The following is a 288,358-nucleotide window of genomic DNA, read 5'->3' as shown; positions in this document are numbered from 1 at the left end:
GTCTCAGTAGACAGAGAGGAACATCTCGCTGTTGGCACAGCCCAGGCAGAGCCACCTGTAGGAGATGGCAGACGGAAGAGCCAGAGAAACAGTTTGCCAAGTGACTAGGGGAGGGCCAGGTCTTTCATGCTGAGAAAGCACATCTGTGGCTGCGTCCTGTTCAGACAACTACAAGCATCCGTTGTATAGAAGAGAAAGGAGGAGGGGTGTGAGGCAAGAAGGATAGGGATCTTGTCACCTACTGCAGGGGACAATATTCAGATGGGGCTCAGGCAGCACCTCCATTCACTATGGCAGGCCCTTGATAGCTGGCGTGTTCCCAGCAATCAGAATCAGCAGCCAGGTGTGTGTCCTAAGTCGGCGGGCACGTAGCACTGCATAGACAAACACGTGATAAAGGGCACAAAGGGGTGGCTGGAGGTGAAGATATTATGTAACCACTCCCAAACTGAAGCCAGGAAGAGATAGGCTAAAGAGCGCCACGCCCCTAAAGAGAGCCACGCCCGCACCAGCTAGTGGACAATCAAGGCTTCCACTTACTTGTGCAGAATTCCTCTGTAAGGGAAAGACAGCAGGCTGCTTCCTGCTCTACATTGCCCTGTATGGTGTAAAACAGTGGCTTCAGCTGCCTTTCCCGGAGCGAATGCAATCCACACGCAGCTTTTGGTTCTCTCTGTGAGCCCTGATGCAGATGGCCCCGTACCTCCCATAGACACCAACCGTGGAGCGAGCACCGGCTGCTTAAGGTCATCCACAGATACAGAAGGCACTATTGTGGGGCTTTCGTGAATCCCGCTTGAGATTTAATTAAGACATGGAGGCGTCTATACTGTTCAAAGCTGTTTGCCTTTTGCTGGGGCAGGCTCTCGGCTAGCTACCTAAACTTGCCCTGACTCCCCCCACCCCACCCCCCAGGTCTCTCCACTTGGTTCTCACTGCCTGCTTCCAGCTCCATCCATCTCTACTCGGTCTCCTCCCCCCATCTCCCTGCATCTGCCTGCACACCTCCAGTGTCTCTATTTTCTCTTCATCTCTCACATCTCCTGCATCTCTGCCTCCCTAAAGCCCCCACCAACCACCACAAGGATATCCTGGCCCAGCTCCAGCTGTCAGCTCTTTATTAACAAAAGCCACACTCCAGTCTGAACCAGTCAGCAACAGGACGATGACAGCTCCGGCTCCAGGGTTGCCCTTTGGCATTAAAGGCTACTTGACCTTTAGCATGCTTTTTAATATGGTAATCTTAAAGGTTGGTACTTATTGCTGGTGAGGAACAACAGACATTTACATATAGAAAACTGGAGATGGACCATGGAAATAACAATACCAAAGTCGCCTTAGCACTTAGCTCTCTGCACAGCAATTAACAAAGGAAAATACTGTCACATACAAAGTGGGAGAAGGTCTTCCCAGTCAGGCACTGCCTAGAAAGTTCTTAAACTGGTTTGTACCCGTACAGACACATGGTGTATGAAATGACCAGGCACACCTGATGACAGCGTACAGCACCTTCACCAGGACCCTGTAAAGAGGAGAACCTAAGAGGATAAAGATCCAACCCACCACCTGTCATCTGATCAGTGGGTGTGTGAGCCAACTGGTCCAGAAGCAGAGAACTCCCTACTATCTCCAGGGGTTAGTTATATATCTCCTGGGACTAAGTTATACGGTCCTATGTACCTGGCCCTCAGCTCTTCAGGGTCAATTCCATGGGCCTACATTCTGAGCTCAGCTCTCTGCCAGCCCTCAGCAGCTCTCCAGCTGGGTTCATTAAAATCTCACCTACCTACCAATGGTTCTTTGCCTCTGTATTACCTTTTTGTCATGGACTTAGGCTACTTTGAACTCTCAAGACCTCTTTAACCCTTTTGTACCCATCTTGTAACACACACACACTTACTGTGTAAGCAACTATATGTGCCTTGAGAGTTAATATTAGTAATTAAGATCAGAATGAAATAAATCTGCGATGGTACATGGCCAACCATCAAGGTAAATTGAGTTACCTCAGTAAACGCAGCCAGCTAAATCCAGGTTGCTCGTGGGTTTTGGTTTTTCTTCACTGGTGAAATGAACCAATTCAAGCCAAATTAAAGTCTATAAAGGCAAGTTTATTGGGAAGCAGCTCTGGGCAGGTTCACTGGTCCCAAGGAATGAGGCTAGGTGTGATGATTTGTGTTTGGCCCAGGGAGTGGTACTATTAGGAGGAGTGGCCTTGTTGGAGGAAGTGTGTCACTGTGGGGGTGGACTTGGGGGCACCACTCCTAGCTGCCCGATAATGCACATTTCTGGCTTCCTTCTGAAGATGTAGAACTCTCAGCTCCTCCTGCACCATGTCTACCCAGATGCTGCCATGTTCCCACCTTGATGATAATAGACCCTCTGAAGCTGTAAGCCAGCCCTGGTTAAATGTTGTCATTTATAAGACTTGCCTTGGTCATGGTGTCTGTTCTCAGCAGTAAAACCCTAACTAAGACACTAGAGAAGTGACCATGGGGAGGGAGACAGAAGGGAAGGGGAAGAGAAAGAGAGAAAGAGCAAGCAAAGTGAAGAGGGAGGGAGGAAGGGAGAGAGAGAGCACGCACAAAAGGTCTGGATAATAAAGGGAAAAGCTGAAAAAGGAGAGGAAGCCCAGTCCCTGGGCTGGGAAGTTCAGAGCAGAGGGCAGGGCATGCCAGCCATTCACTGTAACAGGTCAAGACTAACTGAGGGATTCTGGGAGAACCTGGGGGCCCAGGGCCAGGTCCGCTTTGGTATGTAAAATGTGGACCACAGCCATGTATCCTGGGTCTGCATCCCAACATCCAGCCTTTTGTTGATAATCCATTCTGATGTTAGGGAAGGATTCAAACATGCCGTGAATATTTCAGGACAGTGTTAACAAGCTTTCAGGTGAAGCTCAGAGATAATCTCCAAAAAGAATTAAAAAAAAAAAAAAAAAAAAAAAAACCAAAAAAACCTCCCATTTTCCAAATATCAAATAAGAGACTGAGGGACAATAGCTCTAGTAGACACAGAATGTGTGGGAATCTTGCATATCTGCAACCCCATAGGATCCTTGAGGATGGCTCAGTGTGTAAAAGTCCTGGCTGTGAGATCTATATTCTGTTCTAAGGACACCCATGTGTGGGTGAGGGACTGACTCTGGCTGTTCTCTAACCTTCACACTTTCACCCTGGCAACCCCTCCCTTAAAAGTGAATGTTTTTTTGTTTGTTTGTTTGTTTGTTTTGTTTTTTAAGGCTTTGATTTTTTTTTTTGTTTCAAAGGTGGGGATGCCTCCCCTATTTCCCTTAGGGCTACACTTTACCAAAAAATATTGTCTCCTAAGAGAACAGAATGAGTGTAGGAGCCAAGTCACCCACCATCCCTCCAGAAAAGGCCCATAGCTGAACTTGTCTTTTCTTTTTAATCCATTTTACATCCTGATCACTGCCCTCCTCCCTGTCACCTCCTCCCACAATCCTTTCCCCATTCTCTTCCCTCTCTCCTCTGAGCAGGTTAGGCCCCCTGGGTAGCCCCAACCTGACACTTCAAGTCTCTGAGAGGCTAGGCACTTCCTCTCCCACCGAGATTAGACCAGGCAGCCCCGCTAGAAGAACATATCCCACCTACAGGCAACAGCTTTTGGGATAGCCCAGGCTCCAGTTGTTCGGGACCTTCGTGAAGACCAAGCTGGACATCTGCATATGAGTGCGGAGGCCTAGGTCCAGCCCGTGTACACTTTTTCGTTGGTGTTTCAGACTCTGAGAGACCCCAAGGGTCCAGGTTAGTTGACTCTGTTGTTCTTCCTGTGGAGTTCCTGTCCCCTTCAGGGCCCCAAATCCTCCCCCCATACTCTTCCATAAGAGTCCCCAACTTGTCATTGTTTTTAAAGACAAGATTTTTGTTTGTTTAAAAACAGAAGGGGGTGGGGAGAGGAGAGGGAGGGAGAGAAAAATAACTCTTGGTCTCTGGTTGGAATAAAGACACCCTTAACTTAAAACCAGTAGAAGGAATTAAAATGAGAAAGATGCAGGGGCATGAGCACAAATGTACGCATGTGCACACCCCCTCCATACACACACACACACACACACACAAGTCACAGAGAGGGAAAATGATTTCCCCAAGAAATAGAACAGTAAATATGATTAAGAAAGGATACAAAGTATTGATTTTTCATAGGACACAGTGAAGGAGAACAAAGGAAATAACAGCATTGCACAATGTAAGCGAACGAAGAAATGCTTAGCAAATGCAGAAGGATGAAATACAGGGAAGACACAGGTTCCCAAAAGGAGGCAAAGAAAACACAAGGAAGAGACCTCGGCCTTTGATGTAATGACCATTTGGCACTCACAGTGGCCAGCTGAGGTAAGCCGAGTCTGCCACATATTTGTATTCCATGACCTAGCTGGAAATCAATACAATAATATTTGCCAAAAGCCTAATTCATTTTAATGTATTGTAAGTGGAAAATCCCCACAAGGGTTTAGTGTGTGTGTGTGTGTGTGTGTGTGTGTGTGTGTGTGTGTGTGTGTGTGTGAGATACATTAAACTCAACTCTTACAGTGGTTATATTTTGGTGATTTGCTGTTCTCTCCTTTTTAATCTTTTGAAACTGAAAAACTGTTTATTTAAATAACTATTAAATCACTATTATCTCACCTAAATAAATAAACCTACAGACATCACCAAGTACCTTCTCCGCCCCACCCTAAAGGATCACTGTTGGCACACTATAATAGTACAGCAAACATTACGATGTGAACAATCCTGAAACCGGCCTGCTCAGAGCAAGGAGAGCAAGTGTGCATTAAACAGATCGATACACAGCCATCCAGTCATCCCATAGCACACAAAGTCTCTGCTGAGTGATATTTTCTCCGTTTCATTTGACAGAGGCCGTGTTTTGATGAAAAGGTTAATGCTTGGGACTTTTGCAGGCAGAAAAGCCAGAAGGGAACTCTTTCAAAGGCATCCCACACACAGGCTCTGGGAGACAGTGCCAGTCGTGGAGTGAGAAGAAAAAGATGGGAGAAGGGGGAGATGGATGGTGAGACAGGGGTGGACTGCAGACAGCGATGGGGTAGACGGAAGCAGACAAAAAGGCAGAAATATGGGGTGGGTTTTAAGCGTGGAATGATCTGATGGGCCACACAGAAAACTCACTGCAGACAGATGCCTCTGGAAGGTTAGTAGCACCCTTCTGGAAAGTAAAGACTCTCAAACAAGAGCAATTATGATGACATTAAATGAAGTGGGAGGGGCAGACTCAGATGCTGGCTCCCCCGGGGACTCTTCTGTTCCCACCTGCTTTCCTAACAGCTAGAAAACTAATTGGCCAATGCTTATATATAAATATTTATTAGATGAATGAATTGATATAAAGACATAAGATATTTATAATCCAGTGCTGGCAGGAGCCAGTTAGCTCTGAGGGGGGGGAGGGAATGGTGGGGAGTATAAGGAAGGCCATGTCAGGGCTGGTTGGATGTCTCAATTGAGAAAGCACTCTGTACAAGTGTGGTGGAGATGGCAGTTTATATCCCCAGAACCCACAAAAACATGGGGTGCAACATAGTTTGTCTATGATCTCAGTGCTTCTATGGAAGAAAGGGAGGTGGAGAGGAATCCCTGGAAGCTTATGGACCAGCTAGCTTGGCATACACAGTAGTGGCAGGAGACATTTCCTAAAACAAGATAGAAACTAGGAACAGACACCCTAGGGTGTCTTCTGACCTCCACAGCAAGCTTTGTCACACTCATACATGAATATTCACATATTCATGCAAAGACCACACACACACACACACACACACACACACTGGCACATCTCTGGGTTTGAATGAGAATAGTCCCTATAGACTCATATATTTGAATATTTGGTCTACAATTAGTAGAACTGTTTGGAAAGGATTAGGAGGTGTGGCCTTGTTGGGAGATGTGTGTAAATGGGGGTGGGTTTTGATGTTTCAAAAGCTTGCACTATTCCCATTTAGCTTTCTGCCTTGGGTTTATGGATGTAAGCCTTAGATGTTAGCTCTCAGTTAGTGCTCTAGAGCCTTGCCTGCCTGCCTGCCTGCCTGCTGCCATGCTCCCCACCATAATGTTACTGTATGGTTCCAATGGTTCATTGGGAGCCCTGGGTTCTTCCTCTCTTTGCCAGTGATGTCTGGGCACAGTCAATTCATCGGCTCAAAGGGGAGAAGGCAGAATCTGAAGCCTGTGTTTCCCTTTAGGACATCATACACTACTACACACCGGACCGGAATGAGAAAGCCAAGTCTGGGACAAATGCTATCACACTGCATTCTGTCTCTCTGTCTCTGTCTCTGTCTCTCTCTGTGTGTGTGTGTGTGTGTGTGTGTGTGTGTGTGTGTGTGTGTGTATGATTGGATGCTGCCCCGGAGAAGGCAGGTAAAGTTCTGAATGGGTGTCTGCCGTCTGCATTTCCCTTTGTGGCATCAGACACTGATACACAACAAACTGGAAGGGGAAAACGGTCTGAGATGAGCAGGATCCTGTCTAATTGGAGGTGAGTGCCAAGTACCTGAGGAGCAGGAGAAGAAAAAAGGTCTTTTCTGAGATTCTTAGCATCATGGGTCATTTAAGGGAAGACTTCCAGGATGATCTTTAATGGAGCAGCTCTCTGAGATGATCCTTGCATGTTTATATTAGAGGTGGATGTGGACACATGCACATTATTTGGAGTGAATCTGGGATTATATATGTTTGGGGGTGGGTGTGAGGATATCCAGGAAGGGAAAGTCATTGGATGAAAGCTAAGGTTATCTAGATACCTCATTAGCATCAAGAAGAACTCTAGGCATCCTTCTGAGTGCCCATGGTCCTCTCAGTTGGTGGTGGTTATGTGTTCCAGAGGCTGGAGGCTGGGAGGGGACAGCTCTACTCCTTCTATCTCAGATCTCTGAGATTCCCAAGGTTTGAGCATGCCCACGTCACCAGTTCTTATGCCCCATCTGGGAGCATGGTCCTACGTGCCCTACATTCATGGACCCCTAAGTCTCTAGAATCATGAGTCTCAAATGCCTTCTTTTATAAGTCACTTTGGCCACTGTGTTTTGTCACAGCACATGAGAACTAAGACGGCAATAATTCCTGACAATAGCCTAGGTATTTCTACCTTCCGTGATTTAAGGTGTAATTCTCTAAGTTATCAAAGCAGTCTTGAGGGTTGCAGGTGTGGTATGCATGTTGGAGACCAGCTGTGGTTCTGAGTCTTCAGTTTCTTCTGTACACCGGGTTGGAAGGATGACGTGGAATCCAGAATGCAGGATCTGGCTAGGAGTGAAGGAGTGAGTATTGAGGGGAGAGAGAGAAAGGCCTACTCCAAGGAAGGATTTCTCTTGAGGATTTGAGTGTTTCAGTTGTTTTTTGTTTTTTTTTTTTGTCTAGACCATAGTCAAAGAAATGGTTCTCTGAGATGAACAGCTTGTCGCATTTATTCAGGGTGTCTAAGGGCTATATAGGAACCTTGGAGAGTGGGGAGGAGTTTTCAGGGTGAGTGTAAAATCATTGGCTGGAGCTTAAATACAGTGAACACCTCATTTGCATAGAGGCATTCCAGGAATTCCAAGGACTTGCTAGGCAGGTTCTTATGAGAGAAAGAGGAAGTTGAGCTTGGAAGTTTGCCATGGGCTATTTGACCTTCCTCAGGTAGAGAGGGGAGAGGGGTTAAGCTCCCCAGAGGAGGTTGGAAAAGGGGAAGCACTGCTGGAGAAAAGGAATCCTCCATCCTGCACCAGGTCAAAGGAGCTATCTTGACACGGTAGACTTTGGCCTTAAATAACAGGCTTTCCTAACAACAATGATATTTTTGTCTTCCTAATTTTATACATTTTTTAAAAATCTTCTTTTGAGACAGGGTCTTAATAGCTTATATAGCCCAGCCAGGCTGCGAACTCCCAGTGAAACTCTTGTGTATCCATTTTCTCTGAGATTGAAACATTATGTCCTCCAAGGAAGCTCCTTAAGCTCCCTGAAACTAACCATATTTGCTAGACCTCTTCCTATCCGAGTAAATAGTAAAGCAAACAAACAAATAAATAGTTTCTCTCAAATAAAGAGAAGCTGAGCTGCAAAGAAGACTGAAACCAGATCAGCTGACCAGCAGAAGCAGAAACCAGCTGAACTCTCTGGAAGAGTCTTAGAAAAGATCAGAGTCATTAGAAAAGGATCCTCCCCGATTTGTTGAGCTGCCTGCAGGCTGTACAGTGTGCTTCAGGTTTCCACATTTGTAAGCTGTCATTCATGCTGGGGTGGGCCTTGGTGATACAGCTGTCTTTGAGTCACTTCTACTCCTGTACGTGACCCCTCACCCATATTCCTGTAAGTAGCTCCAGTAAAACTCATTGGTTCACCAAGTTGGACTTCAGTGGTATTCGTACCTTGGTCTGTCATGTAATCACTGTCTAGTGTAGACATGCAGACATGTTTGCTATGTCCAGAGAAATTTTTGTCACACAACAGTAGCTATGGCTGACCTTAAGCTCTTGATCTTTCACCTTCAGCCTTCAAGGGCAGGGATTACACAGGCTTGCAGGACCACACATGTGTGAACATGGTTATTACATGTATGTGAACTGCTTGCTAGGTATTTTTTTCCCTGTTCAATTGTCATAAGGCAATTATATTTTAATTTAACTTTAAATTTTTTTCAAGATATACAACCTAAGATATAATTTTAGAATCCAGACCAAACTGTTGCTCAGGCTACAGTACCTGCCTCAGCTCTTCCTTTCTCATATATACTGACACTCGACTTAGACGATGTGAGTCCTCAGGTTACAGATTTTCAGGTACCCAGTCTTCTCCCCTGGGGAAGTATGTTTCTATCAAAGGAGGTATTGCTGGCAACACATCCTGCTTCCTAGCCCTTTCCCACCCCCTGCCTGAGAACCAGAGAGCCTAACTATAGACTGTGAAGCCACCCCTTTCCCTAGAGCTGTAGGAAGAGGATCTCCAACTTCCCACCTACTACCCTCTACCCTCAACATGTTCCTGACTCATGGGACCCCAATTCCTCTCTAAAAAGCCCCCCCCCACAGGTAGACTATCCCTTGTGCTGGGCCTTTAATATTTTTCAGTGCCCCCACCACCACCAGGTTGTCTGGTTACCCATGTTTCTAATATTTTTTCCTAAAAGCTCTTTATACCAAATAATCCATTCTAGTGTCTCTGTTGAGTAGGCACCTGAGACCTCTCATACACGTGTCCAATCTTTTCTGGATCTCAAGAAGGGTTCTTTAATTCTTCAAGAACAGAACCACTGTACCAATGCCTACTTCTTGGGGGTGAAGTTAACCAACAACTGTGCAATGCATTATTACTGAAGAAAGCCAGGAATTTGATACATGGTCCTCTCTGCTTTCTCTTATAACACGTTGTGAATCCACAATGATCTCAAGGAGCTTGAAGTAAGGGTCAAATGAGCCTCTTTCCTCCCTCAATATCTCCCACATTATTGGACACAAGCCCTAAAGGATGGTCAGCTACTTGTACTTTCTTTCTAGAAGACTCAAGGAGAGAATCATTCTCCCTTTCTCTATGTTCTTCTCACGGGAGCTTGCCTTTCTCCTGCTGCAGCTTAAAGCAAATGTATCTCTTATTCACATCAACCAAACTATAAGACTGTCACCATGGTTTTTCTCGTGGCTCGTTGTAATTTTATCACGTTCTCTGAAGATGTGGTCTCTGTCCAGAGGTTTGCTGTCGATTCAAAACAGCAAAATGAATCATTTCAGAGAGCTTTAGGTTCTACCACCGCTCAATGTTGTCAACCTTCATTTGTCTCCTTCAAAGCCCCATGAAGAGTTCCTGGCTAATCGCCATGGTCTCTGATGATGGTTGGCAACCGTCAATGTAAGACTGGCAATGCGGCCGGTGGAGTTCACTTGGGCTCTGGGTAGGAATGGCAGGAGGGGAGGCAGAAGAAATGGTTGAGCTGGGAGACTTCATCAGGGTCTTTTCCTCCTTTTCTTTCTCTCCTCCTTGATTCCTCTATAGAGTCTCCTAGATACAGTACATACAGGTTGTCACCTGATCCCCAGATTTTTGTCCTCCTAAATTCCATCACAAGATCCCCTGCTCTGGAGGCCAAGCTGCCAAGTGTCAGCAATTAAGCCTCTGAGCCCTGGCTAGACGCGTGTGGTTTCCCATTACCCAGATCACGCATTTCCTATCTCCGGTTGTAACTTCGTCCTTCTCTGGACCTATTGAGAGCCTCCCAGTGGGTTCTTTGAGGACCCTGACTCTTCTGCAACCTCTCTCCCTTCAGAGGTAGACTGCCATTGCTGTTTAATGCACAGTGAAACTTGCTGAAGGTGTTAGTGGCCCCAAGTACTTTGGGATAAGTTAAAGTTCCATAAAATGCAGCGAGGTATTCTATCTCACTGGCTAGTGTCCTGCACCTTCTTCTTGTGTCTGTGTATCGCTGTGTGTGAGACACCTGTGACCTGTAAAGGCAGCTTTCTCTCAGAGGGTCATATCGAGCAGCCTAAACACCTTGGAGCACAGCCTTTAGCCCAGCTCCCCTTCCTGCTAAGATGTCTGGTTATATTACTGAATGGTGGAGGTCTGGCTTCAGAGAAGGCTTCGACCACCATTGGTGTGGTGAGGGGAGACAGAATCCCATGAGTGATTACAGGGCACAAAGAGATGCCTACCCAAGAGACCTTCACCCACTGGCCCACCTCACCTGGAGTAAACAATGTAAACATAGATGTAAACATGGCTCCTGGGTGTCCCTGCACAGATCTATAGTAAGTCATACTACCCTAACTCAGGCTGGCTGGGTCCTGAGGTCCAGTGCTACCCTTGTATATCTTCTGTTCATCTGTGCTGTCTATGAAGGGTGCTTATCCCAGCAGGTGCAAGACAAATGGCCACCACTGAGACCTGTAGGAAGCAAAGAGCTCCTGTAAGGGATAAGGCAGATGCTGGACCAGAGCCAAGAAGAACGATGTCCGTAAGACATCATTGGATAAAGTTGGGGCTGGGTGTCAGATTCTGAGACTGAGTGAGATCATGACTCTAGGGACAGGACCTGAAGAGTCTGTCAAAGCTGGGGAGTAGAGTAGGGTTGCCAGGCCCCAGAGCCAGTGGGTACGATTGTTCACTCTTTCTAGATGGTTGGGATGAGCTCTTCACTTTGCAGCTGAGGACTCTGTAACCTTCTTCATTATGTAACCAGAGGATCCTGATCCAGGCTGGATAAGCCATGCCACAGCAGAGCTGCTATGTGGCTACTCGGATCTTTACTTCATTGCTCACGGCCTGAAGGAAGAGAAGCCCTGACAATGGAGGTGCAGTGCACAAGCCACACAGTCGTTTAGAGGGGCGTGGCCAGAGTTAAAGCCCAGAGGCCCCATGGGACAGAAAGGTCTTGGGCTGGGCACATGGAGAAATGAATACAGGAGACTGAGCTGGAGCCAGATAGCAGGCAGTGGGTACTGGGACCTAGGCCGAGAGACTGAATGGACATCTGTCTTAGGAGAATCTTGGGTTCAAGTATAAGTAAGCTAGAGACTGTCATGACGAGAGCCTTTCCCTAAAGCGGGGGACTCTGAGGGCTCTTTCCACACCGACCACAAGGAAGGCCTTATTAGCATGGTCCAAAGTTCAAAGTACTGGCCACAGGACCAGTTAATTCCTGGCCCAGGGTTTCACGATCTTCTTTCCACGATCTCAGAGCTCAAACAGTTGGCCACACTTGAGTCTGGTACTGGATCTAGCAAGTGTACAGAAATAAACATATCTCTATGAGGAAAAGTGTGATACGAGGACAGTGGCCTTGTTTGTGAAAGAGAAAGAAAAATGATGTCTTGGGAGGTGAGAGTTTGGGCAAAGCCAGGGTACATCGTTGGGAACCAAACTCTCTAAGAGGACAGTGTAGAGAAATTCAGTCCCATGTAACTACAGATCCCTGGACAGCTTGTACATTGGCCATGCATAATTGTTGCACATAACCTCTGCAGCAATGGTGGCCAGGGTGTTCTGTTCTATTGTCCAATCCACTGTACATGTTAAAAGACTAAATTAAAATGTAGACCGAAGGTCTGGCAATCTGAAGCCTGTCCTGCCTCACAGCGCCCTCTTCTGGACATACGGGAACAGGCTGTTCTCAGTTCCAGTGGTCAGATGTGGGGACTACTCCCAAGTAGGCTTGGTAGACCTTAGGTGGGCCTGGGTTTTGTCCACCTTACTGGCAGCCTAAGCAGCCAGCCCAAACTGGCAGCCCAGGCTTCGGTGTCCACTCAGGCCTTTCTTTCTTGATCCTGAATTAACTTTTGGTCACTACGATTTTTCTTTTTATTAATTTATAAATTTTATTATTATTGTTTTCTGACCATGTGGGGAATATAGAAAATAAAGATGCAAAAACAAAAATGACCCTGTCCAGCCTCCAAGATGTGAATCCATTGCCACCTTCCTGTGGCTCCCTCCAAACCCTGAGGCATCATCAGATTTTTTATTCTGCTAGTAATAGTTTGTTATCTTCTGTAGCTGGGCATGTAACAGGAAGGCTGAGTCTCACACACTTGTTTGATGGCTTTATCATTCACCCCCTACACACACACACACACACACACACACACACACACACACACACACACACACCTATCCAATGGTCATTTCTCAGAGCTTACCATCATGAACCGTGACATTACAAAGTTTATGCATGAGACTTAGTCACTGGAGTAAAGTCCTGGAAGACAGGTCACGAGGTGGACAGATCTACGTTAGGAGGTTCCTATCATGAAGGTGTGTGAATGAGCCATTTCTTCTGATGCCTCTTGAAGACCCACCAAAGGGTGAGGTCTTCTAAGGGTGCAGGTGCATGTGTTTGTGTGTGTGTGTGTGTGTACCCACACATTTGTTCATGCCCATGCAGGTACCCTTTCCTAGATGGAGGCCCAAGGTAGACATTGGGTGTCTTTCTCTATTTACACTGTATTTTTGAGACAGCATCTTTCACTGAACTTGCTAACCATTCCGGATAGACTAATTGGCCAGTTAGCCCCCAGAATCCTCCTATCTTTTTTCCTTCACCAGCTCTGGGGATACTAGAATGGTATTGTCCATTACCTGAATGCTGAGCTCAGAGCCTCATGACTGTATAGCAAGCGCTTTACTTTTGAACTGTGTCCACAGACTCCAGTGTAGACACGTCACTGCTGTTTTTATGTGCATCCGTCTCATTGCCAGAACATCTGAGCATCATGAGCATTTTTCACTGAAGGATCTGCAGTTCCTTTCTTTACCCATAAAGACCACACAGTACCAGAAATAAGACCAGAAGACCAGTGGGGCCAAATATCACAATAAAGATGAAGGCAGACACCAGCCCCCCTTGAGAATCAGATCAGCCTTTGAGCAGCATTAGGACTCAGTAATGTGCCTATCTCATCCCAGACAAGGTCCTACCTAGAAAGGGCTATGGAGAGGTTAGTTGGGGAGCAGGTGTTCCCCAGGAAGGGTTCTGCAGCAGGAGAGGCTACTCTGTCTTGCCTATCAACTCATTACCTGTGATTTTCTCCTGTTGTTGCCTGCGGCCCATTTCTCTTCCATCAGGGTTGACTTGCCAAACCGATTCACGGAGGGCTCCATTTGCCTTTTCTCAGCCAGGCTCACAGCACTTTCAAACGGTTTCAAAGGAGCAGGTGGCAACAGTGGCTGGCATTTTTGACTCACTGTGAGATCCTCATGGCAGCCCCTGTGGGAGGAAGGAACCTCGTCTACACAGAGAAGATGGCCAGTTGCCAAGAACACAGGTGATACGGGGTCAGGTGGTAAGCCTCAGGTCAGCACCTCAAAGGCCAGGTCACCCTGAAGTCCAGAGCTGTGACTCAGGGGCTCACATTCCCGAGTCAAGCATTTGGGAAATGAAAGCATCTATTTGGATTTCTAACTGCTGTTCTGGGAAGTGTTCTCGAAGTTGCTGATAATGGCTTCTGCAGCAGATTCCAATTTAGGGATGATGAAAAAGCTCCAGGGAGGCCAGGACTCATCGAAATACTCTGCTTCCAGAGACATCAAAGGCCACCCGGATTCATCTGTCTGCCTAGAGGCACAGCTGTTCCCTGTAAGAGCCTCACACTTGGTACTGTTGGTGGTCCTTTCTCCTCCCCATTCTATTTTGTTTACTCGGTTTTAAAAGTAGACTGTATTGCTGAATTATTAAAAAGAAAACAGACTGTAGCTATTGGGCCAGCTCACCAGCTGAAGGTGTCTGCTGCTAAGTCTAACGATGAGTTTGATCCCCAGAACCCATGTGGTAGGAGGGAACTGACAGCCACAAGTCTTTTTCTGACTTCCACAAGCCTGTTCACACATTCGTACATATATATTCACATGCACACTCACATAAACACTCATATAGATTCTCTCACACATAGACTCACACACATACACTCTTACACATACGTGCACACTCACACATACATACACTCACATTACATGAGCTATGAATGGTTTATTTGCCTTTCCGGGCTTTGATCTTCTGCAGATAGAACTCCAGCTCCTTGCCTTCGAGAAGGTAGCTGTCTGCTCTGCCACACTGGCCTGGTCTTGAGGCAATACAGGCTAGAAGCTTGCCCTGCTGGAACTGCTCCTCTAGAAGACTGCTGGTCTAGCCAATCTTTTTCCTCTCGTCGTATTTCTTTTGGATTTTCTTCGATCTTTTTTTTTTGTTTGTTTGTTTGTTTGTTTAAAATTTCTTCCTCCTCAGGAGTCAGCTTGGCCCCCTTCTTGCGGCCCAGGGGCAGTGCATAGTAGGACTCGTACCACTTCCGGTACGGTGTGCTGTCAACAAGCACAACGCAGTTCTTCACCAGGGTCTTGGTGCAGACGGGCTCGTTATTGGATGCATTGTACACAACATCAATGATCCTTGTTTTGCGAGTACAACACTCAGAGCCCCAGGAAAAGTTCCCCACATCCAATCTCAGAGCCCGGTACTTCTTACTGCCTCCTCGAACTCGGACTGTGTGTATGCGGCGAGGGCCAATCTTAGTGCTGGCTGCAGGCCGTCCCAACTCATACTTCCGCTTCCTGTGGTAGGGTTTTTCTCTTACCCCCCCGGTCTTGCGGCGCTTGTGCCAGTTGTCCCGAGAGATCCCCATCGCTCGGCGCTGGCTGGAAAGAAACACTAAATTCTTAAAAGGAAAAGACCCAGTAATCTATTTTAAAAATAGTTACTAGCTACCACTCATAAATCCTCTAAACAATAATAGTCATGCACTATTAACTGCTCTAGTCTGGTGTGGTGGCACAGGCCAGCCATGCCTGTAGTCTCAGCATTTGAGAGTTTGAGCATGAGGATCCAGAGTTTGAGAGCCTGGGGTGCGTAGTAAGACTTTCTAAAACAATCAGAAAAAGTAAATAATGAGCAACCAGAATAATATTACGGAGACCATTGCTATGTAAGCAGCAGCAAGTACTCTCATCTGTGTATGAGCCAGAAGTGTGGCTCAGCTCCACGAACACTTACAAAGTTCCGTGTTGTTCTTATTGCTGTTTTACAGGCGAGGAAACAGGGGACAAAGGCAAGTTACTAAGTTGTTACAAACACATGGTTTGTGTACGCGAGAGGAATCCCAGCTTTCATTAGCGCCAAAGCCCATGCTCTCCTTCGTTCTGCCCTGTTGGGAGAACTCAAGCCTACAGTGATGTATTTTGCTTAAATATCCACGTACTAACAGGGAGAAATGACACAGATCCCGAGAGTCCCCCAGAGTTGGGGACCTTCATGGGTGCTCAACACAAAGGATCTCAGATGACGGTGATCCATGTGTGTCCCCAGCCTTTTCAGAGGAGAGTGACTGTACTGTTTTCTCTCCTTCTCCTTTGATCCTGCGAGCCAACTCCTACGCAGGCTCACCCTGCCTCCTCTTCCACCGGAGCTGCCAAGCTGACACACAGAACAGATGCTAGATGATGGTGGACCTTCTCAAGCAGCCAGAGCTGCCATGTCTGCCCAGGGGAGCCAGGGGGTCCTAGTGGTCTTGAGCCCTTGCCCACTTCTAAGAACATGGTTGTTTTCCTTTCTTTCTTTCTTTCTTTTTTTTTTTTTTTTTTTTTTGGAAAGGAAAGCTCAGTAAGGAACTGAGCTTATGTTCAACATCTTCAGCTCATGCTTTTCTGTTGATACTAATTTTATTTGTTCTATATTTCCTACTGAGAGCCCTGAAGAATGAAAGGACACCAGAGTTCTTGCAGTTTGTTTTTTTTTTTTTTTTTTTTTTTTTTGTCCTGAAGTTGCAATCAGTGGGAAAATCGGTGCCTGGCAGAAGGTTGGCCAGCTTAATTATTGATTCAGAGCAGAGATTCTGTAAAAACCTTGGATGGTGTTATCGCTCACAGTTCCTTGAGGGAATTAGGGAAGGACCCAGGGGCTGGTCTCACATATAGTGTGGGTGGAGGATGGACTGAAAACAGTGAAGTCTATAAGAATGGGGGTGAGCTGGGTTGTTTCTTCTCCATGAGACCTCTGGTACCTTCCTTTCATCTCTTCAGTGTTTGTTTCACTTTCTGCTGCTGAGATGAAATATCGCAGCAAAAGCAACTCAAGGCAGAAAGATTTATCTAGCTCACAGCTCCAGGTTACAATTCATTGTTGGAGGGAAGCCAAGGAACTTGAAGCAACTGGCTGGTCACATCAATCCACAGCCAAAAGCAGAGAATAGTGAATGAATGTATACCCTTGCTCAGCTCACGACCCTCCCCACTTCCTAGGGAATGGAGTCACCCACAGTGGTTCACACACAGGCCAACCTGATGTAGACAATTGCTCACTGAGACTCCTTTCCCAGGTAATTCTAATCACGTCAAGTTGTCAATTAAAACTAACTACCTCAACCAATAAGGGTCAAGGTTTGAGCTCTCACAGAACATGGTAGCCCCAGGCAGTTGGGCTTTCTATATGGACTTTCTTTAGGCAGTGACTAAGGGTTCCGGTGAGCAAGGCGGAAGTTGCAAGAGGTATGTGAGACGATGTCATAGCTGGCTTTGGAGCATACAGTCTTTCCTAAGGCCATTTATTCTTTCTGGAGATGGAGAAAGCTTGTGCTGTGCTCTGCAGTACGAGAAGAGGGTGGCCATAAGGAAGACTCTGAGTGAGGAAGGTCAAGCCAGGCCTCGGGTGAAATAGATGAGTCTCATGAGCCCCCGGTTTAAGACATCCTCTTACACAGCCATGAAATGTGTGCTGTGTGCCTCACTGCACACTGGTACCAAAGAAATAGGAAGAAGAAACATACATGAGTGGAGGAACAGGAAAGCCCTTCCATGACAGAAACTCCAAGAGGCTAATGAGATGCACAGGGCCCTTGTCGGTACCCTGAGGCAATATGCGCCAAAAACCTTTCATGAGGCACCGTGGGGAACAACCGAAGAACCCTTGCCTGTTGCAGCTGTCCCCCACACGGGTTATTTAATTTCTTCTTAGTCCTAACTGTATTTACAGGGGAAACTGAATTTGGGGAAAGTTTTGTTTGGTAAGATGGCTTGGCTTTCTGGTTCATCATCCTTACCATCCCTAAAACATGGTGGTTCCCCAAGGCTCCTCTCCTCTTCCCTGTGGGAAGGATGCCTTGTGAATGAAGGATCCAGGAGAAAGCATATCTCTTCTTGCCATTCTACTCACGAATACTTCCAGATGCACAGAACTGAGTACCTGACCACTCACCTCTACACTGAATGGCTTGTCCATAAAAGCCAAGTTGAGCCACTTTGCATGATAAAGTACAGTATGGTTAACATGGAGATCAAGGAACATTGGATCTGGGACCCTAGATTTGAACAGTGAAATGGGTTTCCAGGGACAGTTCTGTGCACGAGTGAGGTGAACAGGCCTCACTGGTGGTGGCACCTGTCACATGGTTCTGTAATCTTGTTACCCAGAGTGTCCTTAGGAACCACATGCAGCTGGGCTCCCCCACCTATTGCGCCCAGACTCAGCCAGTGTGCTTACCTGTTGTATCTCACTGAATTTAAAGAGGAAACCAAATTGGGTTAGCAGAATGGGGGAGGGAAAGCAGAATGGAGAAAAACTATGTTCAGAATCCAAATGAGAAGAGTGAGTTGGGGTACCAGAAGTCTGGGAAAATACCCATAATGCTTGCAGCTATGTCCTAAGACAAAGCCCAGGTTCCATCAAGACAAACCATTGGAAGAGGAAGGGCCATGGAAAATGCCCAGATGGCATGAGGCAGGTGATAAATTATAACAGGAACCAACGTGATGGAAGAATAAATTACCCCGGAATCTTCTTCCTTACCTGTGGACAGGGTGACCAAGTTCCAATCTAGTTTCTCCATCTTAACAGTATGTCATCTATACCTATCTTTTTGGGTCCAGTTCCTAGAAATTGACTGGTCTGAGTCTCCTGGGTCTGAGGAGGCCTTTACCTGAGATTTGAGTCTAAGCAATACAACTTGAGATCTAAGATTAAGAAATTTGATGGGGAGACTGTCCCACCATTTCCAAAGAGTCCAGTAAAGGAAACATGTATGTAGGTTTCCACATACATGTTTCCACATACATATGACAAACAGATGCTTCAAGTCCAGAGCCCTGATGCTTCTGGCTTTCAGCCAGGGTCATTAGATAGACTCTTTGAGGAAGAGGCAAGGGGCAGATGGGTTTGGTTTGGAGAATATTTTTAAAAGTTTCTCTTGAGTCTATCTCCTGCTCTTTTCCTCATTTCTCCCAAGAACTCTCTAAGCACATCAATATTATGGTGGCTGTGACTAGAGTATTGTGATGGAGTGATAAGGCAGGATCAATTCCTGTGGCCTTAAAATAGTGTGGAGAGCAAGCGCTCTAGATAATAACAGTGGATTGGAAGATGACCCTCCTCCTAGTCTTGGGAGCCCCTTCTACTAAGTTGACACCCAGATGCAGTCACCTTCAACTGTACTGAGTGGTCTCAACCCAGGGAGGATGCCCATAGCCAATGTCCTGCACTCTTGAGTGCCAGGCACTCTGTGTATTATCTGTGTCACTGTAATGCTTACCCTGTGGCACATGGAGTATTTGACCCACCTACGGATGATGAAACAAGGACTCACAAAGTCTAAATAATTTGCCCAAAGACAAGGAAACTGATTAGTGATGGAGCCCCAGTGCACACAGGTGTGACTCCTAAAGCTACTGAGGACAGCGTGCTGACTCAGTCACCCTCTTCTGCCTCTGTCCTTCTCTGACTCCGTCTCTGACTCACAGGAAGCTGCAGAAGTACTGTCCAGGCTGTAGACTCCATGACTCCCAATCATAGTGATGTTTCATTGCCAAGATCAACCCTTCCAATTCGGTCCTCCATGCCAGCCCACCCTCGGTCCTCCACTGCCTGCTTTTTTCTTCACCTGCTACTGCCATCATGCTTGTGACATTCTGTTCCAGGAACACTCTCAAAATGTTCTTCTTAATAAAATCTAACCCTCCATGACTTTTTAAATTGTATTCACCTTTCTCTTCATAAAAAGAACTCCTGAAAAGAAAAGTTGTTTCTTTTTGTTGTCTTTGGTTCTTAAATCTTTTGCAAGGGGTCCTTGATTTTTGTTCCTATAGAAAAGAAACCTCTCCCTTTCTCTCCCTTCCCCACCACAAAAAGCTAGTATTGTTATGGTTCACATTTGAGATGTTTCAGATTAAGGGCTTGTTAGCCAGCTAAGGGGTCTTAGGGAATGATTGGATTCTGAGGGCTCTCACCTGCCTGGTGAATTAAGTAATGTGAATTCAAAGTAGAAGGTGAGGCCTAGTTAGTGAAGCCCTGGAAAGATGTATCTTGTTGTCATGGTTACGCTTTTTATTGTCAGTCCAATGCAACCTAGAATGACTTAGAAAGAAGGAGCCTCCATTAAAGAATTGTCTGCATCAAATTGGTCTGTAGCCATATCTGTGAGGAATTATCTTTGTTGATGATTGATGTGGGGTTAGCCCATGGGGGGCGGCACCATCTCTAGGCTTTTCTCAGGTTTGTTTCACTATGGTCAGATAAACAGGCCCTCAGAAGCTAATAGTGCAGTGGTTTAATGAGGCCTGGCTACTTTTTAAGCTATGGGCTGATCTTCCCAAACATATGGTATCCTGATATTTGGGGCATTTAGTATATAAGAGTTATAGGATCTTGGAGATTTCCACAGAGATTTCGAAAAGGAAAAACAATACATGGCAGGATTCAATGGCCCATAAACAGTCTCTCAGAGGGTAAAATGAGGAACTAGAATTGAGACCCCAGGAAGTTAGAAATGCCAGGAATATGGAAAGCCTGCTAAGATAACCTAAGAGAGATGACACATGGACTGCATTAGGAAAAGTCGGAGAGGTGGGGTTGTACAGCACACTCAGGCCTTATAATACACGACCACATACCTTGGATACTAGTGGACCCAGAGGTACAGGATGGTTGCCCTACTGGCTTTCAGTCTTGCTTGGATCATTCACTTCATTTCTTGGCTCCATTCTTCCCTTTTGGAAAGCAACATTTATTCTGTGACATCATACATCAAAATGTCTTAGAGTCTTACAGGAGTTCAGATTAATAGCTAAGAGGTTGTCTTGAGTCTTAACTTGAGCTTTTTAAGTAATGCTGGGACCATAAAAACTATAAAGATAGACTCAATATGTTTTGCGTTATAAGATGGTCATGAGCCCTTAGGGACCAGAGAGATACTGTTTGTTGACATTCCTCCTAGGCTCTGCCCAACAGTTACCTGGCAACAGTCAGATGGGCCTGACTTGCGATAAAAGGGGCTCTTTGGTCTCTCCTCTCTTACTCTCTGACACACTTCACTCTTCCTAATCCCTTTCTCACTCTCTCCCCTTCTCCCTTCCCCCCTCTCTCCACGTGCTCCTGGCTGGCCTCTTCCCTTTCTCTGCCCTTCTCTGTCCCGTCTTTTACTGCCTCTACTCCCTTCTCAACAGCCCCCTCCCATGCCCCCAGATAAACTCTATGCTACACTAGCCTTGCCATATTCTGGTACCTCAGGTTAAAGGGATACCTTGGCATGAGCCTGCTGAGGCACCCCTCCCACCCCATTATACCAAGTTCTATGAAACATATCCTGGCGTCGGACCCTGAAAGCTTTGACCTAATAAATATCCTAATTCCTGGGTCTGAAGAATAGAAGGGGACGTATTTTATGTGCCCGAAATCCAGAAAATTGACTTCTCAGAAAAAGAAGTGAAAGCCAGGGGAACCGAGCAAGGTGGCAACCTCCTCCGTGTTGGGGACCAGAGAAAGCAGATTGTTGAGCTCATTTGTATTTCACAGTCTACATTGCAGGGTTCTCGTCTGTGCAGACACAAATGGAAGTAAGAATAGCTGGAGCAGCAGAAATACAATCTGGGAAACATCCACTTTAAAGATCAATTTTAAGACACAGCATTGAGCACCCTGCGGTTACAAATCACTTATGACAGTGGGGGTGTCGCTGAGAGGAAATACCTGGTAATGCCACAACAGGAAGCCTCCTCGGGTATTGGGGAGGGGAGCGATTTAAATAAGAAACCCACTGTAGAAGCTGGCTCTGGGGGATTATCCAGCGAGCGGAGCAGTGAGCTCTCTGCATACAAATGCATCTTATTAATGGAAAAACGATAGTTGAGGGAAATTTCCGGTTCCCTTTTATCAATAAATACGCAGGACTCTGACTGGGATAGTAGTGCTGAGGGTGTGGCTTAGTGGCGCAATACCCGCTCAGCACATGTGAGGCCTTGGTTCAGTCCTAACCTTCACACGGTGAGAAGAAATGCGCATGAAAATGAAAAAGAACTGGAACTAATGTCACAGGATGTAAACAAATAGGAATCAGATTCCTATGTAAAGTTTACAAAGCAAATAGATTCTCTGGGAGGAAAACCTTAATAAATAGCCTCCAAGGGCCAGTGAAAATGCCTCAGTGGGTGAACAGGCTCATGTCCGAGCCTGAAGACCTGACTTGAGTTTAATGCCCATAACTCAAGTTGGGAAGAGAGAACTAACCCAGGAAAGTTGTCCTCTGGCTGTTACACGCAGGCCACATCACAGGTGTGCCCTGCCCCCAATGTCACCAACCCTACACGCAAGTAACAAATTGAGTAATTTTAAAAAGAGAAAGGGAAAGAAAAGAAAGGTAAAGGAGGAAACAAGAAAGAAAAAGCCAAAATGGTAGATGTGGAAGAATTTTCATGGAGAACAGGTGTAAAAGGAATGGTAGATTTTAGCCAACCCTATAAAAGATGCACAACCCAGGTGTTTTATTCACAAGCGGGGAGCTTAGTTGGGTCAGTTTTCGAGCTGTTCTAACTTACATCCCAGCCACATATCCCTTGTTACTTGCTGTTTCTCCTGGCCACGTGCTCCTGGTTCATCTCCTCTCATGGCACCTCCTCCCTGAGTCTCTTCTCCTTCTCTGTACCTTCTGACCTCAAGCCAGGGAGCCAAAGACCCTCCTACTACTATCTACTGCTCAATCACAGGCTTCAGCCTTTTATTGACCAATGAACTTGGGGAGCAAGGTTACACAGCATCATTTGATTGTATATGAGAATCTCATTAGAGGAGCAGACAGATCCCCTACCAACAGGTCCAATAACCACCACAAAGAATAGTAGATGAATGAAGGATGAAGAGATAATAGTTCAATACAGAAGATGCAGTTGTAAATGGGCATTTTTAGCTCTAGTTTGACTTGACCATAGGAAGCAACGGAGTTAAGGCTTTAACAGATGTAACTGAAAGCTAGCAGCACCCAGGCTGACCTAATGCTAGAAAGTGATTTTACAAGAATTCAGAGGGAAACAAGAAACCAGTGCTTGACTGTTAGTCGAAATGCTGTAAAGTATGGCTGCCTCGCCCTGGAAGGCTCCCTGCTGTCCTCTCACAGCTTGCACAAAGGACCAAACCCTTCCTCCTTTCCCCTTCCCATGGCAACTCAGAATCAAAGGCAACCTGACCACAGTCAGGTAGCAAGAACTACAAATATTCATAATTGCTATCTCATCCTTTGAGAGAGAAAGTCATGCTTTCTCTAGAGGGACTGAACTTTCTCTTGCTTCAGAACTCTGTTGTGCACTACATAGGGTGTGAGATAAATCTCCAACCTCCAAGGACACTCATCTCCCAGAATGTGCAACCACACCCAGCCATGTGCCTTCAAACTCCTCCTTCCCTTCTTCCTCCTCTTCCTTATCCTCCTCCTTTTTCCTCTTTTTATCATTTCCCTCCTTCTTCCTCTTCTCCCTCTTTTTCTTCTTCCTATTTTTCCTCTTCATCTTCTTCACTCCTCTAAGTCTTCTTCTAGACACAGGGTTTCTCTGTGTAGCCCTGGCTGTCCTGGAACTCTCTGTAAACCAGGTTGGGCTCGAACGCACAGAGGTCTGCTTGCCTCTGCCTCCGGAGTGCAGGGATTAAAGGTGTGCACCACTGCTGTCCTTAACCACTCCTCATTTCCTCTTCACTTCACAGTGATGTGCTATTGAGAAATAAAAATCTGCACTAGGCATGAGGGTGCATGCTTTCCATCCATTCAGAGGCAGAGGCAGGTAGGTATCCTGATCTTTTGACCTGTATTTCTAATTCTTGATTTTGTAGATTGTGGATTATGAGGGTAGGGTCTACTTCAAAGCCCATTGATGTCTAACTAATATCTGGACCATGTGACATTAGTGAGTGGTTCTTTTCAATGACAAAGCTCCTGCAAGTCACTCACTGTTCACCGTCTGGATTCAGATAGAGTTGTATCCATGTACTATTTGTTTCTTTACATCATTTTGGGAAAAGTAGTGCAATAAGAAGATAAAAGATTAAAAGAAAGGGGAAAATAGAAAGGAAAGAAAGAAATAAAGAGAGAGAAGGGGAGGGAGAGATGGAGGGAGGGAGGGAAAGAGAGAGAGAGAGAGAGAGAGAGAGAGAGAGAGAGAGAGAGAGAGAGAGAGAGAGAGATGAGTAAAGGTTAAACCAAAACCAAAACAACAATAACAAAGCAGCAACAGCTAGTGTGGAAAACTGGCCGTGGTCTGCCCTGTCACCTACCTCACCCCTCACTGTTTTTAGCTGTGGGTTTTAGGTTTGCCTTGCCCTGCAGGACTCCATTCACTTGCAGCTTTGACTCCATTTTGAGGTATGGATGACAACCACATACCTGGGTGGACAAAAACACCATCATCTGTCCAGAGCCATTTACAAGGCACAGATTGACAAATGACAAGAAGGGTGCCATCCTGTGAATTTACCTAAGTGGATCTATAGGAGATATATTAAAACTATACTGGGGAAACCAGGTTTTAGAACTTCTCAGACATCATATGGAGAAAAAGTCTGGGCAGAATTTCTCTCACCCAGACTCCATAAACTGTGATGGCCAAGACCCCACTGGACTTTTATCTGACTACTATGCGTATATATCAAGAGATAGACAGGCAGACAATTCCCTACCCTCCCAGGAGTTTCAGCCTGGCTTGGTCCCCACTACTAACAAGGCCAAGTGGTTTGCTGTCTGTCTGTTTGTTTATCTGTCTGGATCTGCCATCCATCCATCTGCCACCCTGGTTCTTTTCTTCAGTTGTATGGCTTTCATCTTCCCTCTGCAGCCCGACTCTGTACAACAGTAGCAGCAGCAGCCTCTGCAGCAGCTGCAGGCAGAGGAACAGAAGCATCAGGGGAGGAGCAGGAGGAGGAGCAGGGGCAGCAGCAGCAGCAGCAGCAGCCCTTAAGCCTGGTTCATTGTAACTCATCTTTCCTGCCTTTCCAGGCCTTTGAAACCTCTTGAATTCTGCTGTGGCCATGTTAACCTGTCTATAACCTACAGCTAGATAGATAAGTATGTAGATAGATGTAGAGCTATAGATGATAGGTAGATGATAGATACAGATAAAATATAGATAAGTAGGTTTAAGGATATAGATAGAGGATATATGTATATGATAGATAGATAGATAGATAGATAGATAGATAGATAGATATTTACTGTGCAGTGTGTAATACATGATCAGACTTTTATTAAGATTAAAATAAAGGAACTTGTTTTTTTTTTTTATCTCAACCAAGGCTATCAAGGAAAGTGATATATGAATTACTTATTCATAATTAATAAATTCTGACATTGCAGAAAGACAAAACTGTGTTTGCCCATATTTCCAGTAGAATGCTCATAAAAATTAACACTAAGCACAGACTTCTAGACAAAAACATGAAACAGGAACCAGATTTATGTTTATATGGAGGAGCCTTTCTTCTTAAGCTACATCACACACACTAAAGTATCGATGCACCAAATAGTGTAGTGTGGACACTGGAAAATAAAGCCTCTTCTTTCCAGAAAGTTAGAACCAAGTGGTAGACCTCGGGCATCATCCTAAGGAGTGGTGTGTGCAGTAGGTGATATCTGAGCTATAAAGGAGTGAGGTAAAATGAGAAATATACACATACCTGGTCCGAAGTGTAAATAGAAGCTTCATAAACATTTGCCATAAACATTGAGACAGAAAAGTAAATTCTTGGTTTTATTGGACTAATTAGCTCTGGTTCCATTGGCAGCTGTTTTCTTGGGTTCACATACAGTGCCCACGGCTCACCTGTGCCTGTTTCTGCATCAGGCACTGTGACACTCATCACAAAATAGGAGGCCACTTGTGTATGACTGTATGACTGCTCCTCCACAACCTTGGTATTGAATTCTACAGCTGCCATCTAACAGATCCAGGGATTATTAAAGCCTCTCTGTATAGCTCTCTCTCTCTCTCTCTCTCTCTCTCTCTCTCTCTCTCTCTCTCTCTCTCACACACACACACACACACACACACACACACACACACACACACACACATACCTTACTGCTTCAGGCTTGATTTTGGAATGAAAATATTGTGGATTTCTTTTTTGTTGCTGTTGTCATTTTTTTTGTTTGTTTGTTTGCTTGTTTTGCTTTTGTGTTCTCAAGGCAAGGTGCCTCTGTGTAGCCCTGGCTGCTGTGGAACCCAGTTACTAGACCAGGGGCTGGCCTGGAACTCAGAGGTCTGCTTGGCTCTTCCTCTCAAGTGCTGGGATTAAAGAAAGGCATCTGCCACCACACCTGGCTGAGGTGAAAATGTTTTTATCATTCACACCTACCCAGTTGGTTTCACAGAGCTGGATATTGAGAAATCTGAGGTGGAGGATGATGAAGGAAAGTCTGAAGAAGTTATCTTTGGAAGGATATAAAAATACCATATGAGTGTATTTCTACTATCAAAGATTCAGGATTCTCTGACCAAGACAGCAGAGTCACCTTCGTCTCTCTTTTTAGTCACTCCCCCACACTTACCTTCTGCCAACATGATTTACATCTCCATAAGCCCGCTTCTGGGCAAGTAGATATCCTTTAAAATAAAACTTTCTATCTTGAGATAATTGTAGGTTCGCATGCAGTTGGAAGAAAGAAAACATTGCTCCATATTGCTCCCCCATGACAGCATCTTACATAACCACAGCGTAACATAACTACTAGGAAGCAGCCTGTAAGCCTGCATCTCAGGACACCGTTTCCACAGTGCACCTCTTTGGCACAAGGTTTATTTTGAGCAATAGCAGATACAGAAGCTTTGAAAGCAGCCTCTTTTGTAAGAGGGATGTGTATTTATAAAGTAAGTTTGTACTTGCACATTTGTCTGTGTGATCTGTCTCTGCATCAGGACAAAAGGAAGTTGAGAAGGAAGGAGGAGAGGAAGAAAGGGAGAAAAACGGAAGAAGATGGAAAAGGAGAAGGAAGAGGAAGGGGTATTAAAAACTCATTGATGGAGAAGATGTTGATCTGAAAAATAAAATCTACCCCTGTTATGTGTCCTTCCCTGGCCACCTCCCCAGGCCTTTCTCTACATGCCTTGCAGAATGAGCTGGTACTTAAGCCTATCAGGCATGATCTGAGGGTTAGAGCTACTTCTGGGTTATCTCTCATGTAAGGAATGTATGTATCTGTTTCTCTTGTTAGTCTGTTGTTGTTTTGTTTTGCTACAGAGCACCCAAACGATTTCAAGAATGACAGAGAAGAAAGCACTTTTTTCCCTCTGAACTCCAAAGTCTTCACTTACTTTTCCAGAAAGTTCTAACTGAATGGTAGACTCCAGCGCTATAAAGAGGTCCATGCAGTGGAAAATGAAGAGTTTGTCTGAACTACCGATGATGGAGAGGGGAGAGGAGAAGGAGGAAGAATTCTTTAGTCTTGTTTTATGAAATGGAGTCTCCTGTAGCCCTGGCTGGCCTTCAAGTTGCCATGTAACTGAGTGTAAGAAACAGTGATGATACATTTTCAGTATGAGGTATGCTTAGAATTCATGGGGGTCACAGAGCTGAGTCCCTTTCTAGCTGGCACCTGAGAACCCTGAGAGTGGGAGAATGGAAAACCTCTGCTATCTGACTGGGCCTATGACTAGAAAAGAAGACAGTCTCAGTCCCAGGCATTTCATTAGTTACAGCTTTGTGTCCTGCACCAATTGGATGGGGAATCTGGGAGGACAGCAAGTCCTGTGGCCCTATAGGAAAAAGGACAGGAATTTCTCACAATCAAGGGCCTTTAAAAACTGTTGTGAGCAAAATCAGCACCCAGCCAGTTTTCACCTTCTCTCTATGAAGATTTCTTTCTGTGGAATGATACATCAAAAACTGACTTGTTTTCACTCATCTGTTAAATTTACTATCCTATTTCCCACAGCGAGGGTGATCTTGAGCTTTGGATCATCTTCATCTACCAAATGCTAGAATTACAAAGGTGTGTCACCAGGCCCACCTTAGGTCTACTTGTCTGGCTCTTCAGGATGTTTGGTGAGGGTCAGGTCTGTCAGGACCTCCCGCAGCACACTGTAAAGCCATACTTATTGAAGGAAGAGATGGATTTGAGCAGATCAGATTTTTAAAAAGCTGGCCTCTATCCAGACTGATTTTTCTTTTCTGCTATGACAAAATACATGAGAAGCAGTAGAAGGAGGGTTTGTTTTTGCTCCAGTTTAGGGAAGGATGCAATCCACCGCAGTGAAGAAGCCCTGACAGGGAGCCATGAGGTGAGTTTGTATGTACAGTGTGGGGCCAGAGAGAGAATGGGACCCTAAAGTCTCAAGGACCACTTCTAGTAGCTTGCATCCTCCTTCAGGGTACCACTTGGGACATTGGTTACCAACTGCATTCAAACACACGAGTCTATGATGATGGTGTACACTCAATCCACAACAGCTTTGATGACTGGGCAGAGTGTGTGGTCTGGACAAGCTGGACAGCTAATGCCCTGGTTAGTTTTATGTCAATTGACCCAAACTAGAGTCATCTGAAAGGGAGGAGCTTCAATTGAGAAAATGCCTCCATACAACCCGACTGTAGGGCATTCTCTTAATTGGTGATCAACAGGAGAGGGTCCAGCCCACCGTGGGTGGGGCTGATTCTAAACTGGTGGTCCTGGGTTCTATAAGAAAGCAGGATGAGCAAGCCATGTGAGCAAGCCAGCAAACAGCATTCCTTTATGGCCTCTGCATCAGCTCCTGACTCCAGGTTCCTGCCTTGTTTGAGTTTCTGTCCTGACTTCCTCCAGTGATGGATTATAAAGCAGACATATAAGCCAAGTCAACCCGTTTGCTCCCCAACTTGCTCTTATTCATGGCTTTGCTGTAACAATAGAAACCCTAACTAAGAAAGCTAAGCAGTTAACCGAAGTGTGTAAAGCAAGTGTTGCTGACCATCATTGCTCCCGGCTTCTCCATCTTTCTTGCTGTGGGGTTTTATACATGTGTTCTGTCGGCCGGTGATTTTCTACCTGTTGTTCTAGGCTTGTCTTTCTGCAGCCACACAGCATTTCTGGAAGTCTCCCTCCAGAAGGAGGGCCACACTGACATGGCCTCAAGAGCTTTGAGGTAGGACCTGGAGACACAGATCAATAGTATTTCATACCAAAACAAATCCACTTCTGTCTTGTTCTTAGATTGTGCACACTTTTCCATCATAGCCAACTTAGCTAGAAATTAAAAAACAAAACAAAACAAAACAAAAAAACGAAAGACAAGCCTAGCACATGGATCCCCCTGACAGTTGGTGGATAGCTTCTTCAATTCCTGCTAAATTCTCCCAGATCTATGTATATTCATAACACAAACACACTTACATAAAACAGGACCATTATATATACATGCATGTGTACACACATAATCTTGCAGCTTAATATATCATTGATATATTTCCATGCTGTATTTTTAGACCTGAGTGATTCTTAGCTTCTGGCATTCCTGTCCTTGGCTGTTTTGGTAAGTTATTCAGCCACGGTCCTCTGTTAGAAATGAAGATGAGTTTCTTGCATTTTACCTGGCTACTCATCTTATTTTATAGGATTTCCATGGCACTGGAGATGAACTACAGGCCTTCACACAGACCAGGTATACCACCAGTTATAGTCCCAGACAGTTACCTCTATTCATTTTTCCCTCCAATACTAACAATGCCTCACTCCCATGGATTTGTTCATACTGTTATTTCTATATAAACTGGCCTCTCAGGAAGTAGAGGGTGGGATGAGGAATAGACTCTCCTAAGATACTATGCCTTTATTTCTTTTTTAAAAAAACAAACCACCTAGAGTCCAATTAATGCTGTCTATATACTCTTGGTCTGTTCACTGGAGTGTGGTTGACCTACTATGGGACACACCTTAAAAAAAAAAAGAATTTTCTATTTCCAGGAAGCTGCCATTTACCAATAGCTCCCTAGCCAGGGGTAAGGCTTAAGTCATCATACATGGTACATGCAGGAGATATGGTTGTGGTGTATTAAACATGGTTGATTTGTTTGGGGCACCAGTGTGAGGTATGGAATACAACTAGGTGTGGCCATGGTATATGGTGCATGGACAGCTACAGTATACTCATATACCTAAAATAATAAGTCTTTACTACTATGCATTATCATAGTGCATAGGGTATGGTCATAGAGTTTGGAGCATGACTATAGGACACGGGACATGGTTCTCTCTGCATCACTTACAGTAAGTGAGCTGCCAGTAGAGGTTTTAACAACTCAACTGGGGCCTCTGAGATGGCTGAGTAGGTCAGGTGCTTGCCACCAGGCCTGGTGACTTGAGTTCAATCCCTGAGTCACAGACTGAGGAAGAAGAAAACTGACTTCCACCCTTGTGCTGAGGATTGATTGCAAACACAGAGAGGTAGAAGGGAGAGTGGGGAGAGAAAGGGAGAGAGGGAGGGGGAGAGGGAGAGAGATGTAAAAAACCAAACCCTCAACTGGAATCAGATTTGCCTTATGTGGTATTCTGCAGTTGCAAAGGTCCTCATTCATTTCCCAGGTGGGAGCCATGAGTCTAGGGACCCACCTACAGGCATCAGGGCCACACCACCACCTGTGTGTCTCACTTTCCCATAAGACTAGTCCCCATGCATTTCAGTGCCTGCTAACAAAGAGGATCTCAAGTGAATGGCTCTTTTGGAAGTGAAATTTCCTGCCAAACCCCTCTTTTCCCTTGGCTGTAAACCACAGCTTTCCTAACATGTAACTGTGCTTTGCTGTTTGACTATTCAGAAGTCAGGCCCAATTACTATCAGCTATGAACGGCAAGTTGAAACATGTGCTGGTGATTAGATTTTCATCTCATTGTCTAATTTCTACAGTCAAAAGAATTCTGGGGACATCTCCCAGAAAATTGATTTGTGTCTTTGGAAAGCAGCCATTCAGATATTAAGGGGTCCATCCCCATTTGCTGCAGACTTTCATGTGCTCTCCCTTCCCCCTCACACCATCTCACATCCTGTGAGTCACTGAAACTAGTCTGCCAGGCAGGAAGACTCCCACAGAGAACACTGTGTGGCCAGTGCCAGGTATTCATGTCAGGAGATGGCTCTCATTCATGCCCTTGCAACATGCTGGAGCAAGCCGAGGGGAAATGGCTTCTTCTAATCTCTTGACTTAGAGGACTTTTATGTATTTGAAGGCTTAAGTCCCAGAAGAACTCAGAAATGCCCTCTCTGAGTTTAAGCTCTCTGCAGACTGAGGGACAGCTTTCCCATCATCCTCTTAGCTGATGGGCATGAACGGAGGATAGCTGGAGGGAGCTGGCCTCTCTGGCCTTTCTCATCCTCCACAGGGTACAAGAATGCAGAGGAGCCTGATGCATGTTCATAAGCTGGAAAAATTGATGAGTGCAAAGGTAGATTGCTCCATAGATGGATAGGAATTGGAAACGATATTCTTCCAAGAATACCAACCATGTCTTTGCATCTCTACTTACACTCAACGGTGATTCTCTCTTTCTCTCCCCCTTTCTCAGTCGAGGGAGATGGCTCAGTTCATCAAGTGTCTGCCATACAGGCATGAGGACCTGAGCTGCACCCACAGCTCCTGAGTAAAGCCCCTGGCACATGTGTAACCTCGGGGCCGGAAGGAGAGGTGTGAAGAGGGGAGGGGCCCTGGAGATTGTGGGCAGGCAGTCTAGCTGCACTGGTGAGCTCCAGGTTCCGGGAGAGACCTTGTCAATAATAAAATAATGATACACTGTTAAATGACATCTTACCAGTGTCTCTGCACTTCAGGTTGGGTTGTCTCATTAACCCTTGTGAGTCCCGACAAGCACCAGCACTGTCCTCATCTGCATCTTCATAGACAAAGATTCCCAGGTAAAGGAGTTTTTCCCAGGCTGCCTCGCTTCTAGTAGATGAACAGTGATTTGAACAATTCCTGCCGACTATAGAGTGTACATCTGTTCCTGGGACCTGTTGGTGAATCGACACCTATGTGGTGACCTCAGGGGAACAGCTTCTCAACCAGAAGAGATGGATACAAAACTTGACATCCAGGTTCCCAGGTGGATGAGAGTCAACGACAGAATGCCAAGGCAAAGAAGAGACTCTTGAGTGGACAGGACTGTAAACAGGACTTCAGGGAACAACATTTCTCCCTGGGATACTCAGCTGGTGGGGTCAGGAAGCCAGTCACGTGGCCAGCATCCTCCTCATCTCCTCAGGTGTGGGGATCAACTCCTCCCACACGGTAGAAGCTCAACATCTCAGGATTACATGAGACAGCAATGTGCACTCCTGCCCAGAACAAGTGCTCCAGCTTCCTCTGTTGAACTTGCTATGAGCAGTCTCTTCATCTCTTAGTTCACTTAGACAATCACTGTCACTGCCAGGATGCTGAATAAAATGTAAGATGTCCAGTTACATATTTCGGATAATCAACACAATTTGGGGGTACTGGAGATGTATCTGCGGTTGATACAGTGCCTTTCTTGTGTGGACAAAGCTCTGGGTTTCAGCACTGTCTAAATGCACACCAGTAATCCCAGCATCTGGGGTATGAGGTCAGGAAGACTGGAAGCTCAGCTTTGGCTACATATTGAGTTTGACACTACTATGGCCTATCTGAGACTGTCTCAAAAAGCTGAGGAGCTGGTGGGACGTCTCATTGGTTAGAAATGGTACAGAAGCTTAATGACTGGAGTCGGAGCCACAGGACCTAAGGTGGAAGGAGAGAACCAACTTGAAAACATTGTCCCCTGTCCTCCACATGTGTGATGTGACATGTGAGCATATATACATACACAGCAATAATAATTATTTTTATTAATTTTCAAAAATCTGTAAGCATGTCTCCAAATTCTATAGTATACACTTAATACCAAAAATATGTTTATGTGAAATCAAAGTTTTATGATTTATCTTATTTTTTTTCATTTTTAATTTTACTTCTGTGTTTATGTGGAAAGGGAGTTTGTACATGTGAGTGCAGGCCCTGCAGATGCCATAGGCAGCTGGTGGCAGATCCCCTGGAACTGAATGAGAACTGAAAGGAACTCTAATCTTCTTAGCTAGTACTCTCTTAATGGTTGAACCATCTCTCTGACATCTTATCTTTTTGTTTTGTTTTGTTTTAGAAATCTCCTCTCCTTTTGCCAGCCAGATGGGCTGCACATCAGAATCAGTGGTCAACAATGTCAGTCCTTGAGACAACTGTCTAAATTCCAACCCTGATTCTACCAATCACAGGCAACAGAACTCTGACAAGTCACTTACTGCACCGGGACTCCATTGTCACATCTGTAGAGTAGAGAATGAGTAATTTATAAAAAAATACCGGGTGATGGTGACTGGTGGCAACTGTGTAGTCTCAAGGAGAGACAGAGAGTTCTGGCTCATCCTTTTACTTAGGAGTCACTGATGTCATCAAAGGGCCTCATCACAAACCCATCTAATCCCAACTGCCTTCCAAAGGCCCCCACCTCCAAACACACTTAGCCTAGAGAGACCCCAGTACATGAAGTTAGGGGACTCATGCAAACCGTAGCCACGTACGGCCGTACTTCCATATATTGCATTGATTCAGATCTCCACAGTGGAGAGGCTGCTTCCCAATTGGGTGAGTCCACAGAACTAAACTCAGTGGCAATTTTATCGCAGTCTCTGCCTAGTGAAAATACATTTTCAAAAGAATGCCAAGATTCTATGATCTTGGTTTTGGTTTTTTTTTTTTTTTCCTTTTTTTAAAAAAAAATCTCATCTGTTTTTAAAAAAATTTTTTTTGAACACACAGAAAAGTGGAATTCACACATTATAATATAAACAGATAGAATCTCCCGACAAGCTGGCAGAATCATAGCCCCAAACAGCAAAATGTTAATGGGAAAATAGCAGGTGCATACTGAGCAAGTCAGTTCCCACCCCTGGTCCTGCTGGGAACTTGGCAGTCTCCCTGGAAACTGTGAAAATGACTGACACATCTCTTTTCTCATATTGGTCTGCCAAGAATAAGACTAGATGAGATCAATTGGATTTCCTCCCTGCAGGATTCTGCTGTCCAGTGCTTGGAGATCATGGAAGGGAGGTCGGTGGGGAGCCTGTTTTAGGCACCCTCTGCCTGCACAGCCCCTCTTTCCTCGGTCCTGACCATCCCTTGGGGATGCAAGTTTTGTTTCAAGCTCACATCAAATCACCATGTTTATAAACCTATTGCTTTATCCACTGCTCCTTCCCAGCACAGACATATGTTGAGAAGGCAGATAGATGCTTAGTGTAAAGGACAATGGGACATTGGGAAGAGGCTTCCATTCCACTCAGATGAGGTTAGCTCATAGAGTGGGCAGAGGCAGCATTCAGTCCTCTTATGATTTCTTCTAGTGACATTAGGTGAAAGAGCAAGAAACAGTCTGTAGATAAGCCAGGAGAGCAATGCGAAGCAGAAAACAAGTCCTTGCCCTGAGCTGACCCTCTAGTTGATCAGAAGAAGAACAAGAACAAGGAGTTAGAGGGGCGGATGGCTCAGTCAGCAAAGTGCCTGAAAAGTGTTAGGACCTGGCTGGGTCTTCAGAACCCATGTTTACAAAAAAAAAAAAAAAAAAAAAAAAAAAAAGTCAGTGATGAGGAAGCAGAAAGCAGACTCAGGAGGCTCTCTGGAGCTCACTAGCCAGCCAGCACAGCCTACTTGGAGAGTTTCTGGTTTATGAGAGATGATCCTGTCTCAAAAGGAAAGTGGGCGGTACCAGGGGAATGACACCCAAGGTTGACCTGTGGCTTACACATGCATGCACACACACATGCACCTGCACACCACCTTCCCCCACAGAAAACTAGGAAAGAATGAAAGGAGTAGAACCTTTCAGGGATGGAGGATGAAAGGTGATAAGGCTGCATCTTGAAAGAACTGTGGATTTGCTCCCTGAACATTGGGGCAGGGCTCAGGGATCTTAGTCCTCTACCCATTTTCTCCTCTGAACAGGAATCCATAGATGGTTCCTTAATGGATTCACCAGATTGTAAACCAGCACAGAGACCTGCCATAACCTGCCTCCAAGTTACACAGCACCCAGGAACCAGGTCCCAAAAACAGGCCTAGTTTCCATCACCAGGAAACAGAGGAAAAGGAGGGAGCAGGAGCTGCCAGTCAGTTTGGGGACACACGTGTGGGAAAATTCCAGAGCAAGCTACCACAAAGAGTGGAATAGATTGGGGTGAGTAGCCTGGGGGGACTCCCTATGTGCTCACTTACCAGCCCTTCCTTGGCTGGTGGCAGGTGGTTACAAACCACTTTCTGGGACAATGTGAAAGTCTTAAGGATGATTATTGAACTTTTCCAGAATCTCAGGTTTTTGTTCCTTTTCCTGCATCTGGCAGCAGATCGCCATTCCCCTAGAGCAAAGTCAGAGTTGGAGTTGAGTTTTATGGCCATTTGAATGAGAGCTGCCATTTTCCTTCTGGATGAATACCACAGTTTGGAGTTGTGTGGGCCTCTTAGGGTTTAAAATGTTAGTCCAGATGCCCAGGAACAGAGCAGGTGGCCATAAAAATGGAAATTTCTATGGAGCATTCTTTCCAATTCTGGTTCTGTCTTCTAATAGGATGTCATTCTGTAGTGGTTGTCTGAGCTCAGGCTGGCTTCAAACTCGGGAATCTCCTGTCTCAGCCTCCACATACCACCACACCCAGCCAATATATTTTAAAGACATTGTACACGTCTTAGAAAATGAATACCAGTTTTAAAAATGATGTAAAAAATATTGCCACCTAAAACCATCCCTTGATTCTCATAATGGTTTGAGTGAGACATCTACATAGTCTCGGGCAATTGAATACTTGTACCCAGGTTGGTGGCATTGATTGGAGATTTAGGGGGTGTGGTCTTGCTGGAGGAAGAATGTCAGGTGAGGTGGGCTTTGAGAGGTTAAAGATGTCCATCATTCCCAGTCTGCTCTCTTTGTTTCGTGGTCTCAATTAGAGATATGAGCTCTAAGCCAACTTCTTGTTGTCAAGCTTTTTTGCCATGATGGAAGCTCTTATTCCCCTGGAACCATAAACCCAAATAAAGCCTGCCTTCTCTCAGCCACTTTGGTCATGGTGCTTTATCACAACAACAGAGACGTAACTAACACATGGCTGACAATGAGCTGTTTCTGGTCCTCCATCTAGCTACAGTTACAAACAGAAGCAGACCAGCCTCTGTACCTCATTTCCTAACTCTGGGCTGGCACTGGGCAAGAACTTACTCTAATGAGGATTGGGCAGATTCACACACCATTTTCTTGCTGGCAACTGTGTCCCACTCCATCATAGATGAGAAGATGAGATCTTGGGAAGAGTCTGAGGCACAGCAGTATGACAGACAAGGTTCATAGCTCCCCAGGGGACTGCCTGCCTGCTGAAGTTGCAGTGAGCGGTAGCTCTGAGACACTCCACTGCTGGAGACTTCACATTTGACTGTGTGTCCTGGGAGGACCTCACCACCACCACCAATTCCCGGACAAGCCCCATGCCAGGAGACAGCGCTGTGGTGAGTGAACACACATGCATTTTCCTCTCATGGGAAATCACTTTAAAATGTGAAGTTCCAGTCATGCTTTCTCCTCAGTGAGAGTGGGTTGCTAGTTAACAATCTCAGAAAGTATGGCAAGAACACAGCCCCGGTGGCCATGCAGGTACAGCCAGAACTCTCCTGGGTCCCAGCCAACTTTGCACAGTGCAACAACTACCTAGGAAATGAGGGCTGGAGGGACAAGAACCTATCTGAGGAGAAAACCGACATCAGGGCAGGCTTCCAAGGCTCCCAGAAGCAAGCAGCCTCCAGCTCTAGAATGTTGTTTGTTCTTGAAAATCTTCTACTTGTTAGGGCAGAGCCCTTCCTCCAAATGCCTGAACCATGAGTTGTCACATAAAACAAATGCTTATAGGGTGAACATGCTGTCACTTGGTGTCATTATTTATCTAGTACTGGGGATGAAGCTGGGATTTACCATCTCTCCCAGCCTTGGATTGTTCGTTCTTTTGTCCAGTTGTTTGTTTGTTTAATATAGACTCTATGTAGCCCAATCTGGCCCACTTAACATTTGTTCTGTAACCCAAGTTGGCTTTGAACTCATGATCCTCGTGCTGCCCCAATGCTGGCATTGCGGAGTATGTTATCATTCATCCCAACATTCTTAAGTTTGCTGAGCCCTTCATCTCTATGAAGGCTTCTCCTAGAACATCCTTCAAATAAAAGGTACACATAGAATTCCAAATGATTATATCTGAACTAGGCTACTAGGAGAGTTCTAGAGAGCCTGTCTTCAAAAGCAACCTGTGTCTTTTCCTTAATTGTGGCTTCTCAGAGTTTGTTTACTGAATTTTCATAGAATTCAAAGACACTGGCATTATCAGCACTGAGCTCAGGAGGCCCCCATTTTCTGCAGAACTAGATTGTTTATAAAATCCACCAGTTATTGGTAACTGAGGTAGTGACATGCTGAGCAGGTAAAAAGCACATGTCACAAAAGCCAGATCATCTGAGGTCAGTCCCTGGAGACCACAGTGGAAGGAGAGAAATGAATCTTGAGAGTTGTTCTCTGGGGCTAGAGAGATGACTGATCTTCCAGAGGTCCTGAGTTCAATTCCCAGCAACCACATGGTAGCTCACAACCATGTGTAATGGGATCTGATGCTCTCTTCTAGTGTGTTTGAAAACAACTACAGTGTACTCACATATTACATATATACAATTAATACTTCTTTTTTTAAAGTTGTTCTCTGAGCTCCACGTGTATGCTGTGGCATATGCACACACATATCATGGGCACACATATATGCACACACATGCATGCACAAACACACATGCATACACACGCACATGTGCACACATACTAATAGCAAATGAATTTGAATAGATGCTAACTGGGACTAGGGCTCTCTTCTTTCTTTAAACACCTCTTCTCTCTGTGTCAACAAATAACCCTCACCACCAATTGTATGCTTTGCTTAACAGCAGCCTGAGTCACCTTTAAGGTTTCTTATTTCATTCTTCAAAGTTTGATTTCACAGGCCGAAAGGAGGAAGATTGGGGCTGACCTTCAATGCCTCTTACTTTGAAAATCATCGTTGGCATTCTTCATGAAAACCTTGGCATTCTAAGGTTAAACGAAATTTTAGACTAAAGCAACTCTCTTCACTTGCCAGACTCCAGGTCCCATAAAAGGAAGGTCCCTGCAGGACCCCACATGGTTCATTCAGTAAGGGCTTCACACTTTATTTTTAAAATGACACCAAATCAAGGTTTTTGTTTTTTGTTTTTTGTTTTTTTTTGTTTTTTTTTTTTTTAAGTCAAGCATAGTAGTGCATGCTTCAAATAACAAAGGTGGGGAAGCAGAGGCCGTCAGATCATTTGGGGCTCACTGGCCAGTTATCCTAGCTGACTTGATGAGTTTCAGACCAGTGAGACACCCTTTCTCACAAACAAGGTCAGTGGTGCCTGGGGAAGGCCAGTGGGATTGTTCTCTACCTCTGCTCACATGAGCACATATGTACCCACCTACCCCTCCCAAACGCAAAATTAAGGGTATGTAAAATCCCTTATGTCTAGTATCGATAGTGTCCATGATTCAAATAGAAAAGAAATGGGCCTTTTTTTTTTTAAATCTAGTCAGTATAAATAGAAATCACATTAGGTTATTTAATTTCTGAAGAGCTCATATGATTAGATTTAAATACGAAGCAGGCACGGCATTCTCTACTTGATTGAGATGATTTATAATAAATGTTTGCAGTCCTCTTGAGAAGTTAGATAATGTGAAGTTCAGTGCTTTCTCTTTCTTTAGTCAACACTTCAAACTTCCCACTGGAGCTTGGCTCTCTCACTAAAGTTGCTGGTCCATGACTCACCTCACAAATAAAGAATGCTTTTGTGTGTGGTGCTTTACCACATAGATGGTATTTTTTCTTTGTCTCAACCTCATCCTGAAGGTGTGGCTTTCTTAGCAAAATAGCCATTCTCTCTTTGTGTTGCTTGGATCCTCACTCATTAATCCAGTCAAGCCTGAAACACCCACTAACAACCCCTAGAGATCCAAGGAAATCTGCTCAAAGCCCAGTTGGACATTTGTTTGTGTCTTCAATGTTCTCAAATTCTCTCTTCAACAAAACCGAGGGCAAGGCTACACAAGATGGGATGGGAGTGATCAGGTTAGCAGAGCCCTAGCTCCAAGTAGAGGCAAATCCTCTGCCTTATAATTAGCTTGACTGGAACCAGAAAAAGTGCAGGGATACCCTTAGAAAGCCAGAATGGCATTGTCAGCTCAGTAAGAATACATCGAAGCAATGGACATTTGGAGATAACTTTTATTAACAAAATATTTTTTTTAACCACTAAAAGACTTTAAACAGAAGAACTGCAAAGAAAATCCCAGAGGGGAAGAAAACAATTCTAGAAAACAAACAAACAAACAAACAAACAAAAACACCACCACTACCACCACCACCAACAACAAAAAAACCTTGATGACAAAGATACATAATGAAACAATTTTCAAACAAGTGAACACATTTTCAAAGTCTAGATAAAATAAAAACAAGAACAATAATGTTGTTGAGCAAAGAACTAAATACTAGAAAACTAATACTGAAGTCTTTTAAAAGTTACCCAGGAGGGATCAAGATGTTGATGAGTATTAGACATAAAATTCACTAAACCTGAATTCCAAATTTAGTCATGAAGAAGGGAGAGAGAATAGAAAAGAGACGGAGAAAGGGGGTGCAGGGGAGAAGAGAAGGGACAGAAGAAGGAGAAAGAACTTTTAAAACCATCCCAATATTGGCAGGGAGAATATGTGTTCATCTGTCCTAAAAGACTGACACAGACACAGGGTTTGATCTCTGCCACCTGATGAAGCCAGGATGTGTGAGGATGCTACACAGATCTGTTGGCAAATGGTTCAGGTTTACAGGGAGAAATACACCAGCCTTAGAAAGTGCAGTGGAGAAAGGCTAAAGGCTTGACTGCACATATGGGCATTCACCCCAGCAAGGGAACTCTCATCTAACTGAGACTGGAAAAAGATCAGAGAAAGAACATGCATGAATCTCACCAGGGATCAAAGGAAAGGGGCAGTTATGAGGAATGAACATTGGAGAGGATGCAGGGACAAAATATTCTTGTGTATAACTTTAAGTATCTCTAGAGTGTCTGAAAGAAGAAATGTGTGTACTTGAAAATGGGACTTAGAACCAAAAATGAAAGAAAAATACTAACACTGGTGGATTCAATGATGTATGACAATGGTCAGAGCTGAGTTTGAAAGACAGGGTGAGAATAGGCCAGAGGGGTGAAGTCAGGACAGGCTACAAGAGTTGGGTGGAAAAAAACCAGCAGGGTGGGTGCAGGCACACTATTTTGTGTACAGTTTTTATGTTCAGAATTCTGTTATATTTCATACACAGGAAATTAGTAAGCTCTGTAAGACTAAGAAGAAAGAGGAGAAAATTAAAATAGAAGCTGAAGAAAAATATACTAGTAAATCTATGTTTCAAGTGTCATTATGAGACATCAATAGTGCAAACAAACTTTGACCCAAGGATTTTGGCTATAAAAACCACAAACACACACAGATATGTCATCATGAATCATGGGATACATTCGTTTTTCATGAAGGTATGAATTGGCAATATGTTCTCTGCAGATAATGAGATCATGGGCTATCTCACTACCACAGAAGCCTGTAACTGATGAGAGGGAGAAAGAGAGAATTAATGAAGGAGAAAAAGGAATATGTGCACAAATTTTATATCAGAATGTATTCAATATTGAATAAGAAAGACAACAACAACACCAAAATATCCTAAGTGTCTCTTCATTGAGTTGTAGCCTTGAGGGGATGCTCTCAGCCTTGCTGCTCATTACCAGGAATGATGGCACTTAGCTGCAGCTTCCTTGACAATATCTGAATCTCCATCTTAGCCCTCTTCTTGTCCTCCTGAGAGCACCACTCACAGCCTCTTGATCTGAATAAAAGTGTCTCTGGAGTACCCAATATCACTTCTGACTCTTCTAGAAATAGATACAGGAGTGTCTGCACCTCAGCTCACTGAATGCTCAGGCAAGGAAAGATGCTACTCTAAAGCTTTAGTCCAGGACTGGCCAATTGTCTATCCTGTTAGCATTGCTGGTCCAGGTCCCAGCTGCAAATGGTAGACCTCCTTGGGAAGAGAAAGACCCTGGAGTGATGACCACTGAAGCCTCAGTATCCTTGTCACGTTTGGTTGGCTCCAATAATCCCATGAAAGTCTGAATTTAGTAGACAGTGCCTTAGGCCCACATACTGGGATGTCAGCAATGACAGTGCAAAGTTAAGAGAGCTGTATGTAAATGGGCCAACTGGTCAACCACCATGGCATACACTGATGATTCAAAACTCCAGGGTAGAAGTTCTGATACTTAGTGGGTTATTCAACAAACAAACATGAAGTTGGGAGGGGGAGTCTAATAATGGGGATATTGGAGATAGGGAAATTGAATGGGGGGCAGTATTCAGAGAAGGTGTGATCAGATTTCTTTGTACACATGAATGAAATTCTCAAGAATAAACATTTTTTCTTTTTAAATTGCTTTCTTAATTTCAAATTATTAAAAAGTTTTTTTTTTCTAAAATGGATTAAATTGCCATGCTGATAGGAATGTTTAGAATTCAATGTAACAATTAAACAATGTTTACATAGAAAGCATTAAGTGGAAACACCAAACGTTTTACAGAAAAAAAAATACCCTACTAAATACAGGCTTATAAAACAGCAGCCATTTTATGAGACCAGAGAAAACCTTAGATTTCAAGGTATGAGGCAAAAGTCATAATGATAGTCAGGTGCCGTGGTTCGAAAACACATGTAAGGCCTCATCTGTTGCTCCTTAGTCTTTCTCTCAGTTTCTATCACCTGTCCTACAAATCTCCCAACATCTTCTCCTCCTTCATTGTGATCAACATGTCTATTAGGTATGGCCCATAGAAAGTTAGGCACAAATCACCTGACTTTTCTTCTCACCCCCACCTCCATCCCCCAGGCTTCTTGTTTTCATCCTCTTTCAGATGGTGAATTTTTTCTTCACTTTGTTTGGCGGCCTACCCACAATTTTTTTCTTTTTTTCCTCCACAGTGAGATCCAGTATGACTTGTTTGACTTTGGACTCATTACTCCTGGGCCTATTCTTGCCTTCTCCTCTTCCTAGTGATGCTCACCACCAGGTGCATCTTGAAGTTTCTACTCCTCAGACCTGCTCCACTCTTCCTCCTCCTGCTTTCTGAGCCACCAGGTCCTATGCGCCAGGAGCTAAGCCACCAGGAACAGGTGCCACCGTTGGGGATGGTGGGTTATAGAGAGTATAAGGAAACATTTTTAAAGACTACATTTGAGCATTTGGATTCTGATTTGACAATTAAATTGCACCTTCACCTTTGAGAATGGGATCTTCTTAGACTTTAAGACACTAACTGGAAATTAAGTTTTTTTCCCCTTCCTGTTTGTCTGCCTTTTGTTTGTTTGTTTGTTTTTGAAGTTTAATGAGGGGGAAAAAACCCTAAGAGTTAGAGTCATTTTAAAAATAGGGCCAGGCTGGTAATCCATTCAGTAAAGTCCTTGACATGTAGGCATAAGGACTAGAGATCAGCCTCCATCACCTCCATAAACCTACATAAAAAGCTGGGTATAGTGGACACTTCCTCTGGGGAAGCAGAAACAGGATTCCTGGAGCTCATTACCTAGCCAGTCTGGCCTAACTGATCCCCAGGGCCCAGTGAGAGACTTTGTCTCAAAATCAAGCTGGAAGGTGTCTGAAGAATAACACCCAAGATTAATCTCTCTGATATCAACATGCATCTCAAAGTATCAGCACATATACCTTAACACACACACACACACACACACACACACACACACACACACATTTAAGAAATAGCATTTTAGCAACTTACACAACTTTCTCCCTAAAATTCCAATTGCATGAAGTTCATTTCTCACTGGCATTGCCATATACATATCTAAATAAAAACATAATAGGAAACTGGTTCTCCATTCTCCATTTGTTCATTGCTCAGTCCATGTTAGGTTAATGTTGTGATAGCACTTTCTATGAAGAACAGATTTTTCATTAATTGAATGAATTTTTCTCAACAGATACTCCTCGAAAGCTTACCACATGTCAGCTAGTGTGCAGAACATGAAGAAGCTGTATTCTGGGGACCATGAAACCAAATATAGCATTGCACATAGAAAGCAAAGCCAGGATGAAGAATCTGTAGCAGATACAAGAGGGTTAACCCTCATCTACTTCATTATGCCTGGACCCATCCAGCATTCTTCAAACATCTCACAAAACTCTCACAACCACATTATGAAGTTGTTACATCTAAAATTCTCATTTTGTCAATGAGAAAAGAAGCTCAGTAATTAAATTAAATTCACTCTCCCAGGATACCCAATTGTGATGGTTTGTATATGCTTGGGCTAGGGAGTGGCACTATTAGGAGGTGTGGCCTTGTTAAAATAGGTGTGTCACTGTGAGCATGGGCTTTAATACCCTAGTCCTAGCTCCCTGGAAGTCAGTATTCTGCTAGTAACCTTCATATGAAGATGTAGAACTCTCAGCTCTGCCTGCACCATGCCTGCCTAGATGCTGCCATGTTTCTACCTTGATGATAATGGACTGACCCTCTGAACCTGTAAGCCAGTCCCAATTAAATGTTGTCCTTATAAAAGTTGCCTTGGTTGTGTTGTTGTGTTCATAGAAGTAAAACCCTAACTAAGACAACAGTGAAGAATGGAGACTATGTTAACAAGCTAAATCTGTCTGGATCCAGAGGCATATGTCTTTGACTTCTACTCCAGCAAGGGGTCCATACCTTAAGGGACACTGCACACACTGTAGAAATAGTGTCATATACACTAGACCAAAACACCACCTTTCAGATGGCACAAGGCACTCAGAGACAATCAGTGATGTGGAAAACCATCTTAGAAAGTGTTTAGAGTATAGATGATAAAGAACAAAATCAAGGCCCAGAGAATGCAGTGGGTGAGACAGCATCTTGGATTTCTGTAGAAAACATCAGAATTTATTAGGAGGAGGAGAAGAAGGAGGGGGGAGGAGGAGGAGAAGAAAGAGAAGAAGAAGAAGTAAGATCATAAACAAGATATTGTAAATTAGCCCTTTTAAGACAGAAAGCACCTGTAGTGTAAGTATTTGAGAAGGATTAGGAGGTGTGTCCTTGTTGGAGGGGGTGTGTCAATGGGGGCAGGCTTTGAGGTTTCAGAAGGGTTTCAAGATTCCCAGTATGATGTCCTCCACCCCTGCCTTGTGCTTGGGAATCAAGAGTGAGCTCTCAGCTGCTACCCCAGCTGCATATCTGAGCTGTAAGCCCAATTAACAAGTTGCCTTGGTTATGGTGTCTCTTCACAGCAATATGAAAGTAAGTGACACAACATCCTTCTCATGCTTAGAAGAGGCCCAAGATGGAAGTAAAGTTGTAGTTACCTGGCAGCTCAGGGAGTGTATGGCACTCTAGGACTCTACCACACTTACAGAGAAGACAAAGGTACAGACAGGGGGACAAAGAGGCACCCATAAACAAGAACTTTATGGGGTCCAGGTCTTTATTTATGTAAACAGTTTTATGAAGGGAGGAGTTGATTGACATGTTTAAAGTAAGCAGGCACAGGTTCTAGGAGGTCTCAGTGATTGAGAAAGGATCACTGTGGTGACTCCACACAGTCCCTGCTTGGGTGCAGGAGTTGGTTGGGCCAGTACTTGTTGGCCCAGTCTTGCTATCACCAGGCAGTGGGTACTTACTGGAGATGAGTAGATCACCACACCACGGAGCTTGGAGGAGATGAGAGCTGAGGACTGGGTCTAAGCTTACTAAACTCACTTCCCAAAGTGAAGACTAATATCTTAGGTGCAGTCTGGGCATAATAAATCAGTATATGAGGCAAATTGTCCTATATTTCAGAAAAATCCAATTCTGAAACTGGGAAAGAGTCACTAATTACAGGGTAAATTTCCTGAAAAATATAGTGTACTCTGTGTGAACATTTTAAAAATCGAAATCCAAGAAGATATAAAATCGCATCTGATTCTATGAATCTGCTTATGCAAATGAGATGGAATAAAACCCAAAATTTTAGCACATTCTTTTTGCAGCTTGTCCTAGCTTGCTTTTTATTGCTGTGATGTCATAACCAAAAGCAACTCGAGGTGAAATTTGTTTCAGCTTACAGTTTTTAATCTCTCATAAAGGAAGTCAAGGCAAAGTCTCAAAGCAGGAACCTGGAAGCAGGAACTGAAGCAGAGGTCACCGAGGAATGCTGCTTACTGGCTTGCTCCCCATGGCTTGATAATTTGCTTAGTTATACACCCCAGGACCACCTGCCTGGGGTGCCACTACTCACAGTGGGCTCGACCCCTCACATCAATCATCAATCAAGGAGATGCCCCCACAGACTTATCGATACATCAATCTGATTGAGGAAACCCCTCAATTGACATTTCCCCTTCCTGAATGACTCTAGTTTGTGTTCATCTGACAAAACACTAGTGGGCACACAGCTATTTGCAGCTAATCTCCACTTCCAGAGGTAACTGCAGTCCTGATTTCTCTCCCGACAGATCAAGCGTGTCTCATCTTGAGCCCCAGGTAGACAGAACACACAGTATAGAACTCTCTGCTTTCTTTTGCTCACCGAAGGCTTTGGGACCCATCTGTAGTCATCTTCCTTTACTGCTAAGAGGCAGCTCATTGTATAAAGAAACATCCTGTCTGTCATGTCCCCTGCTCGTGAACACTAGGATTTTTTTTTCCAGTTTGGGGCAATGATAAATAAATAACATCATTATGAAGTTCATTTGCAAGATTTCTTATAGACATATTTCGATTCTACATGCCTAGGAGATTTGTTGAAAAGCTGGACAAAATATATGTTCAACTTTATAAAGCTCCACCAGTTTTACAAAGTGGCTGCATTGTTTGAGAATCCCACTGATGGCATGCCAGAGTTTCTGCTGCTCCATGACCCAAGCAACATTTGGTGATATCTATCTATCCATCTATCCATCTATCCATCTATCCATCTATCCATCTATCCATCTATCCATCTATCCATCTATCCATCATCTATCTATCTATCTATCTATCTATCTATCTATCTATCTATCTATCTTAACTTGGATGGTGTGAAGTAGCATCTCACTTTGATTTTACCTTTTATGTTCTCAGAGACTAATGGTGTTGAGCCTGCTTTTATGGGCTTGTTGGTCATTGTCCTCTTTTATGAACTCTTTGTTTAAATCTTTTACTGAGTTTTTAATGCTTCAGCTGGAGCCAGGTCAGACATTATGCAGGCCTGTAGTGGGTACTGTAGACCAACAGTAGTAATGATGATAATATGGGGAATATGCATTTAAGGAATAGTTAGGAGGTTAAAGGAAAGGCACAAGGGTAAGAGGTGGCACAATGACACAGGCCACCAAGTCTCTGATGTGCCTACCAGGTAATGATGATGGCATTATGTCATTCATAAACGAGGAGCTACATTCTAAATTACCTTCACATTACTGATGTGACTAGTTGCTCTCTTGAAGGAGAACAAGGTACATTCATCCCACTTACACCCAATACCACACCCCAGTTTTGGTGTTGCCAGTTGTATGTCTGTATCTGGTATCTCATGCAAACCCATCCATGACTAAGACAGTCTCTTTAAGTACAGCAATATATCCCCCCTCATTTGAAGTAGTTTGTTTCATTGACTTAGAAAGTTCTGGAAAAGCAGCACGGGAACTCTTTTTTAATCATTAAGTTTTCTTCTTACATTTTTCTTTTTAATTTTTGTGTGTAGGTGTACATGTGTGCACACATGTGCTACAGTGTGCAGAATGTGTGTGCATACATGTCCTACAGTGTCTATATGGAGGGTGACCTGTGAGAGTCAGTTCTTTCCTTAAACTGTGTGGGTTCTGGGGATCAAAATCATGTCATCAGGCTTTGGTGATAAGTACCTTTACCTAGCAAGCCATCTCATCAAGCTTTATTTAATTTTTAAAAAGTTAACAAATGTTAACCTAAAACTTAGTGCACTATTTATCTCACTGATAGGTTTAATTTCCTTTAATTTTTTTGTATGAAAAATACTTCATCACCAAACCCCAAAGTAATCCTGCCCAGAAGAGCGTCCCTGGGGTTGCTAGTCACGACTTGCACTGTGAGTCACCAGGAATCATGGGTGGTCTTTTCTCAGTTATTTGACACATATGTAAGAATGCTGGCCACATCACTTTCATGAGACCTAGTGTTTGGATAATGAGTTCACTTCTTTGTAGCTCAAGAGATCTGAGATCAGTGTCAGTGTTTATGCCTGCCTCAAACTGGCTTAGTCACAGAAGGGTTGTGCTGTGTAGAACCAGCATGAGAGGTCTCTTTGGAAACCTTTCCTGAACCCTGTCCAGGGAATTTTCAACACCTTCACTGGTCTACCATTTCCCATTGTTCTCATCATCTTCCTGTGTGCTTGAACACATGATTTATTGAATGAGCATTGAGCAGAAACTCATAAGCCGAAATGAGCTCCAGCAGCTTCACTGTAATTTTTTATTTTCTTCTTTATTTTGGGATGTGTGCGTGTACATGTCTCTCTCTCTTTCTCCCTCCCCCCTCTCTCTTTCCCTTCTCCTCCCTCCCTTCCCCCCTTCTCTCCCTCCCTTCTCACTCTCCCCCTCTCTCCCTTGCTCCTTCTCTCTTGCCTTTCTCTCTCTTTGTGTGTGTGTGTGTGTGTGTGTGTGTGTGTGTGTGTGTGAATGTGTGTCTGTGTGTCTGTGCATCTGTGCATCTGTGTGTGTGTGTGTTTCTTACTAGCTATGATGTGTTTCTCTTGTATGTCCTGTTATGGGCTCAATCTAACTCGACTGCCACAGGCCTGTGTTGGAAGCTGCTTCCTAACTAGTCCTGTTTGCTAGTTAAAGTCTGTGCAACAGTGAGGACTTGGAGGAAGCAGACCCTTGAAGGGTCTCCCTTATGCTATGATTCTGTCTTCCCTCTTCTCCCTGACCCCCACAAAGTGTGAAGCCTCCTTGCCACCGTGAACTCTTTATAGCGACATCCTCACCATGATAGATTGAAACTGCAAGCTAAGCTCACCCATTCCTCTCAGCGCACCTGTTCCTCCCTCCGCCATTTCTGCCAGATTCTATGGTCAGAACAATAAGGAAAACTGCTACAAAGGTGAAGCCTAGGCCTGGAAAATTACCCTCACTCCACCTACTTGTTTTACAGAAAGGGGAGGAGAACAGAGGCAGGGACACTGTTCTATGCTCCATACCCCGACACTTGAATTGAACCCTTCCTACCAAGCATAAAATCCTCAGCAGACCAATATTTCCAGGGAAGAAAACCACCCTTGTCAAAGGCAAGTCTCAGCTCCCCCTCGCCCTGCAGCTCCCCCCATACCTCTCTGGTTTGTAACAAGTAAGATGCTGTCGGTCGGTCTGCTCCCAATTTCTATTACCTGGTTCTGGCCACTTGAGTTTGGTCAACACACTCCCTAATCTCTCCTTAGCTTATTGTAGGCAGCATCATACTCAACTCTGGCCCCCACAGTGCAGACACAGAAGAGCGTGCAGCTCAACAAGGAGTACCTGTTCCTCACCTCCAGCCAAGAAAGGGACCTCATTGTGTAAATGGGAAATGACTCATTATCATTCTTGGGTGAGCTGGTGCCATAAATTCAAAAAAAAAAAAAAAAAAAAAAAAAGTGAGGTACAGCTCCAAGGACTTTAGAACATGCCTGCTTTTGTGGTTTAAATATTATGTCCCCCCAAAGGATCATTTGCTGGGAGCTTGGCTCCCACCTGGTGGTACCAACAAAAGAGGGTAAGAATGTTAGAATCTGAACCCCTAATGAAGGAAGCAGGTCACTGAGTTGTGCTTCTGCGTAAGGTATCGGATCCTAGCCTCTCCTTCATTTTGCTTCTCAGCCACCAGAAGGTGAGCTGTGGCCTGCCGTCATGTTCTGCCTACCACCCTGGCATTCTGCCCCACCACAGCCCAGAAGCTGCCCAGCTGAACTGCTGCCAACTTTGAGACCACAAGTCCGAATAATCTTCCCTACTTTAAGTTGACTTCTCTCGGGTACTGTGTTATAGTGATGGAAGGCTGACCCCTACTCCCAGGGTTGCATTGTCTCGCACTAGGCAACATGAATAAAGCCAAGACACTGTAGGATGGGTGCATAGCAGGGCAGAAATGTAAATCAACTTTATTACTGTGTGTGTGTGTGTGTGTGTGTGTGTGTGTGGTATAGATGTGCATGTATACAGAGTATACAGGATATCAGTGTAGCAGTCAGGGCACAGTCGGGTATCTTCCTCTTTTTATTTAAGAAAATTGTCTCATTAAATTGGGTCTTTGCCGGCCTGGCTGATCTGGAATCATTCAAGGATCTACCAGTTTCTACCGTCTGTCTTGCTGTCTCTGGGATTCCAGGCATAGAATACCATACTCAGCTCTTTACATAGTTTCTGGGGGTCTGAACTCAAGTCCCTACATTTGTAAAGTATGCACTTAACCCTCTCCCCAGTCTCTTAGTGACAGACTTTCTAGAAGTTTCTTTTACCAGGCTTCACTTTCTTTCGAAGTAAGCTTTTTGTTCATGATCTGAAGGCATTCCTGCACTGGGGTGTGGCTCTCACTCCGTCATACACTACCTCTGACATCTTACCTCAGTATAATGCTCTTCTCTTTTCTTTGGCAGGTCTCATACTTTTACTGCTCCTCACATCAGCTGTCCCTTGCTCATCAGAAACCAATAATGTGAGCTGTTCTCATGACTCTATTTAAGTCCATCAACAGCCATCTCTCTCACGACCCTCTCATGGTAGGACATGGTGGCCCAGGATGTTTTCTCATAATTATGTCCTCAAAGAGGAAGAAAAGCAACTCTCAGAAACTTCACGCATTTTCCCCTAATTGCTGTAGCTGCGCATCCTGGCTGGAATGAAATCGCCCTGCTTTTCATTTGGATAAGCTGTCGTCTCTGCGTCTCCATTGTGAAGCAGTGGGAAGGTTTGATTACTAGCTTCAGTACGAGATGTGTAATTTTCCTAAAAAGGCTACTTCTACCGGCATATTTTCAATCAGGGCTTCAGAGCCTGCATAGAAACATTTGATTAATATTCCATCAAGGATCTCAACATATGGTTCTGTGTTAAAGGATTTTAGATCAATCCACCAAGGTGGGGACAACTTCGAGCTCGAAGATCACAGTACTCATCTCCCACGTGCAAATGCATCTAGCTTGACAGAAAGGCAGCTGATTCACCGAGGAACATGGGATTAAAGTGCCTTAAAGGCAGGAGCCTGGTATTTAAAGGGGTACTTCTGTAGCCCAGAGCTTAGTGTCCTGCACACAGCAACAGCACAATCAAAACAAACGAAACCAGCTCTGTGCGGAGTGAGATCCTTAGAAATTGTAAGAAGAAAATCAGCTCCTCTCAAGAGCTTCTCAGAGATCCATATTTATGGTTATTGGCATATTATCCTTATCCAAACTTCTTAAATTCAGTGGGGCTGAGTGTTTGTTAAACACTTAGTTGCCACTAGACAAATAACTGCTACTTAGCAAATACCTGTTGGTCAAAATCCATCTCTTCTTCTAGAGACAAGTAGATGCAATCTCCAAGTTCTTCTTTGGTGTGGCCAGCCACATACCAGGTTTCTAGAGCTGAACTCATATAGTCTTCTTTACCACCCAACACCCTTCTCCATAGCCTTTTCCTTTCTGGTTGACCAGGATGAAGACTTCCACAGTAGCCTTGGAAGCCATGTGTTGAAGACAGTAGAACCTTGTACAACCTGGACCCCTAAAGGGCCTCTTAGAATGGATATCTACTCATGGTAGTTCTATGAGCAAGAGTAGAACATCTAGTGAGTCAAACTAACCTCATAGGACATGAAACTATAAAGCAAGAGGAGACATACTCCTTCCTTCTAGAAGGAATCAATCCTTGCAGGGACTGAGTGACCCTTCACATCTCCACATAAACCACAATCATACAGATTTTTTTCCTACAAAGCTTGCTCTCAGTGGCCATAATAGAGCAGATGAGACCCATCAGAAGACCTTGGTAGACATCCCTGCTTGTAGACCACCATTAAGAACCAAAAGCTGACTCTCTTTGGGGACAAAGAATAATGAGGGAGACTAGGAGGTTGAGAAATACTGAGAACCATCATCCCTGGAGCCTGATCAGGAAACTGTTGGACACAGTTTCCAATGTGAATCTAGCTATAAGATAGAAGGCCTGATGTTTGACAAGTGAGACATTTCTCATGGATTCACTTAGAAGCCCAGCACATCTTCTGTTTAAGGTGTCGCTGCCATTGGTTTTGTTTGTTTGTATATTTTTGTTTGTTTGTGTTTGCTGTTTGTTTTTGTTACTGTTTGTTTCTTGAGCCAGGTCTGCATGCATTCCAGGTCTGCATGTATTCCAGGCTGTGCTCAAGCTCTCTTTGTAGACAAGAATTACCTTGGGTTTCTGATCCTCCTGCCTCTACCTCCTCAGTTCTGCTACCACCACGTCTGGTTTAAATGGTGCCCAGAGATAGAACCCAGGGTTCCATAAATGGCAGGTCATCACTGCACTAACCAAGCCACATCCCAGATTATAGGGTATTTATACATATTTCTCACTTAACCCTAGATATGTGTTTGCTCACTAGGGATGTCACCTGGCTCAAGCCATCCGGCTCAGGGAAAATTGGAACATAGGCCTTCTTCTTACATCTGACACGGTTTCCTTTCTTGCGGGGATAAGTTCTAGTTTATGCCTGGGACTAAGATATTCTTTCCTTACTTATTTCTTAATAGTTCTGGAAGCCCTCTGTGGATCCACAGACTAGTGGGAGATGTACTCTCACTTTAAGGTCTAGGGCAACAGGATGGATGCTCTCTGATCCTTCCCATACCCTCCAAAACCCAAGGCAGCACTGTGGCTATGCAGAGAACAGGGAGAGGCTGGTGCGCACTGATGCTAATCTGAGTCTCAGACAGAACGAAAGGGAGAAGACATGAGAACTGCAGGATGCTCTTGAGGACACCGGTCTGAGACGGAGCATCCTTGAGCCTCAGATTCTGCAAATGTCTGGGCTTGGAGCTTGAGACATTACTATCACTTCCTTTCCACTCCTCCACACAGTTCCCTCCACATCATTTATTCCAGACTAGCAAGTATTTACTGAACACCTCCTAAAGGGAAAGGCTCTCAAATATCCTTCATCTTCTCATCTCTTCAAGGCACACATTTTTAGATTGAAAAATGTGTTATGATCCTGCAAAGGGAAGATCGAACCCATCTCTTCCCAGGGACTTCAGGCTGAAATGAAGGTGCTTGCTCCTCACCTTAAGCCATAAATAATTTAAGATACAATCAGGGCAATTCAGCTTGCCTGTTCCCACTTCGCCCCGAGATGAGTTAGTATGTGGAGCACTCACAAATGTGGGGCTGTGTCAACAGATGCCTGTGAGCATCCTGTACAGAAGTCTGTAAAGGAGGCCAGTGTCCATAAGCTAATTTAGGGTAAGAGGAGGAGAACAGATTTTTAAATTTTACTGTGTTGATTAACGACTGTGTGGTGGTTTTAGGATACAAACCCCGATGGATCAAAATGAACTTGATGGCTTAATTGTTTACCAAATTGAGATATACAGAGCCTTGGAAGGCCTGGGTAATATAATACTTTTGTAAAAGTGTCTCCTTATACATAAAATGCAAAGTTACAGCATGTGTAACAGGAGAGAGAACTGACAAGAAACAGACTAAAGACCCAGCAGGGAACCCAGAATTTCTGGGACATTGGAGCTTCACATTTGTGAATCTTATCTCATTTACTTATTTTGTACTCTGTGTGTTTGCACACGTGTGTGTGTGTGTGTGTGTGTGTGTGTGTGTGTGTGTACCTGATTGTGTGAGCAGAGGTCAACATCAGTTGTCTTCCTCTATTACTCTACCTTATTTTTAAAAACAGTTCTCGAGCTAAACCTGGAGCTCACTAGTCCTGCTGGAATGGCTGGCTGGCACATCCAGGAGTCTTCCTGCCTCACCCTCCCATAGCTGGAATTATGGACACACACTGCTGGGCCCCACATTTTATGAGTTCAGACCCCTGTGCTTGCAAAGCCAGAATTCTACTGTCTGAGCCCTCTCCCAAGTCACAACCTCCCTTATTTTAAAAGTAAATTTACTGGAGGCTGAAGATATAGCTCAGTGTTAGAGTATTTGCCTATAACTTGTAAGTAAGGTCCTGAGTTTAGTCCGAAGTTCAAATGATAGATAGTTAGTTAGTTAGATAGATAGATAAATAGATAGATAGACAGATGATAGATGAATAATATGTAGATATAAATGATAGATAAATAAAAGCAAATACATTATTTTTTTACAATTTCAGACTTACAGAATAAAATGGGGATATACTGAGGTAGTCCACATCTGGCTTCCCCCACTACTAATATTCTAGATTTCTATGGTACATTTGCTACAGCTAATTGATCTTCATTGGAACAATATTATTGACGAAAGCCACTGGATTCAAATGTCTTCAGTGTCTCCTCATCCAGGATGCCATGTCACGCTGTGTTGTCATTCCTCCCTAGCCTCTGTCACAGGCTCTTAGAGTTTCTTCGTTGCCGTGACGGAGGCATGGCCTGTTCCTTATGTTCATAGCTGGGTTCTGTCAAGCATTTCTCTCATGATCAGAGTTATTGACCCCTATTGTTTCTGAAAAGCAATCAGGCTGCTAGCACCTAGTGAGGGGGCTGAGTGGATAGGTTGCTAAAACAGCAGTGGGTTCTTTCTATTGTTAAAAACATAAAACAAAACCACCCCAACTCTTTATACAGGTGAACCATACTAGTGAGACCGCTTCATACAGCAATGCATGAAACCTATCTTATTTATAATTGACAAGCCAGCTAGGAATCTGTGGGCAATTATAAAGGGCTTAAAGGTAATTTCTGCGTATCATTGCCTGCCCTTCTTTTTTTTTTTTTTTTTCAGCTCTATGAGAGTCCTTTCCTCTTAACATTTGTCCCTATATTAATTCATGCAGAGGAGGCCATTTCAATCTTCTGGGCTAAGTAGACCAATCCAATCCCTGCCTAAGCTATCAAATAATTCGAAGGTGCAGAGACTTTAATATCGGAATAATGCATTCCAAATGCTAATAATCCATCCTTTGAAAATGCAAACAAACCCAGCTCTCTCTGTGCCTCCTTTCTTCCTGAAGTCCCAAGACCAGGAGACGTGTGACTCTAACTGCAGATACAGAGGGCAGCCTTAAGGCTACTGACATCATTTCTTTAGCACATACCTTTCAGGGATGAGCCATGTCCGTGTCGGAGAATAAGGGCATCCAGAGAGCAATAGCACGATTCGCGTCACCATGCGGTCACTACCCAGAGCCCAGCACCCCTTTACGGCTTTGCTCGGTGTGGTAGACCGAGAATCTCCACCCGCCTTCTCACTTCCGCTGCTTCAGAGAGGGGCGGCAATGCAGCAGACCGAACTGGAGACTGACCAGGATATGTTTGTTCCAACTCTCCATCCTGCCTTCCCAGCATCAACGAATCCCACGTCATCTAGCAGCTAGGGTGTATGCCATACTACACTTCAGACCCCCGAGATGCCCATCCTAGTCAAAGCCACCAGCATCCCTCCCCACCTTGAGCACGTTCGTTCTTACCCTCCCTCAGCTCAGGCAGCGGGCAGCGAGGTCTTTCCTAAATGGGAACCTGAATAGGTTACTCTCCTGTAAAACTAATCAATAGCTTCCAGCTGAAGTGGGAACTAGAGCTGTCTCTTCTTACCATGGCCTCAGAGCTCTGTATGGTGTAGGCCCTGGCACCACATTCTCCTCCCTGAAGCTGTGCCCTTCTTGTTTCAGTCAGTCTTCTACCTACTGAGAAGCTTGTGCCCCAGGACCTTTGCACCAGCTACAGCCTTCCTTTAAGTCATTGCTGAGCTTCACACACATTCTGGGCATGAACACCACCTTCCCGACAAGCCCATTACGTTATTCACCTTATCAACCCTCTAAAGGTATTCTTTACTCTTTGCAAGATGTTCCATCTTATTTATTTTCATAGTGTCCCTAGCAACCACAACTAGCCCTGCACACAGCAGGACGTGTGTTGATACAGAGTGATGGGAAGAAGCCGGGATCCAGAGCTTCTTGGTCTGGTTCCTCTGAAGGGAGGTACATTTGGTGTCTCTGGTCCTGAGAGATGCACTCCCAATGGCCTAGTCTGCAGGGGAGCCTCTAAGGTGGAGAAAAGGAATACCTGAAAAATAGAGAACTCATCTTGAGGAAGACTGCCAAAGACGGAGAAGGAGGCTGTTAAATGAGAAACGTTATTTATCAGCCGAGTTTACTAAAATGTACTGGTACGGGACTTGCAGAAGTTAGTCAAAAAGACAGCCCAGTAAATATGGGCAGATGGCTTCAGGATAATTCCCCAGGAGGACGCATATAAAATATCTCCTGAGCCCATAAGCTGAGTTCAGCTTGACCAGATAGCAGAAACCACACACTGAAGCCACAGACAGCTACAGCCTCATCCCTAAGAAAATGATAGGAATTAGAAAGACGGACAGCCCAAGGTTTCTGAGGCACGGAGCAGCTGGGATTCTTACCCTGCTGAAGGAAGAGGAAAGACCACCATCATGAAACACATTGGTAGAATCTTGTCAAAATACCCCAAACCAAGAACTACAGACAAGTAAGGAGTGCTGAGAAATGAGGGAATAATCCTCCCCAGGGAACTGCTTCTCCAGTACTAAGTCAGCCTCACAATTATCTTATTGCACGAAAGAAGCCAAACACCAAAATTATGTGCAGTTTATTTTATTAACATGGTGTTTACAAACAAGTCAAATTAATTTGCAGAGAATGGCCTAAGGACAGTGGTGGCTCCTGAGTTCTACCATCTTCCAGAAACATTTTCGATTGAAGTCCCATGAGCTTATCTGATCCACGTGTCAAGTCAGAGATCTATCTGGGGTCCAAGGACAGTGATCAGCATCAGAAGGAACCCCACGACTACTCCTTGGAAATGTCCAGCATTTGCCCCTCTCTCAGAGCCAAAACATCTTTTCTCCTTATTCTACCCAAAGCACCTTCTCCCCCCCCCCCAATTGTATGGTGTGTTGTCCATTCACGTGTTTAGCTCACAGATCTCTCTGGGATATTATTGGCTCCTGGGTCCTATTTTCCAAGATGAGCAGGACAGAGCCTCAGTTCTATGACAGTCCCCTTTACAGTCTGGTGTGGTAACCCAGACAAATGGCCACCAATCTAGAGAAATGCTGTCCCTCAAAGGGTGCAGTTGGCTGCCCACTTCTCCAGACTCCATCTGCATATGGCTGTGTGCAAGGCCTTGGATAGAGGCTTGAGACATGGGTGAGTGCAGGTCAGAATCAGGAATTTCTCACTAAAGGCCTGTGTTCTAGAGATCTCAGGCTCTGTTTCCATCCCCTGAGTGGTTTTCTTCAGTCATCCCCTGTTGTGGGTTGAATTGGGGACCCCCATGAGGTGCTATTAGTGTAGACTCTAATCTAATGTGACTGTGACCATCCTCATTAAAGCAACCCTGAGTATAAACAAGCACACCAGGAGGATGTATTCCTGGTCTTTCTGTAAACTACAAAGAGAGTAGAAACTCATCTCTTTACACCACACACACACACATACACACACACACACACACACACACACAACTAATGGGGGGCAAAATAATAAATTAGAATCCTTGATTTCTAAACTAAACACTGAAGAGAGTTTAAACATAGAGAGAAAAAAATTACTAGGCCTTTTAGAACCGTTGCTAAGACAAATGAGCCACCCACAAAATTGACCTGTGGGGACCAACACAGGCCAGTGACAGTTTAGTTAAAGGTTATTAACAAAACGCAAATCCTGATCAATTATTTAAATATAATTTAAGACAGACATAGTGCAAAGCCTGCTCAAACCAGACACAATCGATTTACTGAAAATGGTGTTGTAAATTCCAACAGACCAGCCAGGCCCAAATCAATTAAATCACCCTTCTCCATAAACCTTTTACCCAAGGCCAATTTATCATTATCAATGCCTTTTAACAAAACAAACGTTTGATTCCCTTATGAACACAAAGAGCGACTCCTTGCTTAGTTCACACACACCAACCCCTGGGTAGAAGTTTTGGTTGAGAGCACTTGGGAGTCCATTTTGCCATCCTGTGTTTTTGTTCTTTGTAGTCACTCTCTGAGTCTCTACTGCACCAGGTTCTAAACTTCTAATCTATAGCAAAACAAACGATGGGAGGTACTTTCAGGGGGAAAATCCTTCTAGGACCCACCTAGGGGACCATAACCTTGCTATTCTCTCACACCAGGAAAGGAGCCATCGGAAAGCTTAAGCATGAAAGGGACAGCACCAGATGCAAATGTATGGAGTTCTCCTTGGAAACAGAGATAAACAACCCAATTGTGACGTTCAAGTACGGTCAACAACCTCTAAGGGTTGAGACTTAGAAGGTGACTATTGTTTGCACAAGATACGATTTTAATGCCTTTTTTAAAAGCTGTGCATTCTTGGAGCAGAAGTTGAGTGTGCTATTCAAAACTTTTATTAGACAAATGAGTATACCACTACTCTACTAATGGCCCACAACTCATTTTGTCTCTTGAAACAAGGTTCTGAAAAACCTATGCACACAGATAACACTGTTAGTTTAACTCTTGGTGAGTTGGGTTAGATTTTTCCAGCTGCCAGCTCACTGAGAACATTTTCTAGGAGGAAGGGGAAAGATTGGGTGGTGGTGGCTGAAGTCGTAGGCAGAGGGGATAGAAATCTTTGGAGCTCTAGATCCATTTTAGCCATTTCAGCAGGATAGTCATGGGGCAGGCTCAAGAGACAGCCACAGGTGGATTTGAATCCTTGCTCCAAGGGTGGGTCCTCAGCTGAAATGTATAGGTGGGGGTCCCCTGGCATTCACAATCTAGCCCTTCTAAGTGTTTATTATCTCCTCCAAACTGCCTACCAAGTGCTTTTTCAACCGTTGTCCTGGAAACTTCCAACAATAAGAGAGTAGAGAAAAATTCATAATGATGCCCTCTGATATGACCAGCCTTCAACAACTGTTCACTCACTCCAGTCTTATTGACCTGTACTCCAACTCCCCTCCTTCTGGAGTCCTCCAGGAATCCTGATCCCTCCTTGTGACAATTATATTTTTGAGCCATTTGTTAAATTACTTACAACTTGAATTCTATCTGTAAAAGAGTCAGGGAACTCTAGAGAGAGGGAAGAAAGAAGGGAAAAAGGAAGGAAGAGGAGAGAGACACACACACACAGATACAAACAGAGACAGACACACATGGAGAGGAGACATACAGATATAGATATACACACACAGACAGACAAACACAGAGACAGACAGACACAGAAAAGAGACATACAGATATAGATGTACACACAGACACACACACACAGACACACACACACACACACAAGAGAGAGAGAGAGAGAGAGAGAGAGAGAGAGAGAGAGAGAGAGAGAGAGAGATAGTTGTCCTTTGGAAGGCCATTGAAGGTCATGCTTGTTCTTCTCCAGGGCACTTGCCACTCTCTTTAAAGGTGGGAAGGATAGGTTTTAGCTGACAAGCAGAATCACAAAAGTTCAGATGCTAAGGAACATGGCTGTAGCACTGTCCAGTGAGATGAAGCTGGTGGCCATGGGATCAAGCTCTGGGCGTCACCTAGAACATACCTGGTCAATTCCTCTCGGTCAGACATTGTCTGAGGGCTCAAGTAAATCAAAGGACAAAAGTCAAGTCCAAACTGCCATAAAACCTTTGTTCATTGATGAGAGATGGTTCATAAAACCAAATCCACAGTATGCATGGCTATCCATGACACAGGGAAATGCTACAGGGGTGTGATGGGCAATGAGCTGGAGACTTGGGTCCCTTGCCAATAAAGGTTGGGCTAAAACATTGACCCCCAAGTGGGAAAGGTTGGCAATTCTATCTTTAAGCCTCAACCAATCTCAGCATCATGGACCTTCTTAGTCTTACAATCCTTTTCCCCTCAGTTTTAAAAGTTAGATACTCTGTATTTACATTTGAGATCTTATACCTTCCCCCACCTCGCTTCCATACCCCCTCTCCCTTCATTTGCCTTCACAAAGGTGCACTCCCTCCTAATTACCGTCTCCATCCCATTGCCTTGACATTCCCCTACATTTGGAAAACATGCCCTCCCTGGACTGAAAGCCATTTTCACATTAATGCCAGACACAGCTACATAAGCAACTGGATCAATAGGTCTCTCAGTGTGTGCACAAAGGTTGGTGTTTTAGTCCATGGGGGTTTTGGAGGGTTTGGTTGGTTGATAATGTTGTTCTTCCAATGAGGTTGCAGCCCCTTACAGCTCCTTCAGTCCTTTCTTTAGCAACCTCATTGGTTCAGTCTGATGGTTAGCTGCAAGCATGCTCAGCTGTATCTATATGACTTTAACATAGTCCCTGAGGAGGCATCTCTGTCTGGTTCCCGGCAGTAAGTACAACTTGGCATCAGCTATAGTGCTTGGATTTGGTGGCTACATATGAAGTGGATCCCAGGGTGAGGAAACTTCTGAATGATTTTTCTTCAATCCCTGTTTCTTTATTTGACTTTGCATTTCCTCCCATGAGTGTTTTGTTCTCCCTTCTAAGAAGAACTGAGGTATCGGTATCCCCATTTTGGCCTTCCTTCTTTTTGAGCTTCATAAAGTCTGTGAATTGTTTCTTGGGTATTCAGAGCTTTCTGGGGCTAGTATCTGCTTATCAGTGAGTGCATACTATGTGTGTTCTTTTGTGACTGGGTTACCTCACTCAGGATGATATTCTCTAGTTTTATCCATTTGCCTATGAATTTCATGAAGTCATTGTTTTTAATAGCTGAGTAATACTCTATTGTGTAAATGTACCACATTTTCTGTATCCATTCCTCTGTTAAAGGGCATCTGTGTTCTTTCCAGCTTCTGGCTATTATAAATAAGGCTGCTATAAACATGGTGAAGCATGTGTCCCTGTTATATGTTGGAGCATCTTTGGGGTATATGCCCAGAAGTGGAATAGATGGGTTTTCAGGTAGTACTATATCCAATTTTCTGAGGAATTGACAGACTGATTTCCAGAGTGGTTGTACCAGCTTACAACCCCACCAAGAGTGGAGGAGTGTTCCTCTTTCTCCACATCCTCACCAGCATCTGTGGTCACCTGAGTTTTTGATCTTAACCTTTCTAGCTGGTGTGAGGTAGAATCTCAGCATTGTTTTGATTTTCATTTCCCTGATGACTAGGGATGTTGAACATTTCTTTAGGTGTTTCTCAGCCATTTGCTATTTCTTAGCTGAGAATTCTTTGTTTAGCTCTGTACCCCATTTTTAATAGAATTATTTGATTCTCTGGAGTCTAGCTTCTCGAGTTCTTTGTATATATTGGATACTAGCCCTCTATCAGATGTAGGATTGGTAAAGATCCTCTCCTAATCTGTTGGCTACCATTTTGTCTTCTTGACAGTGTCCTTAGCCTTACAGAAACTTTGCAATTTCATGAGGTCCCATTTGTTAATTCTTAATATTAGAGCATAAGCCATTGGTGTTCTGTTTAAGAAAACTTCCCCTGTGCCTAAGTATTCTAAGCTCTTCCCCATTTTCTCTTCTAATAGTTTCAGTGTACCACTGATCCACTTGTTTTATGATCCACTTAAACTTGAGCTGTGTACAAGAAGACAGGAAAGGATTGATTTTCATTCTTCTGCATGGTAACTGCCAGTTGCACCAACTCCATTTGTTGAAAAGGCTGTCAGTTTTCCATTGAATGTTTTTAGCTCCTTTATCAAAGATCAAGTGACCGTATATATAAGGGTTCATTTCTGGGTATTCAATTCTATTCCATTGATCTACTTGCCTATCTCTGTACCAATACCATGCCATTTTTTATCACAATTGCTCTGTAATATACCTTGAGATAAGGGATGGTGATTCTCCCAGAAGTGTTTTTATTGTTGAGAATAGATTTTGCTATTCTAGGTTTTTTGTTATTCCAGATGAATTTGTAAACTGCTCTTTCCAACTTTATGGAGAATTGAGTTGGAATTTTGATGGGGATTGCATTGAATCTGTAGATTGCTTTTGGCAAGATGACCATTTTTACAATGTTGATCCTTCCAATCCATGAGCATGGGAGATCTTTTCATCTTTTGAGATCTTCAATTTTCTTCTTCAGAGTTTTGAAGTTTTTGTCATACAGATCTTTCACTTGCTTGGTTAGGGTCACCCCAAGGTGTTTTATAGTCTTTCTGACTATTGCGAAGGGTATTGATTCTCTAATTTCTTTCTCAGCCTGTTTATCTTTTAAATAGAGGAAGGCTACTGATTTGTTTGAGTTAATTTTATATCCAGCCACTTCACTGAAGTTGTTTATCAGCTGTAAAAGTTCTCTGGAGGAATTTTTGGGGTCACTTAAGTATATTATCATATTATCTGCAAAAGTGATATTTTGACTTCTTCCTTTCCAATGTGTATTCCTTTGACTTCTTTTTGTTGTCTAATTGCTCTGGCCAGGACTTCCAGTACTATATTGAGTAGGTATCTGTTAATTCCAATTGGTTCATGACCTCTGCTAGGTTTGCTGTGTCTCTATCCAGTTTCTGCCTCCATGATCTGTCCATTGATGAGAGTGGGGTGTTGAAGTCTTCCACTGTTATTGTGTGTGGTGCAATACTTATTTAAAAATAAATAGAAGCCTATAGAAAGACATATAAATGGATCATTGTTGTTAAATAAACAACTGATAAATATTTGAAAAAATGGAAATCCCTAGGGTCAGAACTAAGAATATAAAAACATTGTTATAAAAGGCTAAGCAGCAAGAAAAAAGGAGCAATTGATAAAACTGGGTGTGGTCATGTGTACTTGAGGTCCCAGCTCTTCAGGAGGGTGAGGTGGGGGGGGCAACCCCTCAGGAATGTGAGGCGGGGCAGGGTGGGGGGCATGCTCAGAATCAAAGCTCACAGTAGCAGTTTAGCCAGACCCCAGCTTAAAAACAAAAGAAACAAAATCAAAAGCCCAGTGGATACAGAGAGTGAGCAAAAGGAAACATTAGACAAAAGACTTTAAACTCTTGTCTCCATTTACACAAAGCCACAGCGAGTCTGCCTGAACTCAGCAGAAGCCAGGGCCGGGCTTCTATGCACTGATGATCCTGCTCTCATCCTGGGTCTGCCCACACTGGGAAAACTCTTCATTGTGGATCTCGCTCATCTATGTCTGTGTTTACCTCTTGCACTTCAGTAGAAATCGTAAGAAAACATGACTAGGATGCTGGGAAGATGGCTTAGTCAGTAAAGCCTTTGCCCTTCAGCTCATGGTGCTTATTATCCTGATCCTGGGGAGGTGGCAGTGAGTGGGTCCCTGGGGATCACTGGCCAGTGAACTCCCAGAAGGACAGAGACCTTATGACAAAAACAAATGTGCAAAGAGCAGGAGGAATGATACCTAAGGTTGACCGGTGTGCTCACATGCACACGTGTGTACACATACACACACATGGATGCACACATATAAGCATGCATGTACATGATCACACATGCATGTATATACACAAACATACACACACCAGAAACAAGAGAAGAGAAACGGGTTGGGGTCAGCAAGATGACTCAGTAGATAAAGGCTGTTTGCTGCCAAACCTAGAGACCCGAATTCCATCCTGGGAGCTCCTGTGGTGGGAGAACAGAACTGATTCCAGCCAACAGCTGCGTGTCACCTTAATTCACTCTCATCCATTTCTGGAAGCACCTTCAGGATAATCCCGCTGTTAGCTTTGGGGCTGGAAGAGGTGAGTCACCCCGAGAGCACAGAGAGGTTTTAAGGGTAGTTTTGAGTAATTCCTGCACAAATACGAACCTGCAATTAGTCACCGACAACTAAAGCAGCCGAGTGTTTGAATTAGGAGCCAGCAAATTAAACAAACCCTATTAAAGCATGCCTTGGAACAGTGAACACGCACTTTTAAATGTGTGTCTCAGGCAAAACAATTGTGTCATCTTGCTGGTGGTTTGGGAGTTTCTTGGAGCCTGCTGGGGGGTGATTGCACAGACTGCCCAGTATACAGACTGTTAGCATCCTCGCACTGGTAGGTTACAGAACATGCGCTATTCCCCTGAAAGAAAGATGGAGGGACACTCTCCAACACATGGCTTCCTGCCCATTATCTTTACAGCCAAAGTATCTGAAGGCTCAGAACTGTACACACACACACACACACACACACACAAGAATTAAATAAATAAGTATAATAAAAGCTTTGGGTTTTTTTTTTTTTCTTTTGTTTTTGCTTTACAAAGAATAAATCCTGTCGAGGAAGGGCACCTGCAGGGCTGGTTGAACCGCAGTGTGTGGTGGGCCAGTGCCTACAGTGCTGCCGGGCCTCCCCCTGACTATTCAACAGTGCACGGAGTAGCTGAGGCCACAACTTGCTGATTGTCAGAGACCATGGAATGAAACCCATAAAGGTGGAATTTAAAATCACCTCCCAGTTAGGTCTACACAAGGAAGCAAATGCAATCAGAGTTCTTGTGTACACCGAGCAAAAGAAAATCAATCCACGGAACGTTTACTCTGGTTTGAACTGGTCCCTCAGAAGGTCATTTGGAAATTTGGCCCTCCCTCAAAGTGACAAGCTGAAGGTGGGGCCTTTGGAAGATAATCATGAGGATGGAGTTCCTGTAGTGACGCCAATGGCTTTTTAAAAGAGGCTGAGCTCTAGACCAGCACATTTTGACATCCAGTATCCTGTGGTACCTTCTGCGTGTTCTGATGCAGCCTAAAGACCCCTCGCTAAAATGCCTTTCCAGACACTAGAACCATAAGATAAATAAATCTCTATTGCCCCAGTTTGTGGCATTTTGTGACAGCAACAGAAAGCAAACTAGGACGATGTTGTTCTTAATGGTCAAAGTTAAAACCCATCAGAACCAGCTTAGCTGCACAGAGGTCATCCTGCCCGTCACAGATCCTGCCCTTCCTCAACAGAGACCGCATTTAGAAGTCAGAGGTCCAGACCTTGTTTCTAGAGCTTTCTTGATGGTTCCAGTAGCCCCAGGTTGCTGATCTACAAATGTCAGTGTGCACACCTGCTCTGAGGATGACAGGGAGGATGTGGATGAGCTGTTAGATGCTGTTCATGGGTAAGCAACGGTTACTCTCTGTCAAGTTTGCAGATTTTCAGCCTTGAGCTTCCCACCTAGAGGCTGAGCCCAACAGAGGCTCCTGCTTAGCAATGAGAGGCAGTTGTATCTTATTCCCCTGGTAACCTGATCTGGATTCATTTCCTTCCTGTCGACGTGATTCCTGCAGGTTCTCAGGGTCTCCTTGGATACACACAGACCTGGAAAGATGGCATTCCTCCCCTGCCTCCTGCATCATCCCGAGAGCTGTAACTGGCTTCCAGGGGGACTCATACTTGACACTCAGCTTCTGTGCTGAGATTCTCCTTCTGTTCTTTGCCCGTGTTGGAATCCAAAGTCCCACCTGGAGCTCTCTTTACTCTCCTGTCTCCTACAAGATTTTCTTCATCTACTCTCAAGGCAGTGTCTGGATCTGTCGATGTTGGAACTTTCCAGAAACCTATTTCTGTATCAGGGTTGGTGCCCCAGAGGCAGATATTAGCCCCGCTCAAGCGCGCTTTGCTGTGTTGCAGAAAATCATGGCATTACTTCTGAAATTCACCCACCATAGCATGCAGAGACAGGTTCTTACATGGGTATGAGCCCAGATAGGGTGGGGTTGGCTTGGCAGGATGGCTCTGCTCCCCATGGCTCTCTTCTTTCCAGGGCTAGCGGGCCAGCTTGGTCATGTCTTGCCCTGGGCACACACATATGAAGGGGACAACAGAAGCACACAGACATGTGTGTGCTTGCTGTTCAAGTCTGCGAACCTCCGGAAGCCAAGGCAAGCCAGAGGGGTCCAGTCTGCTCCTAGAGGCGTGGGGAGTTGTCCTGCCCACAGTTGTGGGTGGGCTCTGAGAAGCTGCAAGGCCAGCCCACAGACACTGGGACCAGACTCATCTTTATGATTCACAGAGCTCACTCAGATCCTCCTATGGGCTCCTTATTGCTTCCCACTGGTCGTTTCTACTTATGACCTCATCTCCCCTTCACAGAAGAGACCTCTATGGCTCCTGGTCCCAAATAGCGGGCTCTTCCACATCTCCCTTTCACAATGCTTTTCCTGCTGAATGCTTATTTCTAGCACCAAAAAAGGCAAATCTTCAAATCCCAAACAGTGAGAGTCTTCAGGGCATGAACAGTCTCTGGCTTAAGTTTCTTGCATTCCTGATCCAGAAGCCGAGGCCCTGGCAGGACTCACACTGACCTGACTGGGCAGCAGTGCTCAGGGAAGAGTCAGCTCTAGGGACAAAGGCCACCTATATGCGAAAATGGGCTGGAGGTGTCCAGAGCATAGGAACGAAACAATCTTCCCTCTACTCTTGTATTAGTAATCAAAGAAAGAAGTGGCACACATTTACAGGTGTGTGTGTGTGTGTGTGTGTGTGTGTGTGTGTGTGTGTGTACGTGAGTGCAGGCCTGCTTCATATCATTGTCTGCAGTTGTTCCAGACCTTAAACGGCATGCATATTTTGGAGCTTCATACAGAACATTGATTAATACTGACTAAGACTTGGAATCAGTTGGTGCAGGCTAGACCGAAGTGCTTCTTTGGTTAGTTTTCATTGGGGAGAGATGCATGTTGGTTTCACACCATCAGCAGTACTTCCTCCTAGTGCCCCTCAACCCCACCCCCACCCCTGTTCCCCTAGAGCAGCACACAGCATCGCTTGACAAGACAGGGCAAACAATCTATTGTTGCTAAGGAACAATCTGGTCCTCTGAGAGCTTAGCGCATACCTGTCCAGGAAGATCTGCTTCAGGAAGGAGAAGCCCTTTGGAGGTGACACAAACCAGAGGAGAACCTGAATAAACCCCAGCTTTGCTTGCTCCAAGTTCCTTGCTTTTACCCCTAATCTCCGGGGTCATGTAGCTGAGCCTTGTACTGTTAGCTTTGTTTGAGATCTCCTCTCTGATGTGTGGTCACTATGGCAACGAGTGTTTAAGTCTTTTTTTTTTTTTTTTTCAAGAATGTGTAGGCAAGCTTTGTTCTAGCTCAGATGGACTTGGGCCTGGGCAGGTCTCCCATGAGTGACATTTAGACATGAAAGGGTTGAAAAGCCGACCTTTGGGCACACAGATGGTGCCGTTTCTGACTGTTCATCCCACCATCTTATAGTCACCCAGGTTGGATGATAGCGCTCAGCCACTCACTGCTCATTTCAAGTTCCTCTCCCCCAGTTACCTTCTTCCATGCTTTAGGCCACCCTGCTTTTCTAGGCCCACAGAATAACACTAAGCCCAATATGCAAAGAAGCTCCCACTTTGTCATGCGGGTCACCTTGGAAAGAACCCATTTCTCTTTTGGGAAACTCATTATGCAACAATTAGCTGTCTTTTGCAGTGAGCAAAATGATCTCAGTTTTAGTAATAAATGTGGGTTCAACTATGGGCAGTTGTTAGCATTCTGTCTAAGCTCCACCCCACAGTTACCTGGCAACAGCCAGGTAGGGTTGACTCACAGTAAAAGGGGCTCCTCTCCTCTCTCTTGTTCTCTCTTGCTCTCTTACCCTCTTCCCCCTTTCTTCCTTCTCTCCCCGTTTCCCTCCCCCTCTCTCCACATGCTCATGGCCAGCCTCTACTCCTTGACCTCTCTCTCTCTCTCTCTCTCTCTCTCTCTCTCTCTCTTTCTCTCTCTCTCTCCCTACCTTTCTCTACCCCTACTACTCTCTTGACTCCCCTCCCCATGCCCTAAATAAACTCTATTCTATACTATACCATCTTGTGGCTGATCCCTCAGAGGGAAGGGATGTCTCAGCATGGGCTTGCAGAGGCACCCCCTCCCCCTATATCTTACCACACCTCCATAGAACATATCCCCCATCTCTTTATCTTTTTATAAACATGTCAACTGTAAGCCAACATACTGTAACAAAAGCATCTAGAAAAATAATATGCTCAACTCTGACCATGGCCATCTGTTGAATAAAATCTATACATGCCCAGGCTGTAGAAAGATGTCATTGCCTATCCATTGTCTCTAAGCCATGCCAGTCAGAGAACCAAGTTCACTGTAACTGTAATCGGACAGTAATTCTGTCAGCCCTGCAGAGCAGAGACCACTGTTGCTTTCATTAGCCACCTGCTAACATACAAGCCTTCGGAGAAGACTCTCCGGTTACACAGGAAAGTGAGAGCTAAGAGAGGTCACAGCCACAGGGCCACCAGCCACAGGCTGGAAGGTGATGTAGGGTATAGGCCAGTTGAATAGGGTGGCTGGTGATGAACAACTCCTTTATAAAGTCTGAAGGAAAAAGGGCTCTGGCCTCAGAGCTTGAGCTTTAAACAAGTGTGTAAGAAGCCAAGGCTTAGCAGAAAGATAAAAGGCGTCTGATCAAAAGGCAGATGGAGAAATCACTCCTTTTGTAAAGTGTTTCTGCAAACATGGGGGCCTGAGACGAAGACCCAGAGGCTACACTGAACAGCAGCAGCAGTGGCAGCAACAAAATCAAATGGACAAAAAAACAAAAACAAAAACCCAGGCATGATGGTGCATATTTGAAATCCCAGCAACAAGGAAGCAAAAACAGAAAGTTCCATAGAGTTTATTGGCCAGCCAATCTAGCCAATCAGTGAGCTCCAGGCTACTGAGAAACCCTACCTCAAGCAAACAAGGTAAATGGTACCTGAGAAACAAAAGACGTTTGTTCTCTGACCCTCCCTCCACACACACACACACACACACACACACACACACACACAACACACCATACTTTCATGAAAAAGTAAAGCAGAGCAGGTGCCTCCCGACAGAAAATTCCAGAGCCTCAAGTTGTGAAGTGTGAGGTAATTGCACTGTGGGAGCAATGCTAGCAATTCCACAGACATATACCACACACACACACACACACACACACACACACACACACACACACACACACGAGCGCACACACATACACAATCACAGATTGCAGCCTGTCTACCAGCATGGGTGGAATACTTAAAGATCTTTTTATTTTTCACAGAGTTCAAAGCAGTCCTTAGGCATAGTTCTCTTTGGGCGGCTGGAATGGTTGCTCCCTACCTCCTCCCACACTGACCTCCAATGTGCAAGTCTAGGAAAATTGTCTAGGCACTGGCTGAATTTGTCTTGCCTGTATCTGCCAGTCCCAGCAAGAAAGAGGGAAGTCTGTGCTCAGAGTTCACAACCTGGGGACAATGCAACAAAACAAAAACATACAAAAGGGGTGTGTGAAGAGAGTAGTCAGGTCTGCTGATTAGCTTTCAAAAGCCATGTATGTGTGCAGCTATGGTTGGGTCCTGTCTCCTTAAGTGTCAGCCTGGTGTCTCTTTAACCATTGATCATATTTACCCTGGGAAGTACATTCTGGTAGAGCAGGTTTAGTATATCAGAGCTCTGACAGCCTCTCATTTTTTCTGTGAATACATTCATGTAGTTTATTTTCTTCGGCAAAATATTTTCCGAGTACTTTGGACGTGCTGGTAACTGCTCTTGGCACGTGAGTGGATGCAGCCTTACAGCATCAGTAAAATAGTAACTTCAGAAAGTTAGAAAGTTTAATTCTCTTGTGTGAAGGTATCATTGTGTGTGTGTGCAATGTTTCAGAGTCCCTGATATTCTGGCTCCTTCCCCTCTCATGCGATAGGTTTGAGCACTAGCTTCAGACCCTCTACCATGTCCTTGCATCCTGTCATCTTCTCCAGGCTCATGCCACCAGCCCCTTCTCCAGCAGCTACACACAATCAGTGCTCCAAGCTTCCACTACCTTCTAGACACACCTCTGACTGCACACATCTCCACTTGCAGCCTCTTCTGTGCCTTCCCTCTTCCAACTCTCATAACCACCCACCCACCCATGCATCCATCCCTCCCACACACGGAAGTATCCATCCGGCTCTAAATGGGAAGTTCCTCAGTGATGCCTTCTCCCCCTTCTTCCTCCCCCTCTCAAGCAAGGAAACCTACCCAGCCAGGGTTCACTAGAAACCAAGAGCCCCACCTGGTTCTTCTCTCTTGCCTTCACCCCTGCACCCCATCAGTCCTAAGTTCCGAGTCTCTTAGATTCTTCTCTTCACCTTTAAGCCCAGTTACCCGAGAGAGACTAATCAACACACTTCCCGTCTACTCTGACTTTCTCAGGTCCCTTTTCCCTTTGGCTCATCTCCCAGCGTCCCACTAGGTGGCTATTGAAACTCGTGCCTTTTGCCTTAGTCTCCTGTTCATGGTATTCTCAGCATCCTTGTTAACGCTCACGTGCTGCTGTCTCATGCAGCTGGATTTATTTTCCTGAATTAGCCCCCGCATCCCTGGTCCAGGAAGCCAGTTTCAGTTTCTATAGCACAGTGGCGGGTTGCAGTGATGCCAAAGACATTTTCAGCTTTTCAAGAGTTGTCCTGGAGTCCCAGGTGTCTAGACATATTCCAGACACAAGTTCAAGGCAGCAAAGGGCCTACCTCAGACCTTTTCTACCGATGGATTGTTTCTTTGCTTGTTTCTTGCCATTACCAGTTTAATCACATTTATTTCTTCTATCAAAGTAATGCTCAGGTTTTTTTTTCTTTTAAATCTTCCATATTTATAGATTTCCATCGCCCAGAAAAATCTGGAAAGAAAATTAAAAAGTAGAAGAAAAAATTAAAATATTTTGATCATCCAGAGAGAGCATCATCCAAGCTACCAACTGGATGAATCGGCTTCCCATCCTCGCTCTATTCATTTTTTTTTTAAATCTTGAAGTTGTTATGATCATGTGGTACATTCAAATTGTGCATAATGACATTTAAGCCTATTTTCCCTGCTTATAAAAGAACTGCATGCTCATCACAGAAAAGCTGCTTCTTCGTGGCATATTGACTGTTATCATCCAGTGACTATCCAAAGATTCTGGCTCATCATTCTGAGTTTTGAAGACACAGAAAATTAACACCCTAGTTCTTGGCAGCCAAAATGGTCATTATGCTGTTCTCTGTATCTGTGCATTTTCTGGAAGGGAAACAAAAATATCCTTTTGTTGAGCTGTTCTCCCATCATAGCCACATATAGAAGGACTGGCCATCCGCAGCGAGCGTCAGAATTTAATCTTTGGTGTTTTATGTAGACGCCAAGGCCGGCAAGATGAGAGGGTCAGTGTATGTCTTCTTAATATAAAGACCAGAGGCCACTTTCTGCTTCTCCATCTTGGGTCTGTGTAATAGCCTAGGAAAAGGAGATGGAAGGTTGAAGTTAATGTCTGCAGCATCCAAAAAGAAGCTGAGTTCTATTACAACCAAGACAAAATGATAAAGCACCCCAGATCCAACTGGTAGAGAGAATCATAACCAATGTAAAGCCTGAGATGGGGTGACCTGGGAGTGCCTGTACCTTGTCAGTTATGAGTGCAGATGGCCTTAAACGGGCTTACGATTGTGGGCATAATCTTCCTAGCTTCATATTTCATGAACTGGTAGGATGACATTGGCACTTTGTGGCATTTTCAACACAGAAATTACCAAGTGCTACAGTTCCTGTCTTCTTTCCCTAGCTCCAAAATTCAACCAATTGCTAACACACACAACACTGCCTTTGATGCCCTAAAGGTATATATATATATATATATATATATATATAAGAACAAGTCCTATATCAGAAACTGAGTCCTTTTCTTTTAGTCCTATGAACTACAACTCCCATGGTGCCCTTTGACATAGAGTCATGCCTACTTAGGATCTTCTGTCTGTGGTAGGTCAGGGGGAAGAGAGAGTGACCAAGATGGAGTGTGACATACCAGCTATGTTAAATAGCAGCTTATTCACAGCAGAGGTTTCCAAATTATTATGTTAGCAGAAAAAAAATGTTTTCATTGTCCCTTCATCCCTCAAATCTTTTAATCAATTTATATATGAAAAAAATTCACAGCTACCATTGCCTGCACCTAAGATGCTGAAGTGAACACATTGGCTAGACAAGCTTCTGCCTACTGGCAGCTTATGCACCATGGGGGAAACTGCCCCTCCCTCCCCCTGCCCCCATTCTCCACCTTTCCCTCCATCCCAGAGTGCAAAAACAAACAAAATAATAATGGCTGCTCCTGGAAAGGAGTGTTAATTTACTCGGGGAATAACTATTTGCTAAGAACCTACTGTGAGTCAGGACAATGGTAGATGTTTGCATCATGCTATGGCTTCCAAGGGTAATGTCTGTTTTTTTTTTTTTGTTTGTTTGTTTGTTTTTGTTTTTTTATGAGATAAACAGGCACATTGTAGTATGAAACTTCCTGCTCAGCAATACCTCAGTTGTCAGTTAATAACCTGCCCTGGCCTTCAGAATTAGGCCTTATGGCTCAAATGTCTGGGCCCACATGACTGAATTTTATATGTGTAAAAACAGGTTAATTTCCCTCTTTTAATGAAAGACTGGACACTCCATGACACAGCCTCCACAGTTCATACCAACCAGAAACTTTTACCTAATGAAATTGTTCACCGGAATCAGTTCCTGTTAACTTTTGACAACTAGAAGGGTCCCATGCTGAAATGTGTGTTTACCCCCTGGATAAATGTAATCTGAAAAGATCAGTATTTCTTTGTATGGAAGGTTTTTTTTTTTTTCCTGAAATTTATATTCTACTACATTGAACTTTCTGAATAGGCTGACAAGTGTCACCCACCGGCTCTGTACTAAAATATCTCATTTTCCTAAGTCTCTCTGGAAAGTAAGAGCTTTCCCTAGGACTAGCTATGGAAAACCTGGCCCCTGACTCTCCACAGATGAGATGTCCTTGAGAAGGGACAGCAGTCTTTGAAGAGTGGGGAAAGAGGCCCCAAAGCAGACATGGACTGCAATGATCACCATAGAAAGTGAGGTGGCATCCTGTCAGCTCAACGGTACCCAGCACGACCAGGAGGCAAGCCTTGGGCTGCACCTTTGAAGGAGTTTCTAGGTTAGATAAGAAGTGGAAAATCTGTCCTGAACTCCAGCAGCCCCATTCCCTCCCTGGGGAGAAAGGAGAATTGAGCACAGCATTCATCTTCTGCTTCCTAACTGGGGATGCGACATGGCTGCCACTTTCTGCCCCTGTTGCTCTGACTCCCTGCTAGGATGGATTCTAACTTCAAACCATGAGCCCCAAATTAACCAGTCTTCCTTAGGTTGCTTTAGTTGGATATTTTATCCCAACAATGAAAACAGCAATCTTCTTTCTCTCTCTCCCTCCCTCTCACTATTACTCCCTCCCTTCCTCCTGCTCTCAACCTCTCCCTTTCTCACATAGTCATATGGTATGCCCATGCACACACACACACACACACACACACACACACACACACACACACACACACGAGAAAAAGAGACAAAGAGAGACAGAGAGAGAGAGGACCGCACCACCATCTTATGTGGGAAGGGAACTACCCACTAGTAACTCAGACAACATTTTCTGCCCCCTGGCTTCTTCTAATTTAATACATATATTTTTGTTTCCTAGAGCAAAGGGCTCAGTGAGTAAAGGGTGAGAGGCTCTGACTCAGCTCTGGGCATTGCTCTTCCCCAGCCTAAAAATGACCACCAGATTCTTAAAATAGGACAAATCTGCATATTCAGTGAAATCAAGAACCAGAGCCTCTGACTACTAGAAAAGCAGGAGGTGGTGTCTGAGGCTGACACTGCCCTTCAGATTGGCTTGGATGGGTGACAGAGCTCGGGCCTTTCAGTGTGTCATGTTAGAAACAGAGAGTCACACTTGTCTTCCAATATCAACATTTATTGACCAACAATAAGCCGCTGTCAAGCATTTTCATTGGCTGCAACTGGCTGAGGAATCTAGATTTTGCTTGATATCAAGTTGACAACAGTGGGAACCTCTATTCTTCGGTCACACATTACACCTACATGACAATGTGTGTCTGTTTGCAAGTGTGCATGGGCACTGTGTGCCTATGTGCACAGAAAGGACCTGCTGGATTCAGAGAAGTTGTCCTGACATTGGAGGCAGAGAGCTGACAGGGGCAAAGAAAAGTCTATAGGGCCAAGAGGAGGAGCCTTGCAGGCTTTGAGCTCTGAGCTGTCCAGAGATGTCCGGTGCAGGTTAGAGTGACAGTGTTTTAAATAGGCTGAGACAGGAGAAATTGTGCTGGTGGAGCGGGGGCCTGGGAACAGAGGAGGACGGAGGCAGGAGTCCTTCACCAACTGGGTGACTGGTCAGCATGCCTGCTACGGTTTCGTCCCAAGTTACTCCTTCTTTTATACTTCCAGGTGAGGGGGAGGGGCTCCAGCTTCTGTTGCTGATGAGCTAATGTGGCTGGCACTTCTGACATGATCTGATATATTTGCCAATATCAGTATTTATTGATGTGGAAAGAAAAGATCAGTTTTTGCCCCCTGGAGTGCTGGCAGATGGTAGTGGTTTAGTGTGTGAATAAGACGCAGAGTCTGTCGTTCTGGGCTCTTCTATCAAGATGGAGTAACTCGGGTCAAGGCTGCTGTTTGGAAGTTTATATTCCAAAGGCTGCTGTTTGGAAGTTTATATTCCACACAGCACAGAGCGACCCAGTGCAGGCCCAGCCTGTGCTCCCCAGAGAACGTGACAAGTACACTCTCTCTGGAGGGCTTCCCTGTGGTCTGGGGGCCTTGAGGAGGCATTGCCTGTTTCTCCCCAGCTTCTGGAGGAGTTCGTGGGAGTTCATTAGCTAATAAATCTGGTATCACTTCCAACTCATAGTAACTCTCACTGTGCATCTGCCTCCACCCTGATTTCCTTCTTCTTCTTCTTTTTTTTTTTTTTTTTTTTTTTACTTTTTTTTAAATTAAAATAAATTTTAAGAGTCTCACTGTGTGGCTGGGCTAGCCTCAAACTCAGAAATCACTCGCTTCTGCCTCCTGAATGTTGACATTAAAGTCATGAGCCACATGCCTGGCCTTTCCTTTTTCTTATAATGATGCCAATCAGTGGATTAGGGTCCATCCTAATCCATTATAACCTCACCTTAGCATGATCATATCTTCAAAGTCCCTACTGCCAAAGAAGGTCATGTTTGCAGAGGTCATTTGAAGAGTGACAGAGTGTCTCAAGGGTCAGTCATACACAATGCAGTCCCCAGCACAGTAAAAGCAAGCTTGGTCATGGCTACCTCTTGCTGTTCACCCCACCTCTGGCTTGAGTGTCACCATTCCCTCACCCAGTAGCTGGCTCCTGGTCAGCACATCATTGATGTTAACTAGTGATTAATGACTGCTGTGGTTTGGATGTCACATGTCCTTCATAGGCTCCTGTGTTTGAATACTTTGTCCCCAGATGTCAGTGCTGTTTGGGAAGGTTGGGGAACAATCAGCACTTGAAGTTTCACTGGAGGAAGTGGGTCACTGTGGCTGGGTCTTGCAGCTTTTTAGCCTGGCCCCACTCGCTGGTCATTCTGCTTTCTGAGTCTAGATGTTGTGTGTGACCAGCTGGCTTCCTGTGTCTGTAGCCACACTTTCCCTCCCTGCTGCCATGCCTTCTCCAAGATGGGCTGTGTCCCTCTGGGACTGTAAGACTGAATAAACCCCTTTTTGGTTAAGTTGCTTTTGTCAGGGTATTTCACAACAACAGCAAGAAATGAAACTAAGATAAAGGCCCTGGTTAGTTCAGGGGTGAATTAATTGATTAGCAGGTCCCTTGAAGGGGAGGTCAGCATCTGATAGATCAGGGAGGGCCTTTTCTCCATCGTCTGTTAACACATAAAGTTGCAAAACACAGAATTATTGAAGCAACTTGATCTATATTAGGACTATCACCATGACAAGGAGCCTGATCCAAGGAGGCCTTGGGACTGTTACCTTCTATAATGGCAACACTTTGAAGGTGTGATTAAATCAGAGCATGAGAAGTCAAGGGTTATCTGAGTTACTTTGGGGAGGGTCAGTATAACCACCAAGGTTCTGTAAGAGGAGAACAGGAGAGTGAGCTTTTGTGTAGATGGCCCACCAAAGCTAAAATAAGATGGAAGCAAGCTCATGGGGCAAGATCTAGAGGCCAAGAGTCAGCAATAGCGATGTATCGAACCCTTCTAGAACTGGTAGTGAGTGAATTCAAGTCCCCTTAAGGGACTACACTCATGCTAACATTTTCCAGGAGTAGTAGGAATACAGAAGTAAGAAGAGAAGGAGAAGGAGAAGGAAGAGGAGAAGAAGGAAGAGGGGGAGAAGGAGGAGGAATACCATCTTCCCACAGAGGTCAGAAAAGATGCAGAGCATCTGGGAAGAAGACTCAGAAGAACAATATTTGCTGAACAAATATGAGGAATAGAGGAGTTTGGATCCCCACAACTCATATAAATATCCAAGCAGGCACAACCTCTCATCTATGTTCTCAGGAGATGGGATCCCCAGCATAATCTAAATAGCTAGAAGCCAAATCAGAAAGTTTGGTTCAGCAAGAGACCCTGCCTCAATACATGAAGAGGAAAGAGGTTGAGAAAGATACTCTGGGCACACAGATGCATGCACATGTGTACTCACATGCATGAAAATATGCATACACATATTCATGTGTCCACCACACACACACACACACACACACACACACACACACACACACACACACACACAAGGCTGTGGACAACAAGTTATTCATTCAGAAAGGACAGTTTAATAAAGGGATCATTGGTGAGATATGGGCACAGATACAAAGGAGGAGAAGGAGGAGGAAGAGGAGGAGAAATGTGATACACAGCTACCAGCATCAGGAAACCATGGCCTTTAAGAGTGAAACGGCAAAAGTAGCTCCTGGTACCCAGAGACAGGCATGGTACCAGGAAGAGTAGCCAGCATTGTCTGTCTGCAGCATGGCATGGAGGTAGCCTAGGAATAAATACCCTCATGTTTCTCCCTACTTCCCATCCCTGCCTATTCAAACCCAATCAGAAGCCACAGGATTAAGGAGCCCATATGAACCAGCCTATATAGATCTGCCATGGTCTATATAGATGTGCTGCTGGGCACAGAATAGAGGCAGGAAGCATAGAGGGGTGATGTCTTCTCCTGCACTCCAGACTTGGGTGAATGGCTCCATTATCACCCTATCATGTGAACAGGCCTGTGGAGTCACCTGGATATCCCTCCCTCTCTCCTCTCCTCCGTGTAGACTCAGCTCACAGTGATAACATGTCTCACTGCTGCACCTTGCTCCCTGGGTTTCTGTCTATCACATTCCCTGTGCTCCCTCACAGCTGAGCCCTGTCACAGAGGGACCTTGGCCTTGTACTTCCTGTGTCGTCCCTTCATGGCATGGGCCACTAACTTCTATGCTTCAAACTTCACAAAACAGACAAAATAATAAGATCTCATCTTACTGTGTGTGAAATACACGTCTATGTAAGTGTGAAAATTACATTTAGAACTCCAATACACATGGACACATATGGACAGATTCCCAAAGGACAGACCTAATGCAATAATATGTCTTGGCTATATAGCGTCCCATTTGAGGTGTGAGGAGTTGCATTTATTTTTTTTTAATTTTATTTGCATGTATGTTTTTTTAAACAACTTTATTTTACAAAACAAAGATAAATGTATAGATTTTAAGCATTTTTGCGTAAAATTATACAATACATTTTTGTCAGTACTTTTTTTTCAGATTTTAAAATAATTTTACATAAAACTATATAAATATATTTTTTAGTCAGTACTTGATTTTTTAAAGGTTTGATAGTATGCATTGAAAACTTAATAGTTACAATGAGCATAAAGTACATGTAAAACAAAATGTAACATGGAAATAGTCAAGTTTTCTTGTTGTGTAAAGATTTTTTTGTTTTGTTTTGTTTTCATTATTTCTTGGACTTCATACAGTCTGTGAGTTGTTTCTGGGGCAGTGCGAGCCTTGGGGGGTTAGCATCCCACTATCAGTGACTGCATATTATGTCTGTTCTTTTGTGCCTGGGTTATCTCACTCAGAATGATATTCTCTAGATGCAGCCATTTTCTTAAGAATTTGGTCAAGTCATTGTTTCAGGAGTTGCATTTATAACTATTCCCTTAAGGGAAAGTGCTTAACATCTCAAAACATGAGGAAGAGAAGAAAAAGGGGGCAAAATATGTTCAGATAGGTTGAAGCCAAAAGGCAACGGAAGAAGACTGTGGCAGCTGTCACGAGGTGAGTAGCTCTGCCATGCCTCTGCTCACCTTCCTTTACATGGCTCAGTTGCATGCCCGGGGTTTTACTTTTTTTCCCCTCTGAAAGTGTGCCATAATTCTTCACTTGAAAAAAAAAACCCTGCACTTATTTTCTCTGCTTGCAAAGTTTATGGGGTGATGAATTTGAGGTATGGGCACATTATAAGGCTGAAAATTAGCTAGCACTGTCATCAGAATTTAGGGAATGTGCTACAATATAGAAGAGGCTGGGGAGATAATTCTAAGAATAAAATAGGCTGAATTTATAAACCCTTCTCCTTATTCAATCAAAGGCACAATAGTTTAAGATGATATGTGATATGTGGCTCTCTTGATTACAAAATAATAGAGCAAACCGTAGAGATTTTTTAGGAAATGTATAAAAACATCAGAGTGAAAGTATCCTCCAAAAACAGTGCATATCATTCTCTTCAGAACCTTGCAATAAGTGTGAGGGTGTTCACTCTTGATTTCATTCAGTTATTTTCATACAAAAGAAGGGTCATTTCCCACCCCTAGCCTTCCCACACACACCCTCCTCCCTCCAGGTACTCTGTAATTTTCTAATGAGGATAAAAGAATTGGACTGATACATGGTATTGGAGCAATTTATTAGCCAATGGGTGGGGAACTTTAGAGCTGGCTTTTCCCCCATTCCAAGATGTATTTGGGGAGGGGGGAGCACTAAACAATGAAGGTTCCATGAAAAAGCTTTGTGAAAACCTATGACCCTCCAGATTGAGGAGAAAAATCAGTCCAAAGGGACAGTGGAATCCAGTCAACATGAAAGGAGGCAGCGGAAACTCTCAGGGTTAAAGGTTCAAGTGGAGATGGGGACAGGGATGGGGACAGGGATGGGGACAGGGATGGGGACAGGGATGGGGATGGGGCTGGGGCAAGGAGAAGGAAGAAGTGGGTTAGCCAGAAGTAAGAATATATGGTGAAGCCTGATAAAACCCTATTGCTGAAGACACTGCTCATTTGGGATGTGGGGCTTAGAGAAATCATCCTCAAGGTGACCAGGGAACTCTCTCCCCACTAGACAGCTTACATAATGTTGTCCAGGCTGCTGGCAGGCGGGGGCGGGGGGAAGCATCAGTGGTCTTAGCCAGTGCTGGAGACTGCTGGCAGGAAAACCACATACTCTGGGAGCAGGAAGAATGCAAGAGCAGGTGGATAGAGAGGAGGGTTAGGAAATACTGGCTTGTGGACATGACACAGATGTTGTATGTACCAACTCACAGCAACAGAGGCTCCCTATGCAAGACCCACATAAGACCAAGGCCTTCAAAGTCCTGAATAGAAGGAGTTCCCCAGGGTTCCATCCTTATCAGAGGTGTTCCTGGAAGTTGATGGCTGCTTGGGAGGAGTGTCGCTCTCTTTTCTCTTCTTGTCTGTGATACATGGATACGTAAGCATGAGTTAAAATAAAAGCTAAGCTACAAAGAACAAAAGGGGGACCAGTCTGTAGACATGCTTCACATGGTCCGTTAGTTAGCCAATGTCCTACTTTTGCAGAACTGTGTAATTTTATGGACCTTTTGTGCAGTTTTATAAGCACCGGGTAAAAGGGCAAATAAAACAACTGGCTGGCATCTCAGCTAAAAAATCAGAGCATGTGGGTGGAGGCCCAGTGCCCTGCTGCTTTTAGCTCTTCTCCTTGTGCATAGCTTGCATAATATTCAGGCCATTTACCCTGAATCCCAAAGCTTCAGTTTATTGACCACAAAGAGAGATTAAATGCCCACCATCCCAGGATGTAGAATAAATATTCTAGAGAGGCCTGTTGAGGACCAGTGTAGGACTGCCTGGCAGAGACTGTTCCAGACGCTCTTGTTGGTAATTTAATAATGAGTTCACAAAGCTGTTGCTAAGAGCAGGGAGGGAAAGGACAGTGAGTTCTGCTGGCCTGGAACAGGAGAATCAATACATTGATCACAGACACACTGGCTACTTTCCTGAACAGTACAGCCTTCATCTTTCTCCCTGCCCAGAGGGAATTATCTGTGCTGCAGAAAGATTTTAAGATTTCTTTTATTGCATTTAAGTGTTTGTGTGTGTGTGTGTGTGTGTGTGTGTGTGTGTGTGTGTGTGTGTGTGAGAGAGAGAGAGAGAGAGAGAGAGAGAGAGAGACAGACAGACAGACAGACAGACAGAGAGACACAGAGACACAGAGAGAGACAGAGAGACAAAGAGAGAGAGAGAGAGAGAGAGAGAGAGAGAGAGAGAGAGAGAGAGAGAGAGAGAGAGAGATCAGATTCTCCTGAGATAGAATTACAGATGGTTGTAAGCCACCAGACATGGGTACAGAGAATTGAACTCACATCCTCTACAAAGAGCACTCTGCATTCTCAACCACTGGGTCATCTCGCCAGCCCTGAGAAATGATTTTTGAGAGGGCAAACAGATAATCTGAAACCTGAAGTTTACCAAAATCGGCCTTCAAATTTACAACTACTTTATCTTTGAATTGTCAACACACACACAGACACACCTCACAGCTCTCACGCCAAAGGGTATAAGCAAGAGTTTGTCCTAGAGCCAAATATGGCTGACTATGGCCTGGGAACACAGATTTACTTTGCTCCAAACACTGTGTTCCAATATGGTCATGGTTTCCTGTAGTTCTTACAGTAGCACAACAAGAAAAATCACAAGTCAAGATACATTTTCAAGTAGTATATGAAAATATCAAGCAGGCAGGTCCAGTTCTCTGTGCTGTGTGCCTTTGATGGTATCGGATAACATTCTTAGCCTTTGGGTTGGTGGAAATAGGACAGATAGCTGCCACAGTATTTACCTCATAGCCAGGAAGATGTTAGGTCAAACACAGAGGTGGGCTAGGATAGTTCAAGAATATTTAACTCTGGACCTTAAACCTTGCACCTCTTCACATTCAGGGAAGCTGAACATGGTTAACCAGGAGTGTAGAATCTTTACCACAGTTACGGCTTTTCCTCTCTGTGGACCTCACTGAATGCGGGCATGGGAGAGTCTGGTTGGAGAAGGAGCCACTCTGACATCGAGCAGGACAGTCATCACTTTTCTGGTCCCAGGACAGATGGAGGGGCGAGAAGGCTCCGTTAGAAGGGCTTGTGCAAGGAAAAGTAGAGACAGTCGGTCCTCCTTCATTACTGCAGGACAGAGCTCTCTTCCCAGCTGCCTGTAGGGTAAAAGATCCAAGCCCACTTCCAAGAGAAAAAACGTACCCAAACCCACCAATCTCTGGGCCCAAAATCCCACCAATCCCTGATCTTAAAACCCCACCAATCCCTAAGCTCACCCCAAGATCAGGCTACACAGCCTCTCCAATCCCAGGTCACCCTGGAAAGCTCCACCCTCTCCCCCAAGAAACACTTTGTAAAGCCGGCTTTCAGCTCAGTTTTTTGCTGCTTCTCACCCAAGCAAATGAATTACCCTCTTGAGTCACTCTCAACAAATCTCTTGTGCGAGGTATGTTGTGCAGTTGGACTTTGTGGAGTTCCAACTGCCAGGATACATTTCTCAGTAGAGCTCTAACACTCCAGTCCTTGGGGAAACCTTCCTCCCCAGAACTCCAACATCTCTACTGGGGAAGCTTTCTCCTTCAGAGCTGTAACAGTGTAACTGAGGAAGCCTTTCCCCTCAGAACTGTAACACTTACGCCACCCATAAGAGTTTCTCTGCTTGGGGCTGGAGAGATGGCTCAGCGTTTTAGAGCAATGACAGCTCTTCCAGAGGTCCTGAGTTCAATTCCCAGCAACCATATGGTGGCTCACAACCATCTGTAGTGAAACCTGATTCCCTCAGCTACTGTGTATTCATAATAAATAAAATAAATCTTTATCTCTGCTCAAAAATGCTGCCAGCCATGTCACAGCTGCGGCAGAATCTATGGTTAGCAACTGGTGTTGGCATCACCCACAGTCTTAAGACATTTCTTCTTGTCCCCAGAGGTGCTGCTGGTCATTTACCCTAATGGTCAGATAGTAATTCCACCTCCCTGGCTATCCCCACCCTTTGTCTCTCATGACAGTGTGGTACACAAGGATTTCAGAAATCCTGCAATTGTCTTCCCAGGAGGAAAGCGCTACACGCATGTCACTCAGAGTGCAGCAGCCCCGCTGGCTGATTTTCCTTGCCTGACATTTTGCAGAACTCCCCCACTCATCCCTCACATGCCATTAAAACGTACCATTTCTTGTATCTGATACTCTTCTGAATCCACTTACTTGATTCAAAACTGGGACAGGAGAAACATACTCAGATCATTTGACCGGAAACATCGGTGCCTGGCAAATGGGGTTTTCTTCTAACCAGACACTGTGCAGGTTCTCAAGAATGCTAGGCTGTCAATTCCTGTGACCAGGGAAGTCAGAAGAAGCCAAGGACCAACCCACCCCAGTGGCTTGGAACAAATGCCTTTCTTACTGCTCCCAACTGTCACCTCCTACAGAGTACAGAGGTGGGAGGGGTTTTCAGAGTCATGGAGTCTTACTGACGTTTCCCCTCACAGGTTTCAAGTGGGTACCTAATTTTTCCCAGAAACTCATTTCACGAGAGCTTTCCCTTCCATCCAAAGCCAATGACAGGAAGCAGTGATGTCCCTCCCACCTTCTTATGAACACTGAAAATAGTTCAGGGGGAGGACAGCAGATAATGAAGTCCCCAACTGTCTGTGGGAAGGTCTGTTAAGCCTGTGGCTTCCTGAAAGGAAAATCTCCTTCGCCTTTTGTGAGCTCCCATCTGGAGCAGCACATTGTAGATCCAGGATGCAAAGGTGGAATGATAAACTGGGGGGCTCCACGGATGCTATTTTTAAGCCAGTCCATGACCTCACCAGGAAAACACAGAATCCATTAGGAAAGGGATGTCACAGTAGCTACAGCAATTGTCATTAGCCTTTCCTATCCCACAATGCCTCATGTCTCAAAGCACGGGTTGCCCACTGCAAGGTACCTCTGTTTAATCTCTTTTCCTCTCCCTCATTATTCCACTCTCCAGCCCCTGCAAGCCTTCCTCTCCACTTCAGGAAGGAAAAAAAAAAGTAAGGAATGACATCACTGTAACCCACTAGTCTGGGCTTCCTTAGCCTCAGAACTGAGCCAGTTGTCTCTCCAGAGCAGCTGGGCTCTGATGTAAACAGCACATACCACTTCCCCACAGGGCTCTCCACCTCCACCCCTCCCACCAGCCCCATTCCACAAGCTGACTTCACTCCTCACCCCCCAAGGCCCACCACTCCTGGTAGGAGTGTGGCCGAGTGTGGTTAGCCTCTGTGAGCAGGGCCTTAGAGCTAGAGACCCGGCTTTAGACACTGGATCTATTGGCCTTTTATTACTGTGTGTCCCATATGGTGGCACCTGCCAAACAGTGGTCTCAGCACTTGGGAGGCAGAGGCAAGCAGATCTTTGTGAGTTCAAGGCCATCCTAATCAGCCTGGACTATATCGTGAGGCCCTGTCTCAAAACAAAACCCTCTTTACTGTTCAACTCTAGAAAAGCTCTGATTTCTCTATGCTCAGAAAGATCAACACATGGATTTTAACAGGGCAATCATGGGGTAATTGATCATTTCTTCATAGGATGCTGCCTGAGTGGAGCATTGTTCTCCTGGAGTCTGTTAACCCGACCTTAAGGGGTAAACAAGATCTTCACAGATGTTATCACATGACTGATACGGAAGCCAGGCTGGACCTGGGGTGGGCCTTAATCCAGTGGGCAAGAGTCTTTATAATGAGAGGGAATGAGACACAGAGGAAGGAGGCTGTGTGAGGATGGAGAGCAGAGTCCTGCGAGGTCAATTTATTATGCACACTTAGCACAGTGCTTCGTGCCAAGGATGCTAGCCGTCAGTCAAGTTTGCGTGTCCTGTAGGTGCCAATAAACATTTGTGCAGTGAAAGAAGTTTACTAAACCTGAATGAGGTGTATTTTTAAAAAGTTTTGGGGGCCAAAGAGACAGCACAGCAGTTAAAGTGCTTGCTGCACAGAAGGGAGAACTAGAATTCAGGTCTCATGGAAACCCACTTAACAGCTAGGCAGGTACAGTGGCCATCCTGGATTTCCAGGCATGGAAGAAGACTGGAGTGTCTCCAAAGCAAGCAGGCTAGCAATGTCTGTGTGCTCTGGGTTTGATTAAGAGGCCCTGCTGTGCTCTGCATTTGATTAAGAAGCCCTGCCTCAGCAAACAAGGCAGAAGAGCAATGATGAAAGATGGTTCCTCACAGCAGTGTCAACCTCGGGCCTCCACATACACATGCACATATCTACCCATCAACACATAAAGAAAACATATAGACACATGCATGCACACCACACACATACACATGAAAATGGGGGGGAAAAGCAAAAACATTTCAAAGAAAGATGTCAACAGAAAAACATCTACAAGAATATTGCATTAAAGTTTATTAAGCTATAGGAGTCACACAATAAGTAAATAATCATACACCTATATGATAGAGTTATATGCAATCATTTAAAAATGCCTGTCAAAGTTTTAATAATACTGAATTAAGATACCATTTTAGTGTAGAGAGTAATGATAGATAATTCTAGGTTTTGTTTTTTTTCTCTTTGTGTGTGTGCTTAAGCAAGTATATATTATATTATATTGTATTATATTATATTTATTATATTATATTATTATAAATAAAGTTTATGCTCTCTCCTCCTGCCGAGCAAGGTGTACAAAAGAAAGAAGGCCAAGGGGAAGAAGGTGGCCCTGGGTCCAGCCGTCGTCAAAATGTAGGAGGCCAGAAAGGTAGTCAATCCTTTGTTTGAGAAAAGGCCCAAGAACTTTGGCACTTGGCATGACATCCAGCCCAAAAGAGATCTAACACGCTTCGTCAAATGGCCACGCTACATCAGGCTGCAGAGGCAAAGAGCCATCCTCTATAAGCAGTTCAAAGTGCCTCCTGCCATTAACCAGTTCACCCAGGCCCTGGACAGGCAAACAGCTACCCAGCTGCTTAAGCTTGCCCACAAGTACAGGCCAGAGACAAAGCAAGAGAAGAAGCAAAGGCTACTGGCCCGTGCTGAGAAGAAAGCTGCTGGCAAAGGGGATGTCCCAACTAATAGACGCCCTGTCCTCCGAGCAGGAGTCAATACAGTCACCACCTTGGTGGAGAACCAGAAGGCTCAGCTGGTGGTGACTGCCCATGATGTAGACCCCATTGAGCTGGTAGTTTTCTTGCCTGCCCTGTGTTGAAAGATGGGGGTGCCCCTACTGCATCATCAAGGGAAAGGCCAGGCTGGGGCGCCTGGTCCACAGGAAGACATGCACCACTGTTGCCTTCACAAAAGGTTAACTCAGAAGACAAGGGTGTTCTGGCTAAGTTGGTGGAAGTTACTAGGACCAATTATAATGAAAGATATGACGAGATCCACCATCACTGGGGAGGCAAGATTCTGGGTCCTAAGTTTGTGGCTCGCATTGCCAAGCTGGGAAAGGTAAAGGCTAAAGAACTCGCCACTAAACTGGGTTAAATGTACACTAAGTTTTCTGTACATAAATATAATTACAAAATTATCTTCCAAAAAGTAAAGTTTACCTTTTAAAAAAATCAGTTCAAGAAACAAAATAGATAATATGTAAATTTAACTCCTTACAGTCTTTTTTATTACCAAATAGATTTTACAAATGAGTGCGGTGTGTTCTTGTGTTACAAAATGAATGACTTAAGATCAAGCTCATATCTGCATCCTGACTTGGGACAGCATTATGTCTTGCAGGGAGCTATCTTTCTGTGAAATTATTGTCCAAGGCTCTGCTCAGCTTGCAAATCTGATCCGGGCGAGATCATTCCATCAGTAAGCATAGGATCATGACCGAGTTGAAACCATTGTCAGCCACGCACTGAAGCTGAAAAGAAATTTAAATGGAGGTTTGTAGAACTTGAAACAGCTGTGGTCATACAATTTAATATGCTGGAAAGGGCAGATCTTCTGTATAATAAAAGTAGGTGGTATCAGCACAGAACTCTGGTGGAAGGCAGTTAACCATGCCATGATATATACCCACATGACCTTCAGACAATAGCCCCAGCTCAACTTCATGTGACACCATCACCAGCACTGTATCCATGAAACAGGCCATCTGGAAAATATATCCTTCGGCCCCAACAGGCCTACCTGTGTAGGCGTATTGAATTTCCTCTGGCCCACTGACAACAAAGGTCATCAAAGCATGTGATGTCACTTCTATTTTTAACCTTAACCAGGCCTCACGAATTTTTTTAACTAGAGCAGTGTTTTTTTTTAGCCCTCCTAATACTTTGGCCCTTTAACACAGTTCCTCATGATGTAGGAACCCCAACCATAAAATGATTTTTGTTGCTACTTTGTGACTGTAATCTTGATACTGTTAATGAATCTTGACATAAATATCTGTGTTTTCTAATGGTCTTTTAGGGGTAGAGACCCACAGGTTGAGAGCCATTGGTCTAGATAAAGCTAAACACAGAGTAAGATTTTAACTAATGACCACCATATTGTGAGAAGCAGCCTGGTGGTGACCAGGGGCTACATGGAGTAAAATCACAGCCTTCAGACAATAGCCCCAGCTCAGCTTCATGTGACACCAGCACCAGTGCTGTATCCATGAAACAGGCCACCTGGAAAATATATCCCTTCAGCCCCAGTCAGATCCTTAGATGATGCAACATATTCTGTGCATAGCAAAGTACTTAGCCAGGTATAGCACACCTGTCATCTCAGGACTCCAGAGACTAAGGAAAGAGGATCATGAGTTCAAGGCCAGTCTAGTCTAATCGGTGAGTTTCAATTAAAAAAATTTAAACATTTTTTTAAATAAAAAAGTCTATCTTATGATCAAGCAAGAATGATGATGACATCTGCCTCCTGTCCACATCCCAGAAGGTAGATGAAGCTAGTGGTGGGGAGATTTTGTGACAGGGTGATCACCTAGAAGAGAAGGATGCCTTCTTACTCTTTTATAACAGCCACCTCTCTTGGGAACTAGCTGAGATGCTATGGGGCTTACAATAATTTCTTCTGAAGTCAACCACTTCAAAGACCCTAACCCATATATATCCTGTGGCTTTTCCATCTCTTAAAGCCTCCACAAACCCTGAACACTAGAGATTAAACCTCCCATACGTGAGTAGTTAGATGTTACTATTGTATCTTGATCATGGTGACAATTCCCTGTATATTTAATCAAAGTCTGCCTTTCTTCCAGTTACTTTCGATCACTGTGTACATTTGTGTTCTGTCACAGGGCAGGGCACACATGTACACATATATGAAGAAAATTTGCCCTTGTCCTAAAATATTTCCCAGAGTTTGGAAGCAGAAAGACTCTGGAAGAATCTCAAGCTACAGTCAGACTGGAGCAAGCTTCAGGCTTCACATGTTTGGTGAAGGGTGGCAATGTTGAATGTGGCTTCCTGAGACCATAGACCATGAGCATTTAAATGTTTTCTTTGTCATTTAATATTTGGATGCTCAGAAATATTTTTCTCAGAACTTTACTGAACAGAAAGAGAGAAAAAATTAAGATTTATGTTCTTGCAGCACAGGCAACCTAGAGGAAAGGTGAATGATCATGTTAGCTACTCCAGGCAAAACACTTAACTCTGAGTCTTTGACATTTCAGTCCAAAGAGCTTCATCTCTATAATGCTGCAAGGAATAGGCTGTCCCGCCCACTGTAGACAGGAATGTCTCTAACTGGGCTCCATCTGTTTCCAGAAACAGACAGTGGGACCAAGAACTCAATTATGGATCCAACTTCGTGATGAACAACAGTCACAGTATCCCATAGACTTCTGGAAGTTTGAGTTTGCTATGGAAGAAGCCAGTGGATGAAAGGCAGGTAGCCCAGTGGGGAAGGTTTCCAGAGTCCTTCCTTACATGAGGCAACACCTCAGCTGTTTTTAAGATCCAGGTTAGCATGAGATGGTATTTGGACAAGTTGTATTCCACTGCCCAGAAATCTTCCCTACCTCAGAGTCCTCAATAGTAAATTCTGCAAGTAGGTCTCTGTTCAGAGACAGATGTAGCAGGGAAAAGACCGTCATGATCCCTCCAGTCCTGCCCGCCCCTAGTCCCGACAGATTTTCTATAATGAATAGCATCACTAAATCTTCAGGATACTAAATTTATTTTTATTATTTAGGAAACTGAAGTGACTACTTGGTCAAATTGGCAAAAAAAAAAGATTGTTAGCTCTCTCTTAAGCATGTCATAGACAGTCAATAAAGCATCCCATAACAAGGTTCAAGTGTCCGTGTAGAGATCCGTTGATAAACTAAGACCCGGTGCTCTCCACACTCCAATGCCCTTCTTTACAGTTTGAGAGGATCAGAAGTCTAAGGTTGAGGGTCTGAGAGTTGGTGAGATACATTCTAGGATATCATCTCCTGTGTAGAACAGTAGGGCAAAAGAGGTGAGTGGAGAGAGATGAAAACATACAGAGATAGAGACAGGGACCCAGACAGAGATACAGACAGAGGTCACAGGCCAAGGATACCTTTCCTAAGGAATACATAGATACTGTGATAATAAGGTATTGCTGGCAACTCCTGTGGATGCCTGTGAACCACTGAATGAGTTGAGAGTGGAAAGAAACAAGTTGCTCTCCTCATGAGGCACAGGAGCAACTTGCAAATTCGTTTGGAGTAACAAAAAAAAAAAAAAAAAAAAAAAAAAAAAAAAAAAAAAAAAACAGGATAGTGAAAACTGTTCTCAACAGTAAAAAAGGTGCTGGGAAATCACCATCCTCTAACCTCAAGCTGTATTACAGACAAAGCAATCGTGATAAAAACTGTATGGTATTGGTACACAGACAGGTAGGTAGATCAATGGAATAGAATTGAAGACCCAGAAATTAACCTATACTTCTATGGTCACTTGATCTTTGATAAAGGTGCTAAAACCATCCAGTGGAAAAAAGACAGCATTTTCAATAAATGGTGCTGGTTCAACTGGTGGTCAGCATGCAGAAGAGTGCAAATTGATCCTTTCTTATCTCCTTGTACAAATCTCAAGTCCAAATGGATCAAGGACCTCCACATAAAATCTGATACACTGAAACTAATAGAAGAGAAAGTGGGGAAGAACTTAGAACACATAGGCACAGGGAAATTTTCCTGAGCAGAACACCAATAGCATATGCTCTAAAATCAAGAATCAACAAATGGGACTTCATGAAATTGCAAAGTTTCTGTAAGGCCAAGGACACCGTCAATAAGACAAAATGGCAACCAACGATTGAGAAAAGATCTTTACCAATCCTACATTCAACAGAGAGCTAATATCTAATATATATAAACAACTCAAGAAGTTAGACTCCAGAGAATCAAATAACCCTATTAAAAATGGGGGACAGAACTAAACAAAGAATTCTCAACTGAAGAATATCAAATGGCTGGGAAGTACCTAAAGAATTGTTCAATATCCTTAGTCATCAGGGAAATGCAAATCAAAACAACCCTGAGATTCCACCTCACACCAGTCAGAATGGCTAAGATAAAAAACTCAGGTGACAGCAGATGCTGGCAAGGATTGTTGGTGGGACTGCAAGCTGGTACAACCACTCTGGAAATCAGTCTAGCGGTTCCTCAGAAAATTGGACATAGTGCTACCTGAGGACTCAGCTATACCACTTCAGCATATACCCAAAAGACCTCCAAAATATATCAAGAACACATACTCTATTATGTTCATATCAGCCTTATTTTAATAGCCAGAAGTTGGAAAGAACCCAGGTTTCCTTCAAAAGAGGAATAGATACAGAAAATGTGATACATTTGCACAATGGAGTACTACTCAGCTATTAAAAACAACGACTTCATGAAATCCTTAGGCAAATGGATGGAACTATAAAATACCATCCTGAGTGAGGTAACCCAATCATAGAAAAAAAAATCACACATGGTATGCACTATGCACTCACTGATAAGTGGATATTAGCTCAAAAGCTTGGAATACCCAAAATACAATCCACAGACTACATAAAACTCAAGAAGTTAGAAAACCAAAGAGTAGATGCTTCAGTCCTTCTTAGAAGGGGGAACAAAATATTCACAGGAGGAAATACAAAGTGTGGAGCAGAGACTGAAGGAAAGGCCATCCAGAGACTGCCCCACCTGGAATTCATTCCATATACAGTCACCAAACCCAGACAACATTGTGGATGCCAAGAAGTGCAGGCTGATAAGAACCTGACCTAGTTGTCTCCTGAGAAATACAGAGTCAGATGTTCTCAACTAACCATTGGACTGAGAACAGGATTCCCAAAGGAGGACTTGGAAAAAGGACTGAAAAAGCCGAAGGGGTTTTCAACCCCATAGGAAGAACAACAATATCAATAATCAGACCCCACAGAGTTTCCAGAGACTAAACCACCAACCAAAGAGTACACATGGAGGGACCTATGGCTCTAGTTGCATATGTAGTAGAGGATAGTATCAGGCATCAATGAGAGGAGAGGCCCTTGGCACTGTGAAGGCTCAATGCCCCGGTGTAGGGGAATGCCAGGGCGGGGAGATGGGAGGGTGTGGGTGGGTGGAGGAACACTCTCATAGAAGCGGGAGGGGGGGATAGGGGGATTCCAGAGGGGAAACCGAGAAAGGGGATAATATCTGAAATGTAAGCCAAGAAAATATCCAATAAAAAACATGCCAAAAAAAAAAAAAAAAAAAGTACTGAATGAGGGTACAGTCCTCATGACCAACAACTGTTAAAAGTCCTACTGTCTGCCCTGGTGCTGTGGAGTCAAGTTTCTACAAACTGCAGGGTATCTCTTCAAACCACAGCACCCACTAACCCTACTGTCTGTTCCCCTTCTCTCCTAGGTTCTAGGGTTCTACATGTGCCTCTAGGATAGGGGACCACTGAGGTCCTCTGTATGAGATAAGATCAGAAAAGAACACGGCTTCCAGCCACAGTCATATTTAGTCACCAGCCAGATATTTATGCAAAAGAGCCAAACCACTCCACCCCTGCTCCTAATGAAAAGAGGATTTTAGCCAGAGTGCTGGGACCTATAAATATAGTCAGGCATCTCCTTTGTGTGTGTGGCTGTCATTTGAGGGACAAAGAACCTGAGATGTGGAGGAAACAGGACTGTTTAGAGATTGCAAATGTAAATAGTTACTTGGAGATAAATGGAAATGCCGGCCCATAAGGCATAGGAGCCTTGGAGGGAAATTACAGCTCAGATGCAGGAGGGAGCAGATAAGATAGATGATGGTGCATATTTTATTGCTTTCTATAATTGTATTCTACACTCAACCTCTGTGGGAAGTAAACAGCGTGAGTCTGACTCCGCATCTCCCGTCTCCAGACTTCCGTCTTTGTCTAGCCAGACTCAGTTCAGTTAATTCTATGTTGATTTCTGCTGCCTGCTTTTTAGACATCATATGAGCCCGGCCTATTGGTTGTCCCCTGGACAGGAGTGTCAGTTCTCTGGGTCACTGTGGTTTACTCCAATCTATTTCCTATGTTTCCTAGGACCATCTGGCAGATGCATGGCCCCTCCCACCTCCCTGCATCCCCTATCTGCCGGACCCTGAGTCTCAAGAGTATGGAATCTGCTTGTCCTCCAAGCAGAAAAGTGTGTGCATCCACATCATCTCCATAGCATGCACACACACAGTACCATCAACACCTGCAATGCAACACACAACACACACACACACACACACACACACACAATTCGTACAACACACAGAGAGAAGGCACACGGCACACATACATGCAGAATGCACAGAGAATGCACAACACACAGCTGACGGAACACACACAGCACATGTGACACCCTACACCATACAGACAAAAGTCACACAAACACACAGGCACATGAGTTTTCCTTTTACCCTCTGGGGTCCAGAGATCTGACTTGTCCTTTGCCTCATGGTGACCCTGAATCTGGTATGAGTCATCCTGCTGACGAGATCCTGAAACCCTCCAGACTAAGGATGCTGACTCACCCTGTACTTGTAAATGTGCTGTCTCTACACTCAGAGGCATGAAAGGCTGTGTTCAGCTTCATCCTCAATGGTGGAGCTGTGAATGTAGACACATCTGCAAGATGTGGAGAGGCTCTTCCCTCCTGGCTGGGTTTGAAGGTGTACTGTTAATGAACCACTACACTGGCATTTTGATTGAAGAAGATAAAAATAGACCAAGTGGAGTTTAGTCTTTATTTCGGGGACCCCAGCACAGACACTCTTTTCACGAAGGATCCAATTATTCCCCTCAGGGTCAGGTAGTCAGCTCCCTGGCCTGCTTGCCCAGAGGGGATGTGTGTTTAGCTCTCTGGGGATGGGGAGGAAGAGGGAGGATGGGAGTGGTGGTGATGGCGGCTCACTGGCTTACTGACAGGACCGAATAGAAAAAACCAGATCCACTGAGATGACAGAGAGGCTCAGTCTCTTTCCCTCTGTCTCAGCTCCTTATCTTTCCTCATTCACCAGGCCTACACAGGGCTTCTGGAACCTGGGATTTTGTTTTGTTTTAGTTTGGTTTTGCTGTTTGTTTGTTTTGTTTTTGTTTCCCAGTGAAGATCTTGAGGAACTTGTTCTGTTAAGTGATGAATGACCTGCAAACAGGCATTAGAAATACGGAAAATTCCGGTTTAATTTAAAGTTCTACCACTGACATGTGCATTCTTTTTTCAAAATTTCGGACCTCCATTTGCCATATAATTGTTGCACTGGCAAGAAAAACACAGACAATAAAATTTATGTCAGCCACGGATTTAAAAATGTGAAATACAATTTTCTAAATCGGAAGCTCCCTTTCTCCCCCTTTGATAACTGTCTCAGATGTGGCAGTTCCTTCCTCTCTACTTGCTGAGGCTCAGGGCTCCTCTGATGCTTACCCTGCCCCTCACTCTTTCCTCTGCAGCCCTCAGTATTTTGTAGGAGACTCATCTTAACAAGAAAAATGGCTCCCAGGATGCATCATGGGCGACAGAGAGGGACTTTTATATGGTGCAGTTTGGTCCCCTCATTTCAAAGCTGGGGAGTCTGAAAAGTAGGGATGTGGGGTGATTTGTCTGCGGTTGGCAGAATCTTTGCAGTCACAGAGAGATCTCAGGGGTGTTGGGAGAGGACGGTTTGGTACTTCTGACAATCTAGAAGAATCATGCTCTAGAAAAGAAACCCCAAATCGTACTCTGTAGGCAGCTCTTACCAAAACACAAACTCTAAACAGAATGTAAATACTGTGCTTTGGAATTTTCTTTTAAAAGTTATGTCTTGGGTCATTCACAATTTTTTGTTGGGACTCATATTATTAAATCAAGAGTGGTGATTTTTCTCTTTAACTTCTCTCTTTTTATCTTTTCTATCCTACCGACTTTTTTTTACAATAAGCAGAAAAGAAATAAAAAAAAAACAGTGTATATATTATAATAGCGTATTTTACCTTAATTACGCAAGTGAACTCAGGAACTGCCTCTCACACAACCAGAAAACCATAGACATTAGCAATTGTTTTAAATAATGAATTAATGAATAGGTTTTTAAGACAGGATTTCTCTGTCTAGTCCTGGCTATTTTGGAACTCTCTATATAGACTAAACTGGCCTCAGACTCAGAGATCTGCCTACCTTTGCCTCCCCAGTCCTGGGATTAAAGGCCTTTGCCACCACTGCCTGGCTAGCAAATGTCTTACTATGTTACTCTAAGAACTACAGCTCCCAGAATGCACCGCACCTTCCTACATCTTCTGCCTTCTCCTGGGCCTCTAGTGAAAAGAGATGAGAAAATGCAATCCCCAGGAAGAAACAGACATGCCTGCAAGCAAGTGCCCCAGATGCCTGTGTTAGGAAACAGGCAAGGTGACTTTGGAAGGGAAATGGAAAAGGGAAGCGTCAGCAAAAGAACCTCTGATATTGTATTTGTTTGGCCGTTTGACCTTACTTGGGCCTGGGTTGTGATTGACACCATCCTCCCAGGTAATATAATTAAGGTATGCACTCATAATCAGCATTTCACAAGCTTTGGCTTCTCCATAGCTTTATGGGTATGCTAGTGCTCTGTCTGAGGAGCTACTGTCCTACTCTTACCCGGAAACCCGGGAAAATGTTCAAGTGATTTTTTTTTTTTTTGAGCTGGTTTAAATCTAGATCTAGAGAGACATCACGTGTTACATCAAAACCACCGCCACACTCATTTAAATATACACTGTACATGGTTTCTCCTTCACCACTTAATATTATTGTTGCTTTGTAGTCCAGGCTAGCCTTGAACCTGTGATCCTCCTGCCTCACTTGACCTTCCAAGTGCTGAGACTACAGATGTGTACTCCTACACCTCCCACACGCCCATTGTGTGTGTGCATGCATGTGTGTGTGAGTGTGAGTGCATGTGCACATATGCATGTGGGCCAAAGAACAACCTTGGATGTCTGGCTTCATCTCTCATCTTTTTCTGACATAGGGTCTCTTTGTTGGCTACATTCACCAGCCCACTGTCTCTTTAGCTTCTGGAACTCTCCATCCACCCCCACCTCACTCCTGAGTTCCTAATAGAATCACTGGGATGATAGATGTGAACTCTTGCCAAGGGTTCCGGGGATTCAAACTCGGGTCTTTATACTTGTATGGTAAGCCATTTTCAAAGCCATCTCTCTGACTCTGAGCAAGAAAACATTTGAGAGCTGCTAACAGGAGCACAAACTTGAACTCAACTTCAGAAAGCTGAAGTTTACTGAGCCTTACACATTAAGTTGAGACATCTGGGGCTGTCCTTTTGTGGGTCAAGCAGAGCTGAGGATTAGCCACCTCATGTGGACCATCCTAGAAGCTTCAATGTTTAGTTTTTATTTATTTTATGTGTGTGGGTGTTTTGCTAGTATGTGTGTCTGTGAACCACAACTATGCCTGGTGTCCAGTGAAGCCAGTAGAAAGTATCTGATTCCTTGAGACTGGGGTTACACATGCTTGTGAGCTACAACGTGGGTGCTGGGAATTGAACCCAGATTCTCTAGAAAAGCAAGAAGTGCTCTTAACAATTGATCCATCTGCTTAACCCCTGGGTCCCTGCACTCTATCCAGACATTGATTAAGCACCTATTATAGGCAGGGGTTTCTGCTGTTGAGGTTGAAATACAGAGTGAGACCTGGTCCTTGATCTCCGTGGAGGTAATAACAATGGTCTTAACTTGGATCAGACATTCCTCGTAGCAGTTCTCAGATGAAGGCGAGGCTGGAAGATGGACACGAGACAGGAACATATGGATTTGTGTTAGAAAAATTCAGAGCACCTACAAAGTGCTGCCAAAGGCGACAGTTAGGATCTCCATGGGGACACGCTGCCCAGCAGCTGTTTGCCTTGGGTGCCAAAGCACTGGATGCTTGTAAGAGACAGAGGTGGTGAATGATTTCAATACAGTAGCATTTTCTGGACACAAGAGGGAAGATGTACATTTGTGCTCACAGGCAGCATACACAAAACCTGCACAAAATCAAGTTGGACAAATCTCAACGTGGAAGGGAGGGGACACAAAATTCCACAATGAGTCGGAAAACTATTTGCATTTGATAGCTGCTGGAAGAGGCAAGATTAGGTTTCTCCGGACGAAGAGATGCAGTGTATCAACTATACTCCAGGGAAGGTCCAGTGATCAGGAGTCATCAGGCAACACAATTTGAATCATGCCTCCTTTTTTGTTTTATTTTGTTTTAAGAGAGAAAGAACATGAAGCTGTGTGTATAGGGAGGTTGTGGGGGATCTTGGAGAAGTTGGGGTTGGGGAGAATAAGATTAAAATATATTGGCTGAAATTCTCCAAGAAAAACCAAAACATAAAAGATAATGAGAGAAAAGAAACTCAAAAGTCTCCGGCAGTAGGAGGTGGATGGGAAGCATGTACGCCTGCGCCTAGCTGTAACTGTGAAGACTGAGGTAGAGCCTCACACGTGTAACCCAAGGCTGATAAGCTTGATGAACTTGAAAACAGAGAAGAAGGGCAGGTCAGAGACTTGGGACAGGCTGCCCTTGATGGGACTTTTTCAGCTGGACCGACACAGCTGAACTCTGAGAATTTGTAGCAAAAGACTTGAGGAGACGCCCCAGTCAGCAAGGTAAGGTGCTTACCTTGCAAATCGGAGGACTTGAGAGGACTCCTCCAAGTCTATTCTACAGAAAGGCCAAGCATGGGGGCATATGCTCATAACCTGACTTCAGGAGAGGCAGAGGCTGGTGGATCCCTGGTCTCACTGGTTAGCTAGCTTCGCTGTTGAGATCTGGGTCATCCAGAAAACTTGTCTCAAAAAACTAGATCAGTATGATATAAGAGGTTATTCTCTAACCTCGACAAATACATGCAACTACAAACATAGACACACACACACACAGGCACACACATATACACACACATACACACATATATACACACATATACACACATATACACATACACACACACATATATATATACATATACACACATACATAGACACACACACATACACACACACACACACACACACACACACACACACACACATACACACACAGAACAGAGGATCATAGCATTCATTCTTTGTAATCTAGCCATCCCATCTTGAGATCTATTATTGCTCTCATATACCATCTGGAAGCAGATCTCTGGGTTACAGGAGAATGAAGTGAATCCTTACAAGCACAACTCTGTGGACAGCCACGTCTACAGAACACTCTGAGGTTATTGGTTATTAGCCCAGAATGAGAAGAGAATCGCTGATCTCATTCTTAGCTTGAATTTTCTTCATGAAGTTTTTCTGCCAACCCCATTGCTCTGTTTTCAAGCTGTGTATTGGCCCTGGATAATCTTCATCTCTCTTAACCTATGCACACCACTCGTTCCTTGGTGAGAACAGATTTTCTGATGGCAAAGGAGCCCTGCCTGGAAGCACTTCCAAAAGGGCTCAGCTGCCTGTGCTCCAGATAAGCAGGGACTTTTGCCGGACTGTGGTTCTCACTGCTTTGGGGCAAGCCAAGTGGCTCTGGTATAGCAGAAATGAATAGCATTGTAAAACAGCCTTCAAAAGTCCTTCTGTGTGGAAATGGTTCAGGCTCTCCTGAATCATTGAATCAGGATAGAATGTGACTAGAATATTGCGCCACACAGAGCCTGGCTGAGGGCTGTCACCGACATGCTTTGAAAATCAGCCTTTAGGTGCCAAGAGGTGTCTGTCTGCCTAACCTTGGCTAGCTAGTTCACCCTGAGCTACATCACTCCGGCAGAGCATCATGGAACTTCAGCGAGCCATAAACGTAACAGGAAGAGCCACCACCACTTGGGTATAGTATTCTAGGGTTTAGCAGGCTTTCTTATCACTCCCCTTAATTTTCTGTTGTCTTCAGCTGCCAAGAGCTCACCATCGCACCCCAGAAAACCATAGTGCTTAGGGAAGAAGAAAGGAGACAGTTTCAAGGCTGTGGAGAGAAATGGGTGAGGCTTCACTAGGAAGGGGTAAACTAAGTCTACTGATGGGTAAGGAAAAAAGACTCAACAATGGAAGAAAGGCAAGGGACATGGTCGCCTCTCCTCCCTTGGCCCTCCACAGGTCACACCTTTGAGCAGAAACCTCAGAGACTAGGGATCTCAAACAGGTCCCAGAGGGGCCATCAGGAAGTGTGTTCCCAGCTCTTTCCCTAGGAACTCGTCAGCTGTGGAATGTACTTCCTTGGGGTGGAACCTTTATGGCTACGACCTTCTTGGGAAGGTGACTCTCGGGAGAGAGAAAGGGGTCTGAAGGGCCTGGGAATATTGATGGGTAAGACCCTGATGTGGAGATTCAGTAAAGTCTCGAGGTTATAGTTGGGAAGCTGGGGAGTGACCCCCTTAGTCTCTTCCCAGCTCCCTCTATGTACCTAATCCAGTTTATTTTATTAAGTTCATCCGAAACTAGCTTATGTAGATGATTAACTGGACTATCAGGTTACACTCCACTTCTCAGAGAACAAATACCCTTATTCTACGCAAACACCCCTCACACCGGGTTGCTCAGACTGGACTGGGACAGAGGATTCTCTCCTGGCTGAGTTCTAAATCATTAAGCTTTCCTTGCCTGTGGGGGCAGGAACTCAGCAGAAAGAGGGTTTCAGGAAGAAGACTGAAATGTTTGCAGCCTGACATGTTTGACAAGTAGCACCAGGAGTTATGACTTCCTGTGCCTTTGATCTCTGTATCAGAACCAGTCATCTCAGGGTCCCAGCAGCATGTGCAGTTTGTGGTTAGATGTCCTGCAAATGCCTCTCTGAGCCACTCTGGAGCCTCAGTTAATTATTGACTTAGGTTTAATCATTCGTTCTGAGCAGCTCATTCCCAGGGGCCATTGCCAAAGCAGCCCCTGGGTCTGGGTGACCCTACTGATTCCCACAGCGCTGAACTTAGAGGAAATGATCCAGAAAACGTAGCTAGTCATTCTGCAAGGCCTCCGCCTCATCTGATGGTTTTGATCACGTAAGGCCAGCAGCAGAATTCTCTGCTGGAATGGAGAACTTGCCCAAGGGTGGAACTTGATTGCCATTTCTGTAAGGCAGCAGCTCCACAAGGGTTCTCTCAGTGAGACACTGTCACTTGAAGCTACTTTCTAAGCCATCAGCAAGCCCGAGAGTGGCCCCTATATAGAATAAGACAGAGACAGACAGACAGACATTATAGATACCAACATTTTGCAGACAGCCTCTCTTTTGATTCTTTTTCCAAACTACAAAGGTCTAGGAGAGAATGCACAGAGACATCAGGGACGAAATGAAGAAACCCAATTTATGCTCTCCTTGGTGAAGGTGACTCCATAGTCCCCTTTGCACCCAGCCTTAACCTTTGGGGCCACCTCTTGTCTCCATCACCAGGCAGTATGACCCTGGCTCTCTCTCTTTCTCTCTGCCATTGACTTTCAAAATGACTCCTGTTGATCTTGTGGGACACACACTCTGCCTTGGTGTTAAAAGGTCCCCCCGGGTGTTTGGGGGATGTGATTAATGTCTACAGAGCTCTGAATACACAGCCTCCAGTTAATGAAAAGCAGAAATCCAAGACAGGATGTGGTCTCCTCTGCCCTGACTAAGTCAAGTTCTGGGCCAGTTCCTCTCCTGAGTCATCTAGCTGCTTCCAGCTGCCTCTGGTTGGCCATGGAAAACACACTGGCAGGCGTCCTCTTTGACATGTTCAGCAGCAGCCAGCTCAGCTCTTTGTACTGTAGGAAAAAACATATGGTTTGCTGAGTGAGTCCAGTGCCTGCAGTTTCCCTTTTTATAGCCTAGCAGAGAGGAAAGCCTCTTAAGGAGAAAATGGATCAAGAGTCAAGTGAATCAAGAATCACTGTGACGTAGTTTTTAAGCTCCAAGTGTTGTTGAGCCTCAGGCACCAACAGAGCTGCTAAGGGGAGAAGATAGAGTTTTCAAGGGTTTAGGGGGCATTAGAGGATTTGAGTGACACCCCTAAATTTCATCTTGGGGAAATCTTTCATATAATCAAAGAGTAAATTTTCAGTAAGGCTAGAGGGTGACTTTTGGGGGCCCTTCTGCCTTCATGGATCCCTCCCAACCTAGTAGGTTTAAAACCCTCCATAGTTCCCCCTATAAGTTTATAGGCTGGAACCTCAACACACCAGAACCTCAGAATGGTTATGGCAGCCTAGCAAATGTTAGCCCCTAAACACTTCCTCTTATTTCCAACATGGGAGAAAAATAATTAAAATGATTCTATCCCTAACACCTCATTTCCCTCTTCTGATGTTAAAAGACATTGCATTCTTTGGGTGGGCCTCTCACAGTATGGTGGTCCCTAAGATTTGGTTTGCCTGTGTCTGACAGGGGAAGTGGCCCTTGCAATTACAGGTTTACACATAGCAACTAAAAGACCTTATGGTGAAGCCAGTTCTTTTTGCCACTATTCCTTGTGGGTCTTTTTAGATGCCAGCTCACATTTTATCATGGCCTGGAACTACACCATGGAAATGGAAGAACTGAAATACTTCATAACTCAACCTCCCTGGAGACTCCTTGAGAGATGAAGGGAGACAGAAATGCGTTGGCAAAATGCAAAAACAAGCAAAGATGACTTAGCCAGAACTGTGCCAGTGGGCCCGCCTTCGAGTCTTTTTGTTGAAGTCAAGTCATTTATATGTATGAAGTCAAAACCAAATGCGCAAGGTAGAAATGCTTGGGAAGAGGTCAAGGCTAGTGATTCACTGAGCATGAAACCATCAAATAGGTTTTATGTGTGTCTTTAAGGAGACAGAGTGTTTCTTAATCAGATCTAGGAAATTTACTTTTACTACAGTGGTGATGATTTCCCGTTGACAGCACCTGAACAGAACAGGACGCAAAGCAAGCAAATTATCCAGAGGGTCTTTCCAGGGCAGATGGCAGGAGGCTCCAGCAAAGAGGAAGGAGGACATATGTCACACAGGCACGCTACTAAGCTCTCAGAGGCCAGGGTGAATGTCACCAGGAGAAGGAGCTGCATGTTCATCTTGTGGGTCACATAGAACCGTCAAGGAACTGGGGTGTTGGGGAGATAGCTCATGTCTAAAGCTTTCGATCCCAATGCTGGAAGGTGGAGACGTGCAAGTACCTGGGGTTTACTGTCTAGCCTGCCCAGCATATTTGAGAAGCTACAGGACAGTGAGGGACGATGAAAACAAGGTGGACAGGTTCAGGAGAATCAATCCCAGGGTTGTTCTCTGCAGCCCCTACCTACGCAGATGACAGGCAGGCAGGCAGACCCCCCCCACATATATAGACACAGACACACCTATACACAGAGACAGACACACATACATATATTTACAGAGACACACCTACATACACATAGAGATATACACACACACCTAACTAAATACACAGAGGGACAAATCTATATCATACAGATGCACACGCAAATACACCCACATGCTCACACACAGAGACGTACATACTCACAAAGAATCTCAAGGGGAGGAAGATATGCTCAGAGTCAGCAGGCTTTAGGAAGAAATAACCTACATATGGAAGAAAGCAGACTGAAGTGACAGGCAGGACGGGAGCAGAAAGCTTACTCAGAGCTTCCAGCTTCCAACAGGCCCTGAAGGCAATGACACAGATTTCATCCCTTCTGTGTATCTTTTCATACAGCTGACCCGAGACACTGGACTCAGTCAAGCTGAGCCAGACACAAAGCCAGCACAAAGGGCTGCTCTAGCTCTTTGAAGAATGCGGCTGCCAGGGGACCAGGAAAGCTCCTCCTGATTGATGGTTATTTTTAAGGAAATAGACTGGGTAAACTGGGTGGTAAGAAAGGATAGGATAAAAGCCTATGGGAGAAAACAACCCACAGCCTCCAAATGCTTTTATGGCATGGGAAATGGCTGAGAGCTGGTCTGACATCACAGGCCTTACAGACACACCCAGGCTACAAGCTGCCTGAGCCTAGGAGAGGTGTAGATGAAACCCACATAAAACCACAGACTTCCTTAAGACATTATGGGTTTGACTTCACAAGCGCGTTTTGTGAATGTTACAAACGACAGTATCATGTCACAGTTGCTTGAGTATGGGTACATGACAGATGCACTGGACACGGTGCGGAAAGTGGGAAGAGAGGGCTTCATGAGGTGGAACTGTGTTGCCATGGTGTCATACACAGCCAGCTCCAGCCAGCATTGCTGTTAGCACTGTTACCCCAGCCTCTCTTCAGGTACACCTTTAACCCACCTCCAGCAAACAAATAATTGCTTGATTATTTTAAACACAGCCACATTCAACACATGCACTTGAAAGGACCACAGTTCAGGACATACAGACTGTATAAGCACCATGTTTATCTTTGAAATGAGCCACCTCAATGGCCCCTCAAAGCATCTTACATGTCAAGAGCAGAGCTGGGAAGGCAAGGAAAGGCCAGGGCATGCCAAGTCTCTAAGCATCTCTAAGCCCTGCAATGAATACTGCCAGATGTTGCCAAGCTGTGGGGGTTGAGGATGACCTCCAGATTTCTAGTCCCAGAAATTTCTATTCCAGAACATAAGGTATGAGCCTATGGTGAGTGTGGAGATGCCCCTCTGCCCTACCCACCCCTAGACACACAAAGAGGTCTATCTGCTGGTCCCAAAATATATGACCACATTGCTACACACAGCCAAAAAAGTCTTTACTGTTGTAAATAATTCATCAAAAGAGCCTTTGTAGGAGGAAAGTGTTGGGTGGTGGTGACGGGGAACAAAATTAGAGAAGACAATGTGGACGAGGAAAGGAAAGGAGGGGTGGGAGAGGTCTCTTGGGTTTATGACTTTCAAGTCAAGGGCCAAGGAAATCAAGTGGCTTCTAGATGCTTGAGAAGGTGAGGATAGGCTCTCGCTGGAGTCCACAAGCATTGTGATTTGCAGCCTTCGTATCTCAAACTTCTGCCCTCCGGAACTTCGAGTGGAATTTCTGTGCAAAGATACTGACCTTGTGGTTTTTACTACAGATGCAAGAGGCCATTTCACTGTCTTCTGACAGGCTCCATGCTCATTTCTCTCAAGGACCCGTGTCCAAAATGCTCTCTAGCTATAGTTTCTTTATTGCAGCTGGACGTCTCAGTAGTAACCTGGGAGAGGCTGTGTCAGGAGACGTGGCTTGAATCAGAAGTCCACTAGTGCAGTTTGATAGATTTTTAATGATATTCAAAACAAGAACAGTTGTCATGGCAACATATCATAAATATCACTTAGGCAACTCTCAGAGATGCTATCACCTAAATAATGAATTGCAGGTCGCTGCCTCAGCTGCCCTGTGGGTAACTCAGATTGTATGTGATCGCTACACTATGTTTGAATCTACATCAATGTACCACAGACGTGTTTGCTCTTGAGCCTTTCAAACAGAGCACCCAGCTGATCCAGGGAAATGCTTTTGATCTTAAATGAGTTCAATATTCTCAACTTAATCAAATACCCTTTGTTGTCTTGAAGTTGCTGGGAATCAAAGATCATAATTCAGAACCCTGTATGTAGAAGGGTGGTTAGTGATTCAAGAGGAAGATGGGAACAGAGCCATAGTGTGGGGGTTGATCATGGTTAAGACTGCTTTCCTTGATACACAGCATTTATCACAACTATCACACACGCCTGTGAACAGTCCCAACTCTCAGGGGATGTTCTGGGGAAAGGGAGTAGAGTTATCTTTAGCAAAGACCCGGATCACAGCATGAATGGCCCTGTACTCCAGAGGAACAAAAGATAAAGGAATATAAAGATTTGTTATGGGAAGAAGTAATGGAGGCATAAGCCATTGCTTTTGTACAGAAAACATTGACAGTGATGAGCCAGTAACCATGTTTCTCCTCAGCTCCCTCTCTGTCTCTGTGTGTCTCTGTCTCTGTGGCTCTGTCTCTCTTTGTCTCTGTGTCTCTTTCTGTCTCTCTGTTTCTCTCTCTGTCTGTGTTTCTCTTTGTCTCTCTCTCTGTCTGTCTCTGTGTGTATGGGGTGAGGTGTATGTGTGTACATGTATATGTATAGGTAGGTATGTATGAACATGGATATGTCTGTGTTAAGGCTGGAATTCAATATGGGGTATCTTCTTCTATTCGTCTTTACCTCATTTTGGAGACAGGCTCTTTCTCTGAGCTTACTGACTGCTTAGGCTTGCTGGCCACTTTGCTCCAAGGACTGTGCTGACTCTGCCTCCTCAGCTCTGGGGTCACAGGGTACCATCACATCCAGCATTTCATGGCCACTGGAGATCTGAGCCCAGGTCCTTACGTTTGTGCAGTGAGCATTTAAATCACTGAGCCAGTTCCCTGTCTCCATTCCCTTCTCTCTTTCCTTTCCTCTGAGATCCAGGACAACATCGTTACGTCAGAGAATGGGATCCAAGAAAGCAGACTAAGTGAGTATTTGCCACAAAAACAATCACCACCACAGTCAGCTCCCAACCCATTCAGATCAGTGCCTTCATGCGATCACACCTCAGCCAATCAAGCAGCACCCAAGGGACAATGAATTACACCTCTGAACATTCTTCAGCCACCAAAGACTACAGTTCCTAAACCCTGTTCAAAATCAGCAGTTGGCTCCTCAGAGACCTGCATCCAAACAGCACGGTCCTCCTCTAGACCAGTGGATTCAACTTGTGGTTTCAGACATCAAAGCAGGGCTTCTTTCTTCAATAAGCAGTTGTTGGGTGGGTAATGGGTTCTAAGCCCCTTGATCTGAGTTTGCTCCCTGGAGCCCACATGGTAGGAGAGAACTGATTCCCACAAGTTACCCTTCTAGATCCAGAGGAACACAGTCCATCTCAGCAGGGAAAGCAGGGCAACCTCCGGAAAAGCATGGGAGCAGGGACAGAAAACTGATGATCACACTGATGTCTGTACATAGGAAGCAAAGAGAGACTGGAAGAAAGCAGGAAGAAGCCACAAAACACCAAATCCAACCCAGTGGCACACCTCCTACTGCAAGGCTCCACTCGCTAAAGGTTCCATAAACAGCACACCTAGCTGCAAATGAAGTGTTCAAATACACGAGCACATGAGTATGCGCGCCATCCTGACCTCAGAGACAGCGAGTCTCACTGGCCACATTGCTCACGTTGACACTGTTCCCATGGGAGAACCAGCACACAGTGCCTCTGTAGAGAGAGAACACATGGCTGTTCTGTGTAGAGCCAGCCCAGTTATAAGCATGGCGCCTTATCCCAGAGAGAAGAAATGCTATGGGAGGGAGCAACAACAATCAAGGCCAACTAGTAATGAACTGCCAATCATGACACAGAGACAGAAAGGTGTCCTTGTGCTAGGAAACAGCTTGGAGAGATCTATCTCCGCAAACCTTCCCAGCATCTCTCAGGACCTCTGTTTTGCCTCCTCCCTTAAGTCCATTTTCACATTGCCAGGGTACAGAACACGATGGGTTTGGGTGGTGTGAATGCATGGATGCTTCGCAGTGAGTCACTCTGGGAAGAAGTTCTAAATTGCTTCCCAACACCTTTCTTGCTTCCAAACTCAAGGTCACCCTGGGCACTGACCTGGAACAGGCAGACAGTAAGAAAGCATGGTAGCTGGGACAAGCCAGCCAGCTCTAGACATAGACCTCTCAACTCTGCCTGGCTCCTGCTCTACAGCCAAAATGAGTCATGCAGACCTTCAAAGGAGGTTAGGATAGTTGCCCACTGAGCAGGCCCTCTACAGACAATGTCTGTTAGCCATGCCTGTTTCCTGCAGTGTAGTATGGTATTCTAGGGCCTTCTCTCCCATATGCATTCTTACACATATATGTGTGCTTCCCCTAGGATCACTGCTTGCTTTACGAAGTGCCTATTTTTCACAATATCCAAGGCTCATCTTCCCTGCTTAGTCGAATCCTGACTCCTTACAGGATGCCATCTAAATGCAGAGGCCTATGCCTCAGTTGCTGCAACTCCTCTCACAAAGTCACACCTCCTCTAGCTAGACCACGCCTCCTAATCCTTACCAAATCATCCATCAACTAGGGATCAAGCATTCAAACACATGAGCCTGCGGAGCCGTTCTTATTCAAACCCCCACAGCGAATGACTATGAAGTAAGGGGTTGCGAAAACAACCCAGATGGAGTTGTTGGAATGCTAGAGGGCTGTGCTTAGGTATGGAAGACTTTAAGAAAGGGGTGTCTGGGGAGGATGGCTCAGTGGATAAAATGTTTGCGATGCTGGAATGAGGACTGGGGTCAGATCCCCAGCACCTATGTAAAAAGCCAAGTTGGCACAGTGCCCACCTGTAATCCCAGCACCCTGGAACAAAGCTGGCTGCCCACACTAGATGAATTTGGCAGGCTTTGGGTTCAGTGAGAGACCCCACCTGAGTAAATAAAGTAGAAAGTGACTGAGAAAAACATCTGACATCAACCTTTGGCTTCTGCACATGTGTGTGCACACATGCCTGTCTCACACACAGACATATGAACACACAGTTACATACCTACATACATACATACATAATACATACATATATACATACATACAAATATACACATGCTAAGGTGCATACATATTCTAGAAGAAGAAAAGGAGGAGGAGAAAAAAAAAGAAAAAGAGGATAAAGAAGAGAATGAAGAGGAGGAAGAAGAGAAAAGGGAGAAGGAACGACAACATTTTAGTTAGTCAATACAGTCTTAAGACTTGCTAGTCACCACAGGGTCACCTCCTCTTACCAGTAGTTTAAAGTGTGAAACTTCAAAATCTTGATTTGAAAGAGATCATGTTTTTTGAATGGCACAAAAATTAAAATCTGGATTTAAAGTCTCCTGGCAGAGGAGAACAGACAGAGGAAATTATCCCCCATGCCACCATGTCTGTCCTCCCTGGAGAGAAACAGACCCCCGAGGCAGAGTCCTATGATGTCTCTCAGAGACTGAATTTAATCTAGGATGTCTCAGTTGGTGGCCAATAACCTTTGAGGGTTATGACGTTGACATTAAATTGGCCTCATAGAAATCCTAGACTTGACACATCTGCTTTGCTGATATCTTGAGAATTGGAAAACTTTAGAAAGCTTGACCCAGTTGTCCTGTGGTATGAGGTGCTTTTTAAGACCCACTCAGTATTTCTAAGCAAGACACAACAGGAGTCAAAGCCTTGCTTGGATTCGGGAGGATGCTCATTGAAAGAAATGGCTCACTGCCAAGGTAACCTGTGGGCATTAAGAATGAGGTGGCTCGCCCATTTTAATGAACAAAGGAAGGTGTGGCAATTGACAGCTTTTGGTGAAAGTCAAAAAAAAAAAAAAAAAAAAAAAACCTTTCCAGCAAAGTCATCCAGCAGCTTCCTCCCAAAGAGAGCTGGAGGGAGGAGAGGGAGTGGGGCTAGCCAACTTCAGGAACCTCTCCTAGAATGACATCATTTTTGTCCACAGAGAGGCTTGCCCATTTTATGGCTGCTGAGAAATGACTGGCGGCACTTTCCTCTCTGTGTGGATGCGTCTAGACTCTCGTCAGAAAGGGCGCTGACTGGAAGGGCACTTCACTACACATGTCCTAAGTGGTAATTCTCAACAGATGCGGCCCCAGCCCTGCTCATCGCTTTCCCTAGTGTGGCTATTCTAGCTCTGTAACATCAGTCTAGGGAACAAAGTCCTGTCTGTGTATAAATCCAGCTGAACACATCTGTCCATGTTGGTCACCTTGAACGAGAGCACTAGGCCTGTATCACAGGCCTGAAACTTCGCTCAGCTGAATACATCCCAGCAAGCCTATCTGTGCCTCAGTTTACTCATCTATTATGACAATGATGGGACCTGGGGAAAAGAAGGCCCAGTCAGTAAAGTGTTTGCAACAAAAGCATCAGGACTAGGTAGGGCTCTGCTCCCAGACCCCACAGTAGAAGGCCAATCATGGAGGCACTTGTTTGAGATTACAGTTCTGGGAAGGTATTGATGCATGGAACCCTGTGGCCTCTTTCTCCCCAGCCCCACTCCTGGAAGGTGCCTGACCTCGTTCACAAGTGACCCTTGTTCACTTGTGGCTTCAACCTGAGATGGGGAGAGCTAGGGTGCCGACCATAGCCACGCGGTGTAGAGTTAAAGCCTTCGTCAAAGAGGTGTCCATGGAGACATTCTCAGCCCCGAGGAGTGTCACTGTCTCACTGCTCCCTGTGGATGACCAGTGCCCACCCCCAGGGCCATAGAGTGGGGCTGGGCAAGGCAAGGCCTAAACAGAACCCTAGGCTAAGTCTTGATGTCTGGTCGCCATCTAGTGCCGGGCAAGAGTAACTGAGCCTCTACCATTGCAACCATGGATACACATCACAGGCCTTGAGAGGGTCTCTCATACCTGTAGGCATGGCTCAGGGGCCACTTGTCACTATACTGTCTGCATTTGCTGGGTAGTTGAACCCAGAGGCCAGGTTTCACTGCCTTTTAGGGGAAAGGGTACCCACTCTGAATTCTTCAGCAACGTGTTGAAGTCAGATATTCCAGATTCTACTTCCAAGGCTCCTCAAAGCCCTGATCGTGAGGATCTGAGCTCCTGTCAAGAGTTCTCTTCTTATTTTAAGCTTGTTTTACTCAATGGTTCCTCAGAGAAACAGCAATGGAAGACATAAAAGACAGGATGGGCAGCCCCGAGTTTGGGCATGCGTGTGTTTGCTAAAGGAATCGCTGCTTTCCAGCTCACATTTTATCTTTCTTTCTTTTCAAATGCCCATAGTGTTTTACGCACTGTACTTAAGATCCAAGAATAGAAAGGCAGCAGAGAATACATAGGCTCTGCCCCAAGGGGCAAAATCAGCTTTAAAAAAAAAAAAAAAAAAAAAAAAAAGGCTCCGACTGAGGAGGGAAACGAATGTGTTCAACCTTTGATATCACCATCAGCAGAATCCACACAGCCGTGTTACAAAAGAGAAGAAGATAAGATTGCCAAACGGGAGCGCACAATGCTTCACATGAGAGGTTCTCAACCTTCTGGATGTTGCAACTCTTTAACACAATTCCTCATCTTGTGGTGACCCCCAACCATAAAATTGTACTCATTGCTACTTCATAGCTATAATTTTGCTGCTGTTATAAATCATAATGTAAACCTGTGTTTTCTGATTGTCTTAGACAACACCATGTGAGTCATTTGACCCCCAAAGGGGTCATGACCACAGGATTAAGAACCACTGCTTTAACCCCCAAAGGGGTCATGACCACAGGATTAAGAACCACTGCTTTAAGTAAAGTTTATCATTTTGTATGTAGCTCCATTCTTAGCCATCCTCAACTTCCTGGGGCATCACTGGCAGGAGACCTTCTATCCTGAGTACCTGATGCACGGTACCTAAAATGTCTTGGGAATCTTTAAATCTAATGCCCAGGCTGCCTCAGCAAGCAACCTCAACAGAGTATGGGCACTGTGTTTCTAAGCCCTGCCCTCCCTTCCATAATGTGACTGTCCCAAGAATAGTCAGCCTTCTCTGGAACAGGGTCAGGACCAGTGTCAGGATATAGAATGACACAGACCCCTGTGTATGCTTAGGTGCTCCAAGGGTCCTGGAGCAAAGAACATCTAGAGGTGATGATGGTATCACTGTTTTATATTGTGGTTAGGGTGGGAGTCAGACACATGGGCCAGGATGGAACTTCTAAGGGCATTTATGTCCTTCTCGGTTTGTTTAAGACATGGGTCGAGTGGGAAGAGGGGACACTGGATACTATCAGTCATCAAACAGAAAAGGAGTTTTTTCTCTTCATGTGTAATTACTGGGAAGCCAAGTCTAGGGCCATATACCAGCCCAGCATAATATCCAAAGGAGCTTGCTAAAGAGCTGCCCCCCTCCCCCAAGCTTTAGCCCTGACCCACTGAATGTGGTCAATCCAAGGGTGGGACTGGCTCTCTGTACATCCATCCCAGAAGTACAGACACATCACTGTTTATGTAAACCCATTTCCAGGTCACAAGGAGAGTTCCTTGGACACCTCCAACACCAAACGTAAAGGGGGGCTGCCTATCTTTACTTCTACATGGTAAATAGGGGTGTAGAGGAGTCCGAGGGACCAATGAAGCTAAGTGTTTCACAGTTAGAGGCCTGGAGACAGCTATAATCAGACCCGAAGCCACAGATGCCATGGTCAAAATTAATTTACCTTTAGGGTCCGACTTGAACAACCCTGGGAGGTTGGGCCCTTCTCCAAGCAATACATTGGCTGTCGAGATTGATATAAATTGAACTTTTCTCCCAAAGCCCCACATGTGTTGGAAGTTCTGCCGACTTGCTCACTTAAAAGTGGTGATTGTGGGGAGATGGGCATTGCAGATCCAGAGTCAAAGTTGTATTGAGCTATTCTTGGTTCCAGAAATAGATATTGTCCAGAAACCTCTGCATCTAACCTAACACCTTTGTTAGAGGTAAATCTTATTTTAAATGATTTCTTCAACTCTCTGGACCACGAGCTTCCATCAACCCAAGGCTTAGAACATCACACATCTGAAACCTGCAGCAGAGATTGTGCTGCTGTAACTCACTTCTTTGAAATCAATGATACACAACCCCCCTTGTATAACGTTTTCCACAATGAAACGTGTCATTCAGCGCAACCTGTGTCTGTGTTCACATGCTGGAGTTACTAGTATTTGGCTCAGCACAAGCTGCCCATCGTTCCCTTTGGAGTAGGAAAGGTCTTTGTGTCAACACTGTTAGACTCACTGCCACCGCACAGGCAACCCATGGTAGGTAGCACAGGCTAGCCAGTTTCCCTTTCTATGAAGAGAACCTAAACAAAACTTCCAGTACGGCTTGCTGTGGGAGCTGGGGGTACCAGGGTCCTCCAGATGGACTTCCTTGGTCATCTTGTCTGGACATAAGCAGCCCTTCTTCTCGGGGTGATCCAGAAGAGACCCCTGCCTGTTCTGAATCAACACCTCCTACCAGGCAGAAACTACTGTGTTCAAACTGGCAGAGATGATGAGGATTTGCTCCAACTTTAGTCGGTGCTTGGAAGTTTCTCCGGGTCCATTTGTGAGCCGCTTTGTGAAATTCAGTTTCACGAGGAGCCCCGGGAAGTCAGATGAGCAGTGGCTGAGCTCATCTACCCACCCTCACACTCCAGCATCCACCAAAAGCTGTCAGACTACTATCTTCAGCTTCAGTGGGGAATCCTGGCAGGCCAATTGAGCAAGAATGGCCAGGAACCCCCAGTGAGTTCCATAAGTAGCCATCCATCCTCCCCGCCCCGCATCTGTTTCCCATTTACCCCTTCCTCATGCCCATAATGTCTTTTGGGTTAATGCCATCTCTTTCCCAGTAGTAAATCGTATTGTGTGTTTCTGTTCGCCCGTGCTTTTAGCAGGTGTTATTAGTAACTGTAGCAACAGCCACAGCCACACAAACACTGCCGCCCCCTCCAGAGCACAGAAAAGGAACAAATAAACTCCACCATTAGCCTCCCAACCATGCTGGCTTCCTGTGGTCCCAGCTGTCTAGAGGCAGAGATCTATGGGATCTCTGGCAGGGGGTGGAGGTGGGGGTTGTAATTCAGACATTCTATAGAGTCAATAACTTCGGACAAGAATTCTTGTAGAGCAAAAATCCTCCAAGTCCACACTTGCTAAGCCTGAGAAACAAGCCACATGAGTCTAAGAGGTTGTTAATCTGGTCAGTCACACAGTGTGAATTCTCAATATTTTCTCACCCAGGCAATATTCAAAGATTGGAAGAGTGACCAATCAGGGGACCAATATTCAAAGGTAGGAAAAGAGTGTCCAATCAGGGGAACTTATTGTAAAATTAGACCCATAGAACACTTAATATTTAAAAGGAATTAAGACCTAGTCTGTTGGCCTGCAATTCCTTAAAGTTAAGCACAAGACTGGGCCTGTCCACAGCCAATCCTGGATTGTGAAGGGCTCATAGGACCCCACCCCACCCTGATGAACTATTGGCAACTGATAGAAGTAGGGGAGGGAAGTCACTGCCATCATTGTGTGTGTCCCAAAAAGGTGAGCCCACCACGCCCCCAGAAGGTGGTTCCAAACCCACTCAGGGTCCTGCTTAAAAATCACAGGGACACCAAACAAAAAGGAGTGTGGGAAGGGACCTGGGAGGGAGGAGGAAGGGATGACTGAAAGAGATGGGAGGGACGGGGGGGGGGGGGCAGATACACTGTATACATGAAATAAGTTGCAAACAACAAAATCAATGTAAAAAATTAATCTCTAAAAAAATTGAAGGAAATACATAAGACTCCAAAAGCCAAAGAAACAAGCAAAGCACACAGTTGTCTATGACCCAGCACTTCTGTTCCTGTTTATCTACCCCCCACATTTCAAGGTGAAAACCTACCGTCACAAAAGCACTTGAGGTAAATGGCCTCACCAGTACTGCTCAGAAAGTGGAACTACCAACCCAAAGGCCATCAAGGGACAAACAGATGGGGACTGTGGAAAATTACCCACCAATGAAAAGGAACAGCCATGCAACAGTGTGAATATGTTCTGTAATGCATATGGTGTGGTGGCAGGGCTGCCTAAGCAGCCCTGTTGAGGCATTCCCCACTGAGGTACTAGTCATAGTCTAGTTCTAGTATAAAATGAAGTTTATTTAGGGGCTTGGGAAGGAGGGGTTGAGAAGGGAGTAGAGGCGGAGAAGGGGGGGGAGCAGAGAAAGAGAGAGAGAGAGACAGAGACACAGACAGGCAGAGAGAGAGAGAGAGAAGTCAGAGAACACAGGAAAGGAGAAACAGTCTTTTTATAGCAAGCCAGGCACCTAACCTGGCTGTTGCTAGGTAACTGTTGGGCTGGGTGGAGCCTAGAAGAAATGCCAACAAGGGACCCCACCACCACCAACCACCAGCAGCAGCAGCACCACCACCACCACCACCACCAGCAGCAGCAGCAACAACAACAACAACAACAACAAAGCAAAACAAGAACAGAACAAAACAGTACTACAGGAAGCTGGGCAGATACAAAAGACCCACATGTGATTTTATCTGTGTGAAGTCTCTAGGACAGCAAGACTTTGGTGACAGCTGCTGGCTGTCTGGGTGGGAAGAAAAGGGGTTGTCTGCATCTTAGGTGGCAATGGAAGTTGTGAAGACAGACACACACAGAATGACCTTATCAAGTAGTTAACTGAACCATAATCTTTAAAGGGGCAAGTTTTTAAACCTAAAGAAACCAACTTAAATAAAGCAAAAACACAATGTAAGGGGAGATGGGTCACAGAGTCAGAGAGCTCATATTTCCTCTGCAAGGGAGAGAGCTAGGGGGAAATGGGCCACACAGAGGGAAGGAGCTCACCCTGAATGGACCCATGGATCACAGAGCCACAGATCACAGTCTAGCTTTGGCTTTATCAATGGAAGAGAGTGAGTGTGTGTGTGTGTGTGTGTGTGTGTGTGCATGTGTGTGAGTGAATGTGCATATGTGTATGTGAGTATGTGAATGTGTGTGTGTGCATGTGTGTGCGTGAGTGAGTGTATGTGAGTGTGTGTATGTATGTGTGTGTGTGTGTATGTGTGTGTCCGAGAAACAGAGACAGAGAGAGTGAGTGACAGAGACAGAGAGAATGATTTTACATCCCTCTTTAAAAAAAATTACACGTGAATTCAGAAAACAAAATTAAGCTCCTAACATGATAAGCCAAACAGGGGCAAACAACTTGGTATCTACTGGACAAAGGGATTGAAAAGATCTTAAAAACAGAGCTTAGAAAGCTGAGCTGGCTGCTCAGGAACCACATGCTCAATAGCGCCTCCTCTGTACCCCAAGTTCTCCCATCCTGAACCCCAGTTCCTCTTCCTCACAGTCATCAGGAAGGCCATCTGACCCCTCCATGCACCCGCCACCCTCTCCTGTCTCTCAACTTCCCTCTCTTTTCTGTTCCCACATCCACATTACTTATGTGGTTCCATGCCATCTTGTGTGTATGGGGGGGGGGGCTTATAGTTAATAAACCGCCACATCATAAAACATTCTCCACTCATCTGTTCCATCCTTACCCTATGCATCTGTCTGGGTATTCCTAGGATGGTGTTCCCAAGTCGTCTAGTAGAATCTGTCTACTCTCATTCTCGATCTCTCTCTATCCATCCCTCCCTCCCTCCCTCCTCCTTCTCCTCTATTTATCTCTCCCCAACCCACTATAGATACCTCCTCATGGTACCACCCACCATATATCTGCATTAGGCTGTTCTGTGTCAGCATCTTAGCCCCACGTGACCTGACTTCCGTTCTTCCTCTCAAACCTGCTTCTGCCTCCGGCTCCCTATCTCAGAAACTGAGGTTCGCGTCCTTCTTGTCGCTGCTCCTCAGCTCCACGCACCCAGCCGTCAGACGCAGTTCTTCTCCCCGGTGGTATGGTTCCACTCGAAAGTATCTTCCACGGGTTTGTGGATCCGAGCCATCAGCATTCCCAGCTGGCGATGAGGTTTCCGGAGTTTGCCGAACCCTGGCGCAGCGGAGCCTGGTGGGGAGACATAGGTCACAAGAAGCCAGCTTCCAGAGGTCCTACCTTTCTGTGGATGGAGCTTTCTCACTGATTCCTAGTGTACATTCCCACCACAGCTCCCACCACCGTGAATTCTGCCGCTCTTTCCCCCACCATAATGGGCTGAAGCTGGGGAGAAAGCATGAGCCAAAATGAATCCTTCCTCTCTTAAGTGGTTCTGTCTTGTATTTGGTCACAGCGATGAGAATAGCGACTAACACCGGCCCTCTCTCCATATCCACGGTCACTACTCTAAGCCACAGCCCCGTCGCCTTCCTTCCTGGATAACCTCAGCAGCTAGTTTTATGACTGCTCTTTCCCACAGCCTTCCCTTCTCACAATCCAGGAGCCAAGACCTTTTGATATGCAAATCTGATCAGGCCATTTCCCGGCTTAAAATATTTTAATGGCTCCTTGATGCCTAGAGCAGTGGTCAAATTCTTTACCCTAAATTATAAGGTCATTCATAATGGAACAGGGATGAAAGAGAATCCAGTCCAGTCGGAATTTACACTGCTGCCCCCCCAAGCCAACCTGCCCCCCTCTCCGCACTCACCTGCTGTCTGCATCTTAGCCCCATGTGACCAACCCTGACTTCCATTCTTCCTCTAAACCTGCTTCTGCCTCCTGTGAATTCCAAAGGTCACCTGACCTAAGCTATGCAGGGCTATGAAAGGGCCTTGGAAGTGGAACCGGAGAACATCTGATGTAACAATTTGCCAAAGAACTCAGAGACAGGGTTCCCTGCCCCAATTCTTCCCCCCCCCCACGCACCCACTTCCACAGCCTACTCCCTAATGCAGTGGGACCTGACCACTGGCATTAGCTGCCGGTAATTCCAGACAGTGTTGCCACAGTGGGACCATGGCCTAGGAGTCTACAAAGAGACATCACTCTGGTTGGCGCCCACTGTATATACTGCCCCCTCCTGTGGCTAAGATGCAAGCTCCCTTTCTCAGACATGGATGCTGGTACACATGTAGATATCCTCTTTCTTCTTAATCAACTCTTAGTGTATGTGCTTCATTAGTAGAGAAACTGAGGCCGGAGAGCTTAGGTAAGAAGTACACACCATGAGTTGGTGAAAGGGGCAGGAAAGAAACTTCCACTTGCCTGGTACTAAGCCTCGGCGAGTACCCACAGTGTGACTAAGGCTCTTTAGAAAGGAAACAGGTTGGGGGATGGCTCAGTGGCTGAGAGCACTAGCTGCTTGTTTTCATAGAACCTGGGTTCAGTTCCCAGCACCCATAAGACACCTCATGACAATCTGAAATTCCAGTTCCAAAAAAACAATACAATCTGTGATTGCCGTACACCTGGGGTACACAGGCAGTCATGCAGGCAAACACATATACGCACAAATTAAATACATCTAATAAGAAAGGAAGCAGGCATCTCAGGCAGGACTTTATGGAAACAGAGTTTGAATCAGGAATTCAGGCTCACACAATGGAGTACCTCTGGGGACATAGGCTTGAGATGGGCTTCCAACCCAATGAACATGATTGGGTGATGAAAATGGAAACTGGGTTTCTTCATTAGCTGGTATTACGTAAGAGAATCATAGTGAACTGGAAAGAAGCGATTCTCCTGCTTGCCTGGAGGCAAGGGCCAGGTTTTTAAGGCCTCTGGAGCGGGTGCCATTGTAGCTAAGGAAGTATGGCATACTCTTGGAGAGCGCCCTCTGCTGGCAGGAAGCAGTAAACTAGAAACCTCAGCCACTTGCAGTCACTGGGTCAGCATGGCCTGGATGGAGAAGCTCAGCTTGGAGGCAGATTTCTCGATCCATCCCTCTATCACAGCCCTGTGAAACCCCGTCTGCCCATCCTTCGAAAGCGTAAGACGATGGCTATGTGGCTTTTAGTCTACTGAGCCTATGAAGTCTGTTATTCTCAAGGGAAAATTAGCACGGGGGTGACACTGAACACGGGGTTAGATCTGTGAGTCGCGGGCTAATGAACATGTATGTATACTTAAATGTATTCCAGAAATCCAAGGGCTGTTATTATACTTGTAGGAAAAGGAATTAGAAGACTATTGTCTGGCCTGCCACAATAAGTCTGAGGAGAATAACTTGTAATTAACTGCAGCCGAGTTCATTCTGGGATGCCTTACGAGGCTCCCCCCACTATCATTTCCAGCCAGTGTGGACGCCAACATTTATATCAGAACAAGCTGCAACCACACTTTAGCTCTCTAATTTGTTAATAAAATCATCCATTTCCCATCTCAAATGATTGTGTTAATGATTTACAGCATAATTATTCTGGCCCTGAATTTTAGTGGTAGAAAATAGCCTATGACTTTTTTTTTTTTTTTTTTTTTTTTTTTATGAGATTGTTAGTCAGGTGAGGCCAAGGGGAAGGCAGTGGAGGCTTGGGGAAAACAAGTGTCTCACAGATGTCTAGAGGCAGGAGGGAGCATTCCCCACACAGACCCACAGAGAAGCTACTCCAAGAGAATGGGGTAAGAGAACAGCTGGGCTGACTTCCGTGGATAAGGAAGGCAGGGCAGCAGGAAAATGTATGGCTGGCTAGTTGGATCACTGCAACAGCTTCAGAATGTACGAGCAATGGTCCCTGCTGCTCCTGGCACTGGGCTGGATCAGACAGCAGTGCTGTGCCCAGGGCAGACAGGAAAGATCACTCTGGATGCACCAGGTTCATAGCAGAGATATGGCTGTATCTGAGTCACCTTTAAGAACGGGCACGCCCTGACAGGGCCACTGCCTCCCCAGACGCGGCAAAGCAGCATCCCTCATACAGACTTGAATATCGCCTGTTGTTCAAAGGAAACACTGCAAGCTCCTGGTTAGAACAAAGGTGGGCTGGCTGCATTTTAAATGTCTTCATTCACTTTAAAAATCCATAAAAATGACACTGGGGACACTGGTCAGTGGAGGAGTGTACACACACACACACACACACACACACCTTTAAAAAGATCTATAAAGATAATCAGATGTACATAGCACAGGCCTGAGATCAGCTTGAAGATACGTTCCTAAACTGTGTGAGGGAGCTCAGACAAATACACCCTGTCATCTAAAGGTGCAAAACCAAAATTAAATAATTTTGATTCTTTATAATTCTCACCTGCCAGTTGGTTGGTTTTGTCCTCTCTCTCTCTCTCTCTCTCTCTCTCTCTCTCTCTCTCTCTCTCTCTCTCTCTCTCTCTCTCTCCTTTCTCCCCTTCCCCTCCTCTTCCTTCTCTTTCTCTCTCCCTTTTTGGAAAAGCTAACTAAGAAGCTGGCAAAAGGCAGACGGGGCTCCTGAAGGAGTTAGGGAATAGGTCTGAGCCCCATTCTCAAACCAAGTCCCCCACCTCTGCTGCTCTCTGACCGCTGCCAGTCACAATCACTCTACGGATCACAGGGAAGCAGAGAAGTGGGGGCACAGAAGCTGCTGTTGTCTGGGGTCTCCCCACCCAAGAGCAGAAGGAGTTGAAGGCTAGTGGTACTGCCTGCAGAGGAAAGCATATCACTTGCTAAAGATTAACACCCTGACCCTCTAACCAGCTCAGTTAGGGAAAAATCAAAGGACTGTCAGAACAGGAAAGGAGCTAAGTTGGTTTTGCAGTAATGAGAATTCATTGTCACGGGGTTGACCACAGGCCCACAGCAGTGCTGGCTACACCACGCAAGCCTGCAGAAGGGCCAGACTTCAGAGCATCCTTGGAAGGAATGTTCCAGAATGACTCCTACTGTGTAGTCAAGTGCAAAGTCCAGAGGCTGCCACTTTTCACCTCTGGATATATAGTGTAGCTTGTCAGAACTTGCCTAACAACCTCTGCAAATTGACCCCCCAGCCCAGAAAAATCACTATTGATCTATCTATGAGTCATCTGTTCTGCCTTACATATCTGTCACCTACCCTCCTTCATCTGTCTATTGTCTCTCTACCCTCCGAGCGTGTTGGCCTACAGGTGACTCCCGTGTCCTCCCAGGGACCTAGCTTGTGTCATCACCAGTTGCAATCACCTAACCTGGCCAGTTGAAGGCATAGTATAAAAGGACAGCTTGCCACCCCAGTTTTGTCATTCTCTATTCACACATTTCCAGCCAGTCTCTCTCTCCCCCTTTCTCTACCCTCATAGCTCTGCTCCCCATCTATCTGCCTCTAGCCCCCAAATAAACCTCCTTTATACCAGATCTGCTATATGGTAGGATTTCTCAGGGGATACCTCGGCACGGGCCTGCCAGGTCGCCACCCTCTGCCATTTTATATTTTAGAACAGTGTGTTTACCATTGCCTATCTTCCTACCGTCTCTCGGTATCATCCATCTATCTGTTCTTCACCCACCCAGCATTACATCCACCTATATGTCTACGAATCCATCTCTCTACCAGCCTGTCATTTAGACGACCTGTTTAGAACAAAGATCTGGAATCTGCCGGCCCCAAGGGAAACAGAGAGGGGTAAACTCTGCCCCAATATTCTCCTGTGTGTCTGTAAATGCTTAGTCTCTGGGTGGCACTCTCATTTTTTTTAAAACGAACATGAGCCCCCACCTCCCCTAACCACAGACATCTCACATCCTGGGCCCCCATCAGTTCCTGCCTAGAGACAGAATGCTAATGAGGTGAATAATTAGCTTTAGTAATTGGAAACATGAGGGAGACACCCAAAACCTCTCCCAGAAATGTCACTTACGTTCTGAGGAACAGAAAAATTCATTCACCAGTCACTTCCCACTCAGTATATCAACATCTCATTTCTGACCGTTTTATTTATTATTAATTTATTATTCATGCTACACACGGTACCCCACCGTCCTCTAATTGCTTACCTGGCAATGACTTTCTCTGAAGACAAAGACTTTTCCTTGTCCCTCCATATGCCCTCATTAGCATAAATACCCGCCCTCTTCAGCCTCCCCAGCCACCAAGAGCTGCTGTTCTGCCTACCTTGTTGGTTTGCAAATTTCTCTTTTGTTGTGTGGGCACACTGCAGATCTTTCCTGAAGGGTCTAGTGATGTCTGTCCAGGAGTCCTCAGTATCCTGCACAGAGCCTACTCCCACTCACCCTTGACCCTTGCCCTTCAAACTTGTCCGTTCACTGCCAAGCAACCTAGTCAACAGATCTGTTCCAACCTCAATTCACAGCCTGGTTCCTTCCTTCTGACTCACAGCCCAAGATCCTAGGTCAAGGTCGCCACACAGAACAGGCCCAGTCGGGGGAAACCAGAGTACTACGAACACAGAAGAGTCTTGCAAAGCCAGTCTAGTTATTAGTTATTTCCTAAACTCATGGCTTTATTTATATACGCATTTGTCCTCTCTGTCTCAACTGCTTTCGAGTATGCTGTGTTAAATGCTGGGCAGAGAGCTCAGCATGGGAACCTGAACTTAGACCCCCTTCCCCCCATATTAAAAAACCTGCCACAAGTCCCCTCCCCCCCAGCTGCCACACAGCATGGGTGGGTGGAAGACATTCATGACCCACTGTGCAAATATATGGTAGAGTGATCAGAGAGAAAGAGAAGCCGAACGGTTTGGTCACTGTGAAGAGAGGCTGACTGGAGACTTGAGGGTGGTGAGCCTGCGGTGAGTAGCCCACGTCCTGCAGCAGCAGGGGTATGGGTTGATGTCCATGGCCCATGTTACCGCCAAATGCCATCCAGACGTCCCCTGTCTGGGCTGTGCAGAGCTGGCCCTGCCTCTTTCTGGTTGTGGCACTTGGGTGAGCTAGCTGGAGCACAGCTGGAGAGCCTGCCCCTGAGGTGTGGATTCAGGTTAGCCAGCTCAAAAGCCAGGACTCTGAGTTGGCCCACACCAACCTCTAACCCATTTATGAACTGCTGGAGCTCGTAGAGGGCCCGTCCTATAGATCCAGAGCTGATATCTAAGAGGAATCCTCTAACCAGACCAATGACTCATTTCAATGAACACTGGCAAACAAAGAGGCTACAGTGTGGCAACCCAATGACACACTGTAGCTTCCAGAGAGAGATGTTTGCTTCTTTCTTTCTCTGTTTTCACTTTTATTTATTCGTTTGTTTGTTTTTGTTTTCTTGTGGGCTGCGAGGAGGTTTCAAGGGTGAAGGGCAGGCAGATACAAAGGGACAGGAAGATGAGAGGGGTTGGGGTTCATGATGTGACGTTCACAGAGGATCAATAAAAAGTTAATAAATAAAAAAAAATGCCTGATGTGCACCAGACACCTACAACCTCCTCTGCAGAGGCAGAGACAGTAGCATCTGTGGAGTGTACAGGTCAATCGGCCTTGCCAAATCCACGAGCAAGGTTCAGAGGGAAGCCCTTCCTCGGAAAATATTGGTGGAGGAGCAATTTAGGAAGACATCTGACATTGACATCTTCATGACCATACTATGGATGCATGCACCAATGCAAACACCACACACACACACACACACACACACACACAATGAATACACCCCCCTTCAAGATTCTAAGAAGATAATATCATGACTCCTGATTTTGCATAAATAAAATCTCTCCTTAAGTAGTTGAGTGTACACTACTCTTTCTCTTAAGTATAAATAGATGACATGAATGTGTTGTGCTCAATGGTTCTTATGTTGTACAACCAAAATAAAGAAGTGAAGGAAGTCAGAAATGCCACCAGAAGAGCTGGCCAGGCCCTCCAGGAGCGTGGTGGTACAGAGCAAGGACCGCAGTGAGCAGCTGGTACGGAGGGTTGTCCCACGCTGTGATGCCGCTGTGTACAAAGCCAGCACACGTGCCAACCTGTGGGCATGGCAACACAAGACTGTGAGTTTTAAAGGAGGTATTACAGAAAAATGAAAAAATCCAAAGCACCTGTATTTCAGCGGAGAAGCTATTATACCCCGTATAAAGGAATCAAATATGAGTGACAATTTTAAAGATTTATTGCAAAATTCAATTCCAGGTATTCAGGGTACTTCAAGCTTGCAATTACTTTCCTGTCACCATGTAACTGAGTAATTCTGTCTCCTCATTATACAGTCTTCAGAGGGAAGTGGCTAGATGTCCGGCTCGCTTACATTTTTGGTTGACCCGGCCACTCACTATGGTGAGGGCAGGGAGCTTATTTCTTATTCCAATTTGCCTAAAAATATTCTTACACAGCCCAAGGAAGAAAGGGATCTGGGCCTGCCAGTGATTCTTCCTGAAGCAGAAATTGTGACCAAGTTCACCGAGCCTCACAACTCACCACTGTGCAAAAAAAAATGTGGCCGCCAAAACCGTAAAAGACTAACGGTTTGTTAACGTAATTACCTAAAGAAAAATTTACATGCCCACTGAGGTGGGTTAAAGTCAGAGCAGGAAGCTCTAAGGTTGTTTCCGCTTCAATTGCTTCTTCCCATGCCATAGAGTTCCCAACAGTAAAGGATGACTTGGTGACAACGTTTCTATTCTTTTCTTCTCTGGGGCTGGCCACGGCGGAGTCTCAGCTCCCTGCATGCTTCCGATAAGCAAAGGATGGAGAGAATATAAGAGAAACAGTGTTCCCTAGGAAGTGAGCAGCCCAAAGAAGAGAATCACTCAGCCGTAGATGGACAGACAGACAGACAGACACACGGATGGACAGAGGGCCGGTGCTCAGCAACAACAGGGTCTAAAGTCTGGAAGTGGTTTGCTATGCTGTGCTGTACTGAAAGACATCTGGCAGAGTCCCAGTTCCTAAGGATTAAAAAGCCCGAAGTTCAGAAAGGCCAGCATGTCAAAATACAGAAGGGTGGGTTGTACAAAGAGGGCTAGTTCTAGCGAAAGCCAGAGAGAAACCTCCCAACATTTTGATTTGCATTGTTCCAAGTGTGTGAGAGGTGACAGAAGGCAAAATCTAGAACAACTCTCTAAATGCACATGGGGCCCTTCTCTCTAGAGCAGAAAGATGATTTGATAATGTAACAATAGACTGCATCCTCAGAAAAGGATTGGTCTTTTGGAGGCAGGGGAGTGGTTGTCTAGGCATTTTCCTAGATTCAAAAGAATCCTGGGCCAGTCCTAGAAAACTTGAAACATGAGCCTCAAAATATTGACTGGATTCCATGTGACTTCAGTTAAGTGAGAAAACAAAATTCAAAGAACCCATAAAAGTTTAGCATTCTTGAGAATTAGGGCTACAGTACCCATGTCCATTATTGGACATCACACAAAGGGGTGGTAGACGAATCACTCACACGATGGAGAGGGTTGAAGGAGCAGAAAAGGGTGATTACAGTTATCATAAATGGTCCCCACACATTCAAGTCCTTCTAGGCACCATGATCACAATGACGTGTCGGGCATCCAGAGATGAAGATAAAACAAATGTAAAGCCTCTGGATGAGATGAACAGCACCATGGACATGCAGAAGAAATCAGTGGGTACAAACTATTCAAAGTGAAATTCAAAAGGGAGAAATGTACCCAGAGTGTTAGTGACATAGTGAAACATCAAAGCATCTACAGTACAAGGAAAGGATCACAGAATACACTAACACACACACACACACACACACACATACACACACACACACACACACATACACACACACACACACACACACACACACACACACACCACACACCTACAGGCAAATCCCTATATACATGGAGGAGGATGAAGGGGTGGAGAAGGAGGAGGAAAGGGCTGAAAAAGATGGCTCAGTGGTTAGAATGTGTACTGATCTTACAGAAGACTCATTCAGTTCCCAGCACTAAGTAAGGTGGCTCACAAGTGTCTCTAACTCCACCTCCAGGGGTGGCTGGTTCATTTTTCTGTCCTCTGTTGTTACACACACACACACACACACACACACACACACACACACACACACACACAGGTTGTTTACATCTAATCGAAAGCACACAGATAACACATGTATAAATAGGCATTGAATAAATATATTGTCTAATTTTACCCAAAAAATTCTTTCGCTGAAACATGGTTTTTAGATGTTTGGACTGAGAACATGGAACCTTACTCATTACTAAGACCTATTATTTGTGTGAAGATGATCAAACATGGGGAAAATGGAAAGAATAATAAAATAACTGCTAACATATTCACAGACACAGCACCATTTACAACGGCCAAGTTATAGGAGCTTACAGCATTTCTGGGTAGATAAATGAGTATGGAAAATGTGTTTTATGTGAACCGTGGAATTCTAGTATGTCATTATAAAAGAACACAATTATGTCTTTGTTAGAAAATGGACACAACTGGAGATCATGATATTAAGCGAAACAAGCCAAATTTGTAAAGCCTTGACTAGTTCAATAAATACATAAAGCCTTTGGCTGTATATTAGGAAAAGAAACAGGCTGGTTGGGGAGAGAAAGGGGAGACAGAGACAGAGGAGAATACAATAGGTGAATGTGGCCAAAATTTTCTTTATGAAATCTAATCCAATATGTATATGTAAAGAAGTTGTTGAAACTACAAATTTGCTGCTGTTTGGCCTCAAAGATCTCTTTTCCCAGTGTACTTTCTCTTGTTGTAAGAAATACCATGGCTGAAAGCCACTGGAGAGAAAAGAGTCTATTTTATCTTTCATCTGGATGGAGATAGGGAGTAGGAACTCAAGGCAGGAACCCAGAGGCAGGCACTGAAGCAGCGACCAGGAAGTAGTACCTTTCACTGGCTTGATCCTTAAGGTTTGTTCAGCCTGTTTTCTTATAAGCAAGGGCCACCAGCCTAGGGGTGGCACTGCTCACAGTGAGTTGGACCCTCCCCCATCAACTACCAGTCATGAAAACACACTACACACTTGCCCAGTAACAAGCCAGTCTGGTGAGGTATTTTCTCAATTGAGGTTCCTCTTTCCAGATAATCCTCGCTTGTGCCAAATTGGTTAAAAAAAAAAAAAAAAAAAAAAAAGCAACAAAAAGCTAACAAGAATAATCCCACAGGTCTTTTCTGAAAGAAAGAACAGTCCAAGGGAAGAGAGGCTCCATCTTTCACACCAGTGTGGTTGTGAGCTTAAGGAGCAAAGGCACAACACTGGCCAGCCTCAGTTTATCCTCACTTCATACAATGACTTCCTTCTTGAAATATTTTGTTCAACTCATCTGACTCAACCTGGCCTTGGTAACTGTTTTCCGGTAGTAGTAGATCCAGAATATCAGAGGTATTTTGATAAACACTAAACTCTCCTTGCCCTTCAGGAAAACAGAACAAACAAACAAACAAAATAAACAACAAGAAAAACCAAAAAAAAAAAAAACCCAACAACGAGCATAAAATTTGTCCTGAGAAGCCTGCTTCCCAGTGAACAGCTGGAGCTTGAAGAGGACTTTCTACCAGAAAATAAAATAAAATAAATAGAAAGAAGATAAATAAAGCAAGTTTCTTGCCTCAGGCTGTCATGACAAAACTTCCATCCTAGAAAATGACAACAAGCAACTCTCTAAGACTTGTGTCGGCATGCTTGTGAATTGTCACTCCCTCCTATTTTGCTGTTTTTCCCTGGCACTCCTTGAATCACTATAGCTGGTGGAAAGACTGAAACTATTTAAAAATTGATGTATTATCCCTCATTAGAGTCAGAACAGCCCTAGAGTGGCTGAAACCTGAGCAGGATTAGAAGCAGCACAAGAGGAATCTGTAACCAAGCGGGGCTCCATGGCAACGGGTAATTGATGCAGATTATCACTGTAAGATGTTTATTAGGGGCTTCTTCTTCTTCTTCTTCTTCTTCTTCTTCTTCTTCTTCTTCTTCTTCTTCTTCTTCTTCTTCTTCTTCTTCTTCTTCTTCTTCTTCTTCTTCATCTTGAAGAAAAGTTTAACACAAAAGAAACTGGTCTCAGAGTCTCTATGCATATAAGTTGGCCAAGGTAAAAGCCATTCAAGATAGCTTTAATCATTCAAGATGCAGACACAAATCTCAAGCCTGGGGAAGGAGATCTTTGCTTCAAGAATTTTAACCAAGTCAGCTCATCAGCTAAGCCCAGATTGAGTTCTGTGTGAGAATCGGATGCTGTTAAAAGTGCCAACTTTATTTCTTGTGTTTTCAGAATAGCCCACAATCTCTTGTATAATAACCCACATGTATGCAAACAGAGGCTCTAATGATCATTTTTCCAGCTCAGCTGTCCCAGTTGCTCTTCCGATGGTGTGTTCTGAATTTCAAGGTGTGATAACAAGAATATATTTTTTCTGAATCCAGAAGTCAGTTGGGGTACTTGAGGTGGTCTTATAGTTTTCTTTCTAAAGTCTCACTGCAGGTAAGCACTTCCCCAGGCACCCCAAAAATTTTGTCATAAATGGGGTCTGAGGGAGTCTCAGTTAATATAGTTAGTATGACCAAGTTAATATAGGGGTCACCGAAAACTCTCTCTGCCCTAGTAATTCTCAGTTCCTATTGCTTTATTAACTCTTCTAGAAACTACATAGTACAGGCAATGAAAGACTTATTTCCTTATTTCTTTTGGAAAATGTTACACATGAGCACTGAATCTGAATCCTTCCTCCCATCCCTCCTCCCCACAACTCCTTCCCACATTCATGACCTCCTCATTATACTTACATGCTTATGCACATAAATATACAACCTAATGAGTCCATTTAGTGTGTACATGAAATTGCAAAGAAGGTATAGGAGGATATCTGGGTGGTGGTGGGTTTTTTGTTTTGTATTGATGTTGTTGTTTATTTTGGGTTTTGATTTTTCAAGACAGGGTTTCTCTGTGTGGTCCTGGCTGTCCTGGAACTCACTCTGTAGACCAGGCTGGCCTTGAACTCACAGGGATTCATCTTCCTCTGCCTCCTAAGTGCTGGCATCAAAGGTGTGCGCCACCATCACCTGGCCAGTCAGCCAGTAGAAAAGGACTCTTAAGGTCAGAGCACCAGATGTCTGCTGCTAGATAGTGCCCCCTAGACATGACAGGGACATTTTACCCATGAACTGTCAACAATATGGTTACCTGAAAGAGGTCTTCTTACCAGTACTACCAGTGACATCCCAGTGTAGAGGGGATAAATTTCACAAGGCCTCAAGCCTAGAAAAAGACAAAAAGCCAGTGGCTATGGGAAGGGGGAAAATTCAGATATAAAAAGTTAGACTTTGTTTGTTTCTTTGTCCCAAATATAATTAACTATGAGATTTCTTTAACCTTGAAAGATCTAATGAAAGCCCTTGACCATGGCTAGGCATTGGTCATATACACTGCAATTTCAGGACCCCAGGGGCCAGAGGTTCAGGAATTAAATGTTATTCTCAGCAATGAGTTTGAATCTAGTGTAGGGCACACGAGACCTTGCCTCAAAAAAATAAGCACACCCTTGTTGAAGCTGTAAGTTTGTAAGGGGCTGGTGCTCTGTGGTGTGGAAGGCATTCTGTCAAGTACTCCACTGTTACTGGCCATCCCAGAGCAAGCTGGCTTTTGCGCCTCACACTTCTCTACACCATGGCCTCACTTGAAATACTGTGGCACCTGACTGATGCCCCAGCCCCTTGCAGGCAGGCTCTGATTTTCCTGCCACTTGAGTGGCCCCACCGCAGGACACTGCTGCAAATCCCCAGCTGGTTCATTATTCTTCTTATTTATGTGTTCTTTGAGACTCTCATGCATTGTATCTTGATCATATTTGTCTCCCACATAGTGACAGAAGTATTCTGTTTCTAAAGGAGTGAGCTCGGGCTCAGGATGCCTGCTTCTAGACAGTGTTCCCTAGACAAGAGAGCCTGTCAGTGAAGTTTACTTCTGAGATACAGAATTGAATAATGGACTTACATTCTGTTTATGCTTTGTAGGAATGCCCCCCCCCCTCAGAGAATGTACATGTGTCCTTCAGAGGTCACCCTCAGGTGTCAATGCTCAGGAGTTACGTACCTTCTTTTTTGAGGCAGGTCCCCCATTAGCCTGGATCTCACCACACGGGCTAATCTAGCTGGCCAGAGAGCCCCAGGTATTCATGAGACCCTGCCTTCCCAACACTGAGGGTAAGGCAAGCGCTACTGTGCCTTTAACATGGGTTGTGGGGAGCAAGCACTTGACCCACTGAGCTAGCTCCATAGTCTAAAACACTGGATTTTAAAAATTGACGGTATTGCATGTGTTTTCTATGTGCAATATGCTATTTTAAATATGTACTTAATATATATGGCAGGATGGCTCTATTTAGCATACATTACATCATGGAGTTATCACATTTTTGGTAAGAAAACTACACAGCCTTGCAGCATTTCCCAAGAACTCATCACATTTACCCAGGATCACTTGGGTTCACTCATCCTGTTGAAATTTTATATTTTTTGCCCACCACACCCTGCCTCTCCCCAGCCTCCTTGTTGTCTTTGATATTAATGATGGTTAATTAATATTAATAATATTAATGCTATTAATATTGTGTTCTTTGACTTTAGTGAAGTCATTCCGTGTGTCTGATTTCTCGGCCAGCCTTTTGTTTCTCAGATTCTCTCCATCTTTGCTCATTTTACTGCGCCCATTGTTCTCAGCCCTGCCGTGTGCAGCATCCGCCATCCTCCAAGGCTCCTGCCCCACGGTGCCGGCTCCAGCCCCATCTTCTTGTCTGCAGTGGCTTGTTTCTCCTCCGTGTCATTCCAGACGTCTCCCACCTCACTCTTTGTCTCCTTCTTTTATCCTCCCTTGTCATCCCCAGCACGTAGCTGCCAGCTGTGCTTTTATAAATAACTTAATGTTTTTATTCCTTCATGAAGAGTCTTTTAATTCTTAGCAATAGAGTGGATTGTAAAGTTATGGGGTCTCCTCATCTGCTTTTCCCATGTCCTGTTTGTTTGTTATTTACACATTTTGTGTGTGTGTGTGTGTGTGTGTGTGTGTGTGTGCGCGCGCGCATGTGCTCCTGTATGTGTGTTAACACCCCTCCCCTGACACACACTTTGTTCCCGCTGTGGGGTTATACTTACTCCCCACACCCTGTCTTCATTCTTTTTTTCTCTTCAATGAGCAAAAGCCAAGCCTGGAGGCTTCCATTTATAAACGAATATGTGGATGCCAAGCTGACTCCAAACCCAGTCTGGTGGCCAGACGTTGAATCAGTCCACACGGACTTGGCCTATAACAGAACAAGACGTGCTTGAAGACCGAGTCCACTTCTGTAGCTGTTGCCTGCTGCTAACTGGGGACTGGCAACCTGAAACAGAAACCAAGCAGAGGTCTCCCACATAAAGCTGCATCACCAGGAGCCCCACAAGGCATGGAAGAAAACTTCCCACCACATTTTTGGGCCATGGACCATCGAGCCCCTTGATGAAGTTTTCCAAAGAGAATAATTCTTTAACAAAGACTTGTTAAGCAAGAAAGAAACAATAAAGAATCCATGCAAAATCAGCATGTCGGCCTGGGAAATAGCTCAGCCAAGGTTTTCCTTGCTGTGTAATTATAAAGATCTGAGTTCAATCTCCAGCACCCATGTTAAAATGGTGGACATGGTGTCACACACCCGTTCTCCCAACAATTGGGAGACTAGAGAAAGATAGATTCCTGGGGTTCATTGTCTAGTCAGTCCAGTTGAGTCTGTGAGCCCTAGGGTCCGAGTTAAAGAACTTGTCTCTAAAACCAAGATGGGACAAGCAAGATGGTTCAGTGGGGAAAGTCCTTTGTGTCCAAGTATTATAACCTGTGTTCAGTCTCCAAACCCCACATAGTGGAAAGAAAGAAAAGGACTCCCACAAGCTGTCCTCTGAACTCTACATAAACACTGTAACACGCTCGTGCACACACACATATAAATACATCTAATAAAGTGTTCATTTAAGAAATAAGAGTAAAAAGCAAGTTGGGTAGCACCAGAGGAATGACATCCAAGGTTGACCTTTGGTCTCTACACACGTGCACACATATGCACCTCCAGTGACCCCCTTGCTCCAGCAAGTCTCTGCCTCCCCTAACAGTGCTATCACTGAGAACAAAATATTTAAACACACAAACCTGGGGGGGGGGTGGGAATTTCACATCCAAAGCACAGCAAGGCTCTTAGAGAGCAGCCATATTTAACTCAGGGTCTCCAGTCCCTACCCACACACCACATAGATGCTTCTCTTTGACGCTGCCAAGGCAGAGACATTCATCAGGACTAGAGGATCATTTCCTGGACAAGTAGGGCAGGGGCACACTGTGTTCACAGGTGTCTTAGAAAGACACTGTCTCACATAGTTTCAAAAAACTGGAAGTCCGGAAGTCACTGTAGACGGGGGCCTGCTTGCTCTAAAACCTTACATGGAATCCTGCCTTCCCCTCTTGACTTTGGTGTTTGTGGTCTTCATCCTCAGCATGCTAGGTAGGCTGTCAACTGTGTGACTCATTGTGTTTTACCTTGTGTGTCTGTCCTCACAGGTCATCGTATAGGACAAGAGTCCTAAAGAATTGGGATGTGTGTGTGCTGTTTAGTTCAAGTGTACTATTAACTAAGTACATCAACAGTGACCCTACTTTGAAACAAAAACTACCTTCTGGAAACTTGGGGTTAAAATCTTACCTGTTTTTTGGTGAGGGAGTGATGAAACAGAAAATAAAAAACACATAACATAAACCAAAGATGCTTTTAACTACGCGTACGTAGGTGTGTTTATGTGAGTGTATGTCACATGTGTATAGGTGCCCATGGAGGCCAGAAGGGGTCTCAGATCTCCTGGAGTGGAGTTAGAGTTGCTTGTGAGGTGCCTGACATCAGTCCTAGGAACTGAATTCCCGTCCTCTTTGAGAGCAGTACTCAATCGTAATCGCTTAAGCATCTCCAGAGCCCAAGCTTTATTGTGTTGTGTTTTTAAAAATCATAACATTTTGAGGGGAATTTTCCAGATTTGTGTTATTTCTGTTCCGTGTGTGGCTGATTAGATAGAAGTGGCAGATACGTCTGTCACTGCACCATCTCGCTGGTGCCTTCCCAAACCAATGGTGCACAACTGTAGAGAAAACGTTGCAGCCAGACAACCTTCTGATGCTCTTGTTTGGCATGGTTGTTGTGCAGTGGCCTATAGGCATGTCTCTCTGTGTGTGTGGCGGGGGGTGTCTTGATTATTAAATAATCTAAAAGGGCCCAGCCCACTGTTGGTGGCACCATTCCCTAGGCAGGTGGTCTTAGGCTGCATAGGAAGCTAGCTGAGAGTGAGTGAGGCTGTGGATGAGCCAGTGAGTTGTTTCATCATGGTTTCTGCTTGAGTGCTTGTCATGATTCCCTTATGATGGCTTATAACCTGGGAGTGTAAGGCACATCATTTCTTTCCTTACCCAAATTACTTTTGAGCAGAATGTTTATTAGAATGATGAAGATGAAACTAGAACATAGAGGAAGGGATCAGAGGAAGAGTAATATAAACCACAAAGAGGAAAAATGAAAACAAAAGGCGGATTGCCATATCTAAAGATGCCCCATGTCTCCAGGAGAGATCTAGAGCCTCCCCCTGCCCTGCCCCCTTGATTCTTCCTCTCAGAGAGGAGGAAGAAGGTAGAGCAGGAAGGGATGTGTGTCAGGGAGCCTCATGAACCTGAAGTCCTTTCTAAGCACGCCACAGCAATGAGAAGAAACATGCTGCTTAAATGTGAACAGTAACTTGAGAACAGGAATTGTGACTCACTCCAACTGTTAATATCCACCTTCTAAAAAATTACTGACCAAGCAAGCATCTTAGTGCTCCTTAAGAATCAAAAGAGGTCATAAGATGCAGTCACTCAAACAAATTCTGCTGTCTTAGTTAGGATTTTCTTGCTGCAAAGAGACACCATGACCATGGCAACTCATAAAAAAAAATAAATAAATAAAAAACATTTGGGGCTGGAGATATGGTTCAGCAGTTGGGAGCATTGACATCTCTTTCTGGAGGACCCAGTTCCCAGAACCCACATGGCAGCTCACAAATGTCGGTAACTCCAAGATCTGACACCCTCACACAAGCATACATGCAAGGACAACACCAATGCACATAAAATAAAAATAAATAAAAATTTTAAAAGAAAAACATTTAATTGAGGCTTAGTTCATTATCACCATGGTGGGAAGCATGATCGCATGCAGTGAGACATGGTGCTGGTGCTGGAGAAGGAGATGAGATTTCTACATCGTGTGCGTGTGTGTGAGCGTGTGTGTGTGTGTGTGTGTGTGTGTGTGTGTGTGTGTGTGTGTGTGTGTGTGAGCGTGTGTGTGTGTGTGTGTGTGAGAGAGAGAGTGTGTGTGTGCATGTGTGTGCATATACATGTTTTGTGTACGTATGTTTACATTCCTCTTATACGACCAGTCCATAGTTGTTGGACAAAGTGACAATGGATCTTCACTCTCTTATACTAATCACTTCTTCCTAGACTAAGTGTTTAAAGTGCAATCACAATTGCAAACCCTTATTACAAGTTTACAAGTGGCCGTGGAGGTTTAATACACTTCTGTGCAGTATCTAGTTCTTTATGGATTCTATGATTTCCTTTACTGTTTCTAATTATAATCTTTATAATTTAGGTAACAACTAAAATTGTGTGTGTGCGCACATGTGTGATTTGTGTGTGCTCATACATGCATGTGTGTGCACAGGTACATGTAGAGAGATCAGAGGTCTCCCTTGGGTGTCTTCCTCTATTATTCCCCACCTCACCTTATCTTTCATGACAAGGTCTCTTGCTGAAGCTGGAGCTCACTGGTTGGCTAGTTTGAATAGGGATCTACCCCAAGCTGGAATTACAGACATGAGTGTTGCCATTCCACACCTGGCTTTTCATTATCCATAGATGCTGGGGAACCGAACTCATACCCTTCTGCTTGCATGGCCAGAATTTTACAAACAGAGATGTTTTTCTAGCCCATCATCCCAAACTTTTATACAAATGAAAAAAAAAAAAAAAAAAACTCAACAGGATGTCCCGAAAATAACTGGCACATGTTTTCCACAAGCATGACCTTGGGGATCATACTTTTGGTAAAAGCTTGACTCCAGATACCACCGTGTAGTACGGTGTTTAGAAAGACCTATCCAGATGATGCAGTTGAGACACATTGCCTCAGTCCTAGAAAAAGACAAATGGTTTCAAAGGGGCCATTTGACCATCAGCAGAAGCAGTGGATTGAAATATGGTTAGAGTCTCTTTAGCCCACTCAATTACTGTCCTCAATATGCCACAAGCTTAAGAAACACTCACAAATATTTACAAAAAAAAACTTAGATGTCTGTCAAGTGCACATCAAGGATCAGATCCTCAAACTCCAGATGGACAGTTTTCTGGTCTTTCCTGCTGATTTTGTAAGGACACGGGTGCTGGAAGGCCACATAGGCTCTCAGAATGACCAGTAGAGAGCCTTTTACTTTACCATAGTGGTTCTCAACCTTCCTAACAACTTTAATACAGTTCTTCGTGTTATGGTGACCCCCAACAATAAAATTATTTTTGTTGTTACTTCATGACTGTAATTTTGCTACTGTTCTGAATGACAATGTAAACATCTGATATGCAGGATCTCTGGTATGTGACCCCCATGAAAGGGTCATTCGACCCCCCACAAAGGGGTCACGACCCACAGGTTGAGAAGTACTCCTTTACCAGTTTGTTGAAGGCTGAGTGTGAAATTGCCACAGCACCATTGTCCCAAGTGTTTAGGGTTTATGTTCTCTATCTTAGTATTTACTTTTAGAGCTTAGATCAATAAAAGAAAACGACAAAGTATACTCTTAATCCACAGTTGGCACCCAAAGAATCAAATTCTTAGCCCATAGTTGGCACCCAGACCAAATGTAATAGATATGAACTCATAATGGCTAGAATACATAGAAAGGGTGAGCCAGACGGCCTAAGTACCAGGTGGTGCCTAGCTAATGGAAGGCCCATTTTACACTCACAAGGAAGGTACTTGTCATCACTGTTACATGAAAGAGTCGCTGAGTTGTTATGTCATGTACCAACTAGCATAAAATAATATTTACAGAAATTACAGTCTTTTGAGGGCTAGGCTTTCTGCAAGAGAGGTATGCACTGTGCCTAAGGAAAGGGTGTGGCCTTTGTTCCAGGAATTCCACTCTCAGAACAGACTCTCCAAATGTGTGTTCAGGGGTATTTAATACATATTTATTGTAGCTCCATTCGCAAACATTAAATAGTTTATGAGAGAAGGCCGGCTGACTTCTTTCTACCACAGAGCAATATATACTGCTGGGAGGGAAATAGTTATGACATAATTAGAGTTATTAGCTTCCTGGTGTAACAAATCACGCTGACCGGAGTGGCACGAGGCAGTCAGAATGGATGTGGGGTGTAACCAGCTGCTAGAACTGTGCTTAAAGGTACTGTCAGCTCCTGAGCTCTTACCCACAGAACCACACACACTTTCCAGTTTAACCATGGCCTAGTTAACAGGACCCACTGCAAGCACCAAGCTCTACTCTTTCTTGTCACACAACTAGGGACACAGGCAGCCAATCCCCAAACCGGGCAGGCCCCAGGGCAGCCAGGGAGCAGCTCCCTGGGCACCAGCCTTGTGTTTCTTCCCAGGTGCCAGGTGACTCACAAGGCTATTACCTTCACAGCTCCTTGTTCAGAGACAAGTAAGGTTCAGATTTCCTACCTGTCTTGGTTTTGTTTGCCCATCAGAGCCGAGACTGTTTGGACTTTGGGGTGCCAGTTCTTTGCTGGGTGGGAGCCAAGGGAGTGTCTGTTTGGATATTAAAACAAAGAATGCCAGGGTTGTGTGTAGAAAAAAAAAACCTTGGAGATCTCTCAACTGTGTCTAATGTTAGAGGGTGAGAACCACAGGCCTTCTTCCCATTAGAAGAAAGCAGACAAAGCTGCTTTCCACTGGGGCATAAATTCCCACTTTTCCATGTAATGTTCCTGTGGTGATCAAAGAGGGCTGTGGCAGCTGGGTTGGCAGAGGAAGATTCTCAGTGCACTAGATGGTTGTGTAGGCTGCCAGGTAGGCCTATGAGGGCTTTGCAGAAGTAGACAGAAGAACCTCTGGTGACCGGAGAGGCCATGCAGTCCTCAGAGAAGCTCTTGTCCCCTATCTTTATATCTTTCAGAGGACAGCAGCCCATTGCTCAGTATCATTGCTATATTTAATATTTATTTTTTGGTTGTAATTATTCATATTGTATCTGTGTGTCTATGTGTACACATTGGAGTGTAATATTTGCAGACCCCCAAAGAGAGTGACAGATCCCCTAGAGCTGAAGCTAGAGGCAGTTGTAAGCCATCTGACATGGGTTCTGGGAATGGGGCTGTACATGAGCAGTATTTGCTGCCAGCCACTAAGCTATAGATATACCCACCTTCCTCTTATTTTGAGAAGAAGGAAGACATGATGTAGATACCTAAGGCATTTGTCCATGATCTTCCCTCTTACTACGATGAAAGGCTTCTCTAAGGCATCCTCATTGGTAATACTTGCTGTTCCATTTGATTATTTTCATTGTGAGTTGACATAGCTGGGGATATAGATCAATGGGCAGAGCAGTGACCCAGTGTGGAAGTTTCAATGAGAATGGATCCAAAGACTCCTATGTTTGAATGTTCGGTCCCAGTTGTGGACCCTTCAGGAAGGATTAGAAGGTGTGGCCATGATGGAGAAGGTGTGGCTGTCTTGGAAGAGGTGTGTTACTGGGGATACACTTTGCACTTTCAAAAGACTATGCCAGATCCAGTCTTCCTCTCTGTGCCTCCAACTTGTGGATGTAAGCTCTTAGCCAGTAGACTAACACCATGCCTGCTATGTTCTTGGTCATGGGATTATGTACTCATCCTCTGAAACTAAGCAAGCCCTCAATTAAATGTTCTCTTTTATAAATTGTCTTGGTCATGATGTCTCTTACCAGCACTAGAACACTTGCTAAGACGCCTAGCATGTGATTCCTTAGCAATGCATAAACCAGGTCAGATGATACATATTCAGAATTGCAGCATTCCGGAGTCAGAGGTGAAGGGCTCATTCAATTTCCTTTTATCTTTTTTTAAAGATTTACTTATTTATTTTATGTGTGTGAGTACATTGTAGCTCTCTTCAGACACACCAGAAGAGGCCATTGGATCCCATCACAGATGGTTGTGAGCCACCGTGTGGTTGCTAAGAATTGAACTCAGGACTTCTGGAAGAGCAGTCAGTGCTCTTAAACTCTGAGCCATCTCTCCAGCCCAAAGGGCTCATTCAAGACCACCCTTGAGCTACATAGTGAGTCAGAGGCCAGCCTAGGCTACATAAAACCCTATCTCAAAAGCGGGGGAAGGGGGAAGAGCGGCCTGCTTTTATTACCTATAAAGAGTGGTCCGGAGCTTTTGATAAACCAAGCTAACTGGCTGTTTCACTTTAATTTTTGTGGTAGGTTAAATAACTCCCTCCCAACCCTCAAAGATGTCCAAGTGCTCAGCCTCATACTGCAAACATATTACCACATTCATTCTTTAGAGTTGTCTTTACAGAACACCCCAGACTGTGCAGTTCAAACAATAGCAACCCATTTATTACAGAGCCCAAGGCTAGAAAGCCTAAGGTTGGGGTGTTGTCAAGTTGGTTTTCTTTCTTTCTCTTTTCTAGAGCTTCTTCTTGATATGCTGGCAACTATCCTCTCCCTCGAATCTCCACAAGGTCTGTGTGTGCTCATGACTTAATACCTCTTTCTGATAAGGACACTGGTTCCTCTGCATTAAGACCCTCTTATATGACATTATGTGTCTTGTTGTTCCTTCAAAGGCCACATCAAGTCCTGAGATTCCTATGTGGGAGTTTTGGGGCAGAACACAATCTATTTATCTTATATGATAAACAGGGTCTTCAGGTGTCATTAAAGACCTGGAGGCAGAGTACTCTGGGTTTTCCAAGGGGTCTGAGAGAATACTGGGGTTCTTAGAAGAGAAGGAGAGGATGGTTAGTGAGAGGAAGGCAAAGGTGGGGGACAGAGGCAGGGGCATTGTGTAGGTGGAGGAAAGCCCATGGACTCCTGAATGCAGGTGCCTTAGAGAACTGGGACAGGTGAGGCTCTGATTGATTCTTTTTTGGAATATTCTACACAGAAACCACCATGACAGCATGGAGCTTTTCACACAGTGAGTTCCATCTCAGACCTCTGTTATCCAGAAGTAGGAGGGGATAAATTTGTCTTATCTCAATATGCTATTTGCATTATTTAGCAATGACAGAAAACTGATACAATTATAAATACACAAATCCCCTTTTATAGCATAGCAGCTTCCAAGCTCATCCTTGAGTTAAATGTTATACTTTTAAAGGAAGAAATAAACTAATTTCTATTATATTCTGCCCGATTGATTAAATAAATAAATAAATAAATAAATAAATACACAAATCCCTGGTTGGGTCACGTTATCTACCACCTTTTAAATTTTAATTTAAAAATTTTAAATTAGAGGATGCTCAGTCTGTTCCTGGCTTCCAGATGTAGAACTCTTGGCTCCTCCTGCACTATGCCTGCCTGGACAATGCCATGCTCCTACTTTGCTGATAGTGGACTGAACCTCTGAACCTTTAAGCCAGCCCCAATTAAATGTTGTAATTTATAAGACTTGTCTTGGTCATGGTGTCTCTTCACAGCAATAAAACCCCAAGACAGAAGTTGGTACCAGGGACTGGGGTATTGCTGTGATAGGCCTAACCATGCTTTTGTTTAAAATAATGTGGATTTGGGACTTTGGATTTGGAAAGTTGTGGAAGGCTTTAAATGGGGTTTAATGGGCCATCCTAGTATGAATATTGAAGACTTTGTTACTTAGAGTGATTTAAAATGTGCCAACTTGGCCCAAGCAGTTTCAGTGGAGAAATTCAGTTTGTGGCCTAGAGATTGTTTTTGTAGTATATTGGTGAAGAATGTGGCTGCTTTTTGCCCTTTCCAAAGAGTCTGCCTGAGGTTAAGGTAAAGAGATTTAGATTAATTGTTTTGAAAAAGGAAGTCTCAAAACGGTCTGGTCTAAATTCTGTTGAGTGGTGACTAAAGCTAACCCTTATGAAGAACATTTTAATGAAAGGGAAAAATACAAAATGTATGGTTTGAGTATTAAAGGGACACCAAGAAGTGAAATGGAGTTGAATGCTGTGTTCAAGAATATTAAATTGAATTAAGGGAGTAATGACCTTGGGACAAGATCCCACCCAGCTAAGTTAACTCCAAGTAACTTAGTAGAAACTTTTATTCCCAGGAGGCAAAGATAGGCAGATCTCTGAGTTTGAGGCCAGACTAGAACAGAGCAAGTTCTAGGTGAAGAAAAGCTTAAATCCAGGTGTGTACTTTAATCCCAGGAGACAGGCATACAGATCTCTAAATTCAAGGTCAATCTACAGAGAAAGATCAAGGGCAGCCAAGCTTAGATAGTGAAGGAGATAGAAAAAAGGATGCTAGTGATGATGTCATAAAATGGGAGATGGAGGGGGGATGCTCCAGCTCATACAAGCAGTATCATTCAGTAGCTTCAGCCATGTGTCTCTGGCTTTAGTCAAAAGGAGAAGGAGACAACTGATGCTGGTTAGCTGTAGCTAAGAAATTAGTGGTGATTAAGAAGAGACCAGCATCACTGAGGTGAAATCTTCTGGGAAATGTTTTCTGAGAGCACAAAAAAAAAAAAAAAAAAAAAAAAAAAAAACAATCTGTGTTCCAGAGATAGCCAAGGTTGTACCTCATTCAGCAGTTGTACTTGGTAATGTGTAAGAGTCACCCAGGTGGTGTTGACTTTGAAGTCATGAAGGTGTCATGAAAGTGTCATGAAGAACAGCTGAGGCTTGGCACTGTGAGAGGCCATGAAAGGCCACTGGTGAAAGTACAGTCTCAGATGTAGTTGACAATCCAGGACTGAAAGGATCATGCAAAGAATTTGAGCTTTGGCACCATGAAGAGAGCCTATGAGAGGCTACTGGCAAAGTCTAGTTGCAACAGAAGACTCCAGCCTATTGGATATGCCATTACCATGGGATAATCACCAAGAACAACAGTAAAGGTGTAGTGGATCAATCTGAACTTAAAGTGCTACAAACGGCAGAGCTGGAGAAGTGATGCCAGCTCTTTGGAGGAGCCCAGAAGATCATGTGTGGATCCCAGACATTGAAACAAGAAGCTATAACATTGAAGCTGCCTAGGAAACCCCAAGATGTTCAAGATGCCAGAGCCGTGGGATACCTGCCAAGGAAAGCTGTAAACAGGGAGTGGAACCAGCTCAGGAGAACGAAGTTTCTTGAAGTCAACAAAGATGAAAAAGGAGTTGGAGATCTGAAGGCCACTTTGACATCATGGAATGGAAATGGCAGAAGTTGGAGTTTGCCCAGATGGTTGCCTGTCTTAATTTGGGGATTACAGTTAAGTGATTGGATGGATCTCAAAAGAGACATTGAACTCTGAACTTTTAGTACTGTTGATACTGCTATAGACTATAGGGACTTTAGAAGTTGGACTAAATGTACTTTTAAATTATGCTATATTTAGGTATGGCCCCCATAGACTCATGTGTTTGAATAAACCCATGGGAACAGGGAATGGAATGTAATGGTTTGCATATGCCTGGCCCAGGGAGTGGCACTATTAGAAGGTGTGGCCTTGTTGGAGGAAGTATGTCACTCTGGGGGTGGGCTTAGAGACATTCCTCCTAGATGTCTGCGGATACTCAATCTGTTTCTGGCTTCCTTTGGATGAAGATGTAGAACTCTCAGCTCCTCCTGCACCATGCCTGCCTGGATGCTGCCATGCTCTCACCTTGATGACACTGGGCTGAACCTCTGAACCTGTAAGCCAGCCCCAATTAAATGTTGTCAGTTATAAGTCTTGCCTTGGGGATAGGACTTGGATAAGCATGGCATTCTCAAGGGGGTCCCTCAGGTCAGCTCATACAGAAATGGCAGGAAAAGAGAACAGTCCCGGCCTCCTGCCACTGACACCCTGTTTCTATCAGGACTTCTCTGATGAGATCCCCGTAAATTTACTGTGTCACTCTGGGTGTGAACCTGGTGGCCTGCCTGGCCTAGTGGATTTCGGTCAGAGTGAGTGCCAATTTTGGCCTGGCCATGCTCTTGCTGGTTATCTCCACTCCCTGAAGTTATGTTTTCTGGTTCCGGCCGGTGTACAAGGCCTTTTGAGCAGAAAGCTCCTTTAACTTCATGACATTCTTCTTCATCTTTGGAGCACAGTTTGTGCTGACTATCATTCAGGCCATCGGCTTCTTGGGTTGGGGCACCTGTGGTTGGCTGATAGTCATTGGTTTCTTTGGGACCAGTGTTGGGACTGCTGTGGTGATGCTGATCCCAGCCATCATGTTTTCCTTGTCTGGAGATATGACGGCCATCACCGTCATGAAGGTACACAGGGTCTACTGTGGGGCTGGTGGAAGCCATCAGAAAGCACAAACAAACAGAGTGGAGCACTGGTACATGGAGAAATCCATCATGGAGGGAGGCCCAGTTTAACAGTTTCTCTGAGAACAGCCTGCCTGAGTACCCCACTGTCCCCAGCTACTTGTCCAGTGGAGGTCACTGGCCTTAGGCGGCTGGCTGGCCCCAGCACCATGGCTCTGTCTCCTGCCACCAGCCTTGGTCCTGGGGCCTAAGCATTTCTCCAGGGTCCCAGGAGGTCCTTGGCCTATGTTCATCTCTTGCCTGAACCCTCAGCAAGTATGGCCTCATAGCCATTGTCCACTGCCATTCTACCAGAGCCTGGCTGTGTGTGTTCCCTGTTCCCACCTGTTAAGAGGGTAGGAACCCCCAGCCTGTGCAAGGAGAAGCCTCAACCTCCAAGCTCCTGTCCTCTGTGTTGCTGAAATGTATAAAGCTAAACCCAGCCCACTTGTGTAGATGGGTGTGAGTGGACAGTCAGGAGCATGGCGGCTGTGCCTGCATCCTCTGCTCTGCAGTCCCTGTGTTCCTCTGGGTCCACTTCTTTGTCCCATCCCTTGTAACAGTGACAACCTGCTGTCCCCTCCACCTAGGAATCTGAGTAGACATCTACCCACTTGCAGGCTCTGATCCACTTGATTGAGAATGCTCTGGCCACCAGGAGACCTCCTCCTTCTCTGTAGGCAACTGGAGGAGAGGGACAGGCTCTGCTGCATGGCAAGCCATGCCCCCAGCCACAGGTTTTCTGGGACACATCTGTGCCTTAATGAAACCTGGACTTCCTCCCACACACTCTGCCTTCCTAGGGCAGCTGTGGCCTTGTCGGGAGAGCCAAACTGAGTCTTGGAATGTCTACAGCATTTCTGATGACATTGGACTCCGTTCTTTCTTGTGACCTAGTGCTACCAGCCAAGTCATCAAGGCCCCAGGCTTCCCTGCAAAGTTAAGCCCCTCAGGTGCCAGTATCATGCCAAACTGTCTGGGCACCTGGCTTCTACCCCATCTCAGAATGGCATCTGGATGGAGTCAAGTGTCTGTCATAGGTGACACCCTAAAGCCACTGCAACTCTTCCCTGCCCACCCCTTGGTATGTGAGTCCACATGCCATAGTTGGTTTTGTTATGTGAGAATATTCTGGAAATAAATTATCTTTGTGGAAAAGAGAGAGAGAGAAAGAGAGAGAGAGAGAGAGAGAGAGAGAGAGAGAGAGAGAGAGAGAGAGAGAGAGAGAGAGAGTTGTTTTGGTCATGGTATCTGTTCACAGCAGTAAAATCCCAACTAACACAGAAATTGGTACCAAGAGTAGGGTATTGCTTTGATAAACTTGACTATGCCTTTGTCTGGAAGAATATGAATTTGGGGACTTTGAATTTGGAAAGCAGTGGAATGCTTTAAGTGGGGTTTACTGGGCTATCCTCATAGGAATATGAAAAACTTTGTTGCTGAGATTGATTTGAACTGTGCAGACCTGGCCCAAGAGGCTTCAGTGAAGAATTCCAGTAGGTGGCCTAGAGACTGTGTTTGTGGTATTTTGGTGAACATTGTGACTACTGTTTTCCTTTGTCTGAAGAGTCTGCCTGAGTCTAAGGTAAATTACATCGACAAAGGAAGTCTCAAAAAGCCCAGTAGAGACTTTGCTCTCTGGTTAAGTCTCATGAAATTGACTTAAAGTGTAGCAAGCTTAGAAAGGAAAAATATATGATATATGGTTTAAGTATTAAAGGAGCACCAGGAAGTAAATGGAGCTGAATCCTCTGTTTCAGGACCTAACAGATTAAGGGATTTGGGGGTAAGATTCCATCCAGCTAAGTTTAGATCCAGGCAGGGTAGTACACATCTTTAATTCTCCAAAGACAAAGACAAACAGATCTTTGAGTTCAAGGCCAGCCTGGAAAAAACAGGTTCTAGGTGAAGAAATGCTTAAATCCAGGAATGGTGGTACACACCTTTTATTCCAGCATTACTGGAGGCAGAGCCATGCAGATCTGAGTTCAAGATCAGCCTACAGAGCAAGTTTCAGGAAAGCTTCACTTAGGCAGAGAGGGAGACAGAAAACACAAAGCTGGTAATAGAATAAGGAGGTCCATATTTTGGGCCCAGCAGACAGTAGAACACAGCAGCTTTGGCCATGTGTCTCTGGCTATAGAGGCAAGAAGAAAAGGAGACTACTGGGATAATTGATGCTGATTAGCTAATGCTAAGAAATTAGTAGTGATTAAGAAGAGACCAGCATCACTGAGGTGAAATCTTCTGGAAAATGTTTTCTGAGAGCACACACACAAACACATACACACACACACAAATCTGTGTTCCAAAGATAGCCTAGGTTGTATCTCATACTGCATCTGTATTTGGTAACATATAAGAGTCACCCATGTGGTACTTGTTTTGAAGGCATGAAGGATCATATAGAGCAGCTGAAGTTGGCACTGTGAGAGGTCATGGAAGGCCACTGATGAAGGTGCAGCCTCAGTTATAGTTGATGGCCCAGGACTGAGGGATTCATGCAAAGGAGTTGAAGATTGGTACCATAAAGAAAGCCCATGAGAGGCTATTGGTGAAGCCTAGTTGCAATAGAAGACCCCAGTCTGTTGGAGATGCCAATACCATGGGATGATCACCAAGATCAGTAGCAAAGGTGTAGTGGATCAACCTGAGTTTAAAATGCTACAGAGGGCAGAGCTAGAAAAGTGATGCCAGCCCTTTGGAGGAGCCCAGAAGATTATGTGTGGACCCCACACATTGAAACATTGAAGTTACCTTGGAGACCCCAAGATGTTTGAGATGCCAGAGCCATGAGCTATTTGCTGAGGAAAGCTGCTAACAGGGAGTATAACCAGCATAGAAGAAAGGAGTTTTTGTAGTCAACAAAGATGAAAAAAGAGTTGGAGATCTGAAGACTGCTTTGACATCAGACATGGAGAAGCAGAGTTTGGAGTTTGCCCGGCTGGTTTTCTGTCTTGCTTTGGGTATTACAGCTAAGTGACTAGAAGAATCTTAGAAGAGATGTTAAGCTTTGGAATTTTAACATTGTTAATACAGCTATAGACTGTGGGAACTTTGAAAGTTGAACTAAACATAGTTTTTTATTATGCTATGTTTAGGTATGGCCCCCATAGATTCATGTTTGAAAAAGCCTATGGTGTCCAGGGAGTGGAATGTGGTGGTAGTTATATGCTTTGTCCAGAAAGGGGCACTATTAGAAGATGTGGCCCTGTTGGAGTATTTGTGTCACTGTGTGTATGGGCTTTAAAACCCTCACTCTAGTTGCCTGGAAGCCAGTATTCTGCTAGCAGACTTCAGATGAAGATGTATAACTCTCAGCTCCTCCTGCACTATGCCTGCCTGGATGCTGCCATGTTCCCACCTTGATGACACTGAGCCTCTGATCCTGTAAGCCATTCCCAATTAAATGTTGTCTATTATAAGAGTTTCTATGGTCATGGTGTCTGTTCACAGCAGTAAAACCTAAGACAGAAGTTTTATTTTATTTTCCTGTGGTCCATCTTCATGCTCTTTGTTTCCTTATGCAGAGCTGGGGCATTTCTAGACAGGCAGGTCTGCTGGAAGAAAAATTCCATCACTTTTTGTTTTAAAAAGTCTTTATTTTGAATTTATGTTTGAATTTTGAAGAATAATTTCATAGGTTGTAGAGTTTAGGCTAATGTAGTTTTTTTTTTCTCTTCTCCTAATCTCATACATTTCACCCAATTCCATGCACATTTTCTGAGGAAAAGTCAAATATAGTGCTTCCCTCTGTTTGTCTTTATGTAAGGTGACACCCTCATATCATAGGTTCTTCCAAGTAGGGGTTTCATCCAGGTATGTGCTGATCCCATTGCTCTGGGTCTTTGTGAGGCAGCACATTATGACTGGAACTCACTGCAGAGTTTCTCATTGGCTTCTTCTCTGGGAGGCAAAGAGGAAGAGGGTGTGTCTGGGTTCCCACTTGCCATTGGTTTCCTAGGCTCTCCCACAAGGCCCCACCCACTTCCTATAGTAACACAGACTGAGAACCAAGATAATATAACATAGTGTTTAGGGTAGGGGACAGGCATCCCAGGTCTAAACTCTGGGAATATCCATTTCCTAAATTGGGCTATGACATGCATTCCTGTATTTGGTTTTAGTATTCTACCTTTCTGGTCCTGTGGCTTGGTGTCTGCTATTTCTTGAGTTGAGTGAATGTTCAGCCAGTTTTTAAAATATAATTTGGGGGTGTTCCATGCCTTCTGTGCCCCCTTGTTCACAAATAAATGACACAGAGACTTTATATTTATTAATAAGCTGCAAGCACTAAGCTGGGCAAGTTGTGAGCTATACTAACCCGGTTGTGCTGGCCTGCACTACTTCTGGGACACATGCCCCATTATTTGCCATCTGAGTCTTGCTCTGCCTAGCTCTGGTCTATGCATGTCCTCATGGCTGTTCTCTTATTGTGACTGCATGGTGAATCCTCCTGGTCCTTCTCTTCTGTCTCTCTCTCTTTGTATCTCTCTGTTTCTGTCTCTGTCTCTTTGTCTCTCCCTCTCTTCTTTGAACCACCTGATTCAAATCAAAAGAAATCCTGCCCTATTCTTTTCTCCTGACCAGCTATCGACTGTCTTTGTCTCTTATCTCTCTTTGTCTCTGTCTCTGTGTCTATTTGTCTGTCTCCCTCTCTCCCTGCTTGGGGTCCCCTACTTGGACTGGGAGTCCTACTCTATTCTCTTCTCCTGCCCAGCTACTGGCAGATCAGCACTTTATTTACCAATCAGAAGCTATGGAAAACAGTCTTTACATATCACTGAAAGAGGAGATACTCAATAATCAAGACAATGTCAACGTGTGGACTGAAGCCAGGTCTCTGGGCACAGAAATCAGCATCTGAAATACACCGTGCACAAAACCATCTCCCAAAACAGTTTTCCTTAAGTGTTGCCTATTTCTGTCTGTGTCTTTTTTTTTTCCTGCTGTCTTTTCACATGCAGCTTACCCTTTTCCCTAGTTCTTCTACAGCTCTCAGATGATCTGTTCTCTTCTGTGTTTGTTTCTTGCTTTAGCGATATCTGTTTGTTCATCTTCAGGCTCAGAGCTTTTGTCTGCTGTGGTGTGGAGTCTCTCCAAGCTCATTCTTCATTCTGGTTACAGTGCTTCTGATTTCTAATACCTATTTTTATCTTATTCCTGCTTTTCGAGTTTTCATCTCTTTGGTTCTATCATCTCCCTGGTCTTGCACATTGCCTAGTTTTCCTATTAAAGGCTTTGGTATATTAATAACTTTTAAATTCATGGATACTTCACTCCGAATACCTCATTCAAAATCAGGCCAAAATGGAACTGTCATCTGATAGTGTCCATGATCAGGTCATGTGAACACTTGGCTTCTGTGTGGAATAAGACCACAAGTGTGGGATGTAGCATGGGAGTTGGTTGCTCTGAGTGCTTGCTTTCTTTCATGGGCATCCTTACCACAAGATGCCCACAATGGCTATCACTCTAAATGCAGTGAGAGGACCCTCAAGCAGAGACAGCCTGGTAATTTTGGACTGCCCAGCTTCCAGAATCATGAGCCAAAGCAGATTCTGTGAGTTGTACTTTATCCAGTCTGAGATACTCTGTTAGAGAAACAGAAAACTAAGGCACTCAGACATAAATGTGGCAATTCATGCTTTCCTGCCAAATTTGACTGTGGCTCAGTGATTGCTTGGTCTCTTCAAAGTGTGTGTGTGTGTGTGTGTGTGTGTGTGTGTGTGTGTGTGTGTGTGTGTGTCTGTCTGTCTGTCTGTCTGTCTGTCTATCTGTCTGTCTGTTTCTTCTGTGTCTGTTATCTTTTAGTATACTTTATAAATTCTGTTGTGAGTGAGGTAGGAATATTGGTAGAGGTGAAGTGTGATCACTGTGTGTATCTTGTAACAGGTCTACAGGAAGGTATTTAATCTGTGCCTGTATTTCTGACGGATCCCCAGGGAAGTTTAGACTCTCACCTTGGCTGCTTCAAGACTCTAGAAATTTGCTAATTACACTTCAGGTTTTTCTACCTAAAAATGGTTTCTTCCTGGGTTTCTATCTGGTTAAGATGGGATTCTCTGTATCTGTCTGTCTCTCCAATTTGGGAGGCATCTAGTTATTCTGTATCTTCTTCTGACACAAATCTAAAGGGAGTTATCAATTTGGGGTCTGGTTAGCTTTCATTGTTTTGAAGGGCAGAGTAGGGTTTTCTAAGATCCTTACATGATGAACCAAAAAAGAAAGAAAGCTCTTAAGTAAACATTTCCTCTTGGCCAGCATGGATCTGTCAGCAGTAAACTACTGGTTGCATAGCTGACCGTCATCTGTGCCGGGATTGACACAGTCAGATGCTGCTGTTAGCATGAGATAGACCAGCATAACAAACAGTGCATAACCAGTGAGGAGAAAGCCTGGCTTTTTAAACACTGACTTAAGAGAGAGTGGAAGTAACTCTCTGGTGTTTTGCAGGAGCTGACTTACTAGAGGACAACACCATCAAATAGCAAAGCATGAAAACCCAACACACATCAGGACCCAACACCACGAGGGCACAGGGCAGAACAAAACAAACCTCAGCTGGGCAGAGGAAAGTCAGCCCTTAGGGCCACTCTCAGGGGTAGTGTGAAAATGCCTGACATAGAATGAGGAGGAGAAACTAGGACAGGTGTGGGCTTGTAGTGAATGTGTACCTCAAGTGTGTGCATTTGAGAAATCTGGGGATCCCAGCTGGTCGGGTCTCTGACTGTCCCACTGATCTGCAGATTGTAGGCTCAGGATGGGCTGGTTTGAGTGGCTTCTTTTCTTTTGGGTAGTGACATCTGAAGGAAGGACAAGAGAGAGTGAACTGGAGTGAAGACTGTAGCCATGGATAATCCAGAAATGTGACCGACTTGTTCATTTTGTCATGGGGGTGAGAGAGCATGGGCAAAGGAAGGTTGTGACTCTGCCCTCAAAGCCACGGGGTCTGATTAATTCAGTGTCTCATGATGGCATTTTTACTTGTTGCTGTTTGTTGTTTGGTTGGTTGTCGTTTTTGTTTTATTTTTAGATTATGTGTATAGGTGTTTTTCCCGTATCTATAGTGTGTACCACAATATGCCTTGTGTCACAGAGGCTGAAAGAGGGCATCTAACCCACCAGAACTGGAGTTAGAGAAGGTTGTGAGCCATCAGCAGGTGCTGGGAATTAAATCTGAGTCCTCTGGAAGAGAGCCAGAGCTCTTAGCCACTGAGTCACCTCTCTAGCCCCATGTTGTCTGTTTTGAAATGAATGTTTGTATTCCCTGACCATGGGCAAGTTAATTCCTATTTTTTCATATGATGGTATTTGGAAGACAAGTTTAAATGCGATCATGCGGGTCAGACTGGTGTCCTTATAAGAAGAGGAACCAGGGCTTGCTCTTCACTGTATGGAGTCATCTGCACAGCCTCAACTGAGCACTCGCCAGGAACCAAATTAATGGCAGCATGATCTTGGACTTGCCAGACACAGAGCCACAGAAACTAAATTTCTGTGGCTTAAGCTGCTCACTCTGTGGTATCTGGTTATAGCAACCCAGACGGAATATGATATTTCTGCTTCTTTCCTATTCCTAAGTCATTCTGTAAGCCCCTGGGATGCACTCCAACAAGAGATCATGTGCTACTTGGACTGGTAGCTGCCACTGTTACCATAGCAACCACAGCTGGGGCCCTTGACCACACTGCACCTCTTACAGGCTGTGCTTAGATTTCAAAGGTCAGTGGGCTCTGCTCAGTGTCTAGAAACTCCACATCCTCACTCAGATTCTCCTCCCCCTTCCCAAGCATCTAATGTGGCAAACATGTCAGGGAAAACAGAGGAAGAAGGGAAGGGGAGTGGAAAGAAGAAGAGGGAAGACAGAATTAGTCTTGAAAACTCAGAATTATTTAGTCTAGTCAGATTTAATTCTAGCTTCACCCTGAAGGACTTAGTCTAGAACTGGACACCTCCCCAGCAAGGAACGTCCTTCAGAGTAATTCTTGTTGTGGTAAATATTAAGTGGATGGCTTAGCCCTTTATCCACCCCTGGGGTCTCACTCCGAGGATGCCGCTCTAGTGTGGAGCCGAGCACATAGACTCTGTCACTCGGTCTGCAGGCAGTTACCCTGTTACTTCTGTCCCAGGTGGATACAACTGTCACAAACATAACTCTAAGGCCTAGTAGCTTTTCATGGTTGTTTTATATATTAAATTCTCAGTCCACAAACCTTCTACACAATAAGATTATATCCAATAGACAATGATACAAACTGCCCTTCTATATGAGATTAAAGACCTAAGGAATCCCTTAAAATATTCAGATCTACCTATTGCCAATTTAGTCCACCTGGATCCAGATCCCCTTCTCAGGCTCCATCTTGATTTCTCCCGAAATCTCTGCTTCTCTTCCATTTTCCTACCTTTTCTCCACCTACCTCTCCACTGTCCAATCATATATCACCCTAACCTCAACCCATAAATTCTCACCTGAAGACATTCACATTTCTCTTCCATGAATTCTCTACCGTGATCAACAGCCCATAATCACCAAAGAAATGAGACCCACTACTGTAAGATGTGCACAGAACTATAAGATGTGCAATCAGTATCCCATCTTTGATTGCAAACCCGGACACAAAAACAACACACAACAGAGAGCCCAAGGGCAGTCCCTCCAAACTTAAGGAAGCCCCCAAATGGATGGGAACCAACCAGCCAGTTCTTTCCCACAGGAGAGACCCAGGTGACAGAGGACAAGATGCTGCATGACAGGTTGTCAGCAGTCCAGGCCATCCCGAGACATTCGAGGGACGGAACATAAGGAAAGTATTAAACATTTGACCTCTGGGCAACTTTTCATCCCCAGATGTGGAAGGACAGGAGAGTAAACACTACCTATAGAGCTGTGTGCATATTCCCAGGACCTTGACAGAAGGCCACAGTGTCACGCTTGAGGTGACTGCTGATTCTGTGAGGGAAATAAAGGACTCACTTCTGGCAGGTGACTCCCACACACCTGCCCCTGGAGAGAAGCCAGAATTTTTCTGCTGAAAGCTTTCTGGTGGCACAATGACATTTTTGTGGCAAGGGTTGTCACTGTTTGTCTTGGTCTGTGGTTTCCAATGAGGTCAGAGCCAGAGTCCTAGCACTGACTGCATTCCTCAGCCCCACCCCTGAGAACAGCTAAGGGGCTGGCTTATTTAATCAAAATTACCTCATATCATTCTGAAGGGCAGCGATCACATTTGCTCTTGCAAACAACCTCGGCTGAGGGTTCGGAGTCTACAAATTTCACCAGTTCGGTTTATCTTCCTAATGTCTCCATTGATGGAAGCAGCTGGTGAACCCACTTTCTCCACCAACTGTGTTGATCTTTTAGCTTGCTGGTGAATGCTTGCAGAAAAGCTACCCTGTAGCAAGGCCCAGAATACACGGCTGTGCATTTAGGCATGCACAGTGTGGGTGCTGGCTCGTGCTCTCCCAAGGCACAGACAGACTCACACCCTCCCCCAGCTTTCTCAGTGCCAATGACAATTGCTAAGCGAGGACTGCCCACTTCACACCTGTGGCTATTTACTGCCGTCTTCTCCAGAGAAACATGGAAGGAGTATGTAGTAAATTCAAAGATTGGGAAATTACAAAAATATGTAGATTCGTAACTGAATTATGCATAGCATTTAGCCTATTGTGACTATAAAGAAAATCACAGCTGCCCTGCAGAGATGCTTCCAGACAAGGTCTCTGGTGGGTCTAGAGTGCTGAAATTGACTGAAGCAGAGGGAGTGACTGGATTTAACTGTGAAGGCAGAAGAAAGTTTGTGATTTATGAACACTGGTTAAACATTTTAAATGAAACAGAAACATGCTTATAAAATTGGACTATGTTCTAAAAACTTATTCTCATTGTGGTGGTTTGAATATTCTTGGCCCAGGGAGTGTCAGGCACTATTTGGAAGTATGGCCTTGTAGGAGTAGGTGTGACCTTTTTGGAGGAAGCTTGTTACTCTGGGTGTGAGCTTTAAGACCCTAATCTAAGCTGCCTAGAAGCCAGTCTTATCCTGTTTACCTTCAGAACAAGATGCAGCACCCTCAGCTCCTCCTACATCACGTCTGCTTGGTTGCTGCCATGTTCCTGCCTTGATGATAATGGGCTGAACCTATGAACCTGTAAGGCAGCCCCACTTAAATGTCCTTTAAAAGAGTTGCCTTGGTCACGGTATCTGTTCACAACAATGGAAACTCTAACCAAGATACTCATATACACAGGTAAAATATAGTTCTCTTCCTTCATCAGAAAAGCTTCTCATTGTAGCAGATGGAAACCATCACAGAAAGCTATAAATGATTAAGATGCCAAGAACAGCAGACTGTGAAGTGCCCAACCCCTATTGCTATCTCTACCAATAGGAGGATTGGTATATCTATCTAACCCCTGCGCCTAAGGCTCAGGAAACTTTGATTAGGAGAAATGGGAAAATTGTAAAAACCCAAGGACCAAGATGTCTGCTGTTGAGATAGGGTTTTGAATATCTCACAGAGAAGCTGTACCCAAGAAATCTTAATATTGTAGTTATTTGAACAAGATCTGCACAGTGAAAACATCAGTTGACATGCCAATGGGGCATGGAGAAAACTCATGGAGCACCCTACAGATGAAGATGTATAGGCAACCAATCAATGTTAAGAGAGAGAATCAGGCTTCTCCAGGGATAACCCGCTGTTAGGTTATCCAGTGCCAACTGATCTAAACACACCCACAGGAGTAGCACAAAATTGCTCATGTAACAATAATAATTAAAGAAGAGGTTGTAAACTTGAGACAGAGGAAGGAGGTCATGGGAACAGTTGAAGGGAAGAAATAATGTGAATACAATGAGAATGAAGAAAATTTCCCCAAATTTTATTTTAAATTAAAAAATGGTTAACTCCAGTCTTCCTTACTGAAAAGATGATGAAACCTAAAATACAAACAACAAAACAAAACAAAAAATGTGACCAGCTAATGGAGATGTTCGAAAAACACAAAGGGGTGAGATCTCTTTCCAGAGGGAATTCCTTTTGGTTGGTCCCAGGCGTAAGACTTTTCCTTCTCCAGCGTGAGAATCCTCAATGAAACTCCAGTTCTTTAAAGGATCCTGTTCCAGTTTGTTAGCCAAAGGTTGAGACGCACATGTATCTTTAGACTACCTCCATCCCTTCCAGACCAGCACCATTCCCCAACACCTTGTTTTAATTCTGCAGTCCTCACTACAGTATGCCTGGGTCTGAAACAAACACATGACAGAATACAAGCTGGGGCCAAGTTCAAAGCACATTCAGGCTGAGCCAGGTAGCCGTACAGAAGAACCATTTCTTTACAAGGTCTTGATTTTCAGTTGTTCTCAGAAGCAACTCTATCTTTGAGACTAGATCTCACCACGAAGCCTAAGCTGGTCTCAAACTTATAATTCTCCTGTTTCAGCTTCTTAAGAATCACCCAAGCACTACTGCACCAGCATGCTAAACTCTTAATGGTAGAATGTATGCCATCTTATGGTTTTACAAGCACATACAAACTCACACCCGCACACTTACAAATAACTCACACAAAACCACAAATGGTGTCCAAAACAGGCAGATTTAGAGATGAGCCCTATTCCCTTGGGACAGGGGGTTTGCTTGGAAATGCCTACTTTGAAAAATATTTTATTCTGTAGCTGATTTATTAGGCTAAATAATTCAAAGGAAAGCCATAATGTGGGGTGATCCTGTAGGGACAGTGGTTGACTGCAATGCATCTTACTCTTTAGCCACTGGACCGATTTATTTTTTAATTAGTAAAAACCATGTGTGTGGAGAAGGCAGAGGAAGACGTTAGGTGTCCTGTTCTCTCACTCCCTGCTTTATTTCCTTGAGATCGCATCTCTCACTGAACCCAAAGCTCTATAGACACGTGTGGCCTTGTTTTATTTATTTATTTTTTTTAAATACATGGGATCTAGGGAGTCAAACTCAGGTTCCTATGAACTTCAATCTCACCCACCGAGCCATCTCTCCAGTCCACTAAGCCTTTTTCTTGGAGCAGTTCTATGTGTACAGAAACACCGGACACAAAGCACAAAGTAACCTGTTCTCCCACAAGAGGCCTTTCTCTGTTATTAGCAGTTTGCTCCATCTGATGACTCAGTTACATCGCACTGCATGGCAGTGTGTGGTCCCATCCATTCTCTGGGGTTTAAAGAGCAAGTACTGATGTGTACCAGCTTGTCTGTATCATATAAGATAGTGTTCCTGCCCTAAAAGTCATCATGATGACTTAAAAAGAAAGACAACAGGCTGTTTGAGCCTGCTTGCTTGTAACAAGATGTTAATATCTATTGTACATTGGCTGAATGTACTTGAAACAGAGTTACTCTGTGAGCCTCCATCCCTAGCATCCTCCTCAGGACATTAGTTTCTCATCTGAAACTGGATACTTAGTGATGCTCTAATCTGAAACTAAATACTTAGTGATGCTCTAATCTGAAGTTAGATACTTAGTGATTCTCTATTCCAAACCAGACAAAGAGAGAGCCAATTGGGAAGGGGAAGACATTTATTGCAGAGCAGAGCTTATCTAAGGAAAAAAGGCCATTCTCCATGTCCTTCTTCATTTCAGCTTCCGTTTCTTTCTTTCATGGAGTCTATTCAAGAGAGAAGGGGGAACAGGTTAGATCACCACAGTATGCATCAGCACCCTGAGAAGGAAGGGCAGGTTGGACCACCACAGTGTGCACTAGTATCCCTGTGTTGGAGGCTCAGCCTGGGATTCCAATGCACTGCTCAGAAAGTGATCTAAATGCTATAGGAGATTTGAACAGCTAAACACGGCAGCCTGCTTTGGACCAAAGACAGAATGAGAGATACCATGGGAAGATGAGGTAGCCTGATCAGGGGACAGAGACACAGCCTCAGAAAGGGAGCTCATGTCTCAAAACAGGGAAGATCAGAGAAACTCCTTGCAGAGGCTGTAGCCAGGCATCAGTCTGTGAATGAGAGACAGAGGGACCAATCAAAGCAGTGGCTGGCCAGAGGCTATGACAATCTGAGGAGATAGGGCTGGAGACCAAATTTTCACAAATCTGTCTGCTCATCCATCTGTCAGTTAATTTGTGCAGTAAGCAAGAGTGTATGGGACATTTGTCAAGGGTTGTAAAGATGGAAAAGACACAATATTGACACCCCCAAATATTCAAAGTCATAAACCAGTGGAGAAGATGGATGTCTCCGCACTATAAATAAGGTTCCAAATGCTTGACTAAGAGACACGAGGAAATCAGCTCCTGAAGAAGGCAGTGAGTGGGGTGTACTCGGGCGAGCTGGATAGGACCTGGGGATGGAGGTGAGACCCAGGGTCTAGTGAGGACTGTGTGGTGTGAGACATCCTTGTGACGCAGGAGGCTGAGGAAGTCAGGATGGCGATAAGGGGTGTAGACAAGGACCCCATTAGTTGGGGCACTGACCATATGCTTTAGTACTGAGGAGCTCAGATTGCATCCTTCAGGTTAGTAGGGCCCCCTGGAACTTGCGATTGAGCCTTTGAGGACGGCAAGAGGAACTGTCAGGACAATTTGGGACACACCTGGCTAGAAAGAAAGAAGAGCCAAGAACATGGAGAGGGTTAGGACCGTGGAGCACTTCAGAGGAAGGGCTGCCTGACACTTTGCACGAGGAAGGGAGGAGGTTGAACTCCTATGTCTATGGTATGCTAGTCACAGCCACGAGGGAGACGGGTGGGTCTCTAAGGAAGAATTCTGGTTTAGGCTTGGAGTAGAGTATAGTCAGTGGAAGTGGGTTACATGCTGTTGCTTACTAAGCTGAGAGTTCAACCCGAGTGACGGATCGGCTCGACCCCAGGCAAGCACATCAAAGCACAGTCACTATGAATCCTGGGAAGTCACTGTACCTGGTAGAGCAATTGGTAAGAGATGCAGAGCAGGCAGCAATGAGAGCCAAGGGGAGTGGAGAGAGGTCAGGTTCTTGCCTCTGGGACCCCAGTGGGGATTCCCACCCCCACTTTTGGTGGAGTCTGGCTCCTTCTGTGGGTGCTGGTTCTGGAGATCATAACAAGAAAGTCTCACTAGTGAGTCTGAAACCTGAACAATGAAATTACTCCCCAGAGGCCAAGGTGCCTCAGGTGTTAGGGAACAGTGCCCCCACCTGGCTGGTGATGGTAAGTGTACAGCTCACACTTGCAGAGTTGCACCTACTTGGCAAAAATACATATAGTACTACTCAGAACATGACAAATGTATCTCAAACACTGAAGTTTCATGTAGAGATGTATCACAAGAGGAAAACAGAGGTGTAGGAAGCAGACATGAGAAGATAAACCTCAATCCCAATGCCACCTCTATGAGTAGGACCTCTCTGAGCTCCTGGTCTCCTCTAAGAAACAGATGATATGATATATGATATGGTATGGTATGGAGTGGTATTGTATGATATAACATAATTTGGTATGGTATAGATGGTATGTTATGATGTGATATGATACTGATATGATGTGATATGATATGATATTGTATGATATGATATGTTATGATGTGATTGACATAAGGCAATGGGTATGAATAATCATACTTGTGAGTCATGATCTCCCTGGGTGCAGAGAGGACATTTAAACAACACTGGCTGAACGAACATGTAGGAAAATCATAGCAGTGATCTTTTTTGTCATTGGCTTATGGACCCAAACCACCATAAGACCTGCCTCTGATACAGCTGGCAATCCCAACGCCAGCCACAGGACATCAGAAAGGAAAATGCCCAGCTTAGATTCTTCCGGCCACACCACAGTTGCCAAGGCAAAACTGTCCTGGCTTCAACGATGAAGAAAGAGGAGGCTCTCAAGCAGACCCTTTCTAACATGGGGATTGGGCCCTGGTTTTCCAAACTATGTATTTTCAAGTCCCACTGACAACACTATGGCCCTTTTACTAAGTACTGCATTTTACTCTCTAGTACTAAATCATTTCTGGCAACCTTAGAGAAGACTAGAACAGTATTTATTAGATTATAGACACACTTGCTCAGTTTCTATTTTAATCCAGGGACTAAGCCTGATAAAATGGAAAAAATGGGATGAGCATTTTAAAAATTGCCATCACACTAATGGTCAACCAGCCCCTCCTCCTGTCCTGATTATTTAATGAAATTAAGGGGGTGTTCTTATAAGTAATTTTCTATAGACATTCAGGATATCTTCACTAGTCATCGAAGTAAAACAGTAACAGTAGCCAGCTACAACATCTGCAGAGTCTGTGGTCCAATGGGAAGAAAAATAAACAAATAAAAAACAACAAAACAAACAAACAAAAAATCCCAAACAGCCTTGTAGGTGCTGAGTCCGGCTCTCAGGGCTAGATGCCTGTGGTACAGTGGCACAGGTTCAGAAAGAGACCAGCTGAGCCCAGAGCACACTGGGGCTGCCTCAGTAGGACCACAGTGTGGCTGATTCTAGGCAACACGGTAGGCTGTTTCAAAACCTGCCCTGCTAAAGGTCACACAAGGCAGAGATGTAACCGGGAAAATAGCACCAATCGATGAACAGACCAAGGCTGCTCCACTTGGCCTCCAGTCTGTGTTGCTTTTGAAGACATGTGCGTTGGGTGATCCGTTTCTCTGCAGATGTTAGATGATCCCACTCTATTGCGACACACACATACACGCATGCACACTTGATGGAATCATATCATTAATAGGAAAAGCACGCTCATCTACTGACAATTCTGTTCGCACACCCCAGCCTTCTCCAGATGCTCTCCAGGGCAAAGGGCAAGTTTTTGCATGTACGTAAAGAATACAATGAGTTTCTTTCTTCAAAATGACAAGTTTCTCGATCTCAGCAGGAAATTGGTTTTTATTTTTAGATTAAAAAAAAAATAAGATGTCCCTTGCATCTTTCACCCACAGTGGATTTTTCTCTCCATTTTAGTAAAATGTCAGTTGACTTGTTTCAAATTAAGTTGTTAAAATTAAGTACGCCATGCTCAGCTGCCTTTCAGGAAAGTGTATCCCAGAAATCCAAAGTGAAAGATCCCAGCTCAAAAGAAATGCACTGAGCACAGATGTGCCCGGTGTCATGGGCTGAACACAGGGCCCTGGGATGAAGGTAGCAGGAAGCTCCCTGGATTCCACTCTCAACGAGCCTGTGAGTGTTTGATTGCATGTGCGCATGTGCACGTGTTTAGTGCCCTCAGAGACCAGAAGAGGGTACTCGATGCCCTGGAACTGAAGATGGCTGTGTGTTCTGAGGTTTGTTGACATTAGTGGATGAGGCCCTTTCCTTCTAGGTTCCAAACAAAAGGACGTGAGGTCACAGGAGTTAAAAGGACAGCCACAGAGGGAAACTGAGGATGGGTGAAAATTTTCAGTACTTAGTTGTGAGCTCCAGGATCTAGCCATGTCAGAAGAGAAAACCCTTGTCCTAAATGTTTTCAGTGTGTCTGGGAATATATTAATATACTTACCTTTTGCCAACTCAATTTGAGATTAGTTTGAGACAAATTTTTGTGTCCCTGTCGGGGGAGGGCATCCCAGAACTAATGAATCACTGATCTTTGGCCGGCTGTCTGCACTGAGCTCCCCTTAGCACGTCCCAGTTCTCAGACCTCAGAGTCCTCTCCAGCAAGGTGGGCAGGTGATCTGAGTGGACCCCGACAGAATTAACATCCATCACCAGTCTGGCCTGGAATGGCTTTTGGAGTTTTAAGGAATTCAGAGGCTGGGAGCTGAATTCATGGGTGGGTTTGGGAAGGACAAAGCTAGAGGTGTGCACAGAGTTGAAGCAGGAAGACTGCCGTGAGCTCTGCTGTGAACGTATCGGAAAGCACATAGTGCTGTTTACACTATAAAGCATACAAAGAGCTCCAGACATAACTCAGCAGTTGCTGCTCTTGCAGAAAACCAAGGTTCTGTTCCCAGCACAGGAAGGCCCCAGACATGCACAGGCCAACACTCATACACATAAAAGAAACAAATGCTTTCTTTAAATATGTAAAGTACATGAATGCTGAGGCTTCATTAGTAGTGTGTGTGTGTGTGTGTGTGTGTGTGTGTGTGTGTGTGCTGTAAACATCAATGCCCTGAATCCACACCTGTAATTGCATTGTAAATAAAATTGAAATTTTTTAAGATTTATTTACTCTATTGTGAATGTCTTCATGTGTGTATGTGTACCACATGTGTGCCTGGTGCTCACAGGGGTCAGAAGAGGGTGCTAGATCCCCCGGAACTGAAGTTACATTTGGTTGTGGACCACCATGTGGGTTCTGGGAGTCAAACCCAGGTCGTCTGCAAGAGCAGCAAGCCCTCTTAGCTGCTGAACTGCCACTCCAGCTCCTGTCACTGTATCTTACGTTTCCCCTGAGGTATCTCTTTCATGGAGTTCCTTTGGAGTTCTCAGAATACTGGAATGTGTGTAGTGCTGGGAGTCTGTAGTTGAAATTAAAAGAGGGCAGGCACAAACCCTCCACTGGATGAGAAGGAACGTTTTAGAAAGAGGAAGAAGAAAAGTGAGTGGGGGTGGGGAGATGAAGGAAGACGCAGATATTCTCTCTGAGCATCTCTGTATAGCTACAGGTTGTTATGCATATTTTAAAGGGATGGGTTTGCACAGGATTTTGTGCTGTCTACATGGGCAAATGATATCTTATCCATTGGATCAGAAGTATTGTGTGGCTGTGTTCTTTCCTATGGCGACTTAATTGAGTTCAAGAGAGGGTGTGGTGGCGGACGCACCAAGCCCGCCACAGAGTTGGGATGACTGGAACTGGCACAGGGACAACCCACCAAGGGAACTGTCCAGGGCTGGCAGCGGAGTGGTACGCACTGGGTCAGAGAGAACTAAAAAGCATGGAGCAGAACATGTGAGAACTAGGTGCCCCGCCTTTCTAATATTTACGGTAACAGGACTCCACCATGCTGAGTGAGCTCAGGGCTCAGTCTACCCTTCCCCCTCTTCTGGGGGAGAGGGTGCAATCCATTATTCTGCTTTGCTCTGTGTCTGGATTTTGCACAGCTCTGGTTTAGCCCACAAGTGAAGTCAGAGGTCACCAGTGAAGGATCAAGGTCTTCTCATCTTTCAAGAATAAACAAGGGCAGCAGACAAGACAGGCAGTGTGGGATGAGGGGCCCAGGCCAGAATGCATTCAGTTCATTAGTAGGGAGGGAAGGAAATGGCTGGCTGGTATTAGATAAATCCGAAAATACAACAAACAGTCCCACACCCCACAGATGCCAAGAGCCAAGGAAGGACTGAGAAGGTTCAGTGACGCTCCCCAGATCTATACGTTGAGAAAATTAGGTGGGTAGCAACGACATCAGCTAAGAAAGGAAGCTAGCCAAACTTACAGATCTCACATTCCAGCCATGGTCAATGCCCCTAGCAGGGTGTTGACATAAGGAACCAGATCTTGGGAGTGTGTGACCCATTTGAAGATAGGCCACGCATCAATGACAGTGATGGTCAGGGAAGAGGAAGAGATGGCAGAGTAATCGATGGAGGGGAGAAAGAGCTGGCTGGAGGAGTATAAGTGGCCACCAGTGTTGAAACGACAGAGAAAAGTCAAAGAGGACTCTATGAAAAATGTCTCGGAGCCTTCTGGGAGGGACGGCAGGAGTGCAGCATTTGGGGAGGAGGCTAAGGAAAACAGGGGTATTTATTCTCTTTGTGGCTTGGAAAGTAGAGAAACTTGATCATGTCAGCAACAGCAGAGGCTGCAGAGGAAAGATGGGGACCACGAGATGAACATACAGTGCCTGGAGGAGGCAGGAGGCAGTGGAAAGATGCAGTGGGCACTGAGGAGCCTGGGAAGGATGCCATGGCACTTTTCCTAAGTCCCTTCTGAATTTAAAAGTTGTTATGTGTTGTCCCTTACCTCCAGGATGTCACTCAAAGCCAGAATTTATTCTTGGTCTGCGATGGAGGTTCAGGAATCTACTGTGGGCAGGAGGATGTCCCCTTCTCATGATCTCTGAAGATGGAAGGGAGAAGCAGACTCTGTCAGGCACAAATTGATGAGACCAAGCCAAATACAACCTGAGTCCTTACCGCCCACAAAACACCCGAGGCACCGTCTCCTGTCTTCCTCAGCAAGCCTCCGGCCCTCTCACGTCACAGTGGTACCCAGAGCTGGCTTCTCACTCTGTAGCCCTTGTCATACTCTCAGCCTCAACTATAAGCCCTCAAGGACGGGAACTGTCACATTTCTCTTTCAGTCATCGGAGTAAACTGCCCCATGCTTGTCACACACATTTGTGGAATTAAATTAAATCATCATGTTTAGAGGCTTCTCAGAGATAGCTGTACATCTGCATTAATGATGCTCCAAGTCCCAATGTTATGAAGTGGTGGCTTAGAGATGCTTTCTGACATACACAAGAGGGCTAATCACATGAATTTACATCTAAACTGTATTCCCCCCCCCCTCTCTCCTCTTTTAACTATGTCTCTGTCTCTTTCAGTTTCTCTGTGTGTTTTCTTCTTGTCTGTCTCTTTCTGTCTCTCCATGTGCATATGTCTGTCTGTCTTTCTGTGTGTGCATGAGTGTCTTCTAACTATATCTCTATCTCTTTCTGTTTCTTGGTCTCTTTGTCTCTGTCTCTTTCTGTTGCTGAGTCGCTCTCTCTCTCTCTCTCTCTCTCTCGCTCTCGCTCTCTCTGTCTCTCTCTGTGTCTCTGTCTCTGTCTCTGTCTCTGTCTCTCTCTCTCTCTCTCTCTCTCTCTCTCTCTCTCTGTCTCTCTCTGCCATCCCTGGGGAAATCTGACATATTTTATGGACATTCACACATCCCTGTCAAGATACCCATGTAGTAAAAAAACTAATTTCAGCACAAAGCCCACGGGAACCTGAAACCTTCTAACAACCAAGTCAGGAACTTGAATGTCAATCCTCTGGCCCCAGTCAATATCAGCTAAAAGTTACAATCAACAGCCTTTCCACCCCTTCATACTGTGGTACAGAGACACCTAGCTCAGTTGATCCTGTGTTCTTAACCCCAGAAACTACAAGATAGTAACAGCTTGCTGTCAAAGATGCTGAATTCGGGAATGTGTTGGTATGTATCAATGGGGAGTAAAGCCTCCATGTAGGTTATCAATCTAAATTGTCAATTTAATTCCTGTGTTTGGCCATTTCCAGAACCAAAACCCAAGATATAGCAGTCACAGACATTCAAGGACTAGGCCGTGGATTCTGAAAACAGCTCTGAAAGAATTGTCCCAAAGAACATGTCAGCATCAGTGATGTCTATGCCATTCATGTGTTCTCCCAAAGAGTGTGTGTGTGTGTGTATGAGTGTGTGTGTGAGTGTGTGTGAGTGTGTGTGTGTATGAGTGTATGTGTGTGTGTGTGTGTGTGTGTGTATGTGTGTGTGTGTGCTGGGAGTGGAGTTTAAAAACTTAAGTTTCATGTTTAGTTCCTGACACACAGGACAACTGGAGCACGAAGTCGAGACCCAGAGCTCCCTAATGTGTGAGTATCAGTGTCATTATTGTGGCAGGGATTTGGACATGGTGGATGTCGAAATGCTAGAAAACAGTGTAGAGAATGCACAGGTGTGGAGGACAGACAGGTTCAAAGTCCTGATCTCTGTCCTAGTCACATGGCTGGGGTCAACAGGATTCACCCTGCCTACAGAGTTGTGACTGAGGCCTGACTGTCCCAAGTGCACATTGCCACACACGGGACCCTACAACTCAGACAATGATGGGGGAATCCAGGTGTACAAGTTTAGGGCCCTCTTAAGGGGAAAACTGACTTTGCCCTTGACAGCGGGCAGAGACGTTTGGACCATTGAATAGGAAAGGATAGAGATACCTTACAGAAGCCTGCAGGGAGTCAGGGAGAAGACAGTGCAGCCACAGCCTGACAGTGAGGGCCAAAGTAAGAAGCCTTGGTAGGCAGCGAATGTGGGTATGCACTCTGTATTTGCTAATTTAACCAAGTGTTTCCAATACTCAGCTCTTCTGGGGAAAAGTGGAGAAAACAGGGTGTGCAGAGCCACCCAGGAGACTGAATAAGGAAACTGACTATCCAGGCAAGGGACTAAAATCCCAGTCTCTTCCATTTAGTGAGAAGTCTGGACAAGTCTGGCAAAGGAGGGAGACAGTCAGAGGAAAGGCTGCCCAGAAAATGCCCTAGGTGGGACAAGAAGAAATGCCGAATGGTGGCTTCCTAGGCTGACTTCACATCTGATTTCCGGTAACTTCCGTGAGCAGGGGCCTCCGAGTTAACCTCTCCCTGACTTACAAAACAAGTATAAGCACCCGAATTCTTGTTTGTTGAAATGGTTTCCCAGTTCACCATCTGTCCCCTGTGCAATGACTTTGGTGTGGACCCTGCTGCTCAGCAAGGCTTCCAGTGAGTAGCATCTTACAGAAGAAAACAGACCACTCACCAACTGACCGGTCGTGGAACGGTTCAGTTTCGGATTCATCAGGAAGAAAACCTGTAACACATTAACAGTGGTCAGGCCAGGCCCCTCCTCCCACTTCAGAGAGCTCCTCAATGACAGAACCGAAGGCACAGGTCTCCTTAAACAGAGGAGCAGCGCAGGACAGCAGTGTTTTTCTGACATTAACACCAATATGAAAACTCACCAGAAACATTAAAAAATGACTTCTAAATGGTAGCACATAGATGGCGTGTACAGTTAAACATTGTACATGGGAGGGGAAATGAAGACCCTTTTATCATCCAACAGAGACACACCATGTATATGGGATGGTTTTGTGTCAACTTGACACAAGCTGGAGTTATCACAGAGAAGGAGCCTCAGTTGAGGAAATGCCTCCATGAGATCCAGCTGTAAGGCGTTTTCTTAACCAGAGATCAAGGGGGGAGGGCCCAGCCCATTGTGGGTGGTGCCATCCCTGGGCTGGTAGACCTGGGTTCTATAAAAAAGCAGGCTGAGCAAGCCAGGGGAAGCAAGTCAGTAAGTAACATCCCTCCATGGCCTCTGCATCAGCTCCTGCTTCCTTGAGTTCTAGTCCTGACTTCCTCTGGTGATGAACAGCAATGTGGAAAGTGTAAGCTGAATAAACCCTTTCCTCCTCAACATGCTTCTTGGTCATGAAGTTGTGTGCAGGAATAGAAACTCCGACTAAGACACCATGAGAGGCAGTGCTGTGAGTGCCAATCACATGAGACCACTGAGTCCACTCTGACTAGGGGCACAACCACACACTGAAGCCTACAACTTGGATGGTGCATGAAAGGGAGAACAAGTATGTTTAAGTTGGGTGGGGGTTGTTCATTTGTTTTGTTTTGTTGCCAACTTCCCATAAGTTATGTCATCTGAGAAGAAAGAACCTTTGCTAACTGCCCCTAAACAAGTCTGTGGGACATTTCCTCAACTGAGGATTGAAGTGGGAGGGCTCAGACCACTGTGGGTGCTGCTATACCTGGGCAAGTGGTCCTGGGTGGCCTTAGAAACCAGGCTAAGCAAGCTCTAGAGAGCAAGCCAGTAAGCAGCACTCATCCATAGCCTCGACTTCAGTTCCTGCCTCCAGGTTCCTACCTGGGGTTCCCATCAGGATGGATGGAAGATGAGATATGAAAGCCAAATAAGTCCTTTCCTCCCAAGCTGCTTTTGGTTGTGGTGTTTTATCCCAGCGATAGAAACAGAGTAGGCTGGAGAAACTGACGTGACCCTCCCTCCTGACCTGCAGACATGTCTGACCACTGAATGTGACCCTATATGTAGAAATACATCAGTGAATGGTTGCATCACTACCCAACGAGATAAGAGAAGGACAAAATGAAGCCAGGTATTTGCTTTTCTGGAATGACTGTAATTGTTCAAAGGTTATCTGTAGAAAAACTAGACTTATCTAGCTTTAAGTGAGTCCCAGAGGACTGTGTTAGGAAGTTGTATGAAGGAAAATTAAATAATATTAAGGTAACAGAGATCAACTTACCAAGTAGGTAATCATTTCTTCGTCTGTGGGATCTTGCCATGTCCCCAAAAATCATCTAAAGAAATTTAAGCATCAGGGTGAAAAAGAAAGCTGGAAATGCTACATGGAAGGTCATGTATACTTCATTCAGAGAAACGAGGATAACTCAATGGTATCTAATATGAATATTCAAGAAAGCAGATAGACATAAAGAGGCTGGAGAAATGGCCAGTGTTAAGAGTTCTGTGCTCCTCCAGAGAACCCAAGTTCACTTCCCAGCATCCACATGGCTGCTTAAAACCATCTGGAGCTACAATCTGGCTTCCTGAGGCTCCAGGCATACATGTTGTAAACAGATATGCACGCAGACAAAATACCAATTCACATAAAATAAACAAACAAATTAACTAATTAAAATATTCTACAAGGATGATACCACACAGAAAACAGGTGCAATGGTGTAGACCTGAATCCAAGCAGTCTAGTGGTAGAGATGGGGTGGCCGTGAGTTCAAGAAAAGCCTGGGATGTAAGATGAGACCTTGCCCTCCCTACAAGGAAAAGAATGAACAGAAACAAGCAAGCAAGAAAAGAAAGAAGGAAAGAGAGAGAGAAAGGAAGGGCAGAAAACCACATGGTTAAAGGCCAACTTGGGCTACATACTAAAGTCATCCTGGATTATATTAGCAAAATCCTGCCTGAAGAAAAAGGGGAGAAAAGAGAAGGAAAGAAAGAAGGAGAGAAAGGAGGGAATGAATGGATGAAGAAAGAAAGAAAGAAAGAAAGAAAGAAAGAAAGAAGAGAGAACAAGAGAAAGAGAAAAGGAAGGAGGGCAGGCAGACATTGCAGGCAGGCAGCAAGTAGGCAGGTAGTTTCACACTTGCTGCCAAGAATGTAAAATAGAGCAGCTGATATGGGACCTAGATTGGGAGTGCTGCAAAATCCTGAGTTAAGAGTTACTGTACACTTAGCAACTCCATTCCCAACAGGATTAAAACTATGTGTCCCCAGAAACTTGTAGCATGAATGCTCCCAACACCATTGTTGATAATAACCAAGGTGTATAAGCATCTCCCATGTTGGCTAGCTAGTGCACAGATAAATCATATATAGCATATGCACACAATGAGAAACTATTTCCCAATAAAAAGGAATGAGGAACCTCTGTACCCTTTCCCATATTACACCCAAACTTGTTTATCATTCTACAGCATGCACAAGACTTCAAAATATCCAGCAAAGTGACTTAAGCTAGTCACAAATGGGCACATGTCATATGGGGTTATTTATGTGAAGTGATCTGGGTGGAAGACACTGAGAATGCAGAGAACAGATCTGTATTCGCTAGGGATGAGAGAATGTAGTCTAAAGAAGGGTTCATCTCAGGAGCCTCCTCGTGGTAACAACTTGACCACCACCAAGCAAACATACCCCAACCCTAGGAACTGTACATGTGTACAAGGGAGATTGTATGGCATGGGAATTGTAGCTTTAGCGGCATTGCTTAAAAAAGAAAGAAAGCAAACATTATGTTAGGGGCTAAGGAGGCAGCTCAGTGGCAGAGCACATAGTTTGATTAGGAATGAAATAATGATGGGAACTCAAGGATAAGAATTGTTTACTAGCACATACCTCAAACCTCCTCACCCATTTTTTTTCTCTAAATCTAAGACTCAGGTCTAGACTCAAAAGATGGACTTGGGGGGAATGTGGGCACTGGACCCTTTTGTCTGTTGCTCTTCCCAGTGTGGCTCCATCAAATCAATCTCTGTTTTTCACTATTTTAGCTAGCTTATTGGAATGGGTTGCTCACCTAGCCATTGGGACTAGAGCCCAGGCCTTTGCCCTAAAACTTCTGTTAATAGTGAGTGTCTTCAGGATTCGGCATCTAACAGGTGAAGAAGTTGCAGATCAGGGGGGTTCAATGAAGGTCAAGTATCCCGACCTAGAGTGCGTATCTAATAAAGAGTTTTAAACAGAGACAGAGAGATGGGGGCCAGGGATGGGGGGGATGAGATGGTTAAAGGGAGGAAGGGAGAGAAAGAGAGAAGGGAGGACAGACAGAGAGACAGACAGACAGACAGACAGACAGAGATTAATTCTATCAGTCCTGTTCCCCAAGAGCAGTGGTTCTCAACCTTCCTACTGCTGCAACTCTTTAACACAGTTCTTCATGCTGTGGTGACCCCTGACCATAAAATTATTTCTGTTGCTACCTCATAACTGTAATTTTTGTTACTGCTGTGGATCATAAACGTAAATACTTATGTTTTCTAGTGGTCTTAGGTGATCCCTGTGAAAGAGGTCGTGACCCACAGGTTGAGAACCGCAGCGCTAGTTAGCCCTCACCAGTACACTGACAGACTGTTTAAAGTATGGTGATTGTAGAGAACTAGAAAGTCTCAGCCTTGAATCAAATTTCCTGGGGTCTCTTAGCCCCTGACAGTCCTTTACCACCCACCTCTATGTATAACTGAACGTCATAATCATCAAGTCAAGTACATTTGGGAATGTACAGATCCCTAGCTCCCAACATCCCCAAAGCTAAAAGTAACCTCAGATACCTCTATGGCAGGCAGCTGTTTCTCACTTTGCTGTTTCCTGCTTACACGCGATTTCTACAAATGTATTTGAAAATGCCTTGATTTCGCACTCTAATTGTTTTGTTCCTATGAAAACATGAAATTAACGGCAAGCTATCACTCAGGGACATAGCATGTGGGGTCATCGGAATCTATGTTCTCCGGCCACGGTCACTCAGAATTAGCTCCAAAATGAACTATTTCTTATTCCCATCGACGTGAGAGCTCTGTTGCTGTGTTTTGGATTTGCAGGGGTTCGGGTGGGAGGAGGCAGTGGGAAGAAGTAAAAATTATGGGAAATGAGCCTGTAGCTGTTCAAGGGGGAATCCAGCTGTGTGAGCAGAATTCTGTCTGCTGACCGGCGTCTGAATGGTATTCCAGTTGTCTTATCAAATAGCTCAGCTCACACAGACCACCCCCAGACACAGCTAGAAGGAGACAGGGCCCCATCGTACCTCCTCACTGCTGTTGGACTCAGATGTGGACGCCCAGCGGCAATGAGCCCACACGTCTTTCACCTGTCCCTTGGACATCTGCACAGTGCTCCTGCAAGCAGCGGTTGGCTAGAAAAGACAGAGTTATGAGTTGCTTCTTCAGCACCCTGTGGGAGAGGTTAACCTCTGGACAATAAACCGCAGGGCTTGCAAAACAAGGCAGAAGGGAGGGATTCACAGAGGTGGTTCAGTTTTCCAAAGTGACCACTCTGCAGAACTAAACAACAACAAGAAAGGTTTTTTTTCCTCCGAGAAAAGCCTGCCTTTCCTTGTAAGTACAAAGGGTTGTTTGGAATTCATTCTTGCTTTAACAAAGACAAGTAGTAAAGATGCCATATATTTGACTATATGGTACATAAATGCACATACCTATATATACAGATAGAGCGTGTGTGTGTGTGTGTGTGTGTGTGTGTGTGTGTGTACACACAGATAAATCATTTGACCCTAAGATTTGGTTAGAAGTATGTGCATGTGACATCCTCTGCAAAACAGAATCAGGTTGAAATTTCATGAGAGAAATAACACAATCATTCCCTCTGTAATGGGACCTCAGAAAGCCATTCATTTGACTGAAAACATTTGGGGTCTGGACTGATGGCTTCGTTCTGATCAAAGAGGGTCCTGTCACCACAACACCCTACTAGTCTGGTCATGGGGAATGCATTATGTGACATATCATGTGACCCAAATGGAGAAGGGGAAACAGACACACTGTGGGCATACTCAATCCTGGACAGTGTACCAACGCTAGGCTCACACTTTGCATTCATTTCCAACAGTGTCTCATATGTGTTGGGGTTTTTCTTCGCTCTCGGCCTCATTGCACTCACCATGCCTGATGCAAACCATTCATCCTCATGAGAATAATATGCTATTTAGTGGAGATTTTGTCTGTGCTTAGAATAGGACACTGGTGCAGTAAGGGTTAAAGAGCTGACCAGTATCTCCAAAGACTGCAGATCCCACAGAGCAAGATCTTACTCCCTATGTTCCAGAGCACACAGCCCAGGCCAGAAAATGCCCTGGTAAGCCAGTGTGTGCCTCAATGGCAGACAGGCAATGGCCCCTTTGGTGACACTTGGTCTGCTCATGGTCATGGAAGTACTGGGGTTCTCCCTTGCATTTCTTTCTGGTCATGGAAGTAGTGAGGTTCTCCTTTGCATTTTTTTCTGGGTCACATACCACAGAGTAGCCCCTTTGGAAAGCACAGGTGGAGGAATCACTGGTATCTCTCAGGCACGTAGTTTCCTGAACATGGAACTCTAAGATCATGACCAATGTGTCTTCATCCAGGACGCTGACCTTCACAAAAGCAAAGCAGGGATTCTCATTAGACCCATGTCTGAGTTTCATGGTAGTAGATACGACTTTTTTTCCTGCCCAATAAGAAACCATAGACAGGATCACCTACTCACTGGAAAGGCTGTATGCTGTCTTGTCACCTGTGCAGTGGTGTGCGCTCACTGAAAAAAGACATGCAACCCTGAAAACCTGGAACCACCAAAGAAGCAGAGTGTGGCAGGCACACCTCCAATCCCAGCACTCAGAAGGATAAGCCAGGAGGTTCCTAGCTTGAGGCCAACCTAAGAGAGAGAGAGAGAGAGAGAGAGAGAGAGAGAGAGAGAGAGAGAGAGAGAGAGAGAGGTGGGGGGAGATCTGGGAGGAAGGAAGCAGGAAGGAAGGAAGAGGGGGAGGAAGAAAGCAGGAAGGAAAGAAACAGGAAGGAAGGAAGAGAGGGAGGAAGAAAGCAGGAAGGAAGGAAGAGAGGGAGGAAGAAAGCAGGAAGGAAGGAAGAGAGGGAGGAAGGAAGCAGGAAGGAGGGCAGACTGTATGACTTCACACCAATGCCAATATTGCTTTTAAAGATTTACAGCAACAATTCCTTCTGGACACTCAGCACCCATACTTGTGAGCTCACCTAGTCACCAAGTATTATTTGTACCTTCTAAACTAGTAATGGCATTTCCTAAGAGAAGGCACCATACATGTCTACCAAATCCTAAAATAAGTAAACAAGAAACAGGCCATCTCCTGGTTGAGCATGTTGACCTATGACTGAATTCTACATCAACTTTTAATTCTTTCCACCAACAGTAGCATCCTGGGAAACCTTTCAAACTTCCTGAAAAACCTGGGTGGTCTGAGGACTTGGGATGTTGTGATATACCAAGCCTTTCCCTGTGCACTGGGCACCTGAGACAGAGCTAAAAAGACACAAGGCATCTGTGATTCCAGAGTGGGTACTTCCCTATAGATGCTTGCAAGAAAGTTAAAGGAGACCATTTGGGTAGTTCGTGCTGAAGAAGAACAGCAAGCAAGAGGTAATGGGAGAGAAGGGAGGAAGTAGCTAAGTTATAAAAGACTCAGTGGAACCTTCCAGAAGAGGAAACATGTAAACAGAGACTCAGGTTGAAGGCTTATTGTCTGAGGAAAAGCAGAGCCCAGTGTCCCCGTGGCTGGTATTGCCAGAGAAGTGTGAGGAGGGAGAGCCCATTGCCTGGAATCTTGGAGAGATGGGGCACGTCAGACAAATGTCTTGTCAGTCCTGGAAGTCATTACAGCGTGACTCCTCGCCAACCCAGGCTTCTTTCCACCCACAGCAATTTCTGTTTCCCACTGTCATTGACCAGACCCTTAGCGTTCTCTCTCGAACTCATGTAATTCTTCCCACGATCAGGCTGGATGGAGGGCCAGAGTCCCAGAACCTTACATCCTGCCTCTCTTCAAATTACAAATGCTGTCTTTCTGTCAATCGTCTCTCCTCCCACTGGACCACAAGCGGCCAAAAGACGCCCTCCACACATTCCTGCCTCGCTGTTCCATTCGGTCGGATACCGTGTCCCAGGTTACTTCTCTCTGGATCTGTCCTTGTGCTCCTACTTAATGAACGGTTTTGCTCTGTAGTGAGCAATAGCTAAGTTGCAAATGAATTTAAACTGTTGACCTGCGAGTTTGGCAAGAAGCTGTGGGTTCTCCAACATTCTAAGAAGAGTGCATTCGGTGCCAACGGAATGTGGCCTGGGGTGCTAACACAAGCAGGGTGGGAGGAAGAGGCAGCTTCATTCTGATGCAGCTTGCTTCCAGAAGTGGCTTGGCCTTTGGCTAGCAGCTGCCTACGCCTGCCTCCAAGTGCCTCTCCACTAGAGTGTGTAGCGTGAAACTTGACAGTCGGTACTGGGTGGGACCCGGCAGCTCACAGCCCACACCTTCACAACCAGCTTCCAGCTAGAAAACCCAGCTAGAAAAGGCATCTGAAGCAATGAAATTGCTTTGCATTTGGAAAAAGAAAACTTGAAACCAGTGTCTGAAAAGGGGGATCAAAGGGACATGTTCTACCTGCAGGCAAGCAGGGAAAGTGAAGTGCCCGTGCTATTGAGTAGCAGAGGAGCAGCTGAGTGTGAGAGGAGCAGCTGAGTGTGAGAGGAGCAGCTGAGTGTGAGAGGAGAAGCTGAGTGTGAGAGGTGGTGGCCTAGAATAGGGTGGAGAAGGGAGCACCCAGTAGGGGTGGCCATGTGGCCCCTGTGTGGAGGTAGTGGCTGCTGGCTACCTGACCCCATGGCTCCACTCTTCTCCCCATGAGCTTGTCTGTCCTATTTCTTTCTCAGTTCTGTCCCTGCCTTCCTCTGAGCCCTGTTAAGCCAATAAGAAGACAGTGAAACTCCCCAGGGAGCAGGAAGGAGAAAGGCTTCTCTATGATCCTGCTGCATTTCCCCCTCAGGTTTTCAAACCCAAGATCACGTCACTTTCCCGAGTTCTCTCGGTGATCTGGAAATAGCACCATCAGTCCATGAAAGCGGATGGGTTTCTTTGGCTCAGAAGCCAGTGAAACACTGAGAGCTCATTGCTGAGTAGGAAGAGAGGCTCTTTCTTACTAGGCAGCACCTCCCAATCAAACAGCATCACCAGGACCTCTGGGATCTTCACCCCAAACCAGAACACACACACAGAGAAGCCAAGGTCAGAATGAAAACACAGAGGGAAAAATCAGATGTTCCAAGAAGCTTTGAGAGCCTTGGGACAAAAAAAAAAAAAAAAAAAAAAAAGTAATTAAATTTTTTCTCAGTCCAAAAGGCAGCATGGAAGAGAACAGGTTGTGATCTTTGTAAACAGAAAAATAAAAATAACCTACTCAACCAATAAATGAAGGCAAGACAGGGGTGGTTAAAAAAAAAAAAGGCTTGGGAAGGTATCTCCATTTACTTACCCTCTTCAAGGAGCTCCGGGTCGCCCGAAACAGGTAAGGACTCAGGGATTGCCCGTTCACCTTTGCTACGGAGGCGCTGAGAGCTTCCTGTAGAGAGGATGGGTTGTAGTCGTACACCGGGAAACCTGGACAGCACATAGGCCACAGTGAGAGGAGGAGAGGCACCGAGAGGGCTCTGATCACCTAGAGCAGGTGCCCAGCACCACCGCATGTGTCCCTTACCTGAGGCACACCAGCATTGCATGCCCAGCACCAACATGACCAGCGTCTTCAGCATTGCCTGCTCCATCCCGAGGACCTTAACCCAGAACCAGGGAGATGGCCTTACTACAGGCTTCTGGATGGCAGCTCTTTCCGAGGGTGGCTGTCTTATCCTTGTCACCTGTGACCTAGCTGCCCTGGCTGGCTGGAGCAATCTGGGACCTCGGTAGAGATGATTGATTCTGGTGTCAATATTTACTGCTGACTTTTCCTGTGGAAAAATTTCAGGCTGAGGCCACTTTTGAAGTTTGGACCTCTCGAGGGACTTTAGCCCATAGCAGGAGACATTCAGAGACGCTTGGGTCTCCCTGGTGTGGTGTTTATCTTCTCCCTTTGCATTCCGTCCTTTGGGGGAGGGTACATAATTTCGGACTCAACAAGATGGTGACTTGAAAGTGGTTATGCATCTATTCCTGAGCCAGGTCCTCAAAACCCTGCACCCTCCGTGTCTCAACGCCAGCGCTCTCCCTTCCAAGAGACGGCACACTCGCAGAGGGGTTTTGCCTGCCTGCTTAGCTTTGCCTGCCACCTCCCGTATACCACAGAGGCCATGCTTCAGAAACCACAATGGCCGTATCTGATACGGAGTGCAATGAAGTGTGTGTTGAATGATTGAGAGTATGAGCGCGCCAGGTCTCACTCAGCTGTATTTTGGGTCTTTCACTGGAAGCTGGTGCAAACTTCTGGTGTCTAACAAGTACCCAGAGCGTAATACCAGGAGACAATGACCACTGGAATTTGTAATTCCATCACTTTTAACCCGGTTTGAACTCGATTCCATTAGAGTCTTCCAGATTGAACTAACGTCACCATCTGGCTCCAAACGCTCTGGTCCTCATTAAGTGAACTGCAGTAATAAAAGCAATCGCAGACGAGCAGAGGAGACCACAGCATCATGTTGCCAATACGGGGCTATTGATTTTGCTTGACGTTTGCTGGGGTGAGGGACGGGGGAACCACTGCATTTCTTAGATTCTCTTGGCCATAATTAAGTGTTAGCACCGGGCGGGCAGGGTGGGCTCTGATGGAAGCTAGAAAGTAATGGCTTTTCAAATGCCCCTGCAGAATTCCGTCACATCTTGTAAGCCCAGAAGACTGAATATAAGCCATCTAGTCACGGTCATGCAATGGTGACTTCTTGTTCTTCCTCCAGTCTGCAGAAAAGCGTGCCACGATCATCCCAGCGACTTTCCACTGTTCTACCCTCAAATACTCCGTCAAAGTATTAAAAGTTAGGTGGCTGCATATAAAGCATTGTACAGCTTTTTGCACACCGTTCCTGGAAATTTATATAAAGTGCACCACAGACCGTGTAACAGGAGTACCTGGGAACATACTGAACAAGAACCAGTGGACTGTGGCTGCATCACAAATGAAGATGCATCACCCTCCTTTTCCCCAAGGTCGCTTCCTCTTTCTCGCCCGCCCCCCCCCCCCCACATCATATGATTTGCCCTGGGGAATCACTAAATTTAGAACAAATGTAAAAATGGAGTCTTCAACTGATCCCCAAACCACACATTTCGCAGCTGCCTTCTGATTTCTTACAGCATCATGATTTCTAAACTGAGCGCTGTAACTGAGAGTTTGCTTTCTCTCCTCATTTCAGTATTTCTGGGTTCTGGAAACATCAGTCGTGCCATAGGAGTGGCCATCGTGTAGTGGCAAAGATCCCAGACAGCTTTAGTACCACCGAGGACTTTGCTGAAAATGTGCATTTTCCAGACCCACCCAAAGGACCCAAGAGAGACTCCAGAGAGAGGACCAGCTGCCTTTATTTAACAGACACCTCCCCCAACCCACCTCCACCCTCCCCCCCACCATGTGATTCAGATCCACATCTATGCCTGAGAAATGCTAATACAGAACAGAGATTCTCAGCCAGAGAACTTTGCCCGTGTGTTATGGCGTGAGTATGAAATGCTACTCACTATCCCACCACCCTGCCTCACTACCATAGACCCTTGGAGATGCTATTTGCTTTAGGAAGCAGATCCTGCACAAAGGAAGTGTCTCAAAGGTGGTGGACCCCCAAAAAACACTTCCTTCCTCTTTAGCTTCTTCTGCTTCTGGCTCCCTTGACAGGGACAGCTTCATACCTCCACAATTCCCCTGCCTCCGTCCATATATTCTGATGAACCATAGACAGCTTGGTTCCTAAGAAAATGAAGAATTGGCCAACACTTTCTGCTGTTTGTTTACACAGTAACCACATCATTTTACCTCCCTGTGAATACTGTTCACAGGTTCTGGTGTCCACAAACCCTAGCCAACACTTGTTATTTTCTTTTCTCTGGATAATAGCCATCCTAACAAATGTCAAAGTAAACTTCACATTGTCTTCAATTTGCATTTTATTCATGATAGGTGGTTGGGCATTGTCCTGGCTGGTTTGATGTGTCATTAGAGAGGACGGAAGGAGCTTCCGTTAAGGAAATGCCTCCATGAGATATAGCTGTAAGGCATTTTCTCAATTAGTGATCAATGGGGGGCAGTGATCATGGTGGGTGATGTCATCCCAGGGCTGGTGGTCCTGGGTTCTTTAAAAAAGCAGTGAGCAAACCATGGGAAGCAAGGCAGTAAACAGCGCCCCTCCATGGCCTCTGTTTCAGCTCCTACCTCTAGGTTCCTGCCCTGCTGAGTTCCTTTCCTAACTTCCTCCAATGATGGACTATGATCTGGAAATATAAACCAAATAAACCCTTTCCTCCCCAGCTTGTTTTTTGGTTATGGTGTTTCATTAAGGTAATAGAAACCCTAACTAAGAGAAGTTGGTGCCAGTGACAGACCTGACCATGTTCTGGGGAGGCTTGTGGAAGAACTTTGGAACTTTGGGCTGGAAAAGCCTTTGATTGTTGAGACATCAGTGGGCTGTTCTGTAGGAGCTTGAAAGATAAGAATGTTGAGAACAGTGTAGAAGATGGAGGCCTGGCTTGTGACTTTCAGAAGGAATTAAAGATTCTATCAGGGCCATTAGTGTTTTGATTTAAGATGCTGTGGTTCTGGTTAGCTGAGGCCCAAAAATTAGATGTGATTAACAAGATACCAGAACTACTGAAGTGAAACTTTTACGTTGTTGGGACAGTTAAGGCTGGTTAGGGTGATCAAGGAGAGGCCAGCGTCACTGAGGTGAAATCTTCTGGGAAGTGTTTTCTGAGAAAGCTGTGTCCCAGAAGTGACCAAGGTTGTACCTTGTGCTGTGGCTGGACTTGGCAATGTGTAAGGGCCATCCAGGTGGTCCTGGTTTTGAAGATATAAAAGGATCATGGAGAGCAGCTGAGAACTGGCATTCTGAGAATGTAGGAGAGGCTGTGGTGAAGGTGCAGCCTCAGTGGCAACTGAAGGCCAAGACCTTAAAGGCTCATACAAAGAAGTTGAGGCTTGGCACCACCATGAGAGCCTATGAGAAGCTATTGGTTAAGGTGCTGAGCAGTTGCAGCAGAAAGCCCCATTGTTTGGGAGCTGCCAGCACCGTGTGATGACCACCGAGAACAGCAGCAGCAGTGGAGTGGAGTCAGCCAGAGCCTGAAAGACAAGCTGTGTGTGCACCAGAGGCCAGAGCTGCAGAAGTGACCCAAGCCTTCGGAGTGCTCAGAAGCTCATGCGTGGGTCCTAGACTTTGGACCCTGGGCTATTTATACTGTTGGAATTTAGTTCTGCTTGGTTCAGTTTGTGACTGAGCCCTGGTTCTTCCCACTTGAAGAAGGTATTTGACTTAATTTTGGTCGCTAATAGACCTCCACAGCTAAAAGACCTTAAACTTTAAAAAGAGTTTTTGGGTTTTTAGAGAAATTGAACATTTTAAGGAGATTGAGGTGTTGATGTGTTTGAATGTGTGAAGACTGTGGAACTTTTAAAGTTATTGGTGTTTTTAATGGGAGATCTTGGGGGTGAATAAGACACGGTTGTGGGTCAATAATAATGTTTGTATGTCAAGGGGTCAGTTTTACTGGCTTGTGTGTCAACTTGACAACAGTTAGAGTCATCAGAGAGAAAGGAGCCTCAGTTGAGGAAATGCTTCCATGAGATCCAGCTGTAAGGCATTTTCTCAGTTACTGGTCAATGGGGGAGGGCCTGGCCCATGGTAGGTGGTGCCATCCCTGGGCTGGTGGTTCTTGGTTCTTTAAGAAAGCAGGCTGAGCAAACCATGGGAAGTAAGCCAGTAAGCAGCACCCCTCCATGACCTCTGTATCAGCTCCTGACTCCAGGGTCCAGCCCTGCTGAGTTCCTGTCCTGACTTCCTCCAATGTTTTCCTATTTTCTATTTTTGTTTAGGTCTTCCCTGTCCATTTCTTTAGCTGATTTGGGGCATGATTTTTTTTTCTAGTTTTCTGAACTCTAAATTTGAGCATCTAGAGGAGGCCCGGTTGCATCAGCACCCGAAGATAAACAAAATCCTAAATATTCCCTTAGCCAGCCAAATATTCCCAAATATTCACTCAAACAACCACAGCATTTGATATGAATCCCCAGATGAAAACTAGACGTTGGGTTTCCCATCCCACCTATTCATTCAGTGCTGTGTAGAGGACTGGAGTCAGCAAGATGGCTTCCTACATCTTCCCTATTGACTTCTAGACATCTGGCCTCATCCTCATGGAGAGGGTCCCTTCACCAGCTCTTACCATTCTTGTGAGAGGAACTCACTATGAATGAGAAATTAAAAAGAAGCTATATTTGCAGAGACAACTAACTGATTAAAAGTTCAGTCATGCAAACAGATTGGAATATTAGCTCAGCCTGGGTAGCTTTAGCCCCTGGAATGGCCATTCCTTGCCCACCTCTGTCTAATAAGTAGAAACCTTTTGGAATCTCTTGACTTAGCTTCCCCCAATCTAGAAACTAAGAATGACATCAGATAACATCTCACGTCTAAAAAAAAAAAACAAAACAAAAACAAAAGCAAACAAACAAAAAAAAAAAAACCGAAGCTTCCCCCATCTTGTTGTAGCCACCTCTCTGACGTATGTATACCCTGAATTCATCTTAAACTTGCCTTGATTTAGAACTTTGTTTGTTCTATAAAACTATAAAAACTTCATGAAACTGCCTCCACATTGGAACGTAGAGTTTAGTGTAACCCAAATCTGTGTTCCCTGGCCATGGTTACTCAAAATGGCCTCAGAATAAATAATCTTTGGTTTGCTTTAAGATGGACGCCATGCATTTTGTGATGATACTGCCCTGTAGAATTTAAATTAGTACCTACTTTATGGGAAGAAGAATCTGAGGCTTACTGTCTTATTGTGTGCTCTATCACCTTGTGCTCAATGGTAAGCAAGGCCAGACAGAGAAGGCTCTGAAGGGCTTATATACATGAAGAAACTCTCCTGCCTTCAACTTGTTGGCCAGAGCAGGCTATCTGGCTCCAACTAATTCTACCTTTAAAGTCATTAAGAAAGTGTGTCCTGTCTTGTACCCTGATGGTAGATGTGTGGTTGAAGAAGAATGGCCTCCACAGTGTCATAAACTTAAATGCTTGGTCATTAGCGAGTGGCACTGCTTGAGAGGATTTAGGAGGCGTGGTCTTGTTGAAGTAGGTGTGGCCTTGTTGGAAGAAGTGTGTCTCTGATAGTGGGCTCTAGGGTTTCAAAAACTCAAGCCTGTCCTAGTGTCTCTCTCTTCCTGATGCTGTAGTTTCAGATGTAGAACTAAAAACTCTTAGCTATTTCTCTGGCACCATGTCTGCCTAGGTACCACCATCTCCTTGATGTGATGAAAATGGACTAAACCTCTGGAACAATAAACAAACCCCAATTAAATGCTTCCTGTTATTTGCTGTGGTGATCATGTCTCCTTCCAGCAATAGAACCCTGACTAAGAGAGTAGACAAGTAAATGCGAGTCAGAGTTCTAGTGACAACCATGAAAGGACATGTGCCATTCTGTAGACAATGTAGTCAGGATCACAGACCACACGTCATGGCCATGGAACATTTGTAGAAAATTGTAAACTGGATGTCCTGGAAGGATGAAGAATTCAATAAATTTAGTTGTACAGAGGTGAGATTGGGGATGGGACAGAAAAGAGCCAAGTTATCCCTCTCTGCAACTAGGCAGCAAAGACCTGAAGGGTCAAAAAATAGCAGAAGAAGCCTACAATTTGAAATATGAAAATAAAAAACAAAAGAAAAAACAAGCAAAAATTTTTGGGTTTTGTTGTTTTGTGTGTGTGTGTGTGTGTGTGTGTGTGTGTGTGTGTGTGTGTGTGGTTTTCTTTGTTAGCTTTTTAAGGCATGTGTGGTGACTTCAGCTCTTGGTTAGTATGTTATAGGTAAGATTATTGTTTTTTAACAAGCCCTATATTCTTGGTTTTCTAACCTAGGTTAAATATTATTCCTTTTATGAAACAAAGCTGAGGTTTGCTTAAGTATAGAATTTACGCATAAGCATCAAGAGGTGAGAGACATGTAAAAGAAAAGCAGGTGTGCATGTTACAAGAAACACTGGCCTCAAATACAATAGCTAGAAAGAAAAGTAAACTAAGCTCACTGTTCCAAGACTGGGAGAACTACCCCAGATATTTAACACAGACGATCTATTTCTCTTTAAAATGTCCAGCAGTGCCATGTGTCATCCTGAAATTAGCAATACTCAATCTGGTAACTCTGCCTGTCACCACAGATGCCAATGAGCAGAAAAAGGAACGTAGTCTGTAACTTACATTTTACATAGAGACCAGGAAATCTGAGAAGTTAGTGGATTAACACCCACCCCAAATCAAAACACCAAGCTCTGCCTTCCAGCTCACCAGCCAGCTGATTATACAGAGAGAATCAAGAGGCAAAAGAAACGAAGGCAGCTAGGCGTTCTGGGGCTCAGTCTTGGCCCTCTGATCAAGGGATGTCTCTGGGACTTGTGATCACCCCTTACACATTTCTCTCATTCCCTGGTTGTATGGGTGCAGACAATTCTCATGTTGCTGAGTGTAGTTAATGTGTGCTAGCATCAACGTGTACTCCTCCAGGGGCATCTGGGATGGAGGAGGATTAATTCCAAACAAACCATTAATGATGTCTGTGCTGAGCTAGTCATGTGTGTGTGCTAACTCCAGCCTTCAATATGGAATTTCAAAGGGCCTACGCCCATCCCTCCATCTGCTACTGATATTTTGGGAAGACAAAGGAAAGGATGTAGTGAGATAGTTTACCAACCCTTCCACTCCATGTCCTCTCATGAAGTTGCAGGACTGAAAAAGTAAGTCCTGTGTCTGGTGCTATCCTCACAGTCAGCAAGCACGCACGCACACTTTCAAGGTAAAGGACATTGAAGAACTGTATGACCGCCAGTGGAGAGCTGAATGATCTCCACTGAAGAAATGAATGACCTCCACTGAAGAAATGAATGAATGACCTCCATCTGAAGAAAGTCTGAAGCCTTGACACTTTTGGTAACCACATTTGGTAACATGTCAACTCCTTGGTGTGCCATAAGGCTGCATGTCTTGACAGAGACCACAGCTCTCTGCTCAGAGGGAATAAGAGATGGTTTATTCTGGAAACAAACACAAATGGCTGTTGCCCAGGCACACTGATTTGAGCTTCCCCAGTAAACACATTCTGTGTGGGAATGTCCCATAAAGTTTGAATGGTTAAAACAAAAGAAAGACATAAGTCAAAGAATTTTTAAGATACCTTGGTGGAGATGTCAGGTTGTCAAGGTTTTAGTGAAAAAGAGAGACTCTGCTCTGGGCCTTGAATGCCATCCGAGGCAATACTTAGCTCTTGGGATGGTGGAAGCTAATCTTCAGCTAACATTTTAAAATATCATACCTGGTAGTTTCAAGGACATTAGGTGGGACACAGACTATTAATGACTATTAATCAATGACTATTAAGAGGTTTAAAATAGCCAAATATACTACTGCTTTGATCTACAACAATCCAACTTTCTATAGTTATGGTACTCAGTCTCCAATAGCTGAAGGCTTGCAAGTTACCTCCTTTTTTATTTTATTTTGTTTTTTTTTTTTTCTTTTTCAAATTCACGTTGCTGAACCACTCCATCAGAGAGCAAATGATGTAGGAGGTAAGGTTCCAGAAAACTACATTTTCTTAGCTTAAGTTGTTTTACACCTATTTTTAATTAAAATGGAATCGCAACACTTTCCCCTTTTCTTTCTACCTCCAGCTCCTCCCATAGCCCCACCACTCTCAAACGGATCTTCTAGTTTCCCACTATTATTATTGTTACATGATATCCACGTGTGCACAAAGACATAAGTGCAACTTCCTGAGTCCAGTTTTCTCGGCTGTGGACCTATGATTTCAGAGCTGGCTGTTTTGTATTAATGGGTTCATCCAGGAACTTCCTGTATATCCAACACTGGCCTCAGACAATCCTCCTGCCTCAGTTTCCCAAATGCTGGACTTACAGTTGTTATCAATATTGATATTGATTATTGATATTCTCTTAGTTATTCTCTTAGTCTAATGGCAGCCACATGTCTCCCACGGAAGGACCATACTGAACACTCCCACCATAAGTTACTCCACAAGGCAGTCCTGATTTGGTCTCCTTGGGGGCAACAAAGAGGCTTCTTGGAGAGGCTGGTGCCTGGCCTCTCTTGTCAACTGTTACATTGTCTGCCCCTTGTGTGATTAATAGAGGTAGAGCCTCTTCCTTAGGACCACCATTCCAGATCTGTGAGAACTGAGCCCAGAAGCTGAGCCCATTATGTGGGTAAAAGTGAGGAAAACCTCAATGGGAGGCACAAAGAACTTTCTCCTGTGGGAGGAACCTCCCCACCTGCCTCGCTGTCTCACTCCCTGCTCATCTCCCACTCCCACTCGGAAGCACAGCTGCCCTCCTCTATCTCCCCACAGGATTGACATGGTCACAGGTAGTATCAGGATTTTTGTCACCCTCCCCAAACTGAGTCCTTTGAAGCCAGCAAGGACACAATTTGTTACTAGTAATAAGCAAATAATATTTGAATGAACAACTAATTGAATTCAGATAATTAAACTAGAGTCTCCTGACCTGCTCAGTATCACCCAAGATGCACTGGAACACGTCTAAATATTATGCCTCTTTTCCTACTATACTTTTCTCAGCCTTAAAAGTATTTCCCTTTTAAAGCTTGTCCTCTGTAAAAGTCAGCTAACATCATGGAAGGAATTGGTACCCTTAAGGCATCTTACAGGGAATAGAATATAAAGAGGATGAAAAGTGATAAAACTAGAAATAGAGAAAAGAGAAAACACACACAAACTGGGGGGGGGGGGGAATGGGAAAGAGAGAGATGGGGGCAGAGGAGGATTCAAAGTCATATTTAGCTATATAGTACATGTGAGGCCAGCCTGGCCTACATGAGAAAAGGAGAAGAAGGGAAGAAGAAGGGGGATGGGAAGTGAGAGAAAGAGGCCATTGCTTGTTTTAGATCATCACAGACAGGGGGCCCAGGAATGAGGCTCTTGTCTGGCATGAAGTGCATCAGGAGCCTGCACTCAATGTCCCCCACATGGTTAATTTCTGTGTGCCTTGCTACTGAACTCCAAACAGTGTAGAATAAGCAAATACTTCATGTCATGACCCGAGAAAGGTTTGAGGTTTCCCATACCTTAAAAAGTATGCCTGTGGTATGGGTGCTAGAAGATACACACTCTAAGATGGAGGTCTTTTACACTGAACACAAATGACATGAAATGCTCCTAATTGTGTTACAAGTCTGCAACTCATTGTGTTATAAAACACTGACCTCACAGAGCTTCAAGCATTTACCTAGCATGCTGGCTTTCTGTCTCCAAAAGGTGGGAAAACTAGTGTTCCACTCCTTTGGTGTTATTTCTGTCTTCCAAAGCTATATTCATCTCACACACACACACACACACACACACACACACACACACACGCACACGCACACGCACACACACACACACACACATACAAATTCTTGATTAGTTAGAAACATTGCAGTCAATAAGTCTCTTACGTTAGGAACCAATGAATAACCATCTCCCAGTGATCATCTGACTTCTTCACTGACTCAGACACCAACGCCATGCTGCAGACACACGTGAGCAAGCCCCAACATAGTTCCTGACTTCTGAGCACCTGTACTTTAACAGGGGAGTAAATATCAACCAGCTGATGTCATATGCAGGAAAAAAAAGAGCAGCAATGAAGAACTCTCCAAGAAATAATCAGTCACACTAGAGAGAGATTTCATAGAAGATTCTAGAAGATCCACAGTGGATTTGAGATCATTAGGAAAGGCTCTTCTGAAAAAGCAAGTCTTTTTTTTTTTTTCTTTTAGAAAGATTTTTTTAATTCACTAATTTATTTTACTTATATGAGAACACTGTCTTCAGACACACCAGAAGAGGGCATCAGATCCCATTACAGATGGTTGTGAGCCACCATGTGGTTGCTGGTTATTGAACTCAGGACCTTGGAAGAGCAGTCAGTGCTCTTAACCACTAAGCCATCTCTCCAGCTCCCCCAAAACAAGTCATAATATATGGGATAAAGGATGATTCTGAATGAATGAGAGAATAAAGCAGGGCATTAGAGTCCCAGACAGACATACAGACAAACTAGAGGAAGTAAGAGTTCTGGGGCAGGAGCCAGGATGTCACCCTGGAGACAGTCACCCAGTTTGCCTCTGTATTATTCTCGAGTAATCATTAATAGTATCCTGAGCCTAGGTAGAGTCACCATCTTACCTAAGGTAATTCCAGTGTATGTCTGTTGCTTTAGAGCAGTGGTTTTCCTCCCGTGGGTTGTGACCCCTTGTGGGTTGAACAATCCTTTCACGGGGGTCACCTAAGACCATCAAAAAACATAGATGCTTACATTATGATTCCTAACAGTAGCAAAATTGCAGTTATGGAGTAGTAACAAAATAATTCATGGTTAGGAGTCACCACAACACGAGGAACTGTCTTAAGGAGTCTCAGCATTAGGAAGGTTGAAGACCACTACAGTCTAGAGTAATCATTAATAGCATTCTGAGCCCTAGACAGAGTCACACAGTTTGTCTAAGGTAATTGCCTTAGACATCTGCTGTATGTCTGGTGCTCTGGAGTAATCATTAATAGTAAGCTGAAGCCCTCTCAGTGTCTCATGGTAAACTGAGACTCGGGTGAGAGGCACAGCGCTGTCCATCAGATAAGGCCAGGAAAGGGAGCAGGGACATGCCAAGCCACAGTAGGGATTAGGAACCAGAGACATTTCAGAGCCTCATGCTTGAGACTGAGTTATTTTTGTTAACCAGGCAGACGTTGAATGAGAAAGACTTGGGGATCCTTCTCCTCCCACCTTTCCAGCCGCAGTCTGTGAGCAGAGATCCTTGTTCTGTTATTCAGCCATCTTTGGAGGTGGGGGATGAAGTCCATGCTGCTCAGCTCAAGCCAAGACAGATAAGAACAGCAGCAGTAGAGAGAAAAGAAAGGTGCTTTAGATTTTAAAAAGCATTATCAGGTACAGCCTGGAGGGCATGGAGAGAGAAAGGGGAGAGGAAGGGAGAGAAACAGAGACACAGAGACACACAGAGAGAGAGCAAGAGCAAGCAGTGATGATATGGCTCCATGTAGACAGTCAGTTGGTCAAATGTGGAAATCCAGGCTGGAGTTAAGGATCTGAGAATGCACGCACACAAGTGGGGTTGAATCCTTCCACGCCTCCTCCTCTCAACCCCTGTCATATTCTACTCCAGATCCAGCCAGCCTGACCTCTTTCCTGCACGGCTCACCTGGCCTCTCATATCTATACATCCCTCACCTTTCCACCCACAGCAGCTTCATCCCCACCGTCAAAATGGCGGAATAACACATCAAGGATCCCTCCCTGCTCTCAGACTAAAGGGAAAAGGTAGGAGGGTTCCCAGTCTCTCTCATCTAACCTCTTTACAGAATAACTCAGAAAAATTCAACGACCAAGAATAAAGAGAGTGTGGATGTTCTAACCAAAGGTTTCCTCCCTTCTCTCTGTCCAGAGATGAAGCACCAGTGTCCCAGCGAGGGGATAGCCTGGGTAATTATTTCCGTTCAAGGACTCTTTTTTTTTTCCTTTTAATGAGGCAGCTCACACCCCAGGAGGTGTAATAATCCAACCCACCAGAAGGGACCTTGCATCTTGGAGATCATGAAATATGGGGGAATTAATTTGGACCCATCTAAGCCCTGGGCACGCAGTGGGTGCTGGATCAAACCGGTGGAAATGAACTCACTTTCCTCTCCAGTTCGCACCGTGTGCTTCAGCTCCGGTAATGAAAGCCGTCTGACTTCTAATAGGCTGAGGAAATGTGCCACTTAATTACAGAAGAATCAGAAAAGCAAGCTAAAAAAGGAGGAGGAGAAGGAGGAGGATGAGGAGGAGAAGGAGGAGGAGGAGGAGGAGGAGGAGGAGGAGGAGGAGGAGGAGAAAAATTCAGAGGCAGATGCTCTAGGAGAGAAATTGTTTCCTGACCTGGAAATAGCTTACACTTTGGGAGAAAGCTTTGAAACCTGTAGAGATACCAAAACCAGAAAGGGTCTTAACCAGGAGTTCTGATGGGTTTTTAAGGACCTGGGAAGGGAAGGGCAGGAGGCTCTGCAGAGAACAGGGACTGCTGTTGTATACTGTTACCCTGGGGTTTTTCTCCCTTAGGGTAGACTACCAAGGGCACTGAAGTTCCCTTCCCCTCCTGTTCCCATACCACTAACTCTGGAGTCTCATTGCTTCTGGGTTAGTAAGGGTGCTCAGCTCCGAATAAAGCATGTTGCCTAATGCATCTGCAAACTGACAGCTACCTGCCTCGGTTTCCCATATTTCATTTCCAAAAGGATGTTCCAGTCTCAGAGTGCAATAATTAAAGTTGTCTAGAGAAACAGAACATAAAGAATGAATCTCTCTCCCTCCTCCCCCCCCCTCCACACACACACACACACACACACACACACACACACACATGCATGGGCTTCCTCCCTTCCCTTGTCCAGAGATAAAACACACCAATGTTTCTCATATATAGAGATAGAGATACAGAGATGCATATATATGTATGCATTTCTGTATAGTGTGCTGTTTATGCACACACGAATATACATATAAAGGGTATTTACTTCAAATGACAAAGCAAAATCCCTCACAGATGTGCCCAGCCATGTCTGGCTTTTCGTCCACTCAGGATGTAGTGAAGCTGACAACCAGGAGCAGCATCACACACAAGGCGGCTCCAGGAGGACCGCACTTGGCAGTGGGTTTGCCTCTATAAGGAGACAGATCAGGGGCTGAGAACAGTGAGGATCCCTCTCCATCCATCTAGATGGATGCTTGCTCTTTTAATCTTCACTAATCTTGGAAAAATTAAATGAGGCAAACCCAGGCATTTGCCTGCACTGAGGTAAAAACAGGAGAGGAGGAAGATAAAAGTATATGCTAGAAAAAAGGCTACAGCCAGAGGGGACAGAAGCATCTCACCACTGAGGAAAACCAGATTGGGAAACATTGATTAGTATTGGTGGTGGTGGTAGTGTTAGTAGTAGTAGTGTAGTAATAGTAATAGTAGTTTTTTACTTGAAAGTGAGCACTTAAAATTTTACTTTTATTTACATAAAATCACTACAATGTTGCCCCTGGCTCCTAAGTTAAAAGTACTATTGGAGTCCTTAATGCAGAAGCCCGAATTTTGCTATTTTAAAATGCCAATGAATGTTCTCACTGCATGAAGAAGGCACCCCAGGCTGAGACCTACAAGATGGGTTTCAACACCTTCACACTTGCGCAGTCTTCTGTGCCCCTGTAGGACCCGTTCATCTTATCTCTTAGCACAACTCCTTGGTCCCATTTGCTTTCATTTCCCCTGGAAAAAACCACCCACAATAGGCGCAGGCTGGGTGCACAGGCTCACACCATGAAACGTGTGCCCAGAACGCAGGAAAAGATAAAGCCTGCAACCTGTAAGCTCCAATAACCAACACAGCACAAGGTGGAGCACATAGCATTCCAACAGTGGCACTGAGCCCAGGAGAGACAATAGGAGCTTGACCAATGGCCATCCTGTGTTCTCTCTGCCTCAGCCCTTCAATGCCAGTAAATTCTATTCTGCCCATTGTGAGTCCTAGATGTCTCCCTGCCGTCTTCGTCGGAGATAGTTGGGAGCCTCCTCTCTGCCTCCGTATCCCTTTCCCTAGAGGCCCATCACAGCTCAGGGATCAATTACAGCTATGGTGGACAGCTTTCCACTTTGGATGCACGGCTGGAATCACCCACAATAATGCATACAACCTATGTGTCGAGAGAAAAAGCCTCTATCTTGCTAAAGCTCCTGAGCCAGTAGAGAAAGAGACCTGAGATGGCGACTTTTCTATTTCCAGTTGACTGGATGTTATTTCTGGACGGCTGGGAGTGTGTCAGAGAGTAGGATTTGTGTGTGCATTGCTGAAATTAGTGGAGACATTTCCTTCCCGGGGTGGATGGATATCATTTATCCCCAGAAGAGCTGAGAAGGGAGAGAGAGATGGTTCCACGTGCTCAGTTCTCCCCCTCTTATGACCCAGGAGCCAGCTCTCCTGCCCGCCATAGATGGTGAGGGATGAGGGAGAAGAGGACGGCGTCTCTCCCACATCCCTCCCTCATCTGTACCACTGCCCAGAAGACAAGAGGCAGGGCCATCTCTCCCACCCTCACACCCTTGGGACCCGATCCCCTGCAGCCCCACACATGGCCAGCCCTACTGTGCTGTCCAAGTGAGGTGCATGGCTGCTCCCCAGAGCACGGCAACAGCTGAGAGGCAGGGACAGTTCTGCTCTGATGACATCAGGCCAATTCTGCCTGCTGCCATAGGTGGCAAGGGCTCGGGTTGGGGTGTTATGTGCATGAGTGCAAGACAGACAAGTGAAGCCAGCTCAAGCTCACACTCACCTGCACACACACATACACACACACCTGTGCACACACACATATTCACATACTCACATACACACACTCACACATATACACATATTCACATACTCACACACTCACACACACACTCACACACACACTCACATACATATTCACATACTCACATACTCACACACACACTCACACTCACATACATACTCACATACTCACACACTAACACACATACTCACATACTCACACACACTCACACACATATTCACATACTCACATACACACACACTAACACACATATCCACATACTCACATACTCACACATACACACTCACACTCACATACATATGCACATACTCACATACTCACACACACACACACACACACTCACACACTCACACACATATCCACATACTCACATACACACACACTAACACACATTCCCATACACTCACACTCACCACATACATATTTACATACTCACACAAACACTCACACACATATTCATGTACTCACATACTCACATACGTATACACACACACATACACACACTCATACACACCTGCTCTGCTTCCAGGATCAGCTCTACTCCTCTGCCCTGGCAAAGTGAAGGCCTGCTCTCCTGAGTGCTGCAGCTGGTGAAGAACAGGAGTGGCTCTCCTGCTCTAATCTCAGGGCCAGGTCTTCTGACTGCTGCAGGTAGAGAGAGGCAAGGCTGAGGAAAGGGAACTCTCTCTCTCTCTCTCTCTCTCTCTCTCTCTCTCTCTCTCTCTTATCCATGTCACCACACAGGAGACAAATGGTAGGGCCTACACCTGTATCCTGGGGGCGTAATTGTGGCATAGTATGGGCCCTTCTCTGAGTACTGTAGCGGGCTGAGGGCGGGGCCAGTTCACCCATACTCCTACCCCCAAGGGTCAGCCCTCCCACGATGCCCAGATGAGGAGTGGAGACAGTTCTACATAGTCCTCAGACATCATCTTGTCTCTGGGTGGTAGCCCAGACCAGGGACATATATCCACCTGGCCTTTGGTGATAACAGACCGCTACTGCTACAGGACCATAGACCCAGATATGGCCTCCAGGGGCAGCACAGGCCAGGACCCTACCATGATCCCAGTTGGCACTACTGGCTCCTCACACCAGGCTGTTCATCACTACCGTAAAGACTCTAGCTCTGCCTCTCTTTATTGTGCCCACGTCCTTCTGTTTCTTTCTCTTCCATTTCTCCTCTTAGTGGTGCAGAGGTCTCTGAGTGTCTGGAGTCATCTTAGGAATGGTCTCAGGAGTGTTATGCCCTACTCTCTCATTATGGCACCAGGCAAGGATCATCTCTGGCATGGTCGGCCCAACTAGGCCTGTGTAGTGCTGGATTGGTGGCCATTGCAAGCTAGCTTTCTATCCAGGACCCATGACCGTGGTCTGGTGGTCACTGGGGCTTGCTTCTTGCTGGGCATTCTTAAGTGGCCTCGTGGGAGGATCATGTATCACACTCACTCCCTCCTGGAGCCCTGTCCCAGGGGGGGTGGTTCTTATCTCCAGCTTGCTCCCTGTCCTAGGAGCTCATTGGGCCTGCATGGTGCTGCACCAAACTTGTGGCCACCTTAGGCTTGCTTTTTCTCATGAGTGTTAGGCTACTAATCACTCAGCTGTTCATAGGTCAGAACACTGAGAGTAGACAAAGCCATTCTCCTCTCTACCACCTACGGATGTCCATGTGACACAGCAGCCATGCCCAGAAAGCTTCTAAGGGCAGGTGTATATTATCTTTAAAAAATAAAAAGAAACACTTGTCCTGTCTCACAAGTTTGAAGGGTCCTAAATATACATCCCTCACCTTGTTCGTCTCACTCATTCCCTTTCAGCTGCCCTCTCTTCTGCATTCACCAAATTCCCCAACAACTTCAAGTGCCCATCCCACGCCCCTCTGCCTGATGCCTAGTAGCAGCTGCCCCCTACCCCATGGCATTCTCTCCCTGTTCCCTGGACCTGTTCCGTGAGGCATTTCTACGCTGCAAACAGCAGAAGGTCTCCTTGAGGGGACTTCAGAGGAAGCCAGTCTTCTCATTGCTACAGCAAGGCCATGGCCCGAGAGACCTCTCTCATACCTACCCTCATCGCTAGTCCCTGGGTGAGAACTTACCCCAGGATTTAGTTCGTGTTCTTTTGGTGTTCACTCTCTGCCATAAAGTCCCTTCTTCTACCTGAGTAGATTATAAAATGGCAGAAATCAGAGCCTGCCAGTTCCTCCCAGTGATTTGAAGCCATCCTCTTCCCAGCAAAGTGTTCACAGGAGAACACTTCACACTTAAGAACATGTCCGTGTGCGAGGAGCGAGGGGAACTTGAAAAGCAAGACTTCTGTAGAGGAAAATGCAAAACGACAAAGCATGCTGGTCCTGCCAGTATGGACGCTTTGCCCATAGCCCAATTGGACCCCAGCTAGCTGAGCTGCAAAGGTGTCTGCTTAGGTCTGACAGACAGATAGGGCAGCCCATCAAACACTGAAATTTTTTTCCTCAGGAAAATAAAGGCCAGGGTCCTTATGCCTGGATCAGAGGGCAGAGCAGTATAGCAGAGATGGAGAAAGTACAGGCCCACCTGATTTCTGAGTAGTTTGTTTTTGAGACAGAGACTGTAGACATCAACTATCTTCTTCAAGACTACTCTCTTCTTCATGACTGCTCTCCTGTGGACCACAAAGAAGCAGATAGAGGAAGACACATTTCCCTGATTCCTCCTGGGGTCTGGGTGGAACATTCCTATGAAGCAGAAGGACTCAGGAACAATAGCAGAAACATATCTATATGCAACAGATATTGTCCCATGCCGGGCACAGGTGGCTCTATGGTGAAGTGTGTTTGTGGATGAAAGTCATTTGTGTTAGCCCATGGTAATCTGCTAGGCTGCCGAGGAGCCTACGTCTGAACCCTGGAACCTCTCAAAATGCTGGTGACACAATGGGGTGTGTGGTTCTGAGTCAATGAAGCTAAACACCCTTATGTTACAGATGGGTACCTAAACAAATGATACCTACTGCAGTGGCTTTGAACTCTTGATCTCTAGCTGATGATATTTGGGGTAGGTTGTGGTCTTGATGGAGAAAGTACAAGCCCACGTTGAGATTAAAATCCCCTCACCACTTCGAGTTTGCTCTCACTGAAATGTGTGTAGAGTTCAAGATGTGAACTTTCAGCTCCTGTCACTGGGCCTGCTGCCCTGCCTCCTCACCATGACCGACTCTTAATCCCTCTAGAACCATAAGCCCAAACTAGCTCTTCTACGGGTTGATATTGACCATGGCGTTTTGTCATAATAACACCTACCAAAAAGTGGACCACAGTATCTAAATCTCTCGATGCTAACTTTGGCTGCCGTTTACCTGTTTGTGTGTGCACTCAGTGGGAGCCCGTTATCACCCCAGTAACTCAAAACCATTTAGAAATGACCATAACTCAGCAAAGAATAACTTTTATTTTATTTTTTTTACTCTCACTAGAACCACACACATAAACATGAACATGACCAATTCCTCCGTGGTTTAGTGCTCTCACACACCCAAGCCATGTTGCAGGAGTCTCTGGGGTTGAGGTTGTGGACAGATGGTTAGTACCAGACCAAAAGATGCAGCACCTTTGATTTGACAAATGAGCTATTTTCAGGAGCTACGTTAGAAATAGTGACTTTCACACGAGCACACATCCTTCTGAGTAACCATGTCAGTAAACTCTAAGCATCATCTAACTCTTTAGGGTCAACAGGCACAGTCTGTGTACTGAGACTGTTTTCTTAAGCCGGTAGAGACACGTTGTGGAAACATGAACACACTGAGTGAGTGGGGGTTGTCAGACAGACTAGGCTAAGCCTCATTTGCTTCTTTTAGTCCAGTTCCTTACTTGAGTTGAAGATAAGGCTCTGGCTGTTTTTCTGTCTGAACAGTCTGTGTGTCATACACTTCAGTTTTTACAAGGCCCTATGTAGAGGACAGACTCTTCCTCCTGGTGGTTTCAGACATAGCAAGCACCTTGGTCACTAGGGTAAAATGAAAGTGGAATGCTCTCACTAACAGAGCCATGCTCAACTTTCCACTCATTGGCCATTTTCATTATGTACATTTGTCCCATCCACTCTGTTTCTGAAACCCCAGTGAGTTAGAGACCTCTGAGACCAGGGTTTCTTTATAATTGTGAGTGATAAAATTATGAGCCCTTTTGAGCACAGATACCACAGCTCCAGAGAAGGATAGGGGTGGAGTATTCAAGCAGGCAGTCACTCAATGTCTGTACCAACATCCACATGCTCCACGACACCTAAACAAGAATGTTGGCTTCTTCCTAAAGAGAGTTAAACGGAATATGTCTTACTAGAGAGAGGTCCATATATCTTCTGTCTTATGCATAAGTTCTTAAATCCTATTTTGCTATACACGTTGATGAAAAAGGCCTTGCAAATGGCTTGATAATCAACAGATATTCCAAAGACTTTAATATCCTACACAGGCGATTTCTTGATGTTCTTAATTCAGAGAGAAGTCATATACAAAGACATTCATTTCAATAGGCAGGTGGAGTCAGCTGTCAATGACCTACATTGTGTAAATGGCTAGAGGCTTGAATATTACAGAATTACTGATAGTTGTAAAGATTGTGAGGAAAACATGTCTGATAAAATAGTCGATGAAAAGGCCTATAGAAAACTGTAGGTACAGAGGATGATTTTATTAAGTGAAGTGTAGCATGCATAGAAAGGGCTGGAATTGAGAAAACACACTCAAGTGTGAGCCACGACTATATGAGTGAGAGGCTGTTTATGTCCATTTATGTCCTCTAACCTCCTTGAGATCTATTTGTTATTTTCAATGGGAAAATAATGAAAACAGTGGAGGACGGTCACACTCCCCAAAACAAAAGGAGCAAGGTGGCCTCTCAAGGGTTTCTTCTGGGTGGTCCCTTCAGCAGGAGTTCTGGTGAGCCCCAGAGAAAGAAGTCACTGCCTCAGCGACCCCCACCTGAGTATTTTAGAATCTGGTCTAATTTTTATTTGGGGTGGTGTAGGACTCTGACAATATGTCGATGAATTCATCACACAATGCAGAAAAGGGGACAGTAGGAAATACACACAACAGCAGTATAGGTATAAAATCAGGGACAGGGTCATAGTCGTGGGAGGTACATGAGACAAAGGTGGGAAAGGTGTGTCAACACTGAAACCCTTAGCATCAGTACAAAGCTCTGAGATGCAGAAAACACAGGCACCTTTTCGGAGGAACAAGATCCTTTGCAACTCTCTTCACGTGCAAAGTTCTCTACACACATTGCTCCCTGACCTATGCCCTCGAGGGTGACTATGAGTCATCTGCTCTGGGCCCAGAGACCTGAAAATGTCTCCTTTTAAAGTCAATAGCAGGATCCCAGATAGACACTGTCTGTCAGTGTCCCACGAACCACCAAATCCAGGTGTATGACTTGACCTGTAAAAGTGAAGAAAATGCAGCATTATTAATAATAATTAATAAATTCATAAATTAATTAGTAAATATTATTAATAAAGTTCCTACCTCCTCTCTTGTTTCAAAATATACTCAGAAGAGGTCTGGGTATGCTACCAACACGTTAACCTGTGATATTAGCTGTGATTGTCTGGGAGACCTCCTGTGTGAGCTATCTGAGGTTCTCTGAGCAAGGTCCAACTCATCCCATCTAAGTTACATCTCAGAGAGTCCATAAGGACTTTGTTTGTTCAGTGGTTACTACCCAAAACCAAAAATGAATAGACAACCAAGTAGAAAACCCCAACACTTATCAAAATATAGTTTTCAAAGGACTCAAAATGGCAGGCAAAGGCTTTCTTTTTCCATTCTCTGGAAAACAGGCCATCTCCGGGGGCCTTCCTTCTAATCATGGTGCCTGGAGATGCTGCATACTTCTGAAACAAAGTCGAGAAAGAAAATGCTTGCTCTGCAGCCTTATTTCCAAGCATAGAACAAAAAAAAAAAAAAAAAAAAAAAAAGGTTCAAGTGATTGGACCAAAGGCTGACATCCGGATAAAGACGTGAGCAGTGCTAAATGCCTCTGCCTGCCCCCCACCCCCACCTGTGCCACCTCTCACTCCCCTGAGGTGGACTTTCTCTGCCCTGTCATACCATCCCAGGGAAAGGTGATAACCCTGAATCTTAGAGAAAGAAGCACCGAGAGACACTGGAAGACTAGAGTCTGAAACACTTAGGACTAGTGGCCAGTAAAACTGAACTTTTTCTTATGGGCGTGAACATCATGAAAGAACTTACCTGGAGGTAAAAAAGTATGCAAAGTTGACATTCGATACACTCAATGTTTCTAAAGATGTCACTGGGTGAAATTCATGGGGCATATGTTTAGTGTGTGTGTGTGTGTGTGTGTGTGTGTGTGTGTGTTACTAGTATGTGTTAGTGTGTGCACCAATGTATGTGTTAATGTTTGTTATTAAGTGGGTGTGTGCATGTTAATGTGTGTTAGTATGTGAGTTAGTGTGTTAGTGTTTTTTAAGTGTATGTCAGTGTGTTAGTAGATGTCAGTGTATCAGTGTATGTGTTAGTATGTGTGTTTATATAATGTTGGTGAGTCTCAGGATGTGTATTGGTGTATATGTTAGTATATGGGTCAGTGTATGTGTTAGTATATTAGTGTGTTCATATATGTTAGTGCATGTATCAGTGGATATGTTGTGTGTGAGTGAGTGTGTTAGTGTCTCTGTGTGTGGACCTGTGCATATGGAAGTTAGAGGACAGCCTTAGGTGTTGTTCCTCAGATGCTGTTACCTTTTTCTGGCACAGTGTCTCCCACAGACTACAGCTCTCCAATTTGGCCAGCCAGCAGACATAGTCAATGGTCTCCAACTCCTCAGGGATGGCATCACGAGGGCAACTGCCATACCTGATTTTGACACTTGTTTTCTTAGATTCTTTTTCCATCCTGTCTTTTTCACACAACAGCACATGTGCACATATTGTGCACATCCCAGCATATGCTACCTACACTGTGCGCACACACACACACACACACACACGGTATATATACTGTGCACACACCAGCACATGATACACATACTGTGCACATAGCAGCACATGATACACACACTGTGCACACACCAGCACATGGTGTACACATGCAAGAGTAATGTCACATTCTTGCAAGTCATTTTTATTCACCCTTTCATTAAACATATTAACAAAGGCCCAAGCTAAGTACAAGGTAGACGGGCAGGAGGCCAGCCTGTTTGCCCATTTCACAGTCAGATATCTGAAGGGAAGAGGAGATCAGAGTGTTCTGGGTGAGTGCAAATATGGAGTTGAGTATTTACTTTTACTCATACATTTTAATGACATTTATATTTATTTTTATTATTTGAATTGTTTTGTCTGTTTTCTTTCAGCTCATAGAACAATGAAGAAAAATAGTTTCAAATTCCAAAATGCTGTGTATTTAAAACTTTAAAAAAATTAAAAATGAAAGATCACCTTGAAGGTATTGAAACGGGCTCCTCCTGAGTACTTTAGGCCAGACATCTTTAGCATATTCCGGAAGTACCACACAGCTTTCAGATTCTGTCAGGCACAAGTCTTTCCATACTGGAGCCTGCAGATGTGAGCTGTGACTGCCAGGACTCAAGGAACACAGGCAGGTGGCCAAAGACACCAGGATTTCCCTGCAGGAGGGCCACTATGCAGAGGGAAATCCTACAGTCCAAGTACTCACTGCAGGCAAAAGTCAGGGTGAAGGGCCACACAGAGGGCCAGTGCCAGAGAGCAGCACAGGGGACAAGCTCAAATGCCAGTGTGACAGGCAGGTCAGGAGGTCACTGTGAGGAACCAGAGAGGTGTCGGTGCTAGACATCAGTGTGAGGGGTCAGCATTAGGGGGCAGTGAGAGAGGTCACTGCAAGTGGCCAGCACACCATAGTCCTAACCATACTGATAACCTTCTGCCCAGCTTAGTCAGTCCAGATGGAGAAGGGAACTCTTCTGTTCTATTTCTTACAGTTCACTTATAGACCAATAGAACGCCCACAGCTGTACCTCCCTCCTCATCCCTGCCTCCCTGCACTCCTTAAATTATCAACATTTAATCTCAAGATTTGGACAGGTTCTGGGAAACCATGTTCAAAGCAAAGGGCAAGAGGCTGGAGCAAAGCCCCGAGTTCAACGTTGCCAGTCCATTGAATTATGTGTTATCGTGTGAATGATCTGTTGTTGGAAGTCTCTCATTCCCACCCTCACCCCTGGAACATTTTCAGAAAGCAGAAAGGTGCTCACCACACATCTACCTACCCCACAGCAATAGATATAGAAGAGAATCAGGAACATTTTGGGCGTTTCCACAAAAATATCTATGATAAAGTATTAAGAAGGAACAAATAGCAAACCTTTGGTCATTATGACTTCGCTTTGATTTATGTAAAAACTGATGTAAGGCTGACAAGTGTTACATAGACCCCACGGCCTAACGCTGCCCTAGAGGACCATTGAGGACAGACATAAGGAGAAACTTCTGCTCCTTGTCCTATTTGATTTGTTTTGTACAATCCTTTATTGTCAAAGCTGACAACACCTGAACATAGAATAAGTTAGAAAACCACCACAACTTAAAAATATTTTTAAAACACTAAAATTTTTGGAGCACACCAAAGAGACCTTAGCCAACTCACCTCATCGTAATTTGATTTCTCTCCATGAGCCTTCGCCCACCTTATTTGATTTTATTAGCAATCTCTTTCAGAAGGCCTTTGAGATCGTTAAGCTTAGAAAGGGAGAGAAAGAAAACCCGGTCTTAAGACAAAATTTTCAACGTTCTATTTTAAACAATAAGTGTATTGAACATTAAGTGTGACCCAGGGAAGCTGAGGCAGGTCCTGCTTACTGCTTACCTATGGTCAGCAGTCAGCAAACAAATCATTAGCCTCATGAAATGCAGGTCAAAAAGGTTTTCCTCCTAGACCTAGTGGATTATGTAGTCATAGGAGTAGTGTATGCAGATGTATGGGAATGTACCCAAATGTATGGGATGTATACTAAGATACTAATAAATTTTTGCTATGTAAAAATATAATACTAATAAAAATTATGAAAATACTAATAAGATATGATTATATGCTTCCTAAGACATACACAAACAGTAAACCAGGTATAAGCTACATTAATAATACATAAGATTATTCTGTATATTACAGGAGGTCCGTAGCCTAATTTTAAGTCACATGCTCCCTCGATGTAGTTTATTAAAGTGTACGGACAGGTTCCAGTGTCTGTGTAGTTGGCTCCCAGCTTGCCGGATGACTTAACTCTCTGGGAGTTTTGGGTTGATGGGGAGAAATTTGTGTTGATGTTGGGCCTGTTTCTAGTGATAACCTCTTTTTTTAACTTAAAGAAAGAAAGAAAGAAATGTGAAGGAGAATGGCCACTTCAGTGAACGCTGCACGGTGGGTGAGAACCTCACTTCCAGGCTCCGGGTCCTCTGTGGATAACTTTGTTTTCTGTTGTAATGAGAAGAAAATGGGTTTTGCTCTCCCCAGGGGATTTTGTTAATAATAAAATAGTATTTATCAGCAGCTTCAAGGAGAGCAGGAGGAGCTCAGAATAATGCAAGGGAAACAGAGAACAAAAAGAAAATGCGCAAAGTTAAGTGTTGGTTTGGGGAAAGGCTAAACAAACCAACAAACCTTTAGCTAGACTGGTGTAAGAGCTGTCTCTACTGTAGTGTGTGCTGAGGTGAAGAACCAGGGGCTGCTTACGCGGAGATTCTCTGCCCCATCATAAGGGGAGAACACAGTAGGCTTCTGTAACCAGAGTGATGGGCAGACAGGCATACACTGCACCCAGTTAGACAAGGACCGCAAAGGCACCTACCAGTACTCACAGCAATCCTGCTTCAGGGACAGGCCTGCCAGACAACTATGGGCTAGGCTACACACCAGATAAAATACAGGTCTCATGAAAGACACACTTTAAGCACCTACATCCAGTCTCCTTCATTTTCCACTGGGACAAGTGGCTAGCCACTCTGGTACTAAAACCATACTTAGCTAGGGGATTCTCTAAATAAACACAACCTAACAAGACTAGATCAAGAACATGGAGTCCAGGGACAGCAAGATGTCTCAGCTGGTAAAAGCAACTGCTGCTATGCCTGGTGACCTGAGTTCAATCCCTCATGATGACACAGTTGAAGGAGAGAATCAAATTATAAGAGTTGTTCTCTGACCTCCACACACATAGTGGGGCATGTGCACACACACACACACACACACACACACACACACACACACACTTAAATGTAATACTTTTTTTTTAAAGAATACAAAGTTCAAACAAACTAGTAGCAAACAAGGAGAAAGAGTCAGTATTAAACTCTGCTAACAAAGAAAAGCTCAGGAACAGAGAAATTGTTTCATTAGTGAATACCATCCAACATTTAAAGGTGAACAAATGCCTAAATACTATTCAGACTCTTCCACAAAATAGAAGAGAGACTTGCTTCGAGATCCCATGTATGAGGCCAAAATTACACTGGTCTGAAGTCTGACAAAGATAACAAAGGGATCTACTGGCTAACATCCTAGTGAATAAAGGTACAAAATATTAATAAGATAATGAGGAGTTCAATTCAAGAGCACATTAAAATTACCACACACCACAGCTAAGTGCAGTTCACCCCGAGACAAGAGGATGGTTCGGCATCTGAAAACCAATGTGTGTAATAAACGACACAAGGAGAACAGAAGACAGAATAGCATGGTCCATGCACTTGATGCAGGAAAATCAGCACAAAGCTCCAAGTTCTTTCACAGTTAGAAACTCAAAGTTATCATGTCTAGTTACTTAGACATGATAAAGACTATGAAGAATTTTATCATCATATTCAGTATCCCACCATCTCTAAAATTCTTATCCTCATCACCATTATTCTAAATGGTGTTGGGAGTACAGGCCAGTGCAATCACTTAAGGAAAGGAAATAAGGACTATCTAGATCTGTTTGTAAGGGTTGTTAAATAATATCTTGAAACAAAGACTTCACCAAAAATTTAATGAATCTGGTAAAATTGATATTTCTATTATGTAAAACAGTACAGAAATGTCTCAAAACACTAAAAGCAACCCAGCTACCCAACTCCTGCTACACAGCTAAGGAGCTCCTGTGTTGTCTCGTTCAGTGCAGCACTAGTCATAGACATAAAAATAACCCAAATGTCAATGAATAGATTGATAGGTGAAGAAAATGTGACTCATGTACACAGTGGAGAACAATTTCATCTTACACAAAGGAAGAAAACTCTACCATCTGCAGGAATACAGATGGTCCAGATGATAATGTGATGAGTAAAATAAGTGAGGCAAAGACAGGTCATGCCTCCTATGTGATCTCACCCACAGATACAGCCTAAAATAGTCAAAAGGGCTATGGAGAGAAAAATGGCAATGGTTCTACTGTACTCTAAGGTGAGAATGAATACTAGTATACTGTATGCATGTGTTAATATCCATTTATACATTAGTATTGTCTATTTTAGACATGAGATGTGCTAAGACCCAAGGCCTTGAATTGAATCCTAGGACACACAGAGATAGTAGCTCTATAGGTATGTAAATTAGCTGTGCTAAAATGTGGTAGAAGGAGTGTTTGCAATGTATATTTGAATCAAAATTTCCAACTCTATGCCTCAAATATATTGAATTTGTGTCAATGATATCTCAAGAGAGCTGCTTAAAATCAAAGACAATTTAAAAGGAAAATAAAAAGATGCTAAATGCTTGTTCTAGAAACAAAAATTCAGAATGTGATTCCCCAGAACTCTCTGAATAGAAAGCAAGCACAGTTGCTCAGCATGGGAAGAAGAGGGCAGAGAAGGCAACAGAAAGGGAAGTAGAGGCAGTGGTATGCAGGAGACTCTGCTCTGTGTGACTGAATTGTAGTGATCAATTTGCAATGTATGCATGCATCAAAGTGTGCAACTGTATACATTAAATATATCCATAGTGGCAGAGCTCGAAGAAGCTAGTCACATCACGTCCACAGTAAGAGCAGAGAGAATGAATTTAGGTATGCCTAATCTCAGCTCATGCTCTCTATTCTTACGTAGTCCAGGATCCAAACCCAGGAAATGACACTATCCACAGGGGGCTGGGTCTTCCTACATCAATGAATATAATCAAGACAACCCCTTACACACATGCTTATGGAGCACATTGATCTAGACAGCTGCTCACTGAGACCCCCTTTTCTAGCGGTTTTTGATTGTGTCAAGTTGACAGTTAAATCTAGTAGAAATGGCACTTCTGGGCTATTCCACACAAAGTCTGGACACTTAAGAAGTAATTCTGCTGCAGGCTCCAGCTCTTCAGTGAATCATGCAGACAGCTGAAAGAAACATGTCTAATTTTTCAAGAATGAATGTCTTCTTTTGTTTTCTCACCTTATATATCAGCCTATAGCCCAAAACTCAAAACCATCAAATCATTCCAGAACTTTGAGCCATACCTTCGTATCCAGTTGTCTAAACCGATGCCTCATCCTGCAAGGAAATTAAAAAATAAACTAAGAGAAAATTGGGGCTCTTTGGCCATGCTTTCATCTTTCAAAAGACAGAAGACATATATGTGAGTGTGTGTGTGCGATCTTCAGTTTCAGCTTAGGTCGGGGTCAACTGCTTTACTTTCTCTGATGTTCTTCCTCATGCCTAAACAAAGCAGAATTTCTTTCTCATGCCCAAAGACAGAAAATTGATGCTATGTTTGCTGATAAGGGTGGTGAAAGTTAATACATAAGATCTACTTTCCTTCATATCCAAGACCTAGAATCTAGAACACAGGGCATCAGTGCTGTCTACGGAGAAAGCATATCCTGTACCCTTTAGTAGCTGTGTTAATTTTAAGGAAGAGATCTATTCACACTTATATTTACTCATACAGGTTACATGATATTTTGATGTGTAAGCTCTTAGAAAAAGTGAGAGCTAACACTGAGGAAGGTCAGCCTATACAATAAGAAAAGAAGGCTTTCAAAGACTCCATGGTGTACTACTTAAACACCATCTGCAGATTTGATGGGCTTCCCGACTTCTTCAAGGAGTTTAATGACCAGGAGTCACGTAAGATTTTATTTTAAAGATCCACCCAATTTAAGTATAATAGTTACCATTTTCCATAAATAGCTTTTAACAATCCACCTTTTATTTCTGTATTTCAACTTTGCAAAGATAAACATGTCAGTGGCCTCTGCAAGAGAAGGCAATTGCCCATGATCTCTGAGTCTTCCTGAAATATTTTTTTTTGTATTTATGGCTCTTGTTTCTTGGCTGTAAATGCTAATTTCTACCCTTCTACACTCAAGATCTTAGCACCTAGAATGCAGAATATTTTATTATTCCAAGAGAAAGATGTAACCTCTAAGGACATTTTCTATTCTGTGCACTTTAGGGGAACAATCATATTAGCTGGGGTCTGGTCTCTTCCTGTTCAGAGAGTGACATATGTCTAAGCCCTTATCTGCAATTGCCTTGGTAATATTTTTGAGTTATGATCACTCTCCAACGAAAGCATGCCTTGCTGAGCATGCTCAGATGCACTGCCTCTTACATATACCAGCTTTACATACAAAGGGCGCCTTGCCGCGGGAGTGAATGACTGACATACTCCTCTGAGTTGTCGTTGGCTTTCGTGTTGATCTTGACCAGGTAATTCTCCTTCATGACGCCCTCCCACGCCAAGGTTTCCTTGTCCTCATTTCTAAAACCTGAAATCATGAGAAAAGGAAAAACTTTCAGGTTGCCTGTCTGCCTCTGTTTCCCAAATCAATGCACGCCAGGCATCCAAGAGACTCTGAAACTAGGACAATGAGTTTTGTCTGTGCCAGCTGCTCTGACTACCATTACTTAGTGACAGGAACAGACGAATGGAAGATTAGTTAATGAGCTTCTCAGTAAATATTAGGGTGGGGATTGCCTGTGTGAACCATGAATGTAATCATTACTCTAAATAAAGATACAGTTGGACCTTGTCTGTGTCTTTTGAGACTTAGCCAGAACATTTCACTAATCACTTGGGTGCTCACCTTTGGTGTATCTGACTTTTCTGTTTTGATGACATGAAAGCACACACCCATTTAGTTGGATAATGACTACAGGTTTTCAACTCCCAGTCTAAAGTCAAGAGATCTTCAGAGGAGAGAGGAGAGTAATCTGATGACATTGATTCTACTCTAAAATAGGTGGTCTGGGTAGTGAAAAAAAGTTTTACCCCCACCCCCCATTCTTCCCTTTTCCCTAAACCAGGGCACACTGTACAAATAGCCTGGGACAGGTTCCAGAGAGGTCTTACCTCCCTTTCTTATGGTGTCTGAGACTTTCAGATGAAGACCAAACAAAGAACACATCATCAAGATCACTAACATTTGCAATGAACATGAAACCCCAAGAAGTCATGGGGACAGGAAAGAGATGTTGGTGTAGGAGGCCAGTTGGAATAGATTTGTGTGATTTTCACCCTTAACTTACCATTTAAATGCATATATTCTCATTAATTGAAATAATTAACCGGGAATCAAAGCAGAATGCACAGCAAACATGCCCTTGTCGTTAAATGACTTTTATTACTCTTCAAGGCAGTTCCTAACCAATTCCCTTCCAAATGCACTTCAGAGTAGTTGCCAGTGGCTTTTCTTCAAACCAAATGCTTCAAACTCAACATAGAAAAGATTGAACCTTTGGATACAGGCAGCCAGAACAAAAATGATACACAGACAAGAAAAATGTCCAGCTTCCATAACCGTCAGGGAAAGGCTAGCTGAAATGGCCTAGCCTTTCTATCAATTTACTGAAGAGTTAGCAGGCTCTAATGTAACAGAAATATTTGTTGCAGCAAAAAAATGTGGAAAGCCCACAGCTATCTTCTGGGAAAAGTTTATCCATTGTAACAACGTAATGGTGATAGAGGATGAGAAGGCTGTGAGGAGCATTAACAAAGCCTTAGTCCTATGCACCTTCTTTACCTGGACATTTCTCTTCTAGAATTAAAGGATTCATGTGGTGAAATGTACGTCTATCCTTTTTATCCTGACATCACATATTACTAAGAATCGAAGCAGGAGCTGGAGAGATGGCTCAGTGGTTGTGAATGTTTGCTGCCCTTCCAGGGGATCTGAATTTGGTTCCAAGTACCCATGTCAGGCAGATCACAACCATTTATCCCTCCAGCTTCAGGGAAGCCAATGCCTGCCCTCTGTCAGCATCTTTACTCACATACACATGCTCACATGGAGACACACACACCTAGACAGTCAAAAATTAAAAATAAATCTTTTTGACAAAGACCCTAATCAAATGATACATTTAACAATAAGGACTTGGTTATCTATACACTAGGATATCTCATAGTAAAAATTCTTAGCATAGACATTATATGTTCATGGACATTAAACATGTTTTGTGGTATAGTATCAGCTATATAAAGGAATCAATTATCCTATCAACAGATTGACATACTATATCTAGGTCAATGTCAGTGTTAACATTTCACTGTGTGGCAGTCATATGTGTCCTGGACCCTTATTATGCTTTTCTGTAGTCAGATATTCTATAAAGACAATGCATTGCCTTCCAAATCAGAAGAACACACACACACACACACACACACACACACACACACACACACACACACTTTTAATGCAATTGTCAAATTACCAAGCAGCATACTTTTTCTGACTTGATGATATTGCTAAACAAGTAAAAAAAGCAGGGTTGGAAGTCTGCCGTCCTGAACATTATTTGTAGTTTTTCTTCAAAGAAGGGCAATTTCAAAATTAAACCCATGGCCTCCCCTATCATTTGGAGGCAAATACAAAGGGCACATAAGAATGTCCTGCCAGCTGGAACCCTAGGGAAAGGCAAATTGCTGTGGGCTCAGGAATCCTCTCTAAAGGGCAGCAAGTGGGCCCATGGTAACTCAGCAGGCTGGAGAGTCTCCAGTGAGGGAACTGGGCTCTGGCTCTGTCGGGGAGAGGGGTCCTGTCCTTCTGTTTCTTTGTCTCCTCATGAGACTGAGATTTGGTGGAAGAAGGCAGGTAGCATTGCTTTTTCTAATTGTCCATAAAGCATCTCTCTCCCACTGTCTCCCTGGGGAAAATGACAAATCACAGGCTTCTCTGACACACCTGCTTGCTTCATTAAGCTGAAACTCCTTCCTGTTGGCTGGCTGGACACAGGGGTTTTGTTTCCCATTGACATTCTTTTTGTTTTGTTTTAAGATTTATTTGTTCTTTTATGTATATGAATACACTGTAGCTGTCTTCGGACACACCAGAAGAGGGCATCAGCTCCTGTTACAGATGGTTCTGAACCACCATGTGGTTGCTGGGTATTGAACTCAGGACCTTTGAAAGAACAGTCAGTGTTCTTAACCGCTGAGTCATCTCTCCAGCTCCTTCTGATGACATTCTTTCTTTGATGGGATGTATTTTTTCTTCCTCTTTTAAGCCAAGCCTCAGGACAAGAGCTGATCTACCTTCCTGACACTGAACCCAGGTTCTGCTGATCCCAGGCTGGGTGTAGTAGATCCTGAGAGAATGGACTTTTACCACATGGAGTTCTCATCAATCCATACCCAACTAGAGTGAGTGTGGGGCAGTTCTCTAGAACATTCATTCCATTTCCAGACAACAGCAAATGTTACTTAGACCGTGTATGTGTGTGTGTGTGTGTGTGTGTGTGTGTCCATGTGTAGGCTATATGTACATAGCTTGTCTACCTGTGTAGATGTATAACTGTACACATGTATGTAGAGACTAGAGGGTAAGTATTACGTGTTCTCCTTATCCACTCTCCACCTTCTTCTTAAGACAGTTATTCTCAGTGAACCTGGAGCCCACTGATTGGTTAGGGTACCCGGTGGGCAAACTGCATGGAGTCTGCTGTATTGTATCCCAGCAATGGAATTAAAGGCATGAACCACTATGTCTGACTGTCTACATTCGTGCCAAAGATCTGAACTCAAGTCCTTCTGCTTATGGGGCAAGGCTTTTTGTCAATGGAGCCATTTCTTAGCTCCTTTCCATCACTGTAATTTTCATGCATTGCTTGGGAATAGGTAAGCCTTCCTAAGGCATTGATTGCACCCCTCCATCTTCTCCAAGATTATGGAGACACCCTCATTTATAACACAATCTCAAGATAGAACAAAATATACACATGGACATGTCACTAAACACCTGTGATATCTGGATGTGGGTTTTGCATACTTTCAGATTCTAGATCTGCACATTCAGTTCCCATACTGAACATAAAGACTTCCCACTCTTTTAGTTAGTAATGGCTCAATTTGTTTTCCTCAGCAAAATAATGGGAAGAAAGACAGCTACCTATCCAACTTGTCAAAATACTTTCACCAAGGAAGGCAATTACACATGTGTAGTGGTTAATGACACTGCCAAAGTGCCATTTAATATCTTGGAATGACACAGTTAAAGTTGAATGTGAAGGTCCTTCCTGCTGCAGGCTGACTGAAAGCTGGGGGTGTTTATATTCTGAAAGTCAGGCTATATGCCACATTTCCAGAAATGGTATTGAAGGTCAGCCAGGAGCATCTTGCCTCTAGTTACACACACACACACACACACACACACACACACACACACACAAAGATGGCTTTCAACACTTAAAATCAGTCAAAGTTGCCACCAATTATTATATCTAGGAAAGTAATATTTTTACTTTCTGAAGCATAATATTTGGAATTCCTTCAAAGAGGTGTGGTCAGCCTATGATGATATGCAAATCTGTTTTATGTGCATTTTATCACATACCATGAGGCAAACAACCAGAGCATCACACACAGCTTACTGTTGTCAAGATACATGCATCTTACAAGATCCCGTGATGAAGCAGACCGGAATAGAGCCATGAGAGGGGTGCTGTGATGAAGACTCGGGAATACAGGGGTACCAACAGCATGCTGTAGACAACAGGCAGCAAGCAAAACCTTCTCTGCAGAGTGGTGGACTTTGGGTGGCAGCCAGTGAAATGGCAGGGGAGGGACAGCACACAGAGAGGTCACTCTCTGCCTCCATGCTTCCCAGATGCTAGCTATGGGGATTGAGAACTTGAGATTAGCCCTTCTGGATCTCCATCTGCCTTGAGAGACTGTCTCCTTCCTTTGTGGATAAGTTTCCAAAAGTGGACCTTGAAAGTATGTAACTTTGATACCTACAAAGGTTCACACCTGAGTTTGTGTAGAGTCTTAGATGAGCCATTGAGTTTAGATGTTTGAACAATGCTGGAATTTAAGACTTTAGGAACCCTAGGAACAAAATAACTGTGTCTTGCATTATGAGACAGACATGAAGATTTGGGGACCAGAAGTGGAATGACACTGGTCACATATTTTTTTCCTCCAAATCCCCAAGTGTTAAAATTGTGTTGGTTTATAAGATGGCACTGTGGTAGCACCTTCAAGAGGTGGAGCCTTGCATGCTCTTAAAAGAGATCATGAGACCCATTCTCAGTCACCCCTCCTCTCTGGCTACGAGATTTTCTCAGGCCCAAAACGAGGAGCCACCCAGTCTTGACCTGAAATCCTGAGCACTTAGTCAAGTGAACCTTTGTTCTTCATAAGTTAATTACCTGTGGTGTTTCATTACAGTGATTGAAAGCTGACTAATAAAAGCAACCTGAAACAATCCTCCTATAGTGACAGATTAATTCTGCCTCCCAAACCAAGAAAAAAAATGAAACTAAACTAAACCCATATCCATGAATCCTAATGGGGGAAAATGAAATTATTTATCTTGTTAAACAAGCCTACTCAGCAGCCCTTCAGTGCTTCCAAAGCCACCGTGTCTCTTGAGGCACACATTGGCTGGCCTGACACCCAATTTTGAGAGACATACAATGAACAGACTGTGGTGACAGAGACCACACATCCCATAAAATAACCCACTGCTCTGGAACCCAACCCCCAGCAGGTGACCCACTCACAGCAGGCAGAAGACTCCATGTTCTTCTCTTTGCAGCAGCATTTGAAGCACTTCTTTACCACCATGTAGAAGTAGGCGAAGACAACAAAGGGGAAGGGGATGTTTAGGCGGTTACAGTACTCCTGCACCAGGAAGTACCGCTGGAATTTCCAAACCTGATCGTTGTTCTCCTGCACAATGCCCACCGTGTAGCTGGCGGGGGAGAGAGAAGACACAGCTTAGACATACGCACTATTCATCACCAGATTTGCCTGCCATGGCAACACAGCTGGGCAGCCATCCATGGGTTAGGCTAGGCTAGGCTACAGGAAGCCATGTTGATACCATGACCAGGACAACTTGGTGCAGGCTGCCTGCTGGCTTCAATGTTGATCTAGTTTTGGTTCATTTGGGGGGGGGGTTGTTTGTTTGTTTCCGATTACACAATGAAAAATACAGTGAACTTCAAACTGATGTCAATTTCCAAAGCTCCCAGGCCCCCCTTGCTCATCTATATGTTATTGTGCCAGTTACAAAGGAATTAGGGATGTCTACTCCCTCAAGAATGTTTTATCTCTTCTTCCATCTAATTGAAACCGTCTGGAGAAACTGTGTTAGCATTTCTCAAGGGCCTCAGACAAAAAGCCAAAATAGTTTTCCTGAGGGTGCCTTTCCCTCATGGCTAGGGAAGGCCAGGGGACAGACTTCTGCAGGAGAAGGGAAGAGGGATTCTAGAAAGAGTTGTCATCAAGAACTGTCGTCTGAGAGCTGTACAGATTCCAGTTATAGACATACACAACTACATCTCGAAAGACCCTGGGCGGAGAAAGACATGTTGAGAATTGACCTAGGGTGGCTATATCAGCAAGGGCAGATCTGAATTTTCTGTGAACTATAAACCTGTGGCAACTAACAGCCACACAACTTCTGGAAAGCAAGGTGAGAAAGATCCATCCCTCTCTACACAATGCTCTTTTAAACTATTACAAGCCACTGGACAGCACTCAGCTCTCTCTGCTGTAGTTGGAGTTAACGGAGCTGAGAACGAAGCACCTGCTGATGAGTTTCATCCTCAGCTTAGAAACTTCCCTCAAGCGCTTCATCTGAGCTAGTGAGCTAGAGAGACCATGTTCAATTCGGGTAAAGTACATATGACTCTGGGAGAGGTGGCACTCAACAGCTGCATAGTGGAAAACTAAGCAGGCAAGAATTCACACCTCTCTTCCAGCTCTTGATGAGATGTCAGGAAACTGAATGGGAGCCTCTGCCAGACACAGGTTTATAGGAGCCGTGAGCATGGTGAAACACACGACACGCCAGCTCGGAAGAAGCTGAAAGGCACAGTTTCTAAAGTGAAAGAGAAAACACCGCCACAGAAAAATTGTCTCTTAGTGGAGACTCGGGCTATCTATCCAGAAGTAGGTCTTTCCATTTCTTTGAATTTTGCTGAGGACCACGAAACTCAGATTGATCTCTGCTTCTGTTTCCCATATTAAATTCAGAAATTGCAGGTTAGCCATGAACAGAGTTTGTAACAACTGAATAGCAGCCTGTAACATTTTAGCAAAATGTTGTTTGCTTGTCGTGTTTTATTGAAGCCTTAAAAAATTCATTGTTTCCACCCAGTGACTTCACTCCTGGAACTTCAAGCTAGGGATGAGGTGATAACCAATAGAACCAAACAGAAACGGACACGCACACGTGACTCCTCCCCACGACAGGTGAGTCATACCCCTGACCTCTACCTAGGAGAAGAAACTGATCTAAGCTTTCAACACTGAGGGCACTGCTGGTTATGGTTGCTGAGTGTGATTTCATTATGCAACCCCTGAAACTGGGTGTATAAATAAAATTTTACTTTGGAAGAATTTTATATGTCAAGTGCAAATAACTAGGCTCAAATCCCTACTTTCAGCACAGTCTCACCATGTAAATCACAACTCCAGGGAGAAGTGGATCTGGTACTGGCGGTGGCATCTCCAGTAATCACAGCTGGGTGCCCTTGGTTCTCCTGCCCTCCCCCTTTCCAAGCATCATACAGGAAGTGTGATGACTGCACATAATTATTAAAATATCAATGCTACGTCTTAATGTCAATGAACTAACTCTTCATAGTAATGATTTACAAGCTACCAAAGCACCAAGGCCATAAGATCAAAAACACTTTTAATATACAAGGGACTGACTCCTTTACTTATTTAGGGGCTCCTATATTTAAGCACCTCCAGCTCACAATGAGTCTGTGGATGATCTTGAACTATTCATGGCCCTGCCTCCCTCTCTTAGAGCTGAATAACATCACTTATGTGGTGCTTCAGATCAACACAAGGCTTCATACATGCTGGGCAAGCATTCTACCATCTGGGCTTCATTCCCACTCCCTACAAACTGCTATGCCAGGCAGCCATTTATGTTGATTAATTTAACGTGTGAATAGCTCTGCAAGAGCTGTTATCATCTCTAATAAGCAGATCAAGAAACTAAGGCACAGAAAGGGCAGGTAAGTTGAAGGGTTGAAGCCGGGATCTGGTCTAGCGATCTAGTCTGTCCCACATCAGCACAGGTGCTACTCAGGGTTGTGACAGTTCTACTGTGTCCAAGGGGTTTCATAGCATGACTTGACATTTTGGATAACGACAGACAAAGCATTTGACAGTTCAGGCACTGTGCATTTTGAACACAGTGAGGTCTCTAAAGGTAAGAAGCCTATGTATATTGAATGCCCATATGCATAAGCTCCTATGAGGCAGCCAAGTGGCTGCCTGCCTAATATTTTCATCTACTTTTCTCAGTAGAATTTTTAGGTACAAAGCAGACAGCACTGTGGATCCAGAAATGGCTGTCCAGCATCTCCCCGCAATGTAGGTCAGGTTTCTTGGAGGCTAATGCTCAGTCTGCCATCACTACCACCTTCCCTGGTCCTTAGCTGGTTTTGCTGTCTACAAAGAGCACCATCCTCATCTTTCACAACTGTGGCTCAGAGTTACAGAAGCCCCCGAGATGAGTGACACTCGGGCTTAGGACCAGAAGCCACAGCTCACTATTTTCTGCCAGAACGGCAGTTTTTATTCCAAACGCTAGCACTAAGGACATCTTACTATTTCATGTGCCTATTCCAAAATGGATACCGACTGCTTAAATCTCAAAAATCTAAACAAAAGCCACTGCACCCACTTGGAATCATCAAATGTCGTTTTCAGATGTCTTATACAAAAGACGTTGCTATGTCTGGACGGAGGGAGACACATTCACTATGCACATAGACCTCACTCTGGGAGCTCAGAGAGAAAATGGTGGAAGACCCGCTGGGGATGAGATCTGAGCTTGCCTGAACTGACCGCTTGGACTCAATGAAACACACTGCAGGAATTGACAGTCCTTCATTTATTTTTGCACAGCCCTGAGAATGATTGCGACAGGTGGAGAAGTCTAGCCCATAGCCTGGCATCGCATTTCTTAGTCCATTTAGCCGAAGGTCCTTCTGGGGGAAGGCCTGCAATCCCTGCCTCAGAAGTACTTAGTTAGTGCCTGCCAATCACAGTTTTGCTTCTTCCTTAGCAGAACCAGACTTCAAGGCTGCTCCTGTCAGAACAGCCATTTCTTCTGCACCTCATGGGCAAGATGAACCCGAGAGCAGCACTCCTGGTAACTGGTGAAAACCTACGTCTACCTCCCAAGGCTTGAGGAGCTAGTGATCACTGAGCACCAGTACCGAAATACGAAGGCCCAGCTTTGCTGCATGACAGCAGCTTCCAGATTGTCCATTTTCCTTTAAACCACCTCCAGATTCAGCCCAATAGATATGCGTGTTCTCCATGAGAGGCTGATAACTGAACATAGCATCAAGTTGATTTATCAAAATTAATTGCATGTATTCATGTATGTGCATGCATGCCCGTGTGTGTGTGTGTGTGTGTGTGTGTGTGTGTGTGTGTGTTGTTCCTTGGGCAGTGTCCACCTTTTTGTTTTGACTGACCTGCCTGCAACTCATGTAGATTATGGGTCTTAAACACGTGACTTCATGCTTGCATAGCAAGCATGTTACCACCTGAGATACCTCCATAGTTCTCTTAAGTTTTATAGTCTTTCAAAGTTAGTCTTAACTTCCATGGAGAAGAGACTAGATTCTGCAGAGAAAAGCTTTCTATGACTGTTTTGTGAAAATGCCTCTCAGTAACACAGGCACAGTGACAAGCCACAGGATTAGGCTCACCCGCACCCACTCAGACAGTGTTCAAAGTCTTCCAGATGGTCATCTGCCCATCTGTACCTCCTCTAAGAAACCATTAAGCCTGTCCCTTCACACTGAACCTCTGGTACCCTGTTAGAAGGTTATTGTCCTTGCCAATATCTCAGTGGGCAACAGCAGTGACAGCCATCTCATAGGACCAACTGAGTGCCCTCTGCAGAGCTGAGGAGGAGAGGGGAGGAAGCAGATGCCCCCTGGAGGAAGAAACTTGCTGAGACTGGAGATGTTGCTAGCCCGCAACAGATGTTTGAAATTCAGATAGTCTTGGGCGCAGATGAAACCCAGAAGTTCAAGTATTAAAGGGATGATATGCCACAACCACAGAGAAGGGCGGTGGGACGTTAACAACACAGCTGCAATCCATTGCTTGTGTGATGCATCAGAACTCCAGACCAAAAGGGAAATATTTCAGTGGTTACAGGGGAGTCTTCTGGAACACTGAACATCCTTTTCTAGTAAAACTGTAACACTAAAAATATGGAGTTGGGGAGAGGGAACCATCCTCAAGATAATAAAGATAAGGGAGACCGTTACAAAGACTTGTTACACAGTCAATAAATGAACCTTTAAAAATCATAGTATAAAAGTAGTCACTGTAAAACAAACAAACAAACAACAACAAAAAGACCAAAAGCATAGGGAGAAATCTTGCTCACGACCCTAAATGGCTGGAAATAATAAAAACCCTGCAAGTCCCACGCAAAAAGAACCACAGACATCTATTGGTAACTACAGATACCTGAACACAGCAAATAAGCCACTGTTATGGAGAATATTAATTTGATTCCTCTTAAATAATTCCACAGAGAGTCATGAGATTCTTTTTTCAAAAGAAAAGAAGAAGAAGAAGAAGAAGAAGAAGAAGAAGAAGAAGAAGAAGAAGAAGAAGAAGAAGAAGAAGAAGGAGAAGAAGAAGAGGAAGAAGAAGAAGAAGAAGAATCACAAGATGAGCCCTGGGCTTCTTCATACAATCAAATATACACAAAATGCCAGGAAGGTTTTGTGTAAAGATAATGGGGGTGGGGGAGTTGTACAACAGATGTTTTAATGACTTAAAAAAACCCTAAGTAATGAAAAGCTTTGGTAGTAAAACTCAAAATGGAGTGATCAAGTCAAAATACACAGTCTGAAAAAAAACTATAAAAAAAATAGATATGTAAACAACAGCAGGTTTTAGAATAAATTAAAATCCAAATAGACTTCTCAGCTAGATTCCCTTTTCAAGGATTTACTTATTTTTATTTCAAGCATATGCATGTGAGCCTGCATGAATTTATGTGCACCATAAGTTTGTGTGCAGGCGCCCACAGTGGCCAGAAGAGGGCATTGGACTTCCAAGAGCAGGAGCTACAGACAGGTGGGAGCCACCATGTGGGTGATGAGAAGTGAATCCTGGTTCACTGTGAGAGCATCTTACAGACACTGAGCCATCTCTCAATCCTACAGCTAGACTTTTACCTAAGTAACTCCTTCAGAGTGTCTTAAAGACCAGTGGCCCCTCATTCCCAAGCACAGCAGTATAATATCTACTCAGAACTGCTTCTGTGCCTAGGGGTAGCCCTGGCTCTTGAGCTATGAGTTTCCCAGTATGTATGTTTAAATGTTTGCTGTTTCCTAGTCCCCTTTTGAAGAGATGGCTCAGTGTTTAAAAGCATATACTGCTCTTAGAGGGGACTCAAGATCACACTCCATCATCCACTTTAGGCAGCTCACGGCCCGTAACTCCAGCTATAAGGAATTAGGTCCTTTCTTCTGGCCTTGGTGAGTACCTGCTCATGCCATCCCTTCCCCCCAATACACACACACACACACACACACACACACACACACCAGATATATACACAGACAGATTGTTTAAAATGAAATAAATATTTAGAGTAAAATAACTAGAGGAGCCTAAGGCTTCCAGCACAAAGAAGGGGTCTGAGAAGATGGAGATGCCATTTGCAGTTTGACTGTTACACATCATGTATGTACAGTCAAACATTACACCTTAAGCATAAACCGGCATAGTGTGATGTGTCAGTTCAGACCAGAATAACACCCGCTAAGCGACTGAATGGCAAGCTGAAGAAAAAGAAACGATAGCCATGTACATTGTTTTCAAAATGAGGGACAGGAAGGTGTGAAGGGGGCTTAGAGATAGAGCAGAGAAGATCTGCAAGGCTTCCCCTGACAAAAGACAAAAGTTGTAATGATCATGACATGGGAGATATGGAAAGGAACACGCCCAGAACCGACAACAATGGCAAAGGCACTGTGATTTCATTTACCTGCTTTTAGATAACAACTCAGTTTAGTACATGATGCTGCTGTAGAGTTATGCAGCATAGACTGGACCACACATGGGACTTGAATTTGAAATCCTCCTGCCTCAGCCTCTCAAGTAGAAGAGCTTAAGGACCATTCCACTAGCCCTGATGTGATGGTTACTTTCATTTTATTGTAATATGTGGCACTATATTTGAGATGCTATTTCTTTCATTCACATCAGGAAATGGACCTGTCCCTGTCTCTCCACTGTAAAGTCACAAGAGGGCTGGGCCCCCATATGATAATTAGGTGATAGGGCACACACAGTGAACTTGGGTAGGGGTGAGGGAAGCTCCACAAATATTTGTTACCATCGGTATAGTTAACTGTTGTCTTTTTTAAATTTAAACTCTTTTTCAATAAATAGCTTGCCTCAGACCAGTGACATCACACCAAACTTTTAGTCTGTGGCTGGGGAATACTGTGTCCTGTCTACTTTTCTACATATTGGTAAGAAATTCGCATCATCCCTAGGGTATGAGAAGGTGACTCTTAGAATCTAGACAATTCTAGTGGTCAGTGAATCCCTCTCAGAGGTACCTGCCTAACTCAGGGACCAACACCTGTACATGTCAAAGGGAGCCAGAATCACTTACTGATTCTGGGGTCCTTCCCTGACACTAGGGTAGATGATCTCAGTGCAAACATTGTGGATTTTGTGAGTGCCTCTTGCTTTGCTGTGGAATTCCATCTAGTCAGCTCCTGATGCTATGGGACCATCCCCACAGACACATTTGCAATGCAACTAATGACATCACTATTGTGGGTATATAAGCTTTGCACTAAGTACTGTGGTGAGGCATCAGACAGGGGTGTTAGCACTGCGCTATTTTCTTGGGGAGCAATCCATCTCTGAATATCTTAGCATGCATCATAAACGGCATGTGAAGAACTGGCTCACAGATCATAGTAGGGTCTCAGCTGCCCTCAAACTCCAAGTTTGAATCACTCAAAGGAGGGTAAGCCAGGGATGCTGGAAGAGGAGCCCCAGGAAGAAGGCAATAAGAACAATCACATTGCATCCCTAAGTGGTGAAGTGGCTAATGGGATTTAAAGAGTCCGCCAGGAAGACACCGAGGTAACCTGAACACACACACACAGAGTCATGAACACAGACCCAGGTCTTTGCTGCCTGTTTATCTTTATCTAGCAGGAAAGTTTCAGCACAGATTGGATTCCCTCATTTCCTGATCACAACACAGACGTCAGGTGGTAATGCTGATAGGGTCCTTCCATGGCATGCAGCTGCCATGACAGTTCATAGCACAAAGACTCTGAGACCTCCAACAACTTAGTGCTATGGACAGGCTGGTGCTGGCCCTTGTTCTGATCCCTGTGATCTGACAAGAAGCAAGCTCAGGGAGGGAAGGCTCACTCTGACTCATGGTCTGAGGAGACGCTGACCAGCTAGCTCATCATGGTAGGAAAGCCATGGCTGTGTGAGCAGCTAGCAGCTGGAACAGCTGGAGCCTTGGGGGCTTGCTCACATCTCAGAGGATCAAGAAAGAGGGCATGTAAGAAAGAGGATATAAGGGAGAGAGAGAAACTGGCACCAGAAGAAGAGCTGAGGCCTGAGACCCCAGGAACTCAGTTTCAGCCAGGCCCTTCCTTACTAAATGTTCCATAGCTTCCCAGAACAGCACCACCAATTGGTAGTTGAGCTTCAGGACAGTTCACATTCAAACCACAACTTCTGCAGATGTACTTGGTGATCGAGTTTCCCTCTGAGCTTCCTGGTGCTCTGCTAGCATCTGGCCATGCCCACGGTAGTGGGCTGGCTGTGTGTAATCTTGGAAACACTATTGGTCATTAACTCCGTGTTGTCTCTTTGTATGGCTCTGGATGTCATTTTCAGCACGTGGCTGTTTAAACAGCATTACCCTGACATTCCTAACCTCTTATTTCCTTTTCACAAGAATTCTGCAACTATGCTGGGTGCCATAGAACTAAGTCTTCCTAACTTATCGGTCTCCTGTACACAAGAATCAAGAAGAATTAGCAGATGGCTATTCAGCTTGTTCCCACCATATCTTGCAGATGATCCAAAAGCATGCACCGAGATGGCTATGAAAACAGCTACACATCTTCTCAAGAAGATTCTAGAAGCTACTGAACTACCTGTGAGGTCTTTACACTAAGAGCCGTAGGTAGCATTGTTCTTCAAACAGAAAATCAGCTTGTGCTATGGCAAGCAGAGTAACATTGTCCTCTGCAGACTAACCTCAGAACTATCAGAAAGATATTGCACCACACCAAGCCATCAGGACCAGATGAGCGATCCGTGGATTGTGAATCTTCCCCATCATCCATTGCCATTCAAAGGCAAACTTTACATTACAACAGGTGTTTGGGTTGTGACCAAATATGTAAGTTGCGGAACAGTCAAGCAGATTATTAAATCATTCGTTGTGACACAGGGAATCATCAACAAGTCCCTACACTGAGGTCATTCTGATTGTCCTGGATCACTTCGGCTCTCATTCACGCTTCCAAGAAATGACGTGAAAATGAGAAACTTTCTGCAGCTGAACAACGTGCAGGCAGCTTGGACAAGATGAAACTCTGTAAACCCATGGAAGCAAACCTGTGAGAGGCTTCATGAGCAGCTTGCCAAGTGTCTCCCAGTAAAAGCTGGGACCAAATTGTGCCATCAGCAACCTCTGATATCTGCTTCTTCTGAGTTCTGGGTGGATGGCTCCTGGGACCTTTGACTTTTAGATTCTATAGCTGAGGTGTGATTGGTTATCGCATATTCTTTTGCATGTGTTTGTCTTAAGAACAAAAACAAGGAACCTCAGGGATCATTTGCACTGCAGCCATTGGGCTAACATTGTCAACTTGGACAGGCTTTGGAGTCACGTAGGAGACACAGGTCTAGGAGGGTCTATGACAATGGTTACTGAGTGATGTAACAGTGGTGGGGGAAGAAGGCCTGAACATGAGAAGGGCTAATTCACAGGTTGGGGTACTAAAAGAGGAAGAAGAGAAAGTAGGATGAGCAACAACATTCATACTCTCTGCTCCCTGACTGCAAACACAATGTGACCCACCCCGACCCCCACGACTTCCCACCACAATAGACTCTACCTCATAAGCTACAAGCAAAATAAATTCATCCTTCTTCTCATCGATTTTGTTAGGTGTTTTTGCCACAGCAACAAGAAAAGCAATTAGTTGGGTTGTCCCCTGGAGAAGTGTGGCATGGTGCTCAACACTAGGACATAGATTTAATGGAGCTGGTCACACTGCTTGTCTGTGACAAATCAGTCAAAGGATAGCCTGTCCTTGTGGTTTATTAGCACAGTCTCTTTAAGGTCTCCAACCACTGAAACCACCAGGCTCCCAATAGCCTCTTCTCTCAGTTCCTCAAGGTAGACATTACCTCGGCCCACATGCTTTCTGCTTGTCTGTTGCATAGGCACAACCCATACTAAAAGCCCATGAGTGTATGACGCGGACATACCCAAACATGGCGACCAGAAGGTTGACCAGAAGGATGTTGGTAGAGAGCATGTAGATGCACACCAATGGGATGGTGATCCACTCAGGGAAGCGGGGCAGGCTGTGCTCATCTAACTCCACGCACAGTGGCTTGGATTCATTTCCCGAGAAGGTGCAGTGGGAGAAGTCATATGTGGTACCTGTGTGCACAGAACCAAGAAGCCAGTGAGGCCCCCTATAGAAAAGCAAGAACCATGGCAGCCCAGGAGGGTGTGGGATTAGAGTTTTCTGCTCATCAAACAGTTTATTGAGTGGTTCCACTGGGAAATAGGGACTTCCTTAATATCAAGATCAAGAAAGAGGGTGTTCTAGTTAGCTTCAGTTCTCAACTTGACAAAGCCTAGAGTCATCTGAGGGAGTCTCAATGGAGGGGTTGCCAAGAATAGTATGGGCATGTTTGGGAGAGATTATCTTGATTTATGTGGGAGGGCCAAGCTCACTATGGGGGTATCATGCCTAGGCAGTTGGAAGGGGGTAGGGGTAAGACCTAGCCAGTGAGATAGCTAGCGAGCATCATTCTGTGAGCCCCACCTCCAGGTTCCTGCCTCAAGCTCCTGGCCCTGGTATCCCTCAGTGATGAATTATGAGTTAGAAGTATTTCCTTTTATCTTATCACAGCAACATAAAAAAGAACAGAGGGTGTGTTCTGTGCTCCAAGAAGCACCCAACCTCCTCAGTCAGCTTAAAGATTCAACCTGCTCAAAGTCCCAAAAGGAAGTAGGCAAGATGTATTGGGTCTGTGATCTTCTCTTTCCCACAGAGAAGCCACCTCTGAAATGAACAGAGTGAGTGACAACCATGAAAGGGACAGGTGCTCAAAGCAGTGGCAACAGCACAAGCCAGGGCCCCATGGGAGGAAGACAGAGGGCAGCGAGAGTAAATCGGGTGGTGCTGCATGACTGGATCACTGTGTTCATAATGAAAGCCAAGGGCACTGTTAGAGGAGTGTATCAGAAAGTGACTCTTCACCAAAGGAGGGCTGTGGCTGCTGCATGCATCTAAAGGATAAAGAGGATACGAGGAGAGTGTGCTTAGCGGCCAGAGTACTAGTGAGAAGAATGTTCCACACAGGAAGTCATGGGATTGGGAAACCAACCAAAGCAGGTGAGCTCTAGCATCTAGGGGCAGTGTCAAAGCAGGTATTGTGCACTCATCTTGGTTGCCAGCTTGATGGGATTTGGAGTCACCTAGGAGACATGATTCTGAGCATGTCTGGGAAGGTGTTTTTTTTTTTTTTTTTTTCAACCTTTAGTATAGGCAGCTCCTTCCCATGGGCTAGGGTCCTGGGCTGAATACAAAGGAGAAAGTGAACTGAGCATTAACATTCCTCTCTATCTGTCTGTCTGATTATCTGTCTCTGCCCCCCTTTCTCTCCGCTTCTTGACTGTAAATGTGCTCGCCTCACACAAGCTACCTTACCTTACTGCCACCATGCCTTCCCTGTCATGATGGACTCTACCCCAGAACTGTGGAAGTGTGAGCCGAAACAAACCCTTCCCTCCTTAATTCGTTTCTATGGGTTTTTTTGTTTTTTTGTTTTTTTGTTTTTTGTTTTTTTTTTTTTTTTTTTGTCATAGCGACAGATGAAAGTAATACAGGTCTATCAAGGACATCAAAGCTCAGGCATGACTCGGGTAGGGGGTGTAGCTCACTGGTGAAGCACTTGCCTAGCAAGTCCCCCCAGCACTGGGGTAGAGGGTCACAAAAGGGTTCTGATGTCTATCACTGTGGCCCTGGTGAGAAGAGCCCAGCACAGCCCTTGGAGGAAGCTACACTACAAGGATGGTGAGGACCTGTAACTTGAACTAGCCAATATGCACCTCTACAAATTCAGAGAAGGCCACAGACAGGGTGTCTGGCTCTGAGGAGAGGCACCCAGCCAGAGCCCCTGATCTTGGTGCTGACATCAGGAACACACTCTACTGAAAGAAACTGCCCTGCCAGGTAGCATGTAAAAGAACTCAGATGATATATGTGTACCATGCCTGCCTGCCCCGGTCCCTCCCTCCCCTGCCTCCAACCACCTCCACGTGCTGCTCCTTCATGGGACTCAACCCACCAGCATAAAGAGCAATCCTCAAATGAGCTGCATCACAAAACCAACAAGAGGGTCCTGAGGACCTCTCCACCCTGCACGGAAAAGACCTGTTTATAAGAGTTGAAAGAGGGGCTGGAGAGATGGCTCAGCAGTTAAGAATGTTGACTGCACTTCCAGAGGTCCTGAGTTCAATTCCCAGCAACCACATGGTGGCTCACAACCATCTGTAATGAGATCTGATGCCCTCTTCTGGTGGGTCTGAAGACAGCTACTCATATACCTATATAATAAATAAATCTTTTAAAAAAGAGTTGAAAAAGCCTTCACCTGAGGAGCAGATGCTGATGGAGGGAAAACCATAGGGACTGGGTGACACCTGCCAACCCAGCCCTGGTTCAAGGAAACTATCTGTTGGTATAGTTTATGCTGGCAGGATGGGAGATGAGAAGTCAGAACTACTGCCAGCATCCAGAAGTTCTTCCACACAGTCCACCCAAAACTTGAATTTGCTTATGCCCTGTGATCTTTACAGCCCGAGTTTGGGTACAGCAGAGCCACCATGCCACCATTGGTCTCACTTCACAGACTGCTGGGAAATGGGCTAGTGATGGAAGCGTCAACCAAAGGTTTGAATGTCAATCTCCCATATGCTCTATAGGGAAGTACAGCTCACAGCACTCCTGTATGAACCAGCAAGGACGTCCCATTCTACCCCGGCATCATAGCTGCAACTTAGCATCATCACATTTTGCAAAACTTGGGATGTGGCTCCGTTGGTAGCCTGCTTGCCTAATGTGCAGAAAACCCTGGGTCCAACCGTCAGCACCACATTAACCAGGCAGAGGTAGGGGGACTGGGGATTGACTACCTAGGGAAATTGAGGCTAGCCTGGGCTAGAGGTCTTGTCTCAAAAGAATACTGATAACTAACATCAAAAGACTTAAAATTGAAATGGGGACAACGTAAGATATTATTTCGAAGCAGAGAGAGAGAGAGAAAGAGAGAGAGAGAGAGAGAGAGAGAGAGAGAGAGAGACAGAGAGAGACAGAGAGAGACAGAGAGAGACAGAGAGAGATAGAGAAAGAGGCAGAAGAAAGGATCAGAGGTCAGAATGTCACCACCAGGGCCACCTCTACTCAAGCAGAGCACAGCTTACTATCCACATCACTGGGCACCTGGCCAAACATGGCCAGGTAGGGTTCATAGATGACAGAGCGGAAGATCCACCTCCAGCGCTGTTCATTTTGCCTAAGGATCCCCTGTCTGGCCACGCCGAAGGCCACCATCCACACAGCAAAGAGAAACAGGAAGAAGAAAACGTCGATCAGCTGCCAAGGGAGAAGATTGGAACAGTTAGTCACACACCCACAGTGGCTGGCTACGAAGCCTGACCCTTCCCAACCAGCCACAGAGACAGGCAGAGAGAGAGGTTCCAGGAGCCAGAAAATTTAAGCCATCCAGTTGCCTGGCCACTCACTAATTTATCTTACATTGACTGACAGATGGCACTGCTGGGGTTAAGTCTTGTACTATCCAGGCAAGTGCACCACCACTGAGCTACCTCCCCAGCTCCTAGCACTAATGTAGAAATAGATCACCATCAGCTTTTGGTATGGAGATATCTTTCCTCCAGAATAAAACCCAATTCCTGCCCCTTTGCTTGTTGAACTTCAAGCAGCAAGCTTGTGAATGAGGGCCCAGCTCAAAACGCAGAGGGTTTCAGTTTGGGAGGAACTCTCTCCAGCCACACCTGGTGGTGCTTGCCTGCTTTCAACCCTCAAATTATTTCTGCAGAATTACTTCTTAGGAAAACAAAAGCATCCCTTGGAAAACTCAGACAATTCACCTCTTTTTTTTTCCTGCTGTGTTTTGCACACACAGCTTGACGTCATGGTGACTGGATTCCTCAGATATGCTTTGAATCAAAACCACACACTCAATCTCAGGGTTGGAAAGGGGTGTCCACATGAGCTCATCCAGTGGCCCATCTGATTTCCAGACGGAACCAGCTCTGTGGAGCAACATCCCCAGCTTGCAATTTCCTCCTGGCCTGTATATAAAACAAACCTGTGGTCTTTCTCTCACACACAGGGTGTGGCATTCAGGATCCTGTCATCTCTAGGCATCTGACTCCTGACCCACCTTCTTGAACTAAAACTACCCCATCCATAATAAGGACATGGAAGCTACACACACACACACACACACACACACACACACACACACTGAGCAAGCTGTTTAGCTCAAATGGAAGCATGCTGAAAAGTGTGAACTCTCAGGAAGCCCCATCAACTTGGTGTCAGCAGGGTGTGTAGACACTGCTGGTTCGTCAGAGCCCTCTTCCCCACGATCTCCCCCAGAAGTGGCCTATGTTGCTGGCTCTTACCATCCGCTGGAGCATTATAATCTTGGGTCCCAAGTTCCTGCTAACGGTGAAAATGTGGATGAGCCTTAGAGTGAATATAATGTAATCCAGACAGAAAATGACTCGCCCAGAGTACAAAGAGCTTTTATTAGAAGAGTGGAGCCTGTGGAGAGAAAAGGAGAGTTTGTGGGACAGGACACAACATTTCCAAGTCGAATGTGTGTGCCCCTGTGTGTATTCTTGTATACAGATGCACACGTGTTTGTGAAGGCTGGAGGCAGACATCAGGTGTCTAACTCCATTGCTTTCTGTCTTCATTCTTGAGTCAGGGTCCTGAACTGGACCCAGAGCTCACTTATTCAGCCAGTAAGCCCCCTAACCTGCCTGTATTGCCCCAGCCCTGGTTTGGGAAGTGGTGGGTGCTGCTATCCCCCCAATTTTACCAAAGTTCTGTGGGTGTGAACACAGTTCTCATACTGTCGTTGTGACAGGCACTTTGCTGCCTGAGCCACCTCTGCACCTCACTTTTGGGCCTTTGGTGATCATGTTAGACTTAGTTGTCTTCTCACACACTTTGGTTCTGAGGTTGGAGGGATACACTGGTATCTGGAAAAGTGGCTGTGGGGCCAGCATGCTGGCCAAGGTCACGTGACCTTCAATTAAGTGGGCCAAAATAAACTAACATTTGGAAGACACTAAACAGCCCCAGTGACCTCTCTTTGGATCATAATTATGCCCCCACAACACCTGTCTGAAAACCAAAAATGGAAATTGTAAAGAACCCAGAATGAGAAGAAACTTAATGGTGGCCAAGTTGTGCCACCACAAGGCAGAGGCAACGGGGTCTTATGATCACCTCCCTTGGGGATGGACATTATAGAACAGGCCTATCCATGGACTTGAGATGTCCCAGATTTTATTTTCTCCGTCTTTTGTGCCAAAGTGCCTGAAGTTGGGAAGGTGGCATGAGCCTCTTACCGGAAAACAATGCCAGCTATGAAGTAGAAGAGTCCCAGTGTGTCCATAACGTTCCATAGGTCTGTGAAATAATTCACTCCATTCATGTACCACTGCAGCAAGAAGGGACAGACAGAGCAATGGGCATCAGGGACACCAGTCTCTTCCAGACTTGTAAGTGTCCACCTAGTTTCTCCCAGAACATTTCTGAGGCTGTTTGTGTCAAATGAGCCCTACCAGAACCCCACTGATCCAAGGGGACCAGAAAGATAGCTGCTCTCTTAGACTTGGGTAGCCATCAGAGCCAAGAAAGGGAGCTATGTTCTTCTAGTTCTTAAAAACGAAGCCACAGGAATCAATGTGACCTGTGTGGGAAAACATGGGACATCCAGGTGACCATGGACAGCAGTGTAGACTGTGCCCTGCACAGTTACTAAGTGTCATCCTGATGTCAGTCCCATAGAGTTCTGTGTTTCCCAGAAATATATTATTATTTCTGGTGCTCACAGCAGAACAACTTGATTAGTGAAATCTCTTTTAAAAGCGTATACAGGGAAGAAAGACTATTAATTGGGCTCTGTGGTGATTTGAATACGCTTGATCCAGGGAGTGGCACTATTAGAAGGTGTGGCCTTGTTGGAGGAAGTGTGTCACTGTGAGGGTGAGAAATGAGACTCTCCTCAGAACCATGTGGAAGCCTCTTATCTGCTTTCAGATGAAGATGTAGAACTCTCAGCTCCTCCCGCACCGTGTCTGCCTGGACACTGCCATGCTCCTGTCTTTATGCTAATAGACTGAACCTCTGAACCTGTAAGCCAGCCCCAACTAAATGTTGTCCTTATAAGAGTTGCCTTGGTCATGGAGTCTGACCAGCACGTCACAGCAATGAAACCCTAACTAAGACAGGCTCCATACACTGGTTTTGAAGAACACCATCTTAGCTGTTCTAGCCTTTTCATTTGCCTACTTGTTCAGAATCTGCCTACTAGGAGCCTGAGAGGCAGACTCCAGGAGCAGCTGAAAGCAGGGGAAGGTCGGTTCAGCAAGGTTGAAACTGATTGTCATGACATACCGATGCCTATGTCTTCCCATGAACTCACCCACGGAGTCTATGTGTGACTCGTATATCCTATGGCCTTCTTTGTCTCTGACCCCAAAGCCTAAACGGCTTAGATGCCCATCCTGGGAAGAGTGAGTTTCTTATATCCACTGAAATCCTGCAAGGTGGGGTGCAGGACACACAGCTTTAGTAGCCAAAGAGGGGAGAATGTTGCCAGATCACAGTGGGACAGTAAAGTCCCCCGGGTCTGGGCAGCCTGGGTCAGACCCTGTTCCACTGTGAGGAGACAGGCTCGAGGTTAGGACCCTGCGGAGGACACAGGAGCATCCATTTATCCAGGCAGTGCTGATCCTCCGAAGGCGAGAGTGGCTGGCACAGGCCCTGCCCACCTGTTCTCCTGTCCTTTCCTGCTGGGAGGCTGGTACACACTGATCTGTACCCGTCCTCGCCCGAGTGACTTCAGGAGCCTGACCGTATCATGAGAATAATAGACCAATGAGCCCTGGGCCACAAGAATGCCACTACAAATTCTTTTTTTTTTTTTTTTTTTTTTTTTTTTTTTTTTTTTTGATTGTTTTGTTTTTAAGGAAGGGAAGCCTCTTGTCTAAGGGGGAAAGTGCAAAAGTTAAGCTGCATTCACGAAATACCAGGATGTGGTCACCATGTCTTCCCCATGGTGATGGCTTGGGACTGAGGGAGCTCTGAGAAGGCGGGGTGGAAGTTACCACATTATAAACAAACATACACAGTGTCTGCTTAGTTTCACTAGGAGCCAGTTAACAACTGTATCTGCACAGGGACTGGTGAGGTCAGTAATCCCAAATTAGCTGTGAGCATCCTCCCTCTGGGCAAGGGCCGTGACTCCTCACCGGTTGCACGGGTTTCTGAGTCCCAGGCACAATCTAAAACGATGTCTTGTTTAGGGGTTTCCCCTAACAACTGTGAGTGAGTCTGGTCTATTAGCATTGCACAGGCCTGCAGAGCCTTTCTGTGACTGAGACCACCCAGCTGAATAATCCAAAGACTGGTTCGCAGAAACAAAGGGAAACAGCGCCCTCTGGCGGCAGATTCCTCAAGAACAGACTCAGAATTGGGGTCTGCCATCAGAAAGGCCACCTGGGTTTCTCTGCTCAGAAGAAAGTGAGGGCCTGTGTGTGTCTCCTCATCTTTGGCCTCAGTTGTCCCATAATAACCACGGTGATCCTCAGGAGTGACTTATGAGCACCCTCCTTGTCCCTTCCCGTATTAGGAACGCGAGTTCTCAGCCACGTGACAATAGCTGCTCTGGCTGCAGATGCGCACAGCAAATGAACATCTAAAGCGCATCAGCCTGTTTGATGTTGTTCCGTGACACACCAGAGCTTGTGTCCGGACCTAGGGAGCTCAGACGACTCCCTGATGGGGTCAGTCCAAGAAGAGACAACCTGATCCAGGTTTCTGCTTTCTCTTCAAGAGAAAATGCATCCGGAAAGGGGAGAACAAAGAAACCGGATTGTTGCACACCGCATATTTGCAACGCCTGCTGGCTTTTACCTCCCCGTCCCTGCCTCTCTCCTTCTCTGTCCCTTTCACCCATCTCCACCCAATCCTCATGAGTTAATCTCCATCGGTGTGAGTCAAGTGACTCGTGGTGTGTCAGAGGGGAACTTGGAAGTAAAGGCTGGCCACAGGGAGAAATGCTGTACCTTTAGACTTAAGTCCTCAACCCTCTGCCTGGGAATGTGACCTTGTTGGGAAATCAGGTCACTGCAGGGAGCTGACAGGTCGAGATGGAGTCCTGATCCAACATGACTGCTGTCCCCAGGAAACAGAGAAATTAGGACACACCTGCACATGGGGAGGGCACCATATGGACATGAGGCCCGGGGGTCAGAGTGTCACATCCGCCAGACGCAGAATGGCAAAGATGGCCAGAAAACTTTCAGAAGCCGGGGAACAGCATAGCAGAACAGTCCCCTTCACGGTTCTGTATGGGATCAACCCAGCCTGCACCTTCACGCCAGACTTCTGCCTTCCTGGACTATAGTCAGTACTTGAGCCATCCTGTGTGTTTTGGGGCGTTCTTTCTCTACCTCCACTGATGTCTTCCACATCACTTACCTTCTAGTCATGAAGACAGGCACATAGGGCACCGGGACCAAAACCCCTCCCAGCCCTCACATCCACAGCAGACACCATTAATTGATTAAGACACGCCCATGCTAAGAATAGACAGACAGGATCCCAGAATCCCTTGCAACCCGAGTCCTGGAGACTGCACATAAAGGTCTATCAGAGAGAGTTGGCATGACAACATGAGCCAATTCAGTTTCTTAGACTAGAGGGGACCCTACAAGGGCAAAGGCAGCATATTTCCCCTTTAAATCTCTTCCACCACTGGGCCTTGTACTTTGTAAACTGTAAACACCCTATGAGTTGTGTACCTAGCAAATACTTGCTAAATAAGTGTATTTCAAGGTTCAGGTCCAGAAGGGACAAGAAAGTGACAGATGAATCTGAAAGGACTTGCTGAGGCATTTTCCACTGTGGGTCAGGACAACACCTCCTTCAACATCTGCTACCTCAGTAAGCACCAGCTCTCTGGGGCAGGGGGGTAAACTTTAGTTTCAGTGGTGAAGCAAAGATCCAAAAATATGCACATCCCAGGAAACTGCATCATCAGCCATCCCTGGGAACAGGGGACCCTTCGATGGAGAAATTTGTTCACAAATTGGGCTTTGAACTCCTGAGACTCGGCTTTTATGAGTCGTTTGATGATGTAGATGCCTTTGGGTCACCCACTCTATTGTCAGGTACCCCAATAAACTCACCAGCTCCATAAACTAGCCTTGTGTGGAATCAGTGTCCCGTCTGGGGTGAGCAGATATTTATTCACGTCTCCCTGCGAAGAGAGGTGCTGTACTTGCCTACCTGCCTCACTTCATCACAGAAGAGGACGAAGACCAGAGCGTAAAGAATCAGCTCAGGGGTGTGTGGCACTGAGTGGAAGTCCATGAGCAGCACGTAGGCAAACAGCAGGAGGAAGGCGATGTAGAAGACCACGTTCCAGGAGAAGACCACGAAGGGCGAAGTGAAGAAGGCCACGTAGTACCAGAGCAGCTTCTTGTGCTTGTCAATGGGCTTCTTCCTAGACAGAGTCCGAGGCAGAGGAGTGTCACCACTCACATATATTCACGTATACTGGTACACGCTGACACACACATACACTCTCTCACACGCTCAGATATATTTATACACACTGACACAGTCACAAATACACATCTCAAAGGCACATGCATACTCCCATAGACATGTGTTAACATGCACACATATTCATACATGTGCATACACACAGTCACTCATACTCATTCACACATGCACTTGAACATGCACACACACAGAGAGAGACAGAGAGACCAAGAGGGACAAAAAGAGAGGGGGGAGGGAGAGAGGACCATGGCTTGATTCCCACCACAGACAAGGGACAGGACAAAACTGGATCCCAAGGCTGACCCATCCAAAACTCAGCACCCTCCCCCTTTTGTGATCAGAGAATCCAAATTCATCTACAGATACTGAATACAACCTCAGGACCACCTGCTTGGAACCCAACCCAGGGAAAGCCGGGGAAGATGCCGGACTAAGTACACAGGTGCCACAGTGAACATTCCACTTACACAAATGCTCAAACACACACAGATGCTCACACACAAGATTGGCTGCCCCAGTCCGCACCTAAATGATACGAGGCCGCAGCCCACCAGGGGGATGAGGAATAGACAGAGGATAATCTTCCAGTTCTTTGTGTCTCGGGAAATCTCTCCATACCACTGCTTAGAGAGGAAATTCTAGAAGGAAGCGAAGACGGAGAGCATAAGTCCTTATTGATGTAGGTATATGGGGTACATGATGAGACCCTTCTCCTCAGCCTTGCACACTCCCAAAATACCTAACCCCTACATTCCTGTCTTTACTCTTTCGGATACTGTCTGGATTTTAAGGCATGAAGAAACAACTTAAAATTCTGTTTTATTTTTAATTCTTTTTTCTGAGTTCAGTTCTATGAGCTTTAAAAGAGCTTTATGTGAGTGAAAATTCACTAACCCTATGAATTTTTTAACTATTATAGTTTTTATCTGTGTAAGCTTACAGCTTAAACAAGCATGTTTCAAGCCCCCTCCTCTTTTGAGATGCTAAGTTCAAAGGCAGGGCCAGCGGTGCTGTCTGCTAAGTCCCCAGAGCTCCCAGAGTGGGGAGCTTTTATTTGGAAGCTGAAAGGAAGTCAGGAGAAGAAAGGCTGAAGAAAAAGCAAGATGGAATGCACAGTCAACCCCCAACTCTCCACACCAGCCCCCAAAAGGCAGAGCAGAAAGCTTCCAAAATGGTGGAGACCGGAAGATAGACCAGGGCCTGACTACACCAAAACAAACAAACAAACAAACAAGCTTCACAGCTGAGGCGGAAAGCCAACCAAAGAGGGTTTAGCATGAACATGGCAGAGCTGAGGTCCTCTAAGAGACTGAGACCCGTGCTATGGCCACAGCTATCCACCTCCTCTTCTATTAGAAGGATGACAAGCGCCAAGTGCTTCTCTTGTGGGCCCTGCTATGTCCTCTTGGGGCTGCTCCACAAATCAGTGCTCGCCGAGGAGGAAAAAGCTGGACCCCAGAAAGAGCACCCAGCAAGTAGTATGTGGCAGTTGTAAACACCCCGGGACTCTACAGAGTACCCAAGAACTCCCAGGGACACCTCCTCTCTTATCACACGTCTTCTCCTTCCTACCCACTAGCCACCTCCAGCTCACCTCCAGAGCAAACCGCTTACACTAACACCTCCTCATCTGAAGGCTGTTTACTGGCATAATGCAAAGTGTGAAGTAGGAGGCAATCCTCAGAGGGTTAGAGCTACAACCTCCTAGCAAGCAAGCATGGAAAAGAATTCCAGGACCTCTCTGAACACTGAGTCCTCAAAATAACATGAACTGTGCTCACTTCCACATGCACGGTGCAGATACAACGCATGACCAGCACGACTCGTCTGCAGCCCTCTCCCTGCTTCCACAGACAGAAGCTGCTGCCTGCTAAACTTGAGCTTCACCCATCTCATGGTTTCTCCATCACTCAGAGTGACTGCGGTGGAAGCAGCTGACTCTGCTGACCTTCCCTTTCTTATGGAATCACATGGCATCACCATAGCAACTCTCAGACAACCACCTTTACTGCTGCTTGAACAGGCTCCTAGACTTGAATACCTAGCTGGTGATGTTGTTTTGGGGAAGATTCTCCTATCTGGCTGGTGGAAGTAGGCCCACTGAGAGTACGCCTCTTAGAGTAACAGCCTAACCCAGTCTCTAGTCCCATTTTCTGCTTTCCTATCTAGCGAAGTGAGAAATGTAACCACCATGATGAACTCTACAGCATTGGGCTAAAACTGTAAGCCCAACTACATCTGTCTTTCCTTAAGTTGCCCCTGTCAGAAAACTTAAGATAACTAATATAAACAGAAAGATAACTAATATAGACAACTATGCCCACTTCACAGATGAGAGACTGAGGTTCATCATCTCACATCTACTTCAGTAGACCAAGACCAAAGCAGGGGTCCCAAAGATTGCTTTATAATGTACTATTTGCTTTGTAGAAGCCCAAACAAATCTTTCTCCTTGCCATGTGTCTTAGTTTTATTTTTGTCACTGTGATAAAATATCCTGACAGAAAGCATCTTTGGAAAAATGGGGCTCATTTTATCTCTTGGCTCCATGTCATGGTCCATCACAGCAGGAAAGTCAGTGCAGGAACTAGAGGCAGCAAGTCTAAAGCAGAGAAGTGAATCCAAGCTTTGTGTTCAGCTACCTTTCTCTATTATCATACAGCCCAGGGTCCAAAACTAGGGACTAGCGCCACCCATCGTGGGCTGAGTCTTCCCGCACCAACTAAGACAATCAAGACAGTCAAACAGCCCACAGACACACTGAACCAACCAACCTCCTTCCCTGAGACTCTTCCTATGTGGATTCTACAGTATATCAGGTTGACAATTAAAGTAGGCATCACACTGTGGTTTGGCTCTTAAATATTTTCCAAAGGTCCATACCCTAAAGACAGTTTCCAGTACAGCACTTTGGAAGGAACTTCAGTCTTTAAGGGGCTGAAGCCTAGGGGAAGGTTTTAGATCATTGAGGGTTACACCATTGAAGGGACTTTAGTTTTTCCTCTTTCTCATTGTTTGTTTCCTGGCTGTCATGAGGTAAGTGTCTACCTCTTCCATATGCTCTTGCCATAATGTCTTGCCTTATCATGAACCCAGAAGCAATGGGAACAACCAATCATAAACTAAAACCTTTCCTCTTTTTATGTTGATCGCCTCGGGCATTTTACTACAGTATGGGAAGTTGACTGATGCATTCCTGTACCATCTCTTGAGATAAGAGTTTCCACAAAAGCTTATGTGTCATCCTCTTTCACATTGTCACCCAGATACACCCTCAATGATTTTTTATACATGATGAGAAAAATGGACTCTTTATGTTATATTCTTAATGCCCATTTTCTGATAGCCCATTCCTGGATACATTTTTCAGGGCCTGGCTTTTTCTTACCTGGACCCCAGGCTGAGCAATGAAATGTTGGTCTGTAGCCTCCACTGCCAGCTCCAGACAGTTGCTCCCACCCCAGGCTTCGCAGGAATAGACCAGTAGCTGCTCTGCCAAATCTTCATCGCTGCTGTAACACTCAGTGAACAACTCTGTATCATCAGGGAGAAGAGAGCTGGGCTTAGCTGGCAGATATGAGATGTGGCCTGCCTATCCCCAGTCAAAACTTAAACAGATTGGGCATGAGGATTCAGGCGGACAGAGATACAGAGAAAGCTGTCCAAGCAAGAGCATTTTACTACATGGATGTTTCTTCAGACACACATAGTCGGTGGGGCCCTTTAATACAGAGAGTGTTAGTAGGTGCTTATGGAATTCAGCTGCCTTCAACACATGGCATGCCCCCTCCCCTCTCCGATCCTCTACCTCTCCTTACCTAAAACAGCCCCTCCTACCGCCCACTCCACCCTTTCTCTCCCAAGCCCTCTCTATGCAAGATATTCTGGCAACACTACAGTGCACTTACCCACTGCTCGGGTCTCATACTCATTAGCCAGTTCCTCCGACTCCCCGGCAGCATTAATGTCATTCTTAACTTTGGCCAAGGTCTTCAGAAGCTTGCTGGCCCCCAAGGCTGCCAGGGTACAGCCTTTGGTCTTTTGTGGGACAGGGTTGGAAGATGTTGGTTAATTTGTAATCTCTTGAGGTGCCAACAACAACCTTAACTTTTGAAAAGTGTAGACAAGCAGGAAACGGCAAAGTCTACTATTCACAGTCAAGTCTGTAATGAGCTTGGAGCAGACAAGGACCTCAACAAACTAACTCTTCGTGCTCTTGTATGTGGAGTCAGCATATTAAAATATGATACTTGGATAAATATTGCAAGGTATTAATCCTCTAGCAGCAGGAAGACTGGCCGACCCACTATCTCAATATTATCATTAACAGCCAGGATACAGGGAGAAAGAGAATAAGAGGGACTGAGCCATCATCTAAGATCCTGTGAATCCAGCAGCCAAGGGCTGAAGTGGAGACAGAAGTATGCTGTCCACAAATTCATTTAAATAAACAGGGATGTTGCAAACTACCAAGAAAATTCTCAATAAATACTTCAAAGCAGAATTTTAACAGCCCCCATTACCTCCTGGTCCATAATGAAATAAAGCTAGAAATTATTATATTTATTTTAATATTATTATTCAGTGCTGGGGAATCAAACCTACAGCCTGTGCAAGTGAGGTAAGAGCTTAGAAATTAATTTCTTAAGTAAAATTTCAATATACTTCTTATACTTGGGGAAAATTGTGTACAGACACCTGGGGAGCAGAGGAATACTAAACAACCATTACATGACTCCTTTCTGAGGATCACCCATCCTAGGGACACCCCCAGGGACATGCAAACAGGGGCACAGTCATGGTCCTGGGCACCAGATGCCCCAAATTCTAATGATTAGGCCTATGAGTATAGGTTAGACCAGACTTCTATACCACAGCATGAATTTGTCCCCAAATCAGTATGGGCCTGAACATTTATTTACCTGCTCCCAAATGACCTTGGAAAGTTCCTTCTTGTTCTGAAGAATGGCCCAGATGAAGAGAGCTTGCAAGGGGTGCCGGGTGGTGAGAGATGCGTCCTGCCAGGGGTCAGAACATTGGGTCACCACATGCAAATGTAACCCACTTTAGGTACATCATTCTAACAGTGACGTGGGGTGGTTAGGAAGCCTGAGATACTGGCTCTGGACCCCTCCAGGGCTTGGGGCTCAGTCTGTTTTAGCAGCTCAGTGGTCTGATTCTCACTGCTCCCTGCAGCTCTCACCAGGTGGTGATTTGACATGAAATCTTTCATCTGCCATAAAAGACAAAGTCCAACTGTTGGGAAGGGATAAAGGGGGAGATTCCTGAGAACAATTTAAAGACGGAATGACGTTGGCTATGCCTCAGAGAATCCACTCTCCTCCACCTTGTAGATCAGTTTCTCCACTAGGAAAAAAAAAGCATTCAAATTAAATCTAACCTTCCTGTGGCTTCTTTCCAATGGCCACCATGTAAAAATGTGCTTATTTCTTTGGACTGTTATTCAAACATTGCAGTCCTAGTTCATATTTAAGATTCTGTATCTTCCAAGGGACATTTTCAGACAGAAAGTGACTGTGTGTGTCCTTTGGCTCCCTTGTTGACTTTACCAAACTCCAAACTGCACATATGAGACCCAGTTATGTGCTGTGCTTCAAAAAATCAGCATAAATAAATGTCAAATAGAAGATCTACACTTTCTATTCGACCACATGCTGAGCTCATTTGCATAACATGAACACACACACACACACACTTAAAAATCCCAGAGTTACAAATCATAATGATCCCGTTTGAGGTCCCCCAGAAGCACTCTCTAGATAAGCATCTGAGAAAGTGTTTCATTTAAGGGGATGAGGAAATGAAGCAAAAAAAAAAGAAAGAGTCCACTAGGAGGCACACCACCAAGCAGAAGGCCATGGTGTGTGGGCAGAAGCCCACTTCACTATCTGAGCTATCTCCTCTATATGAGGAGAAACCGGGGCACTCACAAAAACAGTGCTGGACTCCAACCAGAGCAAATGTTGATCATAATTGCTGACGCTGTTGGTGGAACTGGACCGGCCTGAACTAAAAAAAAGGATCTCAGGGGATTCACATCTTCTCTAATGGAAATATCCACTACTCCATTTCTTCCCTGAAGAATTACTGGCAGTCCTTCACTCTTTCACCTGAGCATTAGGGAGCTATTTTTGTAAACAGGCTGACATATGATCAGGAAGCCATCTGTTAGTCCCTGTCCCCATCAAACAGCCTTAGAAAGTGTGTCACATAAGCCTTGCAATCTACATATGATCTACCTAAACCATAGCCAGGGACTAGAGCAAGACATCAGGAAACTTTCCTAGTATCGTTAATTTTTTAGAAAAGATAGTAGAAAAAATTCATAGCAACCTTCTAGCTGCTTATGACAATGGAGAAGAGAATAGGAAAGATGGGGGCAGAGAACTGAATTCTGGTAACAGGAAAGATGGAGGCAGAGAATTGAATTCTGGAAATAGGAAAGATGAAGGCAGAGAACTGAACTCTGGGAACAGGAAAGATGGAGGCAGAGAACTGAATTCTGGGAACAGGAAAGATGGAGGCAGAGAACTGAATTCTGGGAACAGGAAAGATGGAGGCAGAGAACTGAATTCTGGGAACAGGAAAGATGGAGGCAGAGAACTGAATTCTGGGAACAGGAAAGATGGAGGCAGAGAACTGAATTCTGGGAACAGGAAAGATGGAGGCAGAGAACTGAATTCTGGAAACAGGAAAGATGGAGGCAGAGAACTGAATTCTGGGAATAGGAAATATAAGGCACAGAGCCGAATCCAAATAGATAACCTCACTGTTACATACATGGAGCTCCACATCCAAGTCTTCCCTGCTGCTTCTGTCCTCTTTCCAGTAGCTTCTACGGAAGTTTGCCACCAACTTCCAGACAAAGGTGAGGAGTGCGTCATTGTAGGAGTTCTTGGCGATCTGCAGATTCCGATATACTAGGGTGCTGAAGTGGGTGGAGAAGAGCTCCGTGAGGACTTCATTGGTGAGAAACTTCTGCAGGTTCAGGCCGTTCTCCAGAAAGAGACGGACAAACTTGGGCCTGTCCTTTATGAGGGCCGTGAACATGACTTCCTGAAGGTCAGCAGACTAAAAAGAAAGAGCAGAAGAGAGCTCACCCCACGGGGCCAATAAAAAAGATACAAAATCTCTGCATCCCAGCCACAACGCCCTAGCATCTTCAGCTTCTCCGTCCTGCTTTGATAGCAGAATCCATCTTTTCAGCATCTAGATGGGAAAGCAGCTGAGTGGAGCCTTCAAACGTGGGAGTGTACTTTGAATGTGAGTGCACTTACGTGGAGATAGTACGCCCACTTAAGCATGACACGGGTCAGGAACCGACTCTGGGAGGAAGGGAGGAGAAGCCACCAGCTGGAGTCTATGGTAGAGACTGTGAGCTGGCGGTCAGTCCGGGATGCCATGCCATGGACTCTGCCCACCCTTCCCAAGGAAACTCTAACCTTCCCTACAGGGACAGAGTTCTCAGACAATTGCCAAAATGGAACCCATCAAGCAAAGATCTAGCAAAGATCTGGGGTGTGACACAGCAGCAAACCACTGGTTCAGTGTGTCCTGAGTGTCTGGTAAAAATTGTCCTACCGAGCTTTCCCACGAATCCTTTTATTTTTACTTATTCTTTTTAGACAGGGTCTTAGCTTGGTAGCCCAGTCTGGCTTGAAACTCACCACATAATCCATGCTGGCTTTGGATTCATGGCCATCCTCCTGTATCAGCCTCCCAAAGGCTGAGGTTACAGGCAGAAGCCACGATGTCTAGTTTTCCTAAGAGTCTAAAGAAAGATCAATGCTCGCTTTAGCCACATTCCAGTAGGTTTGCTCTGTATCAACTCTTAGTGTGTTGTATGGCTGCATGATATTTATTACAAGTTACTTTCATTGCCAACACCCGCTGATCCTGAGGCTCATCAAGATTATATGTTAGGCAGTAAAAGTGGAAGGTACAAGGTCTGACAACAGGGAGACCTCCAGCAAAAGCATCTATTCCCAGGAACCCAGGCCCTCTGGTACCCATTGACTCCCTGGGACTTCACCAACAGCAGTCTGTGTCACTTCCTCGTCCCTTTGTCTGACCCCCACTGCAATAGTAGCATCACTGCTTTCATATCTGCCTAATACTGTTTAGATTTGAGGAAATTGTTAAGGGATCTTTAGGTCCTCCACTCTTTTTCTATTATTTAATTTAATTTGTTAACTTAATTTATTTTATACCCTGCTCACTGGTCCCTTCGAAGTCACCCCATCCCACAATCCTTTACCCATCCCCCCTTTTCTTCTCCTCTGAGTGGGTGAAGTCCCCTGTGTACCCCCCCTTCCCTGGCACTCTGTGAGGCTAGGTGCTTCCTCTCCCACTGAAGCCAGACAATGGAACCCAGCTAGTAGAACATATCCCAAGAACAGGTAACAGCTTTTGAGATGCCCCACCCCCGTTCCAGTTATTCAGGATCCACAAGAAAGGCAAGCTGCGGATCTCCTACATGTGAGCAGAGAGGCCAAGGTCCAGCCCATGTATGTTCTTTGGTTGGTTGTTCAGATTCTGAGAGTTCCAAGGGTCCAGGTTAGTTGATCTGATGCTATTTGTGTGGAGTTCCAATCTCCTTTGGGGATTCCCAACTCTAGATCTCTCTGGATCAGCAGGTAAGAGGTTCATCTGGGGAAAATGGTAGTCCCACTGTCCTCAAAGCATGACCTCAAATCACCTACTACCTTTCATTTCGTTCTAAGTGTGTGAGTGCCTTCCCATTGGCCCCACACTAGACAGCATGGGGCAGTGGTTCTCAAACATGGGGACTTCTATAGCAGGCTGCTGCCGCTCACGCTTGTTTCTAACTCAGCAAGCTTGAGACGGAGCTTAGCAGTTTACAACACCAACGAGTTTCTGGAGTACACTGTCCCTGAGAACAAACCACTTGCATACAGGAAAGGAAAGGCTTTGCACACACACACACACACACACACACACACACACACACACACACACACACTTGTTTCCAAAGCTCAATTCTACCGATCTCCAGCTCAATGAGTCAGAACAAGATTTTTGTCCCTGAGCCTCGGTCTGGTTTGTACTGCTCAGGGAAAACAAATGAGACAACTCAGGCCACGCTCTCTCAGAGATTCAGCCTCAGTGCAGCAGGAAATCCACATCCGGAAACGTCTATGGTGCTCTGACTCATTTGTCAACAAAATGAGAACATCTCTGCTGTAGGTTGATGTGTCTAGGAAACCCCTGTGTGCTTGGTAAAGCGCTGCATGATGTCATTTTTAAATTTTCTTTTAAGTGGATAATAGTGTAGATCTTAGTAAGAGCCAGTGTTCTAAGTCCTTTAGAAACACCATCTAATTTAATCAGTGTAACGGCACAGTGTGAAAGGTGTTACAGCTAGTCTCTGCTATCCCGACAAATCTTTGGTAATACTCTCTGAAAGAAACACACACCCTGATATAGTGTCTCCTGAGTCCTGTGATGCACATACTCCCTCCACGGTGAATTTTCAGTCACTACTGTGACAGCTCTGAATGCAGAACCAGAAATAGATCCGGAGGATCCCACTAGTATACTGGGTCCTACACTAGTGGGCCCACACTAGACAGCAGGATCCCACATTAGTGAAGGTCCTAACAGTAGACAGTAGCAGAAAAAGTAACCCCCCCAACACAATTTCTAAAGTAGAAAGTCATGAGTTGGGGGAGGGGGCGCTATATGTATGTGGTGCATGTGTGTGTGTGTACAGGTGAATATGTGCAGGTGTGTGTGTATGTGTGTGTAGGTGTGTATGGGCAAGTGTGTGTGCTAGTGTGTGTGTGCAGGTGTGTGTGTGCAGGTGTATGTGTTCAGGTGTGTGTGTATAGGTGTGTGTGTGCACAGATGTGTGTGTGTGTGTGTGTGTGCAGATGTGTGCCCCTGATTGAGTTCATGAAAAGGCCAGAGCAAGATATCACATCTCTTCCTCTCTCACTTGCCTCCTTATTGCCCTGAGGCTGGTCCTCTAACTAAACATGAAATTGGCCTCTTCAGCTAGCTTCCGTGGCCAGTGAGCTCTTAGGACTCACCAGTCTCCATCCCCGACACACACACAGCCATGCACAGATCTTTAGGAGATGGCCGGTGATTCAAACTCAGGGCTCGTGCTTGCCCAGTAGATGTTCTAGCCCACTGAGCTATCTCCACTGTCCTCAAAGTCCTTGGTCCTGATTATGCCTTACTTCTGATTTTCACAGAATTTCTTCAAATAGTAACATTGTACAATTCAACATTTAATAATGACTGTATTCAACAACCAACCCCATATGTTTCTGAAAACTTAGCTCCTGATTTGCAGGCCAGTATGAGTCGGTTTCAGTGTGGTACTGTACTAGAGACTGACCAGAGCACGGTCGAGGACCTTGCCCAAGGACACACAGATAGCGCCCAGCACTCAAACTCTTAACCTCATGTCCTTCCCCGTCACCACCTTTATCTGAGTTAATAAAATTAAATGTAGAATGTTCACAAGTGTCTGTTTATTTACCACCTGACCTTATTTAAACTGAATGGTCCTCACAGAGGGGTTCATTTATGAATGAATTAATGAATGCAGTTATGCTTCCACTTTCCCTCCATTATCTAAAGCCTTGTGATGTGTAATAGGGTTCATTATAGTGCAAAGACCAAACACCACACAGTGTTTGCTAAAGGGATGAATAACTCAAAAACTCACGAGCCATTACTATTTCTACTGTCATTAAAATTGATCATATGTTAATGTAAATCAAGCTCTGACGATACAGTGATGTGTCTGAGAGAGTTTTCTTAGCCTGGCTCCTGAAGATGGAGATTGAGTTATGTAAACCTTCTTGCCTGTGTGAAATCAAATCTATCCTCGCTGCCCTTAATAACTTCAACTAATTCAGAAGAACCGAACACAAGGATGCACCCATGTAAACCTCTGTTGACACTTCAATCGTTCCTCCTGAACAGACTCTCCAAGGCTGATTGAATTTTACATGCATGTAATCCCAGAAGTGGGCTTCTAAAACATTTATCAAATGGAAAATACAGAAAAGCGGTCTGCTGGAAATGTATAGTTTTTAAGTACACGTGTAACTTCCATATTGGAGGTGCTCGTCTGACCCAGGGAATACGAAGAGCCTCACTCTATGACACTGGCGAGTGTCTTCACTCTGGTGAGTTGTTCCACTCTCCCCTTATGTATCTCATACCTGACAAAACTGTTACTAGAATTTTGCTGGGTGAGGAGGTGGCAAAAGAATGTGTCTGTCTTGATCTTTTTAGTCAAGCCAGATCAATAATTGTCCCCAGCCCTTCACCCATCCCCTCCTGAGCGCAGACCCATAGCTCCACATCAGACAGGGCCATACATTAAGGATGGCCTACAGTAGAGCCCTTGGCTATGTGATCCGTTTGCAAGAAACCTACTAAGTCAGCATCATGATCCCATCCTACGATCAGGAAAAGTGAGGCTGGACAACGCTGGTGCACCAGGAGAGAGTCATTAACAAGATTTTAGATTGATAACCTCATTGGATATAGACCATCTCCTGTTGAGGCAATTGTCCCTGCTAACCCGGGAATAACCCCAGTCCGAGGCTTCTGCTACCTCCCAGCGGCGGTCGTTGGTGAAGATCTCATCACTGGCGAGGTCCAGTTGGTTCCACTCCAGCAGAAGCTTCAGCTGTCCATTCCAGTTGTCCTTGTCTTGCTCATTAGTGCTGAAGGCTGGAAGTGGACAATAAGAAAAGGGACCAACTAACAGGCCACACACAAGGAAACCAGGCCATTATATCTGACCATCAGATCCACGAGTCAAAGCTCTGGAATCAGACAAAACTGTCATGTCTCTACTGTCACCATTCTAATATGTGTGATGTATGCCCTGGAGTCTATAATGATCAACCCAGATCATAGTAGCTTTCTGTTACATGTGAATACAGTGTAACTAGGATATATTGACATATCTCTATAAACTGAAGCGCCATACGTATTATATTCCAAAAGTTGGATTTGACTTATCTGCTACCTAAATCTACTAAATATTTAGTTGTATCACAACAATGTACTTGTTAAGATTTGAGTGTGAAATGTTCCTCACAGGCTCCTGCACTTGAATTCTTCATCTCTAGTTACTGGCACATTTCTGAGACGCTGTGGAATGTCTAGGAGGCAGGGCTTAGTTAGAGGAAGTGGGTCAGAGGAAGCAGTTCTTAGAGGCCAAACTTCCAATCCAATCTCTTCCCTTCCCACTCTCTCTCTTCTCATCTATCTATCTACCTATCTATCTGTCTGTCTATCTATCTATCTATCTATCTATCTATCTATCTACATATCTACCTATCTACCTATCTACCTATCTCTACGTCTACCATCACTTGCCCTCCTTCCTAGTGATCCTTCCTAGTGATGAGTCTTAGGCATATGTTCCAACCTCCACAGAATTGCCTGTCACCTCCATGGTAAATTATATCCTTTAAAGCCATGATACAAAACAAGTCCTCCTCATTTATGTGACTTTTGTCAGATATTTAGCCTCAGAAAGGAGAGAAGGAGCTAATAAAGCACACATGGCTATTTCCAGAGTTGATATTTTTGAGATCTGTGCATCCAGATATACCTAATTCTATTGGAATAATTATTACAATATTAACAAGTAGTTTCTGACCTGCAAAAGAGTGTTCTAATATTATCTAATGATTAAATTGCACTCATGTGGTCCCAGAGTTTCTTTGTATATTTTGCCTTTATTGGTCAGGTATTTCTATATAAAAGACAAGGCTTTACTAGTGTCTATTCACTACAGGTAATTCTGCTTTGATGGAATGTCTACATAATGAGATGTAGCTCTAGCGGTCCTGGAACTCTCCATCAGTCTGGTCTTGAACTCATGGAGCCTCTGCCTCCAAGACGCCGAAATTAAAGTTATGTGCCACCACGTCTGGTTCACTTTGATGGAATTCTAAGACACCAAAGCCTTGTTCTTCCTAGAGGTCAGTCATAAGCTTCAGGAAGTGTGTGAACCCCTGAAGTTGTACACACTCCTGAAAGAACAAAGTCTTTACGACATTGTTAAAGGAGTCTGAGACTCCAATAGTACTTGAAAGCACAGTTAGAAACAGCTCCTTGTATAGAGTACTTTGATCAGTTTAGTGACATATAACTTCTGATTCTGTGAAATACATCCATTCAAGGAAGCTGACCTTATATAGCAGTCATTTATCATCCAAGGATGCACTTTCAGGGAGCTGACTCCACTCACCTTTGTACAGCGCATAGGAAATGGCGTTGCTCACAATCTCATCTCCAGCCTCTTCCATCTTAATGACTGTGAGTAGGTGAGAGCTCTCAAGAATTTCTTTGAGCTGGTAATACGTCAGGAAGAATGTTGTCAATCAGTAGATCTTAGGCATGACAAATATAAACTTCTTTTTTGATGAATCTATTCTTTCACATTTTCATACACACACACACACACACACACACACACACACACTACTTTGATTCCAACCCCCTATTATCCTCCTGTGTTCCCTCCTGATTCCTCTAAACCTTTTCTTCTTAACAGATCTCCCTTATACTACTGTGATTTCTCCCCCCTTTTGTGTATGTGTGTGTATGTGTGCACCCACATGTGTGTAGGTGTGTGTGCATGTGTGTGCATATGTGCATGTATATGTGTGTGTTCATGTGTGTATGTGTGCGCATTTGACTGTCTGTCTGTCTGTCTGTCTGTCTGTCCATAAGTCCCACCGCATTTAATTAGGGTTGCCTGTATGAGCATCAGTGAAGGACTGCTCACTTGAACCAAACAACTTTATGCCGTGGAGGATATGACTCTTTCTCCCCCAACAACCATTAACTACACCTATAGCTCCCCAAGGAGGAAGCAGACTTCCTCACCTATAATTATTCCATCTTTGTTTTTAATGACCACATATTGAAGATTCTAGATCTTCCTTCCTTCTCACCTACAACAGCTGAACCCACAGTTTCTAACTTCTGAACTGTATAAATGACCCCTTGACCACAACTACTGTGGTCAAAGCCCTGGCTATACGAAGACACACACATCAAAAAGTTCCTATTATAGTGCTGTGAAAGCCTCATTCAACTAGAAATGTGTGTATGTGTCTGTATGCCTGTGTGTGCACGAATGTATGCATGTCTGTCTGTGTGTATGTCTCTGTGTGTGCATGTGCATGCATCTGTCTCTGTCACTCTCTCAAAGTGTGTGTGTGTGTGTGTGTGTGTGTGTGTGTGAGAGAGAGAGAGAGAGAGAGAGAGAGAGAGAGAGAGAGAGAGAGAGAGAGAGAGAGAGAGAGAGAGAGAAACTGACACACTAAAGGTACCAACTGTCTGGTAAGTAAATGAATGAAGAACAGGCAACACAAGACCATGGGAACCTTCTTAGTGTGGTTGGTCATAAAGTCTGAGACAGGAGGAAGGAATAACTCAAAGGCAAACAAGAAGCAAGAGGACTTGATGCTAGAGATCAATAACTTATATTATTGGTTTTGAGAGACAAATATACTATTTGTGATTTTTCTGTAGTATTTAATTTTGAAACAGAGTCTTTGGAAAAGCACCTAACTTCAAGTTAATTCTGATTGTTAAATAAAGATGCCAACATCCAATAGCTGAGCAGAAAAGACACACGTGGGGTTTAAGGTTTTGTGGGCTTGGGTGGAGAGGAGGACCATGAGAAAAAAGAATGTACAGGAGAAGAGGAAGGAGAAGCTGCCATAGGTTAAGGATCACAAAGCAGCTCCATCAGGGTAAGACATCTTTGATTTTGTAATAAAAGGGGAAGAAATCAAACAGGGATACAGAGCATAGTGACAGCCCCAGAGAGCATCCTGTAGACCTCCTAACTGTGCTTCATTGAATGGTATTTAGCATCGCTAATATTCAGATACTATAAAAACTCGGGGTCTTTATGGGCTCATAGTAGTTGTATGGAATCACTGTGAGGGAGCTGTTGGGGGACAAGGTGAGCTGCCAGGGACAGAAGGAGAGATAGACTAAGCATGACTTCAGCTTTGGAAGCCATCCATCCATGTGACCAGAGAGGTCACTCAAGACTACCCTGGAAGGTTGCTTATATATGTCACTAATTTACATATTTATTAGTTAATAATCCCACTCTCAAGTTTGGCCTTTTGGGAAATCTGTACCAACTGCACAGCTCCATATGAATGCAGAGTTAAAATGCCAGAGTAATTTTCATTTTTATGTATGTCTTCTGGTTGACATGATTAGAAATAAATATATTTAATTAGATGTGAATATAAATTAGATATGAATCACAGAAATGATAATATAATCAAAGGCAGCAAAATTAGCTTGGCATTTAGCTTACAATGAATTGGCTATGATAGTTTTCTTGAAGTAGAATTCAAAATCCCTCATAAAGAATGGAGGAACCATTAGGACTATTACGTTTTATGGATGTAACACAAACCAGACTCTGTGTGTCAACCTGTAGAAGGCTTAAAATGGAAAGCCACTGGGATGAACGCAGGTCCATGTTAAGGAGGCAAACTGAAGTTCTCCATTCCCTCCTCTCTGGGTATTCTTACATTGGCCACTGAATTATTTTCACCTAACACAGGAAATGGAGATAGGTGACCAGTATACAACACCTGTGACTGACATTTGTTTGTTCAGCTGCTAGAATTAATTAAAGCTACACAGGTGTGAAACAGGTAGAGGGTCAGATATGTGTCACCATTTTAGACAGCAAGCCCTCTTTCCCTTATCTATCCACTTCCATGTGGAAGTAATATCAAAGGAATAAGCTTCCTTGCCATTCTCTACCACTTGATTATTTCTGGGTAGACGGTGAGTTTGACCTTCCCTAGCCAACTCTATGAAGGTTATCTTCCCTTGTATCTGTTGCTTGTAGAATGTGATGCTCTGATCTATGGAGACCAGTGTTTGTCACAGACTGACTGTGGACTCAACCAGGGTACTCAGGACTCAGCACAAAGGGTGCCTATGGCTGGATGCCTTTCAGCCTCTTTGATTTTGCCTTCAACCTTCCATACATTTCAATCCTCATCTCCATTTGCCCGATTCTTGAGTGATTTGGTGTGAAAAATCTAATACAAACAAACAAACAAACAAAAACCCACAATATCTCAGTAGGAGATCACACAAGCCTTCAATAGGCAAGGCCTAGTCTAACAGTCTTTCAGCTGTGGAGATGAAATTCGACCATATTTCACAGCTCCAATTTTCTAAATTTTAGACTATGAGCTCAATCTAGGAAGGACTTGTTTTCTGGCCACTTCAGATCCCACCATCCCATCAAGCTTGTGAGCGAGCCGCCTTCTCCTATAAAATTAAAGGAGCCCACTACGGCCTCTCTCTATGAGAATTAGTAAAGAGTGCTTCGTATCACAGAAGGCTGGGTTAACTTGTATTGTCTTTCAGTCAGCATTTGGCCTGCCCAGGCTCCTATCAAGTAATATTGTAAGTAAAAAAAAAAAAAAAAAAAATCTTTTGTGGTCCAGGACATCAGTTTGCTACATTTGATGTCTCCAGGGCCTCCACAAATACTCAATATTGCTGGAGCTACACACTAGTTTTTAAGATGTTACTGTTATTATTGTCCTTTGTATAACTAAACCTAACCTGCCATTGACTCTGTGGTGAAAATAACCCTTGTGATGTAAGCCTGTTTTTTTCCTCAAGGGGGAAAATTTAAGTGGCAGCATTTGCTCCTAAAAGTACCCAGACACATAAAGCCATTTCTGGTGGTATGAACTGGTGCAGGTGAACCCGGTGACATAAAGGGGCACTCACTCATGTGCTGAGCAGCCATTTATTACACATGAACAGCAGTCATTAAACCAAACAGAAAGGATGTACAACATTAATACATCCAAATGACTATCAATCAGAAGCCTAAGTGTTCCTGTATGTCAACTTTTCTCACAGGTCTGCTCAGAAAGATGAGAGATTCCAAAGCAACCAAAGGTTGTAGGGTCTGGATGGTAGTTCTTCCCCAGTGACAACTTCAGTAAATGTCAACTCTGGGTAGAGTTTGCATTTCTGGGAACTTCCTTCCTCCCTCTCTGAGATGCATCCCAAACTCAGAAGCACATGCATTGGCATTGTGGCACAAGACAAACTTTGCAAAGGGCTTGAGTTTATTTCTTAAGAAAAGATAATTGCAGAGTATATAGCTTATCCAAATTTCAATTTCCAGCAAGACACCTAATACAGACCAGAGAACAGCCTCCAAGTCATGACAAAAACCCAAATACTCAGTGTCGCTGGAGGAATCAAAAACAGAAGACATTGTCCCGTTCCAGAAACCTGCCTTATCCATGCCCAGCATCTTCCCCAACTCACCCATTTTATCCAGCTCTCAATCTCCTCTTCAGGCAGCCGGGACACAGTGCGAGGTAGAAACCGTACCAGCTTCTCTTTGACCATGGAAGAGGTTAAAACATCCTCCACCTCCACCAGGCTGGCGATCACATCGGCAATCTGCCCCGAGCCTTCCACCACCACACAGGGGATCTTACTTTTGATGGAGGTGTTGATGGCCTGAGAGAGAGTTGGGCAGATGGAAGAGACGATAGTGATCAACATGGTCCAGCTCAGGCCCAAGGATCTAAATCAAAGGGGTAAACAAGGCACTTTGATACCTCTTACTGCCTTTCCCATTGTGGCTTTTATTTCAAATCAAAATCAATTCAACAGCAGTGGCTTTATGAATGGGAAAAGTAAGCCAATTATTCGACAACCTGAGAAAATGACAAATTCCATAAAAATGTAATAGTTTGTCTCCCATAAAGAGGTGTTTTGAGGGGCTGGAGAGATGGCTAAGCGGTAAAGAGCACTGACTGCCCTTCCAGAAGTCCTGAGTTCAATTCCCAGCAACCACATGGCGGCTCACAACCATTTGTAATGAGATCTGATGCCCTCTTCTGGTGTGTTTGAGGACAGCTACAGTGTATTAAACAAAAAAAAAAAAAAAAAAAAAAAAAAAAAAAGGTTTTTTTCGTAAAGAGGTGCGTTGAAAACACCCTTACTACTGTTAACTTATATAAAAGGAATAATCAATGCCATGAACATACGTTAAAAGCAGTTAGCTATGTGCCTATGTGCTGTATGCACTGACTCCCTCCTTCCCCTCTTCACATATTACAAGAAGTTTGATATATTACTTTCTGAATAAACACTCCTCACACCAGTGTTTTCTTTGCAAGAACTTCAGAAGTTGGAAAAGGAGACTCAAAACTTTCATCAGCTAGCTTCAAGATCAAGGGATTAATGAAGACATAGGCACAGAAAACCCTGCAAGTCTCTTTCTTTACAGGCTGAACGCTTCCCATAGAGAAAACACAGCCCATGAGGCCAAGAGCGTGGAGTTATGTTGAATTTGAGGGACCAGGCTGGAAGTCCATTTACATGCCTCAGAGTCCACACTTGAGAAGAACAGAAGACAAGTGTTGGGTAGCAGCTAGAAGTGGTGGGCTGGGAGCCCAAGAAAAATCCGTTCGGTGTTAGTTAACCCCCTGATCTCCTGCAGCAGCTTCTGAGGGGTAGACACAAACTGGGCAGACCTTTGCAGATGATGCTATAGAGACATCCTCCCTCAATGTGTGGTAGACTTCTCACCTCCCTCCTCCCTAGGACAAGACATCATTGTTTCTAAGTCTTAAGTTTCGGAGGAGGAGAAGGCATGGAGCCATCTCCCAGTTCTCTTCTCCCACCTTTCTGAGCTACCGTCTCTCTCCGCCTCTACTGTCTGACACCCCTCTCTTTATTCTTCCTTTTTTATTTTAGTTCTTTGGGAATTTCACACAATGCATTTTGATTCTGGCCACTCCTTCCACGAGCTCCTCCCACATGATTCCAACCAATAAGTGGCCAGCAAAGGCTCTAGGAGGCATCACAGGCTAATAACAACAACAACAATAATAATAAAATCCAGGGCCAGGAATGGGTTACCTTTTGAGGAGTTGTTGGCCACAACTCACCCAGCTGTGGATCCTGTGAGTTGCAAAAGCAACAGGCAAGGCAAGACATGCCCACAGGAACAGTAGAGGCATGACTGTCATGGAAGTAACCAATCTCTTTCTGATTGGATTTAAGGCACACTACCCCAGGATCAAACCTACACCCAGAACTGCTAATGGGATAGGAGCCTGTGGCGAGCTCTGGGGGAGAACCTGTAACTGTCAATCTGCTAAGTGGGCAGAATTAACCTGGCTCTCAGTGACTTATTGCCATACCCATAGATTAGCACTCTGGTCAACTACTATCAGAGAAGCTTCTGTTTGCAGTGGATGGAGATTAACACAGAGACCCACAACTGTGCAAAGTGTGGAGAATGAGAGGCTGCAGGATGCGAAGCCCTAAGTGGGACATCTATTTCATGCCCCCTCTCTGCACCCCCTCTTTATATGGCTCCCCTTTAAGCATTTATCTGGTGGCTATTTCACACTGAAAAAAAATGGTCAATTTTAGTTGTTCCCTGAAATTTCTTTTAAGATGTTTTTCTTTGAAACACTCCTGAATGGCTTAAAACAAACAAACAAAAAACCAGCATCTCAATAGTGGCTCTATAATATCTCATAAGTATCTGTCGAATAAATAAATGAAAGGCCACTGTTCCATAAAAGAACAGACAGTGAGTGTTCATCTATGATTCCAGGTAATTTTGCCAGCAAGGGTTGGGAACTCCTGGTGCATCTGGAAGGCGACTGTGTGCAGGTCTGCTTATCCTAACCCGTTTTAAACTAAAATCAAGAAAGGGAAGGTGGGCATAGAAATAATTAAGAAAAGAGTAGATTGTTATTTTCTTACAAGATCTTATTCCTATAGAAAAAAAACATCTCTGCAAGTCAATGTATCCATGTATCCATTAACTACAATGCAGTCTTGCTAATGTTCACCAGAGCCAGAGGCCTGAATTTAATGGAGCAGTAACAGGTGCAACAGTAACATCAAGACCCGTGGTATGGATGGGAAAGTGGAGTCTTTGCCCAGATGCGGCTGTCACCGGTGCAGAATCATCCAGGCACTCCATGTTGGCAGCATCACCTGGCGATGAGATTCCTGCGCTTGGATCCCCAGGAGTTATTTGTGCCATTCTGAATGCATCCCCTGACTCTTCTCCGCTGAGGAGCAACCTGTGTCTAGTACAGGAATGGCACATGGTGGGAAAATATTTCCTACTTCAGTAAAGAGCTTAGTATATAGAGATAACAAAGTCAAGAAAGTCCATGAACATAGCTTTCAAGAATTTGAGATATCATCAAGAGACCAAATCTGTAACACTGTCAGGGAGAAAAATAAACTGCAATTAAAACCTAAAACAGAAAAGCTATCCAATGAAATTTATAGCAGAAAAAAAAAATCCAGTTGGGAATGGAAGAACCATCCAAACAAAAGAAATGTTTTAGAACTTAAAATACATATGGCCAGGGGGCAAAAAATCTCTCTGCAATGCAATATAGCTAAAATGGTGGCACAAAGAAGTGCCATTTAAAGTTTCAGGAAAAGATGACAATTCACAAAAGTAATTCTATTGGAGGTATCAGTGGACTCAATGGCAACCCCAAGTCAGGAAAGCATAGAATGACATAGAATGACATATGTGAAGACCCGAAAGTTAAAACAAACAAAAAGTGCAAAAACTGCCAAAGAATTCAGCATGCTTTATCTTTTAAAGTTGAAGAAGAGGGCTAGGTAGATGGTTATCTCTCATCCCATACCAAAATCAAAGAAAAATGGAACGTAGACCTTAATACATGACCGAAAATTTTAAACGGAGGCAGAAGAACATAGAAAGAACAGTTCAAGATAACAGAAGCAAGTACCTTCCAAGAAGGATCCCACTGGGTCAGAAAGCAGCAGCGGGAATTGAGAACTGGAGTTGTATGAAATAAGAAAGCTCTTGCATAGTAAAGAAAATAGTCCACAGAGTGAAGAGAGAACTACTAGAATGGGAGAGAAAGCTTTGCCAGACAGACAGCTAACAGGATATTAATATCTAGAATCTATTGACTCAAAAAGTTAAGTACCAAAACCCCAAATCATGTAGTCATCAAATGAGGAACTAAATTCAACAGATGGTCCTCAAAAGAAGAAATACCAAAGTCCAAAAGTATTAAAATAGTTTAACATTCTTGGCCATCTCACCACCATCAGACTGACTAGCATCAAGAACCAATGCAAGAACATGCTGGCGAGGGTGCCAAGGAAAAGTGACCCTTATGTGCTTCTGACTGGGATTTAAATTAGTGCAGTCATTATGGGAATAAACGTAGAGGTTCCTCAAAATAAAGATAGAAAAGCCACAGGACCCAGCCTACCACTCATGAGTATCTACCAGGAAGGAATCTATGTCAGCTGACACAATAGACACCAGCAGTCCCATGTTCTCCCATGTTCTCCCATGTTCTTCCATGTTCTCCCATGTTCTTCCATGTTCTCCCATGTTCACTATGAAACTGTCCACAATAGTTAAGATATATAATCAGACTAGCCATCTGATAGGTGGATGGGTAAAGTGTTAGCTAAAATAATGGAGTTTTAGTCAGCTATAAATGAAGGCTCGTCATCTGTAGGGAAAGGGGTGGTACTGTAGGTAATAATGTTGAATAAGAAAAGACAATCATATTTCCTCTTATATGGAGAATCTAGCACACACACACACATACACACACACACACTGTGCACACACACCCCTGCCATGAAAGGCTAAGGGACTGTGTGGAGAAGGAAAGAGACTAAAGAATTGGAGAGAGAGTAGTGAACTGAACGTGAAAGGAAAGTACAGAATGTCCATGTATGAAAAATTCACAGTGTACTTTATTTTATACAGCAGCTGAAAATTTACTTTTAAAAGATCAGATAAACCCAAAAGACTGGGGATGGGTGTGGTGCATCTACTGAGTAAGCTGTAGACCAGTCAGAACTCACTTTCAAAGTCTCTCTTCCACCACCTTGGGCAAAACACACGATGGGGATCTTACCACCATAGTTGGAATCTGTAAAACAAAGAAGAAAGTGTGTTTGGACTTCATCTTAAGGACCGGGTGTGGCAGGAGGTGTGAAGAGCATTTGCTCTGAGAGCTCACAACTGCTTGGATTTGACCTGGATCTTGAATGAAGAGATCACACGGGATGAATGGCCGTGCACTAGAACTGTATGTCATACAAAGTGTTGCCATTTGTCACTGCTTTTTAAAATGCCGAAGTCGGTGTTTCATTAACATTTGTGGATTTGATTAGAGTGGGTTGAAGTTTCACATTCTCACATTAGAATTCCTCATATAATTCTGTGCTTTCTTGAGTGGGTGACAAATTTGCATAATGAGGCATTCTCTCAATGGAGTTTCCCTATAAATAGCTTCCTTAAGGAAAACAACTGAGAATTTCCTGTGAGTCACTCTATCACTCAGTCACAGGGCAACCTCTCTCCAAAACACACCCTTCAGCACCCTGTCGGCAGGAAGGAAGACACCTGTGGCCTAGCAGACAAAAATCACTGTTTCCGAGAAACCAACATTTTAGGTGATTGTCTCCTGGTAGTTCATAGAAACTAAAGCATTAAATACCCTTTCAGTGGTGACATTAGTGGGATGGCTTCTTACCTAACCCTACCTAAGTGCATTGCCTCCTAAATATTCATCTTCCCCTTCGGTGCTTCACTTGTTCTAAATGCTAATAGAAGAAAAGCCAGCATGCCTCCTAAACTGATACAAAAGTGTAAGAAGTTATCTGTCACTGCCCTTGGTGTGCCGAAGGATGTGTGACAGTGACTCTCGGCAGAGGCACTCCTGGGAGGCTGAAGGAAAGAGAAATACTAACTTCTCCTTAACAGTGAAGACGTCAGATCAAGAGAGCTAGCAATGTAGCACTAGCTGTCTTCACAGCAGCTCCTGGCTGGCCTCTGGGTCCCTCACTGCTGACCTTGACTGGTGCGCTCAGAGATGTACTTTTCCAGCTGATTCCGGAGCTTGGCTTCCACCGTGGGATGTCCATGACAACCGTTGTCCACAAGCAGCAGGTGGGTATGGTTGTTATCCAGGATGTAGAGAGGATCTCGGGTGAAGTCATCCATGATGTATTGAGCCGAAAAATGTCCCTGCAAGGCACAGAGATACTTGTCTTTGAGATACAGGTTGAGATTATTCTGACCCTACTAAAGTTAGAGAATGCATGTTTGTTCTGTGCCTACTCTTGTGGCTGAAGCTGACAAAGACCATCAAAGCACAAGCGGGAAACTATGATAACAGACAGCCTAGGACAGACAGCAAAAAGGCTGTCTTTTCTTCGTATGCATATAATGCTCTCATGACACAAAAATGTAATTCTGACTAAAAAATTAAAAAAGAAACAGATGATGGGAAACAAAATACTCAGAAAGGAGTCTAAAGTACACAGAAGCATTTCAAACAGTGGCCTTGGTTCAGTTTAGCTGAATTTCTGTTTTACCTGTTGTACTGGCTGGTCTTGTGTCAACTTGACACAAGCTGGAGTTATCACAGAGAAAGGAGCCTCAGTTGGGGAAATGCCTCCATGAGATCCAGCTGTAAGACATTTTCCCAACTAGTGATGGGGGGGGGGGGCTCAGCCAATTGTGGGTGGTGCCATCCCTGGGCTGGTAGACCTGGGTTCTATAAGAAAGCAGGCTGAGCAAGCCAAGGGAAGCAAAGCAGTAAGTGACATCCCTCCATGGCCTCTACATCAGCTCCTGCTTCCTGACCTGCTTGAGATCCATTCCTGACTTCCTTCGGTGATGAACAGCGATGTGGAAGTGTAAGCTGAATAAACCCTTGTTACATGAGTGCTACATGAGCCCATTGAACCCATATCAAAAGATGTGGCCAACAAGATTAATATGAACAGTTCATTTCATACAGAACACCATCACCCATGAAAATGAATTCTAGAGAAACCAGAAAGCCAACCACAATATCCTAAGAGTTTACTGCACACCACGTCATCCACTAAAGATTAACATCAGAGACATGAAAGGAATAAAACCAACGATATACTTTAAGCCTCTGAAAACTGTTTCCTACAGAAATGAGGCAACAGCATGTAAGAGGAGAATGTAACTTGTGCTTAATTCTAAGAGCCAGGAGTTGTCGGCATTAAGATTTGAAGTGCATATAGTTATTTTTCTATGCATGCTTGGCCGTGTTTCTTATTTATAATCACATAATTTCTTATTTATAATCACAAGCATTTCCATGGTGCCCAAACATCCTCAAAAGTAGTATTTTCCTACCTTCATGGTTAGTTTTTATTTTTGTATGGGAATCTGTCAGGACTTCTTTTTGTAGTAATATTACTAGATTATAATAGCTAATAATAAATACCTAACCACAATTGCTGGATATTTAGATTCATGTCAATTCTTGGTTATTACAGAAATATTTTAGTGAACATATTGCCCTAATATTAAATTCCCTATGGATGAATTTTATGACTGTAATTGTTCGGATTTTCCATAAGCAAATTTTATTTTCCTGACACATTTCTAAAAGGTTTTCTAGGAAGAACACAAAGTTGACTCCTGAGTTTCTTGTCCCCCTTTTAAGTCTTAAAAAATAGCAACAGATACAAGAAAGTGGCTGTGTTTTTTTAGAACCAGCTCTCTTAACATTTAGCTTGTAAGTGTCTACTGAGCCACAGACAGAAGAAGATGTGCATTAAATTTAGATTTCTGAACATCCAGCCCAAACCTTCTGAGAAGGAACTGGGAAGTTTCTCGCTGATTCCAAAACACCCCACTCAACACATATGACAGTAGCCATCACATGCCTCCAGTAACTTCTGTACAAGATTTGAGGGAGGCCTGATACTCTCTAAATCAGTTCTCAAGAAACACTTGGTGCTGTGGATTGAAACAATAGTGGATTTGAATTCCCAAGAATCTGGCGCAGCAATGCAAGACTGTACCTGCAGGTGAACTCTTTTGAGAAGGATTTGAATCGTGGTTATAAAAACAATGGGTCCAAATCTAACTTGAGTTTTCCAGGGACAGATTTTAATGACAAAATACCTCATGGTTACCCCATGCTTTGGAGTCCCTTAAATATCCCCATGACTACCATTGATTTTAATTGCCAAGGTAAAAATGCTGTTCTCATAAGGCAGGCTTTCCATGATCTGGCTCCATCATGGAACCCTAGCCCTCAGGCCAAGCCCAGTAGTTCTCAACCGCTGACTCAAAACCCCTATGGAGGGGGTCAAATGGCCCTTACACAGTTCTGTGGTTGGGGATGACCACACATGAGGAACAGTATTAAGGGCCATAGCACTAGGAAGATTGGGAACCACTGCCCCAGTCCTTTCCCCACGTGACCTTGAAGAGCTTCCTGTCGTACCCATACCTCGTCATCACAATTCCTGATGAGGGTGTCCCTGTTGGAGACCATGCCCCACGCTGCTATGCCGATGGCCACGATGTTCTCTTCTGAATTCCTGCTGATGGTGTTATCCCTCACCACCTCGCCTATGTACTTCATCAGACCGTAATGAGTGCCTCCGGTAAGAATCCATGCACCTGTGGAGGAGAAAGGAGAAACAAAGCTTCAGACTGAGTACGGTTTTTGCCCTGTGTTTCCAGCCTCCTATGAAAACCTTCCTGCCATGAGTGGTAGGGTGCCACAGCACAAGTGTAGGTCACAGTATAACTTTCAAGAATCATTTCTCTCCTTCCATCATGTGGGTTCCAGGTATCCAACCCAGATTTTCAGGCTTTACAGCAAGCACCTTTATGCGCTGAGCCATCTTGCTGGCCCCAATGCCAGGGACTTTTGTGTATTTTCTTCTATCATATCCCCAGGGGCTACAACAACCCTGAACATACACTGGAAACTTCACATCTAAGGTAAAGTGTGTCTTCTCAGTTCTGTCAGTCAACGAATCTCTGCAAAAGAAGAGTTCAGATAAACCGAGCTCACTTAAGCTGAGATGCAATCTACAAAGCTATTGATGCGTGCTCATCGAAGTGTGAAGCCAGACAAAGTGATGATGTAAGAAAACTGGAAAGATATCAAAAGTTAGGGGAATTTGGAAGCCAGATGGAAAATAAGTTTCTTACTTAGAAAGCTTGTTATTAAAGCGCACAATGGAACTATTATGATAGTATCAGTATAAACTGCCCTCGGCTGGAAAACCGCGCTGACGTATTTGTGCAGGTCCGTTCCTCTCTCAGGAGGTGCATGCCAGTGAGCATGGCTAAGAGCCAGGATGTCTGCAGCCCGCACACAAAGCACCTTGCCCCAAACCCTAGTACACAAATATTCATAAAACAATAGAGGACAAATGTAGGAAGTGCCGGCCACCAGAAAATCTAGACGTGTGCATTTATATTTGTCGTGTCACTCTCGAAACATTTCTGTAAGGCTTGAAAGTGTTTAAAATGAAAAGGCAAAAAGAGAGAAGGCACAGAGTTGAGTATATGCAGTCAAAGCCACCATTGTCTGGTCATGAACACAGCCTATCCTGCAGCCTCTGCTTCCAAAGATACATCAAAGATCTTTGAGATTAAAGATACATCTAATTAAAACACCCTTTTTGATTTAATAATATCTTCTGGGAAATTTTTTATATGTGTAAATAATTAAATTAAAATCCTAAGAGGCTTTTTGGGTTTTTTTGTTTGTTTTTGTCTTTTGTTTTGTTTTGTTTTTTGCTTAAATCAGCCAGAGTGTCTTGTCTTTTCCATCCATCTGATAATTATTATTTATAATAAAATAACAACTACATTTCCTCAGGGCTAGAGAGATAGTTTGGCCATTATAAGGGTATATTGCTCTTGCAGAAGACCTGGATCCAAAATCCGATACCCAAATGATGGCAATTCACAAATTCCTGTGTCTCCAGCTCCAGGAGAAACCAAGCTCTCTTCTAGCTTCTGAGGGTATCTGTTCTCATGTGCACATAATCACATATAATTATATTTAATATTATGCACATACACACATAGTTCTAGAAGCATCTGGATTCTGCGGGGAAAACAGCACGTGGAAACTTTGTCTCCAGCACCCAAGATGCAGCGCAGAATGACCCCTGGATTTTCTCTCAATTCCCGTGTACCTTTAGACTGAGCGATGTAAATCAGCCGGCTGAAGATCTTGCGCATGCGTGGCTTCAAAGCGAAGTTTTTGGCTCCACCCGTCACTGAAATGACCAGGTTGGGTGTTCTGAGGTGCCAGTGCTGGGTTAGCAGTTCGTAGAGGGTTTCGGAGTCCGTGTCACAGGACAAGCGTAAGTACTGTAAGGGTAGGACAAAAGCACCAGGTTTGTGTGCTCTGACTCTGGGATGTCGGGTGGCTGCCAGCTCCTGGGGCATGGGGCAGGGTGTTCTAGGCAGAGCTGCTACCAGAGCCTCGTAAGAAAATGGAAGGAAGATGTGAGGGAAGGGCGAGCCTGAGTAGTCCCAAAAACCAGATGGCAAACCTACAATTCCACCTGGCTTTTGAGGTATTGGAAGCAGGGTAGGCAAGAGATGATTAAGGGGTCCTCAAACAGCCATCCTGGAACACTTGGGTGAGCCAAGGAAGAGCTGGGCAGGACTATAGGGAGACTCACTGACCCATGCTGGGGCAGAACCCTAGCGAATGGAGCTGGGTGTGCGCAAGGACACAGGGGTCAAAGTCTGGACCTCCAGTCTGTGGACTGAGCTATCACGGAAACATGGGGAAGGCCAGTTGCTGATGGAAAGAGCCTTGTAAAACTCGTGGATATGAAGAAATGTCACCCTGATTGGAGCTACAGTATATCCCCAGGATCGCTGTCTCAGCCTCACTCACAGAAAGCATTCTGCTAGCCTTTAAAAGTTAAGCTCAGCAGATGTTACAGAGACCCGTGACATGTCTAGGGCACAGCTCCAGCCATGTCCCACTCTTCATTGCTGAGTGTTCTGACTGAACAGAAACTAGTCCATTGACTTTCGAGGTTTGTTATCACCCATCTCCCTCCCACCTCCACGCTACTGGACAACTCAAGATAACTCAGGCAACCCTGGCTCTTAGCACATAAGAAAGGAGAACACCGTTGCTCACCTTGCCTTTCTTCCCCAGAGTCTCAAACTGAATGTCCCCGAAGGCGTCTGTTGGAAACTCCTTGGTATGCCTTTTGTAGTTCCACTTCTCATTTTGGTTGATCTGAGTGCCTTCGATGTGCTGGCTCTGGGCATAACCACACTTGCATATGCTCTCCCTGAGCAAGTCATGTTCATGGGAAGCAACAGATTTCCATCTACTTAAATGGCTTATCACATCTTAGGATAAACAATGCACTATTAGCTTCAGTCAGCACAAGACAAATTCTACCATTCTGTATTCCCAGACTGTTCCCTCGTCTTGGTTGGTTGTCTAGAAACTAGTCTGGTGTTTTATTCCCATTGCTAATTATCTGTTCGCCAACAAGCTTACTCTGTGATGGAAGTGGAGAAAGGTGGAGAACAGAGCCCTGCCCTCAGGGTGCCCATTGACTGTGTAAGAAGCCATGAAGCTGGTAAGGAATGGCACTCAGAGATCTGGGAGTCATTGACTTAGCTTCTCACATGGGTCCTCCCTGTCTCCTAGAAGCCCAGAACATGCAGGCATTGTGTTTCAGTGCAAGCTTCATTAGAAGCCCAGCAAGTGATGCTATTCTGGGTGCAGATAAGCTCTTCTTCCCGTGAGGGGTACTCACTGGGAAGACATTGTCCCTTCAAGGGGCCCAAAGTTCTCCAGAGCTTAGAAACCACACTTCTCTACTGGAAAATAGCTAATTCAGAGACTTTGGGCCAATAATAGTTAGAACTAGACAAGGAAAATTATGTTAGTGGATACCAGCACCTCCCATTGAAAGTACAGCAGAAAATGATGTTAACTGTCCACAATGTGACATGTATGCACAACAGGATGCAGAAAAAGGATAAAGAGATACACATTAAGTGGAAAAGCCTTCCTTTTCCTCCTCCCATAATACTCTGCAATTGTTCAACAAGTGCCTGAGAGCACTGCTTATGATAAAATAACATCTACAACATCCCAAGCTGAGACTATGTGATTTTCTGTCCTCACATTGTTCAGCATCGCCAGGGATTGGCTAAGTACAAATCTGGCAAAGAGCATAAAAGAACCAACCAAATGATTCCTTTGACCCTGACAAAGTCCCTTCCCTGCCAGGCTTGCCATGAAGACTGGAAATGACACAAAGCATCAAGAGGGTCTGACGCACAGCACATGCTTTGTTAAGGAGACCTTCAACTCAGGGTGGTGCATACATGCAAGTCAAGGCACACTGAAGAACTAACAACCAAAAAGAAGAACAAACAGCCCGTGTTTGACCAATACGACAGTTCAGGACAGAACAAGGAAACAATGGAGCCAGACGATGTCATCCATCATAATGGCTAACCAAAAGCTTAATGTTCTATTTTATACCCTTTGCCCAAGGCTAGGAGGATTAATGTCTCCATTCTCGTAATGAAGACTGTGGCCCAAGATGTGGGCCTACTCCAGGATATGGAAAGATTCACTCGCTTTATCATCCTTGTGCTCTACACCCTTGGTCAACCATGCAAGGTGATTCTGGAACAAAGATTCCCACAGCAGGCTGAACCACATAAAGATATACCCACTGAGAAGATTTTGTTAAGGTTGTTTCTGTCTGGATTCTTTACTTTATATTCTCTATACAAAAATATAATGGCATCTAGCAAGCACTGTGTGAATGGGTGAGTACATAGGAATGGCATTGATCTGTCTTCTGGTAAATAATTTATATCTGCAAGCATCCTCAATGATTTGTGTCAAGGAGATATTTTAGTTTTCCTTCCGAGACACAAGGATGCATGCACACAGCTGCCATGGAGCGGAGGAATCTCTGTGCTTCGAGGTCTTCATCACTGTTGGGTTTATCTAGCATGTTGCAAAATGTAGGGAGAGTCCTAAGATGCCGTCTGGCAGTAAGTTGTGTTTTCATTTATAGGTGGTGAAAGTAAAGTGCGTTCCTGTGAATCCTTCTAAATGCTCAACAAAAGAAGTTCACAGCTTGGTAGGCAAGTGTCATGATCACTTCAGAAGAAGATGATGCATGGCCAAACCAAACCTGCCTATTCCTACTGGCAGGAAGCTGCCTCTGCTACATTCCAGGGGCCCAGAGGTTCTCTGTTAATAGCCCTCCATGTGAACTACAGAGGTCAGGCTAGCCTCCAAAGCCTCCCAAAAGAGAGATGGTCATGAAGAATAAAGGCATCTCGGCAGGAGTCCTCTCCAGCAGCTGCTCTCATCCAGGAAACGGTTAATGTTGTCACCTCTCAAAGACCTCTGCTGGAAGCACACACTTGACCTGGGTCCAAACAAGACTGTCCTTGCTCCCCAGCACCAAAGTTGCATCAAGATGACCTTGTCTATGCACCAAAACCCTGAACATCTGCTCACAGTCAACAGGGACAGTATTGACATTGATGTCCTCTCTTGGAAATTTGAGAACAAAATCAGAGTTAGGGCCAGAAGATCGTTTCTCCTCTCCCTTCAGGCCACCCAACTGAGTCCTGTCAATACAGAGGAAGAAGAGCGTAGGGACAGGAAAGAACAGAGATGGGGAGAGAGTAGAGAGGACTTCCCGAGTCCCCACAGATCTAGTCACAGAGCTTCTCATGACACAAGAGACCCAACCACTGCCTGCTATTAGGTGGCATTCCTGTCATGAGTCAAAATACCTGTGAAAATGTTCATCTAAGATTATAAAAACCCAAGTGACAGACTAGATCCTGTACCCTCCACAGCAGTATCCTGGCCTTCATTTGCAGTCCCTAGAGAGCTCCACTCAACTTAGCCAAGAAGAAAGAGTCTGCTGGGACTGGACCATTTCTGCATCTCTGCAAGCCCTCTCTCCGACTGAGTCCCAGGGTACATCCTGAGACAAGGCTGTCACACTCTGCCACTGCTGCCTTCCAATCCCACTCTCCTTTGGCCCTGTCCACAGCCACCCAAGCTCATAGCAGGGTAGCAGATACCCCATCTGTCCTTCGCTATAACTGAAGACATGCTCTTGAGTCCCTTTTCCTGATAAAGATAAGGAATCATAAATGACCTTTTGACCAAGCAAGTTGTCAATCTCCTTTATGGGCTAATAGCTCTCTAAACCAATATGTGTGGAGTATTTAGAAACAAGGGCCTTACCAGGAAAGAACTCGGTGGATAGAAACATGAAGGGCATGGCAGAGATTGCAGAGGCGGGGAGCTAGGAGGGATGGGAGGCATTGGCACTCTAGTTCACATCAGCAGAACAAAAGTTCTGAATCACTCAGAGCTACATCCATCTCTATTGTGGTCATAAACCATGCATGGCTATTTGCAGTTTAATGAAGAATAATTATAACCAGTAATTAAGTTCACTGGTGACCCTAGCTACATTTCAAAAGATCAGTATTCACATACAAGCAAATATCACTGCCATGCTGATAACACGTATGAAGCAGGGGGTTTTATTGCAAAGAGCTACGATTGTGGATAGTGGGCTTCCTGATTCTACTTAGGACCCAAGAAGTGAAAGCCAAACAGAGTGGACCAGATCTGTGGAATTCCCACTTAGAAAGTATTAGCAGGTAGCTGCTGGGCTACACAGTGTCTCAACGGTGCCCAGCAGGGAGGAGTTCCACCATCTTCCTCCTGGAACCACTCAAGAAACAGGCATCTGCTAGGGATGGACATGAAGGTTCATCTGGGCTTAGTCCACATGTGTCAGCCCCAGGCTCTCAGTAGGGATCTTTGGCCTTTGTCATCTAGTTTGTCAAATGATGATGAAATAGGGGTGTCCGTATTTCTTGCACTTCATTTGAGTCCCTTGTCTTGTACCACAGAGGATCAAATCTGTCATTTTTTCTTATCATTAACATTATAAAAGTTCCCACTGTATGTTACGTTTGTGGGGTCTCTCTTGTACCCAGAAGATCCTCCAAACACAGGAGACTTGGGGTAGAGATACACCCAACTAGAAGGGAAGTTGCCGGGAAGAAGCTGCACTCAGATAGCAAAGGACCATGTAGAGCTTAGCTTGCACGGTGTTGTGCAACAAGGTGAACTCCTAGGCTCCTGGCAATACCACAGAGAGTGACATTCTCTCTCAGTGACTTTAGCCACTGCTATATGGACAAAGCTAAAGACAACAGGGATGAACAAGACCAGGGAACAAATACAGGCATGTGGAATCCATGTGAATCCCACCCATCAGGGACTTGTGAGATGAGACCACCTCCAGGAAAGAGCTCGTGGGCATCTGCTCACTGTACTAACAGCTGGTGGTACTGTACTCAGAATCACAGAAGCAAATACGGAGGAACGCTGTAGCTTACATGGCCTTGGAGTCTCTGGTAAAGAAGACACATTCTCGTTTTTTAAAATTTGCCTGAATAAAATTCACCAAATCCTGTGAAGAGAAAAACAGAGTAATAATACATTACTCGTTTGTTCTCGGACCTGCTAGTATTAATGAATGCTATGCTCTAGGCCTCCTTCAAAGATTGTCATGGCAACCTCATTGCTTCTTTTACTGTCGTCTGAGTTTATTTTTAATGACACATACATTTAAACGGTTTCACTAAATGAAAATGCTTCCAAATGTTGCATAGAATTGTCTTGTGTATAAATGGCATCTCTCTCTCTCTCTCTCTCTCTCTCTCTCTCTCTCTCTCTCTCTCTCTCTCTCACACACACACACACACACACACACATACACACTCACAGTTTTTCAGTCTTCACAGGTATCAGAAAACAAACTAATAGTTTGGAATTAGAAACACTACCTCTGCATATGCCCATGCCTCTTCCACTTGCTTTTTTGAAAGGTGTTTCCCAAAACGTCGTACATTTGAATTCATTCTACTGTGGGCGGGGTGGTTAGGCACAACTGAAAACTAGTTGCAACAGCCAGCCAAAACCTTTAGACGCCAGCAACGTGTCTTACGTTGGCAGAACGAGGCAACTGAAAACAGTATTTTGAAAATACTCACATTCCTCACAATGAGAGAATTTGAAACAGCTTCATTTCATAAGTAGTGTGGCCAGAATACAAAAGGACTGTCAATCAGTAAAAACAAAGCAGATGGCCCAATAGGAAAACATCAAGAGACAGAGCAGATAAGAAAAAAGGAGGGGAGGGGTACAGGAGAGCCACGGCCGCATGGAGAGCTCACCCATGAGAAGAAGCCATTTTACATGCACCAGGTAGACAAAGCCTAACAATACAGTTGGCTGACATGGAGAAGAGAAGGAAGGTGAAGGACCTCATATCCCACACCTTCAACAGATGCAAGAGTAAACTGGCACCACGAACGACTATTGCACATGAAGCCATTTCTCTGAGGACCCATGAAGAGGAGAGCATTTTCTCGTGAGCCACCAGTTCTCTCTCAGTTCATGGAGGTGGAGTTCCATCCTCGGAGATGCCTAGTCCTGGTAAAGTGGGGTTTCCTTTTATTCTGGAGGCTCCCGTCAATTGCAGGCCATGGGTGCCAGCAGCTGAAGTACTCAGACAGCTTCCAGTATAAGCAGCCTTACACAATAGACTGGCTCTGAAGCCAGCCCTATTTTCTTGTCCCCTGTAGCATGGCCAGCACTAGATATGCACTCCAAAATGTGGGGTTCCTCTCCTGGATGGAGCCCACCATGCATCCCCAGCCCCTATACTGACAAGTCCCCTGGGAGGTCCTCGCTTCCTTCCTTACCCTTGGAACATGGGTGACCCCATCCTTGGTTATCAGACACTGAGGACCATTGCCTCCTTCCTACTCTTTAAACATGAGTGGCCCCATAAATCTCATAGCTTAAGCTTAGACTCATTGAAGGACACATTCCATCTTAAATTATCAGTCCTCAACTCAAAGGACTATTTATGTTTTTTGGTTTTTCCAGATAGATCCAGTGTACACATCCAAGTACACCAGATAGTCTTGCTCCCAACATCAAAAGTCAGAAATCCAAGTATCTGCTTTCTGGGGGATTGGATAAGCAGGGAACCCATAGTGGAGTTCCACATAGCACAACAACAACAAAAAGTGCAGGTGCTTTGTGCGTCAGCATGGACCAGTCCCCAAATAGTAGTGTTAAACAAAAAATAAAGAACTCGCCAAAGAGTGTTTGTAGACACAGCTACAGTTGTATCAAACACAGACAAAACCAAGCAACATAAGCAGTTGCACAAAGACTAGATGACACAGTTCAGGAGAAGGGTGCCTGTGACCTGAAGCAGAAGAGACCACACCCTCTGAAGGGGCGAGGGGATCACCCGGGCACTTTGAAGCACTCAGCTTCTTAAGCTGGAGGTGGTTTCCAAGTATTCATGGTGATCTCTTGTGGAAGCTTGGAAGCTACACTCCTGTGTCTATTCCTCAACAAAATTTAGGATAAATAATGTTCCCATGCTTCCCCGCCTAAGAAGCATTTGAAACTCTGTGCTGCCCAGTTTTCCCCATAAGAACGTTCTTCCATGTCGAGGATTTCGAGTCTTCCTAATATGAAGGACAGAACTCAATAGCTGTGTGAAGCACAGAATGATCTGGAAGAAGGGTGATGATTCATTTTTAATGACTTGTCGCTAAAATCCTCCCTCTGAAGATGCACTTTCTGATAGGTATTTGTATGCCCATGAAGCAAGCAGGAACCCCGGAACCTAGAAGTCTCAGCCTTCCTCCCCCTCCCAAGGGCATCAGTACCCAAGGCCAGTGGTCCTTTGGAGAAAGCCTTCCAATAGTGCTTTGTTGGTTGGGGTCAAAAGAGAATAAGGGGAAAGAGAGAAGATCCTGAGAATTCTGGAAAGATCTCCGTTGCCTTTGTTCACTCAGTCAAGGTACATTACCAAAATGAGACATATGTACAAACTCTTTGGATACTCTTAGTCTTGGGGGTGTACAAGGTCAGGAGTGGTTCCCAAGGGTGCATACCTCTTTATGTGTTAAGTCCTGACTACTTCTCTCCTTTCTTTCAGCCTTAGAATGTAGGTCTCAGCTGGAGGAAAGCACAGGCTTTTGCTGTTCCCTTTTATGAGTTTGCTGGCAGCTCAGAGATACAATCCAATGGTGTGGCTGACCCCCACCCAACACACACACATACTCCTGTTCCTTCTCCTTCCTTATAAAGCTAATTTCTACCCCACCATCAAGCACTGCAGTCAGTGGAAGCCAGATGCAGGCTATAGTGTTCTTACAAATAAAGCCTGGGCCAAGCTTGATAGCTGGTAGGAAAGGCGTGCATAAAATCCAACAGAGAGAGCCTCCTGGTGTCCAACCAAGTCAATAAGAAGCCATGGCCTATCAGCAGTGCCAGCGGTGGCTCAGGATGGGGAGGGATGGGCCAGCAAAAACAACCTGAGACAAGAGCACTGCCAAAGAGGACAACTTTGAGACGAGGACATGGAAGTCACAGCTCAGTCCCAAACTGGAATGGGAGAGCATCAGCCATGGTCATGAAAACAACATTGAAAACGTGACCAAAATGCAGAGAGTAAGTGACTCTAGGCAGCCCAGCCCCAGATGTAGCATCTACAGTGTCCCTACACCTAGCACTTGAGGAACTAGACAAGGGACTGGAAAGATTCTAGGAACCAGATCAAAGATGTCTGCCACATGGTGTCTTCTGAACAGGAGAACAGAGATGTTGCTCTCCTGGACTCTCAACAATATGGCTGCTTGCCCAAGACCAGCAAAGTCCACACTAATCGACACACCAGCATGGATGGAGAAAAATTTCATAAAGCCCCACTCCTACCTGGAAGAGCTACAGGTAGTCAGCTGCTGCTCGGAGAGGGTGACCCATACAAATAAGGGTGATACTAATTAGGTAGATCCAATAGGCTTCACACACACACACACACACACACACACACACACACACACACACACACACACCAGTATAGAAGAAGAGGTTATAAATTCAGTAGGGTGTTTCTGGGAGGGCCAAACATGGGGGGAATTAGACGGGAAAGAGAGACTGGAGGTGATACTACTACCGTGTACTCATGATACCCTCCACTTTCACCAGAAAAAAAAATGATTAAAGAAACACAGTGTTTACATTTTCCTAATGGCATATTAAGACGATAGTTCTCTTAAATGAGAAATGCTTGAAATACAACAATGAGCATGCTTCTACGTTTTACAGAAAGAGCTCTCAAAACAAATACTACCCAGGACACAAGAGACTATCTTTTTAAAGATGGCAGATTGCTCACCCAACAACCCTAGCTGTGTCAGGTGGCCTCAGTGTGGACTTACACTCTCACTGTAGGACACGTCTGTGCTCCGAGACACACTGGAGTACAGGGTCCGGGTGCTGCCCATAGTACCGTTTCTGCGGCTCCTCATGCTGAGCCGGGCTCCCTCGAAGGACATCTTGCCTGCGGAAATTGGGGACAAGTAGGTTACAGACAGTAAAAGGGCTTCCCTGGAAGCATGTGCCCTGGCGTCCCTTCCTGCCACTCTCCTGTCTTTGGCATGTGCCTTACTCATCACCATCACCATACCTCTTGTCTTCTGGAACATGCCTGCCTTTCAGCACTATGACGTCTCTCATGCCTCAGTGCTGCCACCCTATGGTAGCAACGTGCATGACATGAGAAATTGTGTCTGACCCGCCCCAGAGCATCATCTGCTGTGCTTGCACAGTGTCTACTTGGTTGGTGAACATGGAATGGCTAGCATTAAAAAAGAAAGAAAAAACTTCTTGTTTCTCTCTGTGGTGTGTGTGTGTGTGTGTGTGTGTGTGTAAGCATGCACATTCTGTGGCATGTGTGGAGATCAGAGGCCAGTTTCTGGGTATAAGTTCTTTCCTTCCCCAGTGCATTCCAAGAACTGAACTTAGGTCTTCAGGCTTGCATGGCAAGGACTCTCATTTGCAGAGCCATCTTGCTGTCCTTTGGCTGGCACTGTGGATCAGCCAGATCATGGCCACCAAGTGGAGGCAGGATCCTGGCTCTGATTCAGTCAAGCAAGGCCTTACGGTTGCGCACCCCAGGTCTCCCTGAGATCTGAAGCTGTGTGTGAGCCCACACTCAGCACCTCTCACCAGTGTGGGCAGCAGGAAGCTCGTCTGTCCTGAGGCAAGTCTTACCATCCTCACTGTTCTCATTTGGGGACACTCATCTCTCCTGACAGAGACCCATTCCCTCACGTCTCCTAAACTCTTACCTGCATCCTAAGCTCCAGACTAAGTCCACTAACCATGTCATGTGACCCATAAATGCAGCAACCGGGACATTTTCAGAACAAACTCACCATCCTTCTTATATACCCTCACTCTTCAGTGTCTTCTCCTCTAGGGACCACTGAATCCTAGACTGCCCTCTACTTTCTCCCGAGTTTCTGCCAACCAGGAGCCCTGATGCCTCCCTGGCCTGACATCCACCTTCCTTCCCTCTGCACCCTGCTCCTCCCCCTGGGCCCCTGCTTTCTCATTTGCACCCCTACTCTCTGTCTGGAGCCCTCATTCTCTCTATTTGGCCATCCCTGCTCACCCTCCAGGGCTCAACTCACAAGCCCTTGGGGCATATGTTTCATGAAGCCAAGGCTGGGGTAATGTGCTCACATGTTTTTGGAGCATCTTCTACCTTGAACCAAGCCATCACAAGACACATTTATTGATCTTCCTGGACTCTATTGGCTCACTTAGGCCATGACTGTTCTGTTTCCTACTAGACATCCAGAACCTGGCAATGTCCCGGAAGTATACTCATATACACAGCCATTAAATGAGTCAGTTGAATAAATCAGGACTCATTCACAGATCCTGCAGGACAACCTCTACGCCACTTCTTGTAACCTCTGAGTGTAAAAGCAGCTAGCACATAGAGTTGACCCATTACTCACCTATACAGTGTATAGGTGACCCCACAGCTCTGGGCCCGTCATTCCTCCATCCAAGATCAATATTTCCAGGCGAGCACAAACTCTCCTGAGCCAAAGACCTTGGGAGCTCTCCTAGAACCCAGGCAGAGTGTGCAGCCCAAACTGGTTAAAGCACTAAGTGTTTCTTTTACTTCTTCCCCTGGGCACTTCAAAGAGCCACACAGAGTATTAATTGCTACTTCACATACATTACTACAAAACCGCAAATCAATCCTGCAACGTATTCGAGATGCCTCCCATACAGAAAATTGCTTCTGAGCGGGGAACAGATGGTCAGGAAGCAATTTCATTTGCTCTGCACGGAGAAACTTCAATGGCCTGCAAATGAAAAGGTGTGCTTAATGCTTTGGAGTCCACTCTCCGCCAAACCAGAACTGGGGATGCCATGGAAGCTGTGCACCAGGCTGGCCTGACTCATTTCTTCAGGCATTTGTCTCTAAACCTTGTCTGAGGTCAGCTGGAGGTGCAGGTCATTGGAACCCAGGCACTTTTTATGATGTCTTGTGTAACATGCGGTACAGGTGCACATGCTTACCGATCCTCTAGACAGATTCTGGTGTGGAAAAAAAAAAAATAAAACAAAAGCTTGGAAGAAGAGATAGACGTCCGAAGAGAAAAGACTGTAATCAGTTGTTGGCTATTTGCATTATTGCTGCTTTCTCATGTACCCACAAGCCCAAAAAAGTTTTGTTTTGTTTTGTTTTGTCAAAAGGAACCACTAATGTGAATTCATCTTTCTTCTCCAAAGAAGTTTTAACGCCCTACTATGAAGCTGTTGCTCTGTTAATACAAAATTGTAGGACAGAATCACAAAAGTATTTTGGGAAAGATCCTGATGAAATATTTGTTCCTTATTCCAAACAGCAATTAACTGGTTGTTGCGGAATACTGATATTTGGCCTATTGCACGTGCAAACCTTTCAGGCAAAATGGACCATTATCCAAAAGACACGTTGTTACAGTTTGCTTCTATGCATGCTTTTGTATTTCCTGTTTACTTTTAGATTTATTCATGCAGCCCATAGAAAATTCGCTTACTGTATTTGTATTTACAAATGGCTCATCCAAAGGGAAAGCAGCATATGTAACTGGATCACATGTTCATTCTCTTTGAGTTTCCACCCCCGCCCCTTAGCACAAATAATTGGACTATGTGCTGTAGCCACTGTTTCTGAAATGTTGAAAGATCAAGCTTTCAACTTGAATGCTGATAGCCACTATATAGCTCATGGTTTGCAGTTACTTGAAATTGTTCCTATTTAAGATACTATTAGTTCTCTAATTTTGCAATTATTTATGAAAATACAACTCAATTTAAGAGAACGTACTGTTCCTTAGCTTTGTAGGACATCTAAGATCTAAGAGCTCATACTGGATTACCTGGGTTGCTTAGTGAGGGGCAATGCCACAGCAGATTTGTGTTCCATGCAGATTACATTCTCATTCTTTACACAATCAACATAGTAATATCTTGAGACAATAATTTGGAATTTCTAGGGAATGTGGAAATCAAATTATAAAAGTAAAGACTTGTCCTCAATGTTCTCAGTTTCTTCCTGTACCACATAATGGTGTTAATCCTTGAGGACTTATACCTAATCGATTATGGCAAATGAATGTTATTCATATTTCTGATTTTGGAAAGGAGGTACATGTGACTATTGACACCTTTTCAGGTTTTCTAGTTGTAACTGCTTTAACAGGAGAAGCGACTAAAAATGCAGTTAGTCACTGCCTACATTACTTCTCTATGCTGTGTATTCCAAATCAGATTAAAACAGATCATGGAACTGATTGCTGCAGCCAAGCATTTTTATGTTTTTGTCAACAATTTACTATTAGTATTATTATTGGGATTCCTTACAATCCTCAAGGACAAGGTATTGTAAAACAGGTACTGTAAAACTTTAAAATAATATCTTACTGAAATAAAAGGGGGGAGTAAAATCCCTGTACATCACACAATTATTTAAATGCTCTTTTTATTGTAAATTTTTAAAATTGGGATGCCAAGGAACTCTCTGCTGAGTGTTTATGGTAGCCTACAACTAGGCATACTTATACCTAGGTGAAATGGAAGGATCCACTTACTGGCATATGACATGGTTCTGATCAGGTATTAATATGGGGAAGAGGGCATGTTTGTGTTCCCACCCCCACCTCTACCCCACCACCCCCACAGGATGCTGCAAGAGCATGCTAAGCTGCTGGAGTGATTGGTGAGACTTGCTGATGCTGGGACAAAGAATGATGCTGACTGTGAAATGCTGAGTACCCTGACAATGGTGACTGGGGAGCTGTATTGGACGTGTGTTCCTGACCCACCTTTGCTTGCCTATATATCGGACTGGACAAGCTGCCTTGCTTCAAGCTTTTAGACCTTGTGGGACAGAGAACATGGGAACTGTGGAAACTGCCTTCAAAAATTTAATCAAAAGGGGAAGTTATAATGACTTGTCTTTTTTCCTTTAATGTGACCAGTTATTCTGACTGAATCATTGACTGGTCTAGAAATCAACCCAATATTGGAAATAACAGTCTTCATTTGGAAAAACTGGTTCAGAGACATTTAAAAATTCACAATTCCCTTGTATAAAGTTACACTTGCAGTGGATAGAATTGAGAAAGGATCTGAATTTCTAACAAATGTTAGTGCATGTTTTAAAGCTCCTAATCTTTTATTAATTGGTCATGTTAAAATTACTTTTGCTTCTTCCACAGTATTTAATGTAAGTTGTATTGATTCCACACTTCCTACTTTTGTTAACAAATTGAAATCTGACATGTCTGTTATGGTGGTTTATCAACCAACTTTTGTTTTATTGCCTGTGAGAATTATAGGACTCTGGCACTCTGAAAAAAGAAGACTACAAATATCGGAAGACGTGAGTCAGGCTTTAAGCAGAAGCAAAAGGGTAATGGGCTTGATTATTGCTGTTATAACAGTTTTAATTTCATTAATAGCTAACACCACTGCTTCTGCTATTATTTTGATGCAAGAAGTTAAGACAGCTACTTTTATTAATAATTTAGCAAAAAATGTTACTAATGTTCTGATTATTCAAGAGGATTTAGATAGGCATTTGAAACAATAGATTAATGCTCTTTATGATGCTATTCAAATTATTGAAGAGGAGGTTAAGAGCTTAAGAGGAAGAAGCTATCTCAAGTATCATACTAAATACCAATGGTTTTGTGTTACTTGTAAAATTTACGTGATAGTCACTATAACTGGGAAATAGTATTTGGCATAATTCTAATACCTCTCTGGATGTTTTAGCTTTGCATACCAAGATTATGAATTTAAAGAATGTTGCCCCACTAAGCTTTCATGTTGCAGATATGTCTGACAAAATTATTTGTTGTCTGAGGTCAATATTTCCATCTTGGTAAAGCCTCAAGAATGACATATATAGTTTGACCATGCTAGCCCTTCTTGTCTTGAGCACACTTTTTTTTTAAAGATTTATTTATTTTATGTATGTGAGTTCACTGTAGCTGTCTGCAGACACACAGAAGAGGGCATCTGATCCTATTACAGATGGTTGTGAGCCACCATGTGGTTGCTGAACTCAGGACCTCTGGAAGAGCAAGCAGTCAGTGCTCTTAACCACTGAGCCATCTCTCCAGCCCGCCTGAGCACACTTTTATTCCTGCTCATTTTGTGATGAAACTTGCCTTTAACAACATCAATATGTTGGCAAAAATACATGGCTTGAAACTAAAAATGGATCCCCATACAGAGTTATTAATTTAATAGGCTAGCAGCCAAAAATGGGTAAGATTCTATACAGAGCCTTACCAACCTAAGACAGAATAGCATTGCTTTTGATAATGCATGTTCCATGGTGGGTAAGGAAGACATTCTTGTCAGAACGACCTATGACAGGCACTGCCTTGTTTATAAAATTAAAAATGGGGAGATGTGGAGGAGAGCTTTTGGGGGCCTGCTTTTAGAAACTTGGCAGGAATTTGACATCAGGTCAAGACAAAAGAAGGAAGCTCAAGGCATAAATCTGACTTTGGCCTCGAACTCATGAAATAGTTTCAGATTAAGAACGTTTATAGTTGAATTCATGCAAAGCTCAGAGCTGGTTCAGCTGAGGCCTGTGCAGCATCCCTTTTGTCTTGGTCATCCTGACTAGAACATAGAAAAGTGTTTACAGGATTTTGTTTATTGCCTTGCTTGTTCCTTGACCCAGAACTGATCTTATTATTTTGCATGTACTTAAAGTGGTATGAAAGCAGACTAGAAAATAATAAACCCACTTCAGCTTCAGAACTGTCTGGGGTCATGCTACAGTGTTGTCTAATTGTCTTTTTCTTTTTGATCGTCCCTCCTGCCCTGGAGAACCTATTGACTGACTGAGTGGCTTGGTCAAGTGTCCACCCCCAAATGCCCAACCATACCCAACAACCCAAAACCTGCTAGAAAAATGGGTCAAGGACTGAAATCAAAATCCATTACAGGGAATACAGTCTCTAATTAACACAAATATTGTTCAGCCTTTTTGTAAACAGGAAGAGTTCATCAACAATGAGATACCAACAGGGATTTGTGAACAGCACTATTATGTGCAGAGAAGGGAGGGCAAACATCCTCAGATGATAGGCGTGGAGGATCAGGGTTGGACAGTAAACACCACTTCAATTCCTGCCAAGTCATTGGTAAAAACATAGCAATCTTACATCTTACAATCAGCACAGCAAACTTTGAAAATGATCACTGTTGGCTTGAGGGAGTCTAGATAAAAAAATTAGAAATAAAGTTAACAGCTAGACTCTTCAGATTTCTTCAGCAACACATCCCCTGGTAGCTATAGTATATTCCAATGAATTACCCTACACATGAACGTATTGGCAAGGGTTGCATAATGGGAGTTTTTGAAAGTACATAAAGTTGGGAGGAAACAGAGTCATGGGTAATGTTGGAATCGTTGGAGAAGACAGAAGGGGGTGGATTCAATGAAAACATATCATACGCTTGAAAATCTCAAACAATAAAAGGTGTTATCCCAGGGGCTGAAGAGAAGGCACTGTTTGTAAGTTACTCACATCCCCAGTGTGAAGACCTGAGGTTAGATCCTGAGAAGTCACATTAAAAAACTGGCTGTTGTGCTATGTAGCACTAGTCCCACCAAGAGCAAGATTCTCATGGCAGAGACAAGCAGATCTTTGGTAAACGTCTAGGACAATGAGCCCTTGTCTCAAACAGAAGGTAAAATGTGGCTGAGGATTGCCACAGATTGTTTTCTGACATTCACATGTGTGCACACATACACTTGCATGCTTACACACACACACACACACACACACACACAGAAAGAGAGAGAGAGACAGACAGAGACAGAGACATAGAGACACAGAGAGAGACACACAGAGAGAGACAGAGAGAGAGAGGAAGAGAGAGAGTTACACTTGGAAGATGTTCAACACTGAGTTATTTGCCACAGGGAGAACTGGAAACAACTTACATTTTCATTGCCAGGAGACTGTTTCTTCCAGATTAGGCCAGCTGATGGTACCATGACAGGAGTGTCTTGGCAATTGCTAGGGATTCTTGCAAGTAGGAAAAGAGTAAGATGACAGTAACCAAAAAAAAAAAAAAAAAAAAAAAAAAAAAAAAAAATCACTCTGATTTTGGGTTTGTGCTCAAATCTTACCCATGTGACCTTGAATGAGAGCTCCCAGACATAGTTTCCGATTGCAGGGAAGTCAGGTAACATGCTTGCTGTCAAGGCCACTATCTAATGTGTCACACATAACATTCAAAAACACATGAATACAGATCCACCAAAGTGCTAGCCACTGCTGTGTGGCCAGAGGAGGGCTAGGCATGGTTTTAACTCTATCCTTTAACTTTTTATGTTTTCTCAAATTATGTCAGACGTGTATATCACCTGGAAAATGTCCTTAATGAAAAGAAAATCATTTTGGATCTGGGTAAGATGAAGATAACCTCTGACCTTAGTTGTATTCTTCTCCTCTAAGAGACAGGGAATGATACAGTAAAGACAGCCACACAAAGGTCTCTGTCCCCAGAGCAAAGGGAGAGGAAGGCAGAGCTTGGGGAGAGAAAGCCATAATAGAACTGTTTGCTCTAAGGAGAAGGTGGTATCAAGTTTGAGTCTTGGGAATGACAACTATCAGATAGTGGGAGACCAAAGTCCAGGGTAAATATCAGAATAAAATGCTGTTAACAATAACAGCACAGGGACAAGAAGGCATTTCAAGGGCAGATGGGAGTGATAAGATATTGAAGATAAGATGGCCAAGGAGAACTGTGAGTCTGTCCAAGAGTCCCACTAAGTAGCCAGAGATGTGACTTGGAGGGTCCCCTCAGGGATTCCTCTCCACATTAACAGGAGCAGAGCAGCCTTCATTAGGTTTTGTATTAGTGAGTGAGTCTCTTTACATCAGGATACAGATGAAAGCTTCTGCCTTCCACTCTGCCCATTTTCTCCGATCATATAACTGCACAGGCGACCAGAGGAACCTTTGTGGTTCTTGTCTCTGGTAATAGAAAGAGAGATGCTGCTTCACTCAAGAAAAGATGGTTTATAAATGGTTTATATCTAAATATAAGCCTGATGTATTTGTTTATGCCAGCCTGTCCTACAACTGGGAATTAAACCTTCACATAGAACTTGAAAGACAGGTGCCATTACCCCCAGGTTCTAATACAGTACAACACAGCGTGGCATAGCATACCCATGGTATCTGATTTATAAGCTCTTGAGGGATTACCAGAAATGCTTTTTGGATGCTGTTTCTTTTGATAAAGAGGTACTGACATTCTACCATAAGTTTCAAGTCCAGAGTTTTTTGACTAATCTAGTGTTCCTCATGAGTGTAGTTCTCTAAACTATGGAATTCTAGATATCAGTGGGACAATGAAGTCAAGAAAAATGGCAGATGCTGCCAGATGTGGACCAACCCACCAAGATGACCACTAGAAAAATGACATGGAATTATGTCCTGCAAGGCTGAGTGGTGATTTTTGATGAGGATAATTTCATGCAATTCATGAAGGCTGCTCAGTATGCTAGTCTACTTCTAAAAAATTATAGAGGAAGGGACAGGAAAGTTGGCTCACAGGCTCAGAGTGCTTGCTGTCTTTCCAGAGGATCAGGATTACAACCATTTGTAACTTCAGTTCCAGAAGAATCTAATGGCCTCTTTCATTCTCCAAGGGCAATGCACATGTACATTCATTCATTCACACGCACACACACACACACACACACACACTAAAAGTAACTTTTTTAAAAAGACATGAAGGTAGGAATGTAACATGAACACTCTGGTGTCCTTCACTGCTAGGATTCAGAAGTTCATAGAGAAATGGAAGACATACTTTCTTGTAACAATGAAAACCATGTGTCAAGAGGGCATCAGATAAACACATTGAAGAAACATCTGCTAATCAAGCCTAACACTAGAGGGAGAAAGAGCTACCATGGTACAGAATGAAAGCCTAAGCAAGGGCTTGTGAGTCTGAATAAAAACAAGGCTGAGGCTGGGCTCCCTGATGACCAGCAACTAACACACCCTCTCAAGTCTGTCTCTGCATTACTGGGGCTGTGCCAGTTTACTGAGGAATTAAAGATGATGTCTTCACATTAGACTAGCATGGTGTTTGAACAGCAACAGTGTCAGAGCTCTATCAGCCCTGCTAAACTAGTGTTGGAACCTTGTGAGAACAGAGAAAGTGATGTATGAGGAACAGTGAGGTGTCAGGACAGTTGCCATTACATTAGTTGTTGAGAAAACCTAATTAGATTTGCATCCTAAAGGCCCAGAAGCAGAGGGGAATATGTGCTAAAGAGCTGGTAAAAGTGGGAAGGGCTCCTAGAGTGAGGAGGGGGTGATGGGAATGGGGATGTCACTCATTAGACAATAAAGAAAATGGTTATTAGCAGGAGTTGGCTCCTTGAGAACTGTTAGGCTGAGTTAACTATAGCAAACAGGAACAGAAAGCAACCTACATTCTCACCATGTGCCGCTAACTGTCATCTAAAGGGAAGGTCAATGCTTCTGTCTGCCAGTTACCGCGACACTCATTACCCTACTGCAATGCCCAACTTCATCTGACTTTGGCCCAGTTTAGGATTAAGCTCTTCTTTTTGTTCCAGATTTTCACCTTTGAGAAAAAAATATTATCTTCCCATTTAATGGTCACTTCTGCATTTCTACTCTCAAAGGTGGTTCTCTTGGCTTTATGGCAGGCATGGCCCTTCCTCCCTGGCATGTGTGCCCTGGGCTCATCCATCATCATCAGAAAATCACCATGGGGAAGATTTGAATGGAGCATAGTAGAAAATGTGTATGTTAGGACACGGGTATCAGTTGAGGGTCTTTGCAGAGAGTTCACATATGGACAACTTGACAGGTACTTACTCCCAGTGCTGCAAGCTTGATTCTGTTTTCACAGATTTCTGGACCCTGTGGAGTAAACTCTATAAACTGTGAGTAAAGCCTCACTAATGTTCTCCCTGACGCAATTATGCTTTTGTCTTTAATTCATCATGGTTAATATTTTATTGATTCTGGCTAGAAATGGGCCTAAAATTTTCATATTGATCATAAATTCTTCTATGTGCAGACTTGTTTGATTTTGTTTCCTGGAAATCATATTATTGTTTTTTGACAACAGCCTCCCCTGGGCATGGGTGACATCGCACAAGACTATATTTCTCCAGATCTGTAACAGGTCACAAAGGCAACTGTGAGAGAAAGAGAGGGCATATGGCAGCTCAAAGTGAAACTCAAGATCTGTGAGTAGAGTAGCTCTCAGAACTGCTGTTGGTCCTCATTTCTACATGAAGCTAATAACCTCATAGACATGCCAAAGACTGGCAGCATCATAGGGTTCAATGCCAAACCAGAGAAAGCAATCGAGATGGCAGCAGGTGGCATCCACATGTCCTGAGTGATCAACGCTGAGTCCAGAGGGGAACCAAGAAGGCAGAACACAGGTTGCATTGGATTTAAGGCTGTAGATTCCAGTCCACCCAACAGGGATGGGAGCTCCTGGGTCCATGTTCTTGGCAGCCCAGCTGTGGCAACCACTGGTTAAGGGGAACACAGAGATTTATGTGAAGAAACATCATTCCAGAAGCAGATGTCCAATGTGCAGGAGATGCTAACAGGAAAAATCCCCACTGCACTATGCAAAGATCAGAACATTTACAACAAAAATTCCACTGGTTCTGATACAACAAAACAAACAGGGTCAGAAGTATCCGGAAGTTACTTTAAGATAAGAATAAACACCAAACCATCCAGCCAGTGTAACGGAAACAGTTCAAAGGAGAGAGGTCAGGCTGGTGTCCAACTTCTCACCTCCAAAGCTCTCATCCAGAAGCTGCTAGAGCACCTTCTGCTGTGTAAGAGGGAAAATATTGGGACCTAAGGCCTCCGTCCTCAGCCAATGCAGCTGTGAAGGCAGCAGAAAATGCAGTGTAAGAAAGGAAGGCCACTACCCTAAACTGCAAAGCCCAGCTCTGGATGAGGGGTGAGGGTCAAGGGGGGTTGACAAAACTAACGAGTAAATGGAGAAAACACGGCGGGGATATATTTTCAGTTTAGCATTTTGTGTTGATAAGCGATTTGAAAAGACTTACTAAAAGATTCTGTAGCGCAAAGAAAGGAAGAAAGCATGAAGCGAATGGTGGTAAAGTAAGAGAAGTGACTGGGATGTGACTATGGTGACTTTGTCCAGCCTCACAAGGAAGCCTGCTTTACTGGTACCCTGAGCTAGCTGATGGCCAAAGCGGGGGGAAGAACGTGGCCAACTGCAAGCTCTGCCAGAGCTGGGAAACTACACCAAGCTCACCCCCTCCCTACCTCCCCAACCCTCACCCCCGAGAGCAGAGAGACCAGTGTAAGAGCTGCAGCCGGGACAGGTGGATGGAGACGATGAGTGTGACTGACTGAGCAGCCTCGGGTCTGTGGCTGAGAGAATTCCAAAGCCTGACAGTCGTGTGATAAAACTGCACACGCATTAAATAGGTGCATGAGAAAATGTGGGGGAACTTGAGTGACATCCGTGGCCAGTCCCCACCTCAGTTCCCTGGCCTGGGTCTAGTAAAAATCCAGGAGTTACATGTGATGTTACAGTTGCAGAGGATAGGAGGGTGGATGAAAGACACAAAGCACTTGCCACTTCCCTGAAATACTTATATTTTCCCAACACAATGGGAAACTAAAAGAAAATGGTCTCGACTTCCTGAGTCTTATGATTGGAAGACTCCTTGGTATTAGTGTGTAATTCCTACAGTATCAACTCTATAGTTCCTATAGCATAAAACGTGTAATGCCTACAGCACCAACTATGTACCGCCTACAGCTCCTACCGTGTAATTGCTGCAGCTCCAGTCAGGTAGTGCCTGGGGTACCAGACAAAACGTGTCTGCTTCCTATACCTATAAGTGAAGCCAAAGCTGACCACTATGGTACTTTTCAGAGTGGACCTTAAAGTCAGACCCATGAGTGTGGAGGTGTAGAATTCAGACAGTTCTAGGATTTATTTAACAGTGAAAGTTTTGGTTCTATATTTTCTTCCATATCTCAGTTATTCTGATTTCCAGTCCTCTCTGAGATTTCTAAGGGATCTAGTGCATTTAGTGGTCTCCTTGTGCCCACCAGGAGGTGATCTCAGTGAAAATTTACAATAAAGGTGGGCTCTTAGAATGAATGTATCTGTATTTTCCACAACGTCACAATATATCATGAAGATGCTCCCTTCCCTTCCCCAGAAAGGAGTTGGGGGAGGGTAACTCTGAGCCTAAGACAGCAGTTCTTCCAGCCTTTCACTCAGGCAGCAGAGGTTTACATCACAGGCTCACTCAATAGACCACCCTGAGACTCCAAACCAGTGCTTCTCAACCAGGATTCTGTGACCACTTAATATAGTTCCTCATTTTGTGATAACCCCCAACCATAAAATTATTTCACTGCTACTTTATAACTATCTATTATTATGAGTCGGAATGTAAGAATCTAATATGCAGGACATCTGCTATGTGATCCCAAAGGGGACATGACCCACAGGTTGAGAACACTGATCTAGACCTCCTTCCTGTGCTCTTTGAGTGAGTTTGCAGGTACAAACTACACTGGTGGGACTTCTGGTTCACCCTGCAGTGCTACAGATTAGATAGTGAATATCCATTCTTAGACTGCACTAAAAAGCTCACAGAGCATATAATCAAATCTTTCCATTGTCAAGCTCTGAAGCGGCAGTCTCAGGTAAGCCCCAGATCAGGTTTCTTCCACTGTCAACGTGAACTCATGAACAGTATGATCTACTCACTCTAGGGCATGAAACACATACTCTGCCAGCAAAGAAATACTTCCACATGCCAGAAATAAAGAACAGGTGTGCTGTGTGCCTACTGTGTGCCAGAGTTCTGTGCTGAGCTCTTACCCACCTTCCAATGAGAACTCCTTATGCAGATGAGAAAGACAAAACACAGAGAAGCCAACTTTTCCCGAGTTCCATAGTTGGTAAGTAAAATATAAATGTCCCAACCCAACCAGGCTATCCCAAATCCCAACCTTGAAACTGTAAGTAGCTTTGTCCCACTTCATTATCTCTTTAGGAAGATAGAGATTGTTTTCATTGCTATGTTAATGCATTACCAATTGTAAACCATTAGAAAGCTATTTTGTGACAGAGAGGTCAAGGCCACCACAAGAGCATGGCTCACAGAATCATCTAACCAGGAACCATAGGGACTCACAGAGACTGATGACAATCAGAAAGGGAACTAGTATAGGTTTGAACTAAGTCCTCTGCATATATACTATGGTTGTATAGTCTGGTGTTCGTATAGGCCTCCTAACAGTGGAAGCAGAGGTTGTCTCTGACTCTTCCTGCTTCTGGGACCCTTTTCCCCCTACTGGCTTGCCTCATCTGGATTGATATGAGGGTATGTGCCTAATCTTACTGTAACTTGTTGTGCAATGTTTGGTCTACATACCTGGGAAGCCAGCTCTTTTCCGAATGGAAGCAGAGGAGGAGTGGATTTGGGAGAAGTGGTCGGTGGGGAAGATGAACTAGGAGGAGTGGAGGGAGGAGAAAATGTGGTTGGAGGTAATACGTGAGAGACAATAAAGAAGAAAGGAAAAATAGAAAGAAGGAAGGAAGACAAAAGGGAAGGAAGGAAGAGATATAGGAAGAAAGAAAAAACAAAAGAAAGGAAGGAAAGAAGAACAAAATAAAGAAATGAAGAGAGAAACAAAAAAGTGTTTGTAGAGTGGTAGAGATTGGTTACTGTGGCTTTTTAAAGTTGAGGGTGTGTGTGAGGAGGAAAGGTAGCTTGCATATGGAAATCAGAGGACAATTTACAGAAGTTGGTTCTCTCCTTCCAATACGTGGGTTCTGGAGATTAATCTCACATCCCCAACCTTGGATGAAGTCACCCTTACTCCCTGAGCCATCTCACCAGCAGCCTTGTGTCTTTTATTACTAGTGCTAATAAATCCTTTTTTTTTTTTTTTTTGGCAATCTATAAGTCATTTTTCCACACGTGAAAATCAGTGATGCTATTGTCTTTGTAAACTGGTGTATTTGGCATGTCTTTATGATTACCTCGTAATTTGACTTTCTTAGCAACCGAACTGGTCCTAAGATGCCACTTTTAAGAAAGTTGGACAACTCTGTCCCTTTATGGTAAACACAAATAAAAAATATGCTGCCTTACATAGCACCAAGTAGGAGGAGGTACTGGTTTATGTTCTGGGAACACTCCAGAGGGCCTGGCACCAAACCCCATCCTGCTCTTCTCTTCCTTTCCATCAATTATTCATTGTAATGGGGAGAGTGACACTTCAGAGACTTCAGATACATGTGACATCACTCAGAGACATCCATCCCTTCATCCTTGTTCTGGCAATAGCACTGCAGAGATGTGTGCAGAGACTCACAGGCCTGTAGTAGATCACCTTGACCCTCATCTGTAACTCTTAGGTCCTTTCAAGGGATAGGGACAAATGGCAAATTTTGTGGAAGTTTAAGATTATTGGGCCCAGAATGGACATAGAGCCCATACCTATGATCCCAACACTTGGGAGGCAGAAGCAGAAGGATCTCTGCAAGTCTGAGGTCAGTCTTTTCTATGTATCAAGCTCCAGGACAGCCAGGGCTACATAGAGAAACCCTGTATCAGCAAAACAAATAACAACAACAACAATAATAACGGTTCCCCCCCGCCCCCAGGACCATGCTCTAAGAAGCAGCAGTGAGACATGGGCAAACACGGGCCACAGACAGAGCTTAAGGTTGCTATTTGCCAAATAGCATTCTAGAACCAGATGGGCAGCAGGGGACCACAGAGGAGCCTAGACTCTGAGTCTTTCATAGACACCAAAAGAAGCAACAGTTCATATACCAAGAAAATAGCCCTAGGTGAGGGCAACTTCATCCCAAACCTTAGAGAATGATAACTACACAGCTCAGTCTCAAAGCGGCCCTCCCTTTGCTCCCGGGATCCTGCCTCAGTGAGGATGCTGCACTTGCAAAGGGCACCTGACACTCTGCAGTGCCAACACCAAGAATGTCCGCATGAGTCTTAAAGTGAACTAGAAGTGAAACCTTTAATCATTCACCCAGCCCCTCTGCTTTCTGTTGACTTCTAAATAATACAAGAGACGCCCATTCCAGTCAGCTGAGAGATCTAGACAGCCACGGTGAGTAAAGACGAGCCGAGCCTGCGTTCCTTTTTCTGCTAGCAAAGAAAATTTGCTATCTGAATCCATCCCTTCTTGAGTTAATTCCATCTCACCAGAGTGTTGTTTTAAGAAAACTTACTTGATTCAGAAACCCAGTAGATAGAGGAGCCGTTAGGAAGGCTATTTTGAGGATTTCTCTATCCATCAATCAGGAAAGAGAACAGGCAATAATACTTTAAAACCATGCCCCAGAAATTGTAGAAGAAATTTCTACATTTATAAACCAACTCAAATGGAGAGGAGGCAATCCGTGAGGCAGCATCTTGTTCCTGTCCCTTGAAAAGACCTAAGAGTTTCAAATCTTGACAGACAATGATGCTCTGACCCGAGGTACCAAACTCATCCCATCAGCTGCACAAGCCACAGTAAGGGCAGCATTTACAGAGGGGAGAAAGCAAAAGCTGAGAACATACCGTTGGAACTGCTCAATCAGCCAAGAGCTTCTCTCTCCTCAAAGAGCCTGCTTGTGTCTTAGCCCACTGGAGGAGGGAGGACTTTATAGTCACACACATCCCAGCCCAGCCCCGCCTCCCACACTAAGCTTCTTTGAAGAGAAGAAATTGGGGGGAGAGAAAGAAAGAAAAAAAAAGTCATACCATGCAAGAGCAGTTTTAGCAACTGAATAGAGGGATTGGAAGTGCCTAAGGATGCAGAAATGCTAAAATGGTAATTATTAAATTCCAGTAAGGTGAGCATTCCTTATTTCCACTCTTGGCTTGCCAATAGAATTAATTCCTACTAAAACCTAATTTCTACAGTTGGTGGCACATTTTAAAAACCACAAATGAGATGGGAAATGTTCATCATGAAGAATGATGAAATTAATTAAAGAATTAAAATGCTTAATTAAGATTAGAAAAAAAAACCACTCTTAAATGGAAGTGATTTAACCAGCATTGCTCTTTGCATATTTGTAAATTTCCCAGCTCTATCTTTCATTCAGCCTTGGTCTGCCTACACAGGGCTTAAGAGTGTCACTGAAGCTGAGCTGGACCAGCTTTGCTAATTTACAAATATTTCCATCTAAGTCCCCTTGTTTCTAGATCAGAAAAGAAGATATAAGAAGAGATATACAAATGGCCAGTGGATAGATTTCAGCTTTAAATCACACCACCAACATGATGCCTTTGTTCTAACTCGGGAGGGGGCTGTCTTCTAGTATTGGCTAGTGTCTCCACTTTATGATTATATGTGGAGTGTAAGCTATCAACATGTAGAAAGAAGGGAGTGTAATTTCAAATGTGATAACGTGGGCTGAAAAGATAGCTCAGTCAATCCATTGATTGTCTGAAAAGCAGAAGGGCTTGGCTTAAATCCCCAGCATCCACACAAAAGCCAGGTGTAAGGTGGGGGGGAGAAGGGTGTGCTTGGCAATCCCAGCATTAGGGAGGTAGAAACAGAAAAATCCTTGGGCCTTACTGACCATCTAGTCAAATTGAGTCAGTAAAGGTCCAGGTTTATCGAGAGACACTATCTCAAAAAAGAAAGTGGGTAGGACTAGAGAGATGGCTCAGCGGTTAACAGTTCTGGCTGCTCTTCCATAGGACAAGAATCCTGTTCCCAAGACCCATATCAGACAGCTCACAACTACCTGTAACTCAAGCTCCAGGGACTCTAACTCCCTTTTCTGGTCTTGGCAGGTACCCAGACCAACATGACAAACATATACATATAAATGTACTTGCACATGCATATACCTATATAATCATAACATGAGGGAGAGAGAAACTGAGAAGTGTCGACCTCTGGCCTCCACATGTATATTTAAACCCACATAAAGCCAGTGGAATGAGAGATATGAGCACAAAGGAGTTCGAGATTAGACAGAATGCATATCAAGAAATATTTCTGTAGAGACAGATGTCTGAGCAAGCTCTGGATTCTTGTGGCAACTCCCATAGATAGTATTTTCATTGCAAAGAGAAAACCCTTCAAGCAAACAGGGGCAACAACAACAACAAAAAGATATCAGACTGAGGTCTCTGGTGAGACACCCTAATCATGAGTCAGGTAACAAATGTTGTAACAGTGGCCAAGTGCAAGGCAGCAGTGACAGGAAGGCACTTGGAAAGTGGAACAAAGGCCTCTTCCTGTAAGTGAGGAAGCCTGTGAGAGGAGATCCAACCAAAAAGTCGGGCAGGGAATTGGAAGACTCTCAAGATCAACCTTAAGAATAGATCTAGGACTGTAGCATCCCCATCCTATAATCTTCCCTACCCCACACTCTTGCACCTGTACTTCTAAATAGAGCCGGCAAACCCAGGCTTCTCTTCCACTGATCTGCACTGGAGGCAGCAAGAATCTTCAGAGGAAACAAGGAATACAAACACAAAAGTTAATTTTAAAAAAAATCAAGCAAATTGAAAAGGACTGGAAACAAAGAAAAGGAAAGACATTGGGATACCCATTCTAGCTCCCTTGTGAGGAATGTCAGTGTCTGTCAGAATGTCATGAAGGATCCTAGAAGGTCTTGACTTCAAGCTAAATTTCCAAGGGTAGAATCAAAGCATGTGTTGCCAGATGACTGGTACCGGTTACAACACAGTTGTACAATTTCATTGTGGGCTCAATGTGTAACAAGAGAGACAACCTGTAAGGACAGAAGACTTGCTCAAGTCTGCTGCCTGGAGGCCATGCTAGGAACCTTGAGCTGAAACTGGATGGCATCATGGCACTGAAGACTCAGACTTTGAACGTCAGGAAGGAGTCTTAGATGTGCTGTGACAGTGACCATGTATTGGTCCTTACTGAGAGGAGAGGCAAGGCATCTGTAATGCTGAGCATCGTGGACAGGATGAGAGCTGACCGTGAGGAACAAGAGAGCCTTGGGAGAATGCCTTCTTTGAAGGATCTCAGGCCCTGGAAAGATGCCTGCATTCTAGCACTGCAAGCTGCTTTAGGTTTCCTGCAAGCATGGCTCAACCTTGCCGTCTCCTCCAAAACATGGTATGTAGTCTCTATTACGACCTGAAGAACTATGTCCTTCTAACATACTACATTAAAGAACCTGGCTCTACACCCACCAAGTATGAGCCTACTTGGAAATATGCTCTTTATAAAGGGATGATCAAAGGGTAATGAATCAGTTGGGAAAGTACTAACCATGCAAGCATGAGGACCTGACTTTACATTCCCAGCAGCCACTTTAAAAGCTGGGATTAGAGGTGCACATCTGCAATCTCTGTGCCGGGAAACAGACCTATCTCTGGAGTTCACTGGCCAGTCATCCTGGTAAATCAATAAGCTCCAGTTCAATGAGAGACTGCCTCAAAAACTAAAGTGGTGAGTGATTAAGGAAGATACCCAATGCCAAACTCTAACCTTTATATGCATGGACACATGTGTGCATACCCACATGCACACAGTCACATGAACACATACGCCTGTAATACAACGACCACCATCACAGCAACACGTAGCAATGAGGTAATAAAGGCAAAGTGAAGCTATTAGATTGAGTAGATTGAGTTTTTATCTCTCTAAAAGAAGAAGAAGAAGAAGAAGAAGAAGAAGAAGAAGAAGAAGAAGAAGAAGAAGAAGAAGAAGAAGAAGAAGAAGAAGAAGAAGAAGAAGAAAAAGAAGAAGAAGAAGAAGAAGAAGAAGAAGAGAAAAGAGCCTTTATAGAAACATACAGAGTAATCCTGTAATGATTCATGGAGAAGATGCCCATCCACAAGCCCCAGTAAGGCATCTCGGTGGTACTACACTACCACCTTGACCTCAAGCTGCCAATCTCCAAAACCAAGAGGAAATAAATGGCTATTACCACCATAGATGCCAAAGAAAAGCAAAGAAGTCTTATGGATGCTGTGGTGTGAGCCTTCGCAGTCTCCTCAGTTCGCAGCTTGATCTAAAAGTACAGAGAGAAGAAGAATCAGGAGCCAAGGAAACCATTTGAGTCTCCAGTTGAAGAAAGTGAAACCAGGAGGGACTTCTTCATTGCTCTTTTTTTTTTTTTTTTTTTTGGTTACTAAAGTCATGTTGTTCACATTAACTTGTAAGTTTTCATTATCCATCCAAACATCTTGTTATCAAAACCAATAAGACATCATCTAGTCAAACCAACCAAGTTCCACTTAAATATCTTTAGCATGTCCTGAAAATCATCTAGAATCATCTAGAAGTAAGCAAAAAGAGTTGGAGAGATGGTTCTGTCATCCTATATGCTTCCAAGATCTAATTGGTAGATCCCCGGAACCCACATAAAAGCATTATAGCATGCACTTATAGCCTCTTGGGTGGGCAGGTGGAAACAAGGGAAGCCCACTCACTAGCCAACCAGCCTTCACTAGTCTGTGAGCTTTAGGCAATGGAGAGATCTTGTCTCAAAAAAACATGGTGGTGCATAGTCCTGAGAAACATGTTCCTTGAACCTGGGCCCCAGTGAAGTGAGACAAAAGCACAGTTTCGTGGCTGTGCCAGATGTTGAGAATAAGTGATTGTTCAGTGCTTAGCCCTAAACAAGATGCTTCCACCACCCTTCAAAAAGCTTAAGGAGCTCTGCCAATGAGAGGGCATAGAGACCATAAGAGCAGGAGCAAAGGGAGTGGATACAGCATGGCCACTCACAGTCATGGATTCTCAACAAACACAGATGCCTACCTAAGAAAAAGCCCATCAACAGCCAGACAAAGATGGAAGAGTGTCTTGGGGGCTGTTGAGTTAAGTGGATAGATTCAAGGAAGGGAGGAGTTATTACCTTCAGTTAGGTTCACACTGGTGACCCATCCCCCAACCAGGCTCCAATAGAACGTCTCTAGTGATTTCCCAGATGGCCCCCATTAAACCAGTGAGTCTCACACCAAGAACAACAATCATGGATCTGAAAAGAGAACAAGTGAAGGCTGGGCAGATGAGAGGACTGGACTGGGAAGAAGGTAACCAGAATGTATTATATACTTATAAAAACTCGTCGAAGAACCAACTTAATTTAGAAAGAACGCAAGGTAAACAGCTCTTTAGGAACAAGACCTAAGGTTGACCCCTGGTCTCCATGTGCATGTACACCACAGACACACATGCCCTTGCACACACTTTAATGCACAAGGACACACACAAATACACATATACCACACACATACACACACATGCAAATACTCACACAAAAGAAAAATAAAATTTGAAAGATGAGGTCAATAAAAGTAAAAATACAGGCAGAATGGTATGAGTTTGGGTGTACAGCCTAAAGGATTTACCCAAGACTTGACAAAATACACTAGTTCATTTGATTAGGCAAAGCCTTTTTTTAAATCTTTAGTGCTAGGTGGTTGCACAATTTCTCAATACCAGGAGATGGTGGCCACGAACAAAGCCATCCAACCCCCATACACCAAGCAGGCTTCATAGGTAAGAAACAGTGTTGGCCTTGGAAGCTACTCCACGGATCCTTGTGCCTATGAAGACAGACATGGGCACTCGAGTGCTCTCTGCAAAATCCATAGACACCAGCTGTCCCAGCTCTGCTTTCTGGATGTTTGTCCCATGAGAACTCCTGTCAGAACTGGATGAACTGGAGGAGGCAGACAGTGAGAGCCGCAAAGCACTCGATGCCATAGTGCACTGGAATGTTCTGGGTGGCCAACTCTCTGTGTTAGGGATTGCATCTGAAATGCACTCACACAGGCATCAGCTCATGTTCCACGCACTTGTCCCCAGACCCTGGTGCAAGGTTGAAGGCTACAGAGCTGTCCAGAGGCGGGGAGACATAGCTTATTAGAGGTTAGTCTGAGATCTAAAGCCTAACCCCTAATTCCAGCACTGTTTCCTAGCCCACTCAAAGTGAATAGTCACTGCCACATGCCCCCACCTCAGACTGAGCCCTGCCCCCATGCCTTTCCCACTCTGAAACTATGAGCCAAAACAAGTCCCTCCCTCCTATAAGTTTCTCCTGTCAGTCATTTTGTCAAGATGATGGAGCTGTCACATGGTATATGTTTTGCTTCAAGGAAAACCATTTTAAAAATATTGAGTGAGACTAGTTCTGGTTTGACTCTGGTGCTTTGCTCACTCTAGTATTGTGAACAAAGCATAGGAAGGTAGAATCCTGTCACCTTGCCTTGGGTGTGTCCTCAAAGGGGCAGCTATGGTGACAGACCAACCCAATTAGAATCCTTCCTACCTGGGGGTGCAGAGATGACTCAGCAGTTAAGAGAGTGCTAGCTCACTGTTCTTGCAGAAGACCCAAGCTTAGTTTCCAGCATCCATACTGGGTGGTTCACAACAGCTTGCAAACCCCAGCTTGAAGCAATCTCAAGTCTCTGGCCTCTACAGGTCTCTGTAGTCACTTGCACAGACTCACCCCCTCCACACACATAGACATCATTTAAAATAAAATAAATTTTTATAAAAAGAAATCCTTCCTCCCTCTGATACTTTTTTTTTTGTCCTCTGTGATTCTGTTTTGTAGAATACTATAGGAAGGAAAGGACTTTATCTTGCTGCCAGCCCCACACGAAGCAGTGGCAAGCTCACACGTCAAATCAACATTGCACTCTACTGCATATTAAAGTCCTACGCCTACACTGTAGATGATACACACAAAATGAATTCCTAGGATCCTATGCTGAACTTGCAGACCGGGATCCCCAGAGAGACATGACCTGAAGAACTTGATGATTCTCAAGTTCAGCAGGGCTTGAGCACCGCAGCTCCAAAGAAGCAAATGCCACCATGAGACAGCACAGGGCAGGCAGGGCCAGGATTCTTCCCATCAAGTATGGAGCAAGGCAGGCAGGAATGGAGTGATGACACAAAGAAGCTACTAAGTCTACCCCAACATCCACCACCTTGTGTGACAAGACAGGAGAGAAAGCAGTTAAAGTAAGCACAGGGAATTCCAACCAGAGCTTTGGCTGCTTCTGGACTATGGGGACCACAGACACAGAAGAGACTTCCAGTTCACACAAGCAATCCCTCTAAAGAGAAGCAACTGTTTGCCTCCAGTGAACAGTTAGTCCCATGGCAAGTTGTTCTAATGCTTATAACCATATGAGGTGCCCCTTCTTGCCATTAAAAAAAGCTAGAACACTAGCAGGAGGTCCAGGTACTTTCTGAGTCTCCCTTTTGTCTTCACAGATTGTTCCTTCTCCATCCCCATTACTCCCACACCTGCTGGAGACCCTCTATTCTTTCAGTCACTGAATCCAGCTCTTTCCCTATGGAGATGGTACAGCACATCACAAAGCAAAGTCCTGCTCTCTCTGCATGAGTTTGTTCTATGAAAGATGCTTAAATGGAAGATCCCTTTGATGTTGAGGCCACACAGGGTTTATGCTCTTGTCCCACCCTTTTGATCCTGTGTGAGGATGTAGGTCCACAGAGGTCAGGACCTTGCCCTTCCCAGAAACCCAAGTCTTCCCCTAGAGGCTTTGACAAGGAGAGAGGCATCAGGTACAGTTGAGTGGCCCATCATTCAGAGATAATTTCCCATTCTGGACAGGGAGTAATTGGGAAGGCTAGCACAGCCTGGTCCTAGTCCAGGCCAAACCTATTGCCTCTGCCACCTCACTGCTGTGACTGCAGGTGTGCAGCACCAGGCACAGCTTGTCATGCACATCATATGCAAAGCTCTGGCTCAGATGCCACACATACTATGAAATCCCAGTGTCTACCCCCCATGCCAGAGATGAAGACACAATACCTGAGGACTGAACACTCCAGCAACAGCACCTGAAGACTCCTAACCATCAGAAGGGTTTGTGAATCATGTCCATGATGCTACAAGAGCCAAGTTTGGCCACACAGACCTATAACCCCAGCATTTGGGTGGCTGAGACAGGACCATAGAGTTCAAAGACAGCCTGGGTCTTCAAAGCCAAGTAACCAACCAACAAACAAAATAAGCCAAATATGGTAGGATAGCCCTAAAATCTCAACAATTAGGATCTCCAGTTTGAGGTCAACATGGGCTACATGTTGAGATCCTGTCTCAAAAGATGGATGGATGGATGGATGGATGGATGGATGGATAAATGGATGGATGGATGGATGAATAGTTTTTTAAAAAAGAGTTCATAAAACCTAAAGTAAGTCATTTCAAAAGGCCTTCAGATATTATTTAAAATGTATTATTGAATGTCTGCCTTCAAATAGCCTGCCTTCAGCAAGGCTGAGAAGAGGTGGGGGTAGGCTTTTGAGGAATGCATTCTCTTGTGTCTCTGTGTGCTTTAGTGCCTGAGTGAGACTGAAAGTATTAAAAATTCACATGGCCTTCAATTTGGCTTATCTGACCTTGCCCTGTCCCATTTTAGAGCTCTGGGCTCTAAAGGGCTCTAATAAGAACCCATTTCTTCCCTTTTATCCAAATTACTGAAACTTTGAGATCACAGAAAGAGCTCTGAGTGATTCCTGACCACTCTTATGTGGTAACAGCACAGCAAAGAAAACATACTCCAGGCCCATGTGGCTTCTCAGAGCCATTGCTGGGCTTCTGACCAGGGATGAGGCACCCTCCCTTAAAAGCATGGTGGCCGGGGGGTGATGAAGGTAATGGAGGGAGTAGAGGCAGCCATGCACAATTAGGGTCATTAGTAGCACTGCCGTCCCACAGAGGGCCCTGAGGGCAGAAGGGTTCGAATGTCAGAGATGAAAATAGCCAGGCCATCGCAGATGGGAATTAAATATTTGCCCCAAAAGTAACCTGATGGGAAAGACATTTTCCAACAAGAGAGGGGATGCTGTCATAATATGCTAGTCCCTGTAGCCTTGTCCCTATTCAGGCACTGGCTGCTGTAAGCTCTGAGCGAGGGCCTGCAAGCCCCCACGCAAGGAAGTCTGCCCAGCAAAATCAAGTTATATTAGTGATGAATGGATGCCAGTTTTAAGATTCTGGTCTCTTTGGATGAGACATTGCATCCAAAAGTTCAGATAGATTTCGTTAAGTATATATAAATTATACATAATGTATGTCACATATAGCACCTATATGTTATATATTTACACACACAAATATATCTATATCTAGATATATATACAGAGGATATAAATATAGATGAGATATATATAGAGAGAAAGAGAGACAAAGAGAGAGAAAGAGAGAAACAGAGAAACAGAGAGACAGAGAGACAGAGAGAGACAGAGAGAGATCCTTACTATATCAGTGGCACCCCAGGAAGAAATTCATGTTTATATGTATGTATGTGTAGGACAGGGGGTCAGCTGTCCACACTGGTTTTTGCTTGCTTGTTTTTTGACACCTAGAGCTCCCTGGTTAGGCTACGCTGCTGGAGAGAGAGTTCCAGGATCCTCCCGATCTCTGCCTCCCCAGCTCTGGGATTGTGAGTTCATGCCACCACTTCTGGATTTTTAGATGGGTGCTGAGAGGCCAAATCCTTTAAGTTCAGACTCCACTTTAGAGAACCTGACCTATGTTTGAACGAAGGTAAACTAACAGGTTGGTACCTAACATTGGTTTTCAAGTTGCCCCCCTAACAAAACCTGAGCCTAGCTCCAGTTTCTAGGCTAATCCCCAACAAGACTGGCATTTCCAGGTTATACCCTCAAAAAGACCAGTGTCTCCAGGTTATTCCTCCAACAAACCTGCACCCTCAGGTTACAAGCCCACCCCCTGCCTAACAACCACCAATGCAGAAAACAGAAATTAAGTATGTGATATGACTCTGAACACCAGCCAATTAAGCTAAAGGCCATGGCAGCTTTCCGGTTAGATGCTTGCACACTCACCCCCACTTGCTGCTTACTATAAAATCTTGCTCTGATGGACATCGGGGGCTCCCCCACCACCAAAACTATCCTACATGACAGTGGTGTGTTGGGGGGCCAGCTAGCTCAAAATAGAAATAAAGACCCTGCTGTGAGTTGCATCAGATTGGCTCCTGTCTGTGTTTGGGGATCACTAACATTCCCATGGCACTGCAGTGCCGGGGATTGAACTCAGGTCTTCATGCTTGCTCAGCAAGCACATTACCAACCAAGCCATCACCTCAGACCCATGAATTCCTGTTTTTAATAGGCTTTCAAACACAAACTCTCAGGTGATGTGCACTGAGCTGTGACAGAGCAGATGTACTTATCAGCAAGAAATGAAGTCAGGCAAGCAAAGAAGAACTTGGAGTTCTGTGTATCCGGACTGCTTGCTTGAAGGTGCTGCCACGGTAGCTGAGGCTCATTCCCCTCAGCCAGTCCTCCTTGGAAATGGTGTTACAGGACATCTAAATGCCTACCCCTTACTTGATTCTAAATCTAACCACCTCGACAGCCAAGCCCTATGGTGCTTCTGACAAACTTACTTGTAAGACAAGATGCTTTGATTGAATGGATCTCACAATTATGGGATGTGGTATAATTTTCCAATTCTGTTTGCTAGCTGCAGGATTCTATTTTTAATTGCTACAGCAATGGGTCTGGAGCAGTCGCTCTTGTTGGGTGTCCACCAGAGAAGACTGGGGCATGAGTTTAAGCCAGGAGGAAGTCTTTAGTAGCCAGCCAGCCAGCAGCTACACTGGATGTCTGGGATCCTGTTGTAGCCCTAAGCCTTTCTCACTGGAAGCTTTTTACTCACTTGTCTCTTTGCAAAAAAACCATATTCTGGGTTGACATACTTCAATTAACAATTAAAAGTTAGCTAAAATCACAACTGTAGAGGCCAAAAAGTAAGGTTAGTACAGTTAGAGACTTCCCCAGAACTACGATATTGATAAATTAGGTCTTTGTTTTAGTTTGAGCAGGAGATACTGTCCAAGCACTGAGTTTTATTGCCTGATTAGTACTGCCATCATGGAGTCAGTTTTCTGGGGTGGGATTTGGGGCGGGGTGGGGAGAATACTACAGTCTCCTGAAGAACAAAATTAACCCACAAATGGGGAGGCCAAGGCTGAGGTCAATTGGCTCCTTTGTGTTGGAGTCTGGTGAGGATCGTAAGCAGCCATGACAGGGAACAGATCTAAACATGTTGACACATCTGGAGCTATTAAACAGGAGGGAGAGAAACCTTTTGATGGAATGCCCCCAATGGCCTGGGGACTATCCTTAAAGCCACACCTTCTAAAAGTCCACAGCACTCCCCAGGAGGCAACTTCAGGAGCACCATTTACATTCAAAACAGCTCTGTCTCATCTGCTTTTCCAGCTCTTGAAGACAGGTCCCATGACTCTTTTTTTTGGGGGGGGGGTGTAAGAATGATGAAATTAACAAAAAATTATGGGCCAGAGAAGGGACTGAACCTTGTTGAGGTGGGGTCTCTTGTTTCTGCTGCGCTGTATAGTGCAGGCAAGTTGGACCATGAGCTTCAGGTGATTCCTTGGTCTCTACCTCCCATCGTGCTGTAGAACCAGATTCAGGCCACTCACCTAGTCCAGTATCAACTGTACAGTATCCGTGCAGTACCCTCCTCCACCCTGTGGTACATTGTCCTCTTTAAGGGTGTTGTTACTAAAGACCACTTCTAGGCCTCCCAAAGCTGATAAATGCAACATTAAAATCCTCCTTTTAGCTCAAAATATAAAGAACAGACTGACAGAGTCTCACTAGTGGCAAGAGGTCTTTCCCCCTCTTCTGACTTTTTTCTTCCTCCTTTCCTTCCTTCCTTCCTTCATTCATTCATTCATTCCTGTCTTCCATTCCTCCTCCCTTTCCTTCCTTTCTTTCCATCCCTTCCTTCTTTATCTTCTCCCCCATCCTCCTTCCTCCTCTCCCTTTCATCCTTCCTTCCTTCCCTCCTTCCTCTTACCTCCCTCTTTTTCCTTCATCTTTCAGATGCACATCAGAAGGCAACTGCACCCATCAGATACTGGATATGTGGAAGTTTCAAAAATAAATCAAACACTCCACTTTTTGAGAGGGAGTGTTTAATCACAAATAGACACATTACAGGCAGACTATAATATAGGCCAAAGAATAAGACGGCTCTCAACTATATTCACCAGAACCTATAGTGTTCTCTGTTTTTGTTGCTGTTGTTTTTAATATGTTTGCTAATTTTCTGTCACATACCAAAATCAGGCAAGCTGGGAGTAGAAATTGGTCCCTTCTATTTTCCATTTAATTTTAAGTACTTAAAACAGAACCTGGACTAAATTTAGTGCTCAGAAAACAATAACTAAATAACAAGCAAAGACAAAATGGAGATGAGAAATAAAACTCAGTGAGGGGGACAGGGCAGAGCCTGCTCCACAAACCTGACAACCTAAGTTTGTTCCTCAGAGTTCGAGTTCATGGGAAAGAGCTGGATTTGGCGAGTGGCCTGCATCTGGTTCTCCTACAGCACGATGGGAGGTAGAGACCAAGGAATCACCAGAAAGCTCATGGTCCAACTTGCATGCAGTATGCAGCGCAGCAGGAACAGGAGACCCCACCTCAACAAGGTGAAAGGAGAGAATCAACTCCCAAAAGTTGTTTCCTGACCACATTTGTGCTGTGGTTCATGTGCAAGCTCCTCTACACCCCCCACCCCCACACACACACAATAAGAAGAGGAGGAGTCCTGTGGTATTAAGCCATGTTTGTACTGTTATTTAAACAATACAAATTAAGCTCAGCAGTTACACACTGATGGTCTCACATAAACAAAGTTTAACTCCCTCCTCAGTGTCCCTGTCTTCGTGGAGGTTTAATTGGTTTAGAGCGTCATTGCTCTCCCTCTGAAGGACTGCTCTGTTAATAATGTGATCTCAGAACAAGAGAGATCTCTGTCCTTGCCCAGATCATCCCTCTCATTGTAGAAGCCTGTGCCCTGCTGGATCCCTCTTTGCTGGGCTGTGAACTTGCTCTCAGGCCTGCCTGCTTGGGAGAGGGGGCTGTCAGCTCCTGAACACTGCTGAGGTGTCGGAGCTGTGAGACCCTCCCTGCTCACAGTGACCAGCTGCTGAAGTGTCACTGTGGGCCATCCTGGCCTTCACTATGACTCTCTTTGATGTCATCCTAGGGGCCAGAAAGTCAGGCAGAATCAGAAGAAACAAGGAACAACAACTGAATCCTGTGTTTCTCAGCCACCCATGCTGACAGGGAAGCCTCACCACCGAGAACAGCCGAAAGCAATTATTGAAAACCATTTAAATTCTAAATACACTGAATTTTAGAGAAAAAAATGCAATGAAATGACACTTTCATGAAAAATATATGAGGTTGCTTCCAGTAATTATAGATTAGCACGGATGCTTCTTTCATTGGCCATTAATTTATATCAATTATTTACTGAGTCCTGTGAAGCTGTATGCTAAGAACCACTTAGCACTGGATGCCCAAATGTGCTCATTAAAGGGACAGACTATAGCTTCTGTTTGGATTATTTTTTCCCTATGACTGACACAAAAAGAAAAAAAATATCAGCAGTTAAAATGAAAGCCCATTTTTAAAAAATTAAGATAGGGTCTCATGACGAGGAAGAGTAGCACACACCTTTAATCCCAGCACTTGGGAGGCAGAGGCAGGTGGATCTCGGTGAGTTGGAGGCCAGCCTGATCTACAAAGAGAGTTCCAAGACAACCAGTACTATTCAGTGAAACCCTGTTTCAAAAAGCCCCCCCTACACACAAAAAATGGGTTTTTTTTATGAGTCCCAGGCTGTCCTTGATCTCACTATGTAGCCAAGGATGCCCTTGAACTTCCCATTCTCTCTCACTCACCTCCCAAGTGTCATTTTAAAAAACCCTACTTTTTTTCATTTTATGTGTATATGTGAGTGCCTGCAGGTATGTGCATACAGTGCCCCAAGAGACCAAGAAAGCACTGGATCCCCTGGAACTGGAATTAGAGGCATTTATGAGCCACCATGTGGGTTCTGGGAACTGAGTCCTCTTGCAAGATCAGAAGGTGCTCATGACCACTGAGCTTTCTCTCTGGCCCCAGCACGTGCCATTCTTGTTCTTAATGGGCAGCTACTGTCCTCATCCTCTGCCACCTAAAGTTATGCTGAGAATGTTTGCAACTTTTTTTTTCTTTTTCTCTCTAATCCCATGAAAGATTGTCTTTCTGATAGAACCACTGGTGGCCCAAAGTGGAGGACACAGAGGAATTGTCCTGAATCACTGGGTGACCTGCTAACACCAATAAGACTGGACCCTGTTCAGGTTCCTTCATCACATCTAATCACACAAAAGTGGGTGGGGGTGCTCAGCCCCTGGGCACCAAGCAAATTCAAAACTCAGATCCAGCACCGAGCTCACATGCTGTATTCTTTCTACCTCTGCATTGTTTTCCGGGTTTAAGTGTTTAATGATAATGAAAGTGGCTTCTCTCTACAGAACACAAATTCTCAAAAAGATGAGGAGGATGTGTCAATGACACTGTAGCATGACATGAATAGGGATGATGGTTTTAATGTCCAGGTGAGCTCACTGCATGGGACCAAAGATCGGGAGTTCTTTGTGCCAGGCTGCATCTACAAACTCAATTCCAAATCACCTTACAGAATCCCTATGGCCTCTGTGGTTGACCAGTTGTCTGTCCACCTGATTCTCATCACAAGTTGTCCTCTCATCATTTTCTTCTTGTTTTGTGAATTGGTAGTTGATCTTCTCACCTTGGCATTTTTCTCTTCCACCTTCTGGCCTGGTTAACCCTTATCAGATTATCAAAGGACCCATCTCAAGCACTTGCTGCTTTGAAAACCCTTCTAAGATGGTTTCTGTCCTGTCTCATCCTCTCCTTCTCTGGGTCATGAATCACTAGGAGAGTAACTAC

General features: G+C 44.6%; 2 protein-coding genes and 3 pseudogenes across 5 annotated transcripts; 1 reads left to right on the top strand and 4 right to left on the bottom strand.

Annotated features, from left to right (window-relative positions):
• Positions 1–14,478: 14,478 nt before the first annotated feature.
• Positions 14,479–15,127, bottom strand: LOC308432876 (small ribosomal subunit protein eS8-like; annotated as a pseudogene). The gene has a single exon. The product of its transcript is annotated as a small ribosomal subunit protein eS8-like (transcript).
• Positions 15,128–41,561: 26,434 nt separating this feature from the next.
• LOC308433251 (protein BEX4-like) lies at positions 41,562–47,951 on the bottom strand (annotated as a pseudogene). Its single transcript has 2 exons — positions 47,933–47,951; positions 41,562–41,954 (listed from the first exon to the last, which is right to left on the bottom strand). The product of its transcript is annotated as a protein BEX4-like (transcript).
• An 89,727-nt stretch (positions 47,952–137,678) lies between these two features.
• On the top strand, positions 137,679–138,322 carry LOC308433210 (secretory carrier-associated membrane protein 4-like; annotated as a pseudogene). The gene has a single exon. The product of its transcript is annotated as a secretory carrier-associated membrane protein 4-like (transcript).
• An 18,749-nt stretch (positions 138,323–157,071) lies between these two features.
• On the bottom strand, positions 157,072–168,653 carry SPP2 (secreted phosphoprotein 2; the record flags this gene model as incomplete). The annotated part of the gene is made up of 7 exons (XM_080933366.1): positions 157,072–157,157; positions 159,582–159,632; positions 161,104–161,158; positions 164,119–164,226; positions 165,343–165,462; positions 168,365–168,489; positions 168,587–168,653. 7 exons carry the CDS (start codon positions 168,651–168,653, stop codon positions 157,072–157,074), a joined length of 612 nt encoding a protein of 203 aa, XP_080789492.1.
• Positions 168,654–192,165: 23,512 nt separating this feature from the next.
• On the bottom strand, positions 192,166–258,472 carry TRPM8 (transient receptor potential cation channel subfamily M member 8; the record flags this gene model as incomplete). The annotated part of the gene is made up of 24 exons (XM_080932952.1): positions 192,166–192,216; positions 195,954–195,987; positions 197,108–197,207; positions 202,441–202,631; positions 212,444–212,621; positions 215,676–215,847; positions 216,906–217,047; positions 217,863–217,954; positions 221,812–222,028; positions 222,616–222,728; positions 225,479–225,624; positions 225,999–226,128; positions 227,013–227,108; positions 228,892–229,182; positions 233,711–233,829; positions 235,364–235,466; positions 239,464–239,661; positions 244,051–244,118; positions 245,044–245,218; positions 247,476–247,648; positions 249,187–249,364; positions 250,155–250,311; positions 254,441–254,514; positions 258,356–258,472. 24 exons carry the CDS (start codon positions 258,470–258,472, stop codon positions 192,166–192,168), a joined length of 3,315 nt encoding a protein of 1,104 aa, XP_080789078.1.
• Between the last annotated feature and the right edge of the window lie 29,886 nt (positions 258,473–288,358).

The sequence above is a fragment of the Micromys minutus genome, assembly GCF_963924665.1.
Source record: "Micromys minutus genome assembly, chromosome: 19".
Taxonomy (NCBI): Eukaryota; Metazoa; Chordata; class Mammalia; order Rodentia; family Muridae; genus Micromys; species Micromys minutus.
Note: the sequence above shows the minus strand (reverse complement) of the source record. Positions and strands in the feature narration are given on the sequence as shown.